The sequence below is a fragment of the Lissotriton helveticus genome, chromosome 5_1 (genome assembly GCF_964261635.1).
Source record: "Lissotriton helveticus chromosome 5_1, aLisHel1.1, whole genome shotgun sequence".
In the NCBI taxonomy this organism is placed as follows: Eukaryota; Metazoa; Chordata; class Amphibia; order Caudata; family Salamandridae; genus Lissotriton; species Lissotriton helveticus.
The window spans coordinates 1,220,424,549-1,220,712,906 of record NC_136065.1 but is presented as its reverse complement, the minus strand read 5'-3'; the positions used below and the strand labels follow the sequence as shown (position 1 = coordinate 1,220,712,906).

At 46.1% G+C, this 288,358-nt stretch overlaps 1 long non-coding RNA gene across 1 annotated transcript; it reads right to left on the bottom strand.

Moving 5' to 3' along the window:
* Positions 1-46,615: 46,615 nt before the first annotated feature.
* On the bottom strand, positions 46,616-253,692 carry LOC144755229 (uncharacterized). Its single transcript, XR_013594856.1, has 3 exons — positions 253,559-253,692; positions 100,544-100,685; positions 46,616-46,844 (listed from the first exon to the last, which is right to left on the bottom strand). It is a non-coding gene; the product is annotated as an uncharacterized LOC144755229 (long non-coding RNA).
* Between the last annotated feature and the right edge of the window lie 34,666 nt (positions 253,693-288,358).

The following is a 288,358-nucleotide window of genomic DNA, read 5'->3' as shown; positions in this document are numbered from 1 at the left end:
TACATTCAGTGAGTCATCAGCGTGATGGCGTTCACGTTGCAGGGATTCATTGGCTGAGACAGCCACAGCGGTAGCAACTAAACCGGCCTCCGTAGCTACAAAAAAGCGTACAGTAAAACACATTGACGGTGAAACTGTGCTGGCGGTGAAAACGTCATCAAAAGGCGACTGCTCAGCGCTACCGATCAATTATCCACTCAATTATACATACATAATCGATGCAAACTCAGTCCCTTTTGCTCGAATCCCTGGAGTGGGGGATAGAGTAATTCCAAACACGGACAGGAGAGGCTTGTTAATAGCAGACGCACATATGGGTGAGGGTCTCAGACACCTTAAACTAAAAAATTCTCTGGAAGAATTACAATCAGTGTACTGGTGGCCAGGCATGAGCCTGCATCATCACATTTTTGTAAAAAACTGCCCAGACTGCAATAGAGATCACAGTGGCGAGCGAGGAGGACTATTGCCATGGCACTTCGCTCCAGAAAAACAACAATAAGAAAGTACCCATCACGAAAAATCGCTATATTAACATAAAAAGACTAATTTTCACTTATAATGTAGACCCCAGCGCTCGGCTGACGTCTGGACTGTTATACAAAGATTTGCGAGTCTAGAATGGCATATACGCTAGGAGCATGCTACGTTTTGACTAATGTATTCCCTTTAGCCCTCAAGCTTATGGGGAAGCATGGCCAAATGAGCATTGCATAGCGGGACTCTTCTCACTTCCTGCCTGAGGGATACGGGATGGTGTAAAGAAAAAACCAAGACATAAAGCAATCTATAACGGAAAAGGTATTAGGTTCGGGAGCTGGGTGGGTCAAACATTTAATAAGTGTCCAACGTAGTCTAAATAACCTGCCAAGAAATTCTCTGAAAGGGTTCAGTCCGTACGAACTATTGTTCGGGACTAGAATGATGATCCAAGATCTTGATAGTCAGACTTCAGTGGTTAAAGACAAAAGCTTTGATATCAAAGATCGTTTGGCTATTTTGCAGGACTTAAATGAAACAAGAAAAGACCTGAGCAACATAAAGTTGAAACAACAGCCAACAACCACTGAAGAAAAACCACCTGTCCCAGCAAGGCCTGTCTGGATTCCAAAAGTCGGGGATCTGGTCAGAGAAAAGATCGCGGTAAAGAAGGAATTTGGGCCTTCTTACAGAAAAGCAGTTCCTGTCTTGTCTATCAACGGGACAAGATCAGTAGTACTACCGCCCCTTGCTGGTAAAAAGGAGAACCGAGTCATATCCATCGACCTGGTTAAACCACAATCATGTGGCCGATAACAAATAGTAGGCCAAGTGGACTCCCAAGAAGTAGCAGAACACCAATGTTTGCTACGAATACAGAGGCTCAAACTGGAAGACTGATCACATTTGGAAAATCTACAGTGAATCAACAAGGAATATGCAACAAAGCAATGGAACTTGAACCTCTTAAAACCCAAATCAAAGCTTTTCATCAAGAAACAACAACCTATGATGATGTAACTGCAGACTTTGCTAATGAAACAAAGCAAAATCCAAAAGCAATTGGAACAATTGACAGAACAGCATCCGGCTACTTCATCAACTTCGATGATTCATCTGAAGACCTGAGTGAAGCAAAGAAACAGCCATCAACAAAAACTTTTCAAGATAAAGCTAAGGAACTTCTTCAACAGCTGAAAGAAACCTATCTGATTTCTCCATGGATTGAATTTTGGGTGGCCTTCGGTGCATTTATCCTCATTCTTTGGCTCATCATGGTACTATGCTTGGGACATTTCATTGAAGGAAAATATTCTAAAATGGACACAGCAAGCCAGAAAATCAACTTGGTCCTTAAACCACACACATCTTCACACATCGAGAAAAGGGAACTTTCTTCAGTGAACTTCACAGCCAATCCTATACCAGGCGGTGTAGCATGGGACAAAACTGATTATGAAATCTATGGTCCGGTTGAAATCCTGAAGTATCCACACCAATTCAAGATCTCATTGAGTGACTTTGTAAAACCAAGCTCATTTGCTGATGATTGGGACTTTGAAAGTATTAATGATATGATGTCTGATCTTGTGATGTCTGCCAAATTCACAGAACATGATTATTTGCAGGGTTCGTCTAATTATGATCAGATGTTCTGCTACAACCACTATGGTAACCATTATCTACATAAATCTGCACAACCTAGAAATGTTTTAAATTATAACCAATGGGAACATTGTGCTACTCCTCCAAAAGATAGCTCGAAAACATTTTATGATAAATATTCATACTTTTCAGGGTTTGACACAAGTAATGCAGAAACATTTTATTTCAAATTGTCAAATAAGACAGGTATGAAGACCATGCTTACAAACACAAAATTGATATATTCCGATTCATTTTTTGAGCAAATGAATACATTTGGGTTTGATTTCTGGAACAATAATATTGAAGCAAAAACTGTTTGGGGTACAAGAGATTGGCAAGTACAAGGTATAGAATCATTGTTTAGAGCCTGCATGATCCCAGAACAAATTATATTTTTGAATGACACTATTCAACAAACTACCTGTCTTGGCTTAGCCAAAATCAAAGATTTGAACAAACCGTCTATTCCAAAGCCAACAGTGAACATTAATAGCTCTATAGATGTTGAGATAGACGTAAACCATATATTAAACCAAAACAGAACACATCCTGAATGGAAAAAATGGTTGATCTGGCCCACAGATACGAATAACTGTCAAGACAGATTCCTGAACAAAATACAGGGGTTCACATTGACTAGGCCAGACCCTAGATATTCCCAAAGACAACATCCAGGGATAGTAACCACCTACAGCGTGGGCAAGCTCTGCCTTCAATGGCTACAAACGTCCACACTGGCTGAAATTAAGCGACACCTAACTTTACTTACAGAAGGTGCTGACTTGCGTGATTTCATTATGGGACCAAGCAAACAGCGTCAAAAACGTTTCATAGCGGCCTCTATATATGCAGCTTATAACGAAGTTTGGAAAGTAACTCAAATTGAGACAGCAGAAAAAATACGGGAAATTGACCGTATTAATTTGGAAAAATCACTTTCTGTGGTGGACAATGGGTTAATGACTCTGTCCTCCAGAATATATTCTCTGGACAGCATTGTGTCTTCAGCAATCGATATAATATCGCAAGACTTACTGATGTTACAACACGGTCAGTCCCAATTGCGTTCTATTGTACAGCTTGGCTGGACGTTACAAAATCTGCGTTCTGGCTATGTGCCTTGGCGTTTAATCAACACAACGTCATTATTTAATATCTTTAACCTTACTGATAAACAAATCAGTTTGGCGCAGAAGGGTGCTGACTACACAATTCTGAGCATTGAAAGACTTGAGAGATTACCATTGACAATGTCAGAACGACCTGTCATTGAATGGATAATACATGGAATAATAAATATTCCGATAACTACTTTCCAGTTTCAATTCTGCCAAAAATATATACAGGCAGGCCAGTATGAAAGGTTGGGTAAAGGGTACATTAAGTCAATATGGAACTTGCCCTATACACACGAATGTGTCAGTAATAAATGCCAGAAAGTGTTTCTCAGTGGCAATAATTGTGCAAGATCACAAAGCGGTACACTTCTGTGTCAGGGTATTAGCTTGCATGGAGCCTGTGAAGGGACTTCGAATAACCTTTCATGTTACCAGCTAGGCACACCTGCAACACAAATAGAACCATTCTTTAGGAGACTCTCGAACGGGAGTTACATTCTAATAGTAGATCGCAGATGTTGTAGTTTGCTGCCCGGAAAACCTTATCTCATAACCGTGACTAGGAAGGTCATGTGCTGTGAACGAGTATTGTTCCCGAACGATTCTCCAGACAGGGAGGCAAGGTTATGGCCCGATTTGAAAATTGCTTCTATTCGAAAAGATACTTTAAGCAGAATAAAGACTGTGCTCCTACAGACGCCGACCAGGCTCACGTCATCAAAAGAAACGTATGATCTCCAAGTTGCAAGGACAACAGAAGAGATTCATTCATTATTATCAACTAATTCCCCCATACATTTCGCAGAAATACTGAATGAAATCTTAAATATTTCTGATACCACTGGTGTCTCCAGTGTATTTAAAGCAGTGTTTTCGGGTGCTTTAACTCCATTCAAAGCCATCCTGGGTATTTTTCCAGACTTTGTCCATTCCATTTTTGGCGGACTTCCACTCCTTTTGGGACTAGTAGCGGGTATTCTATTTTTGATCCTGTTATTTCGCTATGGCAAACCATGTCACAGACAAAACACCTGCGACAAGGGAAGAAATGATCCTAGCCATTGGCTACCGGGACCGGGTAACTAAACTCCTTGGACTATCCCGGCTTAGAGACCTGAACATGACTTGGTCTCTTTCATTTAGACCAATGTGGCAAAGTTGTGTTATGCCTGTATTAAGGTGCTTGCTATGCGGCGAAGAATGCGTGTTGGACACCTGTCTGGCACTACAATCGGATGTGCCAATGGACGCAGATACCTTGTTGGGTCCGGTAACGGCTCATGCATTGTGCTGTCCCCAGCGGCTACCAATCCTGATGACGGCATTCATGGAGACTTCACCACTACGATTGAGGGGTAGTGAAGTACAGGATGAAAGCAGCATCGATCAGGTACGACCTTCAGTCAGCTATGCTGATCAAAACATCAATGGAGGCAATCATGCTCAGGCTTATGAATGCATGGTAACAACTTTTTCCGAGTTAGTGGAACTTACGCAAGAAGCTGTTGACAGTTTTTTCAACAGTCTAAATGATATGATGTTTTCACCAGAACAGCAGGAATAACTTTGAGCAAACTAGCACTTGGAGTTCCCTACATGCTGAATTTGGCCTTCAACTTTTAAAAAAAGCGATATGGAAATAAAAATTTCTCATACTTTTTTCAAACTGCAAGAGCTTTTTCCCCAATTCAAAAATATTTACGATTTTTTGGGACACTTATCATCTGCTTAAAGTAGACATTATTCTTAGAGAACTAAATTTCTATTTTAGGTAGTCACGAGACATTCGCTATCCTCTAGCACTATTATACATAACTTTATGGTTGTGATGAAATGGTCTCGCACCCCTTTTTTTCTGTATTAAGAGCCATTTCATGTGTCTTATTCGCATTTTTTCATGATAAATTTAAAATATGCGTTATATGTTTAGCATTATTAGACTGCTTGTGCATATAGTACATGTGATAGTACATGTGATTGTGTTTCGTATATTTCGTAGTTCCAATTTTTCAGGATACATATGAATGTATTTTGGGGTGGTATGGTATACACAAACGCTACTGGTTTCACTATGCCTAGATTTGTAAATATGGACATAGTCTACGTGGAGTGGGTGTGATGTATTCCTATAGGTACTGTATCGATTCCCCTATTCCTGACCCTGGTTTGGTTAATAATTAACTAGCAGCCATCCAATGGTGCAAAAACCGTTATCTGATTAAGCCACACCACGGCACAGAAGCACGTTATCTGATTAGGTCATAACGCATGCAATCTAATTAGACAAGCGATATTCCTCCAGCCCCTGATAAGGCATACGGAGTTCTCAAAACAAATCAAACCTACAGCGACCTGGGAAATTCCCATAGCCATTGTTTTGATTTCACCGAGAACTTCAGCAAAAGAATGTGCGAACGAGCCCGTTCATATGACATCCTTATTGACGTATATATGTCCATCCTTACGTCAATCTCGGCACCTTTCAGGTATAAATATTACCGACATTGCCTTAAGCAAACACATGCGGTGGTGACGAGATTGGAGCAGCGAGACGTGCCGAGGAGCCCAGCAGAGAGCGAAGCCCACAGGCGCTGCCCCGCCTTCCTGATGCGCTGAGAACGAGACGCTGCCTTTCTCCTGCTGAGAAATCCAGCTCCGGCGCTTCCAAGCAGCCCTCGCAGGCAGCTGGAATATCAAGACCTGGGATAAGAGATACCAGCCCTCCATCATTCTAGATCTCAGGTACAGAACTGAATAACCCCTTGCAGAGAATTCTTGAGTCAGTCCCTTGGCAAAACAAACATAACTTAAACTGCTACTTATCTACTCCCGCCCACGTATTAGGCTTAGGTCAGGTACACTGGGGTAGGCGTGGTTAGAAGCACCAGTTGAGTACGATTAGTCAAATGTATATATGTATGTATCTATTTTATCCATTTTAAAGTATCATATGGCTCAGAAACCATATCAATGCTTTTACAGTATTTTTTTATAATTCTGTCTTTACTGTATGCACTTTACTTAACTATCAGTATTACAATAATAGCGATTCATTTCTCTTGTATGAGAAAGGAGACTGATCAATAAATAACATCTTTTTATTGAACACGCCCGTCTCTTCCTTTTCTCTACAATCTGGTGAAACTAAGAATGCACTGAACTGACTGAGTAAAATAAGTTGTCTTTTGTTTTCACACGACTCTAAAGATACACTCTTGATTAGGGGAGAGCAAAGTTGTCATGTTCTATGGTTGTCAGAAACTAAATCCCTTCTTGTCTATCCAGGAAGGTTAAACTCCTCCTTGCCTATTCGAGAAAATTTCTAGTGAACTCTGAGCTAGCTGGCAAACACAAAACTTTAAGTCTAATATCGTCGGTAGAAGACCTAGTTAACCTCTGCCCTAGGTCTATACTATTGAAGATATTATTCCAATGCACAGAGCCTATTGGGATAATAGGAACTACACTACACTACCAGAGTAGGATTGCGGGGTGGAGTGAGCAGTACCCTGGGGACGCATGGAAGGAGTATGATGTTAATTTTAGGAAATCCAAGGAGTTTAATGCATCATTGACATGGGACAGGGTTGATTCAATGGCATGGCATAAACAGTTCTCAGGGAATACATGCGCGACCCAGTCCACCAGTACTGTCAAAGTTTTCTCTGCCAGACCCGAGCAGCCCTTTCGGCCAGCGCAGGGGAATGACTTCCCGGGAAAGAGTAGGGGGGGGGAGACAGGAGGGGGGTCTGCTGGGATTTAAATAAACGAACTTGCTCGAGACCGGCTGGCACCTGTAGATTTAGACATGCCTGCGGGATCTGCGGTCACCCATCCCACCCTGAAACAACTTGCAGGTCCAAAAATGGGAATCAAGGTCAGAGAGGCAGAAGGAAACCAGAATAGAGGGGACGGATTAGTTGGTCACACTCCGATTGATGTCTTAGCAATGATACCATGGTTGAACAGATACCCGGACCACACAGAGGCTACCCTACTTCAGGAAGGGTTCTACCAAGGTTTTAGGATCCCGGCTGGGGGGTTTGAGGGCAGCACACATTGTAAAAACCAGTTGTCAGTGAAACATAATCCTGCAGTAGTGGCTGCCAAGATTGAGAAAGAACTGTTGCTGGGCAGAATAGCTGGCCCTTTCCGGGATGTCCCTGTCCATAACTTTGTGTGCTCACCGCTGGGCGTGGTACCCAAGAAAGAGAAGGGAGAGTTCAGACTCATTCACAACCTTTCAGCACCAAGAGGAGCCTCATTGAATGATGCAATTGATGATGATATATGCAGTGTGAGATACGCTTCATTTGACCAGGCGGTGGAACTGCTGCGGGGACTAGGGCCAGGGGCACTGATGGCAAAGTCAGACATTGAATCTGCTTTTCGTCTCCTCCCAGTCCATCCTTTGGATCACCACCTCCTGGGTTTCACTTTTGAAGAAAAATTTTACATGGACAAATGCATGCCAATGGGTTGTTCCATATCATGTGCATACTTTGAGACTTTTAGTTCTTTCCTAGAATGGGTCATGAGGCAGGCGACAGGCCATCAGCGGGTCATGCATTACCTGGACGATTTCCTCTTTCTCGGGGCAGTGGGCACTCGAGAGTGTGCTTGGGCATTGCAGGAATTTTGCGTGCTCATGCGGGCTTTTGGGGTCCCGCTGGCGCCGGGGAAGACGGTTGGCCCGTCCACGTGTCTAGAATTCCTGGGCATCGAAATAAACTCAGTGGAAGGGTGTTTCAGGTTGCCCAGGGACAAAGTTTCTAAGTTTAGGGTAGCACTTCAGCAATGCTTACGCAAAGACAAGGTCTCCCTCCAACAACTACAGGAGGTGGTGGGGCAACTGAACTTTGCATTGCGGGTCATCCCCATGGCGCGCCCTTTCTCACGCTTCATTGCCCAGGCCATGAAAGGCCTGCGGGAGAAACACCACCGCACTAGGTTGTCATGTGAGGTTCGCCAGGATGTGCGGATATGGTCGGCTTTCCTGGAGACCTTCAATGGCAGGGTGGTGTGGTGTGGTCCGGCCCCCCCACCACATCAGCAGAGTTGGGTTTGTGGACAGACGCTGCTGGTAGTGTGGGTTTTGGCGCCATCCTAGGGACCAAATGGGTTGCGCAAAGGTGGCCCGAGGAATGGAGGACCTGGGGTCTGAACACCAACATCGGTTTCCTGGAATTGTTCCCGATATGGGTAGCACTGATGATCTGGCCAGAACACCTATGTAATCAATCAGTGGTGTTTTGGTCTGACAACATGAGTGTGGTGGAATGCATAAACCAGCAGGCTGCACGCTGTCCATTCATACTGCGTCTGGTGAAGGAGATTGTGCTGCAGTGCTTAAGGGGGAACGTAGTTTTCAGAGCTAAACATGTGCCAGGCGTCCTCAATAATGCAGCTGATGCCCTTTCTCGCTCTAAAATGCAGGTATTCAGGGAACAGCTTCCTGCAGCAGACCATTGACCAGCACAATTCCCGACAGCACTCTGGCGGATTGGTGCCCCAGATTACTGGACCTCGTGGTAGCTAGCCTAGCCCCCAGGACCAAGACAGCATACAAAGGGGCGTGCTTGTCTTACCGTACATTCCTGGGGTGCCTGTGGGAGGTTAGGTGGGCACAAGTGGACAGCTTTGCGACTTACCTAGAACAGATGGACAAGGAAAGGCGCTCAGCGGCAACGGCAAGCAGACATAGGGCGGCGATTTCCTTCTTTGCGCAGGCCAAGGGCGTGAGGGATCCCACTAACACTTTTCTAGTACGCAAAGCCTTGAGGGGTTGGCGCCGCATGCAGGGACACTCTGTAGATTCAAGGAAACCAATAGGGCTAGTGCAGTTAGCAGCCTTAATGTCAACACTGCAGGAGGTCTGTATTTCAACTTGGGAAGTGCTGTTGTTCAAAGCCGCGTTCGCATTGGTATTCTACGGGGCGTTGAGAATAGGCGAGTTGGTAGCAGCTTCTAAAGGAGACAAACAGGGCGGCCTTCACTGGGCCTGCGTCAAGATAAGAGAGGATACAATGTGGGTGACAATTCAGAGATCGAAAACGGATCAGGAGGCACGGGGGGACACCATAGTGCTTCACCGGGCTCGGACCAATCCTTGCTGCCCGGTATCACACGTAGAGGTCTTTAGCAGGCAGCAGGAAGGGACAGCGGGGGTGGCACTATTGAGTCACGCCGATGGGACACCATTGACCAGGTATCAGTTTAGGAGAGTCTTGGAGTCGGCGGTCAGGAAGGCAGGCTTGTACCCCAAGGAATTTGGGTCCCACTCCTTTAGAATTGGGGCTGCAACTGAAACAGCGAGTAGGGGACTTCCAGCTGAGAATGTTAAGAGAATTGGGAGATGGTCTAGTGATTGTTACAAGCGATATGTACGGATTGACATGTTGTAACTTACCATGGGACTCACGCCGGGTGTTTTTCTCGTTTCTTGCAGTTTCTCAAACCTGTTACGCGGGGGAGGAACTTGCCGCGGGGCATCAAGGAATTTCAGCAGCTCAACACAAGCGACAAAAGGATCAACGGACATTGGTGACGTGGATTGTGGGCCACTCTTATGTGAGGCGCGCTAAAAATTTCTTTCTTACAGGTGACACTAAGGAAAGGGCTGAGCAAAAGGGGTTTGCGGTCTCCTTCTTTGGGAGGGGGGGTTTATGTCTCAGTCAGTTCAGAGAATCCTATCCCAGCAGCCCGCCCCCCCGTCAGTGGTGATACTTCACCTGGGGGAGAATGATCTGGCCAAATTAGGTAGGCGCATCCTTATCGAGGAAATCATCTCCACTGCGGGGTGGGTGGCTAAGACATGCCCGGGTTTCACGGTAGTTTGGTCTCAACTTATACCTCGGTGGCAGTGGCGAGGGGGGGACTCGGTTAAGGCGTTGAATCACTCGGTAAAGAGGATCAACACGCAACTGGACAAATTGTTTCGAGCCCCCCGGTTGCAGACGATCCCGCATGGGTGTATTTGGGGGAACATTTCTACCTGAGGGATGGTGTACATTTGACAGAGACAGGTAATGTCCTGTGGGCCAAGAATATACTGGCATGGTTAGAGGGTTTTGTAAGGGAAGTATGACCTTTCTAGAGTAGGAGGGGGGGGAGGCCAGATCGTCGGGTAACAATGCTGGGCTGTGGCGGTAAGGTCATGACCGGTGAGCAACTATTTTAAGGTCGGGGGGGCGGTATCATCCTCGGAGGTGCCCGCCCAGGTGGGGGAGGGGCCAATGGCCCCTCCTAGAACTTCAGGGTCAGGGTCAACTGGTGCTTCAAAGGGGTGCGGGTGGGTGAGTCACGCTTCCCATAGGCCGGTAGCCACCCCGCGCGTACTCATGACGTCAGCGAATGGCGCAGAGTAAGGGCCCTCCTTTAGTGGGTAAATGGAGTTCACGGCGTGGACCGAGTAATTAACGGGCTCGGCTGCGCATGCGCACCTACGGAGAGGCGCAGCTAGTGGGACCTGACACCGGTTAGCGACCTTGCCATGTGGCCAGAAATGTTAGTATGCAAAATGAAGATGAGGATGTTAGATTCGGTTAGGAAACAATCTGTATTAGAAGTTTGTTAAGGTTAGCCTCTCATACCTGTTGAAAATATTGTATCTAATATCCTGTTATTTTGCATAGGAAATGTGATATTTTATATTACAATTTTATTGTTTTATATCTTAATAAATACGGCCGGGGGGTCTTCGGATCCCCCGCCTTCCAAAGACAATCATGTTTCATGTCTGTGTTCGGGTTGGTAAGGGTTCATTGGGAGGGGGCGGTAGCCGTCACTGACCATGTGAAAAGGGGGGGCCATTGGCCCCCCCGCCCGCATGGCGGTGCGGCGACCCTCCCCTCCTCCTGCTTCCCGGTGGTGGGGCGTGACCCCCCCGGCGTCCAGTGATGACGTGGGGGTGTGCGCCCCACCACCGATTGGCTGGCACCCGACCGTGACCCGGAAGGCGAAGTAAGACTTCCGGGTCAGGGGGGCCGGGCTGCTGAAGGGGCGGGTGGAGGGGGCGTGTTGCCCCCTCCTTGCGTCCCTGGAATAAAGGCGGGGGAGCGCTCGGATGGCCCTTGTTGCCCGGACGCTCCCCCACACTGGTCGTGCCCCGCGCTCGGGGCTGCCTGATTTTTCCCCACCCACCATCCCTGGAACTATAAGTTGTTTTGCATTACATGATACCGGTCTATTGTGTAAATATCTTGTGTAGTTTTCTTTAGGCCTTTTTTCCCAGTTTATTAAGTGGTGTTGATGTATCATGTCTGGTTACAATTTTGCTTAGGCCTTTTTAGGTCTCGCGCCTGCGACGCATATGGCGAAGCCATATGCATCGCGCAGGCGCGATACTATAGTTGCCGGGTCTGCTTCCCAGGAGACAGGGACTGGCACGCGCACGCTCAGGAAAGCGATCGGAGCCGGCCGCGCGCGCGTGTTCCCAATCTCCTGTCTCTCTGGTTTCAAAATTTGGAGCATTCTAGGCGCCCTGGTCTGCATGTGTGACTTCACCAAAGAGCCATGGGTATTTATATTTCTATTCTTTTCAGTAAACCATGTCTTGCAAGTAACATCACTGTGGGTAACTTTCAGTTATGTTTGGGCGGTGTGTGTAGTATATATTAAACGTGCAGTCAGTGTATATTATAGATAGAGGGACACACAGACGCACGCTCAGCGCTGAAGGCTGTCGCTGGTGTAGGGCGATGCTGACGGACTCGCTCCGCATAATTTTTAAGCAGCAGCAGAAAGTTCTTCTGCACTCGTATTAAAGTAGCAAAGTTGCTGAGAGCGGTGCTCCTTGTTAGAGCGGTTCCAGTGGCAGAGCAGAGGGAGCCCCGTCCCGTGACATCGGAAGGCTGCTCCCGAGAGAGACGACGGGCTCTTCACACCGCACGCCACCACTGCTCTCGCAGAGGTATATCCGTGGATGGTGGCCTCTGTCCGCGCCCCCCACGCACTTGCCTGTCTTGTCCCCTCACCATTCCAGTGCCACCCTTCTGTGACGGAGCGTGGCCGCTGTGGCGCGTGACAGGTGTCCCCCTCATGAGGGCAGGGCTGGGCTCTGTGCTACCTCACAGCTGCATACTTGGCACCGCCATTAGACCCTGGAACGTAGGCAAGACTTCCGGCCTGCAGGTTTACACTGCCCACTTTATATAACATCAGATGCACTTCAAAACATTTTTCCAAGCAAATGTAATAGATTAGGTTGTGTTAGACTCGGTAATTAATGCAAATATTCAGTTAGGCACGGTGTTGTGTTTTAGTAAATCCTCCCCAGGGAGGCAGACTCCTCTCAGACTCACTCCATGTTGCGGTATTACTTCTTGTGTTAGTATTGTATGTTATGAGTCTGACACCGCCTGCACGCAGCAACCAGCAGCTTAGCCACACGCGTGTACGCTGTTTTAAAAACGTGGGTTTGTTCCTTTGAATGTAGTTGGGGTGTACCATGTTCGCCACAAGGTGCAGTGGGTGCAATCAGGACTTTTATGAACCCGTCAACCTTTGGGAACCAACGAAGCAGCCCTTCCAACAGCATCTAACGCATAGGTCTGCACGACTCCATTGAAACTCCTGATCCACCCGCTGGACCCAATGAACTTTTCTCGAGGGCAAACATTCAATACAAACATGGTTTCCGATGTTCTCAGATGCCCTGTTGTTGTCTCATTAAGTAAAAGTCAATACGGGATTTATTGCATTGCCACACTTAGGATATCTGACAGGGACCCTGGTGGCGAATAATGACTTCTTTTTATAGTGGATGGTTGGTGCTTTTATCACTAATAAACAATTCGCATTAATTGATTGTATGTTTCAAAGGCCATCTGATTGTGTTTTTGCCTACTATGTTATCTACCCAATTAACTTCATTAAATGTTTTTTTCTGCAACCGCATAATGCATTGGCAGATAAAAGTCTGGTCATTAATTGAGAAGGGCTGCAAGTAACAAGCTATGCATGTCTGTGCCCCTACTAATTCCTGCACACTACTTCACGATAAATAGTGCTCTGGGGAGACGAGGCCTTTTTTGGAATAATCAATTTCCATTTGTGTGGTATTTGCTGCGTGGAAACAAATACATACTCTGGCAAATGTAGGAATGTGTGAACATGTACGTGCACACCCATATACACCATATGTTTGATCATAGGCAGGTAGAAAATATGAATTATGTATATATGTATATGTGTATATATATATATATATATATATATATATATATATATATATATATATATATATGCATATGTGTATGTATATATATATAAACACACATATATATAGATAAATAGATATACATATATAGAAAGATAGATTTATAGATAGATGTATAGCTAAAGATATATGTAATGTATATATATATATATATGTGTGTATATATATATATATATATATATATATATATATATATATATATATATAATGTACAAATACAAACACACATAGTGTTTTTCCATTCACCTTTACACATAAATGCATATATTCTTACACCCATGTTGGTTAAAGCACAATGTAAAACACTTTAGCCACATGAAGAAAGATGAATATCTAACGGATTGCTCTTTGTGCACTTCACATATATGAGGCCTTCTTATTAAAATGTTTATATGTGTGTGTGTGATAACGAGAGAGAGTATGTTTTCATGTGACACATAGACATATAAATGCACATATGCATGCATAGACATACATATATGTACCTACATATTAATGTATCTATATATGTACATCCACGTCCATGTATATTTGTTTATTTATTCAAACACCTCACGTGTGTGTGTGGATGTGTGTGCACATATAGACATTAATATGCAGATGTAAATATACAGTCTCTCTCACAGACGCAAACTCTAACGTACACATGCACACTCTATCAGATGAAAGCCCTCATATACATGAAGCCCTAATATACATGAAACGCCTGGAAAGAAACACCATTATGTAGCTCATTTGGTATACATATGCATGTGTGTAGATGCCGTTATATGTGTCTGCAAGCATGCACTAGGTAGGCAGTGAGGTTCCACGTTTATTTCGTTTGTCATTGACAGACGAAACATGTCTCACAAAAGGACTATTAAGCAGTGAGCTAGTGCATCAGGTCACCTCCTTCACTAGACAATGACAACACGCGTTATATGTTACACTGCTATCGCTGGGACTTATATTGCTCATGTCATGCCCTTCTAATGGGCAACATAGGATTAGCAATTAATAAAAAAAACATTGTGGGGCAATACTCACAATCACCAATACTTAAAAATAAAAATAAGCGGTTGTGCCAGAGTGCAGATATGGTGATGTATGAATGTAGACCTCGCCTGTTCAATCGAAAGCTCACTCTGTACCATCAGCCATGTTGTCTTCCTTTTGAGTATAGTCCCTCGAGACAGCTTCTTTAGGATATTCCATGTTCCCTGACTGAACACTCAAACCTCACTAATCTTTTGAAATGTTCCAGCTGTATTGAGCAGCAGCTCAACCAGTGCTTATCTTGTACCAATGGTTTCCTGGAGACGGAGCACCAACTAATTTTTGTGCACTGGGACTTCTTTTTCTTCATCAGACTTTGACCCACAGTAAAAGAGAGGAAGGTGGAAAATGAAGCAAGAAGGAGGAAGTGAACAATAGTTAAATAGTAGAAAATGCAGAATGCAGTGATGGACTAAGCTGTAACAAGCATTTGCAATGCAATAGGTCTTGCATTTATGCAAGATTGAGCTATTGGCATTGTAAATGACAATGCCTTTTATTATGTTTTGGATTTTGAAACCTAAATAAAACACATTGTCGTTTACTATGCCAATACCTTAAACTCCCGTAAATGCGAGACCGATTGCATTGCAAATGCTTGTTTCCCTTAGTAGTTCGACAATATTTGGATGACATGGTGATTTAGGTAGTGTAGCTGTCCTTTAGTTCTTTTTCCACAGGTCGTCGTATTTATTAGGGTGGACATACGGTAAGGTCATGACCGGTGAGCAACTATTTTAAGGTCTGGGGGGGCGGCATCATCCTCGGAGGTGCCCGCCCAGGTGGGGGAGGGGCCAATGGCCCCTCCTCGAACTTCAGGGGCAGGGTCAACTGGTGCTTCAAAGGGGCGCGGGTGGGTGAGTCACGCTTCCCATAGGCCGGTAGCCACCCCGCGCGTACTCATGACGTCAGCGAATGGCGCAGAGTAAGGGCCCTCCTTTAGTGGGTAAATGGAGTTCACGGCATGGACCGAGTAATTAACGGGCTCGGCTGCGCATGCGCACCTACAGGGAGGCGCAGCTAGTGGGACCTGACACCGGTTAGCGACCTTGCCATATGGCCAGAAATGTTAGTATGCAAAATGAAGATGAGGATGTTAGATTCGGTTAGGAAACAATCTGTATTAGAAGTTTGTTAAGGTTAGCCTCTCATACCTGTTGAAAATATTGTATCTAATATCCTGTTATTTTGCATAGGAAATGTGATATTTCATATTACAATTTTATTGTTTTATATCTTAATAAATACGGCCGGGGGGTCTTCGGATCCCCCGCCTTCCAAAGACAATCATGTTTCATGTCTGTGTTCGGGTTGGTAAGGGTTCATTGGGAGGGGGCGGTAGCCGTCACTGACCATGTGCGAGAGCGGCCCTGTCTGCTCACCTGATCACGTGTCTGCATGTCGGGGTACACATGCTAACAACTACCAAAGCGAACAAGCATTTGCAATGCAATCGGTCTCGCATTTGCGAGATTTTGAACTATTGGCATTGTGAATGACAATGGCTTTTATTTGTGTGTTTTGAAAACCTGCAAGCAACGACTCTAAGTACAAAGTGCACATAAATAAAAAACGTTGACATTTGATTGGACTAAAGATCAAAAAAATACAACAGCAGCCTTCAACAAAGGTGATAGAGTTAAACAGTCAAGTTGGAAGAAACATGGCTAGGGGTAATGCTGCAATGTTGACTAATTAAAAAATAGCGGCAGATCACCATTGCACAAGTTTCTACAAAGTTGTGAGGACAGTATGCAAATGGCCTGAAGGAGGATCAAGGTGGTGGGGTTTTGTGAAGTACTCTTTATATTTTTTTCTAATTGATTTTCAATACAGTTGGGCAAAATCACAGTACGTCACTGGTTCAGGCATTTGTTTTCAATCGTTTTGTTGTCAATTATCAGCCTTTCAGTTTGTGTAAAAAGGTAGACTATATCCATATAACAGCAAGATATACCTTATAACAAGCAAAGTTGAGAAGGCCAATTGTATTTGGAGTATAGTATAGAGCAGGCCAGTATCCATAGGGTGATCACCGCCATCCAGGTCAAATAGAATGCCGTTTCAAGATGAGGAAACTCCGTGTGTTAACTAAACACATTCTAGGTGTTGCAGTACTGTTTTAACTCTTTTACACCAATTAGATTAACAAACCCAAAAAATAGTAATGCACTATCTGACTAGAGCCCTTTGTACATTACAAACACACAAAAATAATTACACAAACACACACATCATTTAGATATCTGGACTTTTACAGCAAGTTACACATAAGTAACACTGCCTTACAGAAGACATGACGGTGCTCATAATAATTAGGTAGCTTTTGTGAAGGACAACGGACGTGCTCAAGGGTGGAAAGATTGGCTTTGAGAGGCATGGCTAGTAGAGTGCAAAATGAGTGTTGAGTTAAACTCTATACAAGTTTGTGTTTTTTTACTCACTGAAGATGAGTATGGAAAAGTTAGTGGGCTAAAGGAGTGACATGTAGGTGGTGTGTGATAAGCTGTCGATGGTGGGGTGGAGTTTGAGAACACGTGTGATAATCCCATGGAAACAAAACTGGTTGTGCCCAGGGAGTTTGACCAGCCATTAACAGGTGGCAGACCAGGGGCGCAACACAGGCCCCCACAGCCCCCGTGGTGCGGGGGGGGGGGGGCACGCTCCAGGGGCCCCCTCACTCTCAACAGAGGGAGACGGCTGTGCCTGCAAGCAAGCCTCTTCAGTGCAGTGCACGCTACGGTGACGGCCTCTAAGCCTTCGAGTCTTCCCTCTCTTTCTGTCTCGCTCCCTAGTGAAAACCGAGGCTTCAAGAAACAGGTATTACCCTCTCTTTCCTCCGTTCGTTTATTTGCTCCCCTGTGAAATGAATCCGAAAAAGAAAAACAATTTTGCTGGAAACATTTCTGACACAAGTGCAGCCTCAGGGTGTAGAGAAATAAAACATTCCAAATGTGAAAAATAAATAACTAATAATTAAAGCAAGACAGAGTGGTTGCAAGGTGGCCAGATTGATTTATTTACACCTAAACACATTAGCGCCACTTTACAGTGTTTGCCAGTGAAGTGATACTTTTTTCTCCTCTCTCTTTGAATAACATTATTTTCCCTGTGTGGGAAAGTGCACCTTGCCTGGAGGTATTGAAATACCTGCTTGATGGGTGAATTGGAAAACAAAATGTGTGCAGCGACTGTGTGTTTACGAATGTGGTCTTTTTAACTCATACTGCCTATGTTTTGAAAGGATATCAATTAATCAATCGATCAATCAGGACATTTGTTAAGTGCGCTACATACCCTCTGAGGGTCTAAAGGCGCTGGGGGGGGTGGGGGAGAGGGATGGCGCTACCGATCGAAGAGCCACGTCTTGAGAAGTCTTCTGAAGGCCAGTAGATCTTGGGTCTGCCGTAGGTTGGTGGGGAGGGTGTTCCAGGTCTTGGAGGCGAGGTGGGAGAAGGATTTGCCGCCCGCAGTCGTTCTTCAGATGCGGGGGACTGTGGCGAGGGCGAGGCCGGCAGAGTGGAGCTTGCGCGTAGGGGTGTAGAAGCTGAGTCCTCTGTTGAGGTACGCTAGGCTGGCATTGTGGAGGGCTTTGTGTGCGTGGATGAGGAGCTTGAAGGTTATCCTCTTGTTGAAGGGGAGCCAGTGTAGGTCTCTCAGGTGGGGTGTGATGTGGCTGCGGCGGGGGATGTCGAGGATCAGTCGTGCTGAGGCATTCTGGATGCGTTGCGGCCATCTCAGGAGCTTGGTTGATGATCCTGCGTAGAGGACGTTTCCGTAGTCCAGCCTGCTGGTGACGAGGGCCTGGGTGACTGTTCTTCTCGTTTCAGTGGGGATGCACTTGAAGATCCTGCGGAGCATTCGGAAGGTATTGAAGCAGGATGAGGAGACGGCGTTGACCTGCTTGGACATGGAGGGGGTGGGGTCGAGGATGATCCCCAGGCTGCATGCGTGGTCGGTGGGTGTTGGGGCTGTTCCCAGTAATGTCGGCCAACAGGAGTCATCCTAGGCTGAATGGGTGTAGCTGAGGATGAGGACCTCCGTCTTGTCCGAGTTCAGCCTTAGTCGGCTGTTCTTCATCCATTCGGAGACGGCTTTCATTCCTTCGTGGAGGTTGGTTTTGGCGGTGTGAAGGTCTTTGGTGAGGGATATGATCAGCTGGTTGTCGTCAGCGTAGAAGATGATGTTGAGGTTGTGCTGTCGGGCGACGTGGACGAGGGGTGCCATGTAGATGTTGAACAGCGTTGGGCTTAGTGAAGAGCCCTAGGGTACGCCGCAGATGATTTTGGTGGCGGTGGAGCAGAAGGGTGGGAAGCGGATGCTCTGAGTTCTGCCAGAGAGGAAGGATGAGGTACAGTCCACGGCCTTCTCTTGGATCCCGGCGCCTTGTAGGCGTGTTCATAGGTTGTGGTGGCAGACCGTGTCAAAGGCGGCTGACAGGTCCAAGAGGATGAGGGCTGCTGTTTCTCCATTGTCGAGCAGGGTCCTGATGTCGTTGGTGGCGGCAATGAGGGCGGTTTTGGTGTTGTGGTTGCTGTGGAAACCGGACTGGGATGGGTCCAGAATGTTGTTGTCCTCGAGGTAGCGGGTCAGTTGTTTGTTGACAATTTTCTCGGTGACCTTCGCCGGGAACGGGAGCAGGGAGATGGGGCGGAAGTTCTTGAGGTATTGGGTTCCGCCTTGGGCTTCTTGATATAAGCAATGGGCACTGAAACGGGTCCCTTCTGGGCCCTGTAGTCATGGCCTTACCTTTTCATGCAAAAACACTCACTTATTTTGAGAATAATAAGTATCAAAGGAAAAAGGTAACCATGTTGTTCCTGCTTACATTTCACATGCTTTACTTAATCTTGCATTCCCTATGAGTGTTTGTTTTTTCTAGGATGTTGTTAGTTTTATTTAGGCAGCATATGGCTCTTGTCTAGTGCGTAAATAGAATTGAGTCACATCCAGGTGTTTATAGCAGGTCAGTGCAGTGCAAGTTTCTCTAAGTGGGGCAGTATGGTGTTCAGTGGGGGAGAGGATGTAGCGCTATGGTCAGAGCTGCTGAAGTGGAACTGGTAAACCAGGTTCAGCCTTAATGACCAGGCTCCCAGACTATTCCTGTGCTACACCTTAGAAGGCGCCGCAAGATCTTAAAAGCCTTGGTGTCTTAGCACCAGCAGGTGTACCCTAGCGGTGGCAAGTGTAGATTAACCTTGAAGGCCTGTCCGCCATTATCCATGAAGTTCACCTCCAGTCTTGGGGACAGACCTATGAAGCAGCACAACATAGAGTGCAGTGACTCTGTCACTGAGGTCACAGGACCCTTGAGCAGGGTGGCTTCAGGGCAGTGCGACCGCACCGGGTGCTAACTTTAGGTGGGGGCGTCGTGTTTGTAAGTATAATATGGTTTTAAAAGCCCTTGCTGCCTCCTTCCTGGCCCCCAACATTTTTGGGCAACAATAAAAATGTCTTGATAACTCTAGTGATTAATGTTCTTAGTAGAGAGAGATGATGTTTTGTCTAATGGAAGGTTTGACTCATGAAAAGGAATGGCAGAGGTGTAATGTGCATGCTGCTAAGAACATGTGCCATGCAGATCACAAAGTGCACATACTGTGAATAGGTCAGTGGGTTACTGCTTTTGTGAGTGAGACCCTATTATTACTTGCAGTTAATAAGTTATATAATCCTAACATAGAACAATGAGCTATTAACTGTCATTTAAGAGTTGCATGCAAACTTAAAGGTATAAATTAGAGCGTTCTGTTTTTTTACCCCAGTCTTCGATTATCGTAATGTTGCAAAAAAGGGTTCATTTGGGTAGAAATCCATTCTGAATATTAAAGAGAACCCCAAACCATGTTATTATGTTTTGAATTCTGAGTTTGTGTTTCTGCAGACCAATCACTATTAAACTATGCTGCCTACTAATATGCTTGTCATGTGACTCCTACACCTTGTAGTCTGTTGTCTTATGTAACATTTCCTACGCAGTGATTTACACACATATGAATGATTTGTCTCTGTGTAATATGTGTGATGTAAAGTGCTCTGACATCCTACACTGGTATTAGTGGTGCTGTAAATTTTCTGATACTTTATTATTTTGAAATGTTTACACATGCTAACAGTTTCTGTAAAGCTTTTTCCTTAGTACTAGTGGAGCATACAACTGCAGCAATGAGAAAGGTGACCAGTCAACCTTTGCAAAGGGCCCTCCACTTCACAGCAGCACAGGTCACATTTTTTAGTAACTTTTGATGTGTTCAGGCTATAAAGAATGTATTAGTTAAAATCGTCAGATTATGCCGCAGATGATGTATTATGTGGCAAATATGGCAAAGCCATAGATATGTGGGAAACATTTGCAAACTAGGATATTTTGCCATTCATGTTTCAACTGCTCTTGAGGAAAAATTGAGAAGTGCTGATGACAGAAGCTCCATGGCTTGGAGACAAATGGTGTGCGATTCCACTTTTAAGGATGTTTGGGACATTCTGTGATTGGAAACGTATCCCACTTTGTGAATGTATTTTAATGTCAATAACACACATTTAACCTCAAATAAACATGTGTATCTATTTGTTAAATTAAATAATGTAATAAGCTGTAACCAGTTAGTGAAATGGGAAACAAATATTACAAATTGGGATATTTTGCTTTTTCTGCGTCACCTCACTCCGCCCACTGACCCAATCCATTGGTTATTCCCACCCTCTGATTCTCCTCCCACAGTCCCCCTACTTTTTTTCCCCCACTCCGACCACTGCCTGGCACTAACATGCATTAGAGACAACTGAGGGCTTTTACCACTGGGTCTCTTAGAGAATGACACCTCAGGTCCATACACGGGGGCTAAACATAGCATGTTTTGGGGTTCTCCGCACAACTTGTTTGCTATTTGACGCCAGACTTCTGCAGCTTGTGTTGAGGAAATTAAACATCATCCCCTTGTGCTTGTATAAAACATAGCTGCCAAGTGGCATTAGCACCATGTTGTGTTCATTCATAGCTTTTATCCAACAACACTTTGCATGATGGAATGTTTAACCCCTTACTTAGATGGTCACAGCACAACTCCCAGAATGTAAGGCGCTGTTGGCTTAAAATCCAGGCCTCGCGAGCCATTTGGAAGCAATGGTGAATCTGTAATTTAGCAGGCATGTCTATACTCTTAGTAAATTGTAAATACCGCCAGTGTTGACACACTGAGGTCTGAGGCCTCTGTTTGTTATGAAGTAAGGCCTAGTCTGGTGGTTCAGGACAGTCCTTGTGAGGGAAGCTGCTGGACTTGTTTTTACCATACATTTTGAAAGTATTTTCACCTTGATGCAAGACAAAAGTTAGATTGTTTTACAAAACATGCTTGGTTGCTGTATATTGCTGGACTGGTGATTGCTTTATTTTGCACTCTGAAAGTATTTGCACTTTTTCTTTTGCTTTACCGACTACAGTTTGCATAGATTGTCATTAGGTACTTGCTGATATGGTTTGTTTTTATTCTACATGCGGTGTTATTTATGGTGTTGCTTGCACTTGTTTGTAATACGTGTAGCTTAAATCTTGTATTTAGCATTGTTTACACTACAGAAATGATCAATTAAAACAGACAAACATCTGCATCAATTTTCTGAAGCATCCTCAGCCTTGTTTGCCTGCCTGTTTTGCAGTGCTTACTAATAGGACATTATGATTGAAATTGCTTCCTCAGTTCACGTTATTGTCATGCACAACCCTTGACAGTCTCTCGTGTGTGGCATGCAGATAATGCACCAGTCTATTTCTCTTGACTTTCGCAGGACACTGAGTTATAGCTTGTGTACTTCTCATGTATATTGTCAGTCGAGTTTTCACGGAATTGCAGGTTTGGGTTGGTCTTTCAAAGTTTTAAGGTATTGTCAATTCTATTTCAGACCCTTCATAGTTGTTATTTGTTCTTCAGCCATAGGCAGTTCCTGAGACAATAGGATCACTCCTTGGCATTGTCCTGATTGCTGCCTCAGTTAAATAATCTGCTTTTGACAGTATTGGCACAAATGGCATAGCTTGTATGTTAAGAGTGTTTCCAACTTTCTCATTAGAACTTAGAGAAAGACAATATAGAGGTATTTAATCGAAATGTTGGAGGTTTCAAATCAAAATATGCTAGATTTCCGGGTGGTAGGGCAAAGTAGTAGATGGTGGGCCGCGCCGCCAGGGGAGGGGCGGGCCCTCCATGTGCTTTGCAGGGGGGCCCCCTCAAGTTTCGTTGTGCCACTGTGGCAGACAAGATGTCCATGAGAGGGTTGGGAGGGGCATGAGGTCCTGGCTCGATAGGCAGAGATGGGAGGGACGGTGTGAAAGGCTGAGCTGTTGCCTCTGCCCTCATAGCAGCCTTTTCGCTCATTAACTCCCTATGTTTACCATCACCGGGCTGGCTGCAGTGCAGGCTGTGACCGAAGGCTGCCCTGTCAGCAGGAGGGAGGTGGCTAGTGCCAGCACTTTGGTACTTATTATGGCGGCTTTAGTCAGGGAGGCCCTGACAGGCAGAGACCAGGGGGAGCAGTGGCAGACATGGAAGGGGTGGCTCTGTGAGAAGATCGTATAGTGGAGAGGGCCGGTAGATAGATCGTTCAGCAGGGAGCAGAGGCGGGATGGGACATATTTGGAGGCTTGGATACATGTGCTATGAGGTACAGAAAGTCAGGATGGGGGTCGTTGAGGAGAGGCCAGTTCTCGGTAGTAATAGGTGGCAGGGATGCAACGAGTCAAGCGAGCAGGGCACGAAGGGGGAAAGTCAGGTGCCAGTTAAAACACTAGGAAGTGTGCCAGAAGGAAGATAAACCAGGCATGGAGACCAGGCAGGCTGCGCCTGCCTTACCTTGATGTGGAAGCGCAGCAGCGCCAGGCAGATGCAGTGCTCCATGCAGCCCAGCAGCAGGAATCAGACCTTTGTCAGCGGCATGCCCTTGTTTTACAAGTGACTGACAATCTGTTGCGCCATCTGGCGCTCGTTGCCCTGCCGCTTAGCCCACTTGAGCAAGCAGCTCTTTTCCATGAGTGGACTGCCTGAAACGTGGCGAGCAAAACAGACGCCGTGCATGTGCACATCCCCTGTCCAGGCAGGCTTGGCAAAAAGGAGACCAGGAGGGAAGAACCATGCCTCCCTTCCAATTAAAAGCACAGATTTTTCATGTGCACCAATCGGAAGCATGCGTGGAGCTTACACCCCTCTTCTGAAGCTAAATCGACAACAATAATAATAATAATAATAATAAATCATGTATAAAGCGCCTGGCTACACAGAGAACAGTGTGTCCCCGCGCTAACTGCTGACAGTTTACAAGAGGCAGCTATTGAAAAGCTCAAGGGGGTTTTACACGATGGGAAACAAAAACGTTTTGAGTTTTCCCCTGAATCTTAGTTCGGATGGTTCCATCCGCAGATGAAGCGGGAGTGCATTCCAGTGTTTGGAGGCTAGGTACCTAAAAGAGCGGCCGCCCATTCTGGCCCTGTGAATACGAGGAAGTTTAAACAACAATAGATCTCGCATGCGATCAGCATGCGCTGCATCGCTAGGCGAGACCTAAAAACAGCTACCAGCCACTGTGTCACCTGGCAAAACACTCAGAGCAGTCATCCAACTGCTCCACTTCTGCAAAATACCCAGGGGGAAGACCTCCCTCTGGTCGGCTGCACCCCAAATCCCCCACAGAAAGAAATGAAGACGTGGCAGTGGAACTGCCTTTGTAATGTCAGGCAGATGAGGCCCAGGATTTTAAATTGTAGAGCGATCTGAGGGGCAGGAACATATTTATGAACATCTAACCTAAAGCGCACAAAAGTGGTCTCTGTGGCATGGAGGTAAAAGAGGAGTTTAAGTCAGCGGACTTGACAGACACATAAGGCAAACGAATGGGCGAGGGACAGGGAAGTATGTTTCAACCATAAGGTTGAATCTTCTGAGAAATGCAGCAGAGAATCTGCACCTGCCTGCCCTAACACCGAATCTCAGACTGTACAAAGTCTAAATGAAAAAGACAACCAATTGCAAGGTAAAGCCATGACATGGGGGGACGAGTTGTTGAGAGTAAAATGTAACACAGATTGATGACCTCCAATGTGACAAGTTTGGATAGTAGGTTGATAGGTGTGGACAAGTGTTGGTACTAAAGTAAAAGGTGTGCTGCAAAGCACTAGGCTAGAGAAGAGAAGCTTATGCAACATAAAATATCACAGAGGTGGCTATTATGAGTCTAAGAACAAAAATGTTATTGATTTAATGTGACGATTATGCATCTGGAATCACAGTGGGTCTCTCGAGTCTGAATGAGGCCAAACAGTTGCAAAGATGACAGGACTTCAATTCTCTTTCAACTCTCTTGTCGAGATGTGGAAATCAGACTTGGTCGCAGAGAGCTCGTTTGGTGGCAACAATTTCAGGATGTCCTTCATGGGCCACTTCAATTATCTGTTGTCGCAGACTCTCCGGAATAAGAATGCTCAAGCTTCTCAGAATAATACCTTCCTGTGTAACGGACAGTTCATCTTTGGCATTCTTAAACTTTTGATATTCACTTTCACTGGTACGAAGACCAGGGTGTTGTTACCACTACTGATGTGTAATAATGTCTTTCAGTTTCAGCATGTCACTATTTTGACTTGTATCACATAGACAATTATTACTGCTATAAAACCACGACCGCGAGGAGCAGATATGTCTCAACTACTGAATAAAGAGGAATTGAATTGGATACTACGCACCAACAGTATCCGTAATGGACTTAATCGTCTTGAAGATTGAACATCTCTCCTATAATAAGACACTTCTCTGATCAGTCCATTTCACTATCGATCCAGTGCTACAGTTTTTTACTGAATATTTCATTCCTTATTTAATGGCTATTTTTACTGCAGGTTTGAATATATATGTCACTACACCTATACGCCACAGCCTGCCACCACTTTCTTCCTTACATAGATTGTACCTAATCCTCCTGAGGCGGAAGCCGGGAGTTCTGTGTGCTGGAAAAATTGAATTTGTAAACTTTTAAAAATTGTATTTTGTGCTTTTAAAATCACTTAGCCCCCACTCCCTGACGCTTACCTGCTAAACCCAATCAGCCGATCTAAGCGCTGTTAGGTGCAGGAAACGCTTGCTCGCCGCCATCCCTCACCTCGAGGAGCCACGGGACACGCCCACTCCTGTTGGCCACGCCCACCCCTCACCAGTACTAAAGCGCGTCTGACTGCTAGAAGCTGCATTGTACCTAATCCTCCTGAGGCGGAAGCCGGGAGTTCTGTGTGCTGGAAAAATTGAATTTGTAAACTTTAAAAATTGTATTTTGTGCTTTTAAAATCACTTAGCCCCCACTCCCTGACGCTTACCTGCTAAACCCAATCAGCCGATCTAAGCGCTGTTAGGTGCAGGAAACGCTTGCTCGCCGCCATCCCTCACCTCGAGGAGCCACGGGACACGCCCACTCCTGTTGGCCACGCCCACCCCTCACCAGTACTAAAGCGCGTCTGACTGCTAGAAGCTGCATTGTACCTAATCCTCCTGAGGCGGAAGCCGGGAGTTCTGTGTGCTGGAAAAATTGAATTTGTAAACTTTTAAAAATTGTATTTTGTGCTTTTAAAATCACTTAGCCCCCACTCCCTGACGCTTACCTGCTAAACCCAATCAGCCGATCTAAGCGCTGTTAGGTGCAGGAAACGCTTGCTCGCCGCCATCCCTCACCTCGAGGAGCCACGGGACACGCCCACTCCTGTTGGCCACGCCCACCCCTCCCACGCCCATCAAACGCCCCATAAAATATGTGCCAGCATAGGGAGCGCAGCGGACGGGCGCAGCGGGCGCGCCGTCAGCGCGCCGAAGGCGCGCCAAAGGCAAGCCCGTCTGGGCCCGTCCGGGCCCTGCCGGCCACAGGCCCAGGCACTCTGTTCTTATCGGCCCGCAACGACCGGTCCTACACTCGCGCGGACTTATTATCCTTAAATCCCAACAAACAGCCCGCCTGCTCACACATCATGAAGGAAGACACCTATTTCACTGGCTGTGACACCTGCGACCCGGCCAAACAACACTCGGCACCCAAGGGTTTGCACCTTGGCCTACTTAACTGCAGGTCACTCGTAAAACACGCACACGAAGTGAACCTTTTAATTATAAACAATGACCTAGACATTCTGTTTTTAACTGAAACCTGGCTTACCCCCAGCAGTGGCCCAGATATCGTTCTAGCACTCCCCCCCGGATACGTCATGTACTCACTAAACAGACCTGAAGGAAGGGGAGGTGGACTAGCGATAATTCTTAAAGATACTCTTACCTGCAAAACATCTGACGGCAACATCAAGGGATACGAAAGCTGCCATTATACAATACAAATATCCCCAGTTACCTCGCTGTCAGGGACACTGATATACCGTCCACCAGGCAATCTAGGAGACTTTTCAAACAAAATTATCGACCAGACGTCCATCAAATGTACTACCACCACTAACTACCTATTACTAGGAGATCTGAATGTACATTTCCTGGACCCCGATGACAAGCAGGCCAGTGATTTACTCCAGGACTTCACCTCAATGGGCCTGGATCTCAAAAACCCACGGGCCACTCATGAAAGAGGGCAACTGCTTGATCCGATTCTTTCAAATATCCCCAATTTGAGAATGCTCGACCATATCCCCCTTCCCTGGACGGACCACTTTCTGGTCTCCCTAGTATGGGACATCCTCACTCCGCCTCCTCCACCCTCCAAAACCAGAACTTATACCAGACGCTGGCAGAGACTGGAACCAGACGTGTGGGCAGCCAAACTCAGGGAAAGCGCCCCGCCTCCCCCCCATGACACCTTAGCAGGGGACAAAGAATTCAGGACCTGGATTACCCACTCGCTCGATGCCATTCTGCCCAAAACTCACTCTCTGAAATACATCAAGAGAATCAATCCCTCACCCTGGTACACCCCGGAACTCAACCTTCTTCGCAAGACTTGCAAAAGGAATGAACGTATCTGGAGGAAGGAAAAAACCATGGAGCAAAAAGAGTCATTCCGTTCCTCTATAAAAACTTATAAAAAAGAGCTCCGTAACACCAAAACTAGTTTCTATGAGAACAGAATTAAAAACGCCGCTTGCTCGGCCCATGAAACTTATTCGGTTCTTAAAGAACTCATCCACGCCCCTGACCCCCCACTCAAATACCTTGACCCCAAAGAAGCTGAAACTAAATGCAACAACTTAGCCACCTTCTTTGACGAAAAGATTCAAAAAATTCTTCTCACCATACCTCCCCCCGATCAAACCCACACAGAGCAGGATCTCACTACCACCGCTACCCATCATCCTCTGTCACTAGATCACCCCCAACCCTTCCTGGATGCCTTTGGCCCCGTAACAACGGAAGAAGTAGGAGCAACATTGGCTTCAATCAAAAGTGGTTCCCCTCTCGACCCTGCACCCTTCCGTTTCCTAAAAAAAGTGTCGAGCACCATCATCCCCACCCTTACGGCCTTGATCAACTCCTCTTTCACGGAGGGCATAGTCCCCTCCAGCTGGAAAATGGCAGCTGTCAAAGGTCTATTAAAAAAACCTTCCTTAGACCCGCTGGACCTCACCAACTACAGGCCCATATCCCTCCTTCCTGGAAACAGCAAGATCGCAGAGAAGCTGGTAAACAAACAATTGTCATCTTACCTAGAAAGCAACAACCTCTTAGCGGTCTCCCAGACAGGGTTCCGTCCAGGTCAGGGCACGGACATCGCCCTCCTGGCAGCGGTAGAGAAGGCCAGAAGCATTCTGGACACAGGAGGATCAGTGGCAGTGATCCTCCTGGACCTCAGTGCGGCCTTCGACACTGTAGATCACCCAACCCTAATCCATCGACTGGGAAAGATCGGACTAAAGGGTACAGCCCTGAAATGGTTAGAATCCTTTTTATTAGGACGATCCTTTCAGGTGCGGGAAAATGACAGCTGCTCTTCCACCTTCCCCCTCCGGTGCGGAGTACCACAGGGCTCATCTTTGAGCCCTACGCTGTTTAACGTATACATGGCCCCACTGGAGAAGAGGGTCAGTTCGTTTGGCGTATCAATTATCAACTACGCCGACGATACTCAATTGGTCGTAACCCTCTCACACCCCCACCACGCCCCATCGGATCTCCACAGCTGCCTCTCCGAGGTCCACCGATGGATGAACCTCTCCTCACTTAAGCTGAATGGGTCCAAGACCGAGATCCTCTTGATGGGCCACAAGGGGCTCTCTTTACCATCTCACCTCTGGCCTAGTTGCCTAGGTGACCCTCCGACACCTAAGGAAGAGGTCAAAAGCCTTGGTGTGTGGATTGAGAAGGATATGAGCTTCAAAACCCAGGCTAAAAAAACAGCAGGGACATGTTTTGGGCTACTCAGGGCCTGCAGGAAGGTCTTCCCCCTGCTCCCGGAGACGGCAAGGAGGCTCCTCATTCAGGGCCTAATCCTGGCAAGGTTAGACTACTGTAATTCCATTTACCTGGGAGCCCCCGAAGCCACCTTGAACTCACTACAAAAAGCCCAAAACGCCGCAGCCCGCCTACTCACGAGCACTCCAGGAAGATCTTCCGCCAGGCCGGCCCTTAAATCCCTTCACTGGCTTCCAGTCAGAGAAAGGGTCGTCTTCAAGGCCCTCTGCCTAGCCCACAAAACCATCAATAATAACGGCCCCCCCCTCCTTAAAGAACTCCTAATCCCATACAAAGCGGAGAGAGACCTCCGGTCCGGAGCAGAAAATCTTATCGTAGTCCCGAGAGTCAGAAAGGCCAAGACCGGTGGCCGTCGCTTTTCGGTTCACACGGCAAAACACTGGAACCAGTTACCACGGAAACTTAGGATAGAACCGAACTACCTCCAGTTCAGAAAAACCTTAAAGACCCTCCTTTTCCCGCAAACATAAGCTTTTCAGACAGCTGAAACCCTCGGAGAATTAGGTCAGCGCTGGGATGCTCTCCGAGTTACTACGCGCTTTATAAAACCATTAAATAAATAAATAAATAAATAGCCGTCACACCACCTCTTTCAAGATGGCCGCTATGCATGCTGTTAGGCGAAATTCCCAAAATATACATATCACCGCCTTTCTATTTCGCACCTCAATGCACCCTTTATCACGCAAGCGATCCCCTTGTAACAGCCCACTAACTGAATAATGACTATCGATCAAAACTTGCCCCCGATACAGTCATATACAGTATCATATGCACATGCTCCCCTCTAAGATGGCTGCCACCGCTGACGATGGAGTAACTAATCAATCCCCATTCCCCTGTGTCTCCCCACGTGACACGAGACTTCCACATATAGCCGGCTTTCCCCAGCGGCGGTGCAGCGATCACCGCAGAACCCCGGCGATCGAGCGGCACCACTTTCGGTATTTTGCCACTAAGTAAATAACTGATCCTACTCTCCCTGGTTTCCCCTTCCCCGTCATCACGCTCCTTTACTTAGTTCCGTTCCATTTAAATTTTCCTTCCAGAAATTGCCGCATTCGCCATCCGCGACGGCAACTACTTAAAATCGTGAGACTTGCATACCCGATATTCATTGGGTAAATATATTTCTTGTTACTAGAAGCCCGTTGTACAATTACCAGCACCTGCTCAGTTCCCCAGCTCTTGTAATTTTTTCAGGTCCACATCACACCTTGGTTGACTGCAATCCCCGGGTCTCCCCGCATAATATCCCATACCGACCGACATCACTTTGCTAATCGCAATTTTTAACATCATGTCTTACCCTGCTTGCACTGCACGTCTGCACTATTCACACTATTCTGTTTTTAAACCTAAACGTTCATCAGTCACCAGCACCATACCAGTTTCGTATCCGTGTACTCGCTTCTACCCAAGCATGAACCTATCTCCATTTTTATTTAATTATCACTGCACCTGGATAACTGTTGAAAACCAGCACAACGGTTTTTAAGTCTCTTATAAGATCGTCATTCTTTGCAACTTAACACGCCTTAATTGACCTTAGAATGGTTGTCTAATTGCCTCCACATCCTCGCCACTCACTGCGCCGTAATTAGTGTATGTTGCCCTTGTACCTTGACCGTTTCTTAATAGCAACTCAACCGAACCAAGAGGGGACTTTTTCTAAGAGGCATGACTCTGCTGATGTCTGTATCGTGCATTTACCACGTTGAATGGTCGGTCTGATATTTCATTTTATTAATAGCACGACCAGCCCACTAAATGCTTCTGAGTCACTGAATGCTGACAATATCAGTACATGCCTAGAAATTTATTTATATTGTTATTTCTTTTCCTTCCTTTTTCCAAATTTTTCCAATGTTTAACTTGTTCAAAATCCTTTGTTGAATGTTTTTTGGTATGAAAGGCAATTGTATATATTCAAGACAGGCATGGCTCATAACACTGTCCTGAAGATGATGCCATATATCTAACGTTTTGGCATCAAAATGTTGACACCCTTGTACCATATGTTTCTAAAATACTCACAATGTATTGCACAATGGTACTACAAATTAATCAAGTCTGTTCACTGAATACTAAAAAACAGACCGCTTCGCTCGCTCTTGCCTAAAAATTGTTGTTCTGTCTTGTTGTCTGTGGGTCACAGGCTGTGCCCCCTTGACATTACTTTTTGTCCATTGTTATCTTTCACATTTGAAAAAATAAATTTCTGTCCGGCTGGACAAAGAACATATTGGCTATTTAGCGTATGTTGATTCTCATTTTAACTTCTCATGTTCTAGGGACCCTTGTCTTTAGTTAAATCTAACGCCCAAGGTCCCTAGTATATTACCTTTGGGTTCCCTTGTTTCTATACATACTATTTTGACTTGTGGCAGAGACAATTTGTTCCAAGGAAATGGTATCTGGGGTGCTTGATTTCACTATGAAATTTATGTAAGCTTCAGCTGTCTCAGAATGGGTGCCTGTGTATTGTAGATGCACTCATGAGAAGTAGTCGCCAGGGTTCTGATCTTTCCCTGGGTAATGCATGATGGTGTATTCATGCTTTTGCAATTGCCAAACATAGTCAACAATGCTTGATGATTGGTCACAAGCGTGAAAGGCTTCCCATACAAGAATACATGTGTGTCATGCCCCCACCAGGTAGGATATGGCCAAAGAATTTTAACTTTGTCTTATGGAACTCACATTTCTTGGTATTCAAAGTTAAACCAGCATCAGTGAGTAATCGATACACTTGTGTGAAAGCTTTGTCATGCTCCTTTTGTGTAGCTCTGAAAACCAGTATGCCATCACTATCATTGAAAGTATTCATGACAGGCTGTATGAAACGTCAAATTACACCTTGCAATAGCTCCATAGCTGTTGACACACCAAAACAGAGTTTCTTGTAATGAAACAGACCAACATGTGTAGGAAAGGTTTGTAATGTAGCTGCAATTCTCCTCAAGTTCCAACTGATGATATCTTTTGTTCCGATTCAAGCAAGAGAATACCTTTGCACCATTCAATTATGCTATTGTGTCGACAATGTGCGGACCTCAATGTCGTTCTCTTTCAATTGCTTTGTTTGCTTGACATATATCCACGCAGAAGCGTACAGCTCCTTCACTGAACTGTGTCGGTACTACCACTATGGGAGAAATCCATGGCGTTGGACCAGTGGAACCCTCAATGATATCATGCTTGAGTAAGGATTCAAGTTCTTTTTCAACAGCTTGCTGTAAGTGAAAGCCAATTTGTCTGCGCCTTTGAGCAATAGGACAGACATCCTCATTACTGTGTAATTGGAATTTCATCGTCTTGAGTTTTCCCAACCCATGAAACAATGCAGAGAATTGACTTTTTCATGATGAGCATTCATGTAGTAGTTCACAGATATAAGTCCCATATCCGCAGCTGTGCTGAAGCTGAGTAAACAGGCGTTTGACGCCATACCTTGAAGTACATGAATGGGTTTTTGTACTTTTATATTCTTATGCTTCATCGTTGCAACAAATGAACCTTGACTTTTAAGTGATGTCGATGCAGCGCAAGTATACAGTTTAGTTTTTGATGGCATAAGTCGGCGCAATGGAGATAGTTCCTCATATTTCTCCTTAGGCATAATATTTATTGACGCACCACTATCGATAATGAAAGGTATTGAACAACCACTGACTTTTAGTGTGATCTTCGGACAATGTTTAAATGACTTTGGAGCTTTGTCATGTCGATTTTGCTTGGACCGGTGTTTTTCCTCATGGGCAGTTAGGGCCAGACTGGCCAAAGTGGGCACCGGGCGTTTCCCCGGTGGGCCACCAGGTTGGGGTGGGTTGTAGGTCCTTAGGGGCCGTTTTTGTTACCAGGGGCAGCAATATTGGCCCCCTGTAACAAAATCAGCCGAAACTGGCCCCAGCAAGCAGCTTGGCCGCACCCCCCTCTACTCCCCCAGGGGGGCCAGCCAAGCAGTTTGCCAGGGCCGGTTTTAGTTGTCAGTCCGGCCCTTCAGGCGGTCAGTCCAACATGTGCATGCGTCTCTGAGGTAAATATTGGCAGGGTATAACCATCTTCTTCACTTTCACTTGATTTTGATACAGAAGATTTAGACGTTGATCGACTTTATTTGGTGTCGAGTTGCAACAGCTGATATGGCAGCTTGACCTTACGGGCATGTGTCGAACATCGCTTCTGGAACATTCGGGCAGCCATTTTGTCTTTGTGCCATAAGGCACTTACTTTTTCCTTACGCCTTGCAAACCATCACAAAATGGTTCTCCTTTCCACAGCCTTTGTAGATTTGCCAGATGGTGGGACATTAACCTTCGTGTGTAAATGAAAATCCACACCTGAAGCACAACTTCTTTTTCTGTGGAGAATTGGCTGTGTGTCTCTCAGCCATGTGCTTTGGCTTACTTTTCACTTTCATGACTGACTTACTCTGGGCACCTTGGGCCTCCATGCCACCAGTTTGTTGATCAGCACGCTCTTCAGCTCTGGCAGCCATGAGAACTCTCACCATCCGTCAATCACTCTTTATTACGTATATAGCTTCCTCATCATTAAATGAATTGAAATGACAATTGGTCGATGGTCTTGCCAGCTTTCTGTTGTTCTTGACTGAAGATGTACCTTTCATAATATGCATTTGGCATTGGATTGAAGTTGAGATTCAAGGCTGCTTTGATATAACTGTATGTGATTTCTTCAGCTCACGTCATTTTCTTTATGACTTCTTTTACACCTCCATCAGCAAGATTCTAATACAGTTGAGAGTCTTCTTGTTATCTGCTTCTTCAATCGCATCAATGAAATCATCAAATGTCTCTATTCAGGCAGTCCATCCGTCAATATTCAACTTTTTTGCCTGTATTGAAGGAGGTGGTGATTTAAAAAATGCAGCAGCATTCTATTGTAACCATTTACAAGATTGGCTGTGGAGTTCCTTCTGACACTGTCTGCTGTCCGCAGACCTGCTTCATTCATACCATCTCTAAGGCCATGTGCTGTGCTGGCCTCTGGGTCATCTCGGACTGCCCGTGGAACCTTGACCACCTTCGTGGTCTACATAGGAGCCCTTTGCTTTCAGGAAGACTTGGGAGATGTTCTGAGCCACCGCACAGCAGCTTTGGTGATGGGCCGTTTCTGAGAAGGACAGCTCCATAAGCACAACCCCTGGTGCTTCCCCTGTGGTTACTTCCCTCAGCGCAGTGGCACAATGAGTCTCTTCACTCAGCTCTGGTAAGTAAATGACTGTTTTATTATTTGTATTTCATTGCTTGCACACATCTCTTTGTGCCGCCTAACACCTGCTTGATCTCTGCCTCTCAGCACTTCTGTCTGCAGTGTTTTCACTCCGTATGATGTAGGGCTTTAAGTTGTGTAGTAGTGCAGTACCTCTCTTTGTGGCCTTCCCAACAGGTTCTCGGCCACAGATGTGTAGACTTCTCAGTGAAGCTTTCATTAACTTCAAATGCTTTAAACAGAACTGGGGCTGCACTTTGACTCCACATATGCCAAATGTGGATTCCGCACTTCGACTGAAGCACAGGTGGCATGCACAAGAAGTTTGCTGGCCCACGGAAACTCTCTGGGAGAGCACTGCAGATCGTCCGGTTACTTATCCTCTCTCTTGTCACCATTTGTAGCATCTTCCCCAGCCTGGGTATTTACCAATGACTACGCCACACACGGAGCTTAGTACAACACATCTTTATTCTTCTGGATTAACCACAAACTCAACATTCTAAACCTACATTCAATTCACTATGCTCTAATGCATACATCACAATTCTACAGAGTCTATCAGCAGCCACAAAGGTTCCGTCATTACAAACTCACACAACACTACCCTCTAGGAGGACACAAGGGTGGCAGCAGCAGTTCTCACGTGTTCACTGCTTAGTATTGATCATCTTCTGCTTTGGCATCTGTTGTCTTTGATTCACTGTCCTGTGACTTTTCTCTTCATTGCCAACCCAATGCCATAGTTGGCTTTTCTGTTCCCAGCCTCCACATGCATCATGGCCTCCCTCTGTTGCAAGGTGCTCATTGTAAGGCCCATTGTATGTTCCACAGTGCCACCCCATCTTACTTTGATGCCCACTGCCTTTGTAGCCCATACACGATGACTTATACAATGATTATACCACCCCATCCATACTCTGAATGTCTCCCATGATTGACTACATTTTCCTGGGCCTCCTCTCCAACCCTTTTTGCATACACTTCCTATGCCTCTCTTGTTCACCGTGGTTCCCTGGCCATGCTCTCCTTTACCTTAATACTTATGCCTCCTGCCAGCGTCCCCTGTGTTTCTCTGTGCTTCATTGACCAAGGTATCTTAGGCTCTGGACTTCTCGTGCTCCTGTTCTAAGCCCTTTTTTGCTTACTTGACCTTATTCCTGTCACTGATCTCTGTGCCTCTTGTGTGCCTCTGCGCTTTTCATGCAATTTTCAGTGTATCGTGAACTTCGTGTTCCCCTTTCACTTCTATTCCCACACGCAGGTTTGTATCCACAGCATCCCCCATGTCCTTGCACCACCTGTCCTCTTGCTTCTTCCACATGCTCCTGCAATCAATCTTCCAGTTTTCACTTTTTGCCTCCCTGTACATGCACCTCTTTACTTATGTCCAGTGTACTCACTGAGAATATGCCTCCACATAAGCACCCGTTGTACCTCCATCTCTTACCCCTTCTTCTCTCTTCATCTCCTTGCCTGAGACCCTCCTGTGCTTCTTGCCATATTTCCAGCAATTCAAGCATAAGCACTGGTGCGGCTTCAAGCTTTTTGTGGGAGGGACGCTTTCACTCCTGCTGTTTGGCTATACCAATTCAGGGTGTGGATTAAGCTTGCACTGCTTCTCTTTTGCCATACCATTGCTATGTGTGATGGAAGATTACATTGCATCAGGTTTGCTGTGCCTATTCTGTGTGTGAGGGAAGCTTGCACTGCGACATGTTTGCTGTGACTGTTCTGTGTGTGTGGGAAGTTTGCACTGTATTTGATTTGATTTTAAATGTATAAAGCCCTGCATGTTCCCAATGGCATCAAGGCACTGTAGAGAAACAGTCCATATAACCATGCTTAACCTATAGGAATTCCGGAAGAAATATCTATAATGTACACAACCAGGTCTTGAGTGCTTTCCTGAAAGGCAGCAGCTGAGGTATAGCCTCAAGCTTTGTGGGAGGTAGTTCCAAAGTCCGCTTGCCGCAGTTGAGAATGCTCTGTCCCCCCATTTCTTCTTTTTGGTTCTAGGCACTATGAGCTGATTTTGTTGCGCTGGTCGAAAGATTCTTCCTGGACAATACAGCAAAATATACTTTAAATTCTTGATGGGCTGGGGAGGAACAGGGCCTTATGCACTATGCAAAGTGATTTAAACATAATGCGGTTTCTCATTGGGAGCCAAGGCCTCTAGTCCCCTAGCGGCTGACTGGCGTCTAGAAGTATCAAGGATTAATCTGCTTAGTGCATTTTGCACCACTTGGAGTTTGTGCTGGGTGCTCGTGTTAGAGTCTAAGTATAGCGAGTTGCAATAATCTAGTCTGGACATGACTAGGGCAAGTGCAACTTGCTTATGTGCTGGCTGCTGAATAAACGGGAAGATTTTCCTGAGCATCCTAATGATCCAGATGCCACTGTGCGATTAACCTGGGCCTTAAGATTGAGTCACATATCTAAAAGAACTCCAAGACTTTTGGCCTTCTTCCCAGGACTAGGACAGTTACCCAGTGTGTCTGGCCACCAGCTGGATGACCCTGTGCCAAAGAGCAGCACATCAGGTCTTGCCCCATTAAGTTTTAAAAACGTTCCGCCCATCCAGTCTGCCACTGCCGACATGCATAGTGAGAAATGATCTGCTGTGGCGTGTGAGTTCTTGGGGATTGACACAATAATCTGTGTATCGTCAGCATAAGAGAATACCTTCAGCCCAAATGCCTGGATTATGGCACATAAAAGTTAAAGAGTGTGGAGCTTAACAAAGAACTCTGCGGCACTCCACATGGCAGAGTGAAAACCTCTGAGTAGAAGTGCTGTACTTTCACCCTCTGTGTACGATCCGTAAGGAAGGATGACAGAAGGGCCAGCGCTTGATGGATGATACCCATATCTTGAAGATGTTCCATCAGCAGCAGAGGTGAGATGGTATCAAACACAGCTGATAGATTGAGGAGTATCAGTGCCATCCCCTGTCCTTCCTCCACCAGATGCCTAATGCAGTCTATGGCTGAAATCAGCGCACTTTCTGCTCCATGATGTTTCCTGAACCCAAACTGAAAAATATCCAGCCATCCCTGCTGTCCTACAAATTCCATCAGGTGGATATTGAGATGTTTCTCTAAGATCTTTGCTGGGCAGGGAAGCAGTGAGATCGGACAATAGTTTTTACAGTCCATACTATCCAAGTTAGTTTTCTTTAAGAGGGGCCTGATGATTGCCTCCTTCCATCTCAGGGGGTAATATCCAGAGATAATCATATGGTTCATTAGAATGGAAAGAAGTTGGGCTATGGTACTAGCTGCCAGGCAGAGAACTGAAGGTGGGTAGGCTTCAAGGGAAGACCCTGATTGTGTGTTAAGAAGGTATTGTTCCACCATCTTAGGGGTACGAGGTGGAAAAACAGACAATGATTTGGTCTCTTGGTCTGTTTGAATGGAAGTCTTCCGAGATCCCAAATTAGGCCATCTGGTTGGGATTGGCTGCATGGGTGAGTTAGAGGCTGCTTTATATCCTTTATGGACATCTACAATCTTAGAATGAAAGAAATTTGCTAGCTGGTTACAGAATAGTTGTGAGTCCTCAAGTTCTCCAGTGACCAGCAGGGTGGAGTTCTGTTGCACTACCCTAAAGAGTTCTCTGGCAGAGGTGGCATTTTAAATTTTTTGTGTGCAGTATTTGGATTTTTCCTCAATCAGGGCTAGCTTATATTCCTGAATATGGTTTCTATAGGAGTTTTTGTTCTTGCTCATCCTGGTTTTTCCTCCATATCTGCTCCTCTCAGCGACATGTCTGTCTTTGTACCAGGGGGTTGATGGTGAGAGTCTTTTTTGCTAGGCTACCCTAAGGGGGGATATCTTGTTGGCTGCCATCTCCAGCCATTTTGGCGGGAGATGGCAGGTTTGCTGTGCATGTTCTGTGTGTGTGAGCAGCTTGACCTACATCAGGTTTGCTGTGCCTGTTCTGTGTGAGGGAAGCTTACACTGCATCAGGTTTGCTGTGCCTGTTCTGTGTGAGGGAGGCTTACACTGCGTCAGGTTTGCTGTACCTGTTTTGTGTGTGAGGGAAGCTTGCATTGCTGCTGCATTGCAGTAGCTGTTTTGCACATCAGGGTACCCTGCATTTCTGCTCCCCTTCAGGTTCCTATTTAGGGTGTCTTAATGGTGCTTTAGAAAACCTGTTCATTATATAGAACACTATTGGTTTTACCAGCGATAGGGGGTTATTTTGAGTTGAGGGAAAACTGGTGGCTGTACCAATTTCCTATTTGGAGTATATTGCCAGGTATATATTCTAAGTAGGTACATGGTGCAGGAACACACTGCTGGCCTATTAGCACCAGTCCTCCAAGTGCATGTTGGTGCTTGCAGTTCTTTGTAGTGTTAATACTCAATAAAAGTGACTTGCAAACCAATATTAACAGAGCCAGTGCTGGACATCTCTGTACATGTGCATGGTGGGTGCCATTCATCAACAGAGCGCAACCCGTTAGGTTTGGGGGTGATAAGCATGCTGTTTTTAGTTATACAGGTCAAATACCACTCCAGGCATCCAGGTTTATCCAATGAAGTGTCAGTCACACAATCCAATGATGTGTCAGTCACACAACTCGAGGAATTCCCCAACTGGGAATTCGTTGTTTAGGCAGTAGTTGTTTAATCATACATCCAAAAAAACAATAACATACCCAAAAAGCAGTGAATGTCTGTTTGCTTTATTTAGAGTGTTTTGCTGTGTATGCAGTCTACTTATAGCGGATGGGACACCGATACATGTTCGGCGGATGTCCTGCATCTCTAAGTCAGGCCCTAACTATGTCTTTAATTATATACTATAATGTCCTAGTTTCTGGATAATTTGTATATAACCTTCACTTGTAAATGTTTAGGGTCTCCTCCTGTCAGTATAAATGATTATAAAACTCAAGTTGTTTTCTTCAGTTCACTCCTCTCTGCTTTCTCTGAGATTGTGAGTGTGTTTGTTAAAAAAAAACTGAGAACTGCATGTACTATGTGGTGGTAAAATTATACATTCTGGTATATGTGGTTGCCATGTGTCAATTATCCCACGCTATAGCAAATATTTTTGAAAGGTAGCATTTAAACATTCAGAAGAAGTACCTCAGTGTTTGTTCAGTAAACATTAGGGTGAAAATACTACATTGTAAATAACGTTTACCACACATTGAATTCACACACCAAAAAGTAAATGTTGCCACTTTTAGAATCGGAGCTGCAGAAGAGTGGGACAGATTAAGGCGTTCTGGGTCTTGAAATATACATTCCAAAGATCACATCCGGAGCCATTTGTGTACCATTATACCAATATGTGAAATGCCAGCTGCAATGTAATTTTAGTATGACATTTCCTTTGTATTCCATTTTACAGTTTGGTAAGTCTATGGAGAGAGTGTCACATAAACAGCAAACTTGTGGAAATATAACATGTTTGTGTTCATGATTAGTTTTATATTATAAGTCACAAGGTAAAACCATATGACAGCATGCAAAAATGTGTCTCAATAGCAGCCGCAAAATACTGGTGGTAAATATGACGGAAAAATGTGCTAAAACATAAGACCTAATGTATGGCATTTTGACGTAGGGCGGCACAGCAAGGCACCTTTCTTCGCTGCCCTATGCCAAAGTGAAACGGTGGGAATGCAACATAATTTAAGCAATACCATGCATTCCTGTCCTTTCTGTCAGCCCCTGATGCCGTGTTGGCAGCCTAGCGCCAACGTAGGCCCCCTAGCACCATGGTGCAAGGCTCCCTCCATTGCAGGCAGTATTGCTTTTGTGCAGGAAGGGGCACCTTCCTACACAAAAACAATCCAATGGCGAAAAGAAATTAACATATTTCTCCTCGTTATGCCTCACCTCAGGAGGCATAAGGATTTGACGCTTCCCCAGGTTTGCATTACTTTGTACACCTGGGGCAGCGTCTAATTCCTTAGTGGTTGGGTGGAAAACCCCAAAGCAACGCCCATGGAATGCCTCTCGGGCGCAGAGTAAGGTGAAGCAGCGATTTGCACTGCGTCGTCTTACTCATGATTTATGAGGCCACTCAGAGTCACCCATGGTGGTTTTGCCTGGCTTCATCAATCTTTATGTGAGCCCGCCATCATGCATGTACCACTTTACGTGGTGCAAACGTGACGCAGGGCTGTCATAGATAAGCCCCACACAGTTGTAAGATTATGGTGCAGTATGCCTCCTTTCTCCCCAAAAAGCGACATTGGGATGTGAATCCAAGTGGAAATGTTATATCTAGTACTGGATTCTACATTATAATTTAATGCTGTCTACCATATGAGCATCATTGTGTTTCTTTCAAATTTGTCATCTTAGATGTTCCATTGTGTTTTAGTGTACTAAATGTATATATAGTATGCATAACCTATAACTTTCGTTTTTTGCTTGTATGAAACAATTTGCGGTCTGGGTAGCAGGTTCATTAACCCAATAAATTACTATACCATTAATTGCCATTCAACTGCTGTTTAGCAATCAGCTGCTGGTTTGCCAAAACTCTGCTTACATTTCATGTGTTCTTTGTCTTAATGGGGTATCAGAAATATAGGGGCGCATTCATGCAGGTACATTTGGTCGAAAACATACATTTACACCCATTTACCTTATTTAAGCTGGCAGGTATTCAAAAAGGGGTTCCTCCTTGCTGGCGTAAGCCCTTTTATGGGTGACAAGATCTTCTCAACGTGTATGGAGAGCTCCCAACCCATATATCCTGTTGGAGAGGTGGAACTGGGGGTGTTCAAATGTGAGGTTAGCCCTGGAAGGTTGTGAATGCTCAAATACAAGTTAGTTGTGAGCATTCGCAAACTGTCTCATTCTCCTTTCCACCCTGAAATATTTGCTCCAGCTAAGGGCAGGCTAAATCCTTTTCCGTGGTGGAATGGGGAATGGAGTCAGTGGGTATGTAGGGAAAGGGCATTCTCCACGGGGAATCAGTGATGTCATCAGTGATGTCACTGACCATGTCATGAATGATATGTGACATCATCAGCAGTGGATTGCGGGTGCGCGATATATAGTTAGTGCAACTAACTATATATGGAATTTCAATGGTTTTGTGTGAGTAAAATAAGGTTTTTTAAATGCTAATTCCTAACTATATATGGTCTATAACCCATGGTTTTTTCAGTGAATTTTCAAGGTTTTGTAAATGCTAATTCCTAACTATATATGGTCTGTAACCTATGGTTTTTTCAGTGAATTTCAATGTTTTTTTAATAGCAAATATCAAAAGCTTTAAAATGTCAAGTACGTGGTAGGTAAAAACATTTTCGTGTTTATGCACGCTGATGTGCTTTGAACGCTGCCCCCCCCTCTTTTCTTTTAGGAGTATTCTCTCTTTGCAGATAGTGAAGGGTAGGTAACGCAGGCCTTTGCCCCCGTTGTAATCCGACGTGCCTGCTTCCCTCTCCATTTGATTGATTGTTATCCAAGCATTTACTGTTTTGGAATTGGTTCTCTTTGGTTCATTCTCTATTTACAAATAAGCACAGAGTTGCAATACTCTGTTTAGTCTTTGCAGATAGTGAAAAATCGTCAGAAAAAACAAAAGGAATCAAGCAAAATCAGTAGGCCACTAATGGGATCTCTTTTTGACCTCGCTAAAATAGAAACATTAGGAACAACCCCTCATGAGAAATATGAAACTAGTGAGAGGAACCGAGCTCGACGCCATGATGGCTGCAAGACAGCTCGGCTCCGCCGCCCACCCCGCCCAAAATAACGACAAACCCTACGCAAATATTATAAATATATACAACACACCAGCAAAGTAACAGGGTAAAACGTTTTATGTTATGTTATGTTATGTTATGTTATGTTATGTTATTGTCATTTTTATTGCGCACAGATGCTCCAGCTAAGGAGCGTCCTGGCGCAGGGAATGGTGGACACAACACAACACTAAAAAAGGAAAAAGAGAAGGAGGTAGGGATTAAAACAAAAGGGTTTTCAGGGCCCTACGAAATGCTAATAAATCCTCTAACAGGCGGATTTCTAAAGGAAGAGCGTTCCAGAGGATCGCGGCTCTCACGCGAAAGGAACGACCGCCCATCCGGCTGAGTCTGAAACCTGGGACAACCACAAGGGATTGGCCAAGAGATCTGAGAGGGCGAGTCGGAACGTAAGGAGATACAAGGTTGTTAAGTATCTCTGGTGCCGACCTTTTTAAAATTTTAAAGGCCAGGCTGAGAGCTTTAAAATGGATTCTGTTTTTGATCGGTAGCCAATGTAAGGACCGTAAAGTATTGGAAGTAGGACAGGTCCGTGGCAAACCGACCACTGCCCTTGCAGCCGCATTCTGTACCCGTTGTAGGCAAAGGATCTCCGCTTGGTTTGCTCCGAGTAGGAGCGAGCTGGCGTAATCCAACCGGGAGATAATCATCGCTTGGATGACCAGCTGTCTTGTCGGAGCGTCAAAAAATTTGAGCACCGGCCTTAACCCATGTAGGACACCAAAACAACCTGCCGCCACTCTCTTAGTGTGAGTCGTGAAGCAGAGAGTATGATCAAGCCACACTCCCAGGTTTCTGAGTTCCAACACTGGTAAGGGGGCCGGCCCCAGCTCGGGCGGCCACCAACTGTTATTAAATAACTATTTACATGGCAGCCTGCTGCAACATCGATCCAAATGCATGACGCTATTCCTGTCCCTCCTTGTGCAGCAGGTCCGCGGCTACGCCCATCCGGAAGACGAGGCCCCCGGCACGTATAGGGCGGGGCCTTGCTGGCAGCCATCGGCCGAAGAGGTCGTTGGGTGGATGGCCCGGAAGCACCACGGCCACGATGTTGATGTAGTGGCCTTCCCTGAGGTGGCATCCAGCGAGCCACGGTTGGGGGGGGGTGAATGCCTTGCTGATGACCCCCCCCTCTTATTGCCTGGTCCGACCATCACATATACCTGCGCCAGGAGACGGCGTGGGGTGCACTGGGAGGGAGAGGCGGCGCGAACGAGCCTCCCCCACCTCCCCAGGTGGAGGTTCCTCAGCTGCACCCCAGCGCTTCACTTGGCCAGCTGAGTTGCGCCCGCTCTTGCGGCCTACGACATGGAGAGGCCGGGGCGTTGACTAGGCGGGGCCTCCGGCCGCAACCACAGCGCCAACGATCGCTGCTGACGGAGGGGAGCCTTGCCGGTGAGAGCCACTGATCTGAAGAACCGCTGCCTGCGGTGCCTCCCTGAGCCGCTTGACAGAGGCCCTCGAGGGGCGGTGTGGTGGCGCGGACTCGGACGGGGCGCTTGGCTCCTGCCCCCTCCCCAAGTCTTGTTGCCCTGGTGTGGCCTGAGATCGCCCCCGACATAGGCGGCCGGCTCCCGGGGTCCGGCGGGACTTTTAGCCTTTTGGTGACTCTTCCTTTCTCCCCGACTACTCTGCGGCCTACGAGATGGAGAGGCCGGGGCGTTGACTAGGCGGGGCCTCCGGCCGCAACCACAGCGCCAACGATCGCTGCTGACGGAGGGGAGCCTTGCCGGTGAGAGCCACTGATCTGAAGAACCGCTGCCTGCGGTGCCTCCCTGAGCCGCTTGACGGAGGCCCCCGAGGGGCGGTGTGGTGGCGCGGACTCGGAGGGGGCGCTTGGCTCCTGCCCCCTCCCGAAGTCTTGTTGCCCTGGTGTGGCCTGAGATCGCCCCCGACATAGGCGGCCGGCTCCCGGGGTCCGGCGGAACTTTTAGCCTTTTGGTGACTCTTCCATTCTGGACCTTGTCCCACAATCCGTTTGACCTGAAGACACGTCCTGCGGTGCCCTCACAATGCGGCCTGGTCCCTATGCAGACAAAAACTGGTTTTCAGTTTGTACATTCTTCAGGATTTTTCCATCCAAGGCTGGTTGAGAGTTTGTAGAACGATGGCTTCAGATTTTCAACATATTACTCTTCAACATTCTTCATAAATGTAACAATGTGAGACTCACTAGGAGAACGGCCGTTTATCTTTCCTTTCAAAATGCTGCCAACAATATTTTCTGAATGGAAGACACCATCTTGTAGCATAAAGGGCTGCGTCAAGGGTGGTATTGCCCAGAATGTCTTGTTTTCTAGTGCTCGTAATGACGAAGCCAGAACTGCCGAAAGGGATTCTGGTCCTGCCGCTACTTATTAGAGACATTGAACTATACTCTGGACCTGCCTGGCCTCGACCAAAATGGCGCCAGTATGGGAGCGACTTGCAACTCCTTATGACGTTCTAGTTACTTAGCCTTGACGTTATGGGGGATGTATGCGGTCTTTGTGCACATGGCGGGCGGGGAAGGGTACTGACTGGGAATACGGACAACCCTATTGATGTCGATTTTTCATTATTGATTATTGTATTAATAAAGCTTCGAAGTAATGTTACCCATGATACTCGCCCATGGTGTGCGTATGGACGATTTTATTGTAACTGATCCTGTTATACTTTCAATTAAAAGTTCAACCTTCACTGATCCTGCAACCGTTTGTCACGTTTAGTTTTTTCAATTAAATGGCTCGCTTGTTACATACTCCTATACCCCTGGCTTTTGACCCTTTCCTACGCGCGGTCTGTACTACCGCCCTCGGGCGATCTATGTAATGAACAGACTACCATTGCCGAAACACAAGGGAATGCATCTCAGAGAGATAAGTCAAGTACGTGGTAGATAAAAACATTTTCGTGTTTATGCACGCTGATGTGCTTTGAACGCTGCCCCCCCCCCCCATCATTTAGATTACCACCGCCCATTGCACAAAAGCGTACCGGGCGCTCCCCACGCAAAAAAAACGATTTTTTTAAATTTATTTTTTGCCCCGCGGGGCCCTTTTAAAGCCTCCACATCAAACCTAGGGGGTCAGGGAGGATCTACTATGCCCCCTTATGGTCATTTCCCCCTTTGTTTTGGCCTCCTCTTGTCTCTCGATCCTACCGAGAGACAAGATGGCGGCCGCTCCGGACTGTTTAGAATGTTGACAGACACCGGAGAGCCAATCAGCTTCGCGAAGTTCCGTTACGCGTCAAGTACGCGAACCGGAGCGCTACCCGGAGCGCTGTTACAGATATATATATTTTTTTGAACGTTAATTTATCAAAATCCACTGGAGCACATATATTGAGACCTAGCAAAGGCACATCGGGCTAACAGTCCCTACAATTTTGCCAAGTTTCGTGCAAATCCATTCAGCCGTTCGGGCTAAAAGTGAGGCCAACCGCCCTATGGAGAAATGAATGGGAAAAACGCGTTTTGGGACCCCCTTTTTTCTCAGCCCCCTCTTGACGAAACCCCCCCAAATTTTCAGGGGCTGCTCAGAAACAAAATGTTCAATTTTCCTGAAAATTTCAGCCAATTCCGTCCACAAACGCCAAAGTTATTAGACATAGAATTTTCAAAAATCCCATAGAGAAGAAATCCTAACTATATATACGTTTAGTTTTTTCAATTAAATGGCTCGCTTGTTACATACTCCTATACCCCTGGCTTTTGACCCTTTCCTACGCGCGGTCTGTACTACCGCCCTCGGGCGATCTATGTAATGAACAGACTACCATTGCCGAAACACAAGGGAATGCATCTCAGAGAGATAAGTCAAGTACGTGGTAGATAAAAACATTTTCGTGTTTATGCACGCTGATGTGCTTTGAACGCTGCCCCCCCCCCCCATCATTTAGATTACCACCGCCCATTGCACAAAAGCGTACCGGGCGCTCCCCACGCAAAAAAAAAGATTTTTTTTTTTTTTGCCCCGCGGGGCCCTTTTAAAGCCTCCACATCAAACCTAGGGGGTCAGGGAGGATCTACTATGCCCCCTTATAGTCATTTCCCCCTTTGTTTTGGCCTCCTCTTGTCTCTCGATCCTACCGAGAGACAAGATGGCGGCCGCTCCGGACTGTTTAGAATGTTGACAGACACCGGAGAGCCAATCAGCTTCGCTTCGCGAAGTTCCGTTACGCATCAAGTACGCGAACCGGAGCGCTACCCGGAGCGCTGTTACAGATATATATATTTTTTTTAACGTTAATTTATCAAAATCCACTGGAGCACATATATTGAGACCTAGCAAAGGCACATCGAGCTAACAGTCCCTACAATTTTGCCAAGTTTCGTGCAAATCCATTCAGCCGTTCGGGCTAAAAGTGAGGCCAACCGCCCTATGGAAAAATGAATGGGAAAAACGCGTTTTGGGACCCCCCTTTTTTCTCGGCCCCCCCTTGATGAAACCCCCCCAAATTTTCAGGGGCTGCTCAGAAACAAAATGTTCCATTTTCCTGAAAATTTCAGCCAATTCCGTCCACAAACGCCAAAGTTATTAGACATAGAATTTTCAAAAATCCCATAGAGAAAAAATCCTAACTATATATACCTACTGGCGACCGCCAGTAGGTAATATATATATATTACACAACAAAGGTATCCCACCGTTTGAAAGTGCACTCCACAAGACAGTCGGATCCCACTCATTTGCAGTAGAATTCTTTATTTCAATGAACCGCCATGCAGGTTTTAACACAGACGTCATCGTAGATAAACTGCCACACGTTTCAAGTCTTCCTGACTCTAAATCATTGGCAAACACATGTAGAGCAGGACCGGCAATGTGCAGCTCAATTTAAATTCACTTGGACCGTCCCAGTGGGCGTGGCCACTTCTCTTGCCTTGCGGTTTTCGTAGTGCACAACATTTATACTCCAGTGAGTCCGTCCTGAAAAACATGAAATCAAAGTTCACTTTAAAAACCCAGTGGGATGATGTACAGTCTTGTTAAAAACATGCTGCATTCTTAATCCTCCATGATAGGACTACCTCCCTTTGCGATGACACCCAATGACTTCACCTCAGGAAAGCTGCGCTTGCAGCGGGGCTTCTTCCGCGACCGGAGCCGGCCGCTAAAATCCAGTCAAAATATATATATGTATATCCGAGAACCTGGAAAACTGAGGGAGGTGGTGCGCGAGCCGGCAGAGTCACCGGTACATATAAAGCGAAAAAAAGTTCAAAATACAGCGCACTGTCAGTGACACCAATGTTTCAAAGGAAAAAATTATTTATTTCCTCATATTTCCTCATAAATCATAATGCGTTTCGGCCGGTATGCGGCCTTGGTCACAAATACATGGAATACATTTGTACACTTGCATCAACAGTGTAAAAGGACTACATCTCCAAGTGTTCTATTGAAGCACACAACTTTGTCAGCCATATTGGAGTAGGGACGTGAACATCACATATTGAATATCATGCAAAGTGCAAATGCTGGCATAGTTCAGAGACACCATGTGCTGACAATATATAGACTACAATATAATGGATGTAAATGATTTGTTGTAATCGGCTGTCATTAAAAATTCAAAATTTCACCATAATGGTGTATTTTACATAGTGTGTTTGAAAATAAATGCATTCCCCAAGTGAGCAAGTCCATGGTCAATTGTTCATCTTAAATACCACAATATAGTGTTTGTAGTGAATTCAAATGTCATAGAGAATAATTTATATTCAGAATGAACGCATGTGTAAATTTTGAGCTGAATGCATGCCCCTAGTGGGTGACTCTGTGACTCTAGACATGGTGTCTATGTATTGACATGTTCTGTCTTAGTTCAGAGACTTTTTCAAAAGATGTATCCAGTAAAATGTATTATATGAAGAAAACAAAACAAACATGCTCAAAATATAAAAATGAATTCAATAAAAATATCTATATAGAAAATATGTATGTGAACAGTTCTTATCTTGGGTAGATGTGATCAAATCCAAGAAATGCTCCAAAAGTGAAGAAAAGGGTAGGGAAGCTAAAAGTAGAGATAGAGAAACAAATCTGATACCTTCCTTTCATCCTGTAAGAAGAATAGATATATATATATGTATAGCCCCATCCATCAGTGAGCAAGGACATGAAGTCTGAAACGCGTCTGATGGCTTGCACCACAATCAAATAAATATTTGAGAAATAACTTGAAGACTGACTCGGGCCACTGGCGTCACTGGGGTTGGTGTCACCCGGTGTGGGTAACTCATGGTGTCACCCCCAAACGACTTAACGCATGAAACACTTATGTCGGAAATGTTCAGCGCTAGGTACTGTCTTACTCCCTCTAGCTACCTCTCTCTGTCTAGCTCCCTCTAGCTCCCTCTCTCTGTTTTACTCCCTCTAGCTCCCTCTCTCTCTGTCAAACTCCCTCTAGCTCCCGCTCTCTCTGTCAAACTCCCTCTAGCTCCCTCTCCCTCTGTCTTACTCCCTCTAGCTCCCTCTCTCTGTCTTGCTCCCTCTAGCCCCATCTCTCCCTCTCTTACTGGTTCTAGCTCCCTCTCTCTCTGTCTTACTCCCTCTAGCTCCCTCTCTCTCTGTCTTACTCCCTCTAGCTCCCTCTCTCTGTCTTACTCTCTCTAGCTCCCCCTCTCTCTCTCTTACTCCCTCTAGCTCCCGCTCTCTCTCCTACTCACTCTAGCTCCTTCTCTCTCTCTTACTCCCTCTAGCTCCCTCTCTCTCTGTCTTGCTCTCTCTAGCTCCCTCTCTCTGTTTTACTCCCTCTAGCTCCCTCTCTCTCTCTGTCTTGCTCCCTCTAGCTCCCTCTCTCTGTCTTACTCCCTCTAGCTTTCTCTCTCTCTGTCTTACTCCCTCTAGCCCCCTCTCTCTTACTCCCACTAGCTCCCTCTCTCTCTCTTACTCCCTCTAGGCCCTTCTCTCTCTGTCTTGCTCCCTCTCGCTCTCTCTCTCTCTGTCTTACTCCCTCTAGCTCCCTCTCACTCTGTCTTGCTCCTTTCTAGCTCCTTCTCTCTCTCTTACTCCCTCTAGCTGCCTCTCTCTGTCTAGCTCCCTCTCTCTCTGTATTGCTCTCTCTAGCTCCCTCTGTCTCCCTCTCTCTGTCTTACTCCCTCTAGCTCCCTCTCTCTCTGTCTTACTCCCTCTAGCTCTCTCTCTCTCTGTCTTACTCCCTCTAGCTCCCTCTCTCTGTCTAGCTCCCTCTAGCTCCCTCTCTCTCTCTCTTACTCCCTCTCCCTCTGTCTTGCTCCCTCTAGCTCCCTCTCTCTCTATCTTAATCCCTCTAGCTCCCTCTCTCTGTCTAGCTCCCTCTCTCCCTGTCTTACTCCCCGTATCTCACTCTCTGTCTTATTCCCTCTAGCTCCCTCTCTCTCTGTCTTACTCCCTCTAGCTCCCTCTCTCTCTGTCTTACTCCCTCTAGCTCCTTCTAGCTCCCTCTCTCTTACTCCCTCTAGCTCCCTCTCTGTCTTGCTCCCTCTAGCTCCCTCTCTCTCTGTCTTGCTCCGTCTAGCTCCCTCTCTCTCTGTCTTACTCCCTCTAGCTCCCTATCTCTCCGTCTTAGTCCCTCTAGCTCCCTCTCTCTGTCTTGCTCCCTCTAGCTCCCTCTCGCTCTCTTACTCCCTCTGGCTCCCTCTCTCTCTGTCTTGCTCGCTCTAGCTCCCTCTCTCTTTATCTTACTCCCTCTAGCTCCCTGTCTCTGTCTAGCTCCCTCTCTCGCTGTCTTACTCCCTCTAGCTCCCTCTCTCTCTGTCTTCCTTCCTCTAGCTCCCTCTCTCTCTATCTTACTCCCTCTAGCTCCCTCTCTCTGTCTAGCTCCCTCTCTCTATGTCTTGCTCCCTCTAGCTCCCTCTGTCTCCCTCTCTCTCTGTCTTACTCCCTCTAGCTCCCTCTCTCTGTCTAGCTCCCTCTAGCTACCTCACTCTCTGTCTTACTACCTCTAGCTCCCTCTCTCTCTGTCTAGCTCCCTCTCTCTCTCTCTGTCTTACTCCATCTAGCTCCCTCTGTCTCCCTCTCTCTCTGTCTTACTCCCTCTAGCTCCCTCTCTCTCCGTCTTACTCCCTCTAGCTCCCTCTCTCTCTGTCTTGCTCCCTCTAGCTCCCTCTTTCCTATTCCCCCTAGCTCCCTCTCTCTCTGTCTTGCTCCCTCTAGCTCCCTTTCTCTCTATCTTACTCCCTCTAGCTCCCTCTCTCTGTCTAGCTCCCTCTCTCTCTGTCTTACTGCCTCTAGCTCCCTCTGTCTCCCTCTCTCTGTCTTACTCCCTCTAGCTCCCTCTCTCTCTGTCTTTCTCACTCTAGCTCCCTCTCTCTCTGTCTTTCTCACTCTAGCTCTCTCTCTTGTCTGACTCCCTCTAGCTCCCTCTCTCCCTCTGTCTTACTCTCTCTAGCTCCCTCTCTCTCTTTGTTACTCCCTTTTGCCCCCTCTCTCTCTGTCTTGCTCTCTCTAGCTCCCTCTCTCTGTCTTACTCCCTCTAGCTTCCTCTCTCTATGTCTTACTTCCTCTAGCTCCCTCTCTCTATGTCTTGCTCCCTCTAGCTCCCTTTCTCTCTGTCTTACTCCCTCTAGCTCCCTCTGTCTCCCTCTCTCTCTGTTTTACTCCCTCTAGCCCCCTCTCTCTCTGTCTTACTCCCTCTAGCTCCCTCTCTCTCTCTGTCCTACTCCCTCTAGCTCCCTCTCTCTCTGTCTTCCTCCCTCTAGCTCCCTCTCTCTCTCTTACTCCCTCTAGCTCCTTCTCTCTCTGTCTTCCTCCCTCTAGCTCCCTCTCTCTCTATCTCACTCCCTCTAGCTCCCTCTCTCCGTCTAGCTCCCTCTCTCTCTGTCTTGCTCCCTCTAGCTCCCTCTGTCTCCCTCTCTCTCTGTCTTACTCCCTCTAGCTCCCTCTCTCTGTCTAGCTCCCTCTAGCTACCTCACTCTCTGTCTTACTCCCTCTAGCTCCCTCTCTCTCTGTCTAGCTCCCTCTATCTCTCTGTCTTACTCCATCTAGCTCCCTCTGTCTCCCTCTCTCTCTGCCTTACTCCCTCTAGCTCCCTCTCTCTCGGTCTTACTCCATCTAGCTCCCTCTCTCTCTGTCTTGCTCCCTCTAGCTCCCTCTCTCTTATTCCCTCTAGCTCCCTCTCTCTCTGTCTTGCTCCCTCTAGCTCCCTTTCTCTCTATCTTACTCCCTCTAGCTCCCTCTCTCTGTCTAGCTCCCTCTCTCTCTGTCTTACTGCCTCTAGCTCCCTCTGTCTCCCTCTCTCTGTCTTACTCCCTCTAGCTCCCTCTCTCTCTGTCTTTCTCACTCCAGCTCCCTCTCTCTCTGTCTTTCTCACTCTCTCTCTCTCTGTCTTACTCCCTCTAGCTCCCTCTCTCTTTCTGTCTTACTCTCTCTAGCTCCCTCTCTCTCTTTGTTACTCCCTTTTGCTCCCTCTCTCTCTGTCTTGCTCTCTCTAGCTCCCTCTGTCTGTCTTACTCCCTCTAACTCCCTCTCTCTATGTCTTACTTCCTCTAGCTCCCTCTCTCTATGTCTTGCTCCCTCTAGTCCCCACTCTCTGTCTAGCTCCCTCTCTCCCTGTCTTACTCCCTCTAGCTCCCTCTGTCTCCCTCTCTCTCTGTCTTACTCCCTCTGTCTCCATCTCTCTCTGTATTACTCCCTCTAGCTTCCTCTGTCTCCCTCTCTCTCTTACTCCATCTGTCTTCCCTGGATTTGCATAAACAAGAGTGCGAGCAACAGGTGGCACTGTAGTGAAGAGCAAGCTGAAATTTGGAACTGGTTCACTGGAAAACTGAAGCCTGTGCAAGATACTGAAAAATAGGAAACCATGCACCCTCTGATGCGCTAGGCTGCTATAGAGTTGCCTTGTGAGCAAAGAAAATTGCAGTCAAGCATTGCAGATCTCATGCGAGACGCTGGCGAGTGTGAACAGCATGAGGAACAAGCTTGCACAGGGAGCAACAGTAAAGGTGAGAGCAGAGGCGAGGCTGCAGTGCAGATTGGTGTCACCCCATGTGTTGGTGTCACCCGGTGCGGTCCGCACCCCCGCACCCCCTAGTGACGCCACTGACTCGGGCTAATTTTTTAAGTCTGCGTACCTGTCAGTGCGGGTAAGCACATTTGCGACAAGTTGGATTGGTATATTCATCGGGACGAGGTCGGTTCCCGATTAACGCAGACCCCTCCACCACGAAGTTGGCTGACCACAGTACGGACCTAGCAAGGAGTTTCTGTTCCGGTATTGGAGCAACATTGGTCAGCCCCCTGCACGTCACGAGGAAAGAGCGGTTAATGCCGAAGGAGGACAGTTGAGGGAGGAGTCGGAGGACGGAACCCGGAGGCAGCTCTCACGGTGAGGCTAACCGCACCAGCTAGACACGCAGGTTGGGGAGGTGCCACTAGAGTCAGCGCTACGGGGGATGATTATAATATCCACCCAATAATTTCTATAACGCACAATAACTTTGTGGTGCAATGTCAGAAGAGCGGGAGAGAGAGGAGGCATTTGAAGAACTATTTTTAAATCTGCCAAAAGTGAAACAAGGTGAAAATACTAAAAAACCAAAAACTGTGAGTAATGAGACTGAAGTTAAAAAACTGATGAGAGAGCTGGAGAAGAATAGAAGGGGAGAACTCACCAAATGGTGGGAGATTCGTTCCCTCGAGAAATATCACGAAGTGGGGAGGGTGCTGCGCGGCTTGCGCATCATGCTCATCCCAAGTTTCGAGAATCCGAACCCCTTACTACTTAAAGACTGGGCGGAGAGCAACCTTGAAACTTCTATGCGTCTGTTATGCCTACTAGTCAAGTACGCCAAAGTCGACCGCCAAATAAATCTAGATGAAATCGCTAGAATTAATGAAGAACTTAAAAAAGATGAATATAAAAAAGACAAAACGTACATCGAGCAAACTACCAAAGAAATAACAAAACGTCTTAAAAAACAAGAGGACACAATCAAAACAAGAAAAGCTTATAAATGTGCTCGTGACGAACAGGATTACACCCTGGGCCAAATATATACATTTGCCAGGAAGTACGATCATATGCGCAAACAAAGCAAAACAACAACAGCAAAGCCCAACGCTGTGATTCACCAAGTGGCTGCAGAAGTAAGCGACTCCAATCGATCAGGGCCTGACACTAGCCTGGTCCCAAGTGGGGATGAATCGGACGACAGCACCTCGAGAGCACAGAGAGAAGATTTGGGCCAATTAACCCTAGCGGAGGAAATCGAATACGTGAGGCTTCAGAGAAAACACTCACTGCGCTCACGGAACCAAAACTCTGCGCAACCCAAAACAGGAATGCAAGACGACGGCAACGCCGCAAATTCACCCAAACCAAAAGGAAGGCAACCCAGGAAAAAATTCTGGCAGAACAAGAAACAGTAGACGAAAACACCATAATCAACTTAACCAGTACTGAATTAAATCAAGCAGAGAAACAATTACTTTCGTTAGGCTTATCTTTCTGCCCAGAAAGTAACTTTAATTATTGTAACACCAGAATCGACGTCTTTAAATACATTCGCAAGATAAAGCTCAAGAAATATTATGCCATTAAGAAAGGCACATTTGAGAAGAGAAATCTGGAAATCGGCTATCAATCCAATAAAAGCTGATTACAAGCTAAGGATGTCGGTCTGATGCGAACCATGCATTATCTGCGTACTGAGGATGACAAGGTTTTGAACACTCAATCTATCGCTGACACGGAGGACATTGACATCAATCTTACAAGTAGCAGTCCCTTTAAACCACCATCGACATTTAATCCTAGCATGCCTAGAGATGCCATAGATATTTATGCTGACAGGCTTACAGAGGAGCTTAAAAATCTTCAACTCAAAACTATGAAGCAGCATAAACCATCCAATGCCAGAATGAGAGCATACAACAATCTGATACAGAAGTTAAAAAATGATAATAAAATCGTCATTAACCAATCAGATAAGGGCGGTAACATAGTGCTTTGGGCCAAACAAGATTACATCGAGGAAGCTCACCGCCACCTCAATGACGAACTGTGTTATGCCAAGACAGATTTTAACCGCATGCGTGCGGGCGGAATTCCGCCCGTACGCTGAGATTTGCGAAAGCGCACTTTACGTGACGAGCTGGGCTCGTCATCAGCATAGCAGGAGGCTACCTCATGACGAGCCCAGCTCGTCATCAGCGTCGAAGGGGTTAAGACTGCTAAAATGATCCAGGAATCATATGAAAAAGATCTATATCTATGGAAACGTGAGGGACTTATATCCAAAGATGAATTGAAATTTTTACACAAACTGCACCCAGTGTTACCCAACATTTATTTTGTACCCAAAGTACATAAACAACAAACACTGGTGCCGGGTTGGCCCATCGTGTCAGCAAACAACAGTGTTTTCGAAAACACATCGAAATACATAGATTTTTATCTGCAGGAATATGTTGTCTCATTACCAGCTTACATCAAAGATACAACGGAGTTCTTATATCTTTTAAATCAATGTACATGGACTGACGACTTGTTACTCATGACAATGGATATAGCCACGCTATTCACCAGTATAGCACACGCTGATGGAATAAGAGCGGTCAAATACTATCTGGACCAACGCCCCAGTGAATTATACCAACATAACAAAATGCTTATCACTATGATAGACAAATGTTTAAATAACAATGTTTTTTCATTCAACAATGTTGTTTACAGGCAATTGAGGGGGGTGGCCATGGGGGCATGTTTTCCCCCACCTACGCGGGGCTCCACGTGGGGTGGTGGGAGGAACATGTCCTCAAGGTTCACCACACAGCGTATTGGGACAACAATGTCGTGAGATATTGGAGATATATAGACGACGTGTTTATAATTTGGCGTGGTTCCATGCAAGAAGCTAACCAATTTGTGAATGACATCAACAACAATCAATTGAACCTAAAATTCACAGCAAACATTAGCGCACATGAGGCAACTTTCTTAGATGTGCAGGTTAACATAGTGCAAAATAAAATAACCACCAGCCTGTTTAGGAAAAGCACATCAGGCAACACTATCCTGCATGCTAGAAGCTTCCATCCACGCCACACCATTACAGCCATCCCTTATGGGGAATTTTTGCGAATACACAGGTCCTGTAGTTCCCTGAGATAAGAGACAAACACCAGCAGGTTTGTAAAAATAGACTCCTTGCCAGGGGCTATAATGCCAAGAAGTTAGACGCAAGCATGATAAAGGCTAACCGTCTTAACCGGCTAGAGCTGCTAAATCCTAACAGGACAAAACACTCCATATCACATGAGGGTAACAAAGAAAACACGATCCGCCTCATAACGGGATACAGTCGTCAAGCACGTCAGATCACTAAATTGATTAAGCAGGAATGGCCCATCATCCTTACAGACCATGTACTTCAAGACATCATGCCCAAAACCCCCACGGTCACATATAGACGAGCTTATGCAATGCGCAACGATCTGGTGTGTAGTAGCCCAGAAACATTGAAAGAGGACAATTGGTTGTCCACCCGTAAAGGGTTTTTTCGTTGCAGCAGTTGCCGGGCGTGCAAGTTTGGAGTTAATGTCAAAACACATCCAACTCCATTTGATATCACTCCTATTACTTTGAAAGGTCATTATACTTGCCGCACTGAACTAGCCGTTTATGTACTGATATGCAGCTGTGAACTTACCTATGTAGGTAGTACCAAATTACCGGTTCACATGCGCATTTTACAGCATCTGAGGGCAATAGTTAATGCCGACCCCAGCTACCCTGTAGCCCGGCATTTTAAGAGTGTACATAATCAAAACCCCAATCACCTCAGATATTTTGTTATTGATGCTGTCAACCCGAGCAAAAGGGGAGGCGATAATGAAAAACGTCTCAGACAGCTTGAATCAAAATATATCGTGCTTCTCAACAGTAAAAGTCCGGGAGGTTTAAACATGGGGAGGATCTCCATAACTTTCTATAATAGAACCAATGTAGAGCTATGGACAATCCGTTTTATGTCTTGTCTAGTGGTTATATACACCCCATCCACATTTTCTTAACTGAAATCAAGGTCTTGCGATAGGATGTGGGGCCTCTTAATACTCCGAAGTACGTAGATATGTATTTGTACAAACAACTGATAACTCACAACGTTAAATAACACTCTTTGGCAGATTAGTGTGGAAAACCGTTGATCTTAACGTTTATGTATTGTTTATTATTATTTGCACATCACATCTATGTGACCCATAGAATCTACACTTATTCTCAGGATACTCATTAATTCTTTGTGGGTCCCTGTTTTAGCACTCGAGCACTTTAGAGTACCGCAGTAGAGATAAAGACACACACACACCATATACACCCACACTGGCGCCACTAATAGCCAGAAGAAAGTAATTCTCTGGACAATTAGGTCGATAGTATTAAAAATAAATATAACAAAACAAAGGGACTTTGAGTATTTGTACAGATAACAGGCAACCATAAAATCCTTGTCTATAGCCCCTTGACCTATGTGCCTAGTAAAGACATAGCCTCAATGTTGTTGCATTATTACTGATTTGTAAGACATCAAGGAAATGTATGCAATTTTAAAATTTTGAAATTAAAAATTTTAAATTTAATTTGTTTGTATATAACATGTTATACACATAGCATTTCAGTAATATGATGCATGGGCCAGGATGTTGTATTGTTATACACAATTAATTTCAAGTGTATTATGTGGAAATCAACACATATTTATGTAACATATAGACAATGCATTGTGTTAAAATGGCGCCCTCAGAAACGTCTCGTTGGGGACCATATGAGAAAATATGGTCCTTTGTCGATGTTTACTGTTTGAAATGAATTGGCGCGTTTTTGTGTGTGGAAACTCTTGTTAAATAGCAGTTACTCAAATCACTCCTCATCAGTGAGCAAGGACGTGAAGTCCGAAACGCATCTGATGGCTTGCACCACAATCAAATAAATATTTGAGAAATAACTTGAAGACTGACTCGGGCTAATTTTTGAAGTCTGCGTACCTGTCAGTGCGGGGAAGCACATTTGCGACAAGTTGGATTGGTATATATGTGTATATATATATATATATATATATATATATATATATATATATATATATATATATATATATATATATATATATATATATATATATATATATTTATATATATATCGTTACATGGGGGAATGGATTCCAAACGTGGAAATTGAATGATTTCCCAAGCAAGCTGTAAGGAAAACGGCACCAGGTAAAGTTTCCCATACAGGTTGTCTGAGGAGTTTGGGAATTCTAAAAAGTAGTGAAACCACACTTAGATGTACATACCTGGTTCCTTACTGGTAAGCTTCATTATTCTGAGTACAGGTCTTCCTCGTCTCAGACCTTACTGCATGAGCAGTCCTCTGCTGTCGCAGATATTGATTATTGTAACCAGGCAAAAATACACCCAATATGGCCACCCAGTCCCAGCATTCCATATGACAGGAAGCCCCACCTAACCACACCCTGACCTATACAAGCCAACAAGAACCAAAATAGAGGACAGGACTGGGAGGACGGTAATTCAGGACTGAGAAGAGGAAGACCTGTACTCAGAGTAAATAAGTTTACCGGTAAGTAACCGGGCACTACCTCCTCATACATCTTCCTCATCTAGGGCTAGATGTAGGTAAATCTTTTTTACCGATTCTAAAATACCGAATTTTAGCGATTCGGTATTTTAGAATCGGTAAATTAGATGTAGGTAATAATTCGGTATTTTTTAGGAGGCCCATAGGAATGAATGTCAATTACCGAATCGGTAATTACCGATTTGGTAAATACCGAAAAAGTCAAGGGTGGCAGGGTGTCACTTTGACACCCTGTTGCACCCTTGATTAGTGCTTGTGTGCCATGTGGCACACATACATGCCCTACATGTATGTGTGCCACATGGCACACAAGCACTAATCAGGGGTGCAACAGGGTGTCAAAGTGTGCATGTATGTGTGCCACATGGTACAGGTGTAAATGCACATATTTGCATTTAGATAGGAATTCGTTATTTACCACCAACTAATAGTTGATTGTAAATAACGAATCCTTAAAGCCCTGTAGCGCTACCTACATCTCAAAATACAGATTCGGTAATTTTACCGAATCGGTAAATTTACCGATTCGGTAAAATTACCGAATCTGTATTTTGAGATGCCCTACATCTCAGTATCCAAATACCGGTCGGTACTGGCCGAAAATCGGTATTTTCGGCCGTTACCGACCGGTATTTGGATACCTGCATCTAGCCCTTAGTCCTTACTGCCTGAGCCAATACCCAAACAGGCACATTTTGGTTCAACAAAACATACATATTGAGCGCTGCACAAATTGCAACACCAGGTTTTTAATAAAGAAAAAAACACACTAAAGTCTCTGACGTCATACACCATAGATAACACACGATCAGCAAAAAAGGGAGATGATGATTCCCCAGCCCGTAAAAGATAGTAAGACATAAAGGCATGAGGAGACGCCCAAGTTGATCTGTCCTGGACAAAAGAGGCAGCTGCTGTCCCACAAATTCATAAGCTCAGTGATTGTCAACTTAACCCACGTGGATGAGGTAGCAGAATAGGGGCAAAGACCTTGAGTAGATAGGCCAAAAGTGATGAACAGTGGATACACTTTATGGAAAGACTCCGTTCAATAAAAATAAATTGAGAAAACCTATGGGCATCCGGGGTATTCAACCGGACTTGTTCTTCTGAGGAATGATCCGGAAAAAACACTGGAAGAATGATATCCTCTGAACAATGGAAGGATATAGACACTGTCGGAAGAAAAGAAGGACTTGGTCTAAAAATAATTCAATCCAAACAAAATCAAAGAAAAGGAGGAGAATGCAACAATGCACTAGTTTCCCCAAACCATCTACCAGAGCAGATGACAATAAGGAACACCACATTGGTTGAGAAAAACTTCAAATCTAAAGACTCAAGGGGCATAAACGGAGGACTCTGCAGACTATGCCACACCAAGGGAAGATCCCATGAGAGGACAGGAGAATGCAACACAGACCGCTTTAGGGAAAAAACTCCTCAAAAGGCCGAAAGTGAGGAGGGAAATGGCCACCACATCAGGACCCCTAATAGCCTGGATTGCAGCCCACTGGCTGTGAATGGTTGAAACTGCCAGACCCATCAAAAAACACACCTGTCATGAACTCCAAGATATAAAGAGACAGGCTTAGACCAGCCTCACTTCTCAAAGTTCTTCAAATGACGCCCATATGTCTTCAAAGTAGAGGGATGCTAAGACTGCTGAATAGTGTCTGCAATCACTGTAGAACACCCTTGTGAAATCAATCTCAGCCACTCAAGTGCCAGACCCCCAATTTCATTTTCTTTGCTGAGTCAAGAGACAGATGGTGAGACCTTAGTGGAAATGGGAGAAAGAGAAACTGCCACTGGGGAGAGACTGACTACTGAATGAGAAAGGGAAACCAAGACCTCCTGCTCCACCCAGGAGTCATGAGTAGAACATCTGCATGGGCTAATTAAATCTTCCTCTCTATCCTGGATATCAACTGGAAAGGAGGGAAACAATATAGGAGACCCACTGGCCTCTGCACCGACAGAGCATCCGTTGCCCACTACCTCTGAGAAGGAATAAGAGAACAGAAGGAGGGGAGAAGAGTGTTAACATCTGCTGCGAACACATCCAATCAAGGTGTTCCATACCTTAACATGTTCAGATGAAAGACGTGAGTACAAAGACAGAATGATATCGATGATGGGAAATGACGGCTCAAATTATCCTCAGACCCATTCTCCCTCCATGGAAGATGAACTGCTGACAGAGCCAAATTCTGCTCCGCCCAACTGCAAATCCTCTGGGTATTGAGATCCAGACTCAGGGACCCCATTCCTTTGTCTGTTGATGTATGACCGAACCACCTAGTTGTTCCTTTGGATACAAATCACCCAAGATCTGATCACCTGGGCAAAACTGAGAAGGGCCATGCAAACATCTGCCAACTCCCTCCAATTGGAGGATCCAATAACCTGTTGTTTTATGGCCCCAAGGAGAGAAGAACAATCAGCCCCAGCAGACATCTTCCCCACCAACACCCGGAAATCACGCAACACGGACTGAACAGCATACATAGCATAAATGTTAGATCTGACTAAAAAGTTAGAGGCAGAATACGAACTGCAGTCTCAATCTTTTTGTCCACAGGGTTAGAGGGAAGAGCATCCTTCGTAATGACTGACCTCTGAGTGGAAAGTCCTGTAATAAGGTTGTCAACCTTAATATTAGAAGGAAATTGCTCTGAGAAACCCTCTAAAGGAAACCATTACAGAAAAAAGCGAGGAAAGGTTTGAGGCTCCAAATTCTTCCACTCATTGGTCAACACTTTTCTAACAGAACTGTGCAACTGGGGAGACTCGAGTTCTGCTCGTTGATAATGAGCTAGAAAATCCTCCTCTGTAAGCGTCAAAACAGGAGCAGAAAACCCTAAATGTTCCCTTATGTGGGACAATACCTCCATAAGGTCTGTTCCCTGCACAAACCGCCCTTTAACATTGTCCTCATCTGTATCAGGCAAGGGATTAGGATCCAGGCGAGGCAATTTTACGAGGGACAGGATCAGCAACTCTCACCCTCAAATCTTGCACTAAAACATAAGGCGCCCATCTTTGAACGTGGAACTGGCTTCCTAAAGCATGCGCCCCACTCCCGCGTTTCAAAGAAAACCTGGAGTCAACCATAAACAAGCATTGAAAATGCAATAGGTCTCGCCTTTAATTAGGTTAAAGCCATTTGCTTTGCTGTATGTAGTGCGCCCCTCTTATCAATCATGAAACTCCCTACTTTAAACTCCACCCCATCGCACGCTTCCTGCACCATGCGTAACCTCCCACCCTATGCCCCTCAACTCTAAGGTCCCCTGCATACACCCTGCCAGTCTAATTTCCTCATTATAAACCTCACCTTGTATTGGCAGGATGGATAGCTCAGGAAGATGGAAGATCAACGCAGAAACATGGAGTGGTCTGAAGGTCTAAAATGTGAATCTTGGCATGGGCATTTCAACCTTTCATCTTTCTGGGGTTGTTGAACAGCGAAATCATAACATCGTTATTTACAGTTTGACTTGAAGCGCTTTGGAGCTAGGTTTTGCTATAAAAATGACAAACATACATTTCGGCCTTACTGTTCAAGGGTCAGATATAAAATGTGGCACCAAAAGTCCCAAAACTGGAAGCTAGTGCAACTCCAATCATGTACCAGTTTATAACCAATGAAAAAATGCTAGGCTTCCTTCTATCATCTACTCTATGGTTGGGGCGGGGGTGAAACAGTTTTTCTGGTAGCCCACCAAAGCACATCAAAAAGCTCCTATCAAACGTCTTATTCCGACTCGTTGAAAGAGTGGCCAATCAAATGGCTGTTCATTCAGCAATGTCATTGACCAACCTTTCAATCAGAGAAGGGTCATGCTTTCTGACTGGCCGATAAACGCCAATTACAGCAGTCCTTACATGCCAAGCCAGCAAAGACAGAGAATTAAAAGCAATCAAGCTGTCTTTACTTAAGCTCGGCCTTTGCTCTAAGACGAATTAGGCACTGTTGTACCATATGCCTAGAAATTCGCAACTGCCACAAGATGAGTTATATGCTAGATGTTTATATATGCTTTGATCCACAGGCCAAACGTTTAAACTAGCTGGCGAGGTTATCCGTAGCCTGCCATCCGTAGTAAGCAGAGTGTAATCATCTGGGTAACAATAGAAGCACCTGTCATTTACAGAGCTTAGAAACTGCAGAAGTGTGGGATCAAACGTTATAAAAAAGATAATCCATAATGAGACTGGAAAGAAAGCAATTTTTAACATCCAATAATAAGATACGTTTCCATGTAAATGGCTATTCGTTATACTATGTGACTTGTTACATTTCATCTTTTTATACCAAGTCATATTTGCCTGTTCTCTCCGCAAAGTGCTTTGAGACCCTCTCATGTGCTGTTAGCGCTATATAAAAACCTCAAAGTAAATACATATATTTGTGTCTAAGTGGGGGGTTCAGAGGCAACCCACGATGAAATGAGAAAATATACCGGTCTTCCCTTTTCAATAGAAAAAAGTTGATTTGCTTCTCAAGAAATAGAGAAGTATCAAACCTGAAAGTATGAAATAAAGCAAAACCACTCACTGTTTTCCATAAAAAAATGAAGTTGACTGGAGCCACCTTCTTCCTTTTCTAAGAAATGTTTTTGAAAAAAAGAACAAGGATCAAATTGTAGCATCATTTTGCAAAATATCGCAAGCACACGCAGAGCATAGGCGAGCCGGCAGATGGCATCGCTTCCACTGCTGCTGCTCAATGGGCACTCGAATGGCCTTCCACTCTGGCCATCAGCGGGAAAAGCATGGACAGGGAGAGGCATGAAGGGAAATGCAACCCTAGAATATGTATTGTATTGTAATTGCATTTATCTAGCGCTTACTACCCCTTACGAGGTGCCAAAACACCTTTTTGGCGAGGCTACTCGGGAACCCATAAAGGATTAGTGGTGATTCAGTATAGTGAAATATGAAAGTAATTTGAGCGGTGGATATGTTAGTCAGTTATTTGGATTGAGCAGGATAGCGAAGGGATAGAAGAGGGAACAAGCATTTGCAATGCAATAGGTCTCGCATTAATTAAGTTTGAGCTATTGGCATTGAGAAATATTGCAACACCAATTGCAACAAAAGTCTATAAATTGTAGGCCAAAGAAAATTGTATTTTTTTGTTTGTAGCAATGGTGGCATGCTGCGCTTTAGATGCATATGTTTAAAAGTAAAGTGTGCCATACTGCGATTTCTACAATAGTTAATTGTGGATGCGTTAACAATTGATGGGTGCACTGATGGCTGGTGGTGTGTGCCTGTAGAAATTGTGCACTGATGGCTGGTGGTGTGTGTGCCTGGTGGAAGTGTGCACGGCCAGCTGGTCGTTTGTGTACCTGGTGGAAGCGTGCACTGACGGCTGGTGTGTGTGTGTGCGCCTGGTGAAAGCATGCACTGACGTCTGGTGTTGTGTGTGTGGTGGAAGCGTGCACTGATGGCTGGTGGTGTTTGTGCCCGGTGAAAGCGTGTACTGACGGCTGGTGGTGTTTGTGCCCGGTGAAAGCGTGCACTGGTGACTGATGGTGTCTGTGCTTGGTGAGTGTGCACTGACGGCCGGTGGTGTGTATGCCTGGTGAAAGCGTGTGCTGACGACTGGTGGTATGTGTGCCTGGTGAAAGCGTGCACTGACGGCTGGTGTGTGTGTGGTGGAAGCGTGCACTGACGGGTGGTGATGTTTGTGCCAGGTGAAAGTGTGCACTGACGGCTGGTGGTGTTTGTGCCCAGTGAAAGCATGCACTGACGACTGATGGTGTCTGTGTCTGGTGAGTGTGCACTGATGGCCGGTGGTGTGTATGCCTGGTGAAAGTGTGGACTGATGGCTGGTGGTGTGTGTGTGGTGGAACCGTGCACTGACGGCTGGTGGTGTTTGTGCCCGGTGAAAGCGTGTACTGACGGCTGGTGGTGTTTGTGCCCGGTGAAAGTGTGCACTGACGGCTGGTGGTGTTTGTGCCCGGTGAAAGCGTGCACTGATGACTGATGGTGTCTGTGCCTGGTGAGTGTGCACTGACGGCCGGTGGTGTGTATGCCTGGTGAAAGCGTGCACTGACGGCTGGTGGTGTGTGTGCCTGGTGAAAGCATGCAGTGATGTCTGGTGGTATGTGTGTGGTGGAAGCGTGCACTGACGGCTGGTGGTGTTTGTGCCAGGTGAAAGCCTGCGCTGACGGCTGGTGGTCTTTCTGCCCGGTGAAATCTTGCATTGATAACTGATGGTGTCTGTGCCTGGTGAGTGTGCACTGATGGCCGGTGGTGTGTATCACTGGTGAAAGCGTGCACTGACGACTGATGCTGCCTGTGATTTGTGAGTGTGCACTGACGGCCGGTGGTGTGTATGCCTGGTAAAAGCATGCTCCGACGGCTGGTGGTGTGTGTGCCTGGTGAAAGCGTGCACTGACGGCTGGTGGTGTGTGCCTGGTGAAAGCGTGCACTGGCGGCTGGTGGTGTGAGTGTCTGCATGGTGAAAGCATGCAGTGACATCTGGTGGTGTGTGAGTGGTGGAAGCGTGCACTGACGGCTGGTGGTGTTTGTGCCCGGTGAAAGTGTGCACTGACAGCTGGTGGTGTTTGTGCCAGGTGAAAGCGTGCACTGATGACTGATGGTGTCTGTGCCTGGTGAGTGTGCACTGACGGCCGGTGGTGTGTATCCCTGGTGAAAGCGTGCACTGATGGCTGGTTTTGTGTTTGCCTGGTGAAAGCGTGCACTGACGGCTGGTGGTGTGTGCCTGGTGAAAGCGTGTACTTACGGCTGGTAGTGTGTGTGTGTCTGGTGAAAGCATGCACTGACGGCCGGTGGTCTGTGTGTGGTGGAAGCGTGCACTGACGGCTGGTGGTGTTTGTGCCCGGTGAAAGTGCACTGACGGCTGGTGGTGTTTGTGCCCGGCTTTAAGTGTGTTATTACGGGTTATTAACAGCCAAGTGCCTGTCTACTTTTCCTGAGGGCAAGGTCGAGGGAAGAGAGAAGAAAAGGAGTAGATGAGAAGTAAACAGAAGATACCTTAGCGTCTCTACGAGTGAAGAGAAACTCGAGTGGAGCACAAGAGGAATAGAGATTCATTAAAAAAAATTAATAGGCTAAAAAAGGAATATATCCCTTCCTTATCGAACATAGTGGCTCCACCTACTTTTTGTCCTATCACATGCATCTTGTGCTTTGGTTCCAAAAAAGGTAATTTAAAAAGTAAAATGTGTACTGCATGACCATACCAAAGATAGGATTGATTTCAGATCAACAATAGAACCTACAAGTTGAGAACCCATGCTAATTCCAGTAGTAAGTTAATGAGTTAGAATTACCGGTCCTTGTACCATCAAATATATAGTCACGTGCTCCAAAGCTACACATTTTCAGAGCAGTTAGAATTCAGCAAATACCAAAATCACATTGCAGCATTATCACCAGATATTGCATACAAAAAATCATTTACCAAGTTCAACCACATTTCTAGAAAGTTAGCTATGGCTGTGCAGTAATTTACAAGAGTAGAGATAGATTTATGTCTAACATTCCGTAAAATGTCATTTTAACGAATGTGCTGAATAGTCGGGGATGTTAACTTAATAGTGCAGTTCTAACACCTCATCATAAACCTCAATGCAGTGTTGGTTTTTTAGAGCACTGGGCCTGAATCTATGTGAACCAAAGCAGCACGTTTCCATCAAAAAGAAAACTGCAAATCTTAGTAGGGGAAATATTAAGCTGCCAGGCAATAAAACAGATTTATGCTTAATAAATTTAGGAGTACGACAGAGGTGTGGCATGTTGATGCACTGCCAGCGATATTTAAGCAATCCCCTTTTCTAAAAAAAAACAAGTTTGTACTCCGATGGTTAATAGGTAGTTTAACTGACATGCATCTAAAAGCATACTGCAAACGGGAAGACATAATTATCTCATCTCAACTGTGTAGGTCTTTTGGCATGCATCTGATTGAAGGTATTTGGTTTGTTACATTCTGTCAAATCTATTCTCTCTTCTGCTGCTTGTTTATGGCACAGCTGGCTGCTTGTATATGTTACGGGCACATTGACTTCATGCTCATAAATTCATATTACTCGATTTACAAAGCTAACAGTCGGCACATCAGAAGCTGAGAGTCGGCACGGTTTTCGACTACATCAGAAGCAAACAGCTGCTTATCAGTCTCTCTCAAATTAACATATTTTATGATAACGATTATCACACCCTAAGTAAATAAGGCAAATGTGTAAACCAATGAGAAAGACTACACCTTCATCTTAATCTATGAAGGAAGATACAAGTTACTGGACAACGGCTAAGCCGCTATAGCTCCTAGTTGCTAGCAAAGCCAGGTGCATGCCATTTTCGAGAATTCCTGTAAAGGCAGGACAATGGGGCGCAACTGTGTTTTTGTGTTTGATACGAAGAGATTGTACCTTCAACCTGGAAAGAGGAAACATATTCTTCACCCAACGAAAGAGAGAGAAGGCATTGCTTTGCTGAGAAAAGAATCCAAAAAAAACTAGAGGCAAAGCATAGCGGATGTAGCATTGCAGCTAGCAAGTCGAGTGTTTTCAAGCTGAGTGTCCCTAGAGAGATGGCAACACAGCAACAGCATTTGAGGAGCAAGGCTACTGTAAACAAGCACGGTAGGGTTTCACTTTCGTCCGGAAACAAGCTCTCGGCATTGCTGTGGCGGGGGGTGGGGGGGGCGGCAACCTTTGAAGTCTGAGGCACAGACAAATGGTGGTGTGTTATGTGGCTGGCGTGCTCGCGCATAGATCACATGAACTGTATGCGATCCGCAGTAGTTTGGCAGACTTTTTAAACCGCTTACTAGAATCTCGCCTATTCATCCCTGCGGGATAAAATAGTCGAGACCTAAAATGGTTTGCATTTTGGAGCGCCTGCTACCCCTGATGAGGTGTTGAAGTGCCTCTATGCCAGAACCCATAAAGGATTACTGAAGAATTGGGTAGTCTTGTACTGGGTACACAGGTTTAGAGGAACCGAGGACTTGCTGCTCACAATGCAGAGCATTATTTTGGGGGACAAGCTCAAAGGATAAGATGAATTTCTAGCATCTCACTTATGCAAAATGGTACATCCCCCTGGATGACGCTAACCTCCAGGCAGAAGTAGGCGAGCCCCGCAAGAAGATGTCGGCTTTGTTGGACTGGATAGAAGCGATGATGGGCAAGGACTGTCTTGGCAGCTCGAGAGCAGAACAGCTGATTGGCCAATAAACGAGCACGTAATGTTTGTGCAGCACCTTTCCCGAGACTATTGTATATTGTGACAATCATAGCGTTTTCACCCCTTGTGCTACTGCACCAGCTCACATAACTATACCATTGTGAGGTAGCGTAGAAAGTATGCTGTGAGCACTAGTGAAAGCAGGGGAAATAGCCCATTTGATTGTTATTGGGGTAGTAAAATAGAGCAATTATCGTAGTTTAATGGGCACCGGTGGCACTACACCTGCCGGACTCGTAGTAGATACACCCCTGCAAGGATCAATGGGCCCCTCTGTGCCACTGCACCTGCTGGACTCGTGGTAGCTACGCCCAGCTCTGCCTCTGCTGTCCCTGGGGCTGTAGATCCCAAAATGCAGTTGCACTGGTTTCTTACTGCCTTTAGAGTGCCCGTGCATGGTCGGGATGTCCACCCTGTTACTTCCCAATCCATGTCTCAGTGACCCGGTGGAGGAGCCTGCCCAGGGATTCACAAGACTCTGCAGCCCGACGGGCCCTGGGCCGAACCAGACAACTAGAGGTAGCTTCATGCTGCACAGAGGTGTGAGGACATGCTCCGCTCCGTCCATCAGACGCCCCTGTCTTTGCTCTGCGCCCACTCACCGGATTCCCTCTGTCTACCCTTGTCCACCCATCCACTCTCTGCTTCTCTCCTACCCGCCTCACCGACCCTCCATTCATCACAGAATCTCCTCCACCTTGTCCCTCAGCCCCAAACTTCATCACGCGACCCCGCTCCTCTCTATCTCACCCTCCTCTCCTGCACCGTTGAACGACCCCTCCCTCTTCGCTCTTTCTCTTTTATCACGCGACCCCGCCCCTCCTCTTTTTCCCTCATCTTTTTAGAATGAGACCCTGCCCTCTGCACTTTTATATCTGCGCCTTCTTTTATCACGCGTACCCCGCCTAACCCCCTTCACAGGTTGCTTCTCCCCCACCCCATCCATCCATTCATCACGCGACCCCTGCCTATCCCCTTCCTTATCCGGCCACTCCTCTCATCGCGTGACCTCTGCCCCTCCCTCCACCGCCTGGTGCTGCCTTGTCCACTGACTGTACCATTCAAGCGCCCTTGGGTCGTCCCTCCCCTGGACGCTGTGCACATCTTTGTATGGTAGCTGCCCACACGCACTTCCAGTCAGAGGCCTCTGGTGCCTCCTTCCTGTTACCAAGCAGTACAAGGCCCATCGCCCGCCGGTCAGTCGCTTCAGATTTGTGTGTGACGGGTAACAACGGGGCAGTGTTTATGAAGGGCAGGAAAGTCACCTGAATAGCTTTTGATCCGGATGCCAGCATAGCCCCCCAAACCTGCCGCTCCCAGGAGCTCTTTTAATCTCACCCACCCACTTGCGTCACAGATACTTCACAATATACAGACATCCACCAGTATCAATTCCTACTCCAGATTAAAATAAAAGCATGCCTGTTTATTTTTAAAGACTCAGTGCTACATACAGTTTCTACCACCCTAATGTGGTTGTGTCAGCTAAAGCATTTCAATAAAAACAAGCACGGTCCGCTTTCACTTTCGTCCAGATTAAAATAAAAGCATGCCTCTTTATTTTTTAAAGACTCAGTGCTACGCCAGCCAATGGAAAAGAGGGGCGGGGCTTAAAGCCCTTTACTGAAACTCCTCCAAAACATTAAATCTTGCCGAGCGAGCTACGCATGTGCGCAGCAACGCTAGCCACAACCTAATAAACTTAGGGCTCCTCCGTGTGCCATGAGCCACAGACTGTACTACCAGCGAGTCCCGAACGTCCAGCACTTCGGTATGACTCCCCTAAAAGAAAAAAACGCTAGGGTAGGTCTTTTTAAAAGAAAGAACAAGGCATTAAAACCATGGAAGGCATTTTATTTTGTATTTTTGTCTGGTTAAGGTAATCAATATCTGTGGGAGCAGAGGACTGTTCATGCAGTAAGGAGGGGATGAGGAAGAAGTATAAGGAGGTAATATAAAGGAGGTAATATAAAAATTTGAGTGTAATCTTACTGCTTCTTTGTGAACAGGCCCCATAGTGCTTAGCAAGCTAAACAATAACAAGCATTTACAATGCAATAGGTCTCGCATTTGTTAAAGTTAGAGCTGTATGCGTTGAAAATGACAATGTTTTTCACTTTTGTTTTTTTATTTGCAGTGGATTAATTATATTTACATAGTGCTATTGCCGTTGGTGTAAAAAAGCAAAAGTAAAAACATTGTCATTTTCAACACCAGCAGCTCTAACTTTAACAAATGCGAGACCTATTGCATTGCAAATGCTTGTTATCTCACCCTTCTGTGGCAGCTGCCGCTTAGGGGATAACAGACAGGCTCAGCGGTCACAGACTCTTCTCGTTGTATGCCACAGGTCCTGTCGCACTAGGAACCGCAGATGTTAGGCCAGCGATCTGGTCATCCTTAAATATTTCTGCTTCTGCTGGACCCTAGCAGCTCTTAAAAGGATGCAGCTGTAACTGCGATAGTTTCCCAGGTATCATCGCACTGCTTGGGCTCAGCTAAGGCTGCGATCCTCTCCATCCCACAACAAGATGTCTACTATCCCCGGCAAATCTGTTTGTTTTCCGAATGGTCTTTGAGGTCAGGAACCTTCAGAATATATTTATGATGATGGCGGTCATGAACAAATCCAGAAAGCAGTGTTCTGCTAGCTCTGCAAGTCCCACCATCTGCAGTAAGCTTTTGGCACTCCTAGTCTAACTACCGAAACCCAGATTCTGATTTGATCACAGTAAAGTGGCTCATCAAGTTGCACTGGCTCTGGGGGGTGATATTTCGGGCTAATTTAGGAAAATGAGGAGTGAACGGAAATGATGGAGGATATACTCAGGCAAAGCACTGTGGGAGAGCCCTGGAAGCTACACGCAGCAGTGGGAAAGCCATCAAGAGGAAGAGGAGCGAGGTGAGGCTAAATAGGAGCAGAGTTGGAAGACCGAAACATGCTGATTATGTATGTTTTGTTGAACCAAAATGTGCCTGTTTGGGTATACTATTCCTTCGTTTATTGCGCCCCCTACAGCAAGTCGTAGAAATGACTTGCGATGTAATGCTTTGAGTTGTAACTTTAAATTTAAAGAGAACAAAGGTCCTAAGCTAAAGCAAGATCATAGAATAATATTGTATAGACCACAATAGGCTACTATATCATTTGCTTCCTTATCCAGCCGGACAGGGAATTTATTGATCAATTCAAGTATAGAAAGTTCAATTTACATTTTGCAACAAAACATTTCATTGCAGTAAGGCACAGTCCTGTACCGTACTAGAAAGGTAGTGAAAGGATAAGAAAGAAGAAAAATATTACAGGCAAGGAAGGTTAGCAATCAGGGCACTGTTTTGAATCAAGATAGCCAGTGTTTCCTGGAGTTACACATACACACATTAATGTACATAAGTTTAACGTATGTCTACTCAAAGGAGTCGACATTTCGATCCCGCGCTCTATTTATAAAGGGATCATCTTCAGGACTTTAACAATAAGTTTGCCTGGTTTGAATAATATGTACGCCTCCACTATGGTTTAAGGCGTGTGGAGTAGCGCGTAGACCAATCAGTACGCGATATCCGATGTGTGCTTGGCTGAGGGTCCCAATGGGTCTGAGTTGTGCTGGCTGATGCGTAGGGTAAAAAACGGTACACCCCTCCGTGTGTCCGTGAAGGATTGAAGATCGGGGGGCCGTGGGCAGGGTGAGCTTCGTTGTCCAGCAATCAAAATGGATCCTCAGGTTCTAGAGCTATGTCTGGATGAAAGCGGACTGCTGTGTGAGTCCAATTTGTCGCTTGCTCCGGGGGTGGGGTGGTTAAGGGGGCAACGTGGGCAGGATGGCCTTCGTTGCAAAGCAGTCGAGTAAATTAAGGATCCGCGAGTGTCAGAACTGTGTCTGGATAGGCACGGGCCACAGATGGGGTCCTGTTACACTGGGTTGAGTTGTAACAACGCGTCGTTGTAACGACCCCGTTGTAATCACCTGCATTGTAAGGCATACGATGTAAACGCTGTTTACCCGCAAATTTGGATCCACAGCTCCTGAATCAGCAGCTCTGGCTGCTTCACCACATCCTTTCCCGGTGCCACAAACCGGTTAGGAGAGGGGAAGGCTGAAGTGTTTGGGAGGTGAAAGGTTAGGTTAATTTCACCTTCCCACCCCAGGGGTCTTCACCTCTCCCTGGCCTTGCAGCTACGGGCCGGGTTAGAGTTCAGTGGAAGCAATCAGTTAGGAGGGATACTATGCTGGCACTGTATATTGCAAGGACTCTACCCGGTGTTGATGCTGCTCATGTTTGGTAGCATTTGGGATAGGGATGCCAATTGGTCTATGCTGGTAGCACATCCTGTTTTCAGTCCAGTGCTTTTATTGAACAATTCAGTGCATTTTGGGAGTTGTATTTTTTCTTTGTTTTTTATTTGCCTAAATGGAATATTGCACCCTTCAACAATGAGTTGTAAAAAACCTGGACTGGCGACGTCCTGCCAACATAGAGTGATCTCGAAACCCTAATTAAACAGCATGACATGACATATGCCACAAAACTCTGTTTGGAACCAATGACTGACACGACAGTCCAGATTCTCAAAATAGTCACAGAATGCAGCACAGCAGCCAAAAATGCTGTACTGCATTGTGTGACAGAGAGGGAGCAGGAGAGTGCCATATCTACATAGATATGGCTATCTCCTCCCCTCTCTGTAGCGCAAGCGCTGATTTTATCTGCCGTGTGCCATGCCATAGTGCTAGGGTGCGTGCCTGAATCTACCATAGGTTTTGTACTGGAAGGGTACCCTTCCAGCACAAAATACAATGCTTAGACACACTTAAAAGCTTGTCCTACATTTTTTGTGTGCTGCATAGTGCAGTACGCATGCAAAGTCAGAAAAGCAAGGAGAAATAAAACATTTCTCCTTTTAACTCATGCTTTCCAGCAGCCTTAATGTTTGGCACTAAATCCTGTCTACTAATGTTAATAGATAGTGCTTTGCATCAAAAAGCATGGGTGGTTGCATGGGAATGCCCATGTACCACCCATGTAATGCCCCCCCTGATGCAAAGTAATGCAAAGCAGCGTTTTGCGCTGCTTTGCATTACTTTTCCATCCAAACCAATCCAAATACTAATTTGCGCTGGTTTGTTAATCACCAAACAGGTTTAGTGTTGGCTGTGCATTAAAAAAGTACCGCTAACCCGACACTAAACCTTTGTGATTCTTGGTGAATGTTTTGTATAGAAGGGATGGGCCAATATTGCTATAACATGATCCTCTCTATCAAATTATTTTTTTAATTTACCAGCCTTGGTGAATGTAGATGCAAGAGCTTATTAAAGGCACAGTGACTCATACCATTCCTTCCCCTTAACAGCAGTGGCGGCCGGCAATTGTAGGAGGGGGGTGGACTGGACACACACACATACACACTCACTCACTCACACCCATGCATTCACACAGGCACACGCTCACGCACACACACACACACAGACACATCCATTCACAACACTTATTACTAAAAATTCAAATATACAAGCATGCACTCACCAGTCCATATCCTTGGATGTCCCAGTAGGGCTGGGACTGCTTTCTTTCCTCTTTGGCTGACTTATGGTCAGAGGGAAGGCAGCAGTCCCAACCTCGTCACAGAGTGGGATGGGGACGTGGAGACTGCTGACCCCACCCCACTCTGTGACAAAGTTTCACTGATTGACACTCGACCAAGGGTGCTTTAGGGCTCAAAACTGAAGTGCCCAGGTCTGAGGCAATGAGTGACACTACCCCTCGTCACCTAGGGGGAGTGCCTCAAGTACATTTGCTGAGTTGAGGAGGTCACACCCACAGGAGCTGTGACAGCCTCAGCCCAGCAAAGTACAGCTCAAGCAGCCAGGAGCCTGCGCATTCAGTTTAGCGCATGTATAGCTCCTGGCTGCCTGACCTGAAAAGGAAGGCTGTATGTTAGGCTGACAATTTGCTCAGACTGACAGATACTGTTCTTGAGGGGCAAAAGGTGAGGGAGCGTGGCCCCTCAGCCCCAATGGACCAGTCGCTTAACAGGTTTTTCATCCCATACTTGCAATTACTATTAAAAAATGAGGGAATATGGAATACTTTTACAATAAATATTATATTTCCATTATTTTAAAGTTGAGATGTAATTCAGGTTTCTGGACTAAAATGCAGTTTAAAATTTCTTTTCACCATACATATCGTTTTCGAGTTTTAATATAGACCAGCATATGTTGCCACAACAGTATTTCCTTTAAGCGGAAGTGGAATTCTCTGATGTCGGATCATCAGACCTGATTTTACTGTGCCAGAAAATTACTTTGAGAAATGTCTGCATTGTAGTCCAGATCTTTTCCCCATTCCTCATTCACATGTATTGCTCCTCTCTGCCTGAAAAGATCTTCCCCTTTCATCCCCTACTCTTTCCACCAATGATCTCCTCCTCTCACAATGCACAGAAGGTCCAATAAACATGTAGTAACTTCTCAAAGCAAGTGGTAAATGTGTGCATTAAACCCCATAGAAAATAGAACTCTGTGTGGAATACCGCCAGAAAAATCCAAGTATGTATTCCCCATTCCATTGGGTTTAACTCATAAAAGGAATACATTTGTGTAGAGATACTGGACAGAATCTCCAGAATATCTGCACATATCCACCCCTAACTCTTAACTGCGGCCAACGACTGGTAAAATCACATTTTCCTGATAGGTGGGTGCACCAATCCTCAAAAAGGTGTGCCTTGTGATTATTTTGTGCAATTCTTTAGAGGGTTTTTCTGCCTGGTACTGACGTTTTAACAAGCAATATAAATGTGATTGAGTGTACTCAAATATGTTTACCTAATCACTTGTTCACTCATTGAGGGTCACCAGTTTACCTATATGCTATGACTCATTGCTGGACCACCATGTGATGCTGCATGTGAAGACTGCAGATGCTGGCTTCAGATCATTCTCCAGCATGGAGACCACACCTTAGACAACACAGAAAATGCCTTGCTGACCACAGAGAGGTATCGGGGGTAGGGGAAGATGACTCTTTCCTCCTAATATTGTTTGCTTCTCAGGTGCCATCAACACAGTCGACCATCCCACACCCATCAACACTTTGGGGTCTTGAATGTGATTTATTGACAATGTGCTTCACTGGTTCTCTTACCGTACCAACTGACACCAGCCCTCCCTGCCCAAAAATATCCTAGCACGGAACTGGAATCGAGTGGATTTTAACACTCTCTGCTCGTCTTTGGCGGCCTTCCCTCCTGACCTATCGGATCTCTCTCTTGACCATCAAGTTGACGCCATTAACGGCTGGCTGTCCACTTCATGCGACCCGGTGGCCCCTCTTAGGAGGGTCAAGGCGTGCCGCCTCCACGAAGCCAATAAGTGGTTTACTGATGTCCTTAAAGCCCTGAAACTGGCTCTCAGACAGTCGGAACGCCAGTGGAGGCGAAACTATTGTCCCTCCTGAGAGATCGTTACAGGTCTCTCCTCAACAACTACAAGAGAGCTATCCTTTCAGCTAAATTAGACTATTTCTCTGGCAAAATGTTGTCAGCTGTAAATAAGCCTAAGGAGATTTTCTCTATCGTCCATTCTTTGGCCACATCTGATCGAGTCAACCCTTACCCAGTCCCATCTCAAGCCCTTTGCCTTTCCCTGAACGACTTCTTTTTGGAGAAGATTGCCAACATCAAACGGAACATTCTTCCGTCTTCTTCTCTCCTCCCTCCCCCGGCCCTTCCCCCTTTGTCTTCCTCTTATAATCAATTCCCACTTATTTCTAAGGAATCTTTCCTTATTTTGCTTAAAAAAATTAAGTCGGGCTCCCCTGCCGACTATGGACCGGCTCGCATTCTAAGGGAGTTGTTCTCCAGTTGCCCCGATCCCCCCCTTTCCCTTCTCAATGCCTCAATTTCACAGGCTATAGTCCCAGTTTCCTTTAAATCAGCCACAGTGATCCCTATTTTGAAGAAACCTGGTTCTGATCCCACTCTCCCCACCAATTTCAGACCATCTCCCTGCTCCCTTACTTAGCTAAGATCCTGGAGAGCCACATCACTTCCTGTCTTTCGGCCTATATCGAGGACAACCATCTTCTGGCCTCCCGTCAAGCTGGCTTCCGTCCAGTTCACTCGACTGAATCCGTGGTCCTTGCTGTTCTGGACGAGCTGAGGAGTAACGCTGACTCCAACCTCCCCCAAGCCTTAGTGTTCCTTGATTTGTCCGCTGCTTTTGACACGGTCGACCACTCCATCCTCCTCGGCCGTGTCATGGCAGCGGGCATTCAGGGCTCCGCCTTCTCCTGGCTCGCCTCATTTCTTCAAGGTCGGTCGCAGGCCGTTCGTCTCTCCAGTTTCTCTGCCCCCCCTCGCTTGGTGCCCTGTGGAGTCCCCCAGGGTTCCTCCCTTTCCCCTCTTCTTTTTAACCTCTATATTTATCCACTTATTGTTTCCCTGTTAAACATGGAGGTCTCCGTATACAATTACGCTGACGACCTTCAGTTGGTTTTTGACCTCTCTCATGACTCTGATTCTATCCTTAAACTCCATACCACACTTAATTTCATTACGGATTGGATGAATCAAAATCATTTTAAGCTCAATCCGGACAAGATGGAGTTGGTCCTGACCGGTGGCTCTTCTAGCCCCTGGACCTCTGCCTTCTGGCCTTCCACCTTCGCCCCCCCCGTTTCCTCTGCTTCAGTTAGAACCCTGGGAATTAAAATCAGTCAGGACCTCTCCCTTCGCCCCCAGGTCAATTCTGTCGTCTCATCTTGCTTTCTGTCCCTTAGGATTATTAGAAAGATTTCCCGTTTTTTTTCCCTATGATGCCTTGAAAATTATTGTTTTTGCCATGATTCTTTCACGGGTGGACTACGGAAACTGCCTCTATGTGGGAATCCCCGCCTATGAGTTGCGGCGTCTCCAGTCCATCCAGAATCAGGCCGCCCGCCTTATTCATAGGCTTCCTAAATTCCAGCATGTCACTCTCCTACTTAGATCCCTTCACTGGCTCCCCATCCTGCAGAGGACCCTCTTCAAGATGGGTTGCATTGTCTTTATGCAAAACAACATTTTGCATTTTGCATTAAACATGTTGTTTTTGCATTTGTCACCCCGAGTGGGATGGGTATGCTCAGACGTGAGTCCCATGCTCTCCACACCACTGGAGTCAAGCTATCCAGGCTGATAGCCAGAAACCGGTCCTTGGATGCTTGATTCCGGTCCAGGAAAGACATGGCTTGGCAGTTCGGGCTGGACTGTTCCCATGAGGCACAGGGTCAAGGCTGATTTGCATATAGCCATGTCTGACCTGGGGTGGTGTGGAGTGCAAAAAAACGATGGATTTAGGCCCAGATCTCTGTACTGGGGTGAATGTATGACATTGTTCTGCATTCTGTCCATCAATTGTTGTTTTTGCATTTGTCACCCCAAGTGGAATGGGTTTGCTCAGACATGAGTCCCATGCTCTCCACACCACTGGAGTCAAGCTATCCAGGCTGATGAAGGCTGATGAAGGCTGATAGCCAGAAACCGGTCCTTGGATGCTTGATTCCGGTCCAGGAAAGACATGGCTTGGCAGTTAAGGCTGGACTGTTCCCATGAGGCACAGGGTCAAGGCTGATTTGCATATAGCCATGTCTGACCTGGGGTGGTGTGGAGTGCAAAAAAACAATGGATTTAGGCCCAGATCTCTGTACTGGGGTGAATGTATGACATTGTTCTGCATTCTATCCATCAATTGTTGTTTTTGCATTGTCTTTATGGCCCGTGCTCGCACGGCTCCTATCTTCATTAATTCCATGATCACCCACTACCTTCCCTCTCACAACCTTCACTCTTCCAACCAGGCACTCTTAAACGTTCCCCGCTTCCGTAAGTCCAGAGTAAGCGGCACCAGATTTTCCACCCTTGCCCCCCGTTTCTGGACCAGCCTTCCTCTGACTATAAGATCCATTCCTGTTTACCTGCACTTTCGCAAGGCACTCAAAACACATCTGTTCTCCCAAGCTTTCCCGTCCCAATCTCCTCCTGGTTGCTCTTACGGTAACTGTTTTAATCTCCTAGTGCCAGGAAGCCGCTTGGCCACAGAGCGCTCTATAAATATTTTAAACTTCAAACTTCATTCACATGGGCCCCCCCCAGGTCCCAAAAGATCCCTATCACCTTAGAGAACCCCAGGGTTCCATACTGTCCCTTGATATCATTAATATCTACATGAAGTCCCATGGGGAGATACCCACAAAGAATTGAGTAAAAATTCACCAATATGACAATGATACGCAACTCTGCTTTACAGTCTCCTCCGCTCTAGGCATCCAATACTTTAAAAAAAACCTGTGCCTAAGGCAGACCTGATGTCCAGCATCTATGTGAAGCTCAATCCCACCAAGTGAAATATCTGGCTATTTGCCTAGAGGCGAGACCAACAAACAAGAAACAGTACAAACCACGCTCAATGACTTGAACCTTGATAGCGTTGAACCCATAACTTTCACCAAATGCCAAATCATTTAGATTCAACCCAGGTGCCAACCTCACCCTCAAGGAACACACTGCCAAAAAAAGATGGCCTGGTAGCAGCTCTCTCTTTCAAAGCAAGTGAAATGGTTTGTTCTGTAAGGTGACTTGAAGCCCTTGTATTCTTGCATCTGATGGTGGTAATGCCCTGCTACATGGCTTTGTATACTCCACACTGGCTCTCCTTAAGGGGATCCCACACATGCAGCAGATCTCATCCAAGGCCAGAGGACATATGATCACAAAACCCCCATGCTAATGAAACTCCAATGATCCCCTTGTCGATCTGCACCATCTTCAAATCCAACAGCATTGTTTACAAAGCCATCACAACCAGTACCAGACTTATCTTGCAGACACAGTCATCATCTCTGTGCGTTGTGACCACACTCACTGACAGCACACCATAAGCCTGGAAACTAAAAAAAAAATTTTAAAAAGAAAAAAACAAGGCAGCAGGTTTTTTCCATTCATGCACCCAAGATTTGGAACACATGACTGTATCCATCAGGCCTGCCCCAACGGTGCTCTGAATTAGGAAAGTGTTGAAGTTGTACCTCTTTAAAGAACACCACATCACAATCCAAAAACAGTACTTTTCTGCTTCCAGAACGCGGCTACCTCTCCTATCACTTGCTGACTGGACTGCGTGCTTGTATTTGATCCTGTACAGTACTCCACTGACTTTTGCTAGGTTTTCACTATAAAAGTAACACATACATTCTTACAGGTGCTGAAGCAGACACTGGAAGTGCCCACCTATTGCAAAGGGTGCTGGGAGAGGAGTGGAAGTGTGTTTGAAGGTCTGGTCAGCATGTCTAGGAAACTACTAGAGTATTTTTTTAAATTGTCAGGCTAAGCAATGCTCTGGGGTTCTATTGTTTGCAGTATAAAGAATGTACTTACATAGAGATAAAAGCAAGTGATCGCCACTCTAGGGGGTGCCCTCAGATAAATGAAATAAAACACACCAGTGGTATTAGTTAGGAGTCCTTATAACTACAAAGAGGCTTACAACTTCATAACTGTCTTTTTAGGGCTCGGGCTCTGTGTACACTGCGCATGCAGTGTCGCGCAGCGAGAGTCCTATTCCGGGCGTTTTGAAAATGGACCTTGAAATTCCACATAGCTCGTGCGTGTGGATTTCCAAGGTCCATTTCCATTGGCCCTTGCGTGCGTGCTGTTTTTAAACAGAACACGCAATAGGCCATAGGCGGTCACGTAGCTCCGCCTATGGCCTATTGGTGTCTGTTACGAGCACCAGAGGGCATATGTTCTGACAGCCGCGATAATTCAAAACATATGCTCGCAGTGGCGCGCGCGCGGGCACCACTCGCGGGCTTTTCTTTTTTTTGTAGATCGCGGTGAGGTGTGGTGAGTTAGCAGAGGCCCCCTCCCTCGGTGCCACCACCTCCCCCCCACACCTCCACAAGACAATTCGCTCTCTTTACGTTTTCGAGGTGGGATTATTTTTAAATAAACTGAGCTGTGTCCTGGGGAGGGCACAGGAGCTATAACCCGCTGCCCGTGAACCCCTTACTCTTTTAGGAAGACTTCCCTCACGCGCCCCGAGGCTAAAGACCAATGACTGCTCTCCCTTCTAAAGCACCCTGAAGCCCACCCACTGATCCATCATTCCCAGACCCAGTCACCCGTGCCCGTCACGCTACCTCCTTGGCCCTTGACCCCCAGCTGCTGTCCTCATTCCTATACCACGCTTTTTCCGGCTCCCGGCTCAGCCTCTGACTTGGCAGTGGTCCTCAGCTGCTAACTCTGTCTCTCTATCAGGAGCCTTCGCCTCCTTTACATCAGTTCCCGGGGCAGGCTCCGAGGTGGCTCCTGTCCCGAGCCCTGGCCTCCTCCTCATCCTCACCGGCTCCCGGCTCTGGCACTGACTCGCCTCTGCTCCTCGGCCGCTGACTCGGCCCCCCATGCCCCTGCCCTCGGCCAGACCCAGGTCTATTATGCCAGTGCCGCCCGCCCCGGGCCTGTGCAGTCGCCGTCGGATCCCCAGCCCGGGCCGCCCCCGCCATTAGGAAAAGTCCAAGAACGCGGCCAAGAGCCGGCGGGAGAAGGAGAACGGCGAGTTCTATGAGCTGGCCAAGCTGCTGCCCCTGCCGGCCTCCATCATCGCGCAGCTGGACTAGGCCTCCATCATCCGCCTCACCACCAACTACCTCAAGATGCGGGCCGTCTTCCCCGAAGGTAAGGGGGGGCCCTGCTGCGGGCGGGGGTGCACGTGCCAGCGACCGAGGGTGCGGGAGCTGCGTGCCTGTGTGTGCAGTGTGCAAGCGTGTGTGCAAGGTGCCGATGTGCGTGAAAGATGCAGAGGTGCGTGTAAACAGCATGTGTGTGCCAAGCTGCTGAGATGTGCACAAGCTGTGTGCGTATGCAGGCTGCAAGTGTGTGCGTCTGCAGGCTGCAAGTGTGCATGCAAGCTACTGAGGAGTCTTCAAGCCGCCCGTGTGCAAACTGCAGGTGCGTGTGTAAACTGCTGTGTGCGGGCTGCGGATGAGTGTGCATTCTGTGGAGCTGTGTGTATACAAAATTGTTCGCTTTTGTGTGCCACCCGTCAGGGTGTGTGTGAAATCTGCTAGACACAGTATATAATTCTGGGGTCGCCATGCATCACCTGTTCCGGTCAGCCCGTGACCCACTTGGGTCTGGGTGCTACGTGTGAGGCGTGAGAGCTCCTTGGGTCACAGTGAGTAACTCGGTGGGGTCCGTGTACAAACGTCAGAGAGTGCACAGTCTGCTCGGGCACATGTGCCACCTGCTTGGGTCCGTGTGAAACCTACCGTGTGTGTGTGTGAACCCTTCTGGGCTGTGTGGGTGACCTGCCGGGGAGTGTGCAGTGCATGTATCCTTTAAGGCTGGTATGGGATCCGCCGACCTGTGTCTATCAGTTTGACCTGCCGGTGACTGAGTGCGAAGTGCTAGGGGTGTCCATATACCTGTGAGCTTTCCAGGGTGTGTGTGCAATTTCACCGGGTGCAGATTCAACCTACCGGTGTGTGTGCAACTTCACCATAGATCCAACCTACCAGGGATTGTACAAACTTCTGGGGCCCATCTGTGACCTGCAGGGCTCTGCGTGTGACCTGTTCATGAGAGCCCGTGGGCCACCCCCACACACATAACACCACACACATAAGACCACACACATAAGACCACACACATAAGACCACACACACCACACACACACCACACACACACACCACACACACAACACCACACACACACCACCACACACACACACACACCACCACCACCACACATTCACCACCACACACTCACCACCACACACACAACCATACACACAACCACACACACACAACCACACCATCAGTGCACGCTTTCACCGGGCACAAACACCACCAGCCATCAGTGCACGCTTTCACCGGGCACCAACACCACCAGCCGTCAGTGCAGGCTTCCACCAGGCACACACCAGTAGAGGCCAGTGCACGCTTTCACCAAACACACACATCACCAGCCATCAGTGCACACTTTCACCAACCACACACAACACCAGCCGTCATTGCATGGTTTCGCCAGGCACACACACCACCAGCCGTCAATGCACGCTTCCACCAGGCACACACACCTCCAGCCGGCAGTGCACGCTTCCACCAGGCACACACACCACCACCCATCACTGCACAATTTCTACAGGCCCACACACCACAAGCCATCAGTGCACACATCAATTGTTAACGCATCCACAATTAACTGTTGTAGCAATCGCAGTATGGTGCACTTTACTTTTAAACATATTCATCTAAAGCGCAGCATGCCACCATTGTTACAATTCCAATCCAACCCACATAATTCCACTACACACCACATGCATACACTCCATAACACATGGCTAAAAGACATTGCCATTCACAATGCCATTAGCTCTCACTCAAATAAATCCAAGATCTATTGCATTTCCAGTGCTTGTTTAAACTGCATGTGCTTTGTGAAATGCAAAGTTTTGACAAACAGAAGGGGGAAACACTGGCGGCCGTAGTCCAGTTGGTTGGGTGAGTTCAACTGTACCTCAGACAAATACGAGAACTTCACGGCAAAGTTTTCTGACATTGCCTAATACCAGAGGATTGGTGAGACCTCTGTCAAGCTCTAGTATTGTTGCATTCATTGAGTACTGATTGCGCATCTGTGACAGTCTGCTTTCTAAACTGCACAGTTACACAACACTCCAGCATACAAGTGTGTCACGAAAGGGGACAAGGGTATAAAAGATAGCAGAGGCCTGCCCAAGTAGGGGGCTCAGGGGCTCGACAATATTTCCCGTCAGGGGCTTAAGTGCCCAGTGGGTGAAAATGGAAGTGTCCAACAGCCAAAGTAGTGACAGAAGCCACAAGAACAGAGGGGGTCTCCTGGCCAGGCGTTGAGAAGGGGACAGGGGAGTGCCATGAAACCCGTCAAGTAAGTGCGAAGTTCAAAGGGCACAAACCTCAAACAATAATTGGCCTGCGGGTCTAGACTGGCGCAATCAAGACCTCTTTACTATCCCCCGGGGATGCACCAACCAATCAGTGGTGAGCGGCTCTGATCCACTTACCCACGTCTGAAGGAAAGACACGAAGGTGAAAAATAAAAGATCACAGAGACATGAACGGTAATCTCACAATCAGGTGCATCATAACGGGGCGCCCCGCCCCCTACCTGTCAGGGAAAGGGTTGCAGTGCCGGCTGAGGAGGGGACGAGGTAGGGTTAACTCAAAGCGGACAGCGCTCGCAGGCCAAACGCGACCAGTGGCGGGCCACCAAGAACTAAGGGGCATATGTATCAAGCCCTTTTCCCGTTGGCAAACTCGCCGATTCTCAGAATCGGCCCGTTTGCGAACGGGAAAAGGCCTTTTGGGATGTATCATCCCAAAAGGGCATCGCAAATTAGAGAATTGCTAAATTTGTGATTTTCTCTTTTGCAATTGCATTTAAGGAATCGCAAATTGTGAATCCTTAAATGCGATGTAGAAAGCACCTACGTTATGCGAATTTGACATAAGAAATCACAAATTACCACCAACTGACAGTTGGTGGTAATTTGCGAATTCTCTGAAACATAACTTTTTTGCTTTTTTTTCAAAGTTCCATGTGGCACACATACATGCCTTTAGGACATGTATGTGCGCCACACGTGCACACATGCTCATTTCAGGGGTGCATCAGGGTGTCCTTATGACACCCTTGGAACCTTGAAATTGCATTCTCAATTTGCAATTCACTAATTGGTAATCGCAAATTGAGAATGTCTTCCCATTCATTCCTCTATGGGCCTCTACGCACATAGGAATGAATGGGAAGGTATTCCTTAATTGCGAATCGCAATTTGCAATCCGCTTTTAATGAATATTAAGGAATCGCAATTATTATTGCGATTCCTACATACATAGCATTTTGCGATTCCTTAATAACAATTTGCTGAAAATCGCTATTAAGGAATCGCAAAAGGGCTTGTTCATACATACATATGCCCCTTACAGAGGTGCGAGTTAAGCCTACCATCCGCACTGCTCCCCCAGACAAAACACTCAGAGCGACTCAACTTCGCCTGATTATTGATTATTGTCAAGTTTGCGAAAAACTGTCATAAATAAATATTGAAATTCCCATCCGCGTGTGGGGCATGTGTTTCTTTAAAATTATATAAACTACAGCCACAAGAATTCCAAGAAGGGGCTGCCTTCATCATTTTAAAATAAAAAGAATACATGTCCCGCGTTTCTGGCCCAGTGGCCCGAGCCTCGTGTTAGAATGATAGTATAGCACCGGTCCAGGACACATAGATAGAGAAAGAGAGAGAGAGGGAGTGACACAGAGAGACAGGGAGAGAGAGAGAGAATGAGAAAGAGAGAGCGAGATAGACAGAGCAAGAAAGACAGAGAAAGAGCGAGAGAGAGAGAGAAAAAGATAAAACGAGAAAGAGAGAGCCAGAGAGGAAGAGTGAGAGAAAGCGATAAAGAGAGGGAGGGAAAGAGAGGGAGAGAAAGAGAGCGAGAAAGCGAGAGTGAGAAAGAGAGAGAGAAAGGGAGAGAGGGAGAAAGAGAGAGGCAGAGAGTGAGTGACAGAGAGAGAGAGCAAGAGAGAGAGAGAGATAATGTCCTCGTTTGGTGGGTCATTCCTGTCTTACTGTTCAAAACAACTGTTGTTAACTTTGGTTTTTATTTGTTTCTTTCCAAAATTCTATCCGACTGAAGATATTCTTATCTCAAAATGCTATTGAAAAGGAGCTGTATGTAAATAGGCGGACATGCGTAGCTGTCGTGAGGCTCTTTTCCTAGCCGTCAGTAGCATACGGGTCTCATCCTTGGCGAGCACTGGCGGCTCCCACTGGTGCCCTTGGTGTCCCAGGGCCTCGCTCACTATCGCCCTTCAGGTTGCTCCATTCCTACTCTCGACTTTGGAATGTAAATGTAAATGTAAATGTTTGTATTTTATATAGCGCACTTCTACCCGGAGGCCTCGTAGCGCTGTATTCATACCGCTGCGGAACCCATCCTGGCTTTCCTGTGAAATGTCCACTCCTGGGCACCCCCAAGGTGAAGCCAGGCATCCACAGCGCTGCTGGGGCCATTGTGGAGATTAAGCAAGCTATTGCCCAGAGTCACAGAGTGGGACCCATGATTAGACTAGGCACCGAGGCGAGAATTATCAGGTCCGGGGAAATTGAGCCCAAGACCCACCGAGGCGGGAATCGAACCCTGGTCCCGGGCCAGACCTCTGCATCAGGGTCTGCCGCTCTAACCATTGAGCCACACTTCTCCACAAGAAAGGAAGAGCCGCGAGGGTGAGCAGTGGAGGCCGCCTGGGGTAAGTATGTGATGGCATTTCTTTGACGTTTCTAATACCTTAATGTATTGTGCAACAATTACGCTCTGCACAAAAACTCTCCAAAATGGAACTGCATGTTCAAGGGGAGCCAAAACTCACACTTGGTAGTAGTAGCAATTAGAACTGCGGAGAATGAGAACTGCACTGATGGTTAGAGATAGACCACACCCACCACCTTCATGCTTTCACCCCACAACCTTTAAAACATACCCACCCAATGCAGGATTTACGTATAGGCTTAATAAGCTATAGCTTGGGGCCCCCACTTTCTTGGGGGCCCCCAAAAAATATTATTAGTCCATTTGCTGCACGTCCGGGATGTCCCATACTCTTCACCCAATTTTTTTAGCGCGTCTTTTCGAAGAACAAAGCGCTACTATTTGCCTAGTGCAGGGCAGGGTCTCCAACTCCAACCGGTCGATCACGAGCTACCGGTAGTAGCTCGCCGCCGACCCTCTGAGAGTAGCTCGCGCTGCTATCTAATTATTGAGACATCATATAAGGCTTTATAATCATTGTATTTTGTAATCCTTCATTGTCTTTCACAGCTATCATCGCCCTTGCCCGCCCTCACACAAACCAGCTGCTCCGATTGGCTGAAGTGAGCTTAGCTGGGGCAGGGCGGGCTGAAGAACGTGATGTACTTCCTCTTAGTCATGCGCCACCTGTCATTTCCGGGCTGGCACCGCGATTTGCAGCCTGAAACAGTACATCGCAGCCTGGAACCGCACTTCGCATTTGTTTTCGATCTGGGCCTCCCGGAGCAGCTGCGAGTTAAGTGGGCCCCTAATCGAGCAGTTGCAGAGTCTGTAAAATCGGGCAGTTATGAAGTAAGTGGGCCTCTAACTCAGCCGTAGCAGCATTGATAAAATCGAAGGAATGCCTGAAAGGCCCCTTGATTTTAACGTTGGCTGCCTCTGCGCTTTAGATCTGCCTTCAGTAATAGAGTGCAGGGGGAGGCAACGTTAAAATTAAAAGTCCTTTAGGTACTGGGCATCCGATGTTAAATGCAAGTTTCTTGCCTGCACTAATCCACTTTCACTGACTTAACCACGCTTTCATTTGCCTTTGCGTAGTAGTCGGTGAAAGCGGCTCAGTGCATGCAAGTACCTTGGATTTTAACATCGGCTGCCATGCGTTAAGGAATAAAGCATGGTGGAAGCAGAGGTTAACACCAAAGGTCCTTACAGCCAGGCACTTTCCATTAACTCAGTGGCCGCCAATGTTAAATCCAAAGTGCTTGCCTGCTCTTATATAGCATATATATTTTTAAAGTTTTTTTTGTCAGTATGATAACAAATTTTAAGTTTAATATATAAACTTACAATTTGTTATTATTAAATATATATTTGAAAGAACTGCACATTAAAAAATACATATTATTTTGTTTTGATTGTATTAAATTAAGTATTAATGTATATGTTAATTGTTTTTTTTCTTCGTTAATTTAATTAATTAAACTAATATTAAAACTTGAGAGGATATTGTTAATTTTCTCGTTGCATGTTTATTTATTATAAAAATATTGCTTGCTGGTAAGTAGTGGTAATATCACAGGAAATTTTCAATGAAAAAAATGTCATGCATTATATTACTTTTAAATTGAGTATGTTTATAGTTATATTAAATATTCTGCCCACAGTTTGCAAGATGTCAACCAGAAGTTATAAAAGTGGAGCTCAAAAGAGGAAAAAGAAGCAGAGAGCTGAAGAAGAGCTTAGCAAGTTAACAAAATTAGATAGTTCTTAACAAAGAAGAAGATAGATATGGGGCCTGATGAACCAAAAGCCTATACCATAGTGAGTCAGTCACGGGATATTCACCCTATTGCTGATACAGAGCCTGGTACATCTAGTTGTATAGTATCTACTTCAACGAATGAAGCAACAAATATTAAGATTTATAAACCAGAGAGTAGTACAACCACAGAAGATTCAGCATCAAAAAACAAATAGAATGATGTTGGGGTATGGGGTGATTTAAGTAAAGATGAGATTTTATACTGGGTAGAAAAAGGTCCGTCAGAATGTCAGCACTCAAATGGCTCATTTGAAAAATCAAAGAAGCTTTTTGCAAGCCAAGACAGATATTGCTCGAAAAGCTTGTTCTATCCCAAACGGGCTAATGGTGAAAAATATTGCAGAGAAAGGTTAGTATATTCGCCAGCAACTGGTCGTGTATACTGTTTCGTGTGTAAACTCTTTTCAAATTCTTCTACACCATTATCATCCGATGGATTTTGTGATTGGCGCAACACCTATTTAGTTAAAAGTCATGAAAACTCTGTAGACCATAGAACAGCTTCGGTAACATATCTTACAAGAAAACGTGGCTCAACAATTGACTGCCAACTAGTAGAACATTTAAATAATAAACGGCAGTACTGGAAAAATGTTCTTGAACGAGTTGTGGCAGTCATAATTAATATGGCAGAGCGTGGTTTACCTTTCAGAGGAGATAAGGAAACATTTGTTTCTCCTCACAATGGCAATTTCCTTGGATTACTCGAACTTATAGCAAAATTTGATCCTTTTCTAGCAAGCCATATAAAAACATTTGGGAATAAAGGATCAGGTGTCACATCTTATCTTTCTAAAACAATATGTGATGAATTTATCCAAATTATGGCACATAAAGTAAGAGACTCAATCTTGGATGATTTAAGAATTGCAGGGTACTTCAGTTTATCTGTAGATTCCACTCCAGACCGGTCCCATATTGATCAGCTCACTGTTATTGTGAGGTATGTTTCACCAGATGATGGGCTCCCTATTGAACGTTTTCTAACTTTCCTAGAGATGTAGAAAATAATTGGGGGCGCTACCAACCAGAATATAAGATCCTTAAGTATTGCCCGGCGGTGTCGCCTCTTGAACCCACAAAGAAGTTAAACTATTGAAGAGGCAGGCGCTGGAGACTGGAAGGCAGGAAACAAGGTTTTTATTCTCTCCGGAGGAGAACACAACGAAACGGACAGAAGGTATCGTTCTGAGGTGCTCTAACTGCATCCCTGAGGCCTGGCCTCTTATACACACGTTTATCTGTTTATTGCATGTAACACATTCTCGTCGATACTTTGATGTACGGAAAGACATCCTCAGAATCCCCCCCTTCCCAGCCCGTTCCCACGCAAGGTTACAGTGGAAGTCCCCGCCCCGTTCACAACAGGTGATGATCATCGCGCAGCTGGATATTCCGCCGATTCACGGAGTGTGTGGGGTTCGATCGGATCTCGTGGGATGGGGGGGGGCTTTGATCATCTTGGGGGTCCTTTGAGGAGGGAAGCTTTCTATTGTACGGGGAGGGGCAAGGGATTGGTATCGGCAGAGCTGGGTGCCGGCCTGGGAACGGGGAAGACAAACGGGCACACAGGGAAAAGGGGTTTGCATCAAAGGGCCGGAGATCATGAGAGGGAAGCAGGGAGGTGTCGCGCTGGGAACAGGATGAGGGCCTGGGGCAGAGCAGCGCCGAAGAGGGGTTTATGACTCAAGGCAGGTGCAAGCAGGGGGTTGCCAGCGAAGCTAGGAGGGAGAGAGAGGCGCGCTGGCTCTCGGCGAGAGCAGGGAAGCCATGGTGCCCAAAATGGCGGCTGTTTTACGCGCACAAAAGGTTTAAGGAGAGCAAGAGGGCGCCGATAATGTTGACGGTTTTAGCCCAACTTTCAACAGTCCCCCCTTTTCAACATATCTAGCCACCTTGCTTTACTCAATGTCAATTTTCATCAAATTCCTTACTTCGGTATCATACAATGCTCTCATATGTTCGCTTCCAATGTCCACAGTTTTGGGAAAAATACAACTCGCACATAAAGAGCACATAGGTGGCAAACATTGAATTCCTAAGCATAGGCCACATATTACAACTACGGGAATCAGGATAATGGTGAGCAGTCTCCAGCCCCAGCTTTTGACGGTGTCCCAGAACCAACCACCAAGCGACCATTCTTCTTGCTCTTGGTGAACTTCCGAAGAGAGTCTGTGAAGATGTTCGATGGCTTTGTACACTGAGGGTGAGTTGTCCGGTATGTATGTACAACAGCTGGACCCAATAATGCGGCATGCTCCTCCACGGTCCGCCAGAACCACATCTAGAACGAGGCGGTTCTGCAGAGCCACCAAACGGACCGCTTGGAGCTCGGCAGTGTTGTTGGCAAAGATGCCCGCTGTGATGTTCATGGTTGTCTCGACTGCCTGAGTCAAATGTCGGATGGCACGGCTGTTTGCCATCGGGCCCCAGAGGGGGACGAGTCCTTTCATAGCATCGAGGAACTGCGCCCCTGTTGAGTCGGCTTGTTCAATGTCTTTGGCTCGTTTTTGCCGGTGGTGATTCGCTGGGGCTACATAAGTCGGAGGAAGGACGAAGGAGATGTAGCAAGTGCCCCCCCAGCCTTTGGGGAGCCAGGTGTAGGCCTTCGTGCCGCAGATGAAATACATGTTTGGGGATGACACAAAGGAAGGTGGATCCGTGGAGTCCAAAGTTCTGGTAAAGCGGCAAGCGCTGCGACCCACCAGCTGTGTCCCAAGTCCTTCTACACACATGTGGCCTGTGACGTTGATGACCGTCAGGGCCACAGTCAGAGTGGCAGCCGTTCGTTTCCGCAGATAGGAGAAGGTGGGTCTGGTTGGATTGTTGAACACCTGCATTTCGATTCGTTCTTTAGCCGGAATGTCCATTTGGTTCGAGTCGCTGGGGGTCAGCGGGCAGAAGTGTGTCTTTGTCTTGTTTCGCCCGGCCCCGTGAGAAGAATGTGCTGCAGTTCTGCTGGAGGTGGCATTGCCCGTATAGCTTTCTTGCAGGAGGATCAGCCAAGCAAGGCAGGAGCCGTGGACAGAGAAGGGTGAAGGGATGAATGGTATTGAATGTCCAGTGGCATGGGGTAGCAACCCACAGATCCAGCAGTTGGTGGTATTGGTGGCAAGATTGTGCTGGTGAAGTAGCTGCACGAAAGAGTTGTTCCAAAACTCCTTTCGTCTCTCTCTTAGTTGAGGAGAGAGCGAAATTAGATAATGTTCCTTCATGGTGGTAGGCTGAGCAGTGGTTAGGAATGTTTCGTGAGCAGGTGCATGTTCTTCCATAATCCAGAGCGTAGTCATGAGGAGAAAACAGAGGAGGATTACGATGAAGAGTGCAATTGTCTTTGAGCTATGGAGTCTGTCTATTCTCGGATTTCTGTAGTGGGTATTTCCTGCTGTCTCCGTCGGCTTCTTATTTGGCGCTTCCATCATCTTCTTATCTGGCGCTTCCATCATCTTCGTCTTCAAGGTGCTCGGTAGTGGGCAGGACCACAGACTTAGTTTTAGCTTCTCTCCAGGTAACCCTTGGTAGTTTGGGTCACCGTTCTGAGATCCCTTAACCTAGTCCGTGGCCTACTTAGCCGAAGCTCCCTCCTTTCGACGCAGGAAATACCCTTCTCGAGATGGCACAGTGGGGTCAGGATGTTTTGAAAGTTCAAGTGTCTCAGTATCAGGGTAGCAGTTCAACGATGGTCGGTCCTGGTTCAGGAGCTCTTCTTGGGTGTTGACGGTGTCTGTCGTGGCCAGGGTTGGAGAGACCTTTTTGCAGTGGTGAGCGTGCAGCCAGTGTTTCTTCCCCTCCACTCGAAGTGCGGTCCGAGTGGTGATCAGCACTTGCCAGGGGCCCGTCCACCGGGGTTCCAAACTCTTTGATCGCTGAAAATTTCGGATCAGCACGAAGTCCCCCGGCTGGATGGCGTGACCCGGACCCCTGGAAGCATCGGGGATGGCCTGCTGCACCTGCTGATGAAGGACAGACAAAGTTTCAGTCAATTTGTACAGATAATCAGACATTAGGACATCCGGAACGTCATGAATGGAAGTTGGTTTCGGGGCAGACCAGACGCTCATGGGTCGACCGAAAACAACTTCATAAGGGGTTAAGTGATGTCGGGTGGGGGTAGAGCGCATCGATAGCAATGCCAATGGGAGGGCGTCTGGCCATTTCAAGCCCGTCGTAGCCACTATTTTGGCCAGTTTAAGCTTTAGTGTGGCATTGTGTCGTTCGACAAGCCCAGCAGATTGAGGGTGGAAGACTGCGTGGAATTTCTGTTTGATACCCAGCCCATTTAAGATGAGCTGGATAACTTGGGCTACAAAGTGGGGGCCATTATCACTCCATAAAACACGACAGAGGCCATAACGGGGGAAAAACTCCTTTAACAGAACCTTTGCAGTGGCCATAGCGGTGTTGTCACGGGTTGGATATGCTTCCACCCACTTGCTAAATGCGCACACCACGACGAGTACATATTTCAGGCCTTGGCATCTGTCTAGCTGGATGTAGTCCATCTGCAGGACTTCAAATGGGTGGTTTGGGACCCCAAATCCCCCCCGGGGTACTACAGTTCCTTTCCCGGGGTTGTGTTGCAGGCATATTAAGCATTGTTGGACCAGGCGTTTGGCGGACTCTGGGATCTTGTCATTGTGCCAAACCCTGGAGACAAGTTCGATCATGGGGGCTGATCCTATGTGGGCAGGGGAGTGTGCCATGGTTAATATGGGAATCAAGTACGAATCAGGTAGCAACCATTTGTTCGTGTCTTTTGTCCGCCAGCAGCCTTCATCGTCTTTCAATCCCACCCGTGTCCATTCAGTCAATTCGTGTTGTGTGCTAGCCGTTTGTATGTCTCTAATTGTGTCCTTGGCGTCAGTCCAGTTTTCTGCTTGTGACCTGGTCACATACATATGTGTTGTCGTTCTATTTTCGGCTGTCGTTCGGGCGGTGATGTCGGCTAGTGCATTTCCCTGTCCAATAATGTCTGTCACTTTCTTGTGTGCCTGGCATTTGATAACGGCAAGTTTGTTGGGGAGGAGGACAGCTTCGATTAAGGCGGAGACTAAATCCCCGTGCAAAATGGGTGTGCCGTGTGAGGTCAAGTATCCCCTCTCCCTCCAGAGGAGCCCAAAATGGTGAACCACCCCGAAGGCATACTGGCTGTCGGTGTAAATGTTCGCTGTGGTTCCTGTTGCCAGGATGCAGGCTCGCGTCAAAGCAATCAGTTCCGCTGCCTGGGCAGATCGTTGGGTGATGCGGGCTGTTTCTACTACAGTTCGAGCCGTGGTGACTGCATAGGCAGCGGAAGTGGTACCATCGGAGAGTTTGATGCAAGAACCGTCCACCCACAACTCCCCGTCGGGGTCAGGGAAAGCTGTGTCTCTGAGATCGACCCTACTCCTGGTCTGTTCGTCCGTAAGAGTCACGCAGTCATGTACGGGGTGCACATTGGGATCGTTCTCTGGCAAGGGTAACAGAGTTGCTGGGTTCAGTGTGGTGCATCTTTTCAGGGTGATATGGGGGGCAAGCAAGGTCAGTTCGTATCCAGTCAGTCGTGCACTCGTCAGATGTTGCGTCTTGGTTTGGTTCAGGAGGGTGTCAACTGCATGGGGTACCAGTACCGTGAGGGAATTCGAGAGTACAATCCCCTCACTCTGTCGGATAGAGACTGCAGCAGCAGCTACAGCTCGAAGGCAGGCAGGCAAGGCTCTGGCGACAGGGTCAAGAGTGGCAGAGAAGTAAGCGCACGGTCGTTGCTTAGGGCCGATGGCCTGGGTCAGGACAGATAAAGCGCACCCCTCCCTTTCGTGAGTGTAAAGGGAGAAGGGCTTTCTGTAATCAGGGGTACCCAGGACAGGGGCTGAGCAAAGGGCATCTCGCAGTTCTGTGAAGGAAGTTTGACACTCAGGAGTCCAAGGGAGTGGGAAAGGGACGTCTTTGTTTAGCAGAGAAAGCAGTGGTTTTACAACGAGGCTGAAGTTTGGTAACCATTGTCGGCAGAAGGAGGTGAGGCCTAATAGGGAGCGAACCTGCTTCTGGGTTTTAGGGACAGGGGTATCTAGAATGGTTTGGATTCGATCAGGGGTGAGTTTTCTTCCATCTTTGGACAAAAGGTGGCCTAGGTAAGTGACCTGGGGTAGGCAGAATTGCAACTTCTTCTTGGAGACCTTGTGGCCATTTTCCGCAAGGAAGTGCAAGAGTTGAATGGTGGCGGTAACCGCTAGAGGGGTGGTGTCGGCTGCCAAAAGGATGTCATCGACATATTGTACCAACACCACCCCGTCGGGTAACTGGACTAGGTCTAGTTGTCTTTTTAGGGCCTGGCTGTAGATGCTAGGGCTTTCCGTGTAGCCCTGAGGCGCTCGGCAAAACCTATATGAGCGGGCTTTTAGGGTAAAGCCGAAGAGATATCGGCTGTCTGGGTGGATGGGGATGGAGAAGAATGCGTTCTTGAGGTCGATGACGGAAAAGGTGGTGGCAGTGGATGGAATCAAGGTCAGGATGGTGGTGATGTCTGAGACCACAGGGTACTGGGGTACCACCACTTTGTTGATCTCTCGGAGGTCGATGATGAAACGGTATGCTTTCTCATCTCCCTCTCCCTGCTTCTTGATAATGGGCAAGATAGGGCTGTTGCAAACGTTGCTAACCACTTCCTCTACCACACCTGCGTCTATCAGTGACTGGATAATCATTACCAATGCCTTCTCGCCCTCTGGCGATATCCGATATTGTGGGAGTTTTGGGAGTGTTGCGTCTGGTCGGACAGTAATGTGCACTGGGTCAATCAACATACGCCCTACGTCCGAATCCGCTTTGGCCCACAGATACGGAGGTAGAGTGTCAAGCAGGGACGCGTCAACGTCGGTGATGGAAAACATGTGTCGGGGGGAACAATGTCTAAGCAGAACGGGGTTGTCGTAAAGAAACACTCGAACTCCATCTTGAGAACACCTAATCGTCGCTCGGAAGTGTTTCAGTAAGTCAAGTCCCATAATGGCGTCAGGGCTGTTGGAGGAAAGCAAGAACGTGGTGTCGGTGGTGTTGTTTTCTACGTCAAAGAGAATCGGGGCAGACAAAGGGTTGGTGGAGGGCGTTCCATCGAAACCTGTCGATGTTATGAGTGAGCCAGACAAGGGTGCCCTTGGAATCAGTCGTTTAGATAACGCACTACGTGTTGCGCCAGTGTCTACCAGAAATGGAGACTTGGTACCCAGGACCTTAGCAGTGACATAAGGGCCCTGCTGGTCAACATAGAGCTCGACTGGATCCCTCCCTCGCCCTTGGCTGTCCTATGCGAAGGTGTGAGTGTCGTCATAGTCAGATTGTTGATATTGGTTCTGCCTGGGTCGATCGAACGTATTTGGTCTGCTTGATCTGTCATTAGTCGCGTCATTTGGGGGCCCTCGTTGTTGTCCCTTAGGTCTCGGTCCGTTTGCTACATCCCTGGGGTCTCTGTTTCTGATCATTTCCAGAAGAACGGGGCACTGGGATTTCCAATGGCCAGTCCCTTTGCAGAAAGCGCACTGGTCTTCTCTAAGGTCTGTGCGTCCGCTGTAGGAAGTCAGAGTGCGGTCCTGGGGGAATGTAGTCTTAGGGACGTTTGTCTGGTAGTTTCCCCGGTATTGGTCTCGTCCTATAGTCACCCCTTGCAGTTTGGCAATCATCACCCTCTCTTTTAAGTCCTTCTTCTTTTTCTCTGTCGCCCTATCGTTTTCATTTTTCTGATGCTCATAATATTGGGCCATTTGGAGAATCGCTGTAGGTTTGGAGGCTGCCCAACTACTCTCGCTGGCCTGTAGTTTCTGGGAGATTTCCGATGATAGGCCCTTAACATAATTCTGGACAAACAGATGGTGTCCGGTTGCAGTGGTCATGTCCTGGCCGCTGTAATCGGAGAACACCGTTTCAAACCGGGAGAAGTATTCCGATACATCCTCCTGGGGTTTTTGGCGACAGGCTGTTACTATCGACCAGTCCACTTTCTTTTCTGGGATTAGGGTTTTTAATTTCTCTACGATTTTATCTGGGAGGTCTAGAATGGATTTCAACGGCTTTTGTCCTGGTCCCCGTTGTTTGTCCAGGTCATCGAGTTGTGACCAGGTATGTCCAAACAGCTCAAGGTGGTCGACTTTCCGGATTTGCTTCCACACATCAGCTGGTAGACATAACCCGAAGAACAAGTCGATGTCAGCCAGGGTCATGATCGTTGAACCCAGGGCTGTACCCAATTCAGTATAGAAGGCAGTGGGGTTTTTACGTAGGTCGGGTAGAGATTTCCGGAATGTCAGTATCTCTTGCCGGTCCCATGGCTGGTAGACCCAGTTGTACACTACCCTTCCCTTCGCATCTTGGTTGTTTGCATCATCGTGAGTCCCTGTACCCCGAGGAGGAACCCAGTAAGGGGCAGCCTCACGTATCGGCATCATGGTGTTAGATTGCTCGGTTGGTGGTTCGGTCACTACGGGGGCTGCGGATTTAGCTCCCGGCCTTTGTTCAGTGAGGTGACGGAAAACCTCAAGCGTACGCGTAAGGAGGTCCGACACATCACACTCGCCCTCATCCCCGATATCGACCTTCCGGTACAGAGTCCTTAGGCTCTCGGGACCTTTGTCTCGATATCGGTCCTCGTATGCATTCAAGACATGATAACACAGTCGTACGGTAAAATGTCGTCTGTGACTCCCTGTATACGAGCTGAACATATCTGTGATGTACTCTTCATCATCCTTCCTTTCTACCAGTGTCCTTGCTATTTTGTCGATCCCCGCTCGCTCATCTTTGTCTAGTCTGTTTGTTCTTGCAGGGCCAGCCCCTCGAGTCTCATGGTCGTCTAACGTTGTTGTGGATGCGGGTTTTAATACAAGGGGTTCGGCTGGCACAGAGGCCATTGGGGCCGACGCTGTGGCGGTACCTTCGTTTGTACCTGGGGGTGGCGCGTGCTGCGCCAAGGGTTGAGAAGGGGCATATGGAGGGGGCATGTAGATGATAGGAGGACCTAACAGCAGGTCCTCATTGGCTTGTCGTTTCGAGGGTAAATCAGGGTAGAGCATGGAGGGGGTTCTAACCGGACACTGGCTTGGCGTTTCCATTTCTAGTTTCTGTTTAGCTTTCTCTCTTTCCTTTATCTCTTTTTCTAGTTTCTGAGCAGCTAGGTGGGCTGCTTTTCGCAGCTCTTTTTCCAACCTACTCTCAGTTTTCTTTTTACGTTGTTCAGTTTCTTTTCGCCACATGCCGAAGCTGTCAAGCATAGTAGGTGTTGTCTTGTTTTTACCCAGGGCAGTTTCTAGCGTTTTTATTTTATCATCATCGAAGGATCCTATCAGGGGCCATTGACTTTCTTGACCCTTTTTTGTATATTTATGCCATAGTCTACTATAGGCTATAGCGGTCAATCCATGCTTCATGAACATGTCCTTATTAGGGGTGCCTTCCAGTGGGGCTGGATGGTCCATCTCTAATAAGCGGTCCGGGCTAAACAGGCTACTAATCAGTGGGGAGAAGACAGACATGACGGCTCGTAACGAGGGACTAAAAAGTCAGCACTGCCTATCTTATCACTAGGTGCAAAGACTGGACAGAATATTTCTATTCTACGTTGTTTGCAGGCAGTGAATACCTCATGGATCAAAAATAACAAAAGACCAATAAATAACAATGGGGAGAATGAGTAGGTCCGCAAAGATCTGCGTTACCTACCCTTTTCACTATCTGCAAAAAGGGTGGTCTCTTCCCTGTTTGCAGACAGGGAATCTCCAGGAAACAATAGTTTTGCGAACAACAGTTCAGTTTCAAGTGATTATTGAGTGGGGGAGAAAAAATAAGCACGGCTGCTGCCCTACCTATCCTCCACTGTTTGCAAAGAGAGAGCCCGTTGTTTCTCCGTTTGCAGACAGTGACTCTCCAAATAAATAAAAAGAGCAATACTAGTATTTTTAAACAAACAAGCAATCAAGCAAATATTTCGCGACTTGTCGTGGTTACACGACCTTACCCGGACCGCATGGACAGTTTCCTGTCTTCCGAATCCAGCGCCCGATCGTCCTCTCTTCTTCGTTATCCTCGCGGCACTCCTGATGGTTCCCAGTCAGGACCGTAGATCACTCGAGAGAGGTCTGTTCGGAACCAGTGAAGTTCGGATGATCGGCTGTCAGACGAGGGTCTATTGGACAGACGCGTTCCCGATCGTTGCAGTCGTTCACTTTGTCGTCAGGACCTCTCCCACTGGATCCATGGGTCGCTGATGGGCCCCACGCTTGGGACGCCAATTGTAGAAAATAATTGGGGGGCGCTACCAACCAGAATATAAGATCCTTAAGTATTGCCCGGCGGTGTCGCCTCTTGAACCCACAAAGAAGTTAAACTATTGAAGAGGCAGGCGCTGGAGACTGGAAGGCAGGAAACAAGGTTTTTATTCTCTCCGGAGGAGAACACAACGAAACGGACAGAAGGTATCGTTCTGAGGTGCTCTAACTGCATCCCTGAGGCCTGGCCTCTTATACACACGTTTATCTGTTTATTGCATGTAACACATTCTCGTCGATACTTTGATGTACGGAAAGACATCCTCAGAATCCCCCCCTTCCCAGCCCGTTCCCACGCAAGGTTACAGTGGAAGTCCCCGCCCCGTTCACAACAGGTGATGATCATCGCGCAGCTGGATATTCCGCCGATTCACGGAGTGTGTGGGGTTCGATCGGATCTCGTGGGATGGGGGGGGGCTTTGATCATCTCGGGGGTCCTTTGAGGAGGGAAGCTTTCTATTGTACGGGGAGGGGCAAGGGATTGGTATCGGCAGAGCTGGGTGCCGGCCTGGGAACGGGGAAGACAAACGGGCACACAGGGAAAAGGGGTTTGCATCAAAGGGCCGGAGATCATGAGAGGGAAGCAGGGAGGTGTCGCGCTGGGAACAGGATGAGGGCCTGGGGCAGAGCAGCGCCGAAGAGGGGTTTATGACTCAAGGCAGGTGCAAGCAGGGGGTTGCCAGCGAAGCTAGGAGGGAGAGAGAGGCGCGCTGGCTCTCGGCGAGAGCAGGGAAGCCATGGTGCCCAAAATGGCGGCTGTTTTACGCGCACAAAAGGTTTAAGGAGAGCAAGAGGGCGCCGATAATGTTGACGGTTTTAGCCCAACTTTCAACAGAGATGGGTAGCCACACAGGGGAAAGTATGGCTAAGATGGTGCACAACTACCTTACAAATGAGTGCAAAATAGATTTTAGTAAGTGTCGAGGCCAGTCATATGATAATGCTGCCAATATGTCTGGCAAATACAAGGGTATGCAAGAAATAATATTGAAGATTAAAAAGTATGCTATGTATATTCCATGTGCTGGTCATTCCCTGAATCTTGTTGGTAGAGGAGCAGTTGACTGTTGTTTAGATGCAGTAAACTTTTTGGGAATTGTTCAAGAAATATATAATTTCTTTTCATCATCTACACATATTTTATTTTATTTATTTAGTTCATTTGTATAGCGCAACAGCTACCCAGCAAAGGGTTTCCCGGCGCTAATGATCCAGTGGTAAGATTGGAGGCAGATTGTTAGATGTTAAACAGCCAGGTCTTTAAAGCTTTCCTGAATTTCATGTAGCTTGGCTCATTCCGTAATGTGTGTGGTAGAGTATTCCAGAGAGTGGGTCCAAGAAACGAAAAGGATTTGCCACCCATGCGTGATAGCCTAATTTTAGGAATTACAAAGTGGTTGGCTGTAGATAGGTGCTGATTTTTATAATTGTTTTGAACGTTGCAAAACACTGCAAAAACCCCACTAGAATTCAAAATAGAAAATGAAAACAAGAAAGCCTAATGATTTAATTTACCAACCAATGGTTTAGTCAGTCTGTTCCACAGGTGCATTCGATAATTATCCATTGTATATATTCTCATATAAGGAATTAGATAACGAAGCGTCAGAGTACTGTGACATGAGACACAGATTTCTAGCCAAATATTCAATTAGAAATTCGAACAGGGACCTTGAGTGAACAGAAAAACATCTACTTTGACAATATGCTATTGGATTGTGAGAGCTATCATCCCCTTTTAAAACAAGTCTGCAATCACTATATCCCATACTGTTGTGCGTTTACTAGAAGTAGCCATAAACATTTAACATACTACTTAACACTTGCCCCTTGTCCAGTCGCTGCAGTGGCAAAGCAGGAACCACAAATCACAACCCCGCAAGCAGGAAATTTCTCGTTTAAAAATACATTCTCTTCCAAGCCCCAAAGATAGATCGGTGTCTCCAGGGTTGGGAAAAGCTGGTTCTGCTCCAGTGAACGAATCATCCTGTGCCCCCTCCGATGCCAATAGCCCCCCTCCCTCCTTTCCGCAGGGTGCCTTCAGTTTTATCTGCCCACTTGAGAAGCTGCCTGTGAGGTTCCCAGCCCGAGACAATAGCGCTTTGCACTCAATGCAGAGAGGCTTTAGAAAGAAGGCGAAGAGCTTTCCAGGCACACTGCACTCCTGGAACAAAACCAGCCGGAGCAAGACGTATCGCCGTGCAACTCACCCAGCAGGCGCTCTCCCACTCCCCACTGTACCCTGCCGCCCGTACAACAGCCACCAGAGCTGCTCGGCGAGACGTGAAACACGGTGCGTCCCCAGCACTCCAACACTTCACACAGTACCGCTTACTTCAGTGCGCCCCGGCCCCTACAACTTTACCCCCCAAATGCAGCCCTTGTTTAGCTGCCGCTGCGCAGACGAAACAAGAAGACAAAACCTGCGTGCCACATGTAAATGTCCGGAGAGAGGGCGGTCTACATTCCCTGCTCCTACCGTAGACAGCTCACGTCGATGAGAGAGGACCCACGGGGGCATTGGTGAGTTCACTCTTCCAGAGTCGCGGTTAGCGCAGCAGACTTCCAGGGCGGTGGCGGAGCAGTTCCAGCGAGGCCGCGCTGGACGTGGAAGGCGGAAGCGGCCGCACGAGGACACAGCGGTCTACATTCCCTGCTCCTACTGTAGACAGCTCACGTCGCGCGGCTTTTAGGTCACGTCACGCCCACACGGTTTCATTTTCCAAAGCGCATGGCAGAGTCGCGCTCGCACACATGCGCGCTCACGAGGTCAAATCCGAGATCCGAGACGGAAAGCGCGTGCACCTCCCCTGTCCCATTTACAAAGTATACTAAAGTATACTAGAGGTCCCTTCGCTACGCTTGACCTAAAAACAAACTCCTAAAGCAGGTTTGTTTTTGGTGATGCCCCTGACACACTGGGCATCTTCTCCAAGTGTGTGGGGTCATTTATTTGTTTTCCTGTTTGTGGCGGAGTACCCTGTCCACCAGAGTCTAAATCCTTATTCTTAAATAAAGTCAGATTAAAAGATCTGTTGTTAGCAGTAAATTCATTTAGCGACCCTCATCACCACTAAGAAGAAGTCACATTAATAATGAGTACATTGAAAGTTTTTTTTGCTTTGCATCCGAACTGGCATTACGCCTACGCGTGCTACATTTGAGAGTGGGCATCACACTGAAACAAGCTGTGGTGTAGCTAGGGGGTGGGGTGGCGGTCCGCCCTGGGCGGCATGAGTTTTTGGGGCGGTGGCATCCCCCAGCTATCACCTGCCGTCTTGGGGCGGCAACAGCAACCCCCCCGCTCCTCAATGCGTTTGCCGTACGGCAGCAAACTGAGAAAATACTCACTAGCGCCCATAGGCCCAGCTACACCACTGCACAAAACTATTTGCAAAGCCAATAGGTTTTACCTGTGTGATATCTATGGACTTTGTAAATGTTCTTTAAAGATGTGCAACATGATTAAAGTAAAAAAGCGCTGTGACGGGGTCAACGCTGGCCGAGCCATAGCGCTTTGCTTTTAAGGTTTGTTTTGTAAACTGGCTTGTTTGAAAATGAGGCATGAGGGTTGGAAAGTTTTATGGTTGCCCTGAGAAAAGAAATGTTGAACAAGAACAGTATTTCACTGCAGGCAGCAAACAGCTTTAGAAGATATTTACAAAGTGGTGTAACATTAGCCTGTGTGCCCCCCACCCCCGGTGCGGGAGGCCCGAGCTCCAATCACCCCCCTCTGGAACTGTGCATGGGCGGCACGCCACTGGCCTGAGAGCTCCTGACTGGGTCCGCGGCCAGCGTTGACATCATCATAACACTATTAAAAAAACGCTATGCCTTGTTGCTCAGCAGCAAGCACTGCTGTGCTATATGTCTTAAAAAACCTTGACAAATTCAATAGATCTTGCATAGGGGAAGCCTATTGGTTTTGGCAATGGTTTTTTTCCCTTAACAAGAGAAACCTGCCTAATAAAAATTTATTAAGTGCACATAAAATGATTAAGTATGAGCTCCTGACTCATGGATGTTTAGTGACTCAAGGGCTGGTCTGTGACAATGAGTTCATGGAAGAGTGGAAAAGGAAACAGAGACTAACTATTCTCATGTTAAGGATATACCTTGCAGTTCCCCCTTTGCATTCTGGTACATATTGTTTTGCCTCACATACTCCACTAGATATGCAAAACATAGAACATGTCTAAAAATCAAAGCTCTCAAATAGAGGAGGAGTAAGGTAAAAAGAGAAGAGATTTGAGATGGAAGGATAAAAGAGGAAGACAGAGAGGGGAGGAAAAGAGAAACAGAGAAATGAGTAATGAAATAGATAAAATCAACAGTCCAAATAAATAATATAACATACCAAAGACACAAACATGAGTGGAGGGTGTTGAGGCCACAAAAGGGGAGAAGGACCAGTTGATCGAAACCTCGCAAACTGGCAGAGAGGAGGGATAACGATCCAAATGGACTAGACAACGATGGGTGAAACAGAGAAACAGCACCTAAAAAGAAAAAACAGGACGATTATAATTATTCAAAACACTGTCTAAACATAAATAAACAGAATAAACAATGTTCGGCAGATTTAAATTGTCAGTTTTGAGATGCTCTTGGGATTTTCATGTTCTCTTCTGTATAGATGTCTAAAAATCGTTGTAGCAAAGCAGGATCTTCATAAGTGGTGGTTTTGTTTTTGTAAGTCACTTTGAAGAGGCATGGATGGATTAAGCCAAATCTAGCATTAACCCCTTTACCACGGCATACAATCCGCCGCAGTGCGGAGGTTTCCGTGCGCGGGCGGGGCCGCGTCGGCCAACAGACGTGCGCCACACTCCGAAGGTAGTGCTCGCGACGGCCGTTGGCCGACACCAGCACGCAACGGGTTAAGATCTCATAAAGCTGGACGCATAGCCAAGGAACTTTTCCTTCTATCTGCTATGGACTTAGCATAGTCTTGAGAGAAAAATAGTTGAGAACCTTGCCAAGAGATACGACATTTGATTTTAACTGCCTATAAAACTTTCAACAAGTCAGTTTATTCCAGAAAGTATTATATTACACCTCTTGATTTGCACGTAGAAGAAGATGTATGTGGGTTGTGACCAAGTCTATGTGCTCTTTGTATATTCAATTGTGGGGAATCAGGTAATTCAAGAATCTGTGGATAAAAAGATTGAAAAAAAGAAATAGTATTAGAGCCCTCTTATCCTTCAGCCAAACCATAAATGCATAGGTTATTGCGTCTGCTGCGATTTTCAAGATTCTCGACTTGTTTTTGAAGTTGAGAAATTTCCATTTTCATAGAGTGGCTTTGTTGAGAGGATGATTGGAGAGATTCCACTTGTCGTGCCATCAAAAACACTTTGTTGTCAATATTAGAACATTTATCATCCAAGTTTTGTATGCGTTTATTAGTTTCCTCCACATAGGGCTTGAGGGCCTGTATCTCTCCCAAGAGTAACTCTATTGATATTGGTGGGGGAGATTTAGCAGTTGAAGGAGTATTCTTTTTAATTTGTTTAGTAGTTGACATCGATGAAGAGGTCGTTGGTTTAGAAGAGTTATTTGTACTTGGCAGAGAAGGGTTGAAGTAGACATAGGATTAAATGAGGATGTAGGAGGCGATACCCCCAAAATAGGAAGAGGCACAACATGCACAAAAAATGGATTTGAAGTTACCACCGTAGGAGCTTTAGAACATAATACAGAGTTAGAAGCAGCACCTCTCATAGATTTAGTTCTCCCCTGTAAGCCAGTAAAAGCGTACTTTCTTTGGAGAAGAATGCGCAAACCGGCTGCAGCCGCGCAATGTTAAGTAGTAGGCTTTAGCAGTCAAAAGCGAATTAAAGTTATTGATACCATCAAAAGTGGTTACATGTTCCCGACGAAAATAAGTGAAGTAAGAGGGACCAAAGAGCACATATATTTTCAATTAGCACAATGTTGCTGTGAGGCTGTTTATATGTTAATTTAAAAAGGAGTTTCCACAACATTCCTGGCTTGCTGGCATACACTTTTCTGAATAAATGTATGGAAGTTCATGAAAAAACTGCTTAAATGTAAAGGAACTTCATGTAGAAAGTCAAGTAATTAGCTGTATCCTTAAAATTAGTGGCATGTTTACAAAAAATTGCAGGAAGCCAGGAAGCAAAATGACAGATGCGAATCCAGTCAGGCCGTGCCGCTGCTTCCGAAACGAGTAGTGCAGTGAAAACTGCTTACCGCGGCATAGGAAATAGATTTCTCCGATCAGCGCGTATTCCCCCACACAGCGTCCATTTTTAAAAAAATTATTTCTTTTTTATTGAATAATAAATACAATACAATGACATTTGACGGCAAATTAGCACAGTGCATTTGTACAGTTGTGATATTGTTGTTACAATAGACCAACACCCCCATTACATTACCTACGGGCGCCACAGCTTTGTGAGCGCCAAAATCTAAAATCTTCTCACTCCTGCGGGAAGGAATTATTAAACGGCGTGCATAGCATCACTCTACTTTTGTTCCATGCCCCCCAAATCTTGGTCCACTTTTGTGGGCATCCTCTCCCTTCATATATCACCCTCTCCGCCTGCATGCACCAATCCATGTCTGTCTCAGAGTCACGAAACCTTAGCCCAGTGACTCCCTTACAGGTTCTTGCTATATTGCGCTTTGTGACCACACATCCGAGGGAGACCCAAGTCCTCTCTCTTGCCGTCAGGTCAGTTGCATCCCATACATTGAGGAGGCACCATCGGGGTGAGACCTCCATTGTCGTCCCACAGACTGCTCACAATTTCGATGTTATTTTCCCCAGTATGTCTGAAGAATCGGGCAATCCCACCACTGGTGTATATACGTCCCCACCTGGCCGCACACCCTATGCCAGAGTGAGGAACTTAGGGTACCCATTTTGACTAACGCTACACTGGTATAATATGCTCTGTGTAGAATCTGAAATTGAATTAATTTAAACCGGGAACTAATTGCCACTTCTCAGGAGGATGCCAGTGCCTCCTGCTACTCTTCATCACTCAAATCACCCACATCTTCTGCCAATTTAGCTCGTATTTTCCCCCACGTGTTAGGTGTATTGCTTAATATCTTCCTGTAAGTCAGAGAAATCGCTTTCTCCTTTAGATAGACGTTGAGGAGTCTCTCCTCCAGGGGCAAAGAGGCCGGGAGATCAGTACTTTTGGGGATTAACCCATGTAGTGCGTTTCGGACTTCATAGTCCGAACCTGACCTGTCCCAGGACACCCCCGCGCTGCACGGCCACCAGCTGTGTGTGTGCCCTCGCCCTCTGCTGCCCGCAGCCTTGCTGGGACTGCTTCTCTTGCTCCCAGACCCGCCGCAGGTTTCCTCGAGCGTGTGTTGTGCCACCTATGTAATTCCTGTGCCTTAACCTTGTTTTTCTTCCTTATTTATCTGCTTTTTTGCCCTTCTGTACTGTGCCACTGCCAGGCATCGCTGCTGTTCTGTCCCCCTGCGCCCACCCCGCTCCCCGCTTCCCGCTGCCGTCCATTAGGCCACGCCCCCTTTTGTTTAGTGCCCTCCCCGCTCCCGCCTCCCAGCTGCTCCTCCCTCCCTCCCACTTGGCCATAAATGGCGACCGCGCGGCGCAGGTGAGTGTGACCTGTCCCAGGACACCCCCGTGCCGCACGGCCACCAGCTGTGTGTGTGCCCTCGCCCTCTGCTGCCCGCAGCCTCGCTGGGACTGCCTCTCTTGCTCCCAGACCCGCCGCAGGTTTCCTCGAGCGTGTGTTGTGCCACCTATGTAATTCCTGTGCCGTAACCTTATTTTTCTTCCTTATATATCTGCTTTTTTGCCCTTCTGTACTGTGCCACTGCCAGGCATCGCTGCTGTTCTGTCCCCCTGCGCCCACCGCGCTCCCCGCTTCCCGCCGCCGTCCATTAGGCCACGCCCCCTTTTGTTTAGTGCCCTCCCCGCTCCCGCCTCCCAGCTGCTCCTCCCTTCCTCCCACTTCGCCATAAATGGCGCCCGCGCGGACGTGCAGCGGTCACGCGCAGCGGCAGCGCCGATTGTGCGCCGAAGGTGCCAAAGGTAAGCCCGTCTGCGCCCGTCCGCGCCTGGACCGCGCCCAGCGCCAGGACCCCTGGCCCCCACCGACGCAAGACGACCCAACAGACCTACGACGCCGCCGCCCTCAACGCACTCAATGCCGGCCGGAACACCGCCTGCTGCCGGGCCACCCCGAAACGCTTCCACGGACCCTTCACCTGCACAGCCTACAAGTTTACCTGCCTCCGAACATGCACCGCGCCCGCCAAGCCAAACCCCAGCAACCATCTCAAGTGCATCCTGCTCAACACCCGCTCCGTCCACAGACACGCCATCGAACTCTGGAACCTGCTCGACACTACATCACCAGACGTCGCCTTCCTCACTGAAACATGGATGAACGCCTCCTCAGCCCCCGACATCGCCATCCCGGATGGATACAAGATCATCGAAGGACCGCGTCAACCAGACGGGAGGAGGCATCGCCATCGTCCACAAGAACACCATCCGCATCACGACCGGCTCCAACGACACCCTCGCCACCGCCGAGCACCTCCACTTCCAGATCCACACCGACCCAAAGACGACCCTCAGAGGAACCCTCCTCTACAGACCCCCGGGACCACGCACACAATTCAGCGAAGACATCACGGACTTCATCAGCCCTCACGCCCTCCCCTCCGCCGACTACATCCTCCTTGGGGACCTCAACTTCCACCTGGAGAACAACAAGAACCGCAACACCATCACCCTGCTGAACGACCTCGCCAATCTTGGACTCAAGCGACTGGTGACCACCCCCACCCACTACGCCGGCCACACGCTTGACCCAGTGCTTAATTTGTAAAATATTAAGTGCAGGTGCTCAAATTTTTTTAGGAGGTCACACCCACTTGTCCAGCCCCGCCCACTTCGTCCAGAGGCTCCACCCACTTCCTTTATTGGTTCCACCCACATCATCATAAAATAAAAATAAAATAAATAAATCATGCCTCAACACATCATAGCCACCTCCTCACATCTTGAGCTCCGCAAAAAGCTGAAGACCTGGCTCTTCACATGACCTCCCACCTACACACCTGCCCAACTGCCTGGATACCCTCTTGGGTGATTAGTGTGCTATACTAATCAATACTGCAACATAACATAATGTAACATATGGGAAGCCTATGACAACAAGTTAAACGTTATCTCAAATTAGAGAATGTGTGCAAATCTTAAAATGCTGCTTTAGGAAAGGGCAATAGAGGACTTGAGGCAGTTGTTCAAACTAAATAGAATGTGCTTATACTGTGCTGTTTAAAAGAAAGGAGGGGATAAAGGAAGGAATACATTAAAGAATGCAGCATCAAATGCAGGGTGGAAGGGGTACTGGAGTGAGGAAATAAATAAGTAATGGATGAAAGAAAGAAGAAATAAGAAAAGAATGAGAAGAGAATAAAGTAAGGGATAGAAGGAGAAAGGAAATCAATGATGTGTGATAGATGAATAGAAAGAAGAAAGGAAAGGAGGAGAAAACACAGAAGCAAGGGTTGGGGATAAGAAAGGAAGAAATTAAAGAAGGGATGAAGGAAGGAGCAGGAAAAAAAGAAAGTACGAAATGAATGGAGGAATAAGGATTAAATGCAGGAAAAGAGTACACCTCTGATTTATTAAATATGCAGTAATTAATTATGTAAAGTTGAGGGGTGACAGGGCTATATCATTATTGGCCTTGGCTAATCAATGCATAGCTGTGCTGCCCAAGACACACAATAGCGATTAAGGACACCATATCACTGACTGCAAAGCTTGGGGGCACACCATTTGTGCATGCACTGTGAAAGCACGTGCCATTGTTAATTTTAAGGACTCGTTCTTTCAGAGTGTATGTGAACATGGCGGCCCCCCCACCTCCTCAAGCTTGATGTATGCGCCACCAAAAGAGATTGTTTCATTAGGCGCCAGGAGGGCTAAAGCATGCGCTGCCAACACGTTCACTTAGAAACTCATTAATTCATCCACTCACATTGACTTGAGTATTGAAAAATACATCACAAATTAACTCCATGTGAAGATAGAAACAATGTCATATTTTTTGATTATGGCTTCCTTTTACAATTTGTCCACTTCAGGCTTGTTTGCACAGGTCTTCCTGTAGTGTATCCTAAACATTCTACATTTTAACAAGCTTGCACCAAATCATGTGCACAACATGAATGACTCTTTAGTCCTCAAGAGGCAAAAGTGGTGGAAGAATGAAAAAGTCATATATGACTCTTTCAATTTAGCTCCCAAATGATAAATCTTTTTTCAAAACAGTTAACCCTTTCCATCTCATAATAAGCCAATTACATACAGTGTAGTGGGTGTATGGCATTTTAACATAAGTGGATTTAATTAAGGAGACTGACAATGGTGTCTGGACAATGGTTTCTGCTGCATACTATTGCTCATTTTGCTTTTGGACACTTTAATCAACCAGCAAAATAAATCTACAGAGGATTTGATAGCATCAGGCTATCAAACCCAAACTATGTGACTCAAGCGCAGCTTCTGGCAATCATTGGTCGGATTTCACATGGCAATAAATCTGAAGCGCAGGCCCTCAGCATGAAAACATGAGATTAATAATGTGCCTTAATGCCGGATATGTATTTATTTTTTGTGCGGCTCTTGTTGCTTTTACTGTATTGTATTGTAATTGCATTTATATAGCGCTTACTACCCCTGACGAGGCATGAAAGTGCTTTTTCGGGGAGAAGCACGCTACTCCGGGACCCATAAAGATTTAGTGTTGAGTTAGTATAGTTAAATATTAAAGTAATTTGAGTGGTGGTTAGGTTAGTCTGTTATTTGGATTCCGAAGGATAGCAGAGGAATATAAGAGGGAAACAGGTTAGCATTTACATAGCACTTGTTACCCCTGATGGGGTGTTAAAGCACTTTTTTCGGCGAGTAGCACTCTACTCGGAACCCATAAGGATTAGTAATGAATTAGCATGGTGAAATATGAAAGTAATTTGAGTGGTGGATATTAATCAGTTACTTGGATTGAGAAGGATAGCGGAGGGATAGAAGAGGGGAAAAGTTTGCATTTATATAGCACTGGTTACCCCTGATGGGATGTTCAAGCGTTTTTTGTTTTTTTGGCAAGAACCTACTCCGGAGTTTTCATCTCGAAAAGGTACGTACATCAACACTCTTTCCCGGAGGTGCCACAAAGAGTTTAGTCAAATGGAATCCTAAACCGCATATCAGCATTAAAGGTATGAGCAAGCCTTATCTCTCATGGCCAGTATACAAAAGAGCTATGGTCTTCCAATACACCTGCAACCATTTCCTTTGTCTTGCTAGATTCAACTTTAGACAACTGCAGTTCATTCAATCAAGAATGGGCAACATGCATGGCAACGAAATTGATAGACAAGAAGTATTTCTCAATTTAACCAGAAGAAAACATATTGGTAACCACCACACATGTGGAAAATGTGTCACAGTACAGGAGAGACCTTTCCTGTAATGTGCGCTTGAAAGTGGAGGCAGCGCAGCAAACTGAAATGTAAGGAAAACAAAATGGCTCACGATAAACAATACTTGCATAGCCCTACCTCTAACATGGCGCAGGAGTAAGGCATGGGCATTCTTAAATGAGGCCGATAGACCAGAAAGAACTAAAGCGGACATGGGCAACATTCAGAAGTGTCAGAACTGTCACTAGGCCAGATTCAGCTACTCAATGTGAAAGAAGCCCAGAAAAGCATTCGCCTCAAAATCCCTTACATTTTAAACTTATTGGAAATGTACTTTGCTGTCCAAACTGTTCAGAATGTCAGCACAGGGTTCGGAACAGGGCTTCTGTAGTAATAAACCTACCTAGAAGCAATGTTATTGAAATAAGATAAAAAATGTTGTGATTAGCTGCAGGAAGCTAGAATAGCCATCAATTTTGAAAGCAGAATGGCCTTGCATGCATTTTGCTCTTTCTCCTGTCTTTGAATAGGACTGAATTACTATGTTTGCTTAATTGTTAAAACAGAATGTTAACAATAATGTATACAAAAACACACAGGAAAGGGCTTCATGGCACACCCTCTTCTGCCACAGTGCACTCAGACTGGAGATGCAGGAAAATCTTAGGTCTCACTTAAGACAACTGTGCACAACAAAGCACCAGGATCTTCAGCAAAACTGGGAAGAATAGCTTTTTAGGACGTGCAGCATTCATTCTAGGAGATATTACAATGTTCCACACTGACGTTTACGCGTGAACCTATCAGAGTTCAGATAAATAGGTTATCTGCTTCAAAGAGCTCTTTCTGCGAGTAGTTGTCTCATGTTACTCAGCAGGACGCGATTCAGGATGGTTGACAAATCTTGCACCCAAGTTTCATCGCAAGAAGCGCCAACAATGATTTTGGTCAGGTCATTTTGGAAAGCACTTCTCTAATGCTGATTTATCACTTTTCTGTTCTTTGCTGTATTTGGGTGTCAAACTGGTGCATAGGTGAAACCTTTTCCCAGACAGCGTCAACGTGCAAAAATGACAAAATAATTAGGTAATACTCTCCCTTCCCCGGCCCTCACAGGTGAGTTGCCAGCCACGCTTTACAACCATGGTTGACTGATACTGATACAAATGCCAAACACACTTAGGCACAGCGTGAGGTGCACCAAGTACACGTCCATGTGCACGAATGTATTCATAAACTGACACTTTAAAAACTTTCACTTACAAGAAGCGACTCAAAGTATGTGTAACCGAAGCAAACAATCTATTTTAAAACATTACACTGCTAAACTACTGAAGGCCCAAACGACTAGATTACACTAAGCAGGAAATAAGCGGCCCAACTAAATCGCAATGAGGCTGTCAGGGAAAAATATCAGGAATGCATGTAACATAAGGAACTTCACACCCGGTTTCACAAAATAACAATTTATTCACGGGATTCTGAGAAGTCTGATAGCGACTGCACCATGTTACCTCTCTACTTATGAAACAAGTAAATCTATCCAATCTATGAAACTCATACCTGCTGCTTTGATCGTGGGCACTCGTTTAAATTAACTTCTGCTGTAAGTTTTACGTTATTGTAAAACATTTGACTTGCATTACAGTACTGCACAATTCCAGCCTGCCTCGCTCCACTTCAGCCAAATGCCCGCCCTCGGCAGTTCCCCAACGGAAATGTAAACATGTTTTTGTGGAACGCAGGCACGATCTGCTGACGTGACATCACTAACGTGATGAACGTGATGAACGTCATGATGTCGATCTTTTACCATGCCTGGACCGGGGTGGGCCTCCGTAAGCGGACATACCAGGCAGCAACAGAGGAAGAAGAGCAGAAATTAATTTTTAATAATTACCGGGTCCTCTGCTTGAGGAGAATGATCGCATAGACCCGGCCCGGTGATTTAAGTGCCGGTGCTGAGCACCGGAAAGCACCGGCACAAATTAAGCACTGGCTTGATCCCATCTTTTCATCCAGCAAGTACATCTCCTTCAGCCATTCCACCGGACTTCACTGGACCGACCACAGTTGCGTCCACTTCAGCTTCAGAAAAACCACCACCCACCGCTGGAGCAAGATCACCGCCGACCAGCTCACCGCCTCCCTCAGCCAGAACCCACCCACCAGCACACCGGACCCCAACGAAGCAGCCCGCAACTTCACGCAATGGCTGACCGCCTGCGCCGACGGCCTCGCACCACTGAAGAACCCCCCCAGCAAACCCAGAAGCAAGAAGGCCCCATGGTTCACCGACAAACTCCAGGACTCCAAGAAGACCTGCTGCACCCTCGAGAAAGCCTGGCTCCTCGACCGGACCACTGACAACATGACCGCCCTCAAACACGCGACCCGCAAGCACCACCAGCTCATCCGCACCACCAAGAAGAAATCACTGAAAGATCGACTGGACAACAACGCCCATGACAGCAAGGAACTCTTCAGCATCGTCAAGTATTCTCCAACCCCCGAACCAGCAACAACGACATCACCCCTTCACAAGATCTCTGCGACTCCCTCGCCTCGTTCTTCCACCGCAAGATTGCCGACATCCACAACAGCTTCGGCACACCATCCCCGCACCCAACCGTCGAACCAACGCACCCCACTGCCACCCTCCGCACCTGGACCACAGTGACCAACGAAGACACAGCCCGCACGATGACCACCATCCACTCCGGATCTCCGACTGACCCCTGCCCCCACCACATCTTCAACAAGGCCGACTCTACCATCGCACCCCAACTCCGAGACGTCATCAACACCTCCTTCGACACCGCCACCTTCCCGGAGAGCTGGAAACATGCCGAGCTCAGCACCCTACTGAAGAAACCAACAGCGGACCCCACCGACCTCAAGAACTTCCGCCCCATCTCGCTCCTCCCCTTTCCTGCCAAAGTCATTGAGAAGATCGCCAACAGACAGCTTGCCGCCTTCCTCGAGACGAACGGATCCCTCGACCCCTCACAATCCGGTTTCAGAGCCAACCACAGCACCGAGACCGCCCTCATCGCAGCCACCGACGACATCCGAGCCCTTCTCGACAACGGGGAAACAGCGGCACTCATCCTCCTGGACCTCTCCGCCACGTTCGACACGGTCTGCCACCGCACCCTAGTCCAGCGCCTCAGCAACACCGGCATCCAAGAGAAGGCACTGAAGTGGATCATCTCGTTCCTAGCTGGAAGAACACAGAGAGTCCGCCTCCCCCCGTTTCGCTCCGAGGCCACCGAAGTCATCTGCGGCGTCCCGCAAGGATCATCACTCAGCCCCAACCTCTTCAACGTCTACATGAGACCCCTCGCAGCCATCACACGCCGACACAACCTCAACATCATCTCCTATGCCGACGACACCCAGCTGATCCTCTCCCTCACCAGAGACCCCGACACCGCCAGAACCAGTCTCCACGAAGGGATGAAAGACGTCGCAGAGTGGATGAAGAACAGCCGCTTGAAACTGAACTCAGACAAGACGGAAGTTCTCATCCTTGGGCCATCAGCCTCCGCCTGGGACGACTCCTGGTGGCCCCCTGCCCTGGGCACCGCCCCCAAGCCGACAGACCACGCACGCAACCTGGGCTTCATCCTGGACTCCTCCCTCTCCATGACCAGACAAGTCAACGCCGTCTCCTCTTCATGCTTTCACACCCTCCGCATGCTCCCCAAGATCTTCCAATGGATCCCGATCGAAACCAGGAAGACGGTCACCCAGGCCCTCGTCACCAGCCGGCTAGACTACGGAAACACTCTCTACGCCGGAACCACAGCCAAGCTACAGAAAAGACTACAACGAATCGAGAACGCCTCCGCCCGACTCATCCTAGACATCCCCCGACGCAGCCACATCTCCAACCACCTGAGGAACCTGCACTGGCTCCCCGTCAACAAGAGGATCATGTTCAAGCTCCTCACCCACGCACACAAGTCTCTCCACAACCTGGGCCCCAAGTACCTCAACGACCGCCTGGCCTTCCACATGCCCACCCGCCAGCTACGATCCGCTAGCCACGCCCTCGCCGCCGTTCCACGTATCCGAAGAGCCACCGCCGGAGGCAGATCCTTCTACTACCTGGTGGCCAAGACATGGAACTCCCTCCCAATCCACCTTCGGCTGACCCAGGACCACCTCGCCTTCAGGAGACAACTCAAGACCTGGCTGTTCGAGCAGTAGCGGCCCCCTTCCCCCAAGCGCCTTGAGACCCTTCCGGGTGAGTAGCGCGCTATACAAGTGTTATGATTGATTGATTGATTGATAGTCACGTGGGAGGTCACTGAAGGGGACCACCCTCCCCCCTGCCCACACATCCTCAACCTTCGAAAGACCAATCAGGTCCCATTTTTTGTATCCTGAACATTTTGCCAAGAGCCCCAGTTGGTACGTCTCTAAAAGGGGGGTGGCCCGTGTGATCGTGTTTTTCCATCCCAAAGCGCCCGTCGCCGTGTGCCATCATGAGACGGTGGTTGAGGTAGGAGTATACACCGGCCAATTCTTCCAACCCTGTACAGTGCCCTTTGTTAATTCCCTGGAGTCATATTATATCTGTTCATCCTGTAGGCTGGCTCTGTTCCTGGTCAGGGTACCCAGTGTTTGGTGACTACTAGCTGAGAGGCCCAGTACTAACTTTTAATTGCTGGAAGGGCAATCCCTCCATCATACCAGCTTTTCATGAGTTTAGTCAGTGCTATGTGGGGATGCCATTATTCCAGAGAAGTGTACGGACTTCTGACTGTATTGCCTGGAAATATTTGGCTGGGACAGGATATGGTGAGTTTTGTAAGACATAAATGAAGCGAGGAAGGCCATCATTTTAAACAAGGACGCTCTGCCTAATAGCGTGAGGGGTAAGGTCTTCCAATGCTGCATGTCGTCTAGTAGTCGACGGAGCGGGGGGCCAGATTGTTATCGTAAAATACTGTGGGATTTGTCGTGACATAGATCCCCAAATACCGAAAGCCTTCGGTAACCATCTTGACTCCACAATGTATGGGAAGATTGGAACCCTCCCCTATAGTGGAGCGATTTCTCCCAGTTGATAGTGTATCCTGAGTATTTTTTGGGAGAGGGTGAATATGTGTAAGATTCTATGCATTGAAGAATGTGGTTTGGCCAAATAGAGCAAAATATCATCGGCATAGAGGTAGATTCTGTCTTCCCACTCCGCTGTCCAGTTTTGTCCCTGATAAGGGGGTCTCCTCTAATCCAGATTGCCAAAGGTTCAAGGACCAGAGGAGTGAATATCAATGGGGAAAGTGGACAACCCTGCCTCGTCCCTTTTTGCAGGTTAAAAATTGCTGACTAACCACCATTTACTGTCACTCTTGCGAGGGGCTCCGAATAGAGGAGCTGCACCCACGATAGGAATTTCCCTCCGAAACCATATCGTTCAAGCGCCACGAACAGTTAGGGCCATTCAATCATATCAAATGCCATTTTGGCATCGAGGGACATTATCACTCCCAGCCCTGCCCAGTACACCATTAAGGCTCCGAAGGTTAAGAGCAGTATTCCTGCCTGGCATAAAGCCGGATTGATCTAGGTGAAACAGTTTATGGAGCAGGGGTGACAAGCACATGGCGAGGATTTTGGCTAGGATTTTCACCTCTGGATTTATCAGGGAAATCGGCCGGTATGAGCCACAGTACTCAGGAAATACGGCGTCCTCTTTTGCTTTATTTCCGAGATGCTGCCACCAGGGATAAGGGCAGCTCCTCACAGCGACAGGCACGAAGCGGAATCAACCCGCCGCCATCTTCCACGGCATCAAGCCATGCCCCCTCAACATAGAATATGTCTGACAATGCAAAGGCACATACACTGCTTTGGAAGAGCTGTTCTTTGAATCAGCACAATTTAAGATCTCGGACGCTATTCTGAAACAAGCAGGTCTTTTTCTCTAAACTGTTCTCGAAGCAAGGCATGGCATCCTTGCGACCTACATTGGCTAGTGCGCCGTGCATCCATACTAGTAAAACAAGCAGATTTAAAGATGGGCAATGCGGTATAAACAACACCCACTGGGCAGTCCCATCAATAAGCATTGCAATATGCCTAAAGTCCAGTACTGGTGGACAATGCATGGTTGAGTAAGATCAGGCCGAATACAACGCCACTTATATGTTTTTGTAGTTCATTGTCAGACGTACTGGCCCAGTAGTAGCCGGGGCAAAATTAAACCCCACCATCACTCAATAAATAATGCTGCTAACTTCAACAGCACATGAAATGCAAAGGAATGACGTTTAAGCAGGTAAAAAAAGATCAAAACAGTGAGACCTGAACATCAACATTCGTCCTGAAACTGCACAATAAAGCAGAATCTCATCCATTATGCTGCAACAAAACACTAGAAACCAGTACCACTCTAAAATCCATTAGCATTGTAGTTACCCAAACGATTCATACCTTTATGTATATTTATTTAGCCAATGCATTATTCTAGAATTGCTTTTGTTACATTTTCGGCACCTGCACTAAGCACCGAGTCACCATTTCCTGCCTTTTAATTCCTTAGCCCGACCTTTTTAATCGCTTCAGATTTCTTGAAGCAGGTTGTGTGTTGCCTTCTCCCAATCGTGCCTGAAAGGTGCTGGGTGGGTGTTTTGTGGGGCAACCACAGTAGGGAGGAAGGTGGGAAACAAATAATGTGGAGCAGGAGGTGGTGGATGGGTTAAAGAGAACAACATATTGGGTGATTATTCTAAAAGAATGGATGGCAGAAGGAGGGAGGGTTTAAAAGACTGGGCAGTGGGAGCAGGGTGTAGGGATTGACACCACAAAGGGCGGGAGCATGGGGGAGGAAAACACAACGGAGAGTGGGAGGATGGCGGCGGCGAAGGAGAGGGGCTGCCCAGCCATGCACTTTCTAAGAGTGCATGAGGAAAAGTAAAAAAAGTACCCGAAGGAGCTTGTGGCCAGTGGAAGGACACTGGGAACAGGAAGTTGTACTTGGTCCATGCTCCATGGCAGGGATGGAGACTGAAGCGAAGCCTGAAGCCCAGGAGGAAGCCAGAGGCGAAGAGGAGGCATGAACTAATAGGAAGGAAGGAAACAAGAGTGACATGGAAGCCAACTAATGGTAAGGAAAGTTAAGTAATAGGCAGGCTCTAAGCCACTTTTGAGATATATATTTTTTCTTTACAAGAGATTTCGCGAGCACAGCGCAAGTGCTGTGTAGGAGGAAGCGAAAACAGGGCAGACACATTAGGAATAGAATGGGATGGTGAATATCTGAATGTGCTTGTGAGCTTCATGCTGTAGAAAATCTATTAGACTAATTTACAACTTGCATTATGATGGTTGAAGTTTTCCATTGCAACCAATTCCTAAGGAGAGAAGCTTAGGAACTGTGAGAGAGGCATTCAATTTTTTTGTACACTCTGGACTATTGACCAGTAGTTTTTGCAAGCTTTCAGTTGAAGATGTAAAACTATTATATATTTTTTTATTTTAAAAATATGTCAAACCATAATTAAAATTACATTTTGTATTTTAAACATCACACTACATTTTTGTTACTACTTTACATGGACTATTGTCTAATAAACTATTTCATAATTGAAATGAAAGCTTTGGCATGCCATTTTGTTTGTTTGTTTTCATTTCAAATTGGTTTCTTTGTTTTTTGTGGCCACTGGATTTTTGCTGAGGCACTATGAGTCATCCTAAATGACCTGAATCAGTTCATCCTTCTTGCTTAAACTCTCTTTCACTGGACACAGAAACCTAACTTAGGTGTAAAACTACGGATGTCACATTGTTTTGTTCAAAGTGTTTGCATGTTTTTTGAGGATGGGTTCCGTCTGTTCTAAATGTAAAACCACGTGTTCCAATAGAGAGCAGGAGCGAGAGACTTAATCCCCGGACAGCGTCAGTGCAGACAGACCGACATCCGCTGGACACAATGGGAGAATTGATGCGGAAAGAAAACGTTCCTGAAACTGAATAAACTATGACTAAAACCGGGCTTGGGTCCTAGTTGAGGGCCCAAGGCACGAGCTTTGCTCTCTGCCTGTGTCCGCTGAGGGGAAATCTGCCCATTGTGGGTTGTCGTGACTCATCCGGGATTTAGCTTGGAGGGGCCTAGGCCTGCTGCACCGGAGGGCTTTAGTGCTGAAAGGCTGGAAAAGCCCCCTACAATGGGAGCCGTGACAAGCGGTGGTGAGGCCATGCCCAAACCTGTAGGCCTTCATCAGCCCAGAATGCGTGGACGCAGAGGTGGCGCATGAGGAGAGCAAGAAGAGGCCGCTCTGTCAGAAACGATAGTGAGTTTGTCTACATATAATGTGTCACCAGCACAGAGACACCTTAACAGAAGAAAAGAGCCTTTTACGTCTTCACAGGTTTTCCCCAACAGTCTTGTGTTTAATGCCTGTCACGGGCCACCGACAAAGACCATGCCTGACTACCTCATCATTTCGTCAGATTATCCCAAAATTATGCAGAATGTATAGTTATGCATGCATTACAATGTTACCTCACAATTCTAATCGCTGTGTCAGATATTACATTACTTCTCAGAATACCCCAACACTGTGGAAGATACCTTACCATTGCAGCGGACAGTCCCATCACTTAGCCAGAATATCCCCTTCTTCTGTTAGAAAATCCCATCACCGTGCCAGGATATCTTGCAGCATTGTGCCAGGATAGCTGATCACCGTATCAGAATAACCCATGACTGTTCCATAATATGCTATTGTTGTGGCACAATATCACCTCACTTGGCAAAAAAATAGCATATCTCTGCAAGAGCATCCAATCAGCTTGCCAGAACATTGTGGTGGTAGAATATATCACCGCTGTGAACCATTACTATGTCAGCATACATTATCATTGTGGCAGAAAACACCATCACTGTGTCAGCATACATCCTCACTGTGGCAAAATATATGATCACTGTGTCAGTATACATCATCACTGTGGCAGAATACACCATCTTGTGCCGGCATACATCACTGTGGCAGAATACACCATCACTGTGGCAGCATATATCATCACTGTACCAGCATGCATCATCACTGTGGCAGCATATATCATCACTGTGCCAGCATACATCATCACTGTGGCAGACTACATGATCACTGTGTCAGTATACATCATCACTGTGGCAGAATACACCATCTTGTGCCAGCATACATCACTGTGGCAGAATACATCATCACTGTGGCAGAATACACCATCACTGTGCCAGCGTACACTATCACTGTGGCAGAATACACCATCACTGTGTCAGCATACTGTGGAAAAATACAAACTGGGGGGGCACTACCAACCAGAATATAAGATCCTTAATTATTGCCCGGCGATGTCGCCTCTTGAACCCATACAGAAGTTAAACTATTGAAGAGGCAGGCGCTGGAGACTGGAAGGCAGGAAACAAGGGTTTTTATTCTCTCCGGAGGAGAACACAACGAAACGGACAGAAGGTATCGTTCTGAGGTGCTCTAACTGCATCCCGGAGGCCTGGCCTCTTATACATGAGTTTATCTCTTTATTACATGTAACACATTCTCGTTGATACTTTGATGTACGGAAAGACATCCTCAGAATCCCCCCTTCCCAGCCTGTTCCCATGCAAGGCTTATAGTGGAAGTCCCCGCCCCGTTCACAACAGGTGGCGATCATTGCGCAGCTGGGTATTCCGCCGATTCACGGAGTGTGCGGGTTTCGATCGGATCTCGTGGGGTGGGGGGGGGGGCTTTGATCACCTCGGGGATCCTTTGAGGAGGGAAGCTTCCTATTGTATGGGGAGGGGCAAGAGGTTGGTATCGGCAGAGCTAGGTGTCGGTCTGGGAACGGGGAAGACAAACGGGCACACGGGGAAAAGGGGTTTGCATCAAAAGGGCCGGAGATCATGACGGGGAAACAGGGAGGTGTCGCGCTGGGAACAGGATGAGGGCCTGGGGCAGAGCAGCGCCGAAGAGGGGTTCATGACCCAAGGCAGGTGCAAGCAGGGGGGGGTTGCTAGCGAAGTTAGGAGGGAGAGAGAGAGACGCGCTGGCTCTCGGCGAGAGCCGGGAAGCCATGGTGTCCAAAAATGGCGGCTGTTTTACGCGCACAAAAGGTTTAAGGAGAGCAAGAGGGCGCCGATAATGTTGACAGTTTTCAGCCTAACTTTTAACAGTCCTCCCTTTTCAACATATCTAGCCAACTTGCTCATTCAATGTCAATTTTCATCAAATTCCTAACTTCGGTATCATATAATGCCCTCATATGTTCGCTTCCAATGTCCACAGTTTTGGGAAAAATACAACTCGCACATAAAGAACACATAGGTGGCAAACATTGAATTCCTAAGCATAGGCCACATATTATAACTACGGGAATCAGGATAATGGTGAGCAGTCTCCAGCCCCAGCTTTTGACGGTGTCCCAGAACCAACCACCAAGCGACCATTCTTCTTGCTCTTGGTGGACTTCCGAAGAGAGTCTGTGAAGATGTTCGATGGCTTTGTACACTGAGGGTGAGTTGTCCGGTATGTATGTACAACAGCTGGCCCCAATAATGCGGCATGCTCCTCCACGGTCCGCCAGAACTACATCTAAAACGAGGCGGTTCTGAAGGGCCACCAAACGGACCGCTTGGAGCTCGGCAGTGTTGTTGGCAAAGATGCCCGCTGTGATGTTCATGGTTGTCTCGACTGCCTGAGTCAAATGTCGGATGGCACGGCTGTTTGCCATCGGGCCCCAGAGGGGGACGAGTCCTTTCATAGCATCGAGGAACTGTGCTCCTGTTGAGTCGGCTTGCTCAACGTCTTTTGCTCGTTTTTGCCTGTGGTGATTCGCTGGGGCCACATAAGTTGGAGGAAGGACGAAGGAGATGTAGCAAGTGCCCCCCCAGCCTTTGGGGAGCCAGGTGTAGGCCTTCGTGCCACAGACGAAATACATGTTTGGGGAGGACACAAAGGAAGGTGGATCCGTGGAGTCCAAAGTTCTAGTAAAGCGGCAAGCGCTGTGACCCACCAGCTGTGTCCCAAGTCCTTCTACACACATGTGGCCTGTGACGTTGATGACCGTCAGGGCTACAGTCAGAGTGGCAGCCGTTCGTTTCCGCAGATAGGAGAAGGTGGGTCTGGTTGGATTGTTGAATACCTGCATTTCGATTCGTTCTTTGGCCGGAATGTCCATTTGGATCGAGTCGCTGGGGTTCAGCGGGCAGAAGTGTGTCTTTGTCTTGTTTCGCCCGGCCCCATGAGAAGAATGTGCTGCAGCTCTGCTGGAGGTGGCATTTTCCGTATAGCTCTCTTGCAGGAGGATCAGCCAGGCAAGGCAGGAGCCGTGGACGGAGAAGGGTGAAGGGATGAATGGTATTGAATGTCCAGTGGCATGGGGTAGCAACCCACAGATCCAGCAGTTGGTGGCGTTGGTGGCAAGATTGTGCTGGTGAAGTAGCTGTACGAAAGAGTTGTTCCAGAACTCCTTTCGCCTCTCTCTTAGTTGAGGAGAGAGCGAAATTAGATAATGTTCCTTCATGGTGGTAGGCTGAGCAGTGGTTAGGAATGTTTCGTGAGCAGGTGTGTGTTCTTCCATAATCCAGAGCGTAGTCATGAGGAGAAAACAGAGGAGGATTACGACGAAGAGCGCGATTGTCTTTGAGCTATGGAGTCTGTCTGTTCTCGGATTTCTGTAGTGGGTATTTCCTGTTGTCTCAGTCGGCTTCTTGTTTGGCGCTTCCATCATCTTCTTATCTGGCGCTTCCATCATCTTCGTCTTCAAGGTGCTCGGTAGTGGGCAGGACCACAGACTCAGTTTTAGCTTCTCTCCAGGTAACCCTTGGTAGTTTGGGTCACCGTTCTGAGATTCTCTAACCTAGTCCGTGGCCTACTTAGCCGAAGCTCCCTCCTTTCGACGCAGGAAATACCCTTCTCGAGATGGCACAGTGGGGTCAGGATGTTTTGAAAGTTCAAGTGTCTCTGTATCAGGGTAGCAGTTCAACGATGGTCGGTCCTGGTTCAGGAGCTCTTCTTGGGTGTTGACGGTGTCTGTCGTGGCCAGGGCTGGAGAGACCTTTTTGCAGTGATGGGCGTGCAGCCAGTGTTTCTTCCCCTCCACTCGAAGTGCGGTCCGAGTGGTGATCAGCACTTGCCAGGGGCCCGTCCACCGGGGTTCCAAACTCTTTGATCGCTGAAAGTTTCGGATCAGCACGAAGTCCCCCGGCTGGATGGCGTGACCCGGACCCCTGGAAGCATCGGGGATGGCCTGCCGCACCTGCTGATGAAGGACAGACAAAGTTTCAGTCAATTTGTACAGATAATCAGACATTAGGACATCCGGAACGTCATGAATGGACGTTGGTTTCGGGGCAGACCAGACGCTCATGGGTCGGCCGAAGACAACTTCGTAAGGGGTTAAGTGATGTCGGGTGGGGGTAGAGCGCATCGATAGCAATGCCAATGGGAGGGCGTCTGGCCATTTCAGGCCCGTCGTAGCCACTATTTTGGCCAGTTTAAGCTTTAGTGTGGCGTTGTGTCGTTCGACCAGCCCAGCAGATTGAGGGTGGAAGACTGCGTGGAATTTCTGTTTGATACCCAGCCCATTTAGGATGAGCTGGATAACGTTGGCTACAAAGTGGGGGCCATTATCACTCCATAAAACACGACAGAGGCCATAACGGGGGAAAAACTCTTTTAACAGGACCTTTGCAGTGGCCATAGCGGTGTTGTCACGGGTCGGATATGCTTCCACCCATTTGCTAAATGCGCATACCACAACAAGTACATATTTCAGGCCTTGGCATCTGTCTAGCTGGATGTAGTCCATCTGCAGGACTTCAAATGGGTGGTTTGGGACCCCAAATCCCCCCCGGGGCACTACAGTTCCCTTCCCGGGGTTGTGTTGCAGGCATATTAAGCATTGTTGGACCAGGCGTTTGGCGGAATCTGGGATCTTGTAATTGTGCCAAACCCTGGAGACAAGTTCGATCATGGGGGCTGATCCTATGTGGGCTGGGGAGTGTGCCATGGATAATATGGGAATCAAGTATGAATCAGGTAGTAACCATCTGTTCGTGTCTTTTGTCCGCCAGCAGCCTTCATCGTCCTTCAATCCCACCCGTGCCCATTCAGTCAATTCGTGTTGTGTGCTAGCCATTTGTATGTCTCTAATTGTGTCCTTGGCGTCAGTCCAGTTTTCTGCTTGTGACCTGGTCACGTACATACGTGTTGTCGTTCTATTTTCTGCTGTTGTTCGGGCGGTGATGTCGGCTAGTGCATTTCCCTGTCCAATAATGTCTGTCACCTTCTTGTGTGCCTGGCATTTGATAACGGCAAGTTTGTTGGGGAGGAGGACAGCTTCGATTAAGGCGGAGACTAAATTCCCGTGCAGGATGGGTGTGCCGTGTGAGGTCAAGTATCCTCTCTCCCTCCAGAGGAGCCCAAAATGGTGAACCACCCCGAAGGCATACTGGCTGTCGGTGTAAATGTTCGCCGTGGTTCCTGTTGCCAGGATGCAGGCTCTCGTCAAAGCAATCAGTTCCGCTGCCTGGGCAGATCGCTGGGCGATGCGGGCTGTTTCTACTACAGTTCGAGCTGTGGTGACTGCATAGGCAGCGGAAGTGGTACCATCGGAGAGCTTGATGCAAGAACCGTCCACCCACAACTCCCCGTCGGGGTCAGGGAAAGCTGTGTCTCTGAGATCGACCCTACTCCTGGTCTGTTCGTCCGTAAGAGTCACGCAGTCATGTACGGGGTGCACATTGGGGTCGTTCTCTGGCAGGGGTAAAAGAGTTGCTGGGTTCAGTGTGGTGCATCTTTTCAGGGTGATATGGGGGGCAAGCAAGGTTAGTTCGTATCCAGTCAGTCGTGCACTCGTCAGATGTTGCGTCTTGGTTTGGTTCAGGAGGGTGTCGACTGCATGGGGTACCAGTACCGTGAGGGAATTCGAGAGTACAATCCCCTCACTCTGTCGGATAGAGACTGCAGCAGCAGCTACAGCTCGAAGGCAGGCAGGCAAGGCTCTGGCGACAGGGTCAAGAGTGGCAGAGAAGTAAGCGCACGGTCGTTGCTTAGGACCGATGGCCTGGGTCAGGACAGATAAAGCGCACCCCTCCCTTTCGTGAGTGTAAAGGGAGAAGGGCTTTTCGTAATCAGGGGTACCCAGGACAGGGGCTGAGCAAAGGGCATCTCGTAGTTCTGTGAAGGAGGTTTGACACTCAGGGGTCCAAGGGAGTGGGAAAGGGACGTCTTTGTTCAAGAGGGAGAGCAGTGGTTTTACAACGAGGCTGAAGTTTGGCAACCATTGTCGGCAGAAGGAGGTGAGGCCTAATAGGGAGCGAACCTGCTTCTGGGTTTTAGGGACAGGGGTGTCTAGAATGGTCTGGATTCGATCAGGGGTGAGTTTCCTTCCATCTTTGGACAGAAGGTGGCCTAGGTAAGTGACCTGGGGTAGGCAGAATTGCAACTTCTTCTTGGAGACCTTGTGGCCATTTTCCGCAAGGAAGTGCAAGAGTTGAATGGTGGCGGTAACCGCTAGAGGGGTGGTGTCGGCTGCCAAAAGGATGTCATCGACATATTGTATCAACACCACCCCGTCGGGTAACCGGACTTGGTCTAGTTGCCTTTTGAGGGCCTGGCTGTAGATGCTAGGGCTCTCCGTGTAGCCTTGAGGGGCTCGGCAAAATCTATACGAGCGGGATTTTAGGGTAAAGCCGAAGAGATATCGGCTGTCGGGGTGGATGGGGATGGAGAAGAATGCGTTCTTGAGGTCGATGACGGAAAAGGTGGTTGCAGTGGAAGGAATCAAGGTCAGGATGGTGGTGATGTCTGAGACCACAGGGTACTGGGGTACTACCACTTTGTTGATCTCTCGGAGGTCGATGATGAAACGGTATGCTTTCTCATCTCCCTCTCCCTGCTTCTTGATAATGGGCAAGATAGGGCTGTTGCAAACGTTGCTAACCACTTCCTCTACCACTCCTGCGTCTATCAGTGACTGGATAATCATTACCAATGCCTTCTCGCCCTCTGGCGATATCCGATATTGTGGGAGTTTTGGGAGTGTTGCATCTGGTCGGACAGTAATGTGCACTGGGTCAATTAACATACGCCCTACGTCCGAATCCGCTTTGGCCCACAGATACGGAGGCAGGGTGTCAAGTAGGGACGCGTCGACGTCGGTGATGGAAAACATGTGTCGGGGGGAACAGTGTTTAAGCAGAACGGGGTTGTCGTAAAGAAACACTCGAACTCCATCTTGAGAACACCTAATCGTCGCTCGGAAGTGTTTCAGTAAGTCAAGTCCCATAATGGCGTCAGGGCTATTGGAGGAGAGTAAGAACGTGGTGTCGGTGGTGTTGTTTTCTACGTCAAAGAGAATCGGGGCAGACAAAGGGTTGGTGGAGGGCGTTCCATCGAAACCTGTCGATGTTATGAGTGAGCCAGACAAGGGTGCCCTTGGAATCAGTCGTTTAGATAACGCACTACGTGTTGCGCCAGTGTCTACCAGAAATGGAGACTTGGTACCCAGGACCTTAGCAGTGACATAAGGGCCCTGCTGGTCAACATAGAGCTCGACTGGATCCCTCCCTCGCCCTTGGCTGTCCTATGCAAAGGTGTGAGTGTCGTCATAGTCAGATTGTTGATATTGGTTCTGTCTGGGTCGATCGAACGTATTCGGTCTGCTTGATCTGTCATTAGTCGCGTCATTTGGGGGCCCTCGTTGTGTTCCCCTAGGTCTCGGTCCGTTTGCTACCTCCCTGGGGTCTCTGTTCCTGATCATTTCCAGGAGAACTGGGCACTGGGATTTCCAATGGCCAGTCCCTTTGCAGAAAGCGCACTGGTCATCTCTAAGGTCCGTGCGTCCACTGTAGGGAGTCAGAGTGCGGTCCTGGGGTAATGCAGTCTTAGGGACGTTTGTCTGGTAGTTTCCCCGGTATTGGTCTCGTCCTATAGTCACCCCTTGCAGTTTGGCAATCATCACCCTCTCCTTTAAGTCTTTCTTCTTTTTCTCTGTCGCCCTATCGTTTTCATTTTTCTGATGCTCATAATATTGGGCCATCTGAAGAATCGCTGTAGGTTTGGAGGCTGCCCAACTACTCTCGCTGGCCTGTAGTTTCTGGGAGATGTCCAACGATAGGCCCTTAACATAATTCTGGACAAACAGATGGTGTCCGGTTGCAGTGGTCATGTCCTGGCCGCTGTAATCAGAGAACACCGTTTCAAACCGGGAGAAGTATTCCGATACATCCTCCTGGGGTTTTTGGCGACAGGCCGTTACTATCGACCAGTCCACTTTCTTTTCTGGGATTAGGGTTTTTAACTTCTCTACAATTTTATCTGGGAGGTCTAGAATGGATTTCAACGGCTTTTGTCCTGGTCCCCGTTGTTTGTCCAAGTCATCGAGTTGTGGCCAGGTATGTCCGAACAGCTCAAGGTGGTCGACTTTCCGGATTTGCTTCCACACATCAGCTGGTAGACATAACCCGAAGAACAAGTCGATGTCAGCCAGGGTCATGATAGTCGAACCCAGGGCTGTACCTAATTCAGTATAGAAGGCAGTGGGGTTTTTTCGTAGGTCGGGTAGAGATTTCCGGAATGTCAGTATCTCTTGCCGGTCCCATGGCTGGTAGACCCAGTTGTATACTACCCTTCCCTTCGCATCTTGGTTGTTTGCATCATCGTGAGTCCCCGTACCCCGAGGAGGAACCCAGTAAGGGGCAGCCTCACGTATCGGCATCATGGTGTTAGATTGCTCGGTTGGCGGTTCGGTCACTACGGGGGCCGCGGATTTAGCTCCCGGCTTTCGTTCAGTGAGGTGGCGGAAAACCTCAAGCGTACGCGTAAAGAGGTCCGACACATCACACTCGCCCTCATCCCCGATATCGACCTTCCGGTACAGAGTCCTTAGGCTCTCGGGACCTTTGTCTCGATATCGGTCCTCGTATGCATTCAAGACATGATAACACAGTCGTACGGTAAAATGTCGTCTGTGACTCCCTGTATACGAGCTGAACATATCTGTGATGTACTCTTCATCATCCTTCCTTTCTACCAGTGTCCTTGCTATTTTGTCGATCCCCGCTCGCTCATCTTTGTCTAGCCTGTTTGTTCTTGCAAGGCCAGCCCCTCGAGTCTCGTGCTCGTCTAACGTTGTCGTTGATGTGGGTTTTAATACAAGGGGTTCGGCTGGCACAGAGGCCATTGGGGCCGACGCTGCGGCGGTACCTTCGTTTGTACCTGGGGGTGGCGCGTGCTGCGCCAGGGGCCGAGAAGGGGCATATGGAGGGGGCATGTAGATGATTGGGGGACCTAACAGCAGGTCCTCATTGGCTTGTCGTTTTGAGGGTAAATCAGGGTAGAGCATGGAGGGTGTTCTGACCGGACACTGGCTTGGCGTTTCCCTTTCTAGTTTCTGTTTAGCTTTCTCTCTTTCCTCTATCTCCTTTTTTTAGCTTCTGAGCAGCTAGGTGGGCTGCTTTTTGCAGCTCTTTTTCCAACCTACTCTCAGTTTTCTTTTTACGCTGTTCAGTTTCTTTTCGCCATATGCCGAAGCTATCAAGCATAGTGGGTGTTGTCTTGTTTTTACCTAGGGCAGTTTCTAGCATTTTTATTTTATCATCATCGAAGGATCCTGTCAGGGGCCATTGATTTTCTTGACCCTGTTTTGTATATTTATGCCATAGTTTACTATAGGCAATAGCGGTCAATCCATGCTTCATGAACATGTCCTTATTAGGGGTGCCTTCCAGTGGGGCTGGATGGTCCATCTCTAATAAGCGGTCCGGGCTAAACAGGCTACCAATCAGTGGGGAGAAGACAGACATGACGGCTCGTAACGAGGGACTAAAAAGTCAGCACTGCCTATCTTATCACTAGGTGCAAAGACTGGACAGAATATTTCTATTCTACGTTGTTTGCAGGCAGTGAATACCTCATGGATCACAATAACCAAAGACCAACAAATAACAATGGGGAGAATGAGTAGGTCCGCAAAGATTTGCGTTACCTACCTTTTTCACTATCTGCAAAAAGGGTGGTCTCTTCCCTGTTTGCAGACAGGGAATCTCCAGGAAACAATAATTTTGCGAACAACAGTTCAGTTTCAAGCAATTATAGGGTGAGGGAGAAAAATAGGCACGGCTGCTACCCTACCTATCCTCCGCTGCTTGCAAAGAGAGAGACCTTTGTTTCTCCGTTTGCAGACAGTGAATCCCTCGTGGATCAAGATAACAAAAGACCGACAAATAACAATGGGGAGAGTGAGTAGGTCCGCAAAGATTTGCGTTACCTACCTTTTTCACTATCTGCAAAAAGGGTGGTCTCTTCCCTGTTTGCAGACAGGGAATCTCCAGGAAACAATAGTTTGCGAACAACAGCTCAGTTTCAGGTGACTATTGAGTGGGGAGAAAAATAAGCACGGTTGTCTGCCCTACCTATCCTCCACTGCTCGCAAAGGGAGAGCCTGTTGTCTCTCCGTTTGCAGACAGTGAATCTCCAATTAAACAAAAAAAAAGAGCAATACTAGTATTTTAACAATCAAGCAAATTTTCCGCAATTTGTCGTGGTAACACGACCTTACCCGGACCGCATGGACAGTTTCCTGACTTCCGAATCCAGCGCCCGATCGTCCTCTCTTCTTCGTTATCCTCGCGGCACTCCTGATGGTTCCCAGTCAGGACCGTAGATCACTCGAGAGAGGTCTGTTCGGAACCAGTGAAGTTCGGATGATCGGCTGTCAGACGAGGGTCTATCGGACAGACGCGTTCCCGATCGTTGCAGTCGTTCACTTTGTCGTCAGGACCTCTCCCACTGGATCCATGGGTCGCTGATGGGCCCCACGCTTGGGACGCCAATTGTGGAAAAATACAAACTGGGGGGGCACTACCAACCAGAATATAAGATCCTTAATTATTGCCCGGCGATGTCGCCTCTTGAACCCATACAGAAGTTAAACTATTGAAGAGGCAGGCGCTGGAGACTGGAAGGCAGGAAACAAGGGTTTTTATTCTCTCCGGAGGAGAACACAACGAAACGGACAGAAGGTATCGTTCTGAGGTGCTCTAACTGCATCCCGGAGGCCTGGCCTCTTATACATGAGTTTATCTCTTTATTACATGTAACACATTCTCGTTGATACTTTGATGTACGGAAAGACATCCTCAGAATCCCCCCTTCCCAGCCTGTTCCCATGCAAGGCTTATAGTGGAAGTCCCCGCCCCGTTCACAACAGGTGGCGATCATTGCGCAGCTGGGTATTCCGCCGATTCACGGAGTGTGCGGGTTTCGATCGGATCTCGTGGGGTGGGGGGGGGGGCTTTGATCACCTCGGGGATCCTTTGAGGAGGGAAGCTTCCTATTGTATGGGGAGGGGCAAGAGGTTGGTATCGGCAGAGCTAGGTGTCGGTCTGGGAACGGGGAAGACAAACGGGCACACGGGGAAAAGGGGTTTGCATCAAAAGGGCCGGAGATCATGACGGGGAAACAGGGAGGTGTCGCGCTGGGAACAGGATGAGGGCCTGGGGCAGAGCAGCGCCGAAGAGGGGTTCATGACCCAAGGCAGGTGCAAGCAGGGGGGGGTTGCTAGCGAAGTTAGGAGGGAGAGAGAGAGACGCGCTGGCTCTCGGCGAGAGCCGGGAAGCCATGGTGTCCAAAAATGGCGGCTGTTTTACGCGCACAAAAGGTTTAAGGAGAGCAAGAGGGCGCCGATAATGTTGACAGTTTTCAGCCTAACTTTTAACAATACACCATCACTATGTCAGCATACGTCATCACTGTGGCAGAATACATGATCACTGTGGCAGAATACATCATCACTGTGGCAGAATACATCATCACTGTGGCAGAATATACCATCACTGTGCCAGCATACATCACTGTGGCAGTATTCACCATCACTGTGCCAGCATACATCACTGTGGCAGAATACACCATCACTGTGCCAGCGTACACTATCACTGTGGCAGAATACACCATCACTGTGTCAGCATACACCATCACTGTGTCAGCATACGTCATCACTGTGGCAGAATGCATCATCACTGTGGCAGAATATACCATCACTGTGCCAGCAGACATCACTGTGGCAGAATTCACCATCACTGTGCCAGCATACATCATCACTGTGGCAGAATACACCATCATTCTGCCAGCATACATCACTGTGGCAGAATACACCATCACTGTGTCGGCATATATCATCACTGTGCCAGCATACATCATCACTGTGGCAAATAAATAGACCATCACTGTGTCATCAATATATTTTATCACTGTGGCAGAAGGCACCGTCACTGTGTCAGCATACATCATCAATGTGGCAGAATGTACCATCAGTGTGTCAGCATACACTATCACTGTGGCAAATGAATACACCATCACAGTGTCAGCATACATCATCACTGTGGCAGAATGCACCATCACTGTGTCAGCATTAATTTCTCTGTCAGCATTCACCACCACTGTGATAAATACACCATCAATGTATCAGCATATATCATCACTGTGTCAAAATGCACCATCACTATGTCAGCATATATAATCATTGTGGCAAAAACACCATGACTGTGCCAACATGCATCATCACTGTGGCATAATATCCCATCCCCGAGCCAGAACATGCAGTTTTCGCCCTTCCTGAAGGTTGCAAAACTTCCCTTTTTTCTTTCACCGTCATTAGTGAAAAATTGTAAAGCTTGTGTTTTTCTACGCAGAGCGACAATAATATCGTGCTATTATAACAAAGCCAGCATCGGATCACAATTCACGTTATTTGCATAGTTACGATACAGTTTCCTGTTGGAAAATACCAGCATAGTTGAGCAGGAAAAAAACTGTTTTCTGAGAATTTTGTCTCAGGGGAACTCATTTTCAGCATTAAACAAGAATATGTGCAATTTAAATTGTTACGAAAGTCCGGATTTTTCATACAAGCAGCCTGTTGTGAAAACTTTGCGAACTATGGGACACATGCACCAAGGTAAGGAATTGCGATTCCTTAAGTGTTTTTTAAGGAATCGCTATTAAGGACTCAGAATTCCTTATGCATGTAGGAATCACTAAATAAATTGCGATTCCTACACATTCTCTATTAGCAAATCGCAAATTGTGATTCGCTAATACGGAATGCCTTCCCATTCATTCCTTTGGGTCTAGAAGCCTTATGCATGTAGGAATCTCTAAATAATTGCGATTCCTTCACATTTCCTATTAGCGAATCGCAAATTGCGATTTGCTAATAGAGAATGCCTTCCCATTAATTCCAATGGGCCTGGATTCCCATAGGAATCAATAGGAAACCATTCGCAATTTACGATTACCAAATAGGTAATTGCAAATTGCAAATGCAATTTCAAGGGTGATAGGGGGCCAAAAGGCCACCCTGATTCACTCCCAAAACTGGCATATGTGCCCATGTGGTGCACACACATGCCCCAAAGGCATGTGTGTGCACCACATGGCACTTAGAAAAATGCCATTTGTGGCATTTCTCTAAGGAATTGCAAATTACCACCAACTTGAAGTTGGTGATAATTTGCGATTCCTTAATGCTAAATCGCAATCTCAGATTGCGTCTTGCATTGCATTTAAGGAATCGCAAATTGCGCTTCCCTAAATGTATTCGCAAAATAGGTAATTGCAAATTTGGGGGTTAACTATTTTGCGATTGGGTTTGGGCTTGATGCATCCCAAATGACTAAATATCGGTCGCAAAGAGGCCAATTCTGTGAATCGGCCCGTTTGCGACCGGTATTTTGCTTGATGCATGTGCCCCTATGCCTTTTGTGAAGGATGCAATACAAATTTAAACACTGTGCAGTATTGACAGAGAATGTTTCGCTGTATTTTCTTTTAGATTTCTCTGTTTGTGCAATCACAGATGAGCATTCTCTGGCAATGTTCTGAGGTTGCCATGTGCGGCCACATAATGCTAGTTCTGAGAATGTTATGTTTTCAAGAGATACTGTTGTTGGGTTTAACTGTTTGCTGGTGGAGTCAACACTGAATGTGTCTCCACAACTATGTAGCCATTACAATAAATCTCACCTCCGATTGTCCTGTGGCTCCAGTGTCGTTCCTACAAAATTATTAGCGACAATTTGGCTACACAGTCAAACCTTCTGCGTGTGGATCCTGGTTTTCAACTCCAATTTCTTATTTTGCATTTGAGGTCAGCTGTCTGCTGCTCTTGACGATTGTAACCACCTGGGTGATGCCCATGTGTTCCTGCTGCTGACACAGATTTTTTGATTTTTGCTGCAGCCGTCATCATTTTGTTGTTGCTGCCGCTGTAATGGTGGGGATTCAGACCACGTTGGATGAACCGTGATCTAGTTGTTTTATAACGCCATCTTGGATATTGCACTAGACCCCGTCTCTAACCCTACAACGCTATTTACCCATGGCGGCCATGTTCCACATTTGAGGTTGGGCAGTCAAGTTTCTGCTCCATGCCCTCTTGGAAGTAACGTACAAAGGGGTGGGTGCCTGCACTCCTGTGTAAGAATTTTTTTGCAATGTGTTTTGTGAGTTTTGGAATTCTTGGTACTGATTGCGTGCTGCCACCCAATGTGAGAAGGGGCCCAATGGTTTCTGAGTTATAATAATACCTAAGGGGACTGTGGGGTACCCACAGCCTAGGCGGTGCACAGCGATGGACAAAAATATGTCTCATATAAGGTTTAGGATAAATTGCATGCAAAAGTATCACAAATGCTCAAAGGCAAAAACTATTAGCATATCAAAAGTAAACAGTCACTAACTGCAATGGACTCTATTTCTATAAGTATTTTATGCATACTAGTAGAAAAAGTCTCTTATTGTTATAGTCTATTCACAAATTAAACATCAACAGTGTTTCATGAAAACTTCATATTGTACAAAAAATTGCAGATTCAAAAATTAATTAGCAATCCCAATGCATTTCGGGTTATGAATTAAACCCTTCTTCAGGGGACAATCTGTATTCATCATAAATTATGTTCTTCCAGTCAAGGTCACGTCCACAGTAATCTAAAACACAATGAATATCATGGCAATAGATCAATTTGAGATCATTACAAAACTTAAGAAAAATAGAATTTGCACTCAAGAGAACAGAAAAATAGTAATGTTATAAGCTGTACCAAAACGACCCAAAGGAGTGCGTGTTTACCTGAAACGTCAGCTTGGATGTTGCACTAGACCCCGTCTCTAACCCTACAATGTTATTTACGCATGGCTGCCATGTTCCACATTTGAGGTTGGACAGTCTAGTTTCTGCTCCATGCCCTCTGGGAAGTAACATCAGCCTTCCCTCCGTTACGTAAACTACGTACTTTGGCCATTTTCTTCTTCCACTGTTTCTGCAACCTCTCCCTGCTTATTGCAGGCCATTTGTCGTTGACTTCCCGTCTCTTCCCAACTGCATTTCTGTTTATCTCCGTGAGTCTTCGTGTTCCGAAACGCCCTCACAGAAGATGCCGTTGAAATAGACAGATGCCGTGTTTATCCACGGCATCTGTCTATTTCAACGGCATCTTCTGTGAGGGTGTTTCGGAACACGAAGACTCACGGAGCATGTGGTGCATGGTTAGACGCCCACCAGTTGGTTGTTCAACTAATGTTATCTGTGCTGCTCGTTGAAAGGAAGAGTCACAGTGATGCACGCAGTGCACAGTGATGCACACAGTGCACAGTGATGCACTCACATGTCAACTCTTTTTGCAGTAAAGGTATTTGTGGATTTAGGTTACAGTGATGCTCACACCTGATTACTACTATTTACTTTGAGCGCAGTTTATGAATCTGTCTATAGTTTAGTCAGTTTTTTTACCACTGCATTGTGTTTAAATATTTACATTTTTTTGGGGTGTGCTGTTATGGGAAACTAGTATATTTACGGTGATGCACACACCATTTGGATTTTGCAACAGTGCAGGCCATCAATATTTTTTTAAATAAATATACTCTTATGTAGTGGCACGCATACCAGTTGAGTGTATAATTCCATCAATCTATATACATTGTGTATAATTCTCATTTAGTTTTATATTTTAACTGGGTAAGGCATATCACACTGCTGGTGTATATTGTTGTTTAGCCAAATTTATTTGGTATGTGCGTTCTGTCATCGCATTTCTCTTTTCTATACGTCAGCCGATTCCATTAAAAAAAATATGTACCATGTAAGCTGCTACACCTCCTCCGGTTTTCGTGGACAGCTTGGGTGAACCATCTGTAAGGTGAAAAGTGCAGTTTGATGCATTTGCAACCTATCTAGGGTCAATTGGAACTATGAGATTTGGTGCAGAAAGAAAGAAATGTTTAATTCTTCATTCGTTGGGATTTGAAAGGAGATCTATTTTTTAAACATTTACCTGACTTACCTCAAGGGGATGCAGAGAACACAGATGAGTACCAAGAAAATGTATTTAAGCTAAAAAGCAGATTTGGCAAACAGCGTAGACTTATGATTTTAAGGCATCATTTTTTTAAGAGAAAGCAGGTTCAAGGAGAAGAAGTTGATGCATACATTTCCGGCTTACGCAGTTTGCCATCTGTTTGCTAATTTTATAGTTTTACTGATCAGTTAATTAGAGACCAATTTGTATGTCAGTGCGGGGACAAGCAGATTAGACAAAAATTATTATGTATGGGTAATCACACATTGGAAAAGACCATCAAGGTAGCCAAGAGTATCAATATTTCTCAGGTCTCAATAAAATAATTAGATGATAAACCACTTGTAAGTGTTAGTGTGGTTGGGGGCCAGTAAGTCCCAAGAAAAATCTGTACGTAACAGTAGTTTTACAGGTTCTAAATCTAAGATAGAGACGGCTTGTTCCAAAAATGGCAATATGTGTTTCTGCTATGGCAATGCTCCGCACCCTACAGGGGTAAAATGTCCCATGCTTAATGCCATATGCAATTATTGCAAAAAGGTTGGACATTTCTCAAAGGTCTGTTTAAAAAAGAAAACTTACAGAAAGACTGTGGCATGTGTGATGGAGTCAGAGGATGAATCAGACACTGAGGTTATCTTCGTGATCAGGGATGAACGAGTGTGTACTCAAAGCAGTATGAATTCTAGTAATCAATCTGTGGTGGGTGATCCGTCGTGTTGTGTTGACCCTATAGCAGAAGTGAGTGTGGTTGGCAAAGTTCTCAAACTTTTGTGGATTCAGGTGCTAGGATCACCATGACTACGCAGCAGCTGTTTGAGGAGATGTGGGGCAACATAAAGTTGTTGCCACCGGAACTTTCTCCTGTTTCTTATGAATGACGTAGGATTGAACTTCTAGGTTTTGTACAGGAGGAATTGGTGTTTAAGTGGAGGAAATTTATGTTACAGTCAAGAGCCTTAACATACTGGTGTGGTTTCAACAAGGATTGTTTGGTATAGTATTTAGGCCAGGGGCCCAAGAGCAAGTTTTGGTGGTTGACTGTGATGATGTGGGGCTGAAGTGGAACCAAAGCTTTCCTTCTGTTTTGAGTGATGGTTTAGGCAAAATCCAGGGCTTCAAATACAAGATTATTATGAAGCAATGGGCAGTCCCCATCAAACACAAACTTAGAGGGGTTAATTTTAGTGTAAGAGAGGCCTTTGACAAAGAGCTTATGAGTTTGTGGGACAAGGGGTCATAAGCCCACTGAATCATCCTTGTGGCTATCACCTCTTGTCATGGCTTGTAAGAGGTGTGGACAGCTACGCGTATGTGTGGATCTGAGGCCACTTAATTTTTGTTTGTTTGTGTTAAAGGGACCAAGTTTTTTTCTTAACTTGATCTGGCCGGTATCTACCATCATGTAGAATTACATCCAGAGTCATGTCATTAGACTACTTTTACCACTCCACTCGGTATGTTCTAATACCGATGCATGCCTTTTGACTTGGCACCTGCTACCTCAGTTTTTCAAAGGGTAATGCAAAACTTACTAAAAGGTCTGGATACCATTTTGGTGTACAAAGACGATGTCCTTTTTGGGTCTCGCTGGTAATGCATCCAAAGGATGCATGTGTCCAGCTGGAGATGTATAGTTATCTGTTACGGGGGAAGGACGGACAAGAGGGTGGTACGAGCTTTTGCCTGGATTTGTGTGAGCGAACGCGCACGTCGCGTCCCGTGCCGTACACATGCGCGCGCATACAAACAGACACTCGCTCACACACACACCCCCTCCCCCACAGTCACACACACGCACTCCAAGACACATACACACACACGCACGCACGCACACACACATACACAGCCCCCCCCGCATGCGCGTGCGCGCACACACATGCCCCCCCCCCCGCCCCGCCCTCGCAGCTCAGCAACCCACTCACCGGCTTCCTTGGTGCGGCGGCTCTCCTCAGCTGCAGGGCCCGGCAGCAGGACTCTTCTTCCCTCCTTCAGCACCGGGGCACAGGGTAGGCTCCTGCCTGCTCCAGTGCTCCAAACAATCGCGGCTCTTCCGTGGGAGGCGGGGTAGGCTCCCGCCCTCCTACTTCCTGTTTCCGGTTGTCGCGCCGGCCTGCCTGACTTCCTGGTCGCAGGCCGGCGGTACTCGAAAGGGGGAAAAACGACTACGGCATAGTAAGATATTTGGAACAACTGTTTAAATATAGTGTAATAAAGAACGCAATGCTTTACTTTTGGGACTGACTCTAAATATCAAAACAAAGTGTAATCCATATAATTCGATCTATCCCTCTTATGAACGTGATGGAATTACACCAAGCCAGAAGGGTCCTGCTTGTTTAACGTGCCCTGGTATTTGTTGGTATTGTATTGTCTGCAGATGGGTGTGCTGCCTTAGCACACTGGCCACCATGGCTTCATTGGCACGTTGACTTTTCTTTGCCTTCATAGGACATCTGGCTGATAATGAACTAAAAAACGGATTGGAAATACTGAAAAAAAACCTCAGTTTTCTGCAGAGGGGAACCTTCCCATTTTTTCACATTTTGATGTGGTCGCACTTTAGCACACCAAAGATGAAATTATTACATTAGTTTGGACCAAAAATGTGTCAATTGGACATGAGCACAAGTTACATTACACATTTTATGGTTTTTTTGTTGCAGATTTATATAGTGTAAACTTGACCCGAAGGTATTGAGCGCTCTCCATGACCACCAGTTGCTTTAATACATTAATTCTGTTAGGCACGGGAATATTACGTGATTTGTCTGGAATCACGGTATGTTTTTGTCCGGAATCACAGTATGTTGGGCTGACGCCAAGACTCGAACCTGGTTCCCCAGGTCCAAAGACAACAGTTCAGGCCTTTAGGCCACACCCTCTCTCCCATCAGTGCGTTGGGAAATACCCTTCGGATTAATCATAGCACGGCTATGGTCCTTTATTTAGAAAAATAAAAATCCAAAATGGCCATATACTCTGGCCAATATACCAGAGCTTTCGTCCCGGCAGTGTTGTGTACGGTCCTCCTGTTTGCGTCCCGCTGGCTCCCGGTGGTGCTCCTCCTGGCCCCGGGGGCAGGCCTCAAACAAAGCAGAACAGCAGCACGGTAGCGAGTTGCGCCTGAGGCTGGGAGTCAGAAGGCCGGGGCTGTCTGTGAAATGTGGGCGAGTACAGTTCTGGTTGCGTACTACTAAGTAGTATCGGGCACGAGGATTGTTGGGAGTACGCACACAGAGTGGGATGGGCAGAGTTGAAGCCTCGTAGCTTGTTTGTGGTATGGCGTGTGCTGATACTTATGAACAATTCTGATTTACTGCTATGTAAGGGGCAGTGTGCATGTGTGTGTTCGCTGCTCCTGGCTGTTCACACTTGTACCAGTTCTTTGTGCATGAGCAAAACCTGTCGCCTTGTACCGCTGCTGGCCATGCTGCACTTGTGCTGCGTGTAATGTTTCACCAAACTTGAATCCGAACCATTCAATTTCTCGCTGCTCTTTTTTGGGTCTCGCTGGTAATGCATCCAAATGTAATAATCAATGACATTTCAACAAAGGAAAAAATAAATATGCAAATAAGGACTCATTAACATTTGCTTGAGCACTTTGAATAATCACGGTGCTGACAAGGCTGTAATTAACAGAAATTGATGCTGAGTTCGTAAATTACAATAACTTTTATTTAAGTATTAGTTATTTAAAAAAATTAAACGCCATTATTATTTGTAATAGCAATACATCTAAGTCATGTAAATACAAAACATATTGCATTACAAATGCTATAGGTATCACATTTGCGAAAGTTATAACTATTGGCATTGTAAATGACAAAGCTATTAATTTCGCTATTTTCAAAAACAACACATAAATAAAAACTTTTCCATTTACAATACCAATAGCCCAAGTGTTTTTTCACAACCTCAGCCTACCAAATCTCTTGTGGCTTTGTTCCCTCTTATTTTCGAGGTGTCTGGAAACGATTGATCTAGGCTACAGCTGTACTTCATAACTGCGGCTACCCGGGGGGAGTGTCCCTATTAGCAGGACCAGTCTGCTGGTAAACACCTTATCTTTCTAATTAACTTTTAATTACACACGGGTAGGAAGGGATGGCGCTTTACAAAGGCATCTTCACAGTGGAATTATTTATGAGCGCCGCAGGGCGCATACTGCTCATTTCAATGCCGGGGTATGGCTGACCTTCGCATAACATTCTATAACAGTGGTAAAATATATGGCACGTTTTTGTAATGACCTGTAGAGTCGCAGCGAGTGAAATGCTGCGGCAGTGGTGGTACTTGCAGGCTGGAATTTTCAACAGGACTGGGCAGTCTTTGCTTTTGTTGAGTGAGCCTGGACTCAGGACTTAACTTGAATCATCTAGTGTTATGCTGCTGACGCGGCTGACTTTGCGAAAGTTATAACTATTGGCATTGTAAATGACAAAGCTATTAATGTAGCTATTTAAAAAAAAAAACATAAATAAAAAATTTGCCATTTACAATACCAATAGCTCAAACTTTCCTAATGCGAGACCTATTGCATTGCAAATGCTTGTTTATTTTTGCCGGGATGCCCAATCTCATGATGTTATTTTGAGTAGTGTGCACAATGTCTTTGAGAAACATGGGGTAGTCCTTAAGATGGAGAAATGTATGTTTTGCTGCAATGAAGTGTAATACCTAGGTCACGTGATATCACAGAAGGGAATCAGACCTAGACCCGGTCTTGTGGAAGCTATTGTGAATACCCCTCCCCCAGTGATAAGACTCGGTTTAGTCTTTGCTAGGCTTATGTGAGTACTACTATCGGTTTATTCCGGATTTTGCCACCATGATGCGCCCTAAAAGCAATTTACTTAAGAAGCGAGTCAAATGTTTGTGGTCTGAGGATTGTGTTTCTGCCTATGATAAAGTCAGGTCTACATTAGGAAAGAGCAAGGCTCTCAAACCTTTTGTTCCAAGTTTTCCTTGCTGTATTATGATTGAGGCAAGTTAGGTGGGACTGGGAGCTATTTTGAAGCAAAGTGTTGGAGATTGTGAAGAACCTGTGGCGTTTGCATCCAGATTGTTGAGGGATGCTGAGCTCCAGTACTCAGGTATTGAGAAGGAATTGCTGGTTTGATTGTGGGCTATCGAGAAATTTCAACTATACGTATGCGGAAGGCGGTTCAAACTACAGGCGGATCACAAGTCTTTAGTCACCATTCTGGATAGTGAGGTAAACAGATATTGCCCTCCCAGGATGTTGAGGATAGTCACACAGTTATTACAGTACCAATTTGATGTGACTCACATTTCAGGAGGAATGAACAGGAGGGCTGACTTATTTTCCTGTTTCCCACACAAAAAGGATGAACATGAAAATTTGCAATTTAAAGAGCTGTTTGATGAGGATTACGAGGATTGCTTGGTAGCTGCATTGGAAATACCTGAACTGAACATAGGTTCTGACGAGGACTGGATGGGTGCATTGAGGGATGACGTGCTGTTACAGCAGGTGTGTGAACTGGTTGGGAAAGGCTGGCCCAGAGAAAAGGTTTTATCCCCTTTTTTACAACCTTATTGACAGGTTGAGAGTGAAATCACTATGGAAGATGGTATGCTCTTACGTTCTGATAGGCTCATTCCTCCCCATTCGGTCAGGCATGTCATTATCAGAAAGACCCATGACGGACATTTGAGAGTCACCCTCATCAAACATCGCATTCGAGAAACATTTTAGTGGCCAAGCATGGATGTGGAGATTGATGAGGAGGTGGGAATTTCAAGTTTAGTTTATTTGATTTAGTTCTTTACTTAGAACAGCACATTTCATACAGAACTATTTCTGTTAATATTCACATACAACAATCAATACATATTTACAAAAGATTTTTAAAAAATGTAAACAGGTTATGGCACACAAATTCATCAGGGGGAAGGTTAAAAAGCATGATCAGATTCTGCACAGATGCGCTGTTGTATTTAATTTGTATTGGTTTTATATAGCGCCTTCTTGCCTCAACCAGTATCGGGTTTGGGCATACCGACAGTACATGGTTCAAGTCTTGCACACCACCATTTCAAAGATCACAGTTGCTGGTAACTTGTTCTTTATGAATCCATTTAGAAGTCAGTGAATTAAAAGGGAGTAGCCCAAACCTCAATAGAATTATACACCACCGAATTTCATCCCTTAAGGAAAAACAAATATATTGTTGAGCCTGTTTGTATGTAATGACTTCTGCATAATGTACGTAGTGGTGTAGTTTGGAGCAGTGTGAAATGTCCAGTTCATAACTTATCCTTGGCGTCAGATATTTCAGGAAGAGTTTCATTTTTTGCAGGAGACTATGATTTCGCGAGTGTGCAATTAGGTAATTTAAAAGCAATAATCAAGTTCTAGTTTTGAGTATATTTTGTAAATTCGGTCTCAAATGTCTCTTTTTTTAGGTAAAAATCTTAAGGTGCCTTGGTCTGCGTGTAGGAGATTGTACGCCCATCTTAGTAGATTCGTAATTGCTTTAGCAAAAGAACTGACTAAAGATAATTCTAAATGCAGGGCTTGTGCTGGGACAGCTTGTTGGACTTTAGCCAGTTTACAGAGAATTCACCCTTCTTTCGTTTGTGTTTGTTGCCACTGAGTGATTAGGATATATTCCAGAGAGTACGATAAAATTGGAGGGATCTTTGAGCTGTAAACCTGTAGTAAAGAATGGAAATGTCTTTGCCCGGAGGAAGAGTATAATTGTTGGAGCGCTCCCACATGGATAGGTGGGTCGAGTTTTCTAGTGATTGATTAAAGATCTGTCCCAGATAGATATATTCTTTTACCACTTCTAAGATTTCTCCCCCCACTATCCAGTTGTAGTTTGTGTAATGCTTTCTACCTCTAAATGGGTGCATTTTTGTTTAGGTTGTATTTGGAACCAAGAAATGTCCCTTTGAATATCTTGTTAGAACATCTAGGTTCCTTTGTAGTCCGAAAGGGGTAAGATCAAAAATAACAACGTCATCGGTGTACATCATGGTGTGTATGTTACATGATGCTATCTTCGGGGGGAAGTTTATGACTTGAAGAAAGCTGCCCGAAGATCACTAAGGTATAATGAAAAGAGGAGGGGAGCCAGAAGGCAGCCTTCCCTGAGACCATTTGGTGTAGCGATTGGACTGGTAAGTCCCTTTTCTTGTCCCAGTTGTATTTGACACCACGTTTCGGTTTGTAGTGAACTAATAAGATATGGAAGATTTTCCGGGATTCCCAGGATTCTGAGTTTCTTCCAGAGTGTTGGACTATCCACTCTATCAAATGCTGGTGAAAAATCAACAAAGACCGCGTAGACAACTTGCGATTTCAGGACTACTAATTGATCAATAATAGTCTGTAAAACCGCTATGTTGTCTGTTACTGAGTGTTTCTGTCAAAACCCGGCCTGATTAAGAGGGATCACCCCTGAGGAAAAGGCCCAATCTTTAAGGTTATCCAGAACACTTGTCCAAAGATCTTACCTATTGCGTCCAACAGAGCAATCTGTCTGCAGTTGCCTGGATGTAGCCTGGATCCTTTCTTATAAATTGGGATGACTATACTCACCTTCCATTATTTGGGAATTTTCCTGGTATTATAGCAATGTGAGAATAATGGCGCTAAGAATTTGTTCCATTCCTCTGGATTACTTTGAAGTGCCTTCATCGGAATTTGATCCGGGCCGATTGCAGCTGATGCTCTTGTTTTTTTATGTAATACTTGATTTGACGTGCCACAGGGGGAAAAATATTTTGCTTATTTTCCGTCTGCAAACCTAGAGAATAATTCAGATTTTCATGATTCCGATTTGATTTATATAAGTTATGTCGGAATTTTTCCCATTCCCTCGGGGGGGGGGACTGGTGATGCTTGCAAAGATTTCTTTGTACCTGTTGGTTTGGATATTAAGCTCCAGTACACACAAGTATTGTTTTGTTTTACAGCCGTTTGAATTTCGACCCAGTTTTTATCCTGCTGTGATTTTCACCTTTTTTCTTTTTCCCTCCTCCGTTGTTTTTTTAGATGATTGATTTCCAATTCTTTTGTCTTTGAAAGGTTTTGAAGTTGCATGCAAATTAATTTGTTTAATTCAGAGGCTCTTATGTCTGGGAACTTTCTTAATTGGAATATAGCTCCGCTGTCCCGAGATTTTAAATTTGCCTATCGGACTTGTATTATTTTATTGAGGACTATTTCGAAATTTGCTATTGGGTCAGAGGAATGTGTGAATTGTAATATCTTTGCCTTGTCAATTATATGGTTTATTTTGGTGAAAGCGGTGGATGCCCATGATATTCTCCTTGGGCCTGATTCATGAGTACTGAACTTTTTATGTGCATAAAAAGTCCCGGAGATGTGTGTTGCAATATTATTTCGGTTTCAAGTCTTAATATGGCGTGGTCACTTCCATGATAAAATGTTGTACTGAATTTTTTGAGCCTATCGAGTAGTACTAAACTGCAGATCATGTAGTCTATTATAGAAGCAGTGGAGTTGCCTTTTCTTGTGAAGGATGCCGGAATGTCTCCTCTGTTCATCCATTTAGGATGAAGCCATTTATTATGGGGAGGGAAGATAGTAGAATGTTCCCTCTTTGTCTGCTTTGATCCCTGCTGGAAATAATGGAGTAGGGATTTATAGAGCTTCTGCTTATTCTTCATTTTCCCATTTACCTATGAGGTCATTGGATACTTTCCCATTTAAGTCTCCTATTAGAAGAATAGGAAGAAAACCTCTCTCTTCCACCACCCTTTCTAATTCTTCAAATAGTTTGACCAGATGAGCATCGTACGAGCAACCTGGTGGGATATAAGTGTTAAAAATTATTAGGTCCTTTGGTGAACCCTTGGCGGCAAGCCGGCATTTAACCTTTAGGCATTGGATATTTCTGTGTTCCATGGGGATTACTTCTTGATCCCAAAAGAAGTCCTTGTGAACGAAAATTGCTCAACCTCTTTTAGCGTGACCCCTCGGCACCTGTTCTGCAGCTTTTTCATAGACAAAGTAGTCATTTTGATTGAATGGCATTGTTGCCCAAGTTTCCTGAAGTATGACCAACGCCGGGGAATCTTCCAAAATTAATGCCATTTTCTCATTGTTTTTCCCTGCTATATTCCACGATGCTATGCACAACGTGCAGTTAAAAGGGGAGTGGGAAATTGTTGTGTATGTGGAGCAGCTGATAAGAGCCTCAAGGTGGTAACTCCTCCTCTCATATCTATCTAGTGCCCCTCTGGCCCATGGGTCAAACTGGGCATTGATCTCATGGGGGCCCTTTGATTCATTGCCCGGTGGATCCAGGTACATTTTACTACCTATGGACTGTTTGTCAAAATGGCCAGAAATTAGGATGGCAAGGGAACCAAATGCATCGAGTGTGGTGAACTTTTTGAGGGAAGTTTGCATGAGAGAAGGGTTTCCAGATGTCCTTGCCTCTGACAATGGTACTCAGTTTGTAAGTAATGAGTTGCAAGATTTCTTTGCTTCATGTGGAATAGAGCATTTGAGAAGTTCTTTGTACCACCAACAAACAAATGGTCTTGTGGAAAGAATAAACAGTGTGGTGGGGGAGTGTATTAAGTGGGCCAAACTGGAGAACCATGAAATTACCAGATCATTGAGCAGCATATTATGGTTTTACAGAACAACACCATATTCTTCCACCAAAGTTTTGCCGTTCGAGCTTTTGAGAGGAAGAAAAGCAAACACTATTTTTAGACCTGGCTGGATGAGCAAGTGGCTCAAATCAGACTCTGACATTATGAAACGCATGGCTATTGTGAAAGAGAATATGGTTCCGACACAGGTTAAACTGAAACCTTGGTATGATACTAACAAGGGTGCTAAAACGGTTCCCCTTGTGGTGTCAGTACATGGTCCGGATATAGTCTTCTGTACATGTTAAAAATAGAAAAACAAGTATGGTGAGCCGACCAGAGTGATGAAGATTGGTAGTAATGTGGTTCAAGTTGAAGGGGGGCATTGGTGGATTCTTGCCAGAATTGTCAAGGTGAAAGTGAGTCCGGGTGGTGATGGTGAGAGGGATGAAATGAGGAAGAACCTTTTGTCCAGTGTTTGCTGTGAGATCTCTAGGTCACCAATGAGTGAGATTCCTAGGAGAAGCTCTATAGTTATCGTCAGTCCAAGCAGGTTCCGTGTGTGATTCTGAATTATTTTCTTATACTCTGTTGCCATTCTGTATTTTTTTGTGTTTTGTTTGCTCAGTTTTTTTTGGGGGGGGATAAGGGAAGATGTGTCGTACTGGCAGAGAATGTTTCTCTGTGTTTGCTTTTAGGTTTCGTGATTTGTGAAATCACAGCTACACATCCTTTGCCAATATTATTAGGTTGCCATGTATGCCCACATAATGCTAGTTCTGAGAATGTTATGTTTTCAAAAGATACAGTTGCTGGGTTTTACTGTTTGCTGGTGGAGTCAACACTGGATGTGTCTCCAAAACATGAAGCCATTACAGTAAATCTTACCTGAGATTTTCCTGTGGCTCCAGCGTGGTTTCTGCACACTCCTAAAAAATAGCTGGGCAAAAGTTCTACAAACAGTATTAAGCAGGCAACTCCGTTTCCCAGGCATGAGGGTGTGATACCCATACATATAGGGAGGAACTAACGTTAGTGCAGCAGGTGCTGTTACAGCTGGATGGGCCTGCAGCACACATGTTAATTTAATGTTTTACTACACACTAGGGAACATGCCAGTTTCTACATGTTCAGGCTAAGAACCCTTGACTGACACAGATCATGTACAAAGCTCAAATCCTTTTTCTGAATGCCATACCTCTCATCTCATCCGCCTTTGACAGGTGTTGTCACTCGCACACCGACTAGCCTTTACATTTCAGCCACCCAGGGGCCTTATCACACTGGGAACCCTGGGATGCAGCTGCTTTCTGCACCCTTAAGGCACTTTGGCATTGCAGCTCCCATAGATGTTTTAAGGCATTGGTAAAGTAAGCAATTGCCCAGGGCCTCCTTCTTCCAAGGGCCCCCCAGGGAAAGTAAACCTTATCTCTAGCTCACCTCTATTGCTATATCTGACCTCTCCTCTTCTCTCTGCATACCTCTGCCTCTATCTCTCTTTGCCCAGTGCCATTTAAGGATTTCTGGGGTCCTAGAAAATACATATTTAAACTGTTTTTGTGTTACAAATAACATAAAAGTGGATGATAAAATTCAAAGTTGTCATGAACAGGGTTCCCAAGATATGTCTTGCCCAAGCCCCAATAATCCTTAAGATGACCCTGGCAGCTCCTCCTGTAATACAGATCGCACTGGCCACCTGCACATTCACCAGAGAAGCGCCCACATTTGCATGGGGGCATGGGCCAATGCAAATAAGGGAACACTTCGCCTCTGCTCATGCGCCATATTACAGACACACGCGCGGGGGCAAAAGAGTTGTCAGAGGGCACTGTTACTGCGCACCACTAAGAGGTGGCTCTCAGTCAATGCGCCTCTTGAGGGTGCCCAATTAAAAGGGGGTACAATGGGGTCCATGGAGACCCCACACATCCCTTTACAGGTGCAGCCACTCAATGCACCTGCCTGCATGAGATCTGTGCCCCCTTTTATAATGCAGGCCGGATTGCCACCTGCAAATTGAATGACCAACCAGCAGCTTCAAACAGCCGGTCTGCCTTTCACTACAGTGCTGCCCCAAGGGCAGACACGAGTTGGTAGCTCCCCTGAGCCAGTCATTAACTGCCATAGTGCACACTATGCGCATGAAACCGTTTGGTGTACGTGCGCTTAAGAAATCCCTTTAACATAACATAACATAACACACACTGACCATGTCTGTGCCATGCAGACCCAGTTCCTGGTTCACCTTGTTGCAGACCAGGGCAGTGTTCTCTTTCCATAAAACAGCCCCTTGTGCGCAGAGCCTTCAACAACAAGCAGGACACATGGAGGCAGCAGCGAGAGAGGCCAGAGCACCATCGGTGGTGCAGTTGGCACAAGACTTCCTTCCCCTCCGCCCGGCCCCATAAAGGGATCTGTCGGAGTCAGCATAAGAGCATGTGACAGGCTTAGAGATAATACTTCTTGATATATAGAACAGCTTGCAGGAGTTGGAGAGGAAACAGCAGGCCTCATAAAATGTTGACATTTTGAGAGCTTTGCTTAAGAGACTGTGCTTGAAGACTACTGTAGTAAAAAGAGAAAAAAAAGAATATGACTTGAGTAACAGGAAACCTTTTTATTTATGTCCATGTCCCAGTTTGGGTTGTTTTTGGCAGAAAACATGTCAGTAGCACTCCTTTTTCAAGTCCTGGGCTTTCCGTCAACACTGTAATGTATTGTGGGATTTGGAGTCCAGCATGCATTGCATGGCATGTGGAAAAACTGAACTAACACAACTGAAAGGAAGGATTTATACATTGGGAGCCCAGAACAGGAACGTGGCGTCCCTGATGCCATGAAGGAATCATTTGAATGTACATTAGTTGCAGATGTGCCTGTGATTTTACTTAACCCGCAAGTGCCATGAATGACACTTTCTGATTTTGATACAAGCTTTCCCTAGTGCGCATTTCTCTTGTTAATTAAATGTGCGTGTGGGGGCATGTGCGCATTTCTCTTGTTAATTAAATGTGCGTGTGGGGGCATGTTACCAAACTTTTTTTTACACTTTCAGTCGAAATTCTGAATACTCGTAATCAGCTTGAATTATAATGTATGGTTCCTACATGTAAGCACTTGATCATGGCACTTCCTGTGCTGTCATGTTAATCAAAGGTCACATAAGATCACGACCTGAGAGGTCACTCAATTAAAAGACAAGTGAAGTCACCAAGGTCGTGGAGGCCTGGCTCACAGACTCTAAGGAGCTGCTAGGTAAGGTTGAGACTGTACAGTCACTTCTTGGTGGAACCTGGCAATTTATGTAAAATCTTCAATGCATTCCATGTTGGAATTGCGAGTAAGAAACCTCCAAGATGCCCTTACATTAAAATATTTTTTTTAAATAAATTAACAGAACAGCTTTGATGCACAGAAGCACGAGCTTTTCGGACCCTGGCAAGTCGAAGTCCTGAATAGTTCCTGAAGGGTTTTCTTATTTCAAATCCTTCTCGATCTGAATGGCCGTACATTTGCCTGCTGGCCCACCTGCCCCTTGATCGCAGTTGTCTCCACATGCTTGAGTATTAGAAGATAATATCATCTAACCTACCTTAGTTACCAATCTCAGAAGGATGGAAGGCTGATTTGGCCCTGTTGTGGTCCCGTTTGGCATACTAGTCCAACCCATTTGTGAACTAGTGCTCAACGCACCGATGTATCTCTGCGACTGCCTCTTCGGGCCCTGGATGTGTTCCCTGTGTCCTCCTTGATCTGATGTATCTCTGCGTCTGCCTCTTCGGGCCCTGGATGTGTTCCATGTGTCCTCCTTGATCTGATGTATCTCTGTGTCTGCCTCTCCGGGCCCTGGATGTGTTCCCTGTGTCCTCCTTGATCTGATGTATCTCTGCGTCTGCCTATTCGGGCCCTGGATTTGTTCTCTGTGTCCTCCTTGATCTGATGTATCTCTGCGTCTGCCTCTTCGGCCCCTGGATGCATTCCCTGTGTCCTCCATGATCTGATGTATCTCTGCGTCTGCCTCTTCGGGCCCTGGATGTGTTCCCTGTGTCCTCCTTGATCTGATGTATCTCTGCGTCTGCCTATTCGGGCCCTGGATTTGTTCTCTGTGTCCTCCTTGATGTGATGTATCTCTGCGTCTGCCTCTCCGGCCCCTGGATGCGTTCCCTGTGTCCTCCTTGATCTGATGTATCTCTGCGTCTGCCTCTTCGGCCCCTGGATGCATTCCCTGTGTCCTCCTTGATCTGATGTATCTCTGCGTCTGCCTCTTTGGGCCCTGGATGTGTTCCCTGTGTCCTCCTTGATCTGATGTATCTCTGCGTCTGCCTATTCAGGCCCTGGATTTGTTCTCTGTGTCCTCCTTGATCTGATGTATCTCTGCGTCTGCCTCTTTGGGCCCTGGATGTGTTCTCCTTGATCTGATGTATCTCTGCGTCTGCCTCTTCTGGCCCTGGATGTGTTCCCTGTGTCCTCCTTGATCTGATGTATCTCTGCGTCTGCCTCTTCGGGCCCTGGATGTGTTCCCTGTGTCCTCCTTGATCTAATGTATCTATGCGTCTGCCTCTTCGGGCCCTGGATTTGTTCTCTGTGTCCTCCTTGATCTGATGTATCTCTGCGTCTGCCTCTTCGGGCCCTGGATTTGTTCTCTGTGTCCTCCTTGATCTGATGTATCTCTGCGCCTGCCTCTTCGGCCCCTGGATGTTTTCCCTGTTTCCCCCTTGATCTCAGAACTTCATGTGTTCTGACCAAAAAAAAAACGCACACAAGACTTTCTCATATGACATTTGACCAGGTGGCAATGATGCCATTCAAATTCAATGTCATTATTATAAACCACTAGCTAGCCGATTCCAAAAAGTAGCAAAGCTCCTTCAGTCGGAGGTACATAATGAATAAATAGATGAAAAAAACACTTCTATTGTGCTCAGTCACCTCATAAGGTATCTCAACACATATGTGGATTGCTAGCCAAAGTCAGGCAACACTTTCACTGTGGGAATGAAGCTGTGATGTGCCTGGACTTCAAAGTCTTATGGAAAGTGGGCGTAGATGTAGGGGTAAAGCATTTCAAGCTTTTACAGGTAAATGTGAGAATGTCCCACCCCATGGGAGTGAGGAACCACAGAAGATGATGCAGAAGATGATCTGAGGTATTCAGAATGAACAAGCCTTTTGAAGGTGAGAAAAATGCAGGGCATGGGAAGCGCCTAGTGACAAATGCACAATGCTTTAAAGACCACACGTTTGTGGCTCGGGAGCCAGTGGAGAGTTGAAGAGGATTGCTTATGTGCTCCCAAAGTGGTAGACCTTGTACTAGCCTGATTGCAAGCTTGACATTTGGGCAAGGCCTGGAAGTTGGAACTGCAACAGTCCAATCTTCATCAGTTTAAGCTTTTGTAGCAGTGTTCCTTCAGTTACCTGGGAGAAGATACAGAATCTCATGAAGAGTTCTTGCACAAAGAAAAAAAGCTACGGAGAGCCTGCTTTTGAGGGCTTTATGGGAAAGATCTTGATCAAATATGTTTCCTAAAGTTCTGACTTAGCGCACAGGGACAGGAGGACTTACTATGTAATTCAGCCACCAGAGACTGCATTAAAGGTTTGGTGCACTGTCTCACTCTAAGCTCCAGTCGCCCTTCAGCATGTAGACCGGGTGCAGACCAGGACAGCGCACTGTCTCACAGCAAATGTTCTGTTCCCAGTGCAGATATGAACTTGCACCCACACTCAGAGGGCGCTTTTTTTTTTTAGTTCAGAAAGCTTTATTGAATCAAATAAGCCAAGTAAAACATCAGTACATGAACACAATCAGTAATGAAATAAAAGGAAAAAGTGAGATAATGCAATCTGAATGTGGAATATAAAAACCAACCCCGAAGGGAAAATATAAAAGAATATACAGAGGGAAAATGCTTTTTTAAGATTTTTTAGGGGGTGAGGAAGGGAAAGAGAAAAGGAAAAGAAAAAAGAGAGAGAAAGGCTAGAAAAGAGGGGGACAGAAAGGAGGAGGAAAGAGAAAGAGAAGAAAGAGGAGGCAGATCAGGGTAGGCGTCTGGAAAGAAAATCGGTAAGGGGTAACCATAACAAATCTCTTTTAATTAAGAGAGAGGTAGTAGTAGCATGCGCCCGATCAAGTCTGTGGTGATGGCATAATAGGTTCCAACAGGCAGTAGAAGAGATCTGTGAAGTGTCTTTCCAGTTTGAAGTAATAATCTGCAAAGAAATGGCTAGAAACAAATCTATAAAGTTACGAACATTGTGTGGGACATTCCAAATAGGAGAGGAACCACCTAGGAAAATGTGAAAAATATCAAATATATGTTTGGAGTTTAAAATCTCATTCAATTTGCACCAAATATGCTGCCAGAGGGATGCAACCAACGGACATTGAAAAAACATTTGGAACAAAGTACCATCAGGATGGGAGCATGACCAACAATGGCTAGAGTCGAGTACTTTAAATTTAAACAGGTCGTGTGGGGTAAGAAAAAGCCTATTATAAAAAAAATAAAGGGTCTGAGTGGTGCTAGCTGAACGGGAGACAGTGTGAACTTTAGACTACAGGAGTCCCAAATTGAAATAGAAAAAGCCTGTGCTAAATCCTTTTCCCATGCAAGTTCAGGTTTAGATTTGGGACGTTCGGAAATAGAACGGGAGAGGATCTTATAAATGGTGACTGCTTTAAGTGGGATAGTGAAGGTTAAAGGAGAGGAATCAGAAGGGGCAGTATCTGATAAAGTAGTGGAATGAGTGAGGAGAGTAGGTAAGGCAAAACGGAGATCAGGAAACTGGGGAAAATATTTGTTGGATAAGTGAAATGAGGAACAAATAGAAGAGAAATCCAATAAAGAACCATCAACAGAAAGCTGATGCATGTACATAATGCCTTTGTCAATCCATTCCTTCCAGAAGAGGGCCTTGTTATTAAACTTCAAAGAATGATTATATCATAACGGGATAAGAGAATGGAGATGAGCTGGAGAGAAGGAGGAACGAAATAAAGAGTGGGAAAGCGCCCGAGAGAGCTTAAAAGTGGGAGAAAGGAAGCGCTTTGGGGGTTGAGATAAATGAATAGCAGCGTGAAAAGGAAAAGGCAAAAGCTGAGCAAGCTCTAAAGCACTCCATGCAGTGTGAATAGGAGAAGGCGAATCTGCAAGAAAAGGCCAGATTTGTTTTAAAGTGAAGGAGGAATAAAAACGAACAAGGTTAGGAAAATTCACTCCACCCAAGTGCTTTGGTTGTTGAAGACGAGACATGGATACCCTGGATTTGCGGTTGTTCCAGAGGAAGCGAGTAAGAATATGGTTGATTTGAGTAAAGAAATAGACAGGAAGAGAAATAGGTAACATGGAAAGGTAAAAATTCATGATGGGCAGAAGCATCATCTTAACAGTTGCCAATCGACCCCACCAGGAGAGGAATAGAGGAGACCAGAGCTCAATGAGGGCAGAGAGCTTGGAGAGAATATCCTTATGGTTAATTTTAACAGTGTCTTTACTAGAGGAAGAATAGAAAATACCCAAACATTTAATACTAGTGGGATTCCAAGCAAAGCCCAAACCTTGGAACATGTGTGAAAAACAATACTTATTAAGAGCTAAGACTTCAGATTTATCAATGTTTAGCTTATAACCAGAGACTGAGGAATATTCATTAAGTAAAGAAAAAAGTGCCGGTAGGGAGGTAGCAGGATTAGAGATGTAAAGTAAAATATCGTCAGCATAGGCTGTGATTTTGATGTCTAACGACTTATAAACAAAACCAGAATAGGAGGTAGAAAGGCGAATTTTCTGAAGGAACGGCTCTAATGCTAAAATAAAAAGAAGGGGAGAAAGGGGGCAGCCTTGCCTAGTGCCTCTATGAAGAGGAAAGTAGGAGGACTGAGCACCATTAACCGAAATAGACGTAGAGGGAGATGAATATAATAATTGGATAAGTTTAATGATGTGAGGGCTAAAGCCATGCCAGCGAAGAGCCCCAAACATAAAATCCCAATTGACCCTGTAAAAAGCCTTCTCGGCGTCAAGGGTGATAACAGCGAGAGGAGTCGTCATTTTGGAAGCTAGGTGAATGATATTGAGAAGAGCTCTAGAGTTATCGGTAATAGACCTACCTTTAACAAAACCAGACTGATAAATATTAACAAGGTCTGGAACAAAAGTAGATAAACGAGAAGCTAAAATCTTGGCATAAATCTTGCAATCGGTATTAATTAAAGAAATTGGCCGATATTTCTTACAGAGGGAAGGATCTTTATCTTTTTTGGGGAGTAAACATAACATGGATTGGGTAAAAGAACCTTTAGACTCACCAGAAGAGAGAAAAGAAGAGATCAGGGAGGATAAGTGTGGTATTAAACAAGTCTTGAACTGAAAATAGAAACGAACCGTAAAGCCGCCTGGGCCAGGAGATTTATCTTTAGGTAAAAGAGTAATTGCTTGTAGTATTTCCTTCTCAGAGATAGGGACGTCCAAAGAAGAGAAATCGAGGGCATCAGAAGAGGATTTGGGTATATTGAGGAAAAAGGAATTGATTTGAGAAGGAGTAGGGGAAGATTCAGGAGTATATAAAGAGGAATAATACTGGACGAAGCAATCAAGAATTTTATCGTCCGTGCAGTGACCAATCCCAGCAGCATCAGATATGACGGCGATTTTAGATTTTGTTTCTTAATGTTAAGATAATTAGAAAGAGATCTACCCGCTTTATTACGCCCACCATACATCTTGGAGTTACATTTTAAAAGTTGGTTACAGGCAGATTCACAAGAAAATTTATTACATTGAAGTTTAGCCTTGATAAGGGAAGAGAGAGCTTCAGGAGAATTGAATGTATAAAAAGCATGCTCAAGGTCTTTAATTTGTCTGAGAATAAGGGAAGATTTGGAGAGGGCCAGTTTCTTCTTACGCGAAACAAAATCAATAATGAAGCCTCTGGCCGAGGCCTTAAAAGCATCCCAAACAAAATGAAAGGAAGAAGATGTATTAAGATTAGTACGAAAAAAGTCATCCATAAAAAGAGTGAATTGGTCAATGAACTGCGAATCTAGAAAGAGAGAGTTATTGAAACGCCAACGGCGAGAGATAGGAGTTGGGGAGGGAAAATCAATATCTAGGATGACAGGGGCATGATCAGAAATGAGAATAGAGCCAATTTCAACATTTGTCATAAATTGGAAGGTGTGTTGGGTGAGAAAAATATAATCTATTCGGGAATGTGAGGCATGGACAGGGGAAAAAAAGGAGAATTCCAAAGTATCCGGGTGAGAAAGCCTCCAGGAATCAAGTAAACCTCTTGAGGAGATTGCTCGGGAAAAGGATTTTTGCATTTTATTGGGAACATATCTGGTTTGGGATTTACGATCCAAAAAGGGGTCCATTAATTGGTTGCAATCACCTCCAACAATCAAATCAACACTGGAATGAGAGGAAAGGAATTTGGCAAAATCAGACCAAAAAGTGGGGTCAATACCATTAGGGCCATAAACATTGCAAAAAGAGAAATCGGTATCATTAACCTTAACATCTAAGTAGAACCATCTACCATCAGAATCTGAAAATTCATTTTTCAACTGGATTAACAACGATTTATGGAACAAGATAAGAACACCATTCTTGTTATTAACAGACGAGGAACAGAAAACATCACCCACCCATTGTTTGCGCAGCGAGGAGAGATCTTTTTGGGAGAGGTGAGTTTCTTGTAACAAAGCAACTTCACATTTCAAACGGACTAAGTGGGATAAGACCCGTTGTTTTTTAATCGGGTTGCGAAGACCCTTAACATTCCAAGAAACAACTCGGATACCAGTCATTTAGAAAGAAAAAAGAGAGATTAGCATAAGAATAAGAAAAAGTGAAGAAAGAGAAAAAAGATAGGAGCAGTAGAGTAAGTGCCTAGAGCTGAGAAGGAACGAAAAATCTGGAAGGAAAGAGACAAGCAAAAAGAAGATAATAAGCCAATGCCACGACTAAATGAAGAGAGAAAAAACTATAAAAAGTGAAAAAGAGAAAAGAAGCAGAAGTACGAGAAGAAATGCCATGAGGAAAGAAAGAGAAAAGGAGGGAGAGACAATGGAAGAAAGGAGGAGGGGGAGAACATAGCTCCCATGAGAAGGTGAGAAAAGAGGAGGATGGCGAAAAACCGAAAAGGTTCCAGTCATACAGAACAGCTAGAATGAAGAGCAATAGAGTGAGAGCGGGAGCAACAAGACAAGACGACCGCACAAAAAAAGAGAGATGACGTCCAATGCATGGTCACAATGACAAGAAATAAAGGGAAAAAAATGAGGGAAGAGACAAATCAAGTGAAGGACCAAACATGACGACATAAAACAAAAGAAGGCGACTTACTAAACAATTATGAATGAGGGGCAGCGAACTGGGGCAACTAAGACGAACAACAGCATAGTATATTGGGGAGATCAAGGAACCAAATCACTTGAGGAGGAGACCTAGGAAACAAGGGAATAAAACAAAGGAATATTACTAGGAGGCACAATAAGACATGGAAATAAAGAACAATAGACAAATTACAGTGAATCAAAAAACAATAAAAAATTAGGGATTGCTGAGTTCCATGGAATCTGCTCTGTGAGAGTGGATGAACTTGCAAAGATCAGCTGGATCATCGAAACTGAATGTCCTTTCCTTATATGTAACCTTGAAGAAACAAGGATGGATGAGGCCATATCTGGCGTTCATGGAGCGAAGAGTAGGTCGTAAGTCCAAAAATTCCTTGCGACGTGCAGCAGTCTGCTTCGAAACATCCTGAGAGAAAAAGAGTTTGTGACCCGACCACAATAATTGTTTGTGCTGTTTAGCAGAGTGCAGAATAGTCATAAGGTCAGAGTAGAGAAGAAAATAAGCGATGATGCCTCTGGGTTTCGAGGAAGAGGAAGAGTTCTTGGGGCCAAGACGGTGCGCACGTTGAATATTAACATCCACATGTTTAGGCAGACCAACAATAGGTATGACCTGGGTCTTCAAGAATTGGATGATGTCATACCCATCAGAATTCTCTGGAACACCATAAATGCGCAAATTATTCTGCCTATTTCGGTTTTCCAAATCCTCGGAGGTCTTCTTGAGCAATTTAACATCCTTAGTGAGGCTACGTACTGTGGCAGCAACATCCTGAGCATCGCTAATTTTTTGTTCAACGTCCGATACTCTCTTGTCCAAATTGGACCACTTCTCATCCAATCTCTGCAATGTGGTAGTAGTATCCGCCATAAAAGGACGAATGAGGCGAAGCTCCTCCATAATATCTTCCAGAGTGACAGGAGATGGAGATTTGGAGGGAGAAGGAGGGTCCTTCTTAAGGCGTTTGCCGGTTGAAGCCGGATCTTTGCGTGTAGAAGAGGCTGCAGTAGAGGTCTTGGGATTGTGCGCAGATTCCATCATAACAGTGTGGAGGGAGCCAGCACAGCGTGTGAGAAAAGGCGACTCCACTTGATGCGCAGCAAAGAAATCACGTGAGAGCCGTATCAATGAGGCAAGAAAAAACACATCCAAAAAGGAGAAAAGTGCAGCCAGCGACAAGAAGTAACAGAAGGATGGCACCACAGAGAAGCAGGGCGCAAAGTATGTGCTGAAGTAAGTCCTGAAGCAGGTGTTTGACACTAAAGGAGAGAGTATGAGGTAAAAAATAGTGTCATGAACCAGCGTTCGATGAAGAAATGAAAAAGTGCCTCATAAAACAACCATAGATGAAGGAGAAAAGGTTGAAGGGCCAAATCCAAGGAGCTGAAGCCACATAAAAGTGAATTTCACAAAAAACGAGTGAAAAGGAAAAAACAAAATGGCGGCCGTTTTCGAAGAAACATCAATTTTGCATTTTTCTATATTAAAAAATGCAGGTAGCGAGCTGCAAACATACCCAGCAGCAGGGGGGTAGTTCCGACGCCGAAAACAGCCGTTTCCGCCCAGAAACGCTAGCTGGAAACAAAGCCTTCATCATATTAGCGCCGCCGAAATCGCGGAGCTCAGGGGGGAGCGGCCATCTTGTCCGCCGCGTCGCGCGCCTCTATCCAGAGAGCGCTTTAGTACAATGCAGGCGCCTGTTTGAATTCGCTGGGCTACCATTCACTGGAGGTGGCATCCTGGCCTCCATTTCAACGGGGAAGAGATTCTCCTGCAGGTGGGTGCAGTGAGTAAACACACTCATATGCAGAGGGATGTCTGTGGGCGGGTCACCTGGAATGCTGAGTCCCCCTTATAAGTACCTCATTTAGCACAGCGTGATCCATACAACAAATAGGGTGGCACAAGTATCTGCAGCTCCTTCTGCATTACCTTAGTGCCCCAAGTATTGAGGGTGGTGCACAAAGTGGGCACCAACACCCATTGCACCACCAGGCCACTATGTATGATATAGCCCCATTGTTGGAGTTGGATAGCAGGGACTTTATGCAAGACTCTTGAGACACACAGTTATTCTTTATTTCATGTTAGGCTGTTAGGTTACTTTCAACACAGGTAGGTCCTGTCAGGGCTCCATTTCCCTGTCATCTGTAACTTTCTCCTAGCTCTCACCTCATACACACATACACACGCGTTCAGTTACATCATTCACTCTCAGCATCCCAGACATCACCTCAGACACACAGGTAATGGGTACAGAGGATCTTCCTTTCTTACAAACCACAAAACAACTAAAAGCTATTCCTTTGCACTTAAAGGATGTGGACAATCTTTCCCAATCACTAAATCTTTGACTGGCCTAGTTCACACATTCACTCAACTGCAACCCGTTAAACTCTACAATACCCAAGAAGACATCCGAATGGCAACAAACAGCAGTCACAGAAACTCTGGGATGGGCCAAGACATAAGGTTCCCCACCCCTCATGTCAATCAAAGAAACTTGACTATTGCACAGCGGTGCATGTGCATTTCTTGTGACCTCTTCAGACATGAGGCCCTACAACCACCTGTCTGCAGACTCACAAGGATGCCTCACAACATTTATGCATGCATGAAATGTGGTCACAGATGCCCAGTCATGTGACAGCCAGAGCCTGTAACCCCCAGTCTTTCTTCGACAAAGTGTTTCCCCGTCATACCCACGTTTATACATTTAAGGCACAAAACAAAACACATGAAAGTTTAACCATACATCACATCAACCCAAAAGTCCCTTGACCAGATTTCAACACAAAAAATGTCATCACAACTACTCTCATAAACATCCCTAGACATCCACCTAAATTTACTAAACTACACAGCACAACAAACTCTCACACCTTCTCCATTATCAGGAAACACACACATCCTTACAATGAAAACAGTGCATCATGGACATTCGCACAAAACTGCAGCCCAGCACTGAAACACACCACACATCCAGTCATACTAGCTAGCCAAATCATCATGATTAAGTGCCAGACAGAAGAAAGCACTAGGGGCCAGATGTAGGTCGCCCAATACCGGTCAGTAACGGCCGAAATTACCGAATTTCGTCCATTACCGACCGGTATTTGGCATTTGGAATTTAGGTGGCATTTTTGTAGGATTCGGTATTTTACCGAATCGGTAACTTAAGGAATCGGTAAATTACCGATTTCTTAACATACCGATTTGGTAAATTACCGAATCCGTAATGTAGAGGGCACTCAAGTGAGTGCATTCCTCAGTTAAGGATTCGTTATTTACCAACAACTACAAGTTGGTGGTAAATAAAGAAAACCTTTGAAAAAGCAATCTTTTGCTTTTACAACACTGCTATGTGGCAGACATAATAATAATAATAATAATAATCCACATTTGTATAGCGCACAATCACCCGTTAGGGTCTCTAGGCGCTGGGGGCCGTCGGGAAGATTAAGCAAGCTATTGCCCAGAGTCGCATGGTGCTGGGCTAACCTGCCGCCGGAGCCGGGGATCGAACCCTGATCCCCCAGATTCCAGCGTCAGTCGCCCTGGCCGCGGCGCCACACCTCTCCCGTACATGCCCTTAGGGCATGTATGTGTGCCACATATGCACCCATGCACTATTCAGGGGTGCAACAGGGTGTCAATGTGATACCCTCCCACCCTTGTATGTGTTCCCCATTTACCGAATCAGTAATTCCCATTCATTCCTATGGGTCTCCAGGCCCATAGGAATGAATGGGAATTACAGATTCGGTAAATACCGAATCGGTAAATACCGAATTTTACCCATTCGGTAACATTTACCGAAAAATTACCTACATACTATTTACCTATTCTTAAATACTGAGTCGGTAAAATTCGGTATTTAAGAATCGGTAAATAGTATTTACCTTCATCTGGCCCTAGATTTTCATTGAGTACAACGTCCACTGCAAGCTGCACCAGAAGAAGTCAGGTAGTCTTCCTAACACAAAGATGACAACTTCCAGCCGTCACATACTGACAATGATTGACACAGTACAAGAATTATACACCAGAGTACTCAAACGAGGCCACCACTGACACTGGACAATGTCAGCAAGTAAAGAAGTACTAGCCTACATCACAATAGACCAACATTAAACACTACCATTGAAACACAACACTGACTGACTAGATTTTCGGCAAATTGAATAAAACACACCAAAAAACAATCACAAACATCCTCCACCTCCCGTACAGCATAACTATCAAATCTTGCCATTTGCACAGAAGGGTAACACCAGCAGAACTGGTGGCTATTATCCAGAACTCTCAGGCGAATCTTGTATCACCCACAACACCATGGAGTACTACACTTACCCCCGTTTTCACTCCACGAAGAAATATCCTATGCAACCTTTCATTATATGTTCCTTCTCTTCTCTCATATCCTAACCATGAGGGACACTGCCGTGCAACTTTTCACAATAGAGTACTACACTTCCATTATTTCACATGCATCTTACTTCTAATGACAGTGTGCTACTTTTCCCCAACTTTGCATACCAGTAGGTTTCCTCACATGGAGCCTCTAGTGACAGGGTACTGCTCTTTTCCCAGTTTGCACCAAGACACACACGTGTATTACACATGTCTCATGCAGTGCAGGATACTTCTTTTTCCCACATCCACAACACTTGGATATGCACAACCAGCATGAATCTCCACAACAACAGGCAAATGAGTACTAACCCTCTTCCCCAAACTGCTAACTGAACTCCATATATAGTCAAAACTAAATGTTCACACAGTACTCCCAAAATAACCTCAGATGGATAATTTAAACGTCTCAAGTTATCTTGCAGTATCAAGTATCCAGCACACCCCCCCATTAAAATAACTGCAATTTTCAAAAATCAGAATTCAACTTACACAGAAACGTATAAACCTGGCACGTGCAGTAACAATAAGATATATATGCCACCTGTTGATACGGAAGAATAATCAATCAAATTGTTCCAGAACACAATAAGCCTCAGGATTTGTGGGAAACAAGGCACATATATTAACAGAAGTACATCCAGTAATATGAACCTCGCTGGTTAATTTACTGAATGCCATTTTTTACCTTAGCGACTGAGCAAATGTCAGGCAGGCAATGCTTCAACTCCTTCTGGCTTCAGGATGCAGAAACTCCTCTTGCAACATTCTCATTTCTATCACCAATGTCCCTGTAGATAATCCTACCTCTTTTTTTTATAAATGAATCATGGGACGTGAAGAAGTCTTTCTTCAGTGTCGTCAGACCTATCTCAATCAAACCTCAGCTTACTGCCCTCCATCATGATGCCAAAGTCTACAAAGCCAGCACCTCTTCCAAGAACACCCAGATCTGGAATCCAAGACATCTGTGATGCTCCCTCATGAGGACGTCACACAACTAGGCCACAAACAACACACCCTCTTCTTCCAGCTCTAAATAGCTCAGGCTGCAGAGGCAGGTTCCCATTACCTGGTGCTGCACATTGTTGCAAGACCTCTGTCCATCACCTTGACCACAATGCTAGTAGGAACCCTACCATCTCCCTAGGGCACTCTGCACCACAAATTATGCAAAATGCCTTTAACAAGCACTCTTAATAGCCATGTGCTGTCATACTCAAACTCAGTAAAGAGAGATGCTTTCACCAGGGCTCCCTCTTGTTGCACCCCTCTAACAAAGCAGGCAGAGCTTGTGTCTCTTGCCAGAGCAGAGACCGGGCTCATGAGTAGCATATGAGTCCAGCGCGTGATACTTGAATTCAAATGGAGCCATGTGCAACCAATGCAGTATACTAACACTGACCAGGCACATTTCAGAGTAATGCGTTCTGCAAAGGGTTTTTCCCACTGTCTCCACAGCACAGTGCTTATGCACTGTCTCCCTATCGTTGCCTTAAGCTCAGGATTATACACACCTCAGTTTATAACTCCCCTCGTCTGGCTCTGTGTCCTTGTAGGATCTTGCCCACGCTCCTCAATGGGATTCATCTGTCCAACAACTTAAGCTGACAACGTTTGCCATTGGATTTGAAAGTGGACAGCTGGAAACTAGTCCTCTGTCTTCTCAGGGTCATCTTCTTTCTCACTACAGGTCTCCTCCTCTGACAGAAATGTCCCCCAACTGCCACCAGACTGTTGCTGTAGGTCCTTAACAATTTATCATGAAAATGTTGAAATTCGGTTGGCAGGCTCCGTATAGAGGAGCCTGGAGCCACTCAGGAAGGTGCTAAGTTCTTTATTTCATGTTTGGTTTTCGTTTACAGTGCCAATAGTTATCAGGGCCCCACCCTCCTTCCAACTGTCCCTATTTCCTAGCTTCCACTCCACACCACAAACCAATATTCTGTTACATCTTTCTATCTCAGCATTACAGACACCCCGGTGTTAGACCAGTGACAAACTTTGCTTCTTAAGATTTGAACCTCAGTGCTCTCTGTATTAATTGGAAGGATGATATTGTATATCCACAGGGAAATAGTAATAATGCAGCCTTAGAAGAATATCCATGGTACAGATAACTGATCATCCATGCAAATGATAACCTGTGTGCCATCCATCTAACTGAAAAGGTACAGTCAAGTGACTTCATCAATCTGGCCAGAGATGCATGTACACAATAAATAAGATTGGGCGAAAGGACATGTCGGGCTCTCCCCATGCATGGTAAGCCATGAATGAAGTTCTAGAGGGGGAGGGAAGCAATCTCAGCTCTGCCTGTCAGTCAAGAAAGGGGCCTGCAGGTAGAGCTATGCGAATGACAGGCAGCCTTTAAACAAACGTGTGTTTGGATAAATATCCTCTTTTTTAAATCCAAACCTGTGGCACATGAGTCTGGCTTACTTTCTCTGTCAGATCATGGACCAGATTACAGAAACAATGCTCTATTGGGAATTGACATGGCAAATCCATTATCATCATTTCCAAGATTGTCTAATAAGGTTTGTAGGGAGGGCAATTGGCACAAATGGATTTCTCGCTAGATTCGATGTGTTCAAATAAGTAACTGATTAAATCACGTTCTTCACTTTTCAAATGTGAATATGCCTAGACGTGGGTCCCGTGCTCTCCATGCCACTGGAGGTAAGCTATCCTGGCTGATGAGGGCTGAAAGCCCGAAACCGGTCCTAGGATGCTTGTTTCCAGTTCAGGGAGGACCTGGCCTGGCAGTTCGGGCTGGACAGTTGCCATTGGGCGCAGGGTCAAGACTGATTTGCATATGGCTGAGTCCAAACTGGAATGGCATGGAGAGCAAAAAAACGATGGATTTAGGCCCAGATCTCTGCAATGGGGTGAATGTATGACATTGTTCTGCATTCTGTACATCAATTGTTCTTTTTGCAATTATTTTTTTTACATAACCGCCAAAACTAGGGCAGAAACAAGTTGTGTGGTTTTTTTACGTGTTGTTCGTGAACAAGGATCTCTTTTTTAATATTGTCAAACCTCCATAAATATTTTGTATATTGATGAGATATGCTTTCACAATCCATTGCTACCCTTTTACCCTGCTGCGAACATCCTTCTGTTATATGAATTAGCTTGGTCCTATGCATTGCAAACTAGTGCAAACATTCTCTGAAAAAGCCAGCCAGAAAATGAATCGTGACTCTTAGTTTCTATATAAACAGATGTAATCTTTATTTGCTCATAGAAGCCTAATAATAGCTCCTAACCATCTGAGAACGCACAAAGATAGTTGAAACAGAGCCCTCGGCCTTGACTCCACTGTGCTCTTCTGCAGTGGGCGAGGCTGACAGCTGCCTTGCACTTGAGTGAAGGGTAGGGATCCGCACTTAAACTTCCAGAGATTGTACCTGTCTCCAAAAAACATTCTAGTCTGTCATCACCCCAACCCCAGAAATCTTCCCCTTTGTCTCTAAAGACCATTCTAGCCTGTCATCACCTCAGCCCTAGAGCTGTCGTCTCTCTGCCTCCCAAACTCCTAGAGGGATGTCACGGGTCCATCATCACCGTGATCCCGGGGATACAGGCGCGGTGCGTCGTGCGTGCTTCCACCTGCGGCCTTCCGCTGCCATCAGTGCGCGTTCATCCTCGCGCCGACCCCTGACTGCTGCACAGCCCCTCACTAAGGAAGAAAGACTCAGACGTGCCCGCTGAACAGGGCTCCTGTGTGTACAGCAGACTGTATTGTGTGCACAGGCGGCAATGCCCTCTGCAGACCGGTGCATAGCACCTGTGGATCTGCCCTGCTGCTGCACCGCACTGGGCTGGACGACAGCAGAACTATTGCTGCCCATGTTTCGGGTCAAAAGTCGGACACTTAAGGTATACATACTCCTGTCATCCAACCTGATTCATTTTAGAATTAATTACATGTTAAAAATTAATTGTATAGTTTGGAATTGAAACAGATTTCTTCAAAATAGAAGACTTTCCTTTTTTTCAACTACCTTGAACTTGTTGCTAATTCCCAGCCTATGCCGCTGACTTTCGAGATATTTTCTCTTGTTCATTTTGCCACAAGATCCTTCTTAATACAAAAGGGAGTGGGGATTAGTGGCCCGTTTCTTAGTTGGTTTCAGTCTCACCCAGCAAAGAGGTTCAAGCAAGTAAAGATCGGACTCTGTCTGGGCACCTTTCCGGTTCCTTGTGGTGACCATCGAAGATCTATATTTGCATATTTACTTTCTAGCCCTTATGTTGTACCTCTTGGGATCTCCACCAATATGCTAACATTACTCGATTTGTGAAAACTCTCCGTCCTCCATCTCCGTCCACCTGAAAAATGCTGGCTCAAGCATGACACGTGAAACGAAAGCTCATTCTGCTTAAGACGTTCTCCTACTGTCGAGTAATCAGTATGGAGAAATTCCATTGGAATTTCTCCTGGGGTCCAGTCCTAAGATACTGCGTCAAGAAAACACAATACAGCAGTCAATGAATTACGATGTGTAATACATAGCAGGTTGTACATCAGAAGGCATTCCTTCGACCATCCAACACACGTGTTTTGTCAGGATCACCCTATAGCGTGACCCAGCGCTCCAAGCTTGCAAGCAAATCACCTCGCCACATTTAAGTTTAGGTCCCACCGATTCGAGTCATCGCCCACCCTCCCCTCAGTGGTCTCGCTGTCGGTGGACTCAGTGCCTGCACGGGGGTCTAGAAGTATGTCACATAAATCCCGCCAGACCAGATCTTCCTCCACTTTCTCGTTCCGCCTGCTCATCTTCATGTGCATCTCCTCTGCTAGTGACCACTCCTGTACGTCACAATGCTGGTGTTCGATCTCTGGAAAAGATGCTGGCCCATCCACCATATACCAACTCTACTATGTATGGCCAATACCAGCGCCAACAGCAGAAATTTGTAGGCTATCTTATGGACCTTTGGCCGCTTAACATTACCCAGTAGGCAATTCAAAGGTGTGCATTCTATTTTGAGGTGAGTAGTCCTCTTTAAGTTTGTCGTCACCTGGGTCCAGTAGACCTGCACGGTCTGGCATTGCCAGGCTAGGTGCAGAAAGTCCGCCCCACTAATACTGCAGTGTGGGCAACTCTCCAGTCTTTGTAATTCAGCCATCTCTGTCTATCTTCCCCTTCCATAGTGCTCTCTCTCTTTTTGCCCATCTCTTTTCTCGATGCCTTGTAGCACTGACCCGGCCCAAAGCCCAAGCAATGATTGGTGGAGGTTGTGTACTGTTCTGGAGGCCATGCTTCTGATACAGGGCCCAGTGCTGTGGGATCATCCAGAGTGGTGAGTCTGGTGCCTGAGGCTTGTGATTGAGAAATGGGTTATTTCTTGATACGGTCACCGGTTTCTTCAAGGAGCACTTCTAGAGTTTTGGCTTCAACCCAGGTGGCATCTGGACAGTTGTGTTTTGTTCTGTTCTCATTTTGGGATGTGGTATCTAGGTCAACTTGGTAACATCATGTCTAATCAAAAGTCTGCCCGAGCACACAAGTTGTATAACGAGTAACAAATGTTGTATAAACAATTCTTGAGTTGATACAGGGATCCAAATAATTCATGTTTCAATGTCCATGACTTTATTAAGTTTTCTTCAAATCAAATATTCTATTGTTGGCACGTACCTGACACATTGGGCCATTGTGTGATAGGAAGTCAACCCAAGCTCAGCTATACCCTCATTAAGTTTCATCTTGAACTAACTCTTTTTGTCCAAGGAGCTGCCAAGCTGCACAGCAGCCCCAGTATGCATGGGCAGCTCTGATGACTGTTGGATGCCAATGAGGCAAGTATTCGGGGATCAGCATCCTTACAGCATGGATATACCTGTGAGTCTGACAAGATGTCAGCACCCAGGATCCCCCGATCTGCTCTTCCCCCATAATAATAGACCAGTAACGTTTTTACTGGAGTTGTTCAAAACGTATTGTAACTAAATGTGGTACATATATAAATCTGTCCCATCTAATTAATGTAGTGTATGCATTGTTCACAATTTAAGTATGAGTGTGTGCAAGGCCTGTTTCCAGGATCCAGGGTCTGCAAGGGTCAAGCAAAAGCACAGGTGAACCATTGATGATGCAACAGTGAAGCGAGCAAAAATCAACCAAAGGGCTATAATGTATGAAAATTATGTTAGCCCATTCATATTTTAACCATTAAGAATTCCAGAAAGTAGCATAATGTATATCGCATACAACTGTATTATGTATATTCCTGTTGTCAGCACTAATTTTCGTATGTTTCCAAGTACTTCATATATAAAATATATAATAGATAAAATGGTATGGGGTTTAGGAGACATTTACAATTTACTCTTCCTCAAGCATTTACAAACTACACTGCGCAAGGTTAATTATCATGTCACTAGAAGACCCACCTCCACTCCAAAGAAAAAAACACTACCCAAACCACCAGCACCATGGTTCAACAAGACCCTATATGAGGAAAGGAAATCCTTAAGACTATTAGAGAAAAAATGGAGCTGGTTGCCCACCACCACTAACCTTATATCATTGTATCAGAAATGATAGGTCCCTGTACAAGAAACATATTTTTGGGGAGAAATCCGAACAGTTCTGATCTCTCCTAAATTCAGTCAAGAACCTACCAAAGCAAATCTTTGATCTGGTCAAAACCGCCATCAGTCCCTCCACGTCCATATCCATCAAATTTGGAGACCCATCAACTAAAGCAGATGAGTTTTTACAGTTCTTTGACTCCAAAGTTAAATCACGTCTACATTATTATGTCCATCCTAACCCCTCCCTTGGTATTGCAAATCCAATGACACTTGTCAACCATTTAATACCATTTCAGAGGAATACATACTCAAGACTATCATGAAAACCAAACCCTCAAACCACTTTGTAGGCCTAGTCCTGGGTGACATTGCCAAAGATCTTTATACTCACATGCTTCCCCACTGGACAACATTGGTGAAGTTCAGCCTCTGCCAAGGAACATTTCCTGACTACCTCAAGTCATCCCTGTAGACACTAATGACTTTAACAGCTATTGCCCGATCTCCAACGTGCCTTTCCTCGCAAAAATCTTCAAAAGATGTGTTGCAGAGCAACTCTCCCAATACATCAAAAACGACGATTTCCTAGATGAATACGAATCCAGTTTCAATCAGGGCTACAGAACAGAAACCGCACTACTACATGTGGACGATGACGCTCTTCAAATTCTAGACTCAGACAACTTCTTATTCTTTTCGACCTTCAACAAAGTCAACCATCACACACTCCTTGACACACTAAAAAATCAAATGGGCATTGAGGGTGTGGTCCTTAAACGGTTCATTTAATTCTTCATGGGGGTGTCACAGAGGACCAGTTGCGGTTGAAAGAATGGTCTCCCGGGGGTCTATCCTTCCACTAACCTATACATTGAGCCACTTGCACTAACCTATACATTGAGCCATTTTGATCCCTCCTTAAGAAAGCAAGGATCTTCTATTATCAATATGCAGGCAACACACAACTGTATCTAAAAGTCTCCTCACCAAACGACATCTCACACCTCATCAGCACTCTAAACTCTGTTCATGACTGTATGACCTCTCATCATCTAAATCTAAACCCTTGTAAAACTGAGTTTCTCCTTATCTTCCTTTCAAAATCAAGACTTTTGCTGCAATCCTGGATGGACACACACAACATTCTTAACAGTAAACCCACCATTGTTGACAGTGCCAAATCTCTAAGAGTCATCCTCGACAAAAGGCTCAATCTACTTTCTTAAATCAAATTCATGGCCAGAAATATGTGCTATCAACTATATCTCCTGTGGGAAATACGCTGTTACATTTCAGAGCAAGGTCTGAAATCTCTTGCTCATAAAATGGCGCTCTCCAGAGTGCACTATTGTAACTCTCTCTTGACTGGTCTCCCCAAAACACATCTCACCCCCATGAAACTGATCCTACACTCAGCAGAACAGTTCGCCTATGAGACAAAAGGAGTGCCCACATTAAACCTATGCTGATCACTCTCTGATTGTTACCAAATCAAGCCAGGGCAATTTACAAGACTGCTTGCATCACTTGTAAAGTCCTGCACACATCCAATCCCGATTACCTGTCGGACAAACGCAAGCTATAGACCATGGCAAATTGCTGATGCAATGCTGCTAGAAGCCCCATCCTTTAAAAAGGAACATCTCATGGCACAGTCCTTCTTAGGTAGAGCAACATTATTTAACTCATTACCTCCAAGTCTTCGCCCACCACTTTGCTGGTGACTTTCAAATCAGAGCTGAAAGTCCTTCTCCTCCAACGATATTTTAGCTAAGACTTTGCAATCAATTCTTGGCAGAGACATCTACAGTACCTCAAACTTTTCACTGTGTAGATACCTCTTGTAATTCTAGTTTTTCAGCAATGATACCTTTGTAACTATTTTTGGTAGTACTGAATAACTTCCATGTAACAAAATATTTCTATTGTAATGTGCTTTAGCACCTTTGGGGTAATGCCCACGCTATATAAATATGCCTAGATAGCTAAATAAATGAATTATAGCAATATATGAATTTGTCTGCAGTTAAAACTAGTAGTTTAATACATACTTACCTTAGTGATGTTTTGGTTATTGGAATTTATGGCACAATGTATGTACAGGATGATATTTCTGTCCTTCATATGCAAAAATACAACTTGCCCGCAGAGCCACTTTTTTGGCGTTCATTGAGTTTTGAAAAATCGTGTCCACAAAAGCACTTCCGAAGTTGGAATTTAAAATATACGTGAAGGGCTAAGCTTTGCAAATCTTTACACCACTTTGTAGAATCACCATGCATAGTTATAATCTATAGATCTCAGTGGACCATCTCGTCCTTTCCTTATGGCCAAATTGAATCTATAGAAGCGCTGCCTTTCTGTATAAAACTGGCCCCCAACATTACTTGCTCTGGTTTATTAGTATATCGTCCCCCAAAGTCCAGCGCATCCTGCCTTCCTGCTTTTTTAGATTATGTGCTCCAGGCCAGTTCTCACTATGCGAATTTCACTCTGTTAGGAGACTTTAATCTCCATGTGGAGAATATGTCCGACTCTACTAGTAACAACTTCATTTCTACTCGTGATGGCGGACTAATCCAGCTGGTCTCCTCTCCCACTCATAAGGCTGGACACATACTGGACTTCATCTGTTCCAACCTTGCGGAAATCTCTATCAGTACACCCAGCCCGGTGATCTGGTCTGATCACTATTTTATCCCTTTTAGTGTTCTTCTGTCTCATCAGGACAGGCCAAGGTTACCGGCCAAGGAGGTTGGCCGGAACTGGAGTAAGGTCACCCCGGATGGCCTAGCCGATCATCTTTCTACTGGGGGCCCTCTGGATGCTTCAGACTTAGATTCCCGTCTGACCAATTTTAACAATTGGATTTCTTCCGCTATTGACACCATTGCCCCCCTCAGGCCTATCAAAACGTTTCGATCAGCACCCTACTCACCTTGGTACTCTGATGAACTCCGTAAGTGTAAATCGGCGTGTAGACTTTTGGAGCGACGCTGGAGGCACTCCTACTCTGCAGATAGTAAAACTAAATATAAAGCTGCCCTGAAGGAATATCGGAAAAAGATTATCAGCCACAAACGTTGTTTCCTGGCGGAGAAAATCAATAGGGCACATGGTTCCACCAGGGAAATCTTTAAAACAGTAAGATCTTTCACTGATCCCGGGGCCCTTAAAGGTCAATCCCCGGTGTCTCAATCCCTCTGCACTCGTCTCTCTGACTACTTTGAGGAAAAAATTGCATTCATTTACGATTCCTTCCCTCGCAGTCTTGCTCAAGTCACTGACGAAAAACCCATGATCTATCATCCGTTAGCCCCAGTCCTTTCAGAATTCGAGGAGATCACTCCAGAACGCTCCCTCGCAGAGCTTCTTAAATGCAGGTCAGGCTCACCTAGCGACCCCTGGCCGGCCAAACAATACAAAGTACTGGCCCCTCTTCTTAATCCCTTTCTTAATAACATCTGGAATGACTCTGTCAGGACTGGCATTTACCCGGAATCATGGAAACATGCTCAACTTGTCCCTATTCTCAAAAAAGCTAGCGCAGACCCCGATAACCCGGCTAACTATAGGTCTATTTCCCTTCTCCCTGCCCCTGCCAAGATTCTTGAAAAATTGGTGCACCAGCAACTGGCAGGCTTTCTAGAAAACCATGGTTTATTCCACGACTCTCAACATCGATTCCGTCCTGGCCACAGCACCGAGTCGGCCCTGATAGAGATGGCTGACGCCGTACGATGGACGCTGGACGGGGGTTCAAGAGCGGTGTTGGTGCTGCTGGATCTTTCCGCAGCATTCAACACCGTCTCTCACCGCGTCCTGCTGGACCGTCTCAGGTCAAAAGGCATTCAGGGTAGGGTTCTGGACTGGCTGTCTTCCTTTCTATCCAATCGAACACAGGCTGTGTTTACACCCCCCTTCACGTCTGAGAGCCGCCCGCTCAAATGGGGCGTCCCCCAGGGCTCTTCCCTGAGCCCCTTTTTGTTTAATGTTTATTTTTCTCCTCTGGCCGAGCTCATCTCTCAGATGGGAATCAAGGTCACCTCTTATGCTGACGATATTCAGCTTCTGTTCTCCTTTGATGACCCCATTCCGACCACCTTTGATCATCTGAAAGACTGCCTCTGTAACATCGCCAGTTGGATGGACAATAACTTTCTCAGACTGAACGCAAGTAAGACTGAGGTTCTCTTTTTTCATCAACCCTCTCCTTTGGAGTCGAGCCTCTGGTGGCCATTGGATCTGAGTGCGGCCCCCTCCCCCAAAGATTCCGTAAGAAATCTGGGGGTTAGATGGGACTCCAATCTATCCTCTGACAAACAGGTTCAGACCGTCTCTGCTGCCTGTTTTCCAAAAATAAGGACGATTAAAAAATTCATCAACTACATGCCCAGTAACACCAGGAAAACCATTGTGCAGGCACTAATAACATCTCACCTTGACTATGCTAATGGTCTCTACCTGGCTCTCTCATCTGGCTTATGTTATAGGTTACAAATGGTTCAAAACGCGGCAGTCCGGCTGATTTGCGGTATTTCTCTTCGAGAGCACATATCGCCCCATCGACGGAAATTACACTGGCTGCCAGTCCACAAAAGGGCAGAGTTTAAAGCACTCACCCTGGCTCATCGAGCAATCAAGGGAAAGGGATCCGCCTATCCCTCTTCCTGCCTCCGCCCCTATAGTAATGCCAGACATCTCCGATCCAATTCGAAATGCCTATTGTCCACCCCCAGATTTAAAAAAGCCCGATCTGGGGGGAAAACTTTTCAGGTATGTGCTTCCTCACAGTGGAACAATCTTCCTTTCTCCATCAGAATGATTCAGGATGAGTTACCTTTCCGCAAAGCATTGAAAACTTTCCTCTTTTGTTAACCACCCTGGACAAGATCCAGGATCTGAGCAGGAACGCCAGGACACCCCGTTGGGTTAGCTGCGTGCTATATAAAACACACAAATAATAATAATAATTAGAGTTCTCCATTATTTATCCTCGATATATACACACAGAAGACTATAGATTGTAGGATTGCAATAGGACCACGATAGAAATTCAAAATCTGTATTGGATAGACTACTGATTTATTTGACTCAAAGTCATCAGATTTCAACTTGCCTCCCACATGTGGTTTTATATACGAAGATTACTGAAGATTGACCAAGGATTTCATAATTTAAAATATGTTTTAGATAGCACTATGATGTCATCTTGAAACTTGGTATTTTTACATGCTTTACTCCCATTTTAACCTTAGATTTTTCATCAAGCATATATATAACTTGTGTTTTATGTAGTGCTTACTATAGCATATTTTCTTATTTTTTAGCACTGTAAACAGAACGTGTTCCAATTAGTGAGCTCAGTGATGCTCATTTTATCAATCAAATGGAATGAAATAAAGAGTAGACCTTGCTTGGATCTAAAACATTGTCCTGTCGGTTGCATATAGATCCCTGCAGAGCGCACTATAACAGCCCTGATATCTAGCTACAAAGACAGAAATGTAAATTAAGTCAAATGATCTGCAGATGTTCTTTGTTTAGCCCGATAACAAAACGCACGCTTTTTTGTTCTCTTGTCGTTTAATTTATATTTCTTATTTGCCCCAATTTAGGAATGGTTTCCAGCTGAAGTAAAATAAAACAAACACATTAATTTACTTTTTTGGATCCTGCAACGCATCTTCTTCTGAGTGTTTCCTTCATTTTACCTTATTTATCCTTTACTTACCTTGTGGTGGGAGCTCGCACTTCCTATCGTTTCTCACAGTGAGCGTGAGGACGCCCTGACCTGCCTTTTTGTACGGGCAGGGCTGTGATAACAGGGCTCCCATCCCTGCTGGCATCCCACTGCTGACCTCACACCACTCCTCGGAGACAGTGTAAACAGATCAAGCCATTGCTCTTTGTTCTGCATGCGGAGTTATTATGCAGAGAGACTGTGGCCTGCAAACTCACTTAAAGCATTAAAACACAAACAGGCTTTTCCAATTATGAATGCGCTCTGTGTGGGTCGGTGGGTTCTGTGGGATGGGGTGAAGCTGGGATCTGGCCTTCCAGGCCCCTCCGTTAGAAACAGACCTGGTGATTGTATGAATATCAACAGGTAGTTTACTAACTGTTTTAATGACTACAATGACTACTGTAGTCTGAAATAACAAAAAATATATATCACTTATTAGGGGCAGCAGCCTGAAAAAGTTTGCTTTGCTTGCATTAGTAATAAGGTAATACGGAGTCAGACAGATTGGAGTGGAGTGGGTTGGATTGGTGTACATTGTAGTGGGTGGATTGGGGTAGCTTGGAGTGGATTGGAGTGGGGTAGACTGGGTACATTGGAGCAAAGTGGGGTAGATTTGAGTGGAGTGGGGCAGATTGGAGTGGGGTAGATTGGATCATAGTGGAGTGAATTGGGGTTGATTGGAGTGGAGTGGGGCAGTGTAAATGAGGGTAGAGTAAATTGGGGTGGGGTAGATTGGAGTGGGGTAGCTGGGAGTGAAGTGAGGTAGAGTGGAGTGGAATGGGGTACACTGAAGTGGGGTGGGGTTGAATGGGTGTGGAGTGAGGTAGATTGGAGTGGAGTAGATTGTGGTACATTGTAGTGAAGTTGAGTGGGGTAGATTGGAGTGGGGTAGAGTAGAGTGGGGTAAGTGGTGTAGAGTGGAGTGGCGTAGAGTGGAGTGGTAAATTGTGGTGTGGATTAGAGTGCCGTGGAGTTGAATGGCATGGTGTGTCGTAGAGTGTCTTAGAATGGAGGGGTGTAGAGTGTAGTGGCATGTCGTAGAGTGGAGTGGAGTGTCGTAGAATGGAGTGGCATTGCATAGAGATGAAGGGCATAAAGAGGAGTGAGCTAGTGTGGAATATGCATGGTGTGGTAACGCACTACCATTACAGACAACACATTTTCAATTGAAATGACAATTACATTTGCACTGAAATACCGTTTTACTGCACACGAACGATAATGTATGCAAATGTTATCACCAAGTGTATTGATCTGTTTCAACCTATTCAAATATTTGTTTCCACCACACTTCAGAATTACAAAAATTGTGCTTCATTTGTACTAATTCTGATATATTCTGAAACATCAGCACAGTTCATGTTTTTATTGTAAGCTACAAAAACATCCTACACCTTCTCCTCTTACATGGATACTCAGCAGGATTGTCACATAAATGCTCTCACTTTGAAGCCAGAGAAAGAAAAGTAAACACAAAGTTCCCTTGAAGACAGCTTGACATTTTTACCTCTTTCTATGAATGCACGGCAAATGTTAAAAACAAGATTTAAAGGCCTGTTTACAGAAAGCGAGTTTGTGGTAGAATACAGTAAACAAGGTTTGGGCAACAACAGGGACGTACTCAAACTGGACAGCCTACAACCAATAAAAAAACAGCATATCTACCTAAAAAGGTGCTCTGCTCATCGATGAAGTAGACAAATAGCAGGGCAACTGAAACAAAACAACACAGTAAAGTCTGATCGATATATAATTTGACAATGTGACATGAAGCCATAATCACTAACTTTTCGTTTGCAGGTGCACTGCTATGATGCAAATCTGAAACTGCCTCATAGGTTGGTGATACATGCACTGAGCTCTGTCCTCCATTATAGAAATGGTTTCTAACTGGGTCTGTGCACGGGTGGCATACAATGTGCAACGCTGAGTGCTTATCATTACATTGGCACCAGAATAATAGGCAGCATTTTTGGCTTTGATGGTAAAATGCACTTTTACCTGGACACATACGTTGTTAAGAAATGTACTGTGAATTTCTATATAAACATTTATTATAACATAATATAAAAACATTTACGTAGTGCAGATACATGAACAATGTCACCTCCAGGCGTAAGTATGTGGATGGTGTCTTTTTCTCTTCTACAAAGGTCCCTTAGTTAGTTACTAGCGAAGTTATTGGTAATTAATTATTGGCAGGTAGGTTAGGGGGTTAGTTATTGGTTGCTTGAATGCAGTTGTTGGGAGAAGAGAAAAGAAATCCGGAGTGCCTTGTCCTGAATTATCATGATTGCTGATCATTGACAATATGTTTTAATAATTCTAATGCAGGGTGGCATTTATTGGCTAAGATATAGACAGCATCACTCGGATTTCTCTGTTTGTATTGTAGTCATTCATCTCTGGAAATTCAAGTGGCACCTTCTATTTTCAACATAGGTACAAATATTGAGCATAATAAAGTCTTTGTCCAAGGAGGAAAATATGTTTATCTTCTGTGTTTGTCTCAGAACAGATTCTATGATATCTGATTACCTAATAGAATATAACAGCTAGCATTGCGAATTTTTTTTACCTGTACCAACTAGGCTCAGTCTTCCCCAACTTTACAAAATTATGTAGAACCTTATCTGCCAATCATCATTTTTGCAAACACCTTTAATAACCTATACTCTGTCTTGTTTGTTTCAAAGGTATATATCATTTTATACCATTTGAACACATAAGTGTAACTGTTACAGTTATAAAAAAAATGATTTATCAGTGTTTTTCTTTTACCATTTTTAGCAAGCAAACTTACCTCATGATGTATTAACTAACCTTCAGCAGAGCAAAGTGGTAAGGACCAACAAAAAAAAGGCTAAGGGGTGGTTCGACTGCCACTGTACCATGTTGTGTAGGAAATGTATTAAACACCTACATGCATTCCCGAGGGATAGGGCTGCTCTCGCCGATAGCAGAACATGATATAATCAGGCCATCAAGCTAAGAAAGAAGAACCTACAGGACACAACCTGAGCTAGCCTCATACAAGCAGCTGCACCGAGGACAACAATCTCTTTTGGAAAACCATAATCACCCCCTTCCTTAATGATTTTTTTTTTAAAACTCTTTATTCATGACTGTATCAAAAGCACATTTTACATATGAACACGTTATCATCTGTCAGTCTTTTCACGTTTTCTTAACCACAACTGTCGGCAAATTAACAAGTATACTCTTTCCTTTCGCCTTAGAATCTCAGGTGTAACAGTCCTAATATATCAATAGTCTTTTGCAAACACCTTACAGTATCGCCTGTTGAATTAACTCCCTCCCACCCAGGTCCCTCCCACCCCTCCCGTCTCCTAGCTTTGCCATCGTGTACACTCTATATCCCTTGGTACCATGACCACATCTTGCCCAGGACAAATCATCCTCAGCTGGCTGGTTAAACCCGTCTACTCAGCATTCATGTCTCCACCTCAGTAGTCCACCGCACCGGATCCTGTGTGTACGGTCATGCGTCGTTCCCTTGTGATAATTCTAGGTCTACACCCTCCAACTCAATCAGCATTCGCTCCCAGTCTTGTGCTATGGGATGTTTACGGAGTCCCTTCTCCTCCTCCCTACGCAGGATCCCACTTTCCGCTCGTCCCCATTTTAGAAAATCAGAGCGCCATACTTCTACACTCGGGGGTCTGGCCGATTTCCATCTCATAGTTATAACTCTGCAACAAGAGTGCCAGGTCCAATATCTTCAGTTGTGCCTTACAGGTCTTGGGTCTCTTCCTATGTCCTATCAGGCAGGGCAGTGCCCCCTCAGGGAGTTGTAGGTCTGTGATAGTGTGTAGTGTGTGTCGGACCGTCCCCCAGTAGTTGCGGATCCGCGGACAGGCCCACAGCATATGAAGGATATCGGCCTCATCCGCTTGACATCGGGGACAGTTGTGTGAGAAAGCCGGGAACATTCTATGGAGCCTCTGGGGGGTTAGATACGCTCTATGTAGTATCATTGCCTGTATGAATTTGAATTTAACGTTCCTAGATACTCTCCTGTGGTGTTCTAGGATAATCTTCCATTCCCCATCCGATATATCCTCTCCCGTGTCCATAGCCCAAACATCCCTGAGTGTTGTAAGGGGCAGAGCAGCGTGTTCTCTAATGCCCACATAGAGCCATCGCACCAGGTGTCCTCCCGTACCCATGTAGTGGGTGAGATGTACCAGTTCATGTTGGTCTGGTTTGGTGCGCTGTGGAGCCTATGTCCGTCGTACGTAGTGGGTCACCGAGGCGTGTAGGAGGTACGTTCGCGGTGGGGCGCCTGTGGCCTGTACAAAGGAGGCGTGATCCATCAGTGTGTCATCCCCAAACAAGTCGCCCACTCTATCTATTCCTGCCTCCGTCCAGGGCTGCAACCTGCGTCGTGTCAGATTCCCTTGCGGCGTTGGGAGCCCTAACAAGGGAATGTTATCCGCATAAGGAGTGGTCCCTGCTGTATACATCAGTGCCTTTCGCCAGCACCGCAAAGCAGTGTGTAGTAGGGGATGGCAGTCTCGGGGAATCGTAGCTGTGGGGAGCAACAGGGAGTGCAGTTCCCCGCGCGCTAGTCTGTCCTGTGTGAAGGCGATCTCATGTAGGTCCCTACCCGCCACCCAACGTGTCAGCCATTGTAGTTGGCTTGCATAATAATACCTTCGTAGGTCTGGCACACCTAGACCCCCCTGTCTGGTGGTCAACTGTAATTTTTTGAGGCTTATTCGTCGCCTCCCCGGACCCCATATGAGGGCAACCAATAGCGTGTTCAGCGAGGCAAATATGTGTTGTGGGAGAAGAACCGGCAGGTTTACAAAGTAGTATAGTATCCGGGGGAGTAGGACCATATTTGAAATTGCCACTCTACCCATGACGGATAGAGGTAGGGACGTCCAGAACTTCACATTACCTCGAAGACCATTGATTGCCCTCCGTACTTTACCCTCGATCTGGTCCTCCTGACTTCTATATACGTTAATGCCTAGGTATTTAAATGTGGTCGGTGCTATGTGGATCTCATAGCCACCAAATTGTATATGAGGGGGTCGCTGTCCATCCCGGAAATTAAATCCCAGGGATTACGTTGGGTTTATGGCCAGGCCAGAAATGGTCTTAAAACGATCAAAAATGATCGCCAAGTGTGAGTGGTCCTCATTCAGATCTCGGAGGTATATTAAAATATCGTCTGCGTATATGGAGACCAGATTATGCGTGCCTCCAACAGAAATGCCCACCGCAGCCGCCCGAGTCCGGAGTGCGATAGCCAGAGGTTCAAGTGTTAGTACGAACAACAGCGGTGACAGCGGGCAACCTTGACGGGTACCTATGTATATGTCATAGCTGTCCGAGGTATACCTGCCTGTGCGTGCCCTAGCCGCTGGATTTGTATACAGTAAGCGAATCCACTGTATCAGAGTGTCAGGGAAGCCGAAGCGTCCCAGGACTTCAAACATAAAGTTCCATGTTAGGGAGTCGAATGCCTGTCGAAGGTCTAGAGCGAATCAGCCAGCCTGGGGCAGGTCCAGCAGTGCGGCCGACATGAGGGCGTGGAGGCGTCTCGTATTCTGGGAGGTGCTCCTCCCCGGTAGGAAGCCGCATTGGTCTGGGTGGATTAAGGCAGGGAGATGGGCCTGTATGCGCAGCGCGATAGCTTTGCTAAGTATTTTATACTCCGTAGAGAGCATGGAGAGAGGTCTATAATTGCTTACATCAAGGGCATCTCTGCCGGGTTTTGGAATGGATATTACCAAAGCCTGTATGGTCGTGGCAGGTAGATGACCGGCCTCATAGGCAGTCTTGTATATTTTCTCTAAAACGGGTACTAGCGTTTCAGAGTAAGTCTGATAAAATTCCGCCGGTAGCCCGTCCATTCCGGGGGTTTTGTCCCGAGTAAGGGAGTGGATTGCTAATTTAATTTCTTGTTGTGTTATGGGTCCGGCTAGTCCAGTCCGTACCTCCCGGGGCAGGGTTGGGAACTGCAGGTCCCGTAAGAATTCCACCATGCCCTCATCAACGCCCTCAGGGGGAGGGGCATATAGCTTCTCCAAGTGAACTTTAAATGTAGCATTAATTTCCGACTGTGTGTTCACCTCCCAGCCTGCTTCATCCCTGATGCACGTAATCACAGGGGCTTCGGGAGTGTCACGGATCAGACGAGCCAGCAGGGCTCCAGATCTATCCGCTTCTGCCTGTTGGCGTCTCAAATGGACCCTATAGTCCATAACTCTCAGAGTCTCTAGGAGTTCTGCATGCTCTATGTTGCATAATTGTAAGTCTCCCTTACGCCCAGGGTCTATTCCCGCTGCCGTCTCCAGGTCTTTCAGACGGTCCTCAACGTCACACAGTTTCCTGTGGATTTCTTGTCGGGCACCCACCAGCTGGCTAATCGCATCACCTCTCATCACAGCCTTCATTGCAACCCACACCACTAGGTTCGAAGACCTGGAGTCCCAATTCTCCCGGAAGTAATTAGTCAGAGTGTCAGATAAATGTGTGCGAAATGGGGCATCTTCTAGTAGTAAGGGATTGAGCCTCCAGGTGGGTACAGGGGAAGGCACCCTCCCCAGTGTAGGTCGAGTGTTAATGGTCTATGGTCTGAAAATGTTTTGGCAAGGTAGGCTGAGGACGTACACTTGGTCATTAAGGAGTTAGTACACAAGTACCTGTCTAGGCGGGTATGTAGACTGTGCATCGGGGAGTAGTATGAGTATTCTTTGTGTGTTGGATGCAATGTACGCCATACGTCTGCCAGCCCCCATCCCTGAAGCCATGTTCTAAAGGAGTGGAGGGGGGGGCGCGATCTGTCCAGGTTAACATCCAAAACCATGTTCCAGTCTCCCCCCAATATCAAGGGAATGTCCACCCAGTCAGCTAAATCCCGTCCTACAGTTGCAAGGAACCCATCCTGATCAAAGTTCGGGGCGTAGATGCTTCCCAGGACCAGCATCACACCGTCTAATGTGCCTCGCACTAGGATATATCGTCCGTGGATGTCTACCTTCCTCTCTAGTTCCACGAAGGGGGTGCCGTGTCGTACCCATATGGTGGCCCCCCTGGAGAAGGCAGAGTACGTTGTGGAGAATATAGTTCCTCTCCACTTTTTCCGCAATGTGTGTGCTTCAGACAGTGTTAGGCGGGATTCCTGCAGGAATACTATTTGCGCCTGTTGGCGAAGTAAAAAGGCGTGTATTCTATGTCGTTTTTGTACTGCACCCAACCCCCGTACATTCCAGGTAACCAGCCTATATTTTCCTTTTGTATCAGCCATGCTCAAGTACAAGTGTCACAATGAATATCTTCTCATGTTGCAATGAGCGTGTAGTCAGTGCTAGCCAGGAGACGTCACCCACCCTTTCCCAAACACAAACTCTATAGGCGCAGCCTTGAAACTTTGCTGTGCCGAACCAAAAAGTGCAAAATATCACTAAACATTCAACAGTGCATATGCTTTTGGGGGGTCGACTAAGCATGGGCCATGTCCAGAAAGCCATACTCGTCTGCGCTGCCGGCTCAACGGCACTGCCGGAAAGTCATAATACAAACTTCAGGTACAGGTAGCCTGTGGGGGGGGGAAGAATAGCTTTCCTCGCTCACATAACAGTGTACTTCACTAATTTCACAGGAGTGTAGGGTAGGTCCCTCAATCACAGTCAGCATGTGATACACACAACATAGTTGACCCAGACCTCAGCATACAGAGATTTACACAGGGTCAATTACTCCTGGAGTATATCCCCTCTCCCCCTCATTAACTCAGCTTCTCAAGCAGTATACAACAGAAAGGATATCAGTAGGTCTTAGGGTCTCTGATCCCATCCGTTCCAGTAGTTACTCCTGGGCGTTATCTAGAAGTTCATCCGCTGCTCTAGGTGTTACAGTTGGGAACAACACCATACTGTGCTCCGAGTCCGAGTGCAGTGTGCTGTCCTCAGTGTCCGTGTTGATTGTCTCCCGCTCCTCTCTGAAGGAGCCTACCATCGCGAATGCGTCTTCCTGGCCTCTTTTCTGTTGGAAGGGAGTAGGTTTACGTCGTTTTGGTTCTGTGGTCTGCGTGTCGGGCCTGTCTCCCGTGTGGTCCGAGTCATCCTTGGAGCCACAGGCCGACGATCCCGGAGTCGGTCCTGGGTTCTCCTCAATGTCCATCACCTCCAGCCACTCCTTCACATCCTTAGGGCTCTCAAAAAAGTGAGTTTTATTGTCGTGGATCACCTTAAGGCGGGCCGGAAACAACAGGGCATATCGGAGTTTGGCTTTCTGGAGTCTCTGTTTTATCTCGTAATAGGAGGATCGTTGTTTCTGCACCAAGTTGGTATAGTCCGGATATAGTGAAATGCGTTTATTCTCGTATTCGATGAGGGACTTCATCGGGCCTTTTGGAGCAGCACGTCCCTGTCCCGGTAATTAAGAATTTTAACAATCAACGGTCTCGGCGCCTGTCCTGGTTTCGGTTGTCCGGTGGGAATCCGATGGGCCCTCTCCACGCAGAAGAACGGTGACAGGCCTTCCGTAGCCACGTTGTCTCGGAACCACTGCTCCATGAATTCCGTCAGGTGGGCCCCCTGGCTTCGTTCCAGAAGCCCAATGACGCGGATATTATTGCGTCGATTGCGGCCTTCGGCATCCTCCACCCGTTCCATGAGGGATTTTACTTGGTGTGGCATGCGTTGGATGGAGGCGGTGTGGTCTGCCACCGTCGGGGTGAGGTCCGCTAGCGTTGACCCGTGGTCTTTAACCCTGTCTACCAACTTGTCGTGGTCGGCTTTTAACAGCGAAAGGTTAGTGGTAAGGGTGCCCACCTGTGTCTCCATCGCGGCCCTGGAGTCTCTGATTTCCTTGAGTATCAGGTCCAGATTGTCCATTTGTTGGTCACCAGATAGGGCAGGGTGCAACATCAGCGGTGCGGAGCCACCCGGACCGGTGTCCAAGATATGTCCCGTTGGCACTCCTTCCTTGCCATCCGGGGCTTTCGCCCCTTTCCGGACCATGATTCTCGCCCACGGGCTTCAGCAGTGAGCGGGACTGAGGTCCAGGGCAGCACTCCCTAACCACTACGCCGCCATTACTCAGGTGTCCGTCCCAGGTCCGAATTTTGTCGTGCCTCCGGCAAGCAGATGACCCCCAGATTCGGGATCGCTCAGATCTTCTCCGGGGAGGGGGGGTCTACAGTCCGCGCCCCCTTCTCTTCGCTCCGGGGGGGTACGAGGGACTGATCCCTAAGGTGCGTGTGCAGCCGTCTCGGTCTGGCCCTCGCAGCACGGCACGGCTCCGGGTAGGCGGCGGCTTCTGGTTTTTGCCGTGACGGCCTACCCCACTCTCGGGTCCTATGCCCAGTCCGGCCTCATTTGTTCCTTCGGGCCATTTCAACCCCCACTTCAGGCGGCGTCGGTGGGGAGGCGGGCAGAAAGGAAGGCATGTCCGCTCGCTCACATCAGCTCTGTGCTCTCCCCACCTCCCGGCGCCGCACCAGGTCTCCGGGCAAAGTCGCACTCGCGGTGCAGCATTCAGGCCTCTCCCGGCCGGGGCTCACCACATCAGGTCGGGTCTCGTCCCGGGGTGCCAGCTCACAGCACTATCAAAGCCCTCCATCAGTATGCAGTAAGGCGCCGAGATTTTTCTCCGGAGCAGCTCTGGGCCGTCGCGCCGAGCAGCGCCCAGCGATCCGGTCACGTCCACTACGCGACGTCCGGGCTCACAGCGTGGAACTAGGCCCCGGACTGATCTCGATCGTCCGCTCCGTATTCGCAGCCCTCAGGACCTTCAAAATTTTGTCGAGTCTGCTGAAGGCATTACAGAGCCAGGGTCTACAGTCCGCACCTCCTTCTCTTCGCATCGGGGGGGGTACAAGGGGCTGATCCCTAAGGTGCGTGTGCAGCCGTCTCGGTCTGGCCCTCGCAGCACGGCGCGGCTCCGGGTAGGCGGCTTCTGTTTTTTGCCGTGACGGCCTCCCCCACTCTCGGGTCCTATGCCCAGTCCGGCCTCATTTGTTCCTTTGGGCCATTTCAACCCCCACTTCAGGCGGCGTCGGTGGGGAGGCGGGCAGAAAGGAAGGCAGGTCCGCTCGCTCACATCAGCTCTGTGCTCTCCCCACCTCCCGGCGCCGCACCAGGTCTCCGGGCAAAGTCGCAGTCGCGGCGCAGCATTCAGGCCTCTCCCGGCCGGGGCTCACCACATCAGGTCGGGTCTCGTCCCGGGGTGCCAGCTCACAGCACGATCAAAGCCCTCCGTCAGTATGCAGTAAGGCGCTGAGATTTTTCCCCGGAGCAGCTCTGGGCCGTCGCGCCGAGCAGTGCCCAGCGATCCGGTCACGTCCACTACGCGACGTCCGGGCTCACAGCGTGGAACTAGGCCCCGGACTGCTCTCGATCGTCCGCTCCGTATTCGCAGCCCTCAGGACCTTCAAAATTTTGTCGAGTCTGCTGAAGGCATTACAGAGCCAGGGTCCGTAGTTTAGCGGCATGTTGCGCCCCCCCTAAGCGCGGCTTTCAGGATTATTGACCCCCGGCGGCACCAGAGCTCTAGCAGACTCCGTCTGCCATCTTGGCCTGCTAGCCACACCCCTCCACCCCCTTCCTTAATGATAACTCCTCAATCTTTGCACCATCCCATGAGTTAAATCTGGAGCACGGCCCTTTATCTAACACTACCCATTTTGAAATTACATTCAATACAGAGGAAGTCCAGAGAGCACTAGCCAAATCAGTGCAGGGTAAGCCCCCCGGCCCAGATGGAGTACCTATAGATGCACACATACACCTTCCGGACCCATGGGACCCCTGCTTACACAGGTCTTCAACATGGCTGGGAAGGGGTGTGTGCCATCTACCTGGTCTGAGTCCATAATTCCTATATTTAAAAAAGTCTCAAAACAGGACCCCAAATGGTATATACCTATGTCACTGCTGGTGACCTCAGCAAAATTACCGGGCTGAATCTTATTGGAAAGATTCGAGCAATTGGCCGGGGTCAATAACATCCTTTCCAGTGCACAGTCTGCTTTTAGAAGGGTTTTAGGAACCGTGAAGTAGTGCCTTAATTGACAAATACCTAAAAGCCAAATCCAGTAACTTGTATATGTTTTTCATGGACCTAAGTAGTGTGTTTGATCTGGTGAACCACAAAAAAATATGGAGCTGCATGTCCGCCTTGAGAGCCCCGAAAGACATTGTTGAACTACTCGCCCATTTTTATGGTAACCTTACCTCTAAGGTATGGTTTGGAATGAGGTTCTGTGAATTCTGAACCCATGGGTTCCATTTTGTGTATGGCAGCCATTTTGTGGTTGCCCTCACATAGGCCATGATTGTGGCTGAAACAAGTCTTTTAAGGACATGTAGACCTTAGCTTGAGTTTGTGCTGACTCCTGTTTGACCTGAGTGAACTGACCCTGTTGCCTGAAGCTGACCTTGTTAAACCAGTTCCTGCCCTTTAGCTGATCAAGATTGAGGATCAAAGCACAGGACATTGTAGAGTTTGGTATGCACACACACACCCCTTATACTGCTTCTTATCTGTTTTCTGTTCCTTCTTTTATGGTCTGTTTATGATATGGGTTGTGGTCCTTTTATTATGGGTTTGTCCGGCTTGTGTAAGAAGGAATGTTAGGCATTTTGCATGCTTGCAAAAGCTAGGACTGCCCCTTACTTGTATGCTGAAGTTTGCATATAAAAGGCCTCTGTTCTCTGTATTCCTCAGACTACCTCATTCAGTTGCTACGGCTTCTGTGTGACGTGGCCTCACTTATTAAATTTAATAAAGATGTCTTTTCATATTTTCAGCTTCTGTGCCAAGTTCTTTTTATTCAATCAATCAATCAATCAATCAATGCATTTCTATAGCGCACTACTCACCCGGAGGGTCTCAAGGCGCTGGGGGGAGGGGGTCCGCTACTGCTCGAACAGCCAGGTCTTGAGCTGCTTCCTGAAGGCGAGGTGGTCCTGGGTCAGGCGGAGGTGGGTAGGAAGGGAGTTCCAAGTCTTGGCGGCCAGGTAGGAGAAGGACCTTCCTCCTGTGGTGGCTCTTCGGATGCGGGGGACGGCGGCGAGGGCGTGGCTGGTCGATTGAAGCTGGCGTTTGGGAGCGTAGAAGTTGAGGCGGCTGTTGAGGTATCCTGGTCCTTGGTTGTGTAGGGCTTTGTGTGCGTGGGTGAGGAGCCGGAAGGTGATTCTCTTGTTGACCGGGAGCCAGTGCAGGTCTCTCAGGTGTCCGGTGATGTGGCTGCGGCGGGGGATGTCCAGGATGAGTCGTGCTGAGGTGTTCTGGATCCGCTGGAGTCTCTTCTGGAGTTTGGCGGTGGTTCCGGCGTAGAGGGAGTTGCCATAGTCCAGACGGCTGGTGACGAGGGCCTGGGTGACCGTCTTCCTGGTCTCGGTGGGGATCCATCGGAAGATCTTACGTAGCATGCGCAGGATGTTGAAGCATGACGAGGAGACGGCGTTGACTTGTCTGGTCATGGAGAGGGAGGAGTCCAGGATGAAGCCCAGGTTGCGTGCGTGGTCTGTTGGTTTGGGTGTGCTGCCCAGGGCGGGGGGCCACCAGGAGTCGTCCCAGGCGGAGGGTGAGGATCCCAGGATGAGGACTTCCGTCTTGTCCGAGTTCAGTTTCAGGCGGCTGTTCGACATCCATGTGGCTACGTCTGTCATCCCTTCGTGCAGGTTGGCTCTGGCGGTGGCGGGGCCGTTAGTGAGGGAGAGAATCAGCTGGGTGTCGTCGGCGTAGGAGATGATGTTCAGGTTGTGCTGCCGTGCGGTGGCTGCGAGGGGGCTCATGTATACGTTGAAGAGTGTTGGGCTGAGCGAGGAGCCTTGAGGAACGCCGCAGATGACTTCGGTGGCCTCCGATCTGAACGGGGGAGGCGGACTCTTTGTGTCCTTCCGGCGAGGAAGGAGGTGATCCACTCCAGTGCCTTCTCCTGGATTCCGACGTTCCTGAGGCGCTGTACTAGGGTACGGTGGCAGACAGTGTTGAAGGCCGCGGAGAGGTCCAGGAGGATGAGGGCCGCTGTTTCTCCGTTGTCAAGCAGGGCTCGGATGTCATCGGTATCTGTGATCAGGGCGGTCTCGGTGCTGTGGTTGGCCCGGAAGCCAGACTGCGAGAGGTCGAGGGAGCCGTTCGTCTCGAGGAAGACGGCCAGTTGCTTGTTGACGGTCTTCTCGATGACTTTTGCCGGAACCGGGAGCAGCGAGATGGGGCGGTAGTTCTTGAGGTTGGTTGGGTCTGCTGATGGTTTCTTGAGTAGAGCGCTGAGTTCGGCGTGCTTCCAGCTCTCCGGGAAGGTGGCGATGTCGAAGGAGGTGTTGATGATGTCCCGCAGGTGGGGTGCGATGACAGCGTCGGCCTTGTTGAAGACGTGGTGAGGGCAGGGGTCTGTCGGGGATCCGGAGTGGATGGAGTTCATCGTGCGGATGGTGTCTTCGGTGCTGATCGGGGTCCAGGCGCGGAGGGTGGTGGTGGGGGGCGGTGGTTCGGTCGTGGTGTGCGTCGGTTGAGTGCTGAAGCTGTTGTGTATGTCCGCGATCTTGTTGTGGAAGTAGGAGGCGAGGGAGTTGCAGAGGTCTTGCGAAGGGGTGATGTCGTTGTTTCTGGCGTTGGGGTTGGAGAGCTCTTTCACGATGTTGAAGAGTTCCTTGCTGTTGTGTGCGTTGTTGTCCAGTCGTTCCTTGAATGCGGTTTTCTTGGTGGCGTGGATCAGCTGGTGGTGTTTTCGGGTGGCGAGCTTGAGGGCAGTCATGTTATCCGGTGTTGGGTCTCTGCGCAAGGTTTTCTCAAGTGCTCTGCAGTTCTTCTTGGAGCTCTTGAGTTCGTCGTTAAACCATGGGGCTTTCTTGCTGCCGGGTCTGCTCGGCGGGGTCTTCAGCGGGGCGAGGTCGTCTGCGCAGTCGCTGATCCATTTCGTGAGGTTGGTGGCTGCTTGGCTGGGGTTGGTTGTGCTGGTGGGAGGGTTCTTGCTCAGGGAAGTAGCGAGCTGGTCTGTAGTGATCTTGTTCCAGCTTCTGCGGGGAGCCTGTTGCTGGTGATGGTGGAGCGCGGTCCTTCTGAAGCTGAAGTGGACGCAGCTGTGGTCCGTCCAGTGGAGTCCCGTGGCGTGGCTGAAGGCGATGTCCTTGCTGGAAGAGAAGATCGGGTCGAGTGTGTGTCCGGCGTAGTGGGTGGGGGTGGTCACCAGTTGCTTGAGTCCGAGGTTGGCGAGGTTGTCCAGCAGGGTGGTGGTGTTGCGGTCGTTGTTGTTCTCCAGGTGGAAGTTGAGGTCCCCGAGGAGGATGTAGTCGGCGGAGGGGAGGGCGTGTGGGCTGATGAAGTCGGCGATGTCCTCGCTGAATTGTGTGCATGGTCCCGGGGGTCTGTAGATGAGGGTGCCTCTGAGGGTGGTCTTGGGGTTGGCGTGGATCTGGAAGTGCAGGTGTTCGGCGGGTGCGAGGGTGTCGTCGGTGTTGGTCGTGATGCGGATGGTGTTCCTGTGGATGATGGCGATGCCTCCTCCTGTCTGGTTGACGCAGTCTCTCCGGATGATCTTGTAGCCTTCTGGGATGGCGATGGCGATGTCGGGCGCTGAGGAGGCGTTCATCCAGGTTTCCGTGATGAAGGCGACGTCTGGGTCTGTGGTGTCGAGCAGGTTCCATAGCTCGACGGCGTGTCTGTGGACGGAGCGGGTGTTGAGCAGGATGCACTTCAGGTGGGTGCTGCTGGTGTTCGGCTTGGCGGGTGCTGGTGTGGCGTGGGTCCGGTTGCAGGTGAACTTGCAGGAGTGGCAGCTGAAGGGTCCGTGGGTGCATCTCGGTGTGGCTCGGTAGCAGCCCGGTGTTCGGCCGGTGTTGAGTGCGTTGAGGTTGGTGGCGTCGTAGGTCCGTCGGGACGGCTTCCGGCGGTGGGGACCAGGGGTCCTGGCACTGGGCGCGGTCCAGGCGCGGACGGGCGCAGACGGGCTTACCTTTGGTGCACCTTCGGCGCTCAATCGGTGCTCCCGCTGCGCGCGTCCGCTGCGCGGTCGCTCTGGGGGCGTCATAAGAAGGGAGCCGGGAGGGAGGGTCAGCTGGGAGGCGGGGAGCGCGTGGGCCAATCGGCAAGCGGGGGGGCGGGGTCGCGGCAGGAACGGCGGGAAAAAACGGCGGGCTTGGTGGGCGGCCCTGCGGCGGCTGGGGCGCCGGATCGGCGTCTCGCAGGCAGCAGGTAGAGGTAGGCAGGCAGAGCAGGCGGGGAGCGTGGGGGCGACCAGGCCGTGGAGGGCGCAGTGGTCGCTTAGTAAGTATTCCCTGAGAATGAAGATTACAGTTCTTCAGGAACACAATGGGAAGTCACTGACTCCTTTAATATATGTAGGGAGGTATGACAGGGAAATATGACTCATTATTTCGCATACCATTACTTCGCAGCTTTTTTACGGCAATGTTTTTACTTAGCAAATACCGTTACTACGCACGTTTTTAGTTTGCATACCTTTACATTGCAAGTGTTAATGTATGCGAACTAAAACTTGCCTAGTAATAAAAACCCAACACTACACTAAATACTAAATACAAATGCACTACCCTACACATCACAAACTCTAAAACACTACCCAAACCCTCAAACACTACACTACCCTACACTACTCAAACACCACTACACTACCCTAAACCCTAAATCACTAGCCCCTGGTCGACCCTCCCCCTTCCCCCAGCCCGCTCCCTACACACAAACACTACCCTGCACGCACCCCCGACACTACCCTAAACCCTAAAACATTACCCAACACTACACAAACACCACAACACTACCCTAAACCCTAAAACACTACCCCCAGCACGACACTGCCCCTACCCCATTCCTGTCCCTACTCTCAAAGACTACCCTTCAAGACCCCAAACACTACCCTAAACACAAATACACTACTCTACACTACACAACCATAACTACACTACCCTTAAACCAAAAAGACTACCCCCTGCATGACCGTCCCCCTACCCATAACCCTTAAATTCTACACAGCCGCTCTTAGCTCTCTCTCCTCGGTTCCTGTCTTCTCCGGCTTAAAGTCTGCAGTCACCTGTATACGAGCATAGTGGGTATGGATGCATGTGCCTCCTGCACCTTGTCTTTTTTTTTAAAAAGCAGGGCACCGTCTCCACTTCTTGTAGCACCGAAATGATGACACGTCAATCAGAGGCAAATTACTTTCACATCTCTCCCTTTCTCACTTGTGTTAACCCCGCATTCACAGTACCTTGAGAGGGACAATGCCTCTACATCGTTATGATGAAACGGAATCACGTTGATGCTGAAGCACATCCGTTTACACACAATGATGTGGATAGCCTTTACTTCACATGTGTTGCAACGCATGCGATGTAACAACTTGCGTAGTAAAGACTATGCGTTGTAACATTGCATGTGTTGTAACGCTTGCGAAGTAATGGTACGCGATGTAACAGCCGCGTACTAATGGATGTTTACCATGACAGGGGTTTGTCCAGGCCCCTTTCATTTTCTCAATGTACATCAATGACATAGATGAACAACTTCAATCAATTGGCACAGATTCGCCCAAAGTAGCTACAAAATTGGTACCCATTTTGTTACATGCTGACAATGCTGTCCTAATATCACTAACTTCGCCAGCCTACAAGTACTTATTAATTCTTTTAGCAAATTCATGGAAGGTATCAATCTGAAGATAAACCAGGGCAAGATCTCTATTATGTCATGCACTGGCCAAAAAAAGGAGATCTTGTCCCTTCTACCTAAAGGGAAAAAAGATCGCAAGCACAAAGCACTTTAGCTACCTGGGCCTTAGGTTCTCAGAAAACGGGGAATGGAAAACATACAAGGAATTTTGGGCAACTAACAGGGTCAGGAATCACAAGTCAATTTTTAGATTTGCCACTAAGCTTGGGTCCAAATGCATTCCAGATATGTCTAAAATGATATAAGGCCAAGACAGTCTCTTCTGCAACATATGGGGATGGAATATGTGGCCCGGGGCATAATAACATATTTCAAAAGCAAGGAGATAAATTCCTAAGGATGATAGCAGTCCTAAATTCAACTTCCAGTACCATCATTCATTTTAAACTTGGCCTACAGCCCATTGCGGTGACCATAGCAGCGAGACCTTTACAGCTTTTGCATTCAATCTGGCCTGAAAGTGTAACCAAACTAACCCAGGACATCATTAGGGATTGTATTTTGTTGGACCAAGTGTATAAGGTACCGTGGCTCTCTGAGATCAAAAAGTCCCTGCTAATCATTGGAGATAATGACATGCCTTTGTTGGAATCCCCTGGGGACATAGTACGGTTCTCCAAAAATGTTCTGAAGAAAATGACCAAGGAAAAACTTGAGCAAGCTACTAAAATTGGGGATAAAACCCCACCAACAGTTGTCTATATTCGCCCTACCTTACCCATCAGGGACTTCAGAACTACTTGGGTTAGGGCCACAACTCACATCACATGTTGTTACTAACAAGAAATCGTTTTTCCATCTTTCATCACTTGGTAGCATATTTAACGGGCACCAAGTGGGCACACAAGGATTTCAAATGCCCCTGTGAAAATGTAACATCCCAATCCACACTGCACGTAACTATCTTCTGTAAATTATATCAAGAAGGTAGAAAAAAGTACCTAAGGCCCCTCTTTTTAAGTGAGGGTCTGCACACCTACAAAGTAGCATACCAATATCTGGTGGACATACCCAATATAAAGACTAGCCTTGCTATTGCATCCCTCCTCGTCCATGTGATAAAAACAAGGAAAGCATTAAAGTTTATAAAATAACTGGTGGTAGTTGCTATTGGTATGTGTAGCTCTGGCCTCTTATGTTCTGTTTATATATTCTCTATTATAGGACCATTAATGCAATTTTAAATAATTAGTATTTTCATTTTACTGTTCTTTTTATTAACCTTCGATGGGGTTTTATCCCGCACAATTAGTATATAGTTATTTTATGTGATTTTATGGTCATATTTTTATGTACCAAATAAAAGTCTTTGAATTGGATTGAACTCATAAGGTGAGAAGGTGGAATATTGCTTTAGTGGCTTGGAGGCTGGGGATTAAAGCCTTTTGAAATTGCAGAGAGAGGGTGTTTCTAACAAGAATAAACACATACCTTTTCTTAGAAGGAGCATTAACTCAGATCACTGGGGCAGGAGTAGTCAACAGAGTAAGAAATATTCAAATAATTTAACCCACAATCAAGTTAGAATTTGTTATGAATGACCTGATAACAATAAGATATTTTCTGACACACAAAGCTCCTAAAGGTCTCAGATTAAAAAACGTGGACCGTTATTTTGTAAGTCCTACTAAGAATAAACAAAGGCTACTTACTACCATTGTGTTGCAAAGGAAATCCCATTAACAAGTTGTTACTGAAACGACATTATATTCCACTAATTCTACAAGGGAGATATATATATATATATAAAAAAAAAAGATAGTAAAAGTGAGTGGTCAGGTTTGAGAAGAGAATACAAGACACAAACAACCTGGCTCATGAAGGTAACTGGTTTCTGTAAAAAAAACTCTCTATCTCACTCTTGGTAGCATGGCACGAGCAAAAAAGAGAGAATATGCATAGAGAGCTTGCGCAACAACTAGCAAAAGTAACAATACAGTTAAGAAATTAAACATGCAAAAGATAAAGACTAGCGGCCAGATTCATCAATGTCCCGTTTTGCGAGTCCTTAATAGCGATTATTAAGGAATCGCTATTAAAGACTCACAAAACGGGATTCATGTAGAAATCGCTAAAAAAATTGCGATTCCTACAGCTTCCTTATTTGCGATTAGCAAATTGCTAATCGCAAATAAGGATGCGATTTCAAGGGTGCCAGGGGTGTCCAACACCCTGTAGCACCCTGAAATGAAAATGTAGACTAATGTTGCGCACACACATGTCCAAAGGACATGTGTGTGTGTAACATACAACTTAGAAAAATGCACTAAAGTGCATTTTTTAAAGTTTTTGCTATTTACCACGAAGTCAGACTTCACGGTAAATAGCGGCCAAAATTTGCGAATTCGCAATTCTGAAATGGTTCATGAATTGCATTTAAGGAATCTCAAATAGAGATTCCTTAAATGCAATTCCTCGCAATATAGCGATTTCGCATTTTGCGATTTTTGCATTTGGGATGATGAATTTGCGCTCGCAAAGGGCCAGATTCTCAGAATCTGGCCCTTTGCGAGCCGGATTTCCTTTCATGAATCTGGCTGTAGGCTACTGAAAAGGATAAAACTTTAATAAGTAGAATGCCACAAAACTATGCAAAATAGATGTAACTCTCAAAGGTATTAGCCAAAATCAACTGGGATTAACTATTAGAAAGAACAGCTGCAGTAAGAAAACTGAAATAGTTCGTTTCTCAAAATGACCACCAGGGTCAGGGATATACTTATTTTCTCTGAAAAGAAGCAGTAAGATGTGTTTAAAAAGACTCCTCCAAGTTCTGTTTTTCTTGTTATTATGTTACTTCACGGAAGCTCGTCTTGTACTTATTTATTAACAGTTTATTAGACTTTACAATTCAGCAGTCATTGTCAAATAAAAATACCATTACAGAAGATTGAAAATCCTCTATAGGTACATTTTATGTACTGCGTTAAGAAGCATTTAATTGCCAATGCTACTTCTACATTTTCTAGAGCAAATAAGAGTAACCATAATACTTTTACTGAAGGATGGTATAGAGTAACAACCCCTAATGGTATTTAAAGGGAAAAGAGTATGTAAGACACGGAGAGCTATGTACACAATTGCACTTGCCTTTATCTCCACCGCTTCCTATTTTAACTGAAAAAGTAGCAGAGGTAGTTTTATACAAATTCTTACAAGTAATGTCTAACTTAAATCAAAAAGATATTTACTCCTACGGTTAACTTGAGGCAGGTGAACTGAGTCAGTCATATCTGCTTTGAAAAATAATTCAAACAGGAGCAGCCCGTGCAGGTAAAAGCGGCCGGGCGGTGGGGCCGGGTTGGGGAGGGGATTAGACAGATGACCACGAGGGAAAATTAAATAAATAATTCATTTTAACTCATGATCGTCTGTCGAATACATCCCAACCCGGCATCACCGCCCGCCGCTCTTACCTGCAGGAGCTGTTCCTGAATTCAAATAGTCAATACTTAAATGAAGAAATGGAAACTCCTTGAATTAATTCTTACTAATAATAGGCCTACGAAGTGGGAAACTATTTCATATCCACTATATAGAGTAGGAATACATTTATACTACGAGGTAGCCCAACTTGAGGTTTAATTTTAAAGTTCTTTGAAACATGCACCTCCCAAAAAGCCCCTCTGGCAAATATTCCCAAAGAGTTGTATCTTTGTAATTCAATCAAGTGGCCGTAGGCCCATTTCTACACAAAGTGTGTGGGCTACCTACTGTGCAGCCTGTTATAACCCATGCTTTTTGTAGGCATTTGCCTTCCTGGTGATCATAATTAAAGCGTGAGCCAAGTATAGTGGATGATTTAATACATAGGGGGTCATTAGGATGGCGGGCGGACTTTGTCCGCCCGCCACCCTAACGGAGATCGGGACCGCCCGCCATAAGGGTGGGGGTCCCGTAGGGGGAATTAGGATGTGCCCGCCACAGTGGCGGGCACATCCTACATGTGTATCATTGTGGCGGGCGGTGCACTCAGCACCGCCCGCCACAATGATAAACATGTCAGCAGGTATTTGCATATGCAAAGCGGCAGGCACCGCGCGGTGCCTGCCCCCTTGCATATGCAAATGTGGGGGGGGCACCATAGGTACCTCCCATGTCCCCCTCCACCTCTGCCATCACCTGGGGGTCCCGCAGGGGCCCCCCGCAGCAATCGCCGCCTGCCTTTCCGTGGCGGCATTGCCGCCGCGGAAAGGCCCCTACATTTTGCCATTGTAATATGGCTGGCGGTGTCCATTGGACACCGCCACCATATTAATCTATTACCTCCACGGTCGCAAGGCGACCGAGGTGGTAAAGCGGCGGACGGTCTTGTCGTCCGCCGCTGTCCCCTCCGCCATCCTAATCTGGCGGGGGGAATCAGGACATGGATGTCGGGCGGATTGCCTCTGCAAGGCCGGCGGAGGCAATCCGCCCGACATCATAATGGGCCCCATAGTATCACTGGCAAACCCCTATAAGCCTGGTTGAATGTTATTAAGCCCTACAACCGCTTACCCCCAATAAGCAATGTGGTTATTTGCCAGTGCATTGCTTATGAACTTCTTTCTGGGTGATTCCCAGGACAAATATATGGGTAAACATTATACCTACAAATTTATACTGGGTAACTGTTGCAGTTTCTTCTGTAGCAACCAAAATGAGGACTGGTCACCTTTGCTTCCAAAAGGCAAAGCTTGGTCCTTCTGGGTGTTAATTATCAGTAAGTTAGCCTCACAGTACTGTACTAGATAATCCACTGGGGTTGAAGGTTTACCTTCATTAGATCTAAATCACCGAACCATCACAATTTATTGAACATTATAATTAGGTTGCAATTGTTTCAGATGGCATGTACAAGGATTAATCACTCTGTTAGGTAGATCATAATTAAGGATCCAGTTTTCAGTTTATACTGATTTTTACAGAAAAAGACAAACAGAAAACAATGTTTCATGTCTGTATTTATTTTTAAAAGCGGAAAAATGCAGAAAATTGTGCTTCTTGTGAGTGACTCTCCATACTGTCCTTCATGAATTCCAGGCCAGCAATAGAACAGATAGACAGCATGGGAAGCTAAAAGAGAAGATGAGATATTCCTAATACAGGGATATGTTAACATGCATTCGGATGTTATGCTAATATTGATCTGTGGCTATAGTGTTTTATTATATTTGGCTGCTTAGTTAATTAATATGGATAAATACAGATGGAAATGTAAAAAACAAAAATACCATAAAACTGGGAGCCCTAATCATGATGATACAATAAAAGAACATGGGTTGAAGCCTGCATTCCTTGTATTAAACAGCAACAAATTTAAATCCTCTCAGACAAAGACCCATGGTTATCAAGCTAGATTTGGGACCAGGCTGAGGTAGGAAATTGCTTTAACAAATATAACAACCCCAATAGGATCAGCAACCTGGTTAGTCTGTGCTGCAAGTATGCCATTTGAAGCAATGCTGCTATTGCAAAAAGGCTTCATATCTTCCTGGCCAATTCTTCAGACATAAGGCCACATTTTTTAGTTGTGAAAGACTTGTCACATCTCCTGTATCAGGTGCACAGCAGTTTGTCAACCCCTGAGATTGTTCTGCAGCAACAACTGGTTCCTGTGTCCACAGGGTGCACAGACGTTCTATAGAGGCAAGAAGGGTCAATGTCCAGTTGTAAGTGGTCCACTGAGTAACTCCAGGATGGCAGCAGCTTCCTTTCCTGCCAGTACAAAGGAAGATACACAAAGGCAAGGATGGGGAAGACGTCCATGTCAGGCCTTCCTCGGCTACCTCTGAATCTGAAAAGGCCTGCAACACTTATCCCCTTTCAGGTTGTGCGGCAAGGATAGAAGAATGGAGTCAAACACTACAAACAGCGTGGAGCAGATGCAGCTGGTGAGATTTACTCGACGCCTAAGTGAGCTGAACTGACATGCCATGGTGGAGGTATGGTAGAGGTGAAACCTATACATCACTGAACATTATTGTTATTTGGATGCATGGAACAGTGCCATGCCATGAAGCATATCCCTAAGATCAGAACTTCATCATCCTGATCAATTTGTAGTAAGATCTGGGATCGCAAGCCTGGGAATTTCATAATTATTGGCTAAGGTGTCATCTCCAATTGCATTCTGAATTTATCAAGTGAAGGTTTATTGAAGAATTAAAATTGTTGTGAAAACAATACTTCGAACAAACAGTTATTTATCAATGCATAAAGGAATGAAAGAATACTTGAGAATATTGTTAATATACAAAAAACCATCAAGGAAATAAAAGTGTAACGTAGAAGATGAGATGAAAACATTGATAGGTTCATAAGCATTCTGAATTTATAATAACCTGGTCCACCAACAGGAACAGATGAAGTTCCGTAGACTTCCTCGAATGCTACACTGAACCATCCCTGCGTGTTCACTTGAACATTGGAGAGAGGTGTCTTCAACTTTACCTAGAATCTCTTTGTTCATTTCAGTCTCCAGGGCTAGTGACATTAGTTTCCCACTGACCACACAGAACTGGAGCGGGAGGTTATGCAGAAAACCATGTGTACCCTTGTGCAGCTTCTCACCTGTGGGAGAAGGGTGCATTTTCTGAAAAACACAACAGTCTGATCTTCCTTCTATGGAAATGAAAGGATTGTGTGAACATCCCAGTGATGTTTTTAACATGCTATAGATGGCCTATTCATTCATTTATTTAATTCTTCTGTACGTAAGGCCTCTAGTGCCACCTCCTTGAGCTCTTTCATGCTGCCTCACTAATTCAGACCCAGCTTCGTTCATCAATATTCCTGCATACTTATCCTAATGGTTCATTCCTCTTTGTTGTCATCAGAGTGTGACCACAATTATGCACAGAAATTGATGTCATTCTTTGAAATGAAGAACGCCTTCATTTTACCCTTTTGAAGGTGCAGACCTCATCAGCTCTTTCTTCTCCTAATCACACAGCACAGTTATCAGCAGTTCAAGCAGTGCAAGCTTCCATCAGATGCAACACTGGTATATCGAGCATTGGCAGCACCAATGCAAACTTCCCTCACACAGAGAATATCTCAGGCAAAGGAAGATGGAGTGCAAGCTCCCTCACAAAGAAAGGGCAGGTACATGTAACGTGGTGCACTTCATCACTTGTGCAGACCAAATTAAATAGCACAAAAGAAGGCTCAAGGCACACATAGCCTGCATTCGTCAATACAGAATAGAAAAGGTGGAGTAGAGTTCACAATGGTGCAACGAACCAGATGTGTGACCCTTCTACACCCCTAAAAGGGAATTACTTTCCAAAATGAACATATACAGCAGTGATTCAGCACTCAGTTTGAGATTCCATCGTATGTACATCATATATCTTCAATACATAGTACACAATTTGAAACAGTGAGTCTTTGACATCTCAATAAACAAATGTGAGAGTGGTATCTTCTTCCAAAAAACCTTTATTGGTCATCCTTTTCTTAAATATCCGGCAAATGTGCAGTAACCAACGAGTGTCGTCCACCAGGGACTTCTTCAGGGCTCAATACACATAATAATAATAATATTAATAATAATAATAATGTAGATTTATAGAGCTCATGGCTGCCCCAGCAAAGGGGCGTCCCGGTGCTAAAAGCAAAGGACGGGCGACAGGCAGCAGAAAGGAAACAAAACTAAAGAGCAAAAGGACTCAAAGCAAGACAAGAACGCATGTGACAGACAAAAAGAAGTTAAAGCAGCAGGGGAGGCCTATAGTGAAGGGAAGAGGGGAGTTTTGATAGCCTTGCGAAAAGCCAGATAATTATCCATACTCCGAATGGGTAAAGGAAGAGAGTTTCAGAGTTTAACTGCCAATGTGCGAAAGGAACTCCCCACGGCACGAACTCCCGTAACCCAGTGAATGACCGCCAGGTGATGGCCAATTGAGCGGAGTTGGCGGGTAGGGATATATGATGAGAGCAAGTTGGCCAAGATGCCAGGAGAGGAGGAGTTAAGGATCTTGAACACAATACAGAGGGATTTAAACTCCACTCGTCTGGCCACCGGCAACCAATGCAGCTGACGAATCGCCCTTGAGGTGGAACAAATTCTGGGAAGGCCAAGGAGAGTTCTGGTAGCTGCGTTTTGAGCGATCTGCAGTCTCATGATCTCCCTCTTATTGGCCCCCAGGTAGAGCGAGCTGGCTTGGTCTAGTCTCGACAAAACAGAGGCCTGGACTATCATCTGCCTGATGCAAGGATCTATAAAACCCAATAGTGGCTTGAGCCCCCAAATATACCGAAACGCGTCACTGCCACTTTCTGAGTTTGAAACTGAAAGCTGAGAGCCAAATTGACCCAGACACCTAGGTTTTTCACCACCTGTTTGGGGGCGGGTGCACAGCCTAGAGTGGCAGGCCACCAGCGTTCACACCACAGCTCTGGATCTTTCCCTACCAGCAAGACCTCAGACTTGCTGGCATTAAGCTAGTGGAAGTTGGTAGTCATCCACTCCGCAACAGCAGCCAAACTGCTCCGGAACTTATAAGCGTCATGCAAACAGTCGTCGGAGAGGGCGACCATCAACTGTGTTTCATCTGCATATGACACAATTGCCAGTCCTCTATACCTAGCCACAGCTGCCAGTGGCTGCACATACAGATTAAAAAGAATAGGGATCAAAGCTGAACCCTGGGGCACACCCTGCTTGATAGTATGAACCCTGGAGGTGAAAGGGGGGGATGTTATCTGGAAGGTCCTCTCCGAGAGAAAGAAGACGAACCTGTCCAGTGCAGGGCCCACAATGCCCACCTCTTGCAGCATTTGCAACAGGATCTCGTGGGAGACCGTATCAAACGCGGCACCGAGATCCAGTAGGATCAGTGACGAGGTACGTCCCTCATCCAGTGCTGCCCTCAGATGTTCGGTCACTGCTAAGAGGCCAGTCTCCGTGCTAAGACCAGAATGGAAGCCGCATCGAGAGGGGTCAAGTATGTTATTTTCTTCCAGGAAGCCTGACAAGATAGAGTTATCATCTCATATATTCTTCTTTTTGATAATGGTGAAAATAGATGTCGTTTTGTAGAAAATATTGGAGTTCAATTGCTCCGATAAAGTTCCAGCGTGGGGTCCAGTTCAACAATAAGAGAACAGGTGCAGCACAGGCAGCTTTGGCACAAACATTACAAATGTACTTGTGGCTGTATCGATTCAGATCACATTTTAATAGTTTTTATTTTATTTTTTCATAGTTTTCAGAAAATAAGTGCATACAATAATCAGTCCTACCTCAATAGCTGTGCAGAATAGGGTACACTGGCACATCCTTTATGCAGGCACAATTAATTGGGGATAGGATGCAAAAATGTACCTTGCCTAGGGCGCCACAATGCTTTAAGACGCACACCAGAAACACAGCATTGGGTTCACAAAGGTATTTTTGCCTATAAATCTATGTTTAGGGAGAATAATAACCCCCTTTTCTCCTGCCACAAATTCACAAAATGATCCCTGACAGTAAATGGATTTCCTAAGGCAGATCTTTTCCGCATGGGTCGGCAAATGCTGCAATAGTAGAGCGGGAAGAGCTTTCTTTATGGTGATTTGTTTAGGTCGAGCCTAGCGCAGCGCGCATGCGCTGCCCTATGGGGAGGCCCGCTTGGAATCATTCCAGACCCCCAGAAGTTTTCCATGTGGTTTTTCAACTTCCACATATTCTATTTGCCTTTGCGTGTGGCTTTAAAAAATGAAAGCACGCAATTGGCCAAAGGCGAGTACATGTACCACGTTTTCTCTAAATGTTCACTCCCAAGGCCTCTAGCTGTCGGGTGCGAGCAGCGGCACGGAAGGCTGCCAGCTGCATTCCTCCCTTGTTGTGGATCATGTTACAAATTAAACATAGCGTGGTCGCTTTCACTTTCGCGGCCGCGTGTGCTTGTCTTCCACACTTGTCTGTGGTTCTTTTTCATGTTCACTCCTTTATTTGTTTCTCACACTTTTTAATTTGTCACGCTATCTCCTATTGGTTTATTTGATTGCAAGCACATTATTTAATGAAAAGTTGTCCTCGAAAAAGGCAGCGTACACCTGCAAGGCAGGCATAGTCATGTCAGCTTAGCAGACTTCCGGAGCATTACCGGTGTGTATGCCATGGACACTATGCTTCCAATTCCGGAGCATTACTGGTGTGTATACCATGGCACACTACGCTTTCACTTCCGGAGCATTACCGGTGCATATACCATGGAACACTAGGCTTTTACTGCTGGAGCATTACCCATATGCATACCATGGACATGATGCTTTCCACTTCCGGAGCATTACCGTTGTGTATACCATGGCACACTACGCTTCCACTTCCGGAGCATTATCAGTGTGTATACCATGAACACTATGCTTCCACTTCCGGAGCATAACCAGTGTGTATACCATGGCACACTATGCTTCTACTTTTGGAGCATTACCGGTGTGTTTACCATGGCACACTACTCTTCCACTTTCGGAGCATTACCCGTGTGTATACCATGGCATACTAGGCTTCCACTTTTGGAGTATTACCAGTGCGTATACCATAGCAGACTAGGCTTTTACTGCCAGAGCATTACCCATGTGTATACCATGGACACAATGCTTCCACTTCTGGAGCATTACGGGTGTATATACCATGGCACACTACGCTTCCACTTCCGGAGCATTACCAGTGTGTATACCATTGACACTACGCTTCCACTTCCGGAGCATTACCAGTGTGCATACCATGGCACACTAGGCTTTTTACTTCTGGAGCATTACCTGTGTGTATACCATGGCACACTATGCTTCCACTTCCGGAGCATTACCCGCGTGTATACCATGGCACAATAGGCTTCCACTTCCAGAGCATTACCGGTGTGTATATCATGGGACCCTACGCTTCTACTTTTGTAGTATTACCGGTGTGTATACCATGGTCATTGCGCTTCCACTTCGGGAACATTACTGGTGTGTTTTCCATGGCACACTATGCTTCTGAAGCATTACCGGTGCGCATACCATAGCACACTATGCTTCCACTTCCGATTACTGGAAATGTTCCACTTCCAGAGAATTACTGCTGTGTTTACCATGGCACACTATGCTTCCACTTCCGGAGCATTACCGGTGTGTATATCATGGACACTATGCTTCCAATTCCGGAGCATTATCAGTGTATACCATGGTACACTAGACTTTTAATTCTGGAATACTACCGGAATGTATACCATGGAGACTAAGCTTCCACTTCCGGAGCATTACCAATGTGTATACCATGGCACACTAGGCTTTTACTTCTGGAGCATTACCCGTGTGTATACCATAGCACACTGAGCTTCCACTTCCAGAGCATTACCCGTGTGTATACCATGGCACACTGCGCTTCTACATTTGGAGCATTACCGGTGTGTTTACCATAGCACACTACGCTTCCTTTTCCGATTACTAAAAATGCCTTATTAAGCTTCCACTTCCGGAGCATTACGCGTGTATATACCATGGCATAGTACGCTTTTACTTTTGAAGCATTACCCGTGTGTATACCATGGCACACTACGCTTCCACTTTTGGAGCATTACCCGTGTGTATACCGTGGCACACTAGGCTTCCACTTCTGGAGCATTACCCGTGTGTATATCATGGCACCCTACGCTTCTACTTTTGGAACATTACCGGTGTGTATACCATGGTCATTACGCGTCCACTTCCGCAACATTACTGGTGTGTTTACCATGGCACACTACATTTCCATTTTTGGAGCATTACCCTTGTGTTTACTATGGCACATTACGTTTCCACTTCTGGAGCATTACCGGTGTGTTTTCCATGGCACACCATGCTTCTGAAACATTACCGGTGTGCATACCATAGCACACTACGCTTCCACTTCCTATTACTGGAAATGCTCCACTTCCAGAGAATTACCGCTGTGTTTACTATGACACACTATGCTTCCACTTCCGGAGCATTACCGGTGTGTATATCATGGACACTATTCTTCCAGTTCCGGAGCATTACCAGTATATACCATGGTACACTAGACTTTTAATTCTGGATTACTACTGGAGTGTATACCATGGCACCCTACGTTTCTACCTTTGGAGCATTATCCGTGTGTATACCATAGCACACTACGCTTCCACTTCCGCAGCATTACCCATGTGTATACCATGGCACACTACGCTTCCACTTCTGGAGCATTACCGGTGAGTATACCATGGACACTATGCTATCAATACCGGGTGACAAATGCAAAAACAACAGTTGATGGACAGAATGCATAACAATGTCATACATTCACCCCAGTACAGAGATCTGGGCCTAAATCCATCGTTTTTTTGCACTCCACACCACCCAAGTTCAGACATGGCCATATGCAAATCAGCCTTGACCCTGTGCCTCATGGGAACAGTCCAGCCCGAACTGCCAAGCCATGTCTTTCCTGGACCGCAATCAAGCATCCTAGGACCGGTTTCTGGCTATCAGCCGTCTTCAGCCAGGATAGCTTGATTCCAGTAGTGTGGAGAGCATGGGACTCACGTCTGAGCATACCCATCCCACTCGGGGTGACAAATGCAAAAACAACAGTTGATGGACAGAATGCAGAACAATGTCATAACTGGTGTAAACCATGGTACACTAGGCTTTTACTTCTGGAGCCTTACTGGTTTGTATACCATGGCACACTATGCTTCCACTACCGGAGCATTACGCGTGCGTATTCCATGGCACACTTGGCTTTTACTTCAGGAGCATTACCCATGTGTATACCATGGACACTACGCTTCAACTTCCAGAGCATTACCGTGTGTATACCATGGTGTACTAGGCTTTTAATTCCGGAGCATTACCCGTGTGTATACCATGGAACACTATGCTTCCACTTCCGGAGCATTACCAGTGTGTATACCATGGCCGGTGAGGTACGTGGAAGTTTGTAAAAAGCAGCAATCCGTACACTCCATCAATCAAAGAGGAGCGCAAGCCACTGTCTCCGTTCTCACCAGCATCCTTAAGCAGCATCTTACACTTTCAACGTCAAAGTGCAAGAAGCTGCTTAACGCTGCTGGAGGGAGTGCAGTCAGACAGTTTGACCACATATATATTCCACTCTAGTCTATTTGCTGTCGCTAGCATTGCAGCAATCTGTTATGAACTGCTTTTCTCTGTGGCCAATATTGAAAAGACTAATTGCATAGCAACAGCTGAAATATTGAATATGTATGTGATCGCACTTCTGCAGTACAGCCAGATTAATTAAAAAAAACAGACCAACTTGAATATGTTCCTACTGTGTGAAAGGGTAATAATCGAGGCCACCGGAATTATGTGGCAGGGGAGGGCAACATATGCAGCAGGGTTGAGTAAATTATGTGGCAAGAAAAGGCAAATTACGAGGCACAATGCTGCACATTTTGGGACTGTATTACTTTGTTATTTAGTGATTTTGTAAACATGCTAACACTGTCTGCGCTTTGGATTCATCTCAGTAGTACCAGTGTAACACCCAAATATAGCAATAAGCAGCTGATAGGTAATCGGTCAGGCTTTGTAAAGGGCTTTCAGCAGCGCTGCAAGGAAATGCATGGGTTCTCGGATTTCCACTTCTGGCAGTGCCACATACTTCAGTCCGTGTTAAACTAGGATAGGCCCACGTGAAGTGACATTACATTAAACAAATCTGTGCCTGGGTCACGGGGTGAACAACAAGGAAGAAAGATTGCGGGCTTTCTCCCCTGGTCTGTTTCCTTTTGTGAATAGATTCCATTTTGTGTGGGGCATCTGCTTTTGGTGAATACCATTCCTGTGGACAAGTGCCTTCTCTGGGTTCTTAGGTCTTCACGATCTGGCTAAGGTATTGTGTTTTTATCTAGGAGCCTAAATCAATATTCCTATTTTATGCCCGTGTCCGGTTATAATCAATAATATCCATACAACGGCATAATAATCATATCCATATTCAGTCGTAGCACATGCTGACACATTAAGCAAGCCTACTTCCCCGGCTCCCTAGAAAGCCCAACAAGCTCTCTAAACAATCCAAACCTCCAGCAACCTGGGAAATCCCCCTTGCTTTGTTTTGATTTCATCCTAGAACTCCTGTAAAGCACTGTAAGAACGGCCAGTTCTTAGCGACATCTTTATTGACGTCTTATGTCCAGCCTTACGTCAAACCCGGCACCTTACAGGTATAAATATACCAACGTTGCCTTAAGCAAACACACGGTGGTGGTATTGGGAGCAGCTATCTACTTGCCCGAGAGCCCAGCTGATGCGAGAGCCCACGGACGCTGCCCCTCCCTTTTGACGCACTGAGAGAGACGCTGTCTTTTCTCCTGCCGAGAAATCCAGCTCCGGTGTTTCCAGATACCTTCGCGGGTTACTGGGATATCGAGTCCTGAGAGAGAGATACAAGACCCCTAGTACCCCTAGTACCCAGGTATGGAGCTGACTAAACCCTTAAAGAGAATTCTTGAGTTAGATTCTTGGCAAAACAAACTTAACTTAAACTGCTAATTACTTACTCCTTCCCACGTATTAGGCTTAGGTCAGGTACACAGGGGTAGGCGTATTTAGAAGCACCAGTTGAGTACGTTAGTCAATGTATATATGTATATATATTTTATCTATTTTAAAGTATCATATGGCTAAGAAACCATATCAATGCTTTTACAGTACTATTTTATAATCCTCCTTTTACTGTTCGCACTTTACTTTACTATGAGTATTGCAATTGTGGCAATTCATTTCTCTTGTATGAGGAAGAAGACTGCTCAATAAATTACACCTTTTATTGAAAACACCCGTCTATCTTTTCTCTGCATTCTGGTGAAACTAAGTACGCACATTTGACTGAGTGAAATAGCTGTCTATTGTTTTCACACGACTCTAGAGATACACTCTTATTCTGAGGGAGCAAAGTTGTCATGTTATATGGCTGTCAGAAGCTAATCCCTTCTTGTCTATCCCGGGAGGTTAAACTCCTCCTCGTTTATTCGAGAAAGTTTCTAGTGACCTCTGAGCTAGCTGGCAAAAACTTAAGTCTAATATAGTCAGTAGAGACCTAGTCGACTTCAGTCCTACGTCTACACTGCTGAATATATTATTCCAATGCGCAGAGCCTATTGGGAATATAGGAACTACACTACATGGCGCCCAACGTTTGGTAAGGCGATGAATCTAACGCAAGACGTTAGAGTAACTCAGTCATGCTTTTTCACACAGACCCCTTTTTCCCGTAAATACTCCAAAAGACGTCTGGAGTGGGTAAAAGGTTAAAATCCGACGGAACTTAGTAGAAAGAGATTTCTATGTATAGTTTTTGGTTTAGTCAACGTTGAAGGATACAGTGTTCCAAAAATATTGTGCACCTAATCTTTGTTTCCTTGAAACTTGATCTGCAAACAAAAACCTTTCTGCCAGTAAAATGACGAAAAGTGAAGAAGAAAGGGAGGCAGCTAGAATAGCAGCTCAACTCCTAGCGGATGACACAAGTCTCCAAGACAATGACCCGAATGCTATACTCATTCCGGTCAACATAAGAAAAACTATAACTCTTAAACTTATAGAAAATGGACTAACACCAAGAGGTGGAATAGTCGTATTCGTAATTGAGGCCCATGAATATCGGCAGACAGAGGTATTCTACACATGGATAAACTTTCCAGCAGCAAACGCTGTCACACACGACTTCCACTATTACAAAATAGAGGAACCTCCGGATGAGTACACCCCTTTCGAAGAGGTGGAAATCCCATTAAAATACCAAGAGCACCTGCTCTGGTTTAAAGGCGCCCTAAAACATAATAATCACATCACCAGGCTCGGTCTACTAGGTAGACCAGGAGCAACGTGGCCGGTTCTAGCCAGCTACACACCACATCCCGACATCGAAAAAATGTCAGTACCAGAACTTTTAGCACAGCTAAAACAACTGATTAAAATACATAGACAATTAGGGCTAGATGTAGGTAAATCTATTTTACCACTTCTTAAATACCGAATTTTACCGATTCGGTATTTAAGAAGTGGTAAAATAGAGGGGGGGAGATGTAGGTAATTCCAGATGTGGAATTACCGAATTGGTACAGAATCGGTATTTCCTATTGATTCCTATGGGCTGTGAAGCCCATAGGAATCAATGGGAAATACCGATTCGGTAATTACCGAATCGGTAAATACCGAATTCTGCAAGGCTGCAGGGGGTGTCGCTTTGACACCCTCTCACACCCCAAAAATTGACATGTGCGCCATGTGGCACACAGACATGCCCTAAGGGCATGTCTGTCTGTCACATGGCGTAGGTGTGCATGCACACATGTGCATGCACACCTGAATTCGGTATTTTAACACCCAATTGGATTGGGTGGTAAAATACCAAATTTGTAGGGCCTTTGGGACTCAGAAGAGTCCCACCTACATCTGAGATTTACCGAATCGGTAAAAATACTGATTCGGTATTTTACAGAATCGGTAAATTTACCGAATCGGTAAATTTACAGATTCTGTAAAAAATGTGCCCCTACATCCCAAAAACCCATTTACCGGTCGGTAACGGCCGAAATCGGCCGTTACCGGTCGGTAAATGGCTCCTACATCTGGCCCTTAGTCCAATATGTAATGCGGACTTCAACAGTCCAACTAGCTATTAACATTCCACAGCTGACCCCTCATCAGGGGAACACAAACAAAATTACACCACAGAACATACAATCATGTCTGGGTAAAGTACCCGCAAAACGGGAACAAATTCCATTCTGGTTAGCACAAAAGATCACTCAAATAGAGGCAGTATTTCCAGATACTACCCCTACTGAGAAACACAGAATTCTGACTATCTGCCTTCCAATGGGGATCGCACCACATGTGGAAGACTGTGACACTTGGGGCACAGTCTTTGCTTCCATTTACACAAAAACACATGGTGTTCCGTCTATGGCGATAATACCAGATGTGCTAAGACAGATTCAAAATGAATACGGTGCAGAACCTGCTTTAACTCTGGGTATGAAATTACTGAAAGACTTCAGGCAGGTCTCGGCTATATTATTAGCCAACATAAAAGGAGAAGCAGCATTTGTGGCGATCCGCCAGAAATTGAAAGAAACAGATATAGCAGAACAACCATTTGAACTTGCCAGAATCATAGAAAAATCCTATGAAGAACTAGGTAGAGATAGTTTGGGTGGGAAACCAGTAAAACCCCAACTAACTGAAAATCCTGAAAAAATATTTATTAAAAATAATCTAAACACTCCAAAAAAGAGCTGGGAAGGAAATAAACAATCCACTCCCAAAGAAAAAAGATTCCAGTCCAGAGGTAGGTCTCCTCGGCGGAGAGAAAGATCTCCGGACCAAGGACACAAGGCTCCCCATAGGGAGCCCTCTGAGAAAAGATACAACCTTAGAAATAGGGATAATCTAAAGAAACCTGATAGATATCAAGACATTGATACACGTCCCTCTCGATCTTTTCAGACTTCCTCGCAGAAATCGGAAAGAAGAGGACGGTCAGAACACAGGGAAGAGCACGTCAAGTCCAAAGACAAGGAACCTGCTCATCAAAGTAAAAAATTACAATTTCCAAGAAAGAAGGTAGCCAGCATTAAAATAGTTAAACATGCCGAGGATACTGAGGACACAACTGAAAAACGGAGAGGGGGCCCAGACAATGCTAGACAGTGCAGCAGAAGTGACCATAGCTCGCAGGATCCTGATGAATCATCTGGAGACAGTGGACACGAATGAATACATTCAGGTGGAAACTGCAGATACCAGAGTTAGCAAACCTCATAAAATATACGAGATAACATTACGTATAGAGGGAGTTAAGACTAGGAAAGTAAGGGGTCTATTTTGGGATAACCTTTCAAAGGGCTATGACATCCTTTTAGCTGAGAAAGACTGGCCACCAGAGTTTGTCAGGGAGTGCCCTCATGGCGAAGAAATGATTATGCCTGCCTTCTCAAATCATATTCCAATTCATAAAAAATATACATATGCAAGAAAATGGGCAGTAGCCCAAGCTCCTGCATTATATAAAAATCATGTAGGATGGGATGAGGACTCTCCTCCTCACAAAATCCAGTTAAAATGTCAACCAACTGCACAAAGACAGTACCCAATTAAGCAAGAAGCTAAAAAACAGGTCAGGGAGATCTTAGATCAACTTGAATACCAGGGGGTCATTGAAACATGCACCTCTCAAATGAACAATCCTTTGTTTCCTGTCTCCAAGCCAGATGATTCATATCGTCTAGTTTTGGACTACAGACACCTTAACTCATGTTGCAAGACATTTGCAGCACAAAACTTACACAGTGCAGCACTAATGAATAACATCGTGCGCAAAAAATACAAAACAACATTAGACATTTCTAATGGTTTCTTTTGTCAAAACATAGCACCTGAAAGCAGGTATTTGACCGCTTTCTCAATAATGGGGTCGCAGAAATTTCTGTCGACTCCCACAGGGATTCAAGAATAGCCCAGGTTTATTCTCAGCAAGGGTAACAGAGTTACTACAAATGTATGATGATGAGGCATTATCATATGTCGATGACATCTATCTCACAGATGATGACTTGGATACTCACTTGAAAAGAGTGAACACCATAATACTTGGGTTCGCAGCAGAGGGTTACAAATTCAACTTTAAAAAGTCACGAATTGCCCATCTAACAGTCCTGTTTTTAGGATATGAATTATCAAGTGAAGGCAAAAGCCTAGCAGACAATTTCTTAGAGAAGTGTGCTGTACTCCGAGCACCTAGAACGCTGAAGAACTTACAATCAATACTAGGTTTCCTGAATTTCGGAAGAACTTACATTTTAAATTATGCGGAGAGGGTTAAACCTCTCTATGAATTAATAAAACCTGATTTTAAACCAATCAATTGGACTCAAAAACACACAGAAATTTTGAGATCATTGCAAACAGACATGTTAGCTAAAACAAAATTGCAAACTCGCGATAACACACGCAACCTTGTAATCCGAGTCATCCCAGGAAGATGGGGATTCACGTACCTGACCTCTAATGAGGGAGAAACGGTACCAATAGCTTACAAGTCACACTTGTACACACAAGCTGAAAAATCATTCAGTCTTGCAGAAAATATTGTAAATGCGGTTCAAACAGCTGTAGCAAAAGAAAAAGCCCAAGCCGAAGGCAAAAGGATAACTGTTTTAACAGCAGAATCAGCCTTTGAGTCATTAACAAGCCCACGTAATTTAACTACTGTGGCATTAGATCCAAAATGGATAGAATGGGAAAATTCTCTTGCTACAGAAAAAGTGAAATACTATTTTGACCCGGAAATGAAAAAACTGAAAGATCTAACATATGAAAAAGAATATCCTCTGCCAATCGAGATTCTGCCTCTACAACTTTACGCCTGTGTAATATATACAGACGGATCTGCTCAACCCTCAGTTTGGGGAAAGCAAGCTTACAATGCTACGTGCTCGGTTGTTAAAAACCGGTGGCACGGAGGTAAATTGAGACCACTGGTAACCATGTCTCAATCCGTAAAAGACAATTCAGGTCAACGAACTGATTTATTAGCTTTAAAAATGGCGCTCGATATTGCCGATCGCGAATTCCCCACACTAATAGTGTGCGATTCGCATTACTGCGTCAAATCTTACAATAATGACTTGCAGAACTGGATTCAAAACGATTACAAAGATGACACAGGTGCCACAATAAAGCATAAGAAGCTTTGGGTACAGGTAGTTCTTTTGCAGAAAGAACTACAAAAGACTCACGTGATACATACACTGAGTCATCAGCGTGATGGCGTTCACGCTGCAGGGAATTCATTGGCTGACACAGCCAAAGCGGAAGCAACTAGACCGGCTTCCGTAGCCACAAAAAAGCGTTCAGAAAAATACATAGACGGGGAAACCATGCTGGTGGTAAAAACGTCTTCAAAAGACGACTGTGCAGCATTACCCGTGAACTATCCACTCAATTATACATACATAATCGATGCAAACTCCGTTCCTTTTGCTCGAATCCCTGGAGTGGGGGATAGAGTAATTCTAAACACGAACAGGAGAATCTTCTTAATACAAGAAGCACATATGGGATTAGGTCTAAGGCATCAGATGATCAAAAAATCTCTGACAGAATTACAATCAGAATACTGGTGGCCGGGAATGAGCTTGCATAATCACAAATTTGCAATAAACTGTCAAAACTGCAACAGGGATCGCAGTGGCGAACCGGCCGAAGTAGTGCAAGAACACCTAATAGACGGCATAAGGCGATCTATACGCAAAATCAAACAGGAAAAATGCGTCCCAATGTATATTATTTAAGACTAGATTCACTTAAAATGTAGACACCAGCGCTCGGCTGACGCCAGAACTGTTATAAAAGATTTGCGAGTCTATATCGGCACATACGCAATTGGCATGCTACATTCTGATCAGGGTCCTGCTTTTAGCTCTCGAACTTATAAGGAGGCTATGACCAGCATGGGCATTGCATTGCGGTACTCTTGTCCCTTCCATCCTGAGGGAAATGGGATTGTGGAAAGAAAAAAACGAGACATAAAGCAATCTATAACGGCGAGGGTATTAGGTTCGGGTGATGGGTGGGTCCAACATTTAACAAGTGTCCAACATAGTCTTAATAATCTGCCAAGAAATTCTCTAAAAGGTTTCAGCCCATACAAACTATTGTTCGGTACTAGAATGCATATTCAGGACTTAGATAGTCAGACTTCAGTGGTAGAAGAAAAATGCTTTGATATCAAAGATCGTTTGGCTATTTTACAGGACTTAAATGAAACAAGAAAAGACCTGAGCAACATAAAGCTAAAACAGCAGCCAACAGCCACTGAAGAGAAACCACCTGTCCCAGCAAGGCCTGTCTGGATTCCAAAGATTGGGGATCTAGTCAGAGAGAAAATAGCGGTGAAGAAGGAATTTGAGCCTTCTTACAGAAAAGCAGTACCTGTCTTAGCTGTCAGCGGAACAAGATCGGTAGTACTACTGCCCCTTGCTGATAAACAGGAGAACCGAGTTGTATCCATCGACCTGGTAAAACCACAATCATGTGGCCAATAATAAGTAGTAGGCCCAGTGGACTCCCAAGATGTAGCAGAACACCAAAACTTGCTACAATACAAGAGGTTCAAACTGAGAGACTAATCACATTTGATAAACCTACAGTTAATAAAAAAGGACTATGCAACAATGCCATGGAACTTGTGCCTCTTGAAACTCAAATTGCAACAGTTCGTCAAGAAACACCTGTCTACAACGATGTAGCCTCAGACTATGCTAATGAAACAAAAGATGCAAAAGCAAATAAAAATCCGGAAGCGATTCCAACAATTGACAGAACTGCATCTGGCTACTTCATCAATTTTGATGACTTTTCTGAGGATCCAAGCGAGCCTGAAGAAAAGCCAACAACAAAAACTTTTAAAGACAAAGTAACAGAACTCTTTCATCAACTCAAAGAAACCTATCTGATTTCTCCATGGATTGAATTTTGGATTGTGTTAGGTGTACTTTTCCTCCTGCTTTGGCTCATCATGGTTTTTTGTTTGGGAAATTTTATTGAAGGAAAATACAGTACAATGGACACAGCATGTCAGAGCATCAACTTGGTCCTAAAGCCACACAAGTCATCTCACATCGAGAAAAGAGAACTATCATCCGTTAATGTCACAGCCAATCCAATACCCGGTGGGGTAGCTTGGGACAAAACAGATTACAAAATCTATGGCCCGGTCGAGCTCTTGAAGTATCCACACCAGTTTAAGGTTTCATTAAGTGACTTTTTAAAACCGAGCACATTCTCTGATGATTGGGACTTTGAAAGTATTAAAGATATGATGTCAGATTTAGTTATGTCAGCAAAATTTACAGAACATGATTACTTGCAGGGTTCATCGAATTATGAAGAAATGTACTGCTACAAGCACTTTGCACATCATTATTTGCATAAATCTGCTCAACCTAGAAATGTTTTTAATTATAATCAATGGGAACATTGTGCAACTCCACCAAAAGGCAGTTAGAAAACATTTTACGAGAAATTCCCATACTTCTCAGGGTTTAACACAAGTGATGCAGAAACGTTTTATTTTAAAATGTTAAATAAGATAGGAATGAAAACAATGCTGACAAACACTAAATTAATCTATTCAGAAGCATTTTATGAAAAAATGACTACATTTGGTTTTGATTTCTGGAAAAACAACATTGAAACAAAAAACATCTGGGGTACCAAAGATTGGCAGGTCCAAGGTTTAGAATCATTATTTAGGGCCTGCATGATCCCAGAACAAATTATATTCTTGAATGACACCATTCAACAGACAACCTGTCTTGGCCTAGCCAAAATTAAAGACTTAAACAAACCGTCTATTCCAAAGCCAACACCTGACAGTAATACCACTACAGATGTTGAGATAGACGTATCCCATATTTTTAACCAAAACAGAACACATCCTGATTGGAAGAAATGGTTGATCTGGCCCACAGACACAAATAGCTGTCAAGATAGATTCCTGAACAAATTACAGGGGTTCAAATTGACCAGGCCAGACCCTAGATATTCCCAGAGACAACATCCAGGGATAGTTACAACATACAGTGTAGGAAAACTCTGCCTCGAATGGCTACACACATCCACACTGGCAGAAATTAAGCAACACTTGACTTTACTTAAAGACGGTGCTGACTTGCGTGATTTCATAATGGGACCACGCAAACAGCGTCAAAAACGTTTCATAGCGGCCGATGTATACGCTGCGTACAACGAAGCTTGGAAAATAATGCAAATTGAAACAGCAGAAAAAATACGGGAAATTGACCGTATCAATTTGGAAAAATAACTTTCTGTTGTGGACAATGGGTTAATGGCTCTGTCTTCCAGAATATATTCACTGGACAGTATTGTATCATCTGCTATTGATATAATAGAGCAGGACTTACTAATGTTACAACACGGTCAGTCCCAATTGCGTTCTATTGTACAGCTTGGCTGGACGTTGCAAAATCTGCATTCAGGCTACGTGCCCTGGCGTTTAATCAACACAACGTCATTATTCTCTATCTTTAACCTTACTGATACACAAATCAGTTTGGCACAAAAAGGAGCAGAGTATACAATTCTGAGCATTGAAAAACTTGAGAGATTACCATTGACAATGTCAGAACGACCTGTCATTGAATGGATAATACACGGAATAATAACAATTCCGATAACAACTTTCCAATTTAAATTCTGTCAAGAGTATATACCAGCAGGCCAGTATGAAAGGTTGGGTAAAGGGTACATTAAGTCATCATGGAAATTACCTTACACACACACGTTATAGTGCAAAGGAACAGAATGTATTTCTTAGTGGTAACAATTGTAAACGATCACTAAGTGGTATACTTCTTTGTCAAGGTATTAACTTGCATGGGGCCTGTGAGGGGACTTCAAATAACCTTTCATGTCACCAGCATGGCACACCTGCAACTCGATTAGAGCCATTCTTTAGACGGCTTTCTAACGGGAGCTATATTCTAATAGTGGACCACAGATGTTGTGGCATGGTGCCAGGGAAAGCTTATCTCGTGAGCGTTAGTTCCATGGTCACTTGCTGTATGCAAGTATTGTATCCAAACAGCACTCCAGACACGGAGGCGAAGATTTGGCCTTTTTTGAATATCTCTTCTATTCGAATTGATACTTTAAGCAGAATGAAGTCTGTTCTTTTACAGACAACTGTGCCCTTGACGTCATCAAAAGAAACGTATGATCTGCAAGTTGCAAGGACAACGGCAGAGATACATACACTTTTATCAACAAATTGTCCCCTGCATTTCGCAGAAATGCTAAGCCAAATCCTAAATATGTCTGATACCAGTGGTATCCCACATATATTTAAGACAATTTTTTCGGGACTGTTAACACCCTTCAAAACAGTTCTGGGCATTTTTCCTAATTTTGTCCATTCTGTCTTTGGCGGCCTACCACTTCTGTTGGGACTCGTAGCAGGCATTTTATTTTTGATACTTCTGCTTCGATATGGCAAGCCAAATCGCAGACAAGACTCCAGCAACGATGGAAGAAACGATCCTAGCTATACGCTATCGGGACCGCATAACTAAAGTCCTTGGATTAGCCCGGCTAAGAGATCTGAATATGACCTGGTTTCTTTCATTCAGACCCATCTGGCAGAATTGCATCTTACCTGTGCTTCGATGTATGCTATGCAGAGAAGAATGCGTGTTGGGCGTCTGTCTTACACTACCATCAGCAGTACCATTGGATACAGATACTTTGCTAAGTCCTGTAACGGCTCATGCATCGTGTTGTCCCCAGCGGCTACCCATTCTGATGACAGCATTCATTGAGACTTCACCACTGCGATTAGAGGATTGTGAAGTACGAGATGAGAGCAACATCACCCAGGTACGACCTTCTGTGAGCATTGCTGATCCTGACATCGACGATAGCAATCATGCTCGAGACTGCTCAGTTGCGGCATTTTCGAACTTAATCGAACTTTCACCTGAAGCCGTAGACAACTTTTTTGCGAGTCTGTCTGAAATGATGTTTTCCCCCGAACAAAAAGAATAACTTTTTAAGCAAACTGGTACACAGCGTTCCCTGAACTCTGAATTCGGCCTTTGGCTTTGATAAACAAAAGCTACTGAACATATTTGGAACTATATTTTTTTCTCTCCCCTGAAAGCGAAATTGTTTTTTCTTCAAATTCCAAAATATTTACCTTTTTTTCTGGCACTTGTACTCTGCTTAAAGTAGAACTATTCTTAGAGAACAGAGCTTCTATTTTTAGGAACTCTAGAAACAATATATTACCTCAGCCTCTAGCACATTTACAGCAACTGTATTTATATGTGATGGAATGGTCTCGACCTTTTTTCTGTATTAAGAGCCATTTCATGTGTAAATTTCGCAAATCATTCATGCTGATATATATATATGCATTTTTTACTGAATGATTACACTGCTTGAATAGCGTACAGTACCTATAATCAATTTTCGTGTATATCTATGCACCATTACAAATGCTAACAAATGTATTTTGGGGTGGGTTGAAATACACATGCACTTTTATATGTTTACTATGTAAATGTCAAATGTAAATGTCATGGTACTTATAGAGCGCACTGTCACCAGACGGTCACCCCTATGCGGTTTCCTGGCGCTGATACTCATACCGCTGTGGAACCCCTCCTGGCTTTCCCTGTGAAGTGTCCACTCCTGGGCACCCCCAGGGTGAAGCTAGGCATCCTTAGCGCTGTTGGGGCCGGTGTGGAGGCTAAGCAAGCTATTGCCCAGAGTTGCAGCGTGGGGCCCGTGATTAGAATAGGCACCGAGGCGAGAATTAACAGGTCCGAGGAAATTGAGCCCGAGACCCCGCCGAGGCGGGAATCGAACCCTGGTCCCTAGCCAGAACTCTGCATCAGGGTCTGCAGCTCTAACCATTGAGCCACACTCCTCCACTATTGCTTAGTTTTAGTAATGATGGACATTAGATCGTGGAGTGGGTATTGTGTTTTTATCTAGGAGCCTAAATCGATATTCCTATTTTATGCCCTTGTCCGGTTATAATCAATAATATCCATACAACGGCATAATAATCATATCCATATTCAGTCGTAGCACATGCTGTCACATTAAGCAAGGCTACTTCCCCGGCTCCCTAGAAAGCACAACGAGTTCTCTAAACAATCCAAACCTTCAGCAACCTGGGAAATCCCCCTTGCTTTGTGTTGATTTCATCCTAGAACTCCTGTAAAGCACTGTAAGAACGGCCAGTTCTTAGTGACATCTTTATTGACGTCTTATGTCCAGCCTTACGTCAAACCCGGCACCTTACAGGTATAAATATACCAATGTTGCCTTAAGCAAACACACAGTGGTGGTATTGGGAGCAGCTATCTACTTGCCCGAGAGCCCAGCTGATGCGAGAGCCCACGGACGCTGCCCCTCCCTTTTGACGCACTGAGAGAGACGCTGTCTTTTCTCCTGCCGAGAAATCCAGCTCCGGTGTTTCCAGATACCTTCGCGGGTTACTGGGATATCGAGTCCTGAGAGAGAGATACAAGACCCCTAGTACCCCTAGTACCCAGGTATGGAGCTGACTAAACCCTTAAAGAGAATTCTTGAGTTAGATTCTTGGCAAAACAAACTTAACTTAAACTGCTAATTACTTACTCCTTCCCACGTATTAGGCTTAGGTCAGGTACACAGGGGCAGGCGTATTTAGAAGCACCAGTTGAGTACGTTAGTCAATGTATATATGTATATATATTCTATCTATTTTAAAGTATCATATGGCTAAGAAACCATATCAATGCTTTTACAGTACTATTTTATAATCCTCCTTTTACTGTACGCACTTTACTTTACTATGAGTATTGCAATTGTGGCAATTCATTTATCTTGTATGAGGAAGAAGACTGCTCAATAAATTACACCTTTTATTGAAAACGCCCGTCTCTCTTTTCTCTGCATTCTGGTGATACTAAGTACGCACATTTGACTGAGTGAAATAGCTGTCTATTGTTTTCACACGACTCTAGAGATACACTCTTATTCTGAGGGAGCAAAGTTGTCATGTTATATGGTTGTCAGAAGCTAATCCCTTCTTGTCTATCCAGGGAGGTTAAACTCCTCCTCGTTTATTCGAGAAAGTTTCTAGTGACCTCTGAGCTAGCTGGCAAAAACTTAAGTCTAATATAGTCAGTAAAGACCTAGTCGACTTCAGTCCTACGTCTACACTGCTGAATATATTATTCCAATGCGCAGAGCCTATTGGGAATATAGGAACTACACTACAAGGGAACAGGCAAATGCATGGCCCTGTGGGACATTTTAAGTCATGATTGTGGCCACTGCAAAATATTCTAAAGGAAAACATCACAAAGTTATTGAGAATGAGCGTAGGGACGGTCTGGTGCCTGCGCTGACTGGGGCGGACGCTCGGAGAGTGAGCACAGGGACGGCCGGGTGCCTGTGCTGACTGGGGCGGGCGCTCAGAAAGTGAGCGCAGGGACAGCCAGGTGCCTGCGCTGACTGGGGCGGACGCTCGGAGAGTGAGCGCAGCGATGGCCTGGTGCCTGCGCTGACTGGGGCGGACGCTCGGAGAATGAGCGCAGGGACGGCCTGTTGCCTGCGCTGACTGGGGCGGACGCTCGGAGAGTGAGCACAGGGACGGCCGGGCGCCTGCGCTGACTGGGGCGGACGCTCGGAGAATGAGTGCAGGGACGGCCTGGTGCCTGCGCTGACTGGGGCGGACGCTCGGAGAATGAGCGCAGGGACGGCCTGGTGCCTGCGCTGACTGGGGCGGACGCTGGGAGAGTGAGCACAGGGACGGCCGGGTGCCTGCGCTGACTGGGGCGGACACTCGTAAAGTGAGCGCAGGGACGGCCAGGTGCCTGCGCTGATTGGGGCGGACGCTCGGAGAATGAGTGCAGGGACGGCCTGGTGCCTGCGCTGACTCGGGCAGATGATTGGAGAGTGAGCGCAGGGATGGCCGGGTGCCTGAGCTGACTGGGGCGGACGCTGGGAGAGTGAGCACAGGGACGGCCGGGTGCCTGCTCTGACTGGGCTGGACGCTGGGAGAGTGAGCGCAGGGATGGCCGGGTGCCTGTGCTGACTGGGGCGGATGCTCAGAGACTGAGTGCAGGGACGGCCGGGTGCCTGCGCTGACTGGGGCGAAAGCACGGGTTTCTGGGCCCCAGCCCTTTATGTTTTTCGATGTGCCCATGCGAGTCAGGGAAACTTTTCTGATGCATGTTTTAGTCCTTGGTTATTTTTACTAAGTCAGTTTATATTGAGCTCATGCTACAAAAATGTGACTGTGTGGCTGAGGAGGCAGTGGTGCCAAGAGAGGACAAAACCTAGAGGCACCAAAGGCAGAACAAACAACCAGCTCACATACCGTGGAGAGTAAAAGGAAAACCCAGGCCGGCTACCTCTGATTGCGACGCTGTTTATTTCAGGCAAACTCGAGCCAGGCAGGGCCGTACTGGGAACCCTGAGCAGCCCCGGCAAATGTGTCAGACCAGCCCCCATACAGTGCATAGTGAGTGCAGCGAGAATGACCACTAGAAGGGGGTTTGGGGGAGTTCCACACCCCAAGGAAATTCTACCACAGATTTGTCATTATATATTCAATTGTATTAGCTTTTAAAACATAGCAAATGATGACCTTACTGTGACCCAGGATACAACAATCTTTGTTGGGGCTTTTCAATGATTCCCTCACTATCACCCTGCAACAGTGCCTCTCATCTCTCCATAGTCCCGCTCTCACATGTATTTAATTTGTTTAATAGCACCTCTCATACCCGCATAAGGTGTTGGAGCACTTTATTTCACACACAAGTACAGAGACAGTGTAAGGAGATGTGTAAATAATTGCATGTACGTCTACGTGTGTTATTTTGTGAAAAGTGTCCACGGTCTAAAACCTGCTTCTGAGCCGGGCCGGGCTCGGAGAGTGAGCGCAGGGAGGGCCTGGTGCCTGCACTGACTTTGCGGATGCTCAGAGAGTGAGCGCAGGGACGGCCGGGTGCCTGTGCTGACTGGGGCGGATGCCCGGAGAATGAGCGCAGCGATGGCCTGGTGCCTGCGCTGACTGGGGCGGACGCTCGGAGAGTGAGCACAGGGACGGCCGGGTGCCTGCGCTGACTGGGGCGGACGCTCGGAAAGTGAGCGCAGGGGCAGCCAGGTGCCTGCGCTGACTGGGGCGGAAGCTCGTAAAGTGAGCGCAGCGACAGCCAGGTGCCTGCGCTGACTGAGGCGGACGCTCGGAGAATGAGCGCAGGGATGGCCGGGTGCAGGCCCGGTTCTAGAGGGTGGGCCGGGTGGGCCAGGCCCACCCAAACTTGAGCCTGGCCCACCCAAACAGGAGCCTTGCCCTTGGCCCTCACAGTAAGGGCTTGAAGGCAGGCGCACACCGGCAGTGACCTCAAAGGGTGCCTGTGTGTGTTTGCGCACGGGCTGAGACAACTTCCCTGGCGCGCACACACACAGACAGTTCTTGAGATTATCCAGCCGCACCCGAGTACTTTACAGGTCTTTAAAAGACCATTGATATGTTAACAAGGCTTTGTTTATTTTTTCACCCCTTCATCTCCACTGGCGAAAGGCGACAACGGTCCACCTTTGCCTACTGTTCTGCTGTGTAGATATTTCATTTTCTATGCGGTGCAGGAGAAAAGTTTATTTTATCCTATTCACATTTCCTGACCCCTGCAGCTGCTTATCAGATCAGGCTTCGACACAAAGTTTGTTTTATGGAGTAGGTAAGAGAATGTGTTACTATTTATTTTTCTTTTTTAAATCTGCACAGGCCCAGCAGGACACATACTTCGTGGCACAGTAACTACACTTTATTAGATGCCTTCATATTTTTTACAGTGGTTATTTTTTAGCTGTTTGCTTTTATGTTTTTTACTTTAATTATTTAAATTTATTGTACAGTTAATAAATAAAGTCAGTGTGTGCTTAATTTGAACAGTTTTTATCATTATCATGGCTAACGCAGGACAACAATAAGACAATAGAAAATACCCAGATAACCCGGGTGATTAATGATCCTGCTGGAGAGCAATCATTTGTCTGTTAGTCGTTTTTAAATGCAGATGCACTGTATTTTATGTGGAAGCTCAGTGGGTTACTCCCTTTTTCACAGAGATCCTTGTGTTACTTGCAGTTCAGAAGTTACAACCCTAAAATAAAACAGTGACCAATGAACTGTCACCAAAGAGCTGCATATAAACATGAACGGTAGAGTTAGAACTTTGTTTTTTTTGTTTTGTGATATAGGTCTTTCATTATTCTAATGTTGCTAAAATGAGTATTTTTGGGCAGATATACATTTTATCAGTAAAGCTGACCCTCACGGAATACTCTTTAACCACATCGGTGCTCGATGAGGTCCGCTCCTGCGCTGAGTTTTTTAAAAACCCATTATTCATGACGAGCTGGGCTCGTCATGAGCGTGCTGGGAGGCTACTGCATGACGAGCCCAGCTCGTCATGAGCGTCGAAGGGGTTAAATCCTACAGTTGTGTTTCCCCAGAGCAAACCCTCTTAAAATATACTGCCCACCAGTATGGATGACGTGATTCCTGCACCTTGTAATCCTCACTGGCTTATGTGACATTCCCGGCAAACTGATTTACATACCTGCATGATTGATTGTCTCTGTATAATGTGTGCGTGATGTAAAGTACTGTGACACCCAACACTGATATGAGTAGCTCTATACAACAAATGAAATGCATTTGAGGGAGGGGCTACGGAGAGATGAGTGGCGCTGGAGGAGGGTGGTAGTGAAGGAGTCTGAGGAGGAGGTCATGAGGAGGGGGCTACGGAGAGATGAGGGGCACTGTTGCAAGGTGGTTGTAAAGGTATTTACGGAGAAAGAGGTAATTGGTGTGGCACCAAAAAAGACTTTTGCATCAGCACTAAAGCCAGCCCTGTCATGGCCTTTCTGTTGTTGTTTATTTATTTAGCAGTCGGGTCATAAGGGCTACTGTGGAACATACTTCAAAGTGCGTACTAATTATATTTACTGCTACATTCAATATTTTAAGTTTGAAGGTGATTTAACTAGTGTTTTTATCCGGAAAAATGAAAGTGGAGCCCAATGGTGCCTAATATGGTGCTGGGGCCCAAGGTTAGCTGTGAGATAAGGTGCACTGGAGAGGAGTAGTGGATAATCAAACCTGTAAGTGAGTGTGTTGCAGAGTCCGGGGTCAGGTTGAGGTAGTAATGAAGAGGGATTCTCCGTGAAGGCTCGCACAGAGGGAGCCCGAGTAGTGTCACTTGCCTGATACTCCCACCTTAGAAACCTCCTCTTCCCATCAAAGGAACATTACATGGAAAAACACTTTTTGAGAGTGATCATATTTAGAAAGAGATTTGGAAAAGAGTGCGTCTTACTGGGCCTTGTAAGACTAAGAAGTGATAAAGGCGGGCTCTGAAGCAGGCCTGCTCAGACATATATGCGACAAATCGAGCCCGCAGTGGCCCACCCAAATGCACCCTTGGCCCACCCAAATAAATATTCCTGGAGCCGGGCCTGGCCGGGTGCCTGCGCTGACTGGGGCAGACGCTTGGAGAGTGAGCGCAGGGACGGCCGGGTGCCTGCTCTGACTGGGCTGGACGCTGGGAGAGTGAGCGCAGGGATGGCCGGGTGCCTGTGCTGACTGGGGCGGACACTCGGAGAGTGAGTGCAGGGACGGCCGGGTGCCTGCGCTGACTGGGGCGAAAGCACGGGTTTCTGGGCCCCAGCCCTTTATGTTTTTCGATGTGCCCATGCGAGTCAGGGAAACTTTTCTGATGCATGTTTTAGTCCTTGGTTATTTTTACTAAGTCAGTTTATATTGAGCTCATGCTACATAAAATGTGACTGTGTGGCTGAGGAGGCAGTGGTGCCAAGAGAGGACAAAACCTCGAGGCACCAAAGGCAGAACAAACAACCAGCTCACATACCGTGGAGAGTAAAAGGAAAACCCAGGCCGGCTACCTCTGATTGCGACGCTGTTTATTTCAGGCAAACTCGAGCCAGGCAGGGCCGTACTGGGAACCCAGAGCAGCCCCGGCAAAAAATGTCAGACCAGCCCCCATACAGTGCATAGTGAGTGCAGCGAGAATGACCACTAGAAGGGGGTTTGGGGGAGTTCTACACCCCAAGAAAATTCTACAACAGATTTGTCATTATATATTCAATTGTATTAGCTTTTAAAACATAGCAAATGATGACCTTACTGTGACCCAGGATACAACAATCTTTGTTGGGGCTCTTCAATGATTCCCTCTCTATCACCCTGCAACAGTGCCTCTCATCTCTCCATAGTCCCTCTCTCACATGTATTTAATTTGTTTAATAGCACCTCTCATACCCGCATAAGGTGTTGGAGCACTTTACATCACACACAAGTACAGAGACAATGCAGCTGGCCACGTCCAACGCAGGGCGACATACGGTGGACAGCATCCTAGTGTTGCTCACCTGCTATGATGGTAGCTGAGCCCACGGGGCCACCATTGGTGGAGAAGGTTGGTACCCATCTATTTCTTGCCCTGGGTGCCAGGAGGGGAGTAAGTAGTAAGGCCAAGAGGTCTGATAGGGGTTTACTTCCTAGGGCTGGGCCTCCTTGGAGGTCAGCGTTAAAGGCAGTGGATATTGTTTGACCTGTTGTGGACGGCGGATGTTGGTGCTGGGCCTTTTTTGGGAGGTGAGCAAAGGGACAGAGCAGAGGCCACAACTCTGCTGTGTGTAAAAAACCATGTGTGCTGCCGGTCCTATTGTAGCGATGTCCACATCAGGGAAGTGGTGTGGTGCGGGTACACTCCCAACAATGAATCAGCCATGTATAAATCAGTGTAAGGAAATGTTACATAAAACAAAGAGGGCTGCCAGGTGTAGGATTCACATGTCATCAATACTGGTAGGCATTTTTTAAGACTGCTTGGTCTGGAGAAGAAGAATTTAGTTCTACCCAAACAAACCGTTTTAGCAACATCAGGATAATGAAAGACTGAGAAAAAAAACATAACTTTCTAACCTATTCCAAGCAGTTTGCATAAAGCTCTTTCATGGCTGTTCATGGCTCACTGTGCTAGATTACTTCTGTAATTTATGAACTGCACAGTAACAAAATAATTTCTGTGACAGATGCAGTAACCCACTGAGTTACACACATAAAATGCTGTTCTTTGATATGCATGGTACACGTTCTTTGCTGCAGGCATGTTAACTCTCTGCACTATTTTAGATGAGTCAGTGACCAGTAGACCAGTAGACAAAACTCCCTTCTCTCTGCAGCAGTTACATTAATCATCAGATTTATCTTGACACTTTTATTCTTGCCCAAAAACTGCTGGCTATACAAGGAGCACTGCAGTGCTTTTAAAACTGCTGTACTGCCGAAAAGCCGGCCTCCATTAACAAAACCAGCCCCCACCCTTCCAGCCTCCCAGGGAAACACCTGATGCACAGTACAGTCAGTCCGGCCTTTGAGCCATGGCCTTTTTTCACGACAAACGAGGTGAAAGCCTGGTGCAGTCTCCAGCAGAGGTAAGGAGACAGAGCTTCTGGGGTGTAGGTGGCTGGTAAAAGCCTCCTCCTCTTAGCCTCTATGGTAAATTCTCCAACTATGGGATTATCATTAGTGGCATTACCACCAGCAAAATTGCCACTGCATTGTAGTATTGAGGCGGTAATTCTGTATGTGGCAGATTTTAGATTGTTCTTCATGTTCCTTTAACTTTCAAGCCCACCTTAATAGTCCTGTCACTATATGGATTTAGACCGAGGCAGGAGATTCTTCAAACATTGGCATTATGAGCCCCACTACAATATCACATGCAGTATTACTATCCACGCAACAATACTCCAGGTGATTCAGGGGGCAAACACACCCAGTCAGATCCGATGCATTTTGTTTACACATGTTGGCCAGGAATATCCAGGAGAAAGGAGTGAGGTAACACTGGTTTTCTCATACTATTCATCGTTCCAGGATGGGTCTAGGAAGGATCCCTTTTACTCCCTCACTTATCCTACAAGCCAGAAGTACTGACACCCATGTAGCAGTAAAACCAAATCTGTAATTACTGCACTTATGTTACCCCTGCCTTTGTAATTGGGGGCCTTCGGATGGAGGGTCGTCTTCCAAACATGACATCTATTCATTCCTTTGTCTATCCTCTCCATTGAAAGAAATAATTGGTCTTGTGATGATGCAGGTGATGGTACACGGCAGGTTTAAATGATTAGCTTGGATCAGCAGATGCGGTGTCTCTTGTCTAAGTCCTAGACACGAGAAATGGTTCTGAGGGCTAATATTAGTGAGCACAATAGTTGTAGATCAGTGAGAAGCAATGTGTACTTACTTGTGTGGGAGCAAAAACGTACTCCAAAATTTGGACATCCCATACCCTAACTCACTTGGTTTTCCTACAGTTTACTGGATTGGAGACAGTGTTAAACCTCAATTTCATAAGGCAATGTGTCTCCAAGTTAAGGCACCTTCCGAAGCATCAATTAGCAGGGTAAAAACAGTTAATTAAATAATGGGGTCCACTTCAACAATTGAGTTCTAGATTAATGAAAATTTAAAGGGTTTCATTTAAAAAAAAATCCTAACTAAGTGCTTTGAAGGCTGTCAGATGCAAAGTTATACAGAGTATGTAAAAAAGCAGAAAACAAGTCTCAAGGGGCAGAAAAATCATAGGACTATCGGGCAGCATCCCTGGGAGAATAGGAAAACTAAGGAAAATCTCTGGCTTACCACAAAAATCAAGGCATTTTTGCACAGTGAATTAGAAAAGCTACAGAATCATGATGGTGTGAGCAAAAGTATCATTTCATTAGCAAATCAGAACACAAGACTAACACGCCATTAACTTAACTCATAAGTATCATTCCATTTCCAAAAAAACATATTTAACACCCTCTATGCTAATGTCATTCAGAGATGTTCGAACAAATATGAAATATTTAAACACTAGGAGTTTCTCCCAGTGAAGAAAACAAATGAGATAGATACTTGTCCACACCATATGAAGTTCAACTTTAGCAAGGCAACAACTGCAGTGGAAATAAACCATTAGGTCATCAGCCTACTGTGTTCTATGAAACCTGTGAAGAGAGGATATGTGGGGGAGAGCAGGAGGGAAGCATCCATCTTGCTCAAAATGCAGATTTATACAAACATGTGGCCTACTGAAATACATTAATAGCTTTGCTTCTATACATCATATGAAATTTGTTTGAACGGCAACTGTAATAATTCAATCTACTTATGCCGGATCATATGAAAAATTGCATATCACATGTTATTATTAGTGCACAAAAATATAAACGTAAACAATCCCACACCTGGGAGACAAATTAATGACCACTCCAGCGGAGAACGATGATTCAAATATGCACCCATTTCAGATAAGTAAATTTGCCTGTAGCATTTTCCGTATGTAAAGTATTGCGCTACTGGAATCTCTGAAACATTACATAATCTTGATCAAATCTCCTGTTTTTAGAGGACAATGGGAACTCGACTAGAAGGGTAGGTAGGGCTGCGGAGAAGTTAATACCGTACACAGTCGCGAGTAGTGGAATTAAGTAAGTGGATAAATAACCCTGCAATTACCCCAGTGGAGAATAATGCACTTCTAATTTTAGGAGCTATTTTACAGAATAATTTAAATCTGGTATTACCATTAGTTTTAGAGTGAAGTTGTATGATGCTTGATATAAAGAAATTGTTGCTTAGTGTATTCTGATTCAGGATTTAGCGCAAACAATTGCTGCAAAGGCTCTCGAGAAGATGAATATGGACATAATGAATAAAAAGGTGAATTGCTGAATAAAGGTGAACAAGTTTATATGTGTGAACCAACATCCACACTTACATGGCAAGCAGGTATGTGCTATGATAATTTGTTTTAATCCTTTTAGGATAAAAAAAGGGGCCTGAAAGAGACTTTAAGCACTTGGGATAGTTAGGGATACATCACTAGATACATTTGTTTGAATACTTGATAAATTAATGCAGTAGTAATGATAGTAAGACAGAAGAGGTTCCCACCTTCCATGGTTGAGCAGAGTATACTTGTGGAAAAACTGGAATAAACATTGCTCAGCATACTATCTGGAACACAGCAGCAGGGTTCATGCACGAAAACAAGGATAATATTATGAATTTGAATTAGATTCCTTTGTCACTCAGAGTATACTAATCCACGAGGGATTCACAAAAGTCACTTTCATGGACCCATATGTGAAAACATTGTTCATTCACTTAAGAGGGTATGAGATGTTGTCTCACTAAGTGTGCTGTAATCTTGATTGTGAAGAGGTAGGTGTACAGAACAAATATTGAAAACCCCAAAAGGTCATGGTGTCATGCATAGAGTATATAGGAGCTAAAGAGTTGTATGTGACAAATAGTGTGATGATTGAGTGCACTTTTCAGATGTGAAATGGTCCCTTGCACATTCCAGGTGCACACATTTGTTTTAGTTGGAACTTCCTGAATACCTTATGCAACTACTGCAAGTTAATCTGAATATATCTGCACGTCATGTCTCTGTAGGACCTAGATTCAGCCACTCTTGCCCCTTCTACGCTCCCTTCAATGGATCCTAGTTATGTACAGTTTAACACTCTTTCTATGATTGAGAAGGCCTTTTATGGTACTACTCAAGCGTCATTCACACTTGGATTAAAACCAACATTCCTTTCAGAGCTTTGTGCTCATCTAATGCCTAACACGTTTTCATCCCCAAATTTTAAGGTGCAGATTGGGAGAGTCGAGTTTTTCAGTTTGCACCACAAAATTATGGAACTCCCTGACTGACTATCTGTGTGTGATGCCTTGCACTACTGAGTTCAGACATCAGATTAAGCCATCATAGGTACATCGCTGGCACTCCTAAGAAAACAGTATCACAGTAGCGTATGATTCATTGGGTTAATTTACTTCTTCAAACTGTATAAATCCTGCCAACAAACACGTTTCGTGGTGCTGATTATAAACTGGTGACTTCATCAGGGATTTCGCGGTGGACATGTATCTCCAGTAATGATACTATTTCCACATGAAAACAATAATGATAAATCCATTGGTGAATAGGAACACATGCACAGGACACCATTCCTAAGCTTTGTTACTTTGGAACATGACATTTTATCCTTCAAGAAGAGAAAGAAAACTATCACTCCCCCTATCAAATATATGTATTATGGAAAATAATTTTTCGAAAAATGTTATTCCTTCCCCAACACCACCTGTGAAAACGGAATGGTGTTGCACCTCCTGATACTCTCTACGCCACTTAGGAGGAAAAACAAAGATACAGGAGCGGCCCGTGCAGGTAAGATCGGTGCGACGGGCGGGGGAGTTGTCGAGAGATGACGATGAGGGGAAATTAAATATTTATTTAATTTTCCCCTGTCGTCTGTCGAGCCCCCCCAACCTTACCCCACCGCTCTTACCTGCACGAGCTGCTCCTGCAATGATACCATATCTCTGAAGCCCTGGGTGTTTTCTCCCAGGATGGGAGGAACATTTCTGAAATTTGCTTGCCCTTGTCTGCCATGGTATGTTTGGAAGATGCAGATATGACAATAATGACATCAAAGGTGCCGCCGCACCCCCAACCAAAGCCATTCTCAGTGGTGGGGGTCAGGCATTTGCTGAGGTGTTTTCCAACGGCAGAGCTAGTCCACCAACCTATACTGTCAGAAACTCAGTGGTTTCCCCGCTTCTAAATCAGCAGGCAGGGTGGTAAGTGGGCAGACAGCGGTTCACTGTTTTTTGACAGATGCGCTGTTACTGCCCAACTCTAAATGAGTCCATAAATCTCCAGTTCTGTCTTTTTTGGCACAATACGTCCTGCCACTCTCTTTGATATACATTATCATCAGCACTGTAAAATGTTTCTTACCATTACTGTTAACAGATATGCACACCTTAATTCTATGTTATACGCACACCCTTATAAAGTTAGAGCACCACCACCTAGAGTCCATTCACTGTAGGGTAGTGAGCTGTCACCGCCCGTCCTAATGGGCTGAGGGGGGTCACCCCCCTCACCTTTTGGCCGCCATAAAGGTTACCTGTCCGGCTGAGCAAAGATCAGCCTGAGAGATGCTCTTTATTTTCAGGTCAGGCAGCCTGGAGCTAGACATGCTCTAAATGTGCAGGCTCCTGGCTGCCCGAGTTAAATGTTGCCAGGCTGAAGAAGTCACAGCTCCTGTGGGCATGACCTGTTTGGCCTGGCAAAGCATCTCAAGCCCCCCCCCCCCCCTCGTGATGAGGAGGAGCGCCACTGATTGCCTCAGACCTGGGCGCTCCAGTTCTAAGCCTTGAAGCTCCCATGCTCGAGTGTCAATCACTGACAACTCGTCACAGAGTGGAGCGGGGTGAGCAGTCTCACTGACCCCATCACACTCTCTGATGAGTGAGGGGCATCTGCCTTTCCTCATTGGCTGATTAAGGTCAGCCAATGAGGGAAGGCAGCAGTCCGAACCCTCCTGGGATCTCCGAAGCATAGCTGCGCAGGCAAGTATGATTTTACTTTTAATGTTTGGTGCATGCGTCAGTGCATGACTATTTGGGAGTGAGTGTAGTGAATGGATGTGTGTATACATGAGTGTGAGTGAGTGTTTATGTGTGTGATTGTGCCCCGACCACCCCCTCCCTGCTAAAAGTACAGGCCACCACTGGTACTGAGATTTGGAAGAGAGCAGGAAGGCACAGATGTAACACCTCATTCACAGTAAGGCACTGACTTAGGTCCTTCTGGGAGTAGACAGGCACCAGGGCATCCCTGATACTCAGGGCCGGAGTGGGAACCACATCCGGCCCTGGCAAAGTGCTCGGCCGGCCTCCCCTCCCCACTCAGTGGGGTTGGAGGTGCCGCCGAGCTCTTTGCCGGGCCGGTTTTCGGCCGATTTTGGTACAGGAAAAACGCCCCTGTAACAAAAAATCGGCCTCCAGGGGCCCCAAACCGGCCCCCACCCGTGCGGCGCACCGGGAGATTGCCGGTGCCTGCTATGGCCAGTCCGGCCCTGCTGATGCTCAGGCCCGGCTCCAGGAATATTTATTTGGGTGGGCCAAGGGTGCATTTGGGTGGGCCACTGCGGGCTCGATTTGTCGCATATATGTCTGAGCAGGCCTGCTTCAGAGCCCGCCTTTATCACTTCTTAGTCTTACAAGGCCCAGTAAGACGCACTCTTTTCCAAATCTCTTTCTAAATATGATCACTCTCAAAAAGTGTTTTTCCATGTAATGTTCCTTTGATGGGAAGAGGAGGTTTCTAAGGTGGGAGTATCAGGCAAGTGACACTACTCGGGCTCCCTCTGTGCGAGCCTTCACGGAGAATCCCTCTTCATTACTACCTCAACCTGACCCCGGACTCTGCAACACACTCACTTACAGGTTTGATTATCCACTACTCCTCTCCAGTGCACCTTATCTCACAGCTAACCTTGGGCCCCAGCACCATATTAGGCACCATTGGGCTCCACTTTCATTTTTCCGGATAAAAACACTAGTTAAATCACCTTCAAACTTAAAATATTGAATGTAGCAGTAAATATAATTAGTACGCACTTTGAAGTATGTTCCACAGTAGCCCTTATGACCCGACTGCTAAATAAATAAACAACAACAGAAAGGCCATGACAGGGCTGGCTTTAGTGCTGATGCAAAAGTCTTTTTTGGTGCCACACCAATTACCTCTTTCTCCGTAAATACCTTTACAACCACCTTGCAACAGTGCCCCTCATCTCTCCGTAGCCCCCTCCTCATGACCTCCTCCTCAGACTCCTTCACTACCACCCTCCTCCAGCGCCACTCATCTCTCCGTAGCCCCTCCCTCAAATGCATTTCATTTGTTGTATAGAGCTACTCATATCAGTGTTGGGTGTCACAGTACTTTACATCACGCACACATTATACAGAGACAATCAATCATGCAGGTATGTAAATCAGTTTGCCGGGAATGTCACATAAGCCAGTGAGGATTACAAGGTGCAGGAATCACGTCATCCATACTGGTGGGCAGTATATTTTAAGAGGGTTTGCTCTGGGGAAACACAACTGTAGGATTTAAAGAGTATTCCGTGAGGGTCAGCTTTACTGATAAAATGTATATCTGCCCAAAAATACTCATTTTAGCAACATTAGAATAATGAAAGACCTATATCACAAAACAAAAAAAACAAAGTTCTAACTCTACCGTTCATGTTTATATGCAGCTCTTTGGTGACAGTTCATTGGTCACTGTTTTATTTTAGGGTTGTAACTTCTGAACTGCAAGTAACACAAGGATCTCTGTGAAAAAGGGAGTAACCCACTGAGCTTCCACATAAAATACAGTGCATCTGCATTTAAAAACGACTAACAGACAAATGATTGCTCTCCAGCAGGATCATTAATCACCCGGGTTATCTGGGTATTTTCTATTGTCTTATTGTTGTCCTGCGTTAGCCATGATAATGATAAAAACTGTTCAAATTAAGCACACACTGACTTTATTTATTAACTGTACAATAAATTTAAATAATTAAAGTAAAAAACATAAAAGCAAACAGCTAAAAAATAACCACTGTAAAAAATATGAAGGCATCTAATAAAGTGTAGTTACTGTGCCACGAAGTATGTGTCCTGCTGGGCCTGTGCAGATTTAAAAAAGAAAAATAAATAGTAACACATTCTCTTACCTACTCCATAAAACAAACTTTGTGTCGAAGCCTGATCTGATAAGCAGCTGCAGGGGTCAGGAAATGTGAATAGGATAAAATAAACTTTTCTCCTGCACCGCATAGAAAATGAAATATCTACACAGCAGAACAGTAGGCAAAGGTGGACCGTTGTCGCCTTTCGCCAGTGGAGATGAAGGGGTGAAAAAATAAACAAAGCCTTGTTAACATATCAATGGTCTTTTAAAGACCTGTAAAGTACTCGGGTGCGGCTGGATAATCTCAAGAACTGTCTGTGTGTGTGCGCGCCAGGGAAGTTGTCTCAGCCCGTGCGCAAACACACACAGGCACCCTTTGAGGTCACTGCCGGTGTGCGCCTGCCTTCAAGCCCTTACTGTGAGGGCCAAGGGCAAGGCTCCTGTTTGGGTGGGCCAGGCTCAAGTTTGGGTGGGCCTGGCCCACCCGGCCCACCCTCTAGAACCGGGCCTGCTGATGCTTAGCACCCATTCAGATTTTGGCTGAGGTTCATGCGACATCACTGATTCAGCAGCAGCACCTGATGTTCAGATAAAGTGTGTTACTGCCTTTGGGCCTGAAGGGAGCAGCCAAGCGTTGATACACTAGTGACACCCAGTGCCAATTAATAGTATGGCACTCAGTAAGGATTTGATGGGAGCAGGCATGCGTGGTTTCCTAAGCTACCCTGTGACTACGATATCCACAGAAACTCCTGTGACTGCACATGCCAGAATTACGAGATCTGCAATAAAACCGGACTAATCTATGGCTGTTATATGAAGCTGTGAACTACCCAGCACCTTCTGTATTTTCAACCCTGCGAAACTGATAAAAAAATATTTTGAAATAAATATAACTGCTTTCCTTGGATGAAAATCAGCAGATTAAACCTGCAGGCATTTATAGGGTAAAATGAGTGCAGCAAACTTGTAATAGGTGTTATTTATTTATAAATAATTAGCCCTATGGTATTGGTATTTATCAGGTACAATAAATATTCACAAAATACTAGGCCATCCTTCAGCTAACCTATGGCTAGGTGACTTGACATACACCTAATTCTGAACTAGCCTGATGGGAATATGCCCCCTTAGACTTAAAGAGGAGCCCTGTGGAATCCCACAAGAATTGTGAAAAGTCTTGGGTTTAAAAGGGGTCAGTTGGTCCCTAAGCCTGGCCAAAGCGTGTACATGTACCACAAAGTCATACAGCATGACAGTCAAGAATGCATGCAAGACCGTATTGAACGCTGCCAATGGGTCAAGCAATAGAAGCACTGCTGATTTCCCTTCAGCTAAACTGGTTCTGGTAGTATCAGTGAGAGTCAGGAGATGAGTTTCTGTGCTGTGAGCTGCCATGAACCCAGACTGTGAGAGGTTCCGGATGTGGTTAGCCTACCGATAATGAGATAGCCTTCTGTTTATCAATTTCTCCATCAATTTAACTGGAAAGGCAGCAATGAGAGCAGGCGATATGGGGGAAAAATAGTCAGATCAGCTGCAGTTATTTTTTAAGAATAGGAGATATGTGTGCAAGTTTCCATGGTTTTGGCACCTTGACTATATACAATGATAAATTAGAAAAATCAGTAAAATAAAGGTACTGAGGCTTTTGCAAGCAAGGAGAATAAATGAACTAGACAAGGGTCATCAGGGAATCCAGATTTTACTTTAAGTAACAACTCTTCTACCTCCTCAAGACCATAGGATCAAACCTACCCAGCTGGACAAGAGAGTTGGATGGAGAGACCCAGGGGCATATCTACAAGGGAATGACGGAGCTTGGCGTTATGCACAAAATGCTAGCGGCACACTCTACAATTCTGCACTCTGCACATAAACAATAATTCATGGTCTTTTCATGTGTGGTGCACAATGCAGCACACATAGAAACAGCAAAAAAGAGAAGAAATAAAGTATTTCTCCTTGTTTCGCCATGTTAAGACCAGGTTTTTCCTGATCCTAATTTTGGCATTTCCTCCTATTTACAACACTCTTGTAAATAGAGGTCAACATTAAAATCAATGGGTGTTGTGGCGGAACGCCCACCGCAACACCCATTGCCAACCCCTTTCTCACCAAGATAAGCATGATAGGGGGCCTTATTTACAAGGCAGCATTAAGCTTGTTAAGTGGCTTTAATGCTGCCTTGTAAATAAGGCGAAACCCTATCCCCACAGGAGCGTTGGTACAAGTGACGTTCCTGTGGCGATAGGAGCTGGTAAATAAGCCCCCTAGTCCTGCACTTGGCTTAACAGCGGTTCTGATTGGTGCTCAAAATCCTCATTTATTTTATAGATGTTGTCATGAAAATAAATACGGAGAGATTTGCATATTTCAGATGAAGCAGGTACCGGAGTCCTGATGACTTCAGGTTGAATTCATTAATTTAAAGTTTTGAAGATTTCTGTAGCAGAGTTGCCTATAAACTAGGGTTTTCTTAAAATTCCACACAAAATGTAGATTTTCACCACTCTCTCATTGTGAGAGAAAGTAAGTTTTCATAAGAAAATTTGATTACTGAGGATGTAAATCTTAATGGCGAAAGGTGACACCTTTCTTTTTCCAGTGACAAGTACTCTTAAGATACAGCCAAGTGGTTTGCTGCACTTTAACATACCTCCAAATAAAATTCAAATAAATAAAATAAAATAAATCCCAATTCAAATCTACATTTTAAATCCTAAATAACTTGGATAACATTGCAGTACTCAAGTTCACCTTCTGTAAACCCTATGACTGTTTAAAAGGTTGCCAATGTTTGGTAAAAAGTTAAAATAGCTTTTACAACCCTTAAATGGGTCAGGCTTATTTGTTTGAACCTGATTCATCTGTTTAAGAAATTTAGAGACACTGAGATTTGTTTGTAAATAGAAGGTGCACTCAACTGTTAAAGTTTTCTTAAATTTGGCATTGTTTGTTGAAGAAACGTTGCATAAGAGGTTTACTGTGTTTATATTTAAAGATCCTTAAATATTGAACAAAGTTTGTGGTGTTTGTTAACAATGTTTAAATACTTTTCCTAACTAAAAACGAACGTTGGGATTGTGTTAAACGTTCTAAATGTCATTTCAAAAACTTGAAAATGTTTGGTAGAATGTTATATAGAAATAACTTTTATAACCTTAAAAAGCTGCCATGTGAACTAAGAAGTTGTGCAAATGATGCATTATGTCTAGACAAACAAAACAAACTTAAAGTAGAATATTTGTATAGGTATTTCTAACAAACATTGAGAAATCCTGTTTGTGTTTAAGATTTAGCAACGCATGGCTGCCCGGCCAGGGCTTTCCCAGCGCTGTTCTGCCCTGAAACAACTTTTTCCATTTATGTTGCGGGAGCATGCTTGAGAGAATGGAAACTCGGCCCAACGCGGCCATTTTATTCACTTTTTGAACACGGTAGAATGCTGCTGTTTCACCGCTGGAGTTTATTTGTGTTTTTCACGGTTCCCTATGGGGCCAAGTGCAAAGCTGGGAAGGTGGCGGTTGAGATCTGGCATGTGGATAACTGACTGCGAGTCCAGGAGCGATAAGTCATAATAAGAGTCATTTCAATTGAAGATCACAAAATGATAAAATCTACCAGGCGATATGCGCTGGGTAAATAGTCCCTGCGAGGCCGGGAGATTAAAGCGCGCACACCCTCTGCGGTTACACTTGAAGTCTGGCCTGGCACCCACGTACAGTACGAGGGAGGCAACTACAAGGAAAACCGACTGGGAGAGATTGTGGTGAGTGTGGGCGGGAAGCCAGGGGTGGGAGGCAAGGAAGCACCGTCTGCAGGGTCAGCCAGAGGTAAAGAGGGGGTGGGACAGACTGACGGGTAGACCCAGACCTATTTCGTAGGTGGCATGCCTCTGTTCTGTGTGAATCACCCCGCTCCTCTGCCAGGTTAGGTTCACCCAAAGCTCTCAAAATAATGGTGCAAATGATGCAGAGGCACAAATCAGAATGTGTCTAAGATCACACAGAGTGTCCTCGGGCATCTTGACCCTAACGCTGAGCTTGAAGAGGCAGTCCAGGCCTCCTCCTCTGCCTGCCCCTTGAGGGCCTCAGGTTAAACAGTACACAAGGTGTATTCAGAATGAGGGGAATACACATCTATCAGTAAGTCTGTTTGACCGCCTAAGTAGTAAGACGATCAGTGTATCTGACCGCCCTGCTCTCTTGGGGCCTCATTTATGAGGCCTTGCGTCAGTTTTGTGTGACCGATGCGTCACTTTTTGTGACGCATCGGCGGCGTAAAACATGCCTCCTGTTGCGCACTATTTACAAAGTGACGCATCTAAGCAAATGCGCCACTTTGTAAACCCCTGCGCTACATGATACCTGCGTCAGGTATAATGTATGCAGAGGGGGCGTTCCCCCGCAAAATGCCTCGTAATAGTGACGCAGTGAAATCTATGAGATTTCACTGCGTCTCTTTTAGGACGCTATTGCGTCAAAATCTTGCGCCTGCCTCACAGCAGGCGTAAGACTGACGCAAGCCCTTTCACATGGGACTTTCCCCATGTGAAAGGACGCATTGCTGGAGTTGCGTCACTTTTGTGACACACCCCAGCAATGCGTGACTTTTACGCTTACTGATACATCAGAAATACTGACGTATCTGTAACTCCTTGCTACATGATGCGTCATACTGTGAATATGACGCATCAATCATGTCGCAAGGAGTGCGCACTGAGAAGTGACGCATCGCTGCTTTCACGCAGCGATGCGTCATTTCTCATAAATGAGGCCCCTGGTTGGCACAGTGGCACACTGGTGCCAAACATCTTGGCTTGTGAAAGATGCTGATCTGACAACCTACTGCGCCAGGGGAACTTAAGAAGGCTGGTGGATGTGACTGGAACCGCATGGTGTGGGAGTGGGCCAGTCGCCAAACAAATCGGGGGAGTGAAGAGTAAAGGAACAAAATGGCGCCCTGAAGTCAAGTGCTCATTTAACATGATCACAAGTAGGCATTTGTGTGATACTATACTATCTAAGGTCCTTGTGAGGTTTAACCCTGTAGTCTGTGATCCTGCTAGCTTGTGAACATCCAGCAGCATAGCTCGGGCATCGGCCTGTAGAATGCTTTATAAAATTAGGCCTGACCGATATGCAGTAGCTGCATAATTCATACCCCCCCCCCCCGAGCAACTTTAAAGATTGTTATACTTGAAGCCCAGGAGGAAGGAAAACTGTGCCCCCCTTGCCCCCCGGATCCATCTTCTCCTACCAGGGGCGGCTCTAGGTTCATGGCGGCCCTGGGCAGGGAGTGTAGGTATGGGGCACCGGGAAAGGGGGTCCGGGTGGGGCGGAGCGTGGAGACCAGTGAAGAGGGGGGGGGTCAGGGTGTTTGGAAGTGGAACAGAGCCGGAGGCTGCCAAATCCCTGCCAGGGGCCACCACGCAAATCTGTATCCATCCTCAGAGGATTAATATATTAAGAATATATATTGGCGTGGTGGCTCCTGGGGTTTGGTGGCCCTGTGCAGGTGCACAGCTTGCACATGCCTAAGGCCGCCCTTGCTCCTGCCAAGTGGTGCATCATCATTACTCTTAGTCCAGCCTAATAGAAACACCGAGCTGGGCCCTCTGAATCAAATGGAACAAGAGGTCAATTTCCCTATTGTGAAATCAGAAGATTGCCAGATACATTTGTGGACCCGGAAGGGTAATAGGGCTGGGGCAGAGTCAGCTATATGTTACGAAGGCCTTCAAAGATGGTATAAAACCTATCACAATCTGGCACATGATGATACAATGAGTAAAGACCATGTTAGAGGTATGGACCATCATAGGCCACCCAGAACCCATAGAAATGTACATAGGTATCTGTACTTCTTACTCCACCTCATTCCAGGACATGCTTAGACAGTGTTTCAGGATCACCACAATAGAAGTGACACAACAGAAGCCCACCTCTAGCCATCACATATGACCACTCTCTTCCCATCCCACAAAGACCAACCCGTGACTACATACTCATACAGCCAAGAAGAATGGACAGAGTAGCTTGCTACCCATCTCTCGAGAAGTGCTTTGGAGCGTCATCCAGAGTGTAAGATACTATAAAGTCCAAGCCCTTCAGAGGTGTGCATGGTTTTAAGTGCTGCTGGATGCATTCAGACATTACTTGTGTTGCAAACAGAGTAACTATCGGAAGAAAATGATCACCACAGGTGTCTTGTATGTATCTATGTGTGTTTATGTTTGTTTCAAAGCACAAACCTTGCCAAAAGGTAGCGGAGCACAGTTAAGTGTCAAAGCAAGTATGAAGTGAATGAGTGATAGGAGAGGTAGCTGGTTTAAGGACTGTTTATAAATGTCCATTAAAGAGGTGCATCTTTAACCCTTTCCTTTCCTGTAGAGATGTGTCGATGAGGTCCTGATTGATACATGGGGTGTTGTTTCAAATCCTTGGTGCAAAGATGGAAAAGGCCTGCTGCTTTGTTTTTCATTTTATTTTTTACAATTTTTAGCATACCCTGAGAGAGTTTTGGTGAAAGCCATAAGTAAAACATTACCTTAATAAGAAAGGGGAGTTGAGTATGTCTGCAAGGTATAGGGCTTTGAAGGAAGACCCTTGCAGGATTCTAAAGAAAGAGGTGGGTGTAAGAGCTGAAGCAGGCTTGGTGTTGTTGATGTAATGTCTGTTCTTTTGTATTTTTTTACTGAAGAAGTGCTTGATGGCATTGCACTTTTTTCTGTGGAGTGAGGAATAGGTGGGTCCAGCAGCGGTGCTGATATTGTGCTTGCCTGGCTTTAAAAGCCTTCTGCTTCTGTTGGTGGCTTCAATGATAGTGTTGGTTTAGTACTTTGTTTTGGCTGATGTGATGACCTGTTTGCGTGTTTCCAAAAGCTGACATTAAAGGTCAGGACTTCTTTTGGCCGGGCCATCCACAGGACTGGGGTGCTATTGCATTCATTCTTTAAGTGAACGTCCCAACTGTGACTTCAACCCACCCTTGAGGGCTGAAACGATTATTCAAACTGTTCTTGAATAATGGTGACCCGCCTCAGTCATACTTTCTGCCTCTATTTCTCTTCACCATAAGCCTAAGATTCTGCATGAAGCCATACTCCTCAAGGTAGTGGAAGCCAATCAGCCTGGTGTGAAGAGGAGCATTTCTTTGATATGGAAAGGAAATGAGATAATCCCTGCGGAATCAAGCCAACATGATGGCAATCTCAAGGTAGTGACACAGCGAAGAACCACAAAGACCTTATACTCCAGCTGGTCAGAACTATCCCAGAGACAACCATCACCTCAAGAGGGCCAGAGACGCACAGAGACCGTTGTAACTGATCCTCTTCATACCATCTCTGACTTTGTCGGAGCCCTTTGCTGCCCAGTTCTAATTTGAGAGGTACACTAGTTTTTTCCGGTCCTAGGATGCTTGATTCTGGTCCAGGGAAGACATGGCATGGCAGTTTAGGCTGGACTGTTCCCATGAGGCACAGGGTCAGACTGATTTGCATATGGCCATGACTGAACTGGGTTGGCTTGGTGAGCAAAATAACGATGGATTAAACCCAGATCTGTGACTGGGGGTGAATGTTTTGCCATTGTGCAACATTCCGTCCATCATCTTGTGTGTTTTGCTATTCAACATAACGAAACAACATAACATGACACGGGTCCGATTAGAGTGGGCATGGCCATATTTCACCTATGCAGTCATTAAGCTCCCTCACACAGACAAAGCCACGTCACTAAAGCCTCTTTCCCATCTGACCAGTTACATAGACCGTAAGTTAGCTAGTGCCATGGCATGTCTGCTCATCTCCTTGGCGCAATCATTCGCTGGACCTAAACTTATGCCCTGCCTTCTACGGGACCTGCCAAAACGGGGACATACACGAGCCAAGCGATTCATTGGCCATTGTGCGCGTTTGTTTGAGTTTTCTGTGGAGCTTGGTTTCAACAGTGTCATAAAGTACCTGTAAAGATGTCAGACTACCATCTTCTGTGAGAAAGTAAAACGCAAACAGTATACACTGTGGATAGTTTTTGCTCTACAAAGAGTGCGACACAGTCAAATCCTCAGAATGCACTTACTTCCCCCACCCAGCTCAGTCAGTCGTTTTGAGGCTTTTAGCAATATGCTTCACTTTGTAAATACCCAACATGTATAAAAATACACATTTCGAAAGTGTAGTCACCACAAAAAACGAGAGGAAGAGGTCATTTTTATCAAGGAAAAGAATTCAACTTCCCCTAAAATAAAACTCTTTTATTTTATGCATGCTTTAAGGACAGAAAAAAAACACAATGGACACAACAAATGAGAGGCTGAAAAGTTACTGCAGCTCCAACATCTGTGCACCAACCACACCAAGCAGCTGCTGAAAATAGCCGTGGTGAGTGGTGGAAAGCCACAGAGACGTGTGTGCAGAGTGGAACAGGGCACTGTAAATACGCACATATGAGTAAGTCTTTCATTGAGCCAACGACCAAACTCGCTCAGGACTTCAACCAGGCCCCCCACAGAGGCAGAATCCATTCTTGGGCTTTGGCCTGTTCCCAGATTTCGTATTTTTAGATGTGTAAATGATTGCTCACTGTTTGCATAAAGCCAGCCGCACCGATAATGGCCTCTACGGCAATGAGCAAGAAATGATGGGGCTGGTGAAGGGGGCACGGGGGGGGGAGATTATAAAAAAAAAAAGGAAAATACTTACCTGAAGGTGGGCGCAGCCTCCCGCGTTGTGGCTCGTTGTGTTGTTCTTCCTGGTCCCAGCAGACACTAGGGCTGGATCACAGACTCCCTGTGCAATCCCCACACTGCACTCATGCTATGAATGCAGCGCGATGATTGGCCTGAACGGGCTGAAAAGATGCTCTTTCAGGCACAGGGAGTCTGTGCTGTTTCTCTAACCCGGCTGTTCAGTACAGCTGGGTTGGAGAAACATAAGTGTGCATGCCAGTTTGGCCGGACTGAGACGGCTGGCCAAACACACATGTGCACTTAGAGTGTGCACTCCACTTCACTCCTACTCCATCCTCCCATGGCCCAATCCCGCCCTCCCTACACACGCTGGCTGAGCCAGATGCTGAAAAATAAAACGATGATAGAATAGCGTATTATTTTTCAGTGGCTGGCTCTGAGCCAGTGGGGCGACTCTCCTGTGCCATCGCAGAGGAGCCGCCTCTGAGAAGCAGGTGAGTGAGTGCAAGGGCTCAAGCTCTACTCAAGTTTCAATGCAGGGTGAGGGGGCTTCAATGCCACATTGAGGGGTGTAAGCACTTCAGAGATCTTAGCAGCAACTGCCCACTGCTTGAGGGTGTCTCTGATATGGAGTTGCAAAGCCAGATCTGCTGTACAATAGCTGTACCAATTATTAGGTCTTTGGGACCATGGATTGTACACTGTGAAGGTGGGCCTGTCCTTTGCTACAGGAGGAGCACTGTAGACTCCTAGTGTGACTAAATTTTCTCCCTTCAGACGGTGTAATAGCCAAAGCTGTTGACTTTGGAACTGGGGAACCAGGTTTGAATCCCATTATCAGCTCAACATCCTGTGATTCTGGGCAAATCAATTCATCTAAAGGTGTCCTTGTGTAACGTAACTGGTGCTCATGTAAAGTGCTCCAATACCTTCGGGTCAAGTTTGGGCTATATAAAACTACAACAAAAAAAAGTGAATGGAAAGATGACTGAAACATTAGATCCCCAAGCCAGGAGGGCGGGTTTCTTTATGCGATGGGAAAGCACTGCTGTACCACTCAACTGTCTAGGTCTGGCACTTTTTATCACTGCACTATTGTTGTACATTAATTTTTCCTAAGGCAACAGGCTCCTTTGCTCTTATACCCACAGCATGTCTTTCCATTTTGTCCAAACTCCCTATTTATTATTAGACTGCAGGTTGCTTAGGGCTTTAAGTGGAATGAAACAATTGGAGGGGCATGGCCTAGGTAATTAATTTTCATGGCTTAAACATGAACTACATTTTTTTGATTCCCATAGTGGGCCATGTCACCGGTATTTTGATTCTTCTCTGAGCTTCCTGTTATTGCATCCAGATATATAACACAACAACTGATATACACTTAAAACCAGCTTGGACTACTGACTTTGTCAATGGTTATTAGCTGTTTAAGATTCAGAGGACCAACAATTTTGTTAGAAATTGTTAATATTGGAAATGTTTCAATTCGGAAATTGTGAGACTGTGGACATTACTGAACTCTGTGGAAGGGCAGTGATCTTCAGAGAGTCTCTATCGCTCTTGTTATATTAGCTCTATGTTAGACATGTATGCCACTTTTCTCTCTGCATCTCGTCTATAAGCATATCTTACACCGCACCTCAAACTCTTCAGCACTCTCTTTTCGCTCTTTCCTAAATCCACTTCATCGCATCACCTTCACTTCACCATACCCAAACACACAAACACCCACTCACCTGTAAGCACCACATTTTCATTTGCCTTGTCAATAGTTTGACAACTGTGTACCTCTTTCAAACATATCTGCACAGAATCACAATTGCAAGTGGAATACATGACCGCTGTTCTGTTTGCTCTGCAGATTATCCAAGGATTGGATGACCACCTATTATGAACATCTTTGGGACCCAATGACAGTCAATGTGACACACCTGCACTGCCTTCAACCTCAACTCCAGATCTCTCAATCATGGACTGCTAAAAAAACACCTGGAGGAGACTCAGTTCAAAGTATGCACTACAAGAAAGTAACATGCACACAAAAAAGACAGAGACACCGCATCCTGGAAATTGCTAACACTCTTAACCCCTCCCACGCTTGTGTCGGAACCGTTCCATCACGCCCCTCGGGTGGGCTGTGCTGGTGACGGAACGGTTCCGTCACGGCCCGCTCGCCACGCCTGCGCGGCGCGAATTCCGCGCCTGCGCTGAGCGTTCTATTGAGCAGGCGGGGCCGTGACGGAACCGTTCTGTCACAAGCACAGCTCACCCGAGGGGCGTGACGGAGCGCTTCCGTCAGAAGCGCGGGAGCGCCGCACGGCCCCCCGCGCCCCTTAGCACTGCGGCAGAATAGCTGCCGCAGTGAAAGGGTTAAAGAATGTTTTTCTTTTACCCCTTCCCTGCGTGGCTAATTCCCCCGATGTGCTGGGGGGAGGGGGGCGCGCACAGCGCCCGGTGCTCGTGATGAGCTCAGCTCGTCAAGAGCCACGGTGGCCGTGTGCTCATGACGAGCTGAGCTCGTCAGGACCACGCCCGTTCCAATGGAACGCCCAGCACAGCAGGGGAATTATCCCCGCGTGTGCGCAGCGCAGCGGTCATGCCGAGCCCACACGGCCACCGTGGTTCATGATGAGCTGAGCTCGTCATGAGCATGGGAGGGGTTAAAAAAAAGTGAAATATAAACAGGAGCCAAATCGCTCAAGTTGATTATCTTTACATTTTCTAAATTACGTTGTTTAGAAATCCATCAGTCTTTTTGCCACTTAAGGTAAGGCGATGAATGTAGCGCCCGGTTGAGACCTGTTTCAATGTCCATTTTTAATTACTTCTAGGTCTGAGACCTGGAGGGACCCGTACCACTTAAAGCCCTGGGCACGCTGATAACATTGTAAACTGCAAAGGCAGCCACTTCAAGCGACTCCGTTTGGTAACAGGTTGACCTTCAAGGTTAACCTCCTGGGTAAACCAGTGAATCTATCAAAATCAGATTATTTCAAAAATTGCATTTAATCAAGGCCCCTGTAATCACTAATTTTAACACCAAGATTACATCCATTTTGGGGGGGGGGAGTTTAATATAGCGCAAACTAGACCCGAGACATCGGGTATCAGAGCGCTTTACATGAGCACCAGTTTCTTTACAGCACACGTTCTTTTTTTTGTTAGGCACAGGAGATTAACAGCCTGATTCATGTACGGGCCGTTTTGCGTGTCCCTAATAGCGATAAATAGCGACTCGCTATTGAGGAAACGCAAAACGGCATTCATGTACTTTTCGGGGAAAAAATAGCGACTCGCACGCGGGCGCTAAAGCCGTTAGCGACCGACAAAAAACGCAGAAAAATCGCTATTTCCGGCTACCTGCGATCGGGATAGCGACTCGCAATCCCGATCGCACGGGATAGCGACTCGCAATCCCGATCGCACGGGATAGCGACTCGCAATCCCGTGGGATCGTGAATGCGAGTCGCAATCTTGTGGGATCTGGAAAACGGGAAGACGCATTACGAGCACCGTGATGACATCACAACCAGGAAGCAGCCAAATCCCACCCCCAAACAACACAGTGACGCTATCAGTCGAGTGTTGAAGACCGAAAGCTGCCGCTAAACCGCCGTTAGCGACTCACAACCCCGCCGAAATAGCGACCGACATGTCGGACGAACCCCAGCCAGGCCCCAGCAACAGCGCTGGCCGCAAGCGCAAACTGAAATTCTCCGAACAGGAGCTGGAGAACCTCATCGAAGGGGTGGTGTCCAACCACGACCAGCTGTTTGGTGCCAACTCCCGGAGGGTCCCAGAGCAGGAGAAGAGGAGGATATGGGTGGGGATTGCCTCCAGTGTGAACTCTGTGGGCGTTGCGGACAGGTCTCTGGAGGAGCTTAAAAAGCGGTGGTACGACCTCCGAGGCCGTGCCAAGGAGAGGGTGGCGGAGCGCCTTGGTGAGGCATCAGGCACCGGAGGTGGTGGACCGACTGTCCCACCCAACACCCCCCTGGAGGACCAGGTAGAGGACACCTTGGAGAGGGAGGCGTGTGTTGGCGTGACCCCTCTGGACTCCTCCCGCCCCACCCAAGACACCCAAGGTAAGTGGCATGCGACTGCGACCCTGTCCCCTATGACCGCCCCTGACCAAATAGGCTCACTCATTGGCCCTTAGTCATGCCTATGTTGTGCATCAGGAAATGCCCTGAAGCATTGTGGGAGACGTAGTATGTCCACAATGTAGTAGTACCACAATGCGGCCAGAAAGGTTCCAAAGTGCGCAAATACACAGCCACCCAGGGAATGACACCCAGCATGCATGTAACATCTGCACGTCTGACAGTCACATGCACCTAATGAGTATCCACTTACCCTCACAGGTGCGGGTGACAGCAGTGACAGTGAGAGGCTGCTGATCGATGAGGAGGCCCAGGAGGAGGAATCCCTACCTGATACACAGCCACCAGCCCCTGCAGCAGCGCAAACACCAGCAGCCAGGCCCCCCGCCTCTGCTGCTACAACACCTGCAGGCCCACCGTCTGCCAAGGCCAGGCCCCCCGCCTCTGCTGCTTCAACACCTGCAGGCCCACCGTCTGCCAAGGCCAGGCCCCCCGCCTCTGCTGCTTCAACACCTGCAGGCCCACCGTCTGCCAAGGCCAGGCCCCCCGCCTCTGCTGCTTCAACACCTGCAGGCCCACCGTCTGCCACGGCCAGGCCCCCCGCCTCTGCTGCTTCAACACCTGCAGGCCCACCCGCTGCCAGAGCCAGGCACCCCATCAATGTGCCTCCAGTGGCTGCCGCACCTGCAACACCAGCTGCTACAACACCTGCAGCACGTCCAATAAGATCTGGGCCAGCCACATCCGCTACACAGCGGCCCAACAGCAGGCGGGGCAATGGGCATCTCCATGCCTGCATGAGCGTGGAGCGGCGCATGCTCCGCATACACCAGCGCCAGTCCCAGCAGCAAGGAGCCATCCAGCTCCAGCTGCATAAGATAGGCCGCAATGTGGCTGGAGTAGGCGAGAGGATGGACCGCATGACGGCGGCCATGGACCACATGACGGCGGCTATGGAAGACAACACTGCAGCGCTGGTGAATCACCGCAGTGTTGCAAGCAGGCGCCACCACCAGTTGCTGAGCCGGCTGTCCACCTATAGCCGCTCCAATTATGTCTCGGCAAATGCCACCACCCTGCTTGCGCGGCGCTCCTTGACCCAGCAGCACCAACTGGTCCAGTGCTGCGAGGATATTACCCGGGTGCTGGAGCATTTGACCACCGCCGTCACCGCACTGCACGCACCTGTGCTACCGGCAATTGTGGGGGGTGATGATGCTAGTGAGGGTGCCTCCAGTGTCAGCAGCCACTCTGCCACGCAGGCCCCCCCACCTAGGCGCAGCACAAGGGCTACGCCTGCTCCAGCTGCCCAGGATGAGGAAGAGCCTCACAGGCGCCTGGGAATTGTGCGCCGGAGGCGCCAATGACATTGTGTCAGGGACACAGGCGCAGGCTGAACTTAAGCCTGCCATGGACCGTCTCATGCAGTATGCATGAATACTGCATTTTGTAAATAGTTGTTAGCAAGACCCTTTTTTTTTGTGATTCAAACAAATACATTTATTTTGGTGCACACATACGCCTTGTGTAATCATTACAGTTTGCATGCAATTGTGATATGTGGGGTGGGGGAAGGGGGTGGGCTAGAAATTGTTAGCTGTGATGTGGTTGTGACGTCTGTGGCCTTCAGCTGGGTTCTCCCCGCGTGCATGGTGCGCATGTGCTGGTGGCCGGTCGTCCCCCTCAGATTCACTGCCTGAGATGTCAACTGGTATCCGGCGCTTGGTTGCAATGTTATGAAGCATTGCACAGACAGCCACAATGCGGCAGCACGCTGCAGGACTGTAATACATGGCCCCACCTGTCTTGTGCAGTATACGGAACCTGCTCTTGAGCAGGCCAAATGTCCTTTCAATACAGTTCCTTGTCCGGATGTGCGCAACATTGTAGCGGCGTTGCTGAGGTGTGGCAGGGTTGAGGTAAGGGGTCAGGAGGTATTCCCGTAGGGCGTAGCCACTGTCACCTGAATGAGAGGAGCAGATGTTGATTGCCTGTGCAGCGCAGTTACTTCATAGCAATGTGACATTGTCGACAAAGTGTACTTACCAAGTAGGTGTCCTTCCCCAAACTCTCCCCTGATCAGTCGTGTGTGGAGTCCGCTGTGCCTGAAGATAAAGGAGTCATGGGTACTCCCTGGGTACTGGGCCACAATGTCAGTGATGATGGTCTTGGCATTGCAGACCATCTGTATGTTGAGGGAGTGGTACGACTTCCTGTTGCGGTACATATACTCCATGCCAGCTGGTGGGCAGATGGCGACATGGGTACAGTCTATGCAGCCAAGGACATGGGGAAAATGGGCAACATTATAAAATTGTAGTTTTGTGAGGTCCAAATCCTGTTGGCTCGTGGGAAATGTGATGTGCCGGTGGAGCTGGGTGAGCATGGCGTCAACAAAAGTGTGGAGGCAGCGTGACATGGTGGGCTGGGATATCCCCCCAGCAGCGGCTACTATGCCCTGGAAACTGCCGGATGCCAGGAGGTGCAGGCTGCACAATACCTGCACATGTGTGGGCACAGAATTGTTTCGCCTTGTTGGGTGCTGCATGATGGGGTCGAGTTCTTGTATCAGCCAGGTGATCATTTCCCCATTCAGCCTGTATTTAGCATATATCTGTTCTCTGGTTTGCCCCAGCAAGGTGACCCGCTGCCGGTAAATCCTTGCCTGCCTCATGCGTCTCCTCCGTGCTGCTCGCTGTAGCCTTCGCCGCCTCACCACCATGTACATCCCAGGCATTGTGGAACGCCTATTGCTGCTGCTGAATGTCCTTATGTGTGATTGGTCAGGCCTGGACCTGTTGGTGATTGGCTAACAGTTTTTCAAATTTTGGTTAATCATGGCTTTTATGGTTACCACCTGCTTTGAGTTGTCCTTAAATTGCGCCGCGCTAATGTGCGAATTAGCGCTTTTTCGCTAATGTATTTCTTTCATGAATGCCGATTGAGACACTATTGCGTTTCGCTATTCAATTCGCAGATTCCGTGGTTGGTCGCTATTTCATTATCGCTAATGCTCGACTTCCCGGAGTCTGCGACTTTTACAGCGTAATCGCTATTCCGCTCGCTATTATTTTTTAGCGATTTCGCTATTTCGTACTTGAATGCCGATTCCGTGTTTTGCACCCGCAATTGCGTTTTCGCAGCCATTGCGGGCGCTATTTCGCTTCATGAATCAGGCTGTAAGTGATTTGCCCAGAATCACAGGATGTTGAGCATCGTTGCCTAGACTAGAACCTGGTTTCCCTGCTTCGAGGTCGACCGCTCTAGCCGTAAGGCTACATCCTCTCCCCAGAACGAAAAATGGTTTGGCATCTTTTGTACCTCTGATGTAAGAGGCTTTTCTTTTGAAAGTGTGCTTGTTATCTGCTGGCACAGAGTGAGGCATTTCAGTTAGAAGAGACCTTGTGGGAGCACTGGGAAGGTACCCGTGCTACAGCTCCCAAGGACAGTTTGTGGTGCATGAATGAGAAGCAGAGGATCATGGTTCCTTGGTGAGAATCTCCTTAGACAATTCTTGGGTATAAACAACCATTTTCATGGCAATATTTAGTATTCATAGTGACCATGTTTGGTGTTAAAAGCAGTTCCCCCTTCGTCCTTTGCCTTTATCTGCAACAAATTATAAGCACTTCGAAGATACAGCTTTGCAACTGTGTTGCTTTTCAGAGTTAATCCAATAAAATGGAAATTTCGGATTGCAAAGGGTGATGGCATTAAATTTGCGCTAGTCAATGCAGGGTGTTTAGATCTCCATGACATTGAAGGGAAGAAGATAAATGCCCCATTGGGGACGTGGAGTGCAGATTAAATCCCGTAGTCAAAATATCTTCAGTGTCCCTCTTCAGCTCTTTTTCTTCATGCAAGTCAAGTCAAGTCAAGTCATAAAATTTGTATAGCGCACTACATACCCAGAGGGTTTCAAGGCGCTTAGGAAGGGGAGGAGGATGCACAGTAATGTCTGTATGTGACCATGAGGATGCAAGCTTCAGGAATCAGATCAATGGAACAATCATAATGCCCAGGGGTAGTAAGGCTGTTCCTCTCTTTTTCCTTCAAATACCTCCAAATAATCTTGATATCAGCAGCTCTTGCAGATACCAAGAGTAAAAAAGGCCAGACAAGGTGGCCGTGCATTAGCTTATGCCGGACCAGCACTCTGGAATTCTTTGCCTCCAGAACTCAGATCAATTCCCAGTCATCTGAGTTTCCGGAAGACTTTAAAAACGTATTTGTATCCTGACAAATAATTGCTTTTCAGCTTCTGCACCCTATATTAGACACACTCTCGGAATTAGCACACTCTCGTGGTACAGCAATAGCGCGGAGATACCCCTTCGGGAGTCTAGTCTGGCGCTTTATAAGAATATAAAATAAAATAAAATAAATAAAATATTGAGATGGTGCGGCACAGGAGCCATCTCTTGATGGCCTAGCACTAGCCAGTGAAGTAGCTTGCTTCATGGTTTTGATGGGGAAGCATGTTGCTTGGCATTAAGACGTAATACCAATAGTATTGTTCATCCAGATCAATCTAGGGATTATGACGATAGAGCCATGAGGTCCCTAAACTGATTGAAAAAGCAGAAGCAGAAGGATGTTGCAAAGCAATGATTCCACATGACTGGAGAAGGTTGTATGAGTAAGCTTGTGATTCTTGCATAATACCCCCTGATAATAAGGGACTACCTTCCACAGCAGAGCTATCTTCTTACAGGAGAAGGGCATCTCATACGCCTAAGCAAACTTGATATCCCTAAAGATACCAGAGGCTCTGGAGACTAGTGAAGCAGACGTGTGCAATGGCACTTTAGGCAAAGACAAAAAAACAACAAGCATTTGCAATGCAATGGTCTCGGCATTATTAAAGGTAGAGCTATTGGCATTGCTCATGACATATATATATATATATTTTTTTAAATCATAAATAAATGGCATTGTCATTTACATTGCCAATAGCTTAATGGTTTGCATATGCAAGACCTATTGCATTAGCACCCACACACAGGGGCAGGGGCAGGAGAGCAAGCACAACAAACGAGGGGGCAGGAGAGCAAGCACAAGTAACGAGGGGGCAGGGGCAGGAGAGCAAGCACAAGCAACAAGGGAGCAGGAGAGCAAGCACAACGAATGAGGGGGGGCAAGACAGCAAGCACAAGCAACGAGGGGGGCAGGACAGCAAGCACAACCAATGAGGGGGGGCAGGACAGCAAGCACAACCAACGAGGGGCCAAGGGCGCAAGCACAAGCAACGAGGGGGCAGGGGAGCAAGCACAGGCAACGAGGGGGCAGGACAGCAAGCACAAGCAACAAGGGGGGGGCAGGACAGTAAGCACAAGCAACGAGGGGGCAGGACAGCGAGCACAAGCAACGAGGGGGGCAGGACAGGAAGCACAAGCAACGAGGGGGGCAGGACAGCAAGCACAAGCAACGAGGGGGGGCAGGAGAGCAAGCACGAGCTACGAGGGGGGCAGGACAGCAAGCACAAGCAAAGAGGGAGCAGGACAGCAAGCACAAGCAACGAGGGGGCAGAACAGCAAGCACGAGCAACTAGAGGGGGCAGGGGAGCAAGCACGAGCAACAAGGGGGGCAGGACAGCAAGCACAAGCAAAAAGACGGGGCTTAAAGGGAGTGACGCCCCTCTCCTCCAATGGCTGGCCAGCATTTACGAGGCCAGCCAATGGAGAAGAGGGCAGGTTAATGCCCCGTACTAAGAAACATTAAATCTTCGGACCGAACTGCGCAAGCGCAGCCTACGGTCCTCGACCTAAAAAACATGGGTATGAAAAAATAAGCAGAGATGGCAGGAGGTTGATAACATTTTGTGCTCGGCTTCTGCCCACTGCTCAGGACAGAGCTTGGGAATTTTCCTGTAGATGAGGACACTGCTTGAGAAAATGGCCGGTACCTCTGTGTCAATGCCGTCTTTCAGCAGATGTCAATTCTTTCTGATACTACCTATCTACATAGGCTCCTCTCCAGGACTATCTACTAATGGGGTCAAACTGTAATACAAAATTAGCTAATGGTTTAGTTTTGATTGCTCTATTTCCACCAAATATGCTGGGTCTTTCAGATCTTTAGGTAATCCTGGATAAAATGCATCAGCTGCCTCATCAGTCCATCGAGCCTGAGTACAGGTTCTGGAAGTGTGCTATATATTGGGTTAACTCTTGAACACCTTTGTGTAATGTTAACAACCCTAAATGTGCTTCCTGAGAGGCAAGTGTCTTCTAAAAAATAGAATAAACCTGAGCTAAAAATGGGTGGTACAATACTGCACAACAGAGTCGGCACATTACATCTAGTATGGAGAAGATCATGGCGGTATCCTGTTGATAGGTTTGCGACTTAGCCATGAAATGTAACTGACATTGTGCCGAAGAGAAAAAGGTATTTGGATCTCCAGTGTATTTTCTTGGAGGCGCCATGGATGAGGCAAATGCCACTGGTTGAGAAACAAGTTGATCCATAAAGGAGAGACTGGCTGAGTCAGGTTATGATGGCACAACACTACAGAAGGGACAAGCTTGTGAGGTAGAAGGTGGATGAGTGGTTCCACTTTGCAAGTAATTTTCTCTATCAAGCAGGAGCACCCTTTCTGCTCTGGCTGTATTTAGATTCCTCCGTATGCCTTCTGCAGCTTATGATAATTTGGCAAATACACTTTCTTGCACATCCATTGCAGCTTGGCAACCTGTCATTACGAGAATAGAAGACTTCACAGCTCATCCGCCCGCCTTCCAATTTTCTAATGCCCTTAACCGTGTTTACCCTTCCGAGGTTGAGGATGTAGGATAAGGAGAAATTGGAAAACAGAGTTAGGGTAGAGAGAGACATCAACATTGGTCTAGCAGATTGGCTAAATAAATCAAGAGCACATTGCTTCCTATAAAATGAGGATTTCATTAATACCGCAAAAACGCTTCATAGCATTCAAGGCAACCCAAAGCAGATACATGTATCTTGGGCCAAGTGTCAGTTTGAGACTAGCTCCTATTGGAAGGCTACAAGAACAATTGGGGAGAGTTAAGTAGCAAGCAGTTACTCAAACCCAAAGGGGGATCCCAAAAACTCAAATAAGGTGTGCACGAAGGAAGGGGGCCAGGTGTTTGTATTTGTATTTATATAGCGCACTTCTACCCAGAGGTCTTGTAGCTCTGTATTCATACCGCTGTGGAACCCATCCTGACTTTCCTGTGAAATGTCCACTCCTGGGCACACCCAAGGTGAAGCCAGGCATCCAAGTGCTGCTGGGGCCGTTGTGGAGATTAAGCAAGCTTTTACCCAGAGTCATAGAGTGGGACCCATGATTAGACTAGGCACCAAGGCGAGAATTATCAGGTCCGGGAAAATTGAGTCCAAGAGCCGCCGAGGCGGGAATTGAACCCTGGTCCCTGGCCAGACCTCTGCATCAGGGTCTGCCGCTCTAAGGTGAGCAAACTAGTCAGCAATGAAAGAATCCACTAGCTATGAACATCAACAGGTGCCGACTAGAAACCAGCACTGGTTTTTATACAGTCAGAAACACTTTTAACCCAGAAGTGAAGGATCATAAAACCGGACGACAGTGACTACTGTCTTGGGATGGGAAATCAACCATTAAGAAAGCAGAGGTTATAGAAACACAGTGGCCATTTTGAATCAGGCAAAACTCTAACCATTCACAAGGTAGACAGCACGATGAAAACACAATCTCCACTGCTATTGTAATGACCATCTCTGCAATCCCCTAAAACCAGCAACCTTAAACCTGTAACGCCCTGTGGTGAAGACAGAGAAGCAGGATTTAACTTTCTGCACATTCTGTTGACCTCAAGAACTCCTCAGTAAGTCTGGACAATCAAATTGCATCAGATTATGGCTGAAAGAGCCAAGCTAGACTGGTGCTTTGTCTTTCTGGATATGTGGAGAGGAGCACAGAGAATGCCTCCAGGGACACCCACTGTGTCAGTCTTCAATGGTCCAGGTGAAGCCTTGTTGTTGCTTATGTTCACTTTTACATGGCCTACCTTTTCCCATACACAGCTCTTAATATGTGCAGGCAGTTAGTTGCAGGTGGTTGACCTCAGGCACTCATTTTTAGGCATGGGACTTATTTATCATCATTAAACATTAACCTAGAGCAAGGTAGAAAAATTCTTAAAAGGGAGAAAGAAAGATGGGAAATAAATCATAAACTAAGGGATAACAGGGGATGACGCGCAAGGGTAAAGTAGAGATTCAGGAAGAAAGAGACATGAGATGAGTCAAAACTACATAGCCTTCATGTTCAGCCACTTTGGCAGCACTGGATGGGGGCCCCTATGAAACTATGAAAAACTATGGACCTTGTACTTATTTTTCTTTACAAATTAAGCAGTGCTCAGAAACCAATTTTCAAAGGACCCAGCTAGTCACAGTTTAATAGAATTACCAGAGGCAAGCCCCATCTGCACTCATAAGCTAGCAACAATTTCAGGAACTAAGCAACCGAAGTCACCTTATATTTCCATTGTCTTTCCCACCCCACCATGTCAGATACCACTCTCAAAATGCACCCAAGAACACTGTAGGCAGATCAGACTTAAAACGTTTCTCAATCCTCTACCCTGCCACTACAATTTCTAAATGCATAGAGCTGATCACAATACTGTGGTAATGCTGAAGACTCATTTAGCGAATTAATGTTCAAGCATGAAATCTGGCATTACTATAACCAATCTCCTGTTTTTCAAACACGATCCTGAAATATTATCCAAACCCGCACACTGCCTTCAAGAATCTGGAAATGCTTGATGTAACAGGAAATTGCATGTTGAACAAGATGCAGGCAATCAACATTTACCCGAATAGCACAGGAACAGCACAGTCGTTTTTCTAGGATCAAAACATGAACTTATATTCTTGAAGGGGAACTTCCATGTTCTTTCCAGGGCCCAAAATTCCATCATGTCCACATAAGGTCTATCATCCCCAACACCCACAAACCGTGACTCACAACGTCTACCAATGAATAGCGCAAAAAAAGTCCAAAACATTCACAAAACATCTCAAATGCCTCTACAATGAAGGCCATGCTCCCAAACAGAGATAATCACCCTGAACATCACGTCTCAAGGTTAAATATGATGCAGAAACGATCCAAAGAAAAACACCTTGTCAGCGGGCTCAAGATGCACAGAGAGCATTATACCTGCCCCTCTCCGTACCATCTCTGGCTTTGTGGGAGCACCTTTCCATTATGAGAGGGACTTCTAGCCCAGAAGCGGCAACCAAAGAGGGCATAAACATCTCCATCAACCGCCCCTTACACCAATTGGAGACATTAAAATAATTACCTCTGCTGGTCCAAACCCTAGCTCAGCCAAATCCATTTGGCAGAGTTACTTTATTTTATGAGTATGCCATGGACATGCAGGGACTCTTCATCAAAGCAACTCTATGCATGTGTATTCTGTAAGAAAACACTAACCTTGAAATCCTGATCCTACAAGAGCAACAGATGTTTCCACAGCTCTCTGAATCTACAGCAAACCATTACACAAAATAATATGTTGGTCAGCCAAAAACCCGAGAATGGGGAATGAGATAAGAGAGAAAGCAGAGTCACTAGATGTCAACCCTCAGATTCAGTATTTAGCTGAGCATTGCCTAAAGCTGGATAAGCGCTGGTATCTAAGAAATAAGAAGAGATCTTTAACATCTTATCAAGCTTGCTACAGAGTCTAATGTCTTCTATCTTGTTTTACATACTTTCAGAATGTCTCTGTATTTCCAACTCTTCAAGGTTGGATGGAATTATGAGTTTTCCTAAAACTGAAGGACAATTGTTATTGATGAACTAGATGTCAAAAGATAGCACGTGTGTCTCACTATAAATAACTACCTTCTGTCTATGAGAACATTATCCATGATTTCAAAATACAGTCAAGGTAGTTGTTTCATAATCTGCATTGTAACACACATTAGAATTATATGGTTACCAAGGCCATAAGCAATCATTTCTCCAGACTAAATTGTTATATTAATTTGGCCTGGGTGGAATTTCAATTACGCTGGAGTAATCAGAGTTATTTTGGTTATTCCGCTTTACTCTTGATGCAGAATTACCATTAATAACACAATCATGCCCATTTGTGTAATTAAGAGTAATTTGGGGGAGCACCTTTAGCGAGCGGCTGGTTGCGCTCACTATTCATGTTCTGTTGCATTTAGCGCTATTTCTTAGCGCAAAATACATCCTCACGTTCATTATGGTTACGGGGGTCATTTTTGTGCTAATTAAATCTAAATGCAAAATTACTCCTCTTGTGTAATTCCACCCAATCTTGCATAATTGTGGGGTAATTCTGCATGATTACACTATATGGAACTACGCAAGTTATGCCTACCACTAATTTTTACACATATATGCATCAAAACTAAAAGTATAGCAACGTTTTTGAAGTGAAAAGGATTCTTCCTGATCCTCCAGTCAAAAAGCAAGGCATGTAAAAGAAAAATTAGTTTAAAATCCTAAAGGATCGTTCTGAACCATCGCTTAGAAAATAGTGAGTCTCCATAAGAAAGATAAACACTATACAGTTTCAAAGAATTTGAGTCTAGCAACAATTTCCTGGGTGCAGCAACAATGTATCTCAATTGTCTAGCAAGCATAATCTTGACCCAAAGGAACGTATACTCTCTCTCTTCAAAATGGCCGCAACAACTTGCAAAACGTTTGAGAGTAATGCAGCTTTATGAGACAAATAATGTCCTTAATTGTACAGTGTGAAGTGGTGAATGAGTGGTAAGTGTTTTCAGATGTTTAAAAGGATATGTCCAGATAACTTGAGAGGGTTATAGTTAGGGTGGCTTTCTTGGTTCCAGAGTTGGATCTTGAGGTCACATTTGAACTGAGCAAAGATGTGGGTGGCCCAGAGTTGTGGCGGGAGGGTGTTTCAAAGGAGGGATCTAAGTTATGCTAACTTATAACACGTGAAGGGCATAAGGTGATTTAGGAAGGATCAACCGGTTTTTGTGACTCTTAGGGACATCATGGAGTCTGACGGTAATGAGTTCAGTGATGTAATGAACAGAGGCCCAATGGATGGCTTTGATAACCAAAGTGAGAAGTTTTAACTGTACTCTTTGTTCAGTGGTAAGCCACGCTGCTTGGTATCTCTGTTGGGATATAAGTGTGGTTCTGTGCAGGTTGAATTAGGTTCTTTCAGCAAAGTATATTGCTTCCTCCAAAGGAGAACAATAATACTAGGGCAGAACTATCAGGAAGCTATTGCAGCAGTCTAATGTGCAAGTGTGTTAATTAGAGAAGCAGCCATCTGGAAAGGTAGGATTATGTGAATTATCATTAAATTAACAAACTGGCCACGCGCTGCAAATATATGCTATATGAGCCATAAATTAAAGACCCCATACTCACAGCTGATTTGAATCTGATGGAAAGGATTCTGGCAGAGAGGGGGGTGGTCACTCTCTCGGGCCCTCACTCACCCCTGCCTTTCGATCTCACACTAGGCCTGACTTGCCCCAAAGCTCTAAACGTTCCCTGGGCCTCATTCTCTGCCGGCCATCATTCTCTCTCTTTTCCTGGTACTCCTTTCCCCTTGACGTCACTCTCCCAATAAACCTCACTCTCCCGATGGCCTCACCCTATCCTTTGCCTTAGTCTCCCATGGGCCTGTCTCTTCCACGGCCTCGCTCTTTCTGGGCCTCACACTCCCCTGAGATCTGTTCTCACCGCAGGCCTTGTTTTCCCTCGTCACATTCCCTTTGACCTTTGATCTCACGCTTTCCATCAGCCTGTCCCTTCCCAGGGCCCTCGCTCTACCAGGCCTCACGGCCCAGAATGGGTTTCAGTTCCGATTGTCCTATCTTTTTGTCTGTGCCCCACTCTTTCCAGGAACTTCAATGTCTCTTTAGGCCTCGCTCCCACACTTTAGAGGACGGTGTGTTTTCTCGTTTGACTGCAGTAACGTTCTTGTCCATGCAGGGCCTCACCTGCTCGGGCTGCAGGAATAATGAAATCTGTTTCTTCCTCAACGACGGGCCATATAACCCGGCAGGTGCCCACCTTCCCAGCCTCACCATCTTACAAAACCTCTCGGAATCCCTTTGAAAAGTTAACCATTAACCAAATTATTTCAGAGCACCCATCAAAATATACGTTTTTAATTGTTTTTATTGTCCTCAAGTCTTCAAAGCAGGCCTTCTTTGAAGTGCCACTTCTGGCGTGATTTATGCGGGGCCTTTCTGAGAACTCCGAGCGCTCTCTGCAGAGGTTTCTTTCCAGAGGTTGTGCAAGAGCCGAGTCCCTCCTTCTGCAAACACAGAGGTACACCTGAGATAAAGCGCGGGGCACCGGCCTCCCCCGCCACCACCACCCGTGCCGCCCTCTCTAGGAGTGCCAGGGGTTAGGGTCCTGAGATAAGCAAATCTGGGAGTAGGGAAGAATAATGCCAGCCATTTATCGAATGCACACAGCAAACTGTAGCCTCTGGCACCGGAATCACAGGTGCTATTGTTGCCTCTCTCAATGGTACTCTCTGTATTGCCCTCTAAAGGGTGAAAGGTGGAATCAGCCCGCCAAAACTTAAGCCAGTGTCCCACAGGTTAAACAGAATGCTCTGGACCCATACGACCTTTCTGCACATCGTTCTGAAGCCCCTCCACCTGCAGGACTCACACATCACCTCCCCATCTCTGTGTCCTTTCACTATCACCTTCTGCATGGGCTTATTTTCATCTCCTCCATCAAACCCCTCTAAGACACACCCCTTCTGACCTGTAAATACTGCGTTTTCGTTTCCTTTGGTGGTGTCAATATTTTGATAGTTCTATATTATCTCCTCCAAACACTTTTTCCTACAATCGTAATTACAGTGAGCACATATATGACCATTGTGCAGTGTGCTCCGCAGAGAGGCCCAGGATTGGATGACCCCCTTCATAACCTAGTGACAGACACTGGGAGACACTAGCAGTACCCTGAGTCTCAACTGTGGGGCTCTGATCCAGACCCGCAGCAGCACCCACCCACTTCCTGCACTCATCCATAAACCAATGGGCACGTAGAAAGATCTTTCACACAACTCAGGACAGCTAGCAAAGTTACTGCGCTGCATTGCGTGAAAGAAAGACATATTCACAGAGATATGGAGCATTTCTGCTCTCTCCTTGCTCTGTGTGAAGCCTAACCTCAGTGCAGGCACCCTTGACACAGAGTGCAAGGATGCCTGCATTACGGGCAGGATTGTTTTTGTGCAGGAAGATACACCTTCCTGCAAAAAACCCAATCCTTAAAGGCATTTTACTCTTTCCATTTGTGATGCGGATTGCTGAACACATAAAAAGAGGCGTAACTGGTTCTTGTGGATCTTAGGGATTAGGTACATTATTGGCATCGTAGGGAAGTCGTTTTCTAGGACCAAACACTTTTCCTGGCTAAGTAAGCCCTCATTCTTGCATGTCGTCAGCTCGGTTTGGTATTGCATGTTGACTTGTCTTACTTGCTCAAAACTCCATCTTGCATAGCAATCAATGTCATTTAACTGCCCGTATGACTCCTCAGTGTAGTCTGCCAGATGCCACAGGACAATTTTACCACCCTTATCAGAATTTCTAATTAAAATGTGGTCAAGCGATTGCAATTTCTTGATCAGATTTTGATACCTGACATGTTGATAGTTATTCTCTGTGTTGCTTGCTTCAACTTTTTCACTTCCTCAACCACCTTGTCATTAAAGAGATCAATGGAATTTCATCCTGAATGCAGCAGGAGCTGGCTTTGGTTCCACCCGGAGGGAGGGTGAGGGGGCATGTGTTTTTTCTATGCTCCTCCCGGGCAGGAGCAATCTCAGTTTTCCTGCCCGCAAGAGTGTGGGCAGCTCCTGTTGGGTGGGAGCGCACATTTTTTCCCCTGGCCATGCTCTTGCAAGTAGGTAAACTGTGTCCTGTGGGTTGGCTACCCAGAAGACGGAAATAGAGCTGGCCCCAGGGGATGGCCTGGGAAGGGGTTCCATGCTCCGGTGACCCCTGTAATTAAATATTAGCCCCGGGAGATAGGGTCCAATGGGGCCTCAGTGAAGCTTTTGTGCCACCATCCCCTTTTCAGGAATGTTGTCCCTTGGGGTTCCCAAGGCCTTTGGAGGCTCGTTGAGGGGTGCCTTCCTTTTAATTTATTATCGGCCCTGGGGGATGTAGTCCCATGGGCCTCTGAAAGTCTCAGGATGGGGGCCATGTGCTCCTTCACCTTTATTTCAGAATTGGCCCCGGAAGAAGATGTCTCTGGGCCCCTATAAACTGTTTGTTGAGCACCCTCAGGCCCTGGCCCACCCCCAGGTGTTTATTCATTTTGAGCGCTGGAGCCCACACTTTTTCACATTAATTTTGACACAGATTCATGAATCCACCATGATTTTGTGGTAATATTAAAAAAGAAAAACATTTTGGCCCAGGAACCCCTTCACCAAGCCTGGAGGACAGGGTATCCCTACCCTGCCCCATTATATATGCTTTTTACGTTTTTTTCAGGACAAGTGACTAAGGCCCAAGTTCTAAGATGGCACCTACAACATCATTGCCAATGTGGTGGCAGCCAATTAGATCTCATCTTGAGATCTGACTGCTCTGTGGATCGTTTGAAGCATCAATTAGCTATACATTTTAGCCTTAATTTCGCAAAAACTACTGAACAGATTTACACCAAATCACGTAAAAGCATGCTTTCTGGACCTCATTTGGTGTAATTCCATTTAGTCATTTTGGTGGTAGCTGTGTCTAATTTTCCTATAGAAAATGGCATGGAGAAAACGTGTTTGGGTCCACCCCTTTTTTCTAAGCCCCCTTGAAGGATCACTCTGAAAATTTCTTGGAAGAAGCTGAAGTGGCAGAGAATTTTTTGGGGAAAGTTTTGTGAAGATTCTTCAAACGGTGCCAAAATTATGAGCAAACAATCAATTATTAAAACTACACAGTGGCAACGGCAACTGGGATATATATATCATTGTTGAATGAGAAAAATTACAAGTAGAGATGCTGTATTTCTAGTAAATGTATTATACAGATATTTATCACAAATACCCATGAATGGCAAAAATATGTCTTCTATGTCTATAGTAGAACAGATCACGTGTTTAATAGGTGTTCACTGTCACTTTAAAAGCACTATCCTATGCAACATTCATTTGTCGAGTGAGCAAGCGGCTGTGTGCTGCGAAATGCGTCTTGGCTTTGGGAAAATAAAATCATCTTAAGCACTTACTCTGGGTCTGTGTCCAGTGTTGTGGCGAGTGGCGCTCGATACAGCGCGAGCCAGCGATTTGGATTTGTTGTATATTAAGGACTGATAGTTCCGTTCAGTCTTACACGGACCCCTCCTCCCGCTGTGGTTGGCGCCTACTATGGAACACCACTTCCGGGGAAACCTGGAAGAGAAAAATCGTCCATGAAGGAAGCGAGCGCCTAACCCCCTGAATCGGAGAAGCACCTGGCGTTCATCGGACCTTTGATGAGTCGGCTGACGAGGCGGAAGAATCAGAGAAATAAGACCAGGTAACAGACACAACAAGATATTTGGGGTGGAGGAGTGTGCTCCGTTTGTTTAGTACCAGGATATATCAAACAAAGCCTGCGAAGTATAAATGGACATCTAAGTGTTAAAATTTCCCGTAAATGTCATCCGACATGTTGCGAGAGAGGGAGGCGGCGGCTACGGAGATGTTCTCCGACACCCCTCAAGTGACACAGAACGTAAGGCAATGTGAAACTGTCAATAATACCAATACTGACTCATTGCAATACAAAATTAAGTTATTAGAAAAGAAAATGAAAATGGAAATGAGCAAATGGTGGGAGTCTCGGTCTCTTCAACGTTATATAGAAGTGGGGCGTATCCCACGTGGATTAAGAATATTGACAGCCCCCTCATACGAAGACCCCAACCCAGAATTAATGCGTGAGTGGGCCGACTGTAATTTGGACTCATCGCGCAAACTCACATTGATATTGATAAAATATGCGGATATAGACAGGGCACGCCTCTTTTCTGAGATAGATGCAATCAATAAAGAGCTGGAACAGCTGGGACCGGCCGAGGAGATAGCGAAACTTCGCAAGGATATGCAGGCATGCATCAAAAAGGAGGAAGAAAAAATAAAGGAACGTAAAGCCCAGAAGTTTCAGAGAGATAAAACCGATTACGAACGGGGGCAAATTTTCACTTTTGCTAAAAAGTATGATGCCATGCGCAAGACACACCGTAAGAAAGGATTGGCAACTGGGACGGATATCAGCAGTACCCATAAAAGAAAGGTAGGCAACAGTGATTCATCCTCATGCGGCCAAGTCTCCTCTAATAGCGAGTCTGAAACTGAAATGAGAGACTCCAGGGATGAGGCGAACACAGTCAAGCCATCTCCCGGCGAATAAATGATTTTTTTATTTGCACAGAGGCTGGCAACCCTAAAACCAAGAGTTCCACGGAACGCAAGCACACGTGGGCAAACTACAGGCGCAGTCAGAGACGCAAAGCCAGCAGAACAAAATGCAAGCGGTTACAAAAAGAAAACAAGGGGCTATTGGAGGAAAAAATAAATCAAACTGTAGTGAATTTATCCTCAGTAAAGTTGTCTACAGATGAAATAAGAACGTTAAGCCTGGGCCTTTCATACTGTCCACCTCATAACTTTGTCTACGCAAATGCTCGGATGGATATATATAAGGGAGTTCGAAAACAAAAATTAAAAGAACTTTACGTGACAAAAAGAAAACAAGAGAATGAAAATAGTCAGCCATCCAGCCAATCAAGTGAAACACTATCAGATTCCAACACACTTATGGAGTTAGAGGAATTATAGAATGAAGCCACAGACCCAAATACCAATACGAGTCAGTTAGCACAAGACAACACGACCATAGCCACCAAAAGTGCAGGCTTGACCAATCTGAAACCGAAGTCAACATTTACGCCCATCACAACACATGATTCAATTGATATATTTTACGATGTGATTACGAACAGAATTAAAAAACTCAACAAGAAAGTAAATATGACCACCAAACACGATCGCAATCAAGATCATAAATACCATCAACTCATGAAGAAATTGAAAAACAACAAAGAAATTGTCGTAAGAAACAGTGACAAGGGTGGTAATATTGTATTGTGGTCCCAGCAGGAATACAAAACAGAGGCCTTCAGTCAATTAAATGACAGGAACTGCTATACAAGAACTGATATAAAAACCACAAAAGCAACATATCAGACATATTACAAGAAACTATCTACATGGCGCAAAAAGGACCTTATTAATGAAGAGGAATTTAAATATTTGAGGAACGATAACCCTGTTGTTCCAACGATTTATTTTATTCCAAAAATTCATAAGGATTGCAAAAAACCTCCAGGACGCCCTATCATCAGTGCCCGTGATAGTTTACTTGAAAAAACTTCAGTTTATGTTGACTTTTTTCATCAAAGTTACATAAAAGCATTACCGTCATATGTGCGAGATACACGTGATTTTATCAACAAAATCAAGGACATTGTATGGAGTCCAGACTTTTTATTAATCGCACTTGACGTATCAGCACTGTATACGAGTATTCTACATGAGGATGGCATCACAGCAATACAACATTACTTGGCGCAACGGTCTCATGTTTATCAAGAACATAGTGAAATGTTAATTGCCATGATCAAATTTTGTTTACATAACAACATGTTCATGTTTAACAACTTGCTGTACCAACAAATCAGGGAGTAGCAATGGGGGCCAGCTTCTCCCCTAGTTATGCCTGCCTGCATATGGGCAGATGGGAGGAGCTGGTCCTAATGGTACAATTTGCAGAAATTATAGAGAACAAAGTAAAAGTATGGCTCCGCTTCATCGATGATTTATTTATAGTGTGCCAGGGCACTAAGGATGAAGCGGAACAGTTCATAAACCAGATCAACCAAAACTCCTTGAATCTCAAATTTACAGCAGACATTAGTCAAACAAGTGTGTATTTTCTGGATACTCAGGTGTTTGTTGAGAATAGCAAGTTGGAAACTAGGCTGTATCGCACAAAGACGACGGGTAACTCGGTATTACATGCCACGGAATACTTCTGGATGGCGTCAAAGATCAAATTTATTAGCTGCAGCTAGTAACAGTAATCTCAGCAATACAACACGGTGTACAACTCAAGAAACTGTTCAATTTCATAGAGCAAGACATCACCTTTTATACACCATATTCTCATTATAAATGTACACCCACTGCGCAAAATTCTGACCAATAGGACACATTTTCTAACTGAGTAACACATTAAGAAAAACCCAATTTACAGTAACCCAACCCAAAAGTTAATTATTAGGACTGTCCCAAATTCAATTTTTGCAAGCCGGACAAACCCATAATTGAAAAGCACAACCCATGTAATGTCAGAACATAAAGGAAACAGTAATAGATGCTGGACAAGATAAAAGATGTGCAAGGAAACTAAAGGTTAACGAGGTCCTGAACATTGATTGGCAATCTCAGACAACGATCAGCCAGAGAAATTGGCTTCGTGAAGGGTCAGTTTCAGGTGAAGAGGTCTGCGTCCTGCAGTTCACTCACAAGTCAGAAAAGGGCCTGTTTAATGCATAGATGAACAATGAGGCCCATGCAACTTTGTTCGTTCGGTTACCTGCATGGCCTACGTGAGGGCAACACAAAATGGCATTATGAACAACGCAAACAAAATGGAGTCCGGTCCCGAAAACCACGGAACCTCAGTCCCTCCTTTTGCCATTACGTAGGCAATAACCTAAACTCACGTCAATCTGAATCCAGGTCTATATCTATTTTCATCAGGTCATCAAGGTGTTGCTGTAACATCATCTTATTATCCTTCGCTTCTCTCGGGACTGGTCTTCTCACACAGATTGTAGCACAAAGACTACAAATGGCGGGACCACACTGGATGCATAAGCAACACGAGAAAAGGATCGCTAAAGCCATACCAAGAAACATCAGAATCTTCCATCCCCATTTGGACAGCAGTTCCCAAAACCATTCTATCAATGACCAGTTCCCTTCGTCTACATGTATAGACTCAGCGGACTTATGTAACCTCAAGAGGGCTTGGTACACTGTCGGGGCGTTATCTGGTATGAAAACGCAGCAACTAGACCCGATCAATTTACATACTCCACCTCTATCTGCAAGTATAATATCTAAAGCAAAGCGGTTCTGTAATGTCATAAGGCAATCCGCTTGAAGCTCAGCTGTAATATTACTAAGAGCACCTGCAGTCTCATTTATAGTGGCCTTGACCACTCTCGTAAGCTGACGAATTGTCCTACCATTAGCCATAGGACCCCAAAAGGGCAGGAAACCCTTAAAGAAGTCTCCAACTTCTTGTGCGGCAGTGTCTTTCGCATCGATAACACCTCTACCATATCTTGTCTTATGGTAGTTGAAAGCAGCTGTGTATGTAGGGGGAAGCAAAAATGCCACATAACTTGTGCCTGAAAAGTCAGAAGGCAACCATGTATATGCTCTATCATAACAAACAAAATACGTGCCTTTGGCTGGCACGAACGGTGGAGATTTCTGGGACGTATATAGACATAGGTGTGAACACACACACTCTTACCAAGCTGAGCTCTCGGATTCTCACCATTACCTTGCAGACAAAAATGACCTCGGTGGGGTACGATCCAAATAGGAGGAGACCTTTTCTGTCTCTCTTTCTCTGTCAGACTAATGCTATATCTCGTCTTGTTCCAACCAACATATGCTCGTACCTCATCTTTAGGGATAGCATTATATGCATCAATATATCTGACCATATCTACTATTCCCTGTATCAAGGCATTATTATTCGCACTATCTTTGACAGAACGTATAGGAGATGCTTCATTCGCATAGATAAACATTGACTGGAGTGCCCATACTGACCCATTAGGCGAAAAAGGCAAAACCAAATATGGCATTCCCTTATCAGTCGTATGTGGCATAAGACCACACACCCAACAATTCGTGGTATTTACAACTAGCTGATGCTGATGTAACATCTGTATAAACGAATTGTTCACAAATTCTAATCTTCGTGTCTGTTCATGTTCAGGCAACGTATGAAAGTCATGTGGGGAAACAGTAGGAAAAGAAAGAGTAGGTTGGGAGGGAGATGCAAGTGTCTGTTGTGATACATAGAAAATCCAACCCACACAAACCAACGTAATGTTCAAAAGCATAAGAAAACTCATTATTAAAAAACATTTGCTACGAACCAATATACACGTTTGCACTCTGAAATCAGCTCTTTTAACACCCTTGTCGGACTCAAAAGACTCCATCCTTTAACGTCCTGCTCACGGCAATTTTCCTTCTTCACTTAAGTGTGCGTCAATATCGTACTAACGACGCTAAACCACAGACCTTGTGTCAATACGCGGCTCACCCCTTAAGAACTTATACTGTGACCCTGCAGCTGAGTCCGGATGGTGACTCGAAAAAGAAAAAGTAAAAAAAAGTCTCTTGATCTGACAAGGTGTAATTCACTACATAAAAAAATTCAGATTTATTTGTCCATTTCAAACGTCCTTTTTCGATCTCAGATTGTAGCGCTCTTTGCCAGGCACAGTCTGATCCTTAAAGAGGAGTTCCGGATTTGTCGTATGAATCTTTAGATGAGGAGGCACAGCAGCTTGCAGAACATCATCATCCTCGCGCTCTGATCGTGTCCATGTCAAACGAGCATCACTAAAAGGCACAAATCTAGGAACTCTCTCACAATCTAAGTCAGCTATTCCATCCCACACCCACTGATCATACGGTAAGGGCAAAGGAACTTTTTACGTGTGAGTGGCATGCACCCAGTTCTTTTTACCAGCTACTCTAACACCAGTTCTAGTGAGCAGCAATACCAAATAGGGACCAGTCCATCTCGGTTCCAAATTCTTGGATCGCTGAAAATTCTTCGTCAAGATAAAATCACCAGGTTGGATCGTGTGCCCTGGATCTGCAGTAGCTGTCGGCAAACTGTCATAGACCTGTTGGTGGAGAACACGTAACTTAGCAGTCAAGTCATGTAAGTAATCCACCAACATAGGGTACTCAAGGTCACTGTATTTCTTAGGACAAGGCACTCCCCAAACATTCGCTGGACGAAAAAAAACTATTTCGTATGGGCTAAGTTCCACACGAGAATGCACTGTCCTCCTTGTTGACAAAAGAGCCAACAGCAAGGCATCCGGCCATGTAAAACCAGTGCTCGCTTGAATCTTAGCGAGTTTCAGCTTTAATGTGCCGTTATAGCATTCGACAAGACCTACTGACTGGGGGTGATTCGCAGCGTGGAACTTCTGATTTATCCCTAATCCAATACACACTTTCTTCATGACTCGACCCACAAATTCACTCCCATTGTCCGACCATACAATTCTCGGCAAACCAAATCTAGGGAAATTCTCTTTGAGCAAAACCTTAGCTGTAGACAAGGCAGTATTATCCTTTAGGGGGTAGGCCTCTATCCATCTGGAAAAGGCGCAAACAACCACAAGGACATACTTCAGATTGTTGCATCGCTCCATGTGAATATAATCTAGCTGTATCACTTCAAATGGATACGTCGGAGGAGCAAAATGACCAGCTGGAGTTGGAGTTCCCTTGCCAGGATTATACTTCAGACAAATCATACAATGCTTCACAACATTCTCAGCACATTTAGGAATTCCAGCATTCTGCCATACTGGAGCCAACAACTTACATATCCCTTTCGAACTGATGTGAGCCATTCCATGCGCCATAGTAACCACTGGGAGCACATATGCATCAGGCAACAACCATCGCTGGTGTTCTGACAACTCAACCCAACAACCTGTCGAATCCAATATACCCGTACTTTCTCTCCACGTACTCACTTCTTTTTCCGTAGCTTCAGCCTGAATTGACTTCACACTTTCTATTGTGTCTTCACACATTCCACCAGCCATAACCCAATTAGCAGGGCCTGCAACATACATACGGCTCATCATGTCTTTCGCCGTTTCCTTCGCAACTTCATCCGCAAACGCATTCCCTCGACCTACATCATCCACAACTTTCTTATGCGCACTACACTTCACAATTACAATCTGCTTTGGGAGAGCAAGAGATTCCAAAAGTTCATTCACTAACTGCCCATGCTGAATTTTTGTGCCATGGGAAGTAAGGAATCCTCTTTCTCTCCACAAACGTCCAAAACTATGGGAAACACCAAACGCATACTGGCTATCGGTATATACATTCACTCGCTTTCCCTCTGACAATACACACGCTTATGTCAATGCAATCAACTCTGCTGCTTGCGCAGAATTCTGTGCTATGCGTGCTGTTTCAACAACTGTATGTAAAGTTGTGACGGCATATGCTGCAGTTGTTTCACCATTCGGAAGCTTGAAACATGAACCATTTACCCATAGGGTACCATCAACATTCGTAAGAGGAGTATCTTTTAGGTCAACTCTAGCCTTCGTTTCCTCCTCTGTCCGGAGAACACAATCATGCTGTTCCTGAACATCTGTCTCTACAGAAATCGACAACAACGTAGCTGGATTCAACACATTACATGTTTTGATGTGAACATGGCTAGCCAAAAGTGTCAACTCATATCCTGACAGACGTGCACTAGTAAGGTGCTGAGTCTTGGTCCTGTTCAATAAAGTATCCACTGCATGTGGGACCATCACAATCAACGTATTATCCAATACCAAACCAGCAGACTGTCGGATAGAAACAGCCGCTGCTGCTGTAGCTCTCAGACAACTCGGCAACGCTTTAGCTACCGGATCTAACGTCGCTGAAAAATACGCACATGGGCGTTGCTTGTCTCCAAACTGTTGAGTCAACACTGACAATGCACAACCTTCTCTCTCGTGCACGTACAACGTGAAAGGTTTACTGTAGTCAGGAGTACCCAATACCGGAGCCGAACACAATGCATCACGTAATTCAGAAAAACTTTTCTGACACTCATCAGACCAAGGGAGAGGATGCGGAGTATCTTTAAGAGTCAGCGCCAACAGAGGTTTCGCTAACAGGGAACAATTAGGGATCCATTGTCTACAATACGAGGTGATAACTAAGAAAGCGCGCACTTCTCTCTGTGTGGATGGCACACTCATTTGCGCAATCGCTTGAATTCGTTCTGAGGTCAACCTTCTTCCCTCCTTCGACAAGAGATGACCTAAGTAGGTTACTTCTTGTCGGCAATACTGTAACTTGGAAGGTGACACTTTATGATGAAGGTCAGACAAATGTCGTAACAAAGAAAGAGTAGCCTCTTTACAAATCTCTTCGTCATCAGTGGCAACCAACAGATCATCAACGTACTGGATAAGAGTAGCACCAGAACATAACACAAAACTATCAAGCTGAGTTTTCAACGCCTGACTATAGATGGAGGGACTTTCACAATAACCTTGGGGAGCTCTCTTAAACCGGAAGCTTCGTCCTCCTAAAGAGAAGCCGAAAATATCTCTACTCTCCTCAGAAATCGGAATGCTAAAGAAAGCATTCTTTAGGTCAATAACAGAAAACCAGGCTGCCGAAGCAGGAATTAGAGTCAACAAAGCAGTGATATCCGGGACAACAGGAAACTGTGGCACCACAATCTTATTCACTTCTCGAAGATCGATCACAAACCGATACACAGCTGGATGAGAAGCATCAGTACGCTTAAGGACAGGCAAAACAGGACTGTTCCACACATTACCTCTCGTTTCTTCAACTACACCCTTCTCAACCAGATCATAGACAATCGCTAATAGAGCTCTCTCGCCATCACTAGAGATTTTATATTGCGGAATACGTGGTAGCCTAGCATTCGACTTAAGGGTAACAACATATGGTGGAATCTGTAAGAGACCAACATCATTCGGACCTGTAGCCCAAAGCGTATCAGGAAGCGAACGCAATTCCAGTGGAAGACAATCTTTAGACAAATACATCGGAGAAATCACTTTCTTTCCTAGGGTAAGATGTACTCCCGAAGGAGAACAATGCAATGTCGCATACAATCTTTTCAGCAAGTCCAAACCCAACAGATACTCATTACAACCAGTTGTCAAAATAAGAGGAATTTCAAATTTACATGGGCCAATAGAAAGGGGCAAAGGATTAGAAATTGGGTTACAAACTGGGGCGCCTGAAAATCCTACTGAAACATTGGTCAAGCCAGACAAAGGTGCGCCAGTAAGTTTAGAGTGCATAATAGAACTCTTCGTCGCACCAGTATCCAAGAGAAAAGGTTGTACCACACCTGATGTAGTCACTTCAACATAAGGTCCACTCTGATCTACTGGAACTGACACTACTCCCTCACTTTGCCCATGGCTGTCCTAACTATCATTATAACCAGCACTCTCACTCTCGACATAATAATCATCAACATAGTACTGTGCAGACTGACCACTCGGAACATTCTGTCTGTCAAAATAATTCGCAGAATTCTGAAGGGAAGAGGAACGCTCATTCTGGGGTAACACACCACGTCCCTTACCCCTAGGAGCTTGCTGGAAACCACCACGACCTCTCTGACCAGATACGCCATTCGCACGCTGTAACAAAGCCGGGCAACTATTCTAAAAATGACCTTCCTCTCTGCAATAAGCACACTGATTAGGACCAGGAAAGAATCGCGGAGCATAAGGCTCAGGCTTCTGTAACAATCTCTGAAACTGTGGAGGTTGCTGAAACTGAGGCTGATTCTGACGAGGCGGATAAGCTTGCTGCAAAAGAACCTTCGTCTTTAAATCTTTAGTTTTCTTCTCTGCTTTATCCTTCTCATCTTTATCCCTATTCTCATAATATTGTGCAGTAGCCAATATCTGGGCCGACGAAGAAACAGCCCATGAACTCTCAGAGTCCTTTAACTTATTGGAAAGTTCGGGAAGCAAATTAAAGACAAATTTGTCCACGAACAACCTTTGACCACCTTCCGTACTCATGTCCTGACCACTATGATCGATAAACGTTTCTTCAAACCTCGTGAAGAAATCAGACACACTCTTGTCTTTCTTTTGCTTGCATGCTGCTAACTTGTCCCAATTCACTCGTAAAGCAGGCATCATAGTTTTCATTAGATTAATAATCCTACCAGGTAATTCTGCAACTAAAGGCTCAGGTTTGGCACCTCCAACCTGTCGACCATCTGCAGCAACAATATTAGCCCACGTATCTCCTAATTCTGCCGCATGATTCTCATGACGAATCTTCGCCCACAAAGGTTGAGGAACTACATTACCCATTAACATATCTATGTCAGCTTAATTCATAATACACGCTTCAACTGTCTGGGACAACTCCTTGTAATAACCAGCAGGATTCTTACGGGGGTCAGGTAAGGTCTGCTTAAGAGCCAAGACCTCTGCTCTCTTCAATGGAACATGTACCCACACTCGCTGAAAATGGGCTTCTGCAGCCTGAATACCCAAACCGACATCAGCCTGAACTGCCTCTCTCCATACAGGGGGAACTTCTCTCATAGGATACTGCTTCACTTTTCTCCTAACAGAGGAATCAGGTTCATACAATGTCTGAGGCGGTAATCTAGACCTAAAGACAAGTATAGTCTCCACGGCATCTGTAACATCAGATTCCACTATCGTCCCTTTAGCAAATTCTGACTGAACATCAAGCACTTCCTGCGGAATCGGACCCAACTCATTATCTTCCCATTCCTGCCGCAGAAAAGCACACATTACATCAAAAACATACCTTTGCTTAGGCGTCTCCCACTGAAAGAAAACATCCATAACTGCTGGCAAATTATACCTGGAAGCATTTAAAATCCATCTACGAGCCAACAGATCCAACACTGCTCGCTCTTCGGAACTAGGAAGCTGACTACGACTCTGCTTGCGTTCCGAAACAGGGGTCATACTCAGTGGCCCAAACAATGGAGACAACAGATTAACAACAGTTTCTATCATTCGTTTTTGAGCAGAAGGAGAAGAAGTAGGCGTAAAAACAGGAAAGTTAAAATCTTGAGACAAAGTAGGAACAAGAGCAGTAGGAGTCTGAGATGCAGAAGCAGAAGGCAAAGGAGTTTGAGGCAAAGCTGGAAGCAAAGCTTGCGACCCTAGAGTGGGTTGCGCAGTAGGAGGCAAAACCATCTGTGGAGCACCGGGTGGCTGAACAACAGCAGGAGGTTGAACAACAAAGGGTAGAACAACCGGGGGTAATGGAGGCGCAGTAGCACCCTGCACATAAGGAGGTGGCAATCTCAGTAAATGAGACATCAAAGGATCTTTTTCAGGGTCTTCCGTCACTTTCGGAGGAGAAGACGGCAAGGCCGGATAACATTTATCTATGGCCATGCAACGCTGTCTATCTAAAACTTCACACACTCGATCTTCCTCATCTATTTTAAACTGCCTAGCAGCTTGTAGTACTGACATATTCTTATCTTTCCTATCTCTTTTTGCTTGCTTAATTTCTCGCTGTTTGGCTTCCTTTCGCCAAAGGCGGAAAGAGTCAAACATTGCCGGCCGGGCTTTCTTCTTAAATAGCGCAACTTCCAGATTATCTAAAATATTTAATTCAAAACTACCATGTTGGGGCCATCGTAAGACACCATCCTTTTTAGTATGGCGGACCCACACTTCATTATAAGCAATAGGACCCACTCTGTGTTTTGAATAGAGTTCATAAGTCGGAGTTCCAACCGGAGGTATCGGACACGAATCCTCCAATCAGGAATCCCTGTTGCAACCACAACTAAACCATTTCCTAATTTTGCTAAGACCAGGCATCTTATAGCTCACTAATCTAGTTTCAAACTTCAAGGGGTTATCAACTATCGATACACTTGTAAATATACAAGCCCCTCGGCTTCGATTTTTGCAAAAATCAAATCAAACAAAACCAAGAACCAAAACAAAGTCGTGGGAGCGACCCACTTATACTTAACCAAATATCTGTCACGCCACCAGAAGACCGTCTATCGTCTCGCTTTACAAAGGATCAATCAAGGGTCCAAGACAGGGCGACAGTCAGGTCAGCAGTCCTTCGTAGCCGTTGGAAAGCGGGAAGCCTCGCAGAAAAGACCTTCGGTCCACGTCGACATGCAGGGGTCAATGAAGTGGCAGCCTTCCTCCAGAATTTCCTCACGTGGCTCCTCACGATCCTCGGGCTTGGACCGGTACCGCTGAAGTCGCCCCACGTTGGGTGCCAACTGAAGAACCGGGTTTTAGAACCCAGCGGCGCCAGGGACACGCCCAAAGTCTTCGGGTTCTCCTGTCTTGGCAAACAGAGACACGGAATACTTCTGGATGGCGTCAAAGATCAAATCTATTAGCTGCAACTAGTAGGAGTAATCTCAGCAATACAACACGGTGTACAACTCAAGAAACTGTTCAATTTCATAGAGCAAGACATCACCTTTTATACACCATATTCTCATTATAAATGTACACCCACTGCGCAAAATTCTGACCAATAGGACACATTTTCTAACTGAGTAACACATTAACAAAAACCCAATTTACAGTAACCCAACCCAAAAGTTAATTATTAGGACTGTCCCAAATTCAATTTTTGCAAGCCGGACAAACCCATAATTGAAAAGCACAACCCATGTAATGTCAGAACATAAAGGAAACAGTAAAAGATGCTGGACAAGATAAAACATGTGCAAGGAAACTAAAGGTTAACGAGGTCCTGAACATTGATTGGCAATCTCAGACAATGATCAGCCAGAGAAATTGGCTTCGTGAAGCGTCAGTTTCAGGTGAAGAGGTCAGCGTCCTGCAGTTCACTCGCAAGTCAGAAAAGGGCCTGTTTAATGCATACATTAACAATGAGGCCCATTCTACTTTGTTTGTTCGGTTACCTCCACGGCCTACGTGAGGGCAACACAAAATGGCGTTATGAACAACGCAAACAAAATGGAGTCCGGTCCCGAAAACCACGGAACCTCACCAGAACACTTAGTGTGCAATGACCTAAAGGATAAAAAAGTAACCACTCCAGAATTTCGCCTTATTATGGGTTATAGCAGCCAGCCCAAAGAAATTAACAAAATAGTGCAAACGTGTTGGCCTCTAGTCCTTAATGATTCCGTAATATGACCCCTGCGTCCATGGAGGGTGTCCATTACTCACAGTAGGGCTCCCTCGATGAGGGATTGTTTGGTACTATCTAATCCCTAAATAATAGCTAATACAACTTGACTCGAAACACACATGGGATTTATCCGTTGCAAAACATGCAAGGCATGTACGCACGGAATCAATACCATCACATATACAACTCCTTTCAGTCATAGACCCTACAAAATTTCAAAATTGTTAACCTGCAAGACTGAATACACAGTATATGTTTTATCCTGTCCATGTGGCCTACGCTATGTTGGTAGCACAAAACTACAGGGCCATGTTAGAATTCTCCAACACCTTCGTGCCATAAAGAATGTTGACAATACATATCCAGTGGCGAGGCACTTTAAAGAATGTCATCTATCAAACAATAAGAGCCTCACTTACTTTCTAATCGATGCCGTTCCACCTAACAGAAGGGGTGGCGATCGAGAAGGTAAACTTAGAAAGTTGGAGACAAGATATATATTGCAATTAGACACCAAACACCCGAATGGATTAAACATTACTGAGGATATGTACACGTCTTTAAGACCGAAAACATGAAAATATACAAATATTTATTACCACACTTTTTCACCAATTCTTAAACTTGGCAGAAACCCTTTAAGTTTATATTAAAATGGCAGGCATATTGATAAAAAACCTACAGAACAGTCCTGATAGAGACAATTTGCACACATCTGAAAGGGACATATTTATTCTATTTTAGTTTGATTTTAAGGGTTCACTTTTTATACCATAGTCTATATTTGATATAATTCAGTATTTAATATTTTGATATATAATATTTAATATTTCATATTTAATATTTATAAATGTATATAGCGTGTTTAGGCCTGTTCAAACTTTGGTATAGGATGCCTTTAATTAGAATTTGCATTCTTAGCATTATGTTCTCATCAAGACATGACTAGATATATATCTGCCTGCCATTGAGAAATACTGGGGATGTATGAATTCGAGCAGCATGAATGTACATATCATGTGCCACCATGAGCAGGATCTAATGCATATGACTTTGCACAAACAAGCGAGGATCCGCTACCACAGAGATGAGTATGAGCTATTGAAATCTGAGAAATTTGATACACATGTAAAAAAAGTTTCCTTCTTTTAGATTTGTATATAGTTGTATATATTTATATAAATTTACCTGTTGACGGATTGATTTATACACAGATTGTTTATACTAGTTTTAAACAATATACAAATCATGAATTTTTCAAAATTGTTTGGAATTGCATTTGATAATTAATGAAGTCAGTATACATCAGGTAAAAGATAAAATAGTTTCTCCACTTTTAATTCACCTCCTGCACTTTAGCACTTTATCACATTATATTCACATAATGGAGTTTTAGCTCATGTGATCTATACTATAGTATTCTATTTTGCATAACATAGTAAGTCGGGATTGCAATACTGAAAAATGCCAAATTATAAAAGGTTATTTATTATATTCCAATATTTTAGTGTGATTTCGTTGTTGAATGAGAACAAGTACAAGTAGAGATGCTGTATTTCTAGTAAATGTGTTATACAGATATTTGTCACAAATACCCGTGAATGGCAAAAATGTCTTCTATGTCTATAGTAGAAGGGATCACGTGTTTAATAGGTGTGCACTATCACTTTAAAAGCACTATCCTAAGCAACATTAATTTGTCAAGTGAGCAAGCGGCTGTGTGCTGCGAAACGCGTCTTGGCATCGGGAAAATAAAATCATCTTAAGCACTTACTCTGGGTCTGTGTCCAGTGTTGCGGCGAGTGGCGCTCGATACAGCGCGAGCCAGCGATTTGGATTTGTTGCTGTAAATGCCATGTGACTAAAGAGACCCAGTGGGAGGGGATGTATGCTAATAAATCAAACACGAAACCGAGTATGTGCAACACTGTTTGTTTGAGAGCCCAAGAAGAAGAGGGAACGCCCTCGAAACGCGTCGGCCACATTTGTGGAGCGGGTGTGTGTTGTGAGGAATATAGCCAGATGGCAGGCAAGCTGTTGTGACCCCGAAAAAAGCTCCTTGGGCATCTTGCTTAACATATATATATATATATATATATATTTATATATATATATATATATATATATATATCTATATCAAAGAACCGAATCTTCACCACTCCATATCCACAGAGCCAGAAACGGAACGGACACCAGTTTTCCTTTGTGCAGTATTTTATTTAGTGCATTCCGCCATGACGCGTTTCATATGTGTGTGAGTATATATATATATATATATGTATATATATATATATACATATTTTTTTTTGCACACAAATACGCCGCACTCACTAAATCCTTCGTATTTTTCTTTTAATAATGAACAGCACTACTCCACCAACGCGTTACGACCTCACAGGGTCTTTTTCACAGTAGGTGAGTCTTTTTTCTCATTCAATTTATACCTCCACCATCATCTGCCCATTATAAGGCATGATGGGAGTTGTAGGTAAAAGTATTATTACACACAGTTATCTGCATAATGGTTTACTTAAATCAACTTCTGGTGAAAACAGATTTTTGTGTTATAGATTGTGTTAATTCTGGTTTATAGTTTGTACTGAGAATGTATATACATGCCACATTAAATGTTGAGGTACCATATTTATGTTAGTGGCCACATTTTTAGTCAAATACTTACATGAACTATTTTAGTATCCATTCATGTATAATGCATTACTGCTGTCAGCTATTGTTAGCATGTTATGCTTGCTGGTCTTGTACCAATGATCAGTATACCCTGGACACAATCCCACTGGATGAACATGGGGGAGACAGAACAAGAAAACTGAGACAGTTAGAATCTTGCTTTGCCCTGAGCTTTGCGAATCTGTTTATGGGGTACTGGGAGCAAGAAATCTTCACCAGTGCCACCTTAGCAGGGGATTTTGAGAAGGTCATTGTGTGGCTTCGCTACATTGATGACCTTTTCATTGTATGGAGAGGACCCAGAATAGATGCTGAGAACTTTATCACCAAACTGAATACTAACAAGTATAACATTCTCTTGACCGGAAATATCAGTAGTACACATACTGAGTTTCTGGATGTAGAACTTGAGATAAAAAACCTCAAGATCTGCACTTCTCTGTATCGCAAAGCCACGGCAGGGAACAGCGTTCTACATGCCCTCAGCAGTCACCCTGAAGCACTCAAATGGAGTATTCCTTATGGTGAGCTGCTGAGGGCCAAGAGAAACTGTAACAACACTGATTCCTATTTGGAGGAACAAAACAACATCTTGATTAGATTCAAAAGCAGAGGCTATCCTAGTTGGGTTCTGAAAAAAGCTATAGAGAGAGCGGATGGGATCGAGAGATCTCAGACGTTACAAGAACACCCAGTCACAGACACTAGTGAGAAAGATGAGCCCACGAGAATGATATTCACTTTTAATTCTGAGACAGATAAAGCCAAAAAATTCCTAACTAAGAACTGGGACATTCTTAAAAATGACTCCATTCTTGATAACACTATACCGGATAGACCCACCATCACCTATAGAAGAAACAGGAATATACGTGATTTGGTGGTCAGAAATGACATCACCCAATATCCCAAAAACTCACAACACGGCCTAGTGGGTTTTTACCCCTGCGGCCACTGCAAAGCTTGCAAACATAGCAGATACAGGGGGTCTGTTGAGTACAGAGGTGTTACCAAAAAGCTGACACAATTTCTCACCTGTGGTAAAACCTTTGTTGTTTATGCCATAGAATGTTCCTGTAAACTTTGGTACATTGGCAGCACCAGCTGTGCTGCAAAAAAGAGAATACTCGAACACCTGAGGGCCATTACCAACCTTGACCCGAAATACCCTGTCACACGCCACTTTGAACAACATCATTTTTCCAACATCGCTGATCTTAACTTTTTTATATTGGAACATGTCCCCAGACATCCGAGAGGCGGCGATAGAGTTCTCAGCCTTAGACAACGGGAATCGAGGTATATAATTGAGTTCCAAACGAGATTCCCAAGAGGTCTTAACATGGATGAGGAACTTGCCAGTCACTTGAGAGAGTAGCCTCACTGACAATATTAATCCTACTGCTAACCGGTTTCTCCACTTGTACAGATATTTCCTGTATATGTATGCTCATGTGCAATCTTCTTCTGTAACATAAGTAAACTCATGAAATGATATATTTTAACTATGTGTATTTGTTGTGTCTTTTAATCTTTATAGGAGGAAAGGAAGGGGCCCCTTCACTCGGACTCACCTTCACGGGCGTACCTACCCTTTGCAGTCCAAGAATCACATCTCCACTATGTCACAGTTGGGTATACCGGCTTGTAAGGTTTGATGACGTGAACTAGAACAGGTTTTGGGACAATCGGATTATGACACTTGTCAATGATTCCCGTAAAATTGGACAGACATGTTTGATAATGAGGAGAGATAGTAACTATTACTTACTCTGACCTCGGACAGTATCTCAATCGTTATGCTTTGACTTAATGCACTTGCTAGTATGTTGATGTTTGTACCGTGCAAAACAACCTTATTGTGTCATTTCACTAATGATCGTATTCATATTTCATGTGCCACGTTTATTTGCATTGTTGGGAATGTCTCACTATGTTATTATATTTTGTGCATTACTCTCCGTTATTTTCATAATATGATATTGATGATGAGATTCACCACTCCAACATGTCTGCCGTTTACATTTAGTTTTGTCCCATCTCTATGTCGATGTACTTGTTGTAACCAAAAACTTTATCAATGCCGGGTTTGTTTGTGCTGGGTTACACGTGAACAAGGCTGTTGAGCTGAAACGCGTTGTGTATTAAAACTGCAAATCCTAATTTTGGGTCCCTTTGCCTTACTGCCTGAGAGCGCAGGATGAATTTATTTGCTATGTGATGGATATATATATATATATATATATATATATATTTATAGTTAGGACCAACTTTCCCATAGGAAAAGCCTTTTTTGTTTTGCCAATAGCTTTGCACCTTTGACATCTCTTTTAGTCCAGTTTCGGGGTGATCCGTCAAGCGGGGGCCGAGAAAAAAGTGGGGTCCCATATAGCATTTCCCTGTTATGTCTATGGGGATTTTTCATTTTTTGAACATGACTACAGCCCAGACAGCTGAATTGAATTACATCAAATTTGACAGAAAGCTAGATGTTGGTCCAGAAGGCGTACTTTTTGTGATTTGGTGTAAATCCGTTCAGGAGTTTCAAAGATATTTAAGTTTTAAAAATATAGATTTCTGGGGACGCGAGTCCTTGGAGAGGATTCACGGATCCTACTAAAATCTGATTGGCTGCCAACACTTCACCCAGAAAATGTTGTTAGCTCCCAGGTGGCAGGAGCATTAAGAATGCTCGCGACGGCTTGGAGCAGACTTGTGTTCTGTTTCCCTGTCTGCACTGATGCTGATCTTCAAGCAGGAGCAATGACAGCTCCTGCTCCATGCGAAATGTTAGGTGGGGCCACGGGAGCCCTGGAGCCAGGTCCGGACTGGCCTTTGCGGGCACCGGGCAATCCCCCGGTGCGCCGCAAGGGTGGGGCCGGTTTTGGGCCCTGGGGGCCGTTTTTGTTACAGGGCCGTTTTTGCAGCATAGCTGCAAAATCGGACCTGTAACAAAAATGGGTCGAAAACCGCCCCCGGCAAAGAGCTCGGTCGCACCCCCAGGGGCCAGCCGAGCACTTTGCCAGGGCCAGTTTTGGTTCTCAGTCCGGCCCTGCCTGAAGCTCCCCCAGCAGCCTCCAAGGTTGTGTTTTACGGGTACCCGGTGGGCACTGGGGCACCCACCTATAAATAATGAAGGCCTCCGGGATGGGGTCCCTGGGTGCAAAATAGGCTTGGGGAGGGGGAGGGAGGCTGCTCCACACCCTCCCCTTTTAAATAAGGCATAGCCCCGGCCTATGAATGCTCAGTGAAGGGGGGCCACACCGCCCCTTACCCTTTTAAAAAAAATAAGGCCTCATGGGATGGGGTCCCCGGAGCCTAATAAGGCCTGGGGAGGAGGGCCACATGATACCCCTCCCCTTATAAAAACAGATGCCTTGACGATGTGTGGTTCCCGGGGTCTAAAGAGGTTTGGGGAGGGAAACCATGTGGCCCTCCCACCCATTTTTTATTGTATTTGGACCAAAAAAGGCTTGGGTAGGGGGCCGTGCCGCTCCAGCCCTTATTTATTATATTTGGCCCTGGCTTATCGGGTCCCTGGAGCCTCTTAGGGCTCGAGGAGGGGGGCTCCGTGCTCTGTCCCATTAGATTTTGGAACTGGGGATGGGTGCCCGGCGCCCAGGAAAGCTTGGGGCGGGTGGGGAGCATCCCAATACCCTTTTTTATTGAATTTGCTCTATAGGATGGACCTCCCCCCCCCCGGTACCTATTAACTAATAGGGGGGGCTAATTCCGCAATGCGGGGGGGAGGGACCGCGCGCGGCACCCGGTGCTCGTGATGAGCCCAGCTCGTCATGCTGCACAGTGAAGCTGTGCTCATGACAAGCTGAGTTTGTCACGACTCCGCCCACTCCCGTACAATGCCCGCACAGGCGCGGGGAATTAGCCCTGTGCGGGCCGTCCGCGGCCGTTATGACGAGGTCAGCTCGTCATGAGCATAGCTCCACTGTGCCTCATAACGAGCTGAGCTCGTCATAAGCACGCTAGGGGTTAAGGCTCCGGATGGGGCTGCACTCCCCCTTCTCCTTGGATTTTGGCCAAAGGGTATGAGGTCCCTGGGGCCCAAAAAGGTCCAGGTTAGTTCTGCACACCCCCTTCCCTGTTTAATTGTATTTTTCTCTTTACAGCTTATTACTCATCCTAAAGCTGTTTGTGTTTTTTTTTTAGGGTGGCAGTCTGGAAAACAAAACAACTTTAGAATCACCCAGAACCTACAAGAGAGAGGAAAAGCAGCAAACCTGATGGGACTCTTGGCACACGCACGTTCATAGCAATCAATAATGCACCAGGTGCAGTGGCACCAGTGCACAGGGGCATTGAGCAGTAGTGTAGACAATGTTTTATTGGCCCTAGAGCAGTAAAGTGTTTTGGTCCCCTGGATGCTGTTTCAATGTAAAATAAAGCAACAATTAGTCTCCAACGGGGCCCTTGGGCCTCCGGGCCCCCGGTGCCACTGCACCTGCTGTACCAATTAATTAAGGATGTCGTTTACTACCAGAACAGCACAAATGACGGCCCCTTTTCTGCTTCCAGTCGTACCAGAGTCCCCGCACACTTGCTGCACCATTGGACGCAGAGTACATTTCTTTTCTTGGCGCAGGCGTTGGTGGCTACGTCAGTGCGGTCACCTGTACGTGCCCAGCCCCCTCGACCGCAGGTAGGCAGCAGTAATGCTGCTGTCATTAGCTGCATTCAGCGCTGTAATCCGCCGGCTTAGCTCCATTCAATCAGGCGGTTCTGTCAGGTGGAGCCCGGCCTGGGCGCAGGTCCGGGGCTCGCGGCTCGCAGGCCCGGGCAGGCCCCGGAATGAATGCACGTGCGCTCGGGGCCGCCAAGTCCCGGCGGGAGCGGCCTCGGCGCATTCCTCGTGATTTTAAAATCAATTAATCTCGGATTTAGCGGTCGGCTTCCAAAGGTCCTGGGGACAGGAATGTTCCTAATTCACAGAGAGTGAGGGCAGGTAATATGGCTGTCAGGCTGCTCGGCAGCTATTCCTGGCGCTGCTTTTCTTCTGACACAGAGCTACAGCCTGCCAGCCTCTCGGGATGGAAGAACTCTTAGTCTGGACACTGGGGACAGCGATATGCCCAAGAATGAATGGGTGGTTATACTGTAAATGAACGAATGGATGATTATACTCTAAATGAATGAATGGATGATTACTCTCTAAATGAATGGATGATTACACTGAATGAATGAATGATTACACTCTGAATGAATGAATGGATGATTATACTCTAAATTAGCAATGGAAAATGTGCCCTTCTCAAATTGAGAGAAACACGTCTCTACACAAAAAAAAATCACAAAGATGACGTAGCATTGCAGCAACATATTTAAAAGACGCTGTCTGCAGAGCAACCCTGCAGAAACCACTGGCAGGAGACATAGATATCAATGTGGGAACCAGATCCAATAGATTAATGGACTGGGAGTCCCTGAACGTGGTTATTTGGGGTATATCTTTTAAAGCGACCGTGGGATGTCGCAAGACGACGCCCAAAGAAATACGAACCTTGAAGGAAAGGCGAGAAATCATGGAGCGTGAAGTGGCGAACCCTTCTTAGTCCCCTACATTGTTACAGATTAAGAAAGAGCATGGTGTGCTCTTGGATAGACTGCGCTGTGTTCATTTGCGGGAATACGTCACACGTCCACACTCACAACTCACGTCCGATAGATTGATGGCCAGAATTCTGAGAAGTGAGGCTGGCGGCCCAAGTCACTGCCAGAAAGGATACCCCGAGGACTGCCAAGAGTCGCAGCTGACTGTTTCAGGGCCTTTACAACATACTGATCAGAATTACACAAAAATACAGCCCAAGCTGAACAGGATGAGCACACTGCATTCAATAGTCCCAGACGACATGGTGGGAATGGACTCTTCTAATAATGACTAAGAGTTTAGGGGGTGCATTAACAGGTACAGTCAGCAGCCATGGCCCTGTCAAGTCAGGGCGGCGGTGGGGTGGGGATTTTGACGGACGATTACGAGGGAAAATTCGAAATCCCCTCCCCACCTATACCCAGCTTCACCGCTCTTACCTGCATGGTCAGCGGCTGACAGGCAGAAATAAAACTCTGGGCACTGATGGCTTACCAGCCGAACTTCATTACACCCAGTGCTGGATCTTGGATTTTTGGGGCCCTGGGCAGAAATGGAATGTGCGATGCCCCTCTAAATTGCATAGACTTGACCCATTCAGGGCCGTCTGCATCTGAATAGATGCCCCTGCTCCTGAAGCTGCGGCCCTCCTTCTCAGCCACATACAAGCACTTCTTAACAACTCATCAAGGGCCGACGGTGTGAGGGTTGCCTGTCTCCAGAGAGGGTTAAGACAGCCAGGGAGCTAAACAGCAGGGCAATAGCCATCCCGCTGTGCCTCTGTGTGGGTGGGGCAGAGACCTAATTGCCGGACAAACCTGAGGAATGTGTCTTCTTGCAACTGGGAATGGGGCTGCCCCCCTTATCCTCGGGTTCCCTTTGCTACACCATAGTAGTGGGGCCAGGGGAGAGGGGCCTCCAAAGGTGGTGCACTTCCAAGGTGGCACCTTTCGTGGCGTGGTCTGACTCTGTCACATTGGTGCGGGGCCCCAAATTGGAGGGCTCACTACGGGGCCCTGGGCAACTGACTACGGGGCCCTAGGCAGCTGCGCACTCTGCCCATGCCTAGCGCCGGTTTGATTACACCTATTGTAATTTACTAACAACACCCCCCCATGAACTCGGCGCCCATCCTGCTACAGCTCAGTAGGAATTTGTGCCTACAAACATCTTTCATCATGTGAGAGGGGAGGCAACTCGCTGCTGTGGAGCAAGATCACCGTCGACCAGCTCACCACCTCCTTAGCCTGAACCCTCCCGCCCGCACAATGGACCCCAACGAAGCCGCCCGCACCCTCAGTGGCTCACCAATTGCGCCGATAACCTCGCTCCACTGAAGAACCCTCCCAGCAGACCCGGCAGCAAGAAAGCCTCCTGGTACACCGACAAACTCAAAACATCCAAGAAAAACTGCCGCACCCTCGAAAAAGCCTGGCGCCACGACCAGACCACAGAAAACATGACTGCCCTCAAGAACGCCACCCGCAAACACCACCAGCTGATCCGCGCCACCAAAAGGACAACATTCAAAGAACGACTGGAAAACAACACCCACAACAGCAAGGAACTCTTCAGCATCGTCAAAGAGTTCTCCAACCCAAATGCCGGAAACAACGACCTCACACCCTCGCAAGACCTCTGGGACTCACTCGCCACCTTCTTCCACCGCAAGATCGCCGACATACACAACAGCTTCGGCGCACAGACCACGCACCGAACCACCGAACCAATGCCCCCCACCACCACCCTCTGCAACTGGACCCCGGTCAGCACCGCAGACACCACCCGCACGATGAACACCATCCACTCCGGATCACCAACCGACCCCTGCCCCCACCACGTCTTCAACAAGGCCGACTCCATCATCGCACCCCAACTCCGGGACATCATCAACATCTCCTTCAACACTGCCACCTTCCCGGAGAGCTGGAAGCACGCCGAGCTCAGTGCCCTCCTGAAGAAACCAACAGCGGACCCCACCGACCTCAAGAACTTTCGCCCCATTTCGCTCCTCCCTTTTCCTGCCAAAGTCATCGAGAAGACCGTCAACAGACAGCTCGCCGCCTTCCTCGAGACAAACGGATCCCTCGACCCTTCGCAGTCTGGCTTCCGAGCCAACCACAGCACCGAGACCGGCCTCATCGCAGCCACCGACGACATCAGATCCCTGCTCGACAACGGTGAAACAGCGGCCCTCATCCTCCTGGACCTATCTGCAGCGTTCGACACTGTCTGCCACCGCACCCTAGTACAGCGCCTCAGCAACATCGGTATCCAAGGGAAGGCTCTGGAGTGGATCATCTCGTTCCTCGCCGGAAGAACCCAGAGAGTCCGCCTCCCCCCGTTCAGATCCGAGGCCACCGAAGTCATCTGCGGCGTACCACAAGGATCCTCACTCAGCCCCACCCTCTTCAATGTCTACATGAGCCCCCTCGCAGCCATCGCACGCCAACACAACCTCAACATCATCTCCTATGCTGACGACACCCAGCTGATCCTCTCCCTCACCAACGACCCCGTCACTGCCAGAGCCAGCCTACACGAAGGGATGAAAGACGTCGCCGAGTGGATGAAGAACAGCCGCCTAAAACTGAACTCAGACAAGACGGAAGTCCTCATCCTGGGATCATCGCCCTCCGCCTGGGACGATTCCTGGTGGCCCCCTGCCCTGGGCACCACCCCCAAGCCAACGGACCACGCACGAAACCTGGGCTTCATCCTGGACTCCTCCCTCACGATGACCAGACAAGTCAACGCCGTGTCTTCATCGTGCTTCAACACCCTGCGCATGCTCCGTAAGATCTTCTGATGGATCCCCACCGAAACCAGGAAGACAGTCACCCAGGCCCTCGTCACCAGCCGACTGGACTACGGGAACACCCTCTACGCGGGAACCACTGCCAAACTACAGAAAAGACTCCAGCGCATACAGAACGCCTCCGCACGACTCATTCTGGACATCCCTCGCCACAGCCACATCTCGACCCACCTGAGAGACCTGCACTGGCTCCCCGTCAACAAGAGGATCACGTTCAGACTCCTCACCCACGCACACAAGGCTCTCCACGACATGGGCCCGAAGTACCTCAACAGCCGCCTCACTTTCTACACACCCACCCGCCAGCTACGATCGGCCAGCCTCGCCCTCGCCGCTGTACCACGCATCCGCAGAGCCACCTCTGGAGGAAGATCCTTCTCCTACCTGGCGGCCAAGACATGGAACTCCCTCCCCATCCACCTACGGCTGACTCAGGACCACCTCTCCTTCAGGAAACAACTCAAGACCTGGCTTTTCGAGCAGTAACGGACCCCCCACCCCCAGCGCCTTGAGACCCTACTGGGTGAGTAGCACTCTATACAAATTGATTGATATACAGCGCCCTTTAAGAGGCTGCGGGTGATGGGGTGACCACACAACAACCCAAATAAAAGACAAATGGAATAGAGATCTTGGTACAGGATTTAATGACAAAGAACGGACCAAATTAACAATTTAACCCCAGAGTGTCTCTATAAGTGTCCATTTTCAACATATTAAATTTAACATCCTTCACATAGCATACTTGATGTGTGACACACGACATGTAACAACCCGCTACAACAAAGTGTCAGACATGTACGCTGGAGGGGGCTGGATTTTGGAATATGTGTTGGGATTGGGAATCCCCATCTATAGCCGACTACTGGTCACAAGTTACACGTTTAGTAACAGTAAATAATAAAGGGTAGACGCTGAAACTATATTGTAACTTCTAGAAGAAATTAAGGGCCTTAGGAACGTGCCAGACCAATGGGACACTATTGGTCAAAGTGAACAAAATTAATAAAGACAATACATTGCCCCTCTGAGACAATTAGCTCTGTCCCTCTGTTTTATAGAATGGCACATGTTAATAAATATAGAAAAATTAAAACGTGCAATACTATGGGGCTGACAAACAAATTGTTCCTTGTATAAATTCTATATGTAAATATAGTTTGTCATTATTTGAACTATATATCCCATGACCGCACTATAAATCTGTTCCTATCATGTACGTATATCAGAAATGTTGACAAAGTATGAATCGCAGCTGCAAGTTTAGGTTTAGAATGGTTTTATAGGACGTCTTGTTCAGTGCTCTTTATGGAACTATGTGAAATATCAGATAGTTAACAACCATGGGACTTCTATACTCCACTTGCTTGCACCAAGTATACTATGCATGTACAAGAAAGGAGTGTATACAGCCTGTCACATTTGGTTAAACAATGCTAATTGATGATATATAAATATGCCTGAATAAATAACATAATAGTATGTTGCTACATGTTGAAATGTGTGTTTGACGCTGTCATGTTATTACAGAAATTTAAACAAAAAGATCTTACAATAAGAAAAAAAGGAATGAAATGCAAGAAGTTAAAAAAAAAGCTATGGCTGCATGATGACAAGGCCAAATTAAAGATTGTTAGAAAGCAGAGTCCTCTGAATACATAATTGTAATTAATGAAGTGTCTTTAAAAGACACACATGGATGCAAGAGTGGACTATGAATATGAATATCATAAGAGAAAAAGAGGAAAATGTACACAGAGAGAGGAAAACTCAGGATCATCATTGGAGACTGTGAGGCATTCTAACATAACATTGGAACCTCATTAAAAGTGATCTAGTGATAGATCATTCCGTTTCCAAGAAGCCCCTACTTACCTTTATATGCGCCAAGTCATTGTACCAGGAATTGGTGGGCAACAGGCCAGAAGTGCAACAATCAGATATATGGCTGAGCATGGTCAGAAGGATGCCGCTCCTCCCTAATACCTCCACCCCACCTGTCCGAGTTCCATGTCCTTAGCCCCTCACTACTGTACTCCATGGTCCACATGCTGCTACTCTCTTCTGCCCTTCATGCTCTGTTGTGCTGCAACTGCTCCTCCTGCCTGCCCGGCATGATCTATTGTGAAGCCTCTTTCTCTGCCCTCTCATGTCTCTGTTCTGTCCCTACCACTCCCTTCTGTCCTCCATGGTCCTTTGTGCATGCCCCTGCCCCCTCCCTCTTACCTACCACGGCTGTGGTGCTGCCACTAACCCTTCGGCTTGTCATGCATGGCTTTCTGTGCTTCCACAGCCCATGCAATCTGCCCTGTGTGGTTAAACTGCTGCTCCAGACCCCCTCTCACCGTTGTCTGTGTGTATGCCATTATAGTCTTACTGTTACCCTTCACGGTATGTTGTGCTTCCAGACCCACCATGCCTCCCTTCAATGGTCAGCTTGCTTCTCCTGCCCCCTTGCCCCCTACCCTCTGTTTTTCATGTGCAGACCCCTACCCCCTACCACCTGCCTTGTCTGATCTGTTGCTGTGCCCCTGTCCACTACCTCCTTCCCTTCATGGTCAGTTATGCTGGAACTGTCCCTCCTGTCTGTCCAGTATGGTCAGCTTGCTGCCCTTGCCTCTTTCCCCTCTGTTCTCTATTGTCCATGTGCATGTTCTTATCCCCTCCCTATTACTTTTTATGGTCTATTGTGCTGCACTGCCGTCCAGTTGCCCTGTGTGGTGTATTGTGCTGCTGCAACCAAGGCGCCTCCCCTGTAAGGCCAGTTTGGTGTCCCCCTCTGTTATCCAAGTCCATTTCCCTACACCATTCCTCCTGACCTCCGTGATCCAATGTACCACACGTGCCAACATTTTGAACTTGGTAAGAGGGCTTGAAAAAGAAAACAGGGGAATTGATATTCCCCATTGACTTCCATTGAAAAAGAGGTGATTTTAGGTAGGAGGCATAAAAAAAACATTTTTGGGCTTAAAATCATCGTGATTCTCCTGCCTGAATCGGGTCTGTAGGCATATATGGTTGTACTGCCACTGCCTCTTCCATCTGCCCTCAATGGTCTGTTATATTGCCACAGCCTCTCTTGCCTGTCCTGCATGGTTGGTTTGTTGCCCCTTCCACCCTTCCCCTGCCCTCCATGGTCCATTGAGCTGCCACTGCCCATCCCGTCTGCCCAGCTATGTTGCCAGATTTTGAGACCCATCACAAGGCCAAAGCTGTCCAAGTATAAACCCAAATTCAGCCCAATTCAGATCGATATCAGCCCAAAGGTTGAAACTCTCAAATTATGCAAAAATAACCTTTAGATTTTTTTAAAGGGATACTTCTCAATTGTATTAAATATACTTATTGCAAGAGGAGATTATTTGGATGCATGTTCACTGTTTCAATCATGCCTCAATTTTACTAATAACTACACATTCTCATGACCAGTCCCCACTGTGTCCTATCTTGCACTTCAGTCACAACAGATCTATACCTGAACCTGGCGCTCATGAATCCATAGTCCCACACTTTTTAACCTTTATATGACCCCCTTGGCGCATTTGGCCGAAGCCCATGGAGCTAAAATTGTATCATATGCAGATGACACGCAACTGCTCTTCACCTGTGACATGAAGTCAGACTTAGGAGAAGCAATAAATGCCTGCCTCTCTGAAGTGTTCTCCTGCTTCCTGCTCCACCAATTTAAGTGTAATCCCGATAAATCAGAAATTATTCTTTTAGGCCTCTCATTAGACAAAGTATGGTGGAATTGGTGGCCACAGGACATGTCTCCCCACATCGCATCAGTCAAGACTGTCAAAAATTTGGGAGTCAGGATGGAGGATAATCTATCCATGAACTCCCAAGTACAAACTGTAGTGGGTTCTTGTTTTGGAGTGCTTAAAATGCTTAGACAGTTCCTGCCTCTTCTGCCGATAACACTTAGAAAAACAGTGGTCCAGGCGCTAGTCCTATCCAGGCTGGACTACGTCAACAGCTTTTACCTGGGAATCCCTGAATACATGCTGACGCGCTTACAGGTGGTCCTGAACGCTGCGGCCAGGGCAATTCTTTTGCTCGGGCCCAGAACAAGGTTGCCTACTCGCCTGGAATCCATGCACTGGCTACCGATCCGCAAGAGGATTATGTTCAAAATTGACCTTTAAATCTCTCCGTGGGATGGAGGCCCTGTACCTTAGGAAGAGATTCCAATTCTATCTCCCGCTTCGTGCCTTTAGGTCTGCTGCACTTCAGTTAGCTCGCATCCCTAAATTATCCCATGCTCCAATTGGGGGATGCTCCTTTCCAGGTTCAAGCAGCGCAATTCTGGAATAGTCTCCCCCTGGCACTTAGACAGACACAGGATCTCCTCTCTTTTAGAAAGTCATTGAAGACTTGGCTTTTCCAACAATAGTGTGATTTCTGCAAGCTAGTGCTCACGGTTAGCCATACCCAGTATTTGTAGTGCCAGGACACTCAATCGAGTAGCCATGGGCTTTACAGGTCCCCTTATAACTTAACATAACAGTATGGGACAAATAGTAAACAATAATTTTGGAGGCAATTTGAAAAGCAGTGTGCGTAAATGTGAAGTGACTGAAAAATTCGAAGACTAGAAGAGTCCTGCTGTGAGGATTGCTGCATTAAGAGATCAGAGCCATACCCTTTGAGTTAACATGTACTTAAAAGGCCAGAAAAGAGACAGTCACTTAATGTGACCAATTCCGAGACTTGGTTCCAAAGTCCTTCACCATGATCGTTTACTCTGGTTTAAAAATGTATAGTGGACATTTCTCGTTACCCTCGTGTTGCCGTGAAAACTTGACTAAAGCTCCCAGCTTTTGCATTCTTCTTGGGAAGGAACAAGAGAAATGCAAGGCTTTTGGAGTAGAAAGGAAAAATATTAATTTTCTCAGAACCTTTGGTGACAAACCCTCAACATATCATCAATAACACTATCTCACCTCTGCTGATACTGTCATCACTCCTCTTGTCCCATCTCAGTCCATTCCCCTTTATCATTAGCGCTGTCTTGCTGACCTGGGCAATCTCAAGCAGATGTGTAGCTCCTTTACATCAATTTCCCACCCAGGGCTTTAAGTAGGGGTAGGCGAAATACTTCGTTCCTCCATTGGAATTGGCAAGTCACCAAAATTACACTGTTACTTTTGTAATGCGGACTTCTGGCCAAGTTCCACCAAACTCCGCATGGCATAATTTTTTTCTCATGTGCAGCTCCAGAAAAGTAAGTTGGCGAGTGCAAGCGGGATTTGACATCCCCAAGCGCAATTTCCGGGGAGGTTTTTACAACTAGTGTTGTTCGCAGTCAGAAGGCTGCCACGAGAATAGAAAATTATTTCAACCACTAGCAAAATCAATTCTAGTTTAAAAAAAGAAATTGACTAGAAAGACCTATCAAACTGCAAGATAAGTACACCCAGTTTTGATGTGCTCATATCAGAGTTAGCAATAACAAATATAACCTTGGGTTTATCATCAACATATATTGTGGTGCACAGTCAAAAGTATAACAGGTATTAGGTTTAAAAAAACGGGGGAGATTTACGAGCCCTCTGCGCCACCGGTACATCACTTTTTGTGAAGTATTGGAGGCGCATTTCACTTCTCCATATTTACAAGGAGAGAAAAATCCACCCTACATGACTTTTCCTCTCCTTGTAAATATGGCCCCTTCACACGCAGCACTTTGCGTGCAAAGGGCGTTCCATGGGTGTTGCTGTGGGTGTACCCACGTAACACACATGGAACAAGACACATTTCCAGATTTACGAGTAATCCTGAATCTGGAAATGCATGTCAATGCTACGCCTCCCCAGGGGAGGCATAGGGAGGGTGAACAACACTTACAACGCAACTTTTACATCGCAGAGCCTTTACAACGCAACCATTACAACGCAAACTATTACAACGCATTGCTCTGGGGGGCGCTCTAGGATAGGGAATAGGTTAATTTACTATCCAATAACCTTCCCTAGTGTCCACGGGGACTGGAGTTGGAATAGTAAATTAAACTATTCACTATCCAGCACCCCAAAGCACTATGCGTTGTAATGGTCTGCGTTGTAATACTTACGTTGTAAAGGCATGCGATGTAAATGCATGCGTTGTAATGTCATACATCCCATAGGGAGGCACAACAAGGAGAAATTAAAACTGTTTTAATTTCTTCTCTGATTTTTCCTCTTTCAAAGCGTGCTGCATTCTACAGCACCTATTGAAAGAGGAAAAGGCCTGTAGTGATTGTTTTTGTACAGGAAGGTGCCCCTTTCTGCACAAAAACAAACTCCCCGTGACGCAGGCATCATTGCACCATGGTGCAAGGGTGTCTGCGCTGGCGCATGGCTGCAGTCTGTGCACCAGTGCAGGGTAGAGCACAGGAATGCAACATATTATTGTAAATATGTTGCAATCCGGTGCTTCGGAAGTGCTGCAGCATGGCGCAGCCAAAGGGCTGAGGCACTTCCTTGTAGATCTGCCCCAAAATGTATATCAAAGAACCAGGGTACCATTCCAAGCAAGTAGTTACTTTCAACCAAATCCGCCTTAACATATGCATTACATTTATAACTCTCCATTTGAGCTACAACCTTTAACTTTGTCAGCTCAAGTTTGCGAAAACTATAGGCCTTACAAACTGTGAGGGCTAAGGTGCACATGGGCTCAAGATTGATGATACTAGCAGGGAGGACTCTTTGAAATGTTTTTTTTTGGGAGAGAATCTACCTTAGGATTTTTGGTACAAACAACAATATAATTACTCTCTTAGACGAAGCACTAGAGCTAGAACTAAAAATCATATATTAATCCCCAAGCCGAAATAATACGTTCAGCAGGTTCAGAAAGCAAAGTTGCACCTCATCTGAGCAATATTTGAATTCGTAGGACCTACTTGGCATCTTCCAGACCTTTAAACCCATAAGAATGTACTAATATAAAGATAATTATAACTATAATTTAATCTTGGAACAGCAATTCTTCAGATGGGTACTGGTGATGTCCTGAAAACCATAAGCTAGATTTGCATGTTTGAAGGTGCTCTCATGTACCATAGAGGTTGGCTAGCCACTGAAATCTCGAGCCAGACACCTGGCCCTGGCACAGCTTGTGGTCCTTGTGTAACCTCAGGCTTAAAATAAGCCAAGCTTTCATGTGGTTTCTGTCTGCCATGATCGACAAAGAGTTAAAATCAAAGCATTAACATTTAAGGTACACGGGAGAGTCAAATAGATACCCATTTAGTGACTGATTTGTACAATGTGAAATCAGAAAACCAGAGATTAAACTTGGCTGCCCGCTTTTGTGATCTAATGAAAATATTTTATTCACTGATCTTCCTTTTTGTTCATTAACACATATGAAATCAGCTTCAAATACGTAAGTGCAGAATAAGAGCTGTACAAAAACATATCGTGTCTGATGTAAATTGATTACAATGTTGCTTTATCTAGAAGAATGTGAGCCACATACAGGGTGTCCATGACTACTGACTTGTCTCTTAGTTCACTAATGGCACCTTCAGCAGGGTGGGGGTGGGAGTGAGGTGAGGTATGGTTCTAAGTTCATTTTTAAAACTATCACTTTTAATAAAAACCTCTCAGCGTTGTGATAGAACGTATTAGGGTCAAAGCTTCCACATGTTAAGGAAATACACATATTAGTTTTGAAGAGGCTTTCATCTTCTTTGTGATGTTTGTCACATAAATGGCAAACACTTTCAAGGCTCTGCTCGTGCATGGACCCTTAGAACCGCTCTCCCATTTAATTTTTGGCTCACCCACCTCTAATAAACCGTAATTTCAATTCAAATATTTGCTCAGGATCAGACAATTTAGTAAAACGGCATGCAGCTCAGCATTTCTGACAATTTGGACCAGCAGCATGCAGCTTAACATTTCACAAGCACCTCCACCTCTGATTGCACAGTTGTGTTTGCAAATTCCTCACTCAACACAAAGGAAGGCAGAACATTAATGCAGCAAGGACAGCTAGTGCCTCCAAGCACTCTGTGGAGGGGAGGGGGCAGTGAGAGTGGGAACCAAGGTAAAGCTAGTTAGAGTGATCGAGAGGGAGAGAGCGAAGAGTGCCCAAGGGACGCTGGACAGACAGAACACAGGACAAAATATGAGAAAGAAAATGAACTTGGCCTGGACAAATCATGTTCCATTTAAAAGTGTGCCTAGAAGGTAGCAATAATGGTCGTCAGGTAACCAACGGGACTCAGTCACTTTAACCTATCCTCTTTTTTAAAAATAATACTGTTCCAGACACAGCCAGTTCTCGTCGTCCAAGTCTGGCAGGGGACAGCTAAAAGTCTGTGGGACATTGCTGGTCTTGTAAAAGTGAGCATTGCAGACCCGGAAGAGCAATCCCACTCACCTGGATTGGACGGGAAGTGTAAGGGTGAGGGTGGGGCCCTGAAGAGCGGTACGCACAGGGAGTTTACTTTGCTCTGCTCTGCTCAGTGAACAGTGTGGCACTGGATGCAAGTTCATCCAAAGTAATGCACGAGTGAGTGCACTGCTGACGCAACACAGCAATTAAATATAGTTTTAATAACTGGGTGCGTCCCAGCCTAAACAAATATGCATGAAGGGCAACTATAAGCCCAAAAAACAGACCCCTGCCAATTGAGCTTATTCCCGCACAAATGGTAAAAACATCACCCATTTGTGCGGTAAATAACCCAATCTGTCAACGCTGTTGCCCAGCGTGGTCAACTTGATGCCTCTGCCCCTCCTCCCTGCCCTATATTAGCCGAGTCTGTGCCCCTGACCACTGCCCCTCAACAGTATTCTAATGAACAACTAGATTGCTAACATCCTATATTTATTACAAAGAGTGGCACACCTGATGTCATCTTCAAGTAATCAAAACTGTAATACCGAAAGCATTTCCTTTAGAAATTATAAAAATGTGAGGATCTTATTCCCATAGAAATTATTGTTAGTGCTCTAAAAAACTAAAACAAGGACACATTTTTTTAGTTCTCAAATAGCGACAAAGCACTTTTAAATTATTTGTTATTTTAATGTTTTTTTTATCCAGTTTATCACTTGATTATATGTTACACTTAGGGAGAGGATGTGGCGTTATTGCCAGAGCTGCAGGATTTGAAAGTGGGGAACCAGGTTAGAGTTTCGGCATCAGATCGACATCCTAGGATTCTCGGCAAATCATTTAATCTACCCATGCCTAAAAGCGTAAATTAATGTGTCCTTGTATAATGTAACTGATTCTCATGTAAACCACTCCAATCCCTTCGGGTCAAGTTTGTACTTTATAAAACTGTAAAAAAAAACTTAAATAAGGGGGTTATTTACTAAGATTTTATGCCGTGTCAAGCGACCCTTGACCCTGGACCCCGGTTCTGGGTAGGCCGCTCCCCACTCCGCTGCTCATTTTGTGTCATCTTGTGCCACCGCTGCTAGTGCCTCGCTACTACTGTTGCCCCCTGGTACACTGTTGGTCATTTTCTTTGTGTTATAGTGCCTCTTATCCCCTTTTACTGTTTTTTTAGTGCTTCACTGTTTCACTGTTATCATGTCTCTTATCTCCTCTTTACCACTTTTTACTGTTTCACTACTTTTTTTCCCTCCCCCTGGTAAACTGCTGTAAACCCTGTTGTGTGTTTTTTCACATGCCTCTCTCCATTTTTCCCCCTCTCCCGTTGTGCCCACTCCCGCCGCTGTCTCCCCTGCGGCCCCACCCCCTTGGCTCCCATTCACTGCCCTGCTCCCACCTCCCAGCTGCTCCTCCCTCCCTAAACCCCCTTATATGGAGGCCGCGCAGCGGGCATGCCGCTGGCGCGCCTAAGGCAAGCCCGTCTGCGCCTGTCCGTGCCTGGACCATGCCCAGTGCCAGGACCCCTGGCCCCTGTGAACTTTGTGACCCCCGCCTCTGCTACGGCTGCAGCACCCTCCACGCACTCAACACCAGACAATCATGCACCTGCTGCCTGGCTGACCCCAAGCGCACTCAAGGACCCTTCTCCTGCCGGAACTGTAACTTCACCAGCATCCGGCCCGCCAACCCACCTACCAAAGAACCCAACCTCCTCAGATGCATCCTGCTCAACACCCGCTCCGCCCGCAAACACGCCGTCGAACTCTGGGACCTACTCGACACCAACGCCCCAGACATCGCCTTCCTGACGCAGACCTGGCTGAACCACTCCTTGGCACCCGACATCGCCATAGCCATCCCGGAAGGCTACAAGATCACCCGCAAGGACCGTACCAACGGAATAGGAGGAGGAATTGCCATTGTCCACAGAAACACTCTCAAAATCTCGAAAGACGCTGACGACACCCTCAGCACCACCGAACACCTGCACTTCCAGATCCACACCGACCCCAACACCACCCTCATCTGCAAACCCCCCGGACCCCGACCACAGTTCAGCAACTCCATCGCTGACTTCATCAGCACACACGCCCTCACCTCCACGGACTACATCATCCTCGGGGACCTGAACTTCCACCTCGAGAACAACAACGACTCCAACTCCTCCAACCTGATCGACAACCTCGGCAACCTCTGACTCAGACAACTCGTCACAACACCCACTCACTCAGCTGGCAACACGCTAGACCCCATCTTCTCAGCAAGCACCCACATCTTCTTTGACCGTACCACCGAACTCAACTGGACCGATCACCGCTGCATCCACTTCACCTTCCAGAAACCCACCACACACCACCGCACCCAGCAGATGCCTCGCCGTAGCTAGGTCAAGATCACAGAGGACCAGAGCCCACCCACAGACCCGACCGACCCCAACGCCGCAGCCCGCAGCCTCAGACCATGGATCAACGACTGCGCCAACACCATCGCCCCGCCCAAGAAGCCCCCCAACACCCACACCAGCAA